The sequence below is a fragment of the Haliotis rubra genome, unplaced genomic scaffold, assembly GCF_003918875.1.
Source record: "Haliotis rubra isolate DU_JTF1 unplaced genomic scaffold, ASM391887v1 Scf415, whole genome shotgun sequence".
Classification (NCBI taxonomy): Eukaryota; Metazoa; Mollusca; class Gastropoda; order Lepetellida; family Haliotidae; genus Haliotis; species Haliotis rubra.
Genome location: NW_025767097.1, coordinates 597,580 through 885,937, shown reverse-complemented (window position 1 = coordinate 885,937; position 288,358 = coordinate 597,580). Strand labels below are relative to the sequence as shown.

The window sequence follows — 288,358 nt, the reverse complement described above, 5'->3', positions numbered from 1 at the left end:
AAAGATAAAGCAAATATATTTAATGAATATTTTGCTGACCACGCACAAGTTGACTCTCCTGATAAGGAGACTCCTACACTTGAATGTAAAGTAAAGACTCCACTTGCGTCTATTGTATTGACTACACAAGAAGTAAAAGACATCCTATTATCAGTTGATATTTCCAAAGCGAGTGGACCAGACAAAATAGGTAACAGATTTATCAAAATGATCGTGCCATCCCTTTGTACTCCTCTTACAAATCTGTTCAATTTATCCCTAGAATATTGTAAATTCCCGAACAATATGGAAGGAAGCTATTGTCATTCCTATTCATAAAAAAGGTAGTTTTAATGAATGTAAAAACTATAGACCAGTTGCTCTTACCAGCTGTTTATCAAAGGTCTTTGAGAAATGTATTTTTAAACATGTGTTTAACTTTTTTGTAGATAATAACGTATTAACGAATTTGCAGTCGGGATTCATGCCTGGGGATGGAACTGTATACCAACTGACATACTTGTATGATTTTATACTACATGCATTAGACAATGGCAAAGAAGTCAGGGCAGTTTTCTGTGACATTAGCAAGGCTTTTGACAAGGTTTGGCATAAGGGAATCATAGCGAAATTAGAAGCTTATGGTATTAAGGGTAAGTTACTTGATTGGTTTTCTAGTTATCTTGACAATAGATTACAGAGAGTAGTTATAGACAATTCCAATTCAGATCTAAGGAAAGTCACTGCTGGGGTGCCACAAGGATCTGTCCTTGGGCCATTACTGTTTTTAGTCTACATAAATGATATCATTGAGGGTATCAGTAGTAACATTCGTCTTTTTGCCGATGATACTTCGGTATATGTTATTGTTGATAATCATGTTGTTACTGCCGCTTCCTTAAATAATGACCTAAACAGGATCTCTCATTGGGCTGAACTATGGCAGGTTAGCTTTAATCCTGGTAAGACTGAAGCTGTTTTATTCACTCGCAGAAATACCGGTAACCAACTTCCAATTCCTAAGCTTAAAATGCATGGAGTAGACATTACTGAAGCCGGCTACCATAAACACCTAGGAGTAACCTTGCAATCAGACTGTAAATGGAATTCCCACATTGGTGAATTAGTTAAAAAGGTTCGTCCATTGGTAAATTGTCTTCGTAGTTTTATATATAGATTATCTAGAAAATCACTAGAGCAAATGTACAAGTCATATATATTACCAACGTTCGATTACTGTTCGCACCTTTGGGATAACTGTACTAAAGAACAAGAAAAACTTGTCGAAAATCTACATTTAGACGCACTGCGGACGATTTGCGGGGCAGTTAGAGGAACAAATCATGACTTAATATATAAGGAAACTAACTCTATGCCCCTAGTTGACCGTAGACAAATTAGCAAGTTATCATTATTTTACAAAATGGTTCATCATATGACACCAGTTTATTTAACTGATCTACTGCCCGAAAAGGTATCACAGTTAAGTGACCATAGATTAAGAAACAGAAATAACATTCAAACTATAAGGTGTCGTAGTGACTTGTATAGCAACTCGTTTTTACCTGATACAATACGACAATGGAATGATTTGCCTGAGAATATGTACGATATTGAAACCATAGGCCAATTTAAAAATGCATTCCAATCATCTAAACCACCCAATTTAAATATATTCGATTAAAACTTTGGTACACGTTTCTGCCAAATTATCCACTCACGCCTCAGACTTGGGTGCAGTAATTTGAAAGCGCACATGTTTGAACGGCACATTTCAGTTGATCCATTCTGTTCCTGTGGTCACCCCTATGAGGATACTTTACATTACTTCTTTACTTGTCCTAATTATTCTAACATCAGACATCGCATGTATTTTTACGAACATGGATATAATTTAAATTCTGTCCTAAATGGTAATCCAAACAAAATGTACTTGTAAATTCTTTCATACTACAATCTGTCCATTCTTTTATAATAAAATCGCATAGGTTTGATAAATGATTAATAATGTTTAATACGCAGGTTGCTTGCTTTCCTATCATGCTGCATATTATTTAATATTTGTTTTATTCATGTATCAATGAAATGGAGAGGTATTCAAATAAGCCATTACGGCTTGTTTACCAATCCTTGTTCAATATATTTTGAATAAAATATGTTTACACTAACATCACCCTAAACATCACCCTGAACATCACCCTAAACATCACTCTAAACATCACCCTAAACATCACCCTAAACATCACCCTAAACATCACCCTAAACATCACCCTAAACATCACTCTAAACATCACCCTAAACATCACCCTAATCATCACCCTAAACATCATCCTAATCATCACTCTAAACATCACCCTAAACATCACCCTAAACATCACCCTAAACATCACTCTAAACATCACCCTAAACATCACCCTAAACATCACCCTAAACATCACTCTAAACATCACTCTAAACATCACCCTAAACATCACCCTAATCATCACCCTAAACATCACCCTAAACATCACCCTAAACATCACCCTAAACATCACCCTAAACATCACCTAAACTCTAAACATCACCCTAAACATCATCCTAATCATCTAAACATCACTCTAAACATCACCCTAAATCATCACCCTAAACATCACTCTAACATCATCATCACCCTAAACATCACCCTAAACATCACCCATCATCACCTAATCATCACCCTAAACATCACCCTAAACATCACTCTAAACATCACTCTAAACATCATCCTAAACATCACCCTAAACATCACCCTAAACATGTTGCTGACTAGCCATACCATAAATATATCTGAGAATTCACAAGAATTCATCAATACACAACAACTACTAACAAAAATACAATAATTAACTAATCCCCGATTACCAAACCACATTAACAATTAACAAAAACCCAGCAAAGTATTGTCATATTTACATCATACTAACAAACCATGTTAGCCTCTGCGATACTACCGGTAAATCTACCATTCGTGTATGCGTGGTTGAATATCCATAGAAATTCTGCATCCACCAACTGTTATTCAAGAACCTAGTTGCTCATAAAAAACGACGCGTTCAGTAATAAAACAGTCCTTCCAATGAACTTTGCTGAGCATCTTTTTGCAGTGTAAGTTAGAGGGGTTGTTACAACGTAAATTGTAATAAAAACGCAAATTGTAATACTTGCAGCAAATTGTAATAAACTTGACGTAAATTGTAATGAAAACGTAACTTGTAATAAATATTGACGTAAATTGTAATACGCAAATTGTAATAAAAATTGACGTAAAATGTAATAGTTTTCGTTGCGGTAAAATGTAATAAATATTTACGTAAATTGTAATAACAGTTTTTATCACTCGTAAATACGCGGGTGTTTGTTTTTCGTTGCATTTCATACATCAAATAAGCTTGTTAGGGCGATAACTCAAGAAAGAAATGATGGATTTTGTTCAAATTTGGTACCAAGGTATATTGGCGAGATTCACCGACACAAATGAAATGGAGTGACCTTGAGATAAATTTCAAGGTCACAGCAAAAATCTGAGGGTTTTGCCAATATAAAGATTGTTAGCGCGATAACCAAAGAAAGAACTGACAAATCTTAGCCAAATGACGAAAATGATATTCGTCCTGATATATAATCGATATAAAATCTCTTACTGTCGTCTGTATCATGTCTTTCGCAACATATCTTTGAGGTTTTGATATGTATAAATATAAAGTGGGGTGGGGTAGGGTGGGTTTCTAACGGGTATATCAAATCAAATTAGACATTTGTATAGCGCTACATATCCAGAGTCCTGCTCATGTGCGCTTAGTCGAATGCTCGTTTGAAGAGGATGGTTTTGCGACAAGATCGGAAACTGTTGATATTTTCCGATTTTCTGACATTTTCAGGTAATCAATTCCAGAGTACAGCACCCGGTCTGCTAAATGATCTGTCTCCGTATGTTGTGGTTCGGACAAAGCGAAAAGCCTAGCTGACTAGCAATAAAATGCATCACAAATTAAACTTCAGGAAACAAAATATGCAAGAAACATTTTTCTATGTTTCAGATTGGTAGAGGTCGGCTAGAATCAAACTTAGATATTAAACTGCACAAAAAGGCAATTTGAAACTACAATCGCTTGTTCAAATGACTCCCCCTTCGGTTTACTGAAAGAACTCGAGAAAGAAATGATGGATTTTGTTCAAATTTGGTACCAAGGTTTATTGACGAGATTTACCGACACCACTTGAATTTAGTGACATTGGGGTCATTTTAAAGGTCACAGCAAAGGTGTAACAGTTTTGCACATGCCAAGCTTGGTAGCAGCGAACTTAGGAAAGAATTAATAGATTTTGATCCAATTTTATATCAAGGTGTATTGGCGGGAATCCCCCCTATAGTACACCAATTGAAACAAAATATGCAAAAAACATGTTGTATGTTGGTTAAAGTCAAACTTAGATATTAAACTGCACAAAAAAGCAATTTTAAACTATAATCGCTTGTTCAAGTGACTCCCCCTTCATGTTTACTGGGCTTGTTTTGGAGACACTACCCACCCCCTTTCAGTTGACGTCATCAAAAGGATATAACTCATCCTAAAGTTTTCACTTATTCATACATGGTGTCAAGGGTTCAAACTAAATACTGAATGGTCACACAAGTGTCAGCTCTCAAAATATTGTATATCTGGACACAATGTTTTTGAAAATTTAAAATGAGGGTGTCCTAAAAAAACAGTCCCCGTCTAAATGTAAATCAAGCAATCCAAATCTTTGAATGTTGATGATGACGGGAAGTCATCCAATACTATGCTGAACATAGTTTTTCAAGCAGGGAAGTAATGCAAAAACTCAAGTGTTTGTTTTGCATTTCTTTATGCAAACCAACAACAAACACAAAATGTGACTTGTAAGGAGGCATGTTTGTTTTATTCACTTCCACACATTTTCAAACAATACAATGCAGATAATCCCTCACATCGTGTTTGCTTAGTTACATATTGTCACTCTGTCCATGCCATAATCAGGAAAGGTCACTAATCTGCCTCACCTGCCAGTCATAAATGTTAAATAAACACTACTCCAAACCTTCCTTGTCAACTACAACAACACATGCCTCTACAGTTTAAAGAATCTCTAAATGCAATAATCCGACCATTGTTTGCTTTTTACGCTACACCGGTTCGCATTGTTATCGACAGCCATTGTTGCTTTCTGCCTACCGGAACACGAGTGAGCGTGGTTCGTGACGTCACTTCCGTAAACATATGGACTCCGCTATAGGATACTATCCGAGGGTATACCATTATCCAGGGATGGCGCAATAGTGCAGTGGTAAGGCGTCTGCCTATCACGCTGAAGGCCCGGTTTCGAGGAGGCACCTAGGTTCGGTTCCCGAGATGGGCACATTTGCGTAGTATCCTTGGACAAGATACTTAAATCTACACTGTCTCAGTTCACCAAGCTGTAAAATGGGTACCCGTGAGTATGTGCTGGCAATGTGAGTGTTTAGTTCATTGCGCCTAACAGGCAGCATGGCTGTACAGTCCCCAGGGCCTCCTTTCAAAAAGCACTAAGGTGATCGTAAGTCACTAAGGTAACCTTAGTGCAATGTTAAAGAATGGGAGTTAAGGTTAATTTTAGTAAAGGTTGCTTCGTGAAAGGAGACCAAGGGAGTTGAAAAAGTATCGGAAACTACGATAGTGTCCTATGATCGGGGATAGTAATGTACGTAGCGCCGTGAGCAGGCAATGTGCCTGGATGTGAGCGCCATATAAGCGGACTATTACTATTACTAGATACCAAATGGGAGATCGTTTTCCATTTTCTGCAAATTTGCAAGAAACATAATACCCCAATGTTGTGATGACTAATATCTCGTTAACCACATTACCCACATGAAATTTTGGATATGACTTTGCTAATGATTCCTTCAAAATAAAATGGAAGCTTCTTTTCAAACATTGGACATCGAGAATATAGTTAGTTTGACTACTTTTTCAACGCCCCTCGTAACATACTTAAAAGAAAAGAGAACGTCTAAGGAAAAAAGTATTTCGATCTCTGAATACTTCTGAGCTATTTAAATACAAAAAGCAAACGAATAAAGTAAATAATCTGAAAAGAATAGCCAAGGGAAACTTTTATTCTAATTTTGATAACTATTTATCACCTCAGTCTACTCAATCAGGTGGTTAGTACTTCATCGGGGCCCACTCCCCTTCTTGTCAGTGATGATTCTGGGATACCTTCAGTTTTTACAGATTTGGATAAAGCTCAAACATTAAATGAATATTTTGTATATGTTTGTTACTGATGGCGGCAAGACTTTGCCACCTGTTAGCCATCGCTGTGTTAAAGGTCACATAAACCCTAGGGGGTACAAATACATAAATCACTAACCGGCATCGTTATAAATGAAACCCCGTCATTAAAACTACTCATTTCGACCTTTAATTGACTTAAATCGACCTTTTTGACAACAGTGCACAATTCTCACCCGCGAACGAAATTTCAACCAATCAGAGCGGCGCGCCTCTGTGACGTCATATGAGGAATAGCTTTGAGGGCCGATGCAGAATTCATCTACATTTTAGGGGTTAAATTATCTTGTTTACAGGCTTGTATAAACCTGAAATCGTGACAATTGTTGTGGAAAATGAAAGCTATATGTTCTCACAATCTACTGTCATTTAATTTTGTCTCCTGCTTTGCCTAGTTTCCGAGTTACAACTTGTTTTCATAGACGATTCTGTCAAAATCGATTGGTGTCGTTAGGGCCCTATTTGTATAATGACTGATCCAAATTGATCCCATTTCTGTGTTTTTTTACCTCGATATTTAATCATGTCATGTAAAAATCTGTTTGTATTCTCAAAACAGTGTCGGCCCATAAGTTTTCACATGCAATACAGCAATTAATACTCCCTTGTTGTAACCCGTGTTAGGTGGTATAAACCTACACATGTTATTTGTCATCATTCACTTGATGGTCAGTTAATGAATTTATAACAGGTATAATTAGTGGTAACACACTTAGATTACCCGACAAAGGTTCCCATTTGGCATTTCTTGTGTCTGGAGTAAATATTCAACATTATAAACATCGATCAAAGGATTAACCGATAACACGCTGATTGATTAATAACTTTTATCTTACACAGCGGAATTGTCCAAAGGTAGTGTTTATGTATGTAGATTTACTAATCTATACTGAATACACTCTGTCGTGTCGGTGTCTGCGTAAAAACAACGTCCTTCTTTCAAAGGATTAACCGGCAATGCATTGATTGATTGCCCATTATTGGCTAACTAAATTACTGTTTTTAAAGAAAGGCGGACATTATGCAATTAGTTGCCAGGTGTGCTATCTTGGGTGACCAATGAGACTATACACCAATACCTGAAAAGATTTATCACTTTTTCGTATATAAAACTGTTAAAAGACACATCATTTGGAACAGTTTTGTGGATATTGATGGATACATTCCTCGAACAAGGTAATGGCCTGATATTGTTCCTATAACTTTAATCTGTTTTAATTTTAATATTTGCATTTTGTTTTTATTCATTTGTCGTAGCATTCAGGAGAATCATTGTTTTCGCCGTGAAGTGTAATGAGACAGACAACATGCACTAGGGTGTGTGTGCGAATTATGATTCACATTGGCAAACTATAAAATGTCTAGATATTACAGTTCTGTTATAAATTCACTATATGCATCAGCAGATCGTCTGCTTTTTATTTAGTTTCAAAATGCATACAAGTATGATAATAAACTAATTAGGATTATAAGACCAAATATAAAGACGCACATTGACTAGTATCTACATACTGGTGAGTGGACATTAACCATGTGAATGTAGCAAGAAATTTATCGCGCAGTATTGTGACTTCGACCCCCACCTCGCTTCCGTGGAAGAAATCGTTATGTTATAAGTTGTGTCATGCAAAATCCGTTTGGTTATGATTCCAATACATATTTAACTACGAGTAGAAAGTAGTCTTGATTTTCTAACTTGATGAAAACAAACTATAATCTCATTAATTCTAACAGATTTTTTTATTTTTAAAAATGAGGATAAATGGTATTTAGGTTTGTTTTCACTGAGTTACAAAATCAAAACTACTTTCTACTGGTAGTAATATATGTATTTTATTGATGGCCAATAGGATTTTGCATGACATAACGTATAGCATAACAATTTCTCTCGTGGCAGCGAGGTGGGTGTCAATATAATACTACTTACAATATTATTGTTACTTCGACCACAGCCTCACTTCCGAGGAAGAAATCGTTATGTTACAAGCTGTGTCATAGAAAATCTTTATGGTCATCAATCATATGCATATTTTACTACAACTAGTAAGTAGTTTTGATTCTTTAACTTCCGTGAAGCGATCTGAACACAAGTAAGATATCGTTTCAGGCTTCCACAACGCTCGCTTCGCACTCACAAACATAACCCATTTAGCACGAACTGCGGGGTCCTGTGGAAATCTGTGCATGGGGACACCATCGTCCGACCCCTAGGAGCAATTGACGACAAAGCAACGATTCGGCATGTCGTCGTTGATGTCGAGAAATCATCAAAATGATGAGCGTGCTACACATTTTCTATACAACTAACTGAAAATCGTTCCTCATATGACGTCACTGCAGTGCTCTGGCGACAGAGTTACGTAGCCTGTCTGTGGTTTCGTTGGCGGGCGAGAGGGAAGCAGGCGACTTTTTGGCCACTTTTAATCGCTCGGTATTAATTAACCACAAGTTTTTAAAGAATAAATTTGGTGTTCCGCATAAGACTAACCACAAATCTTTCATATGTAATGGTTAAAAGAGTAACAAAAAACAAAGTTTATTGGTTCTTTAACAGTATAACAAATGTCATTAAAACGTCACAATTATATTCTGGACTCACAAAAGTCCAGAAACTCTCCGCACTGTGGGTACTTTCTGACAAGTGATTTGACCAAATGAAACATGCAGTTGTTATGAATATATGTCAAGGATGAAAAAATGAAAAACAAAAATTGCAAAAACTTTACATTTAAACTCGCTCGCCCATGGGCCGGCCCATGGGCGAGAATGTTTAAGTTTGCTCAGAATTCATGTTTTGGAAGTTGTAAATGAATGTGTGTATGTTTATAAGCACCATGACACAAAATTCAACTCATTTTGACTTAATTCGACTAACTTATGGCGATATTAAAAAATCTCGCCCATGGGCGAAAAATATGTTGGCCCATGGGTGAGAATGTTTAATTTCGCTCAGAATTCATATTTTGGAGGTTGTAAATGAATGAGTGTATGTTTATAAGCATCATGCCACAATTTTCAGCTCATTTTGACTTAATTCGACTAAGTTAGAACGATATTAAAAACTTTCGCCCTTCAAATTATATATTCTGTGAGACATGAAAAGAAAAATAGTGAAAAAAAGATTTTTCGTAATGTTGCATTGCTGTACCTTTACCCGTCGGAGAAGTCCTTCTCAAAAGGCCTATATGACTATTACGCCCCAGTGCTGCTAAACGACTCGTAGACCTTTAGTCTGACATAGACGCAGACCTTGCATGTTCAAGTTCACATCTGATAGGGGCCGAAAAAATTGAATCCAACATGAATACAATATCTCATTGGGTTATTGTTTTCCTAAGTAAGTGGAGTGTCTTCTACAATATTGGAGACAAGTGTATCGCTGTCCTTCTGATATTCCCCCGAACGGAAGCTCTACCCATTTTAAGTACAATGTGCATGTTACAGAATAGTAGGGTATAGTTTTAAGACCTTTCAACTTTGACCAGGATTCTCCGAACTTGTAACAGTCGTTTGAGAGATCAAAAGAGAAAGGGGTAGTGCGCGATGTATCTGACGAACGTATGTGGAGAACGTTTGAAGAATGTTACTGTATAAATACAATTATATATTTGAAATACCAGTTATGTTTCAAAAGTACCCTCAATCTGATAGCCAGAGAGATTATTGTGAAACATCGCAGTATTTATCTTCATAAACGGGCCAAGATAAAAGTACATGCCATCCATCCCCATATTATATCCCTTCTATATACAAGGGACATCGTTGTTACAGGTAGGGCAAACACTTTCTTCTATAGGTATCTGTCGGTTTCACGCTACATACATGTATTCAGATTATTGAGAAAACTAGCGACGCAAGATCTCCTCCATCACACATATAATTGTATACACATACCCAGTGATTAAAGTACTGTCGGAAATGCTAGAAAAATGCTTTTTAGCCTTAATATCTTTATAAAGGTGATAAATGTACTCTGTTGTCAATACATCAACTCGCCCATTGTCTATCTAAGTTATATTTCAATCGATTTAACATTCCCATGCATTTAAAGGGCAGTTTACAGGAGAGGATTTGGTACCAAAACAGCAACTTAAGATTTTTTCAGAGTTCAACAACAGAAATCTGAAATAGTCTTTACATTTATGCTAATAATACAGGTGGTGTAAAAATATAAATTAACATTTTTCCTACACAAATAAATGTTGAATGTTCATGCTACTTTACTTAATTATCGTTTTCTTTATTGAAGAAATATTAAAATAAATGTTAAGTCTTGATAAATAAGTTTCCAGTCATGCATGCACATCTTTATCACAGCGTCCACTATGGCCAACGATTTGCAGTCGATTGTTGCAAAGGATTATAGGCTTTTCTGCTTAAAAAAGACAGAGGTAAAACTTTCATTAGTTTAGAAAGGGTTTATTACAGAACTTGTAGAGCTGTTGGCATGTCTTACCAACAAGTTTACAATATTGTAAACAAATCAGACAAGACAGGGACCGTCTCAAATGCAAAACCGGGACGTAAAACCATCCTTGACAACTTTGACAAGGGAGTGCTTAAACGGACGGTCTACAAAGTTTATGACAAGAAAAATATATATATTCTAAAGAACCTACACCAATGACTTCGTTAAATCTTTGGCCAATGTTCACAACTAGTTTAAACTGACCGAATTACATCCATATTTTTCAATGAAATATACTGTTGACATGCAAAACATTTATTAAAACGTTGCACATTTCTACAATCAATCGATAAGATAACACAAGTGATAGGATTATTTCCAATGTACACTAATTCGTATGTTTATTTCAAAACAAACACACATACACAAATGATCCCTTACATAACTGATACGTATACTATACGTACACATATTAAACATTTTGCAGAAAACATCTATTGAGATGACCCCTCGCCCGAGCGTGTGCTCAGGTGTCAATTTCACCTGTCGATACCGTGCTAGATCTGGTGATAGCAAGAAATTTTGGAACATTTTAAAACGCTCTTTTCGAAGAAAAAACGAACATTTTCCAATATCAGCTGATGTTTTTATTGACTATTTTAAATCACTTTTAAATCCAAGTAAGCCTAAAGAAGATGAAGCATTTGATTCCCACGTTAATAATTTCATAGCTGAACATTCTTGTGATGATTGTGTATCCTCAAGCGGCATAGATCAGTTACTCTCTGATCCTATCTCTGATCTAGAAATTACTGAGGCTATCAAGAAGTTGAAAATTGGAAAATCTCCCGGAGATGACAGAATTCCTCCTGAATTCTTCAAGTTAGGACACTCATCATTGTTGTGTTTTCTAAATCCATTGTTTAACGCAATATTGAGTACTGGCATATTTCCTGAATCTTGGAATACTGCAATAATTATACCATTACTTTAATCAGGACCTACAGCTGATCCCAACATTGAGGGGTATATCGCTTTTAAATGTATCAGGAAAAATATTCACATCCATCCTAGATAAACGTCTTCGTGCATGGGCTGATCTGAATGATATATTAACAGAAGCTCAAGCTGGCTTCAGACCCGGCTATTCCACAGTGGACAATATATTTACTCTGCAAACTCTCTGTTCTAAATACCTCTCAAGGCCAAAGGGACGATTTTTCTGTGCCTTTGTTGATTTTAGAAAGGCTTTCGATTATGTAGATCGTTCAAAACTTTTATATATGTTGTTAAAATCAGGTTGCCATGGAAAAATGTACAATCTTCTGCATAATATGTATTCATCCGTTAGATCCTGTGTAAAATTGGAAATTGCAAAACTGATATGTTTTCACTAGTTCAGGTGTACGGCAAGGATGCATTTTAAGTCCGCTTCTTTTATTCTTTTCATTAACGAACTTGCCGCAGAAATTCATAATAAATGTAAACATGGTGTTTTATATCTCCAGATATTGAGGATATTATGATGTTATTATTTGCAGATGATATTAATATGTTCTCTTACACAATCATTGGTCTCCAGCAACAGTTAAATATTCTTCATGAATTTTGCACGAGATGGGGTTTAAGTGTGAATTTAGAAAAAACAAATGTTATTGTCTTTAGAAATGGCGGTGTTTTAAAAAAGGAAGAAAAATGGTACTATGAAAATATAAAACTTAATTGTGTTTCATATTATAAATATCTTGGATTGATATTTTCCTCAAGGTTGAATTGGGCAACAGCGTGTAAAAGTTTGGCAACACATTGCAAGCATCTAAGGCAGCCTACTCTGTTTATAATGTATTCAAAACTAACTCTTTTATCTCTTTCCAAAATGCTTGTACCATCTTTGATTGTAAAATAATGCCTATCCTTTTATATGGATCAGAAATTTGGGGTATGGCGTATTTTCACTGTATAGAAAAGGTACACACTACATTTTTAAAACAATTTCTAAATCTAGGTAAATTTGCTTCTAATAAGGCTATATATGGAGAAACTGGTAGATGTAATATGTTTGTGTTCAGCAGAATAAGAGCAGTTAAATATTAGTTAAAGTTGGTAAAAATGCATTATTTAAGGTATCCTAAACAGTGTTATCTTTTTTTGAAATTACAAGATGATATTGGTAAAGTTAATTGGGTGTCTAACGTTAGATTATTACTCTTTTCTACTGGATTTTCCTATGTATGGCTTGCCCAAGGGGTTGGCAATGAAGACTGTTTTATATCTCTTTTCAAACAGCGCCTATATGATATTTTCATTCAAGAGTGGTCTATGTCCATTAGTACTTTTTAGATATTTAGAATATTATGCCTCTCATAAGTCTTTGCTAGAACCAGAATTGTATATTTTAAATTTTCATGATAAATCTTTGATAAGAGCTTTATGTAAATTAAGAATTGGTTTTCATGATTTCTGTGTAAATGGGGCACGTAAACATGGTATTTCTACAGAATGTAAGAGTGATTTGATCTGTCCTAATTGTAATACAGGCGCTATAGAGGATGAGTTCCATGTCATGTTTGTATGCACCCAGTATCTAAGATTGCGAAAAAAGTATATGCCATTTCTTTCACACACTGTAATAGATAAACATTCACTGTCAAATTTGTTAAATTCTAAGAATATTATGACCATTAAGTCTGTAGCAATGTATCTCAAACATGTTTTTACTGTGCGTAGCCATAAATGTAACCATGTATGAAACCATATGTTCACGTGACCTGCAAAAGTATTCTGTATCAACAATAATTGTAATGTAGGCCTTAAGGCCAGAATTACTGAATAAAACTGAACTGAACGTAACGAAGGCTAAGGTGAAATATCACAGGGTTGTCATGGTAACGATAATTTGGCATACTATTTATTGTCTTACTCTTTAATCAGCGATTAGAATTTAAATCGGTTTTGAGGTCAGCATGTTAAGAGAAAAGAAGTTGTAAAACGAAAAGTATTGTGAACGAATCTATTGGCCTTTGTAAAAGCAAGTTTCAAGCCACCTACATAAAAACCTGTTTTCATGATAAATATCTGCTAATCCGTGGCATGATTCCGACCATATCATGAGCATGTGTTTGTGAATCATAATCAAATAGTGATGTTACAAGTCGTCCATGCCGCGTCAACAACACATGCAAACGCACGAGAATTGCAATACGAGCCCCTACACCAATGATTCTCCGTGACCTGGGGACACTTGTGATTGAGCGTATGTAGGGACGTAGTCTGTCATATAGACCCTGAAGCAAATATATCCAAGTCCACGCAAGTCTAGAAAATGTGGCAAGTCTAGATTTCCACAGCTTCAGGAGAATGTCTCAGGGCTCCTTTTTATTATATTTCTCTTTTTTACTATGAACTTTTTTTCTGTAAAATATGTTCATTTCAGAGACCAGTTGTTCGTCTAGTAGGGACGGGTAGAAGACAAAAGACAAAATGAATACTCGTGCTGTCATACTTTTGAATTATATGTAAACATTCGTTCCTGTCTCGGGATTAATGTATATTTTCCAGTTTCAACCAAATGTACATTCGAAGGATATCGAAATCTAGGTTAAGCTATTAGAATCATATTTACAATTAAAAGACCCAAACAATGGTCTGTTGTCCAAATTGTTGATTTTCCATACCTTGTCCCAGTCTGTATCACAGTCACAGGCCGATATTATTTGCCATTCTGTCCAGCCCTTACTGTAATATGTATACTGCAATACTGTATATGCTGCACATATACTAGTACTACACAACGTATTATGCATGTAGTCAATGATATGCTAAGCAACGTCCACTCGTATTCAAGATTACACCTGGTTAGAGATGCAAATAAATGTGTATAAATAAGCGCGTTCACCGTTAACATCTGGCGGTGCGTGTCACTGACTGAAGACGTGAAGGGAGGCATTGACAACTTCATGATCGCATATTATCATATTTATCTAAATCATATAAATTGTTCATTTACATCACATGTGAATCTCTGCAAAAGCGCAATGTTACTGTAAACAACACAGCTTTATGCACAGTTATACTGATGTAAAGTATGGAGTTGATGACTGTCGATGACTGTCGACAGTAACTGTTCATGAGATCGTGCAAGGGCATTATGGTTAACAAGTTATCTCATGACTGTAATAGTATTCATTTGTCTTGACTCAGATTAATCACCACCTTGAGTTTAGTACACTTCATCGAAGTGCTGTTGGCCACCTTTCTCGACGGCCCGTCCCCCATCTTAATGAGGATGCATGACCCCGCTGGTCACCCATGACGCCTCAACTTTCTTATACAAGACCAGTTGGCGGGCCCTTCGAGCTTGCGCTGCTCGGGTCCGGTAAGATCTTCATTGATGATAAATCGTGTCAACTGACAAGTTATGTGTTCTCCTAAGGTCCTTATATAGCTTTCCGTCTCGATTACGATTTGTGAATCTTAAATCTGAATCTTGTATGTGTTATTCAGAATGGTTGCATTGTATTCTCTCTTCAGAAACAGTTTTAAAAAGGAAGTAATAAAACTATGTTTTTCAATGGCAATGCTAGAAAATAAAATTTTATATATGCACATACTTCACTTTCCGAATGAAAGCATATATGAAATTATCTGCTGTGTCCATATATGAAAACAACCATAGGAATGTGCTTGATGTTTAACAAATTATGTTTTGGTCACGTGTCCTCGTTGATCATGGAGGGTCGGTTTGCTTGGGTAGTGGTTAAAGCGTTCGCTCGTGGATCCGGGTTCAATTTCCCATATTTGCATAATGTGTGAGGCCACAACCGAGATATTGCTGGAATATTTCAAAAAGCGGCGCAAACCACACTCACTCGCTCACTCGTTGATTACAGAGTAACAGCATGCTACGAGATTCCTTCTTATCGTTTATTTGCATATCTCCTTAAAGGCATTGTAACTCTTTAGTCTTGCATGAAAACGCATTTAAAGGATATCAGCTTTTACTGACATTATTGTAACATGCAATTTGTGTGTGTCTCTGTATGGTTCATACACGGACATGGGCGACGGCAAAATAGTCGGGGCTGCATGAAATACATGGACAGTATCGGTTATAATGAAGTAAGTGGGTGAGTTTAGTTTTACCCGCTTTTAGCAATATTCCGGCAATATCACGGCGGGGGACACCTAAAATGGGCTTCACACATAGTAACCATTTGGGGAATCGAACCCGCGTCTTCGGCGTGGCAAGTGAACGCTTTAACCACTTGGCTACCCCACAGCCCAAATAATGGCTGAACGTTTGTCAAGTTATATTTATCAATAATACCATTTGCAAGGCATTACATTTACTTGACTTCATACTCATAGGCATATATGGAGAGATTATTCATATTGGTCAACCCATTTCGATCATTATTAAAAAATCATTACTGTAAAATTTACACTAGTCTTTCATGTTAAATACCTGTCTTTGAAACACGGCTTCTATTCCGAGCTGATTTGCTTTTCAGTCACTTCACGTCCCACGCCCAGGAATGACATTGGCATTATGTGATTTACACCAGCCGTTAATGTTAAATAGCTGTCTTTGAAACACAGAAAGTATTCCGAGCTGATTTGCTTTTCAGTCACTCCACGTCCCACGCCCAGCGATGACATTGCCATTATGTGATCTGACAACGGAAAACAAATGGAAGTTCTTGTGCTTATTTACTCTTTGAAGTGTAGCGTTTCTACAACTTAACACATGCTAAATGTTACATAATAGTGGATAAAAAGAAACCTTGCTTTTTTAATTTAGTTTGTAAACTACTGACTGTTTTTTGCTATTGAACACTCACTGAGTACATGTTGTGACAACAACCTTCTGTCGACGTATATCTCATAAAGCGAGAGCGTGTAGTAAACGCCTGTGTTTGTTCGTGCTGGTCTTTCCTTTGTGGTTATATCTGAACATGACGGGAACATGAATCTCATCAATGCCCATTATGGTGTTTATGCATAAATCCATGTTGAGTCACTCACTCAACAATGCTTGGAGTTTTAAAAACTCTTGTTACCTTTGATCGCGCAGTGAATATCGAAGATATTCAGTCGCAGATGATATTGTGAAGCTAATTCATAACGCCATTCGTGTTGAACATGTAACGGATATTACTTCATACGTTTACACGCGCACCACCTCCTGTACAAACTTGACAGAGAACGGTTCTCTATGGACGGTTCTATGTTCATGATAACTGTCTCTTACAGTAATATGTAGAGTTTCAAGTTAGGGTTTAGTACTACGGAAGCCTAGTAGGGCCACGGTGAAAAAAATGTTTGGTCTCACGATCTCCTACGTAGGACTTAATATCTCCTACGTAAGGCATATTTTCTCCTACGTAGGACAAATTATCTCCTACGTAGTACAATGTACTTAATATCTCGTATATACGTAGGAGATGAGCGATATATTAATATATATATATAGTTATATATAGTTATATAGTTTTATATATATTTCTAAGATGCCTAGCGGTTAGAACAATCGAAAAAAAAATACATTATCAGACAATAAAGGTATAGTTTTTTGATGACGTAACAATTGAATGACGTTTTCCCGTCACTGTGCCATTCTAGTGTGCCCCCTCGTAATCGAACCATTTTACATTACGTCACAATGTAAGCGACGTCACGATGCACGTCAGTTGTCATCGCCTCGTACGGCCTCCTACAGTAAACTACACCGTTGCATCCAGTTTCTTGGTTTGCTGTTGCTTCACGCAGCTAACATCACTGGTGGAAACATTACGTTTATGTTTTACGACGGTTAAAATGTGTCATTTCGACTCACAAGTTTTCAGCGACACGGTAACGTTCGTAATGTTTACATTCCCACAATGCAATTGTGGAATGTCGCTTGACTACTCACCTTCCTCTGGATGTACTGATCTAAACTTACGCTGGTAGTAGAAATGCAACGTTCATATTGCCCCATATGGTTTACGTTAATGACAGATGTAATTAAAATAATTCAGAGAAGATATTTCATCCGAACTTAAACCGTCATCAAACTGTTATCATTTGTTTTTTTCTGGTAACGTTCGTCTTAACGTAGGGGGCAGACACATCAATAGAACAGCGCGCCAGTTAACCCTGTGCGAGGATTCTTAATTTAGGTCACCGACACCGTCGTTTGTTTGCTGCCTTAAATTAATCGTAATTATCTTTAGAAAGTATTAAATTTGGTATCTTAGAAAAAGAAATACACTTCGCCCTACCACCATGTATAGTGTAATAAAACACACTTTCGACCTGAACTATTATAACGTTAAAACACTCGGACGCAAGCATCCTCGTGCTTTAACTATAATAGTTCAGGGCAAAAGTGTGTTTTATTACAGTATACATGGTGGTAGAGCGAAGTGTTTTTCTTAAATATATATATTATAACGGTAATGCTATTTTTGAGGGCATTATCATTTGCAGAAGCCCGAGGTCTTCCATTAACTGCCCGACGAAGGAGGGCAGTTGAAAAAGACCGAGGGCTACTGCAAATGATAATGCCCTCAAAAATAGCATTACCGTTATTATTGCTAAAATACATGGAATTTGTGTTGAAAAGAAAAAGGAAACAATGAAGGAATTTGACTGTAAGTTTACTAAAAAAACAACTCGGTTGACTGCGCGAATCAATTACGTCATCGAACAATTCAAGTGACGTCACAACAGAAAGTGACGATATTCGACCTTGGCCTTTGACAAGACTATAGCCTGCAACATGCCAAACCATGTCAGTGTCCGGTTTTGGTCAAACAACAACGTTAATAGTGCAATTGTTAAGGTTAGCACCAGCAAGAAAGCCAATATTACCGCTATTTAAAGCGGGAATTCGGGTTGCTTTGACTTGTTTGACCCAGAATATCTGCCAGTCCAAAGCCAATGTCGAATGAAGCGACGCACCCAATATGACGACACTTGACAACAGAACTGATAGTGGCCCGTCGTTAAGGTTGAGCGGTCCAATATTATTTGCAGCGGCCCGCAAATTTCTGATAATGGGAGGGCCGTTTCATGATAATTCCATGTATTTTTGCTATAAATATATATATTACATAGATAAATAAAAACAGAATGCCTTTTTCTCCAACATGTTTCGTTCTTTACTCTTCGGGGAGATTGTAGCGGTTACAGTATGACGTCATTACATATATATTGTGACGTCACAATAGGGACAACATTCTAGAGCGACAAGGTCACAGCTTGCAATGGTTTAACATTGGTTTGAACTTGTCTATGAATTAGTGTTATTTTAAAATTCGTTTTACTTTGTCCCAATTTTGAACTTGATAAAAAGGAAATATTGTAAATTTAACATCGTTTCCTTTCGCACAGACATCTAGATGTTCACTCAGTGGGATACATCGGGTTTCAGGACACTTTATTTGTTGTTTGTGGACACGAACCCGGGCTCTTAAATTTTCTGATTGACCAATATACTGTTCATTACAGCCTGTGCATGTTATGACATATATTATGTTTTTGCAAGAGCAGTCAAAATTCTGTTTTACATAGAATTCTCCGTGTCTCGTGAAAGTTACAGAGTGTCCTTCAACAATATGTCGACACGTTCCACAGTTACCTCTGTTGCATCTAGACACAGTAGGATTTGATTCTGTTTCTTTAAAATAAATTCGGCTTTTGCTGGTATCTTTTTAAGATTCTGATTTTGTCTTTTGCTATTTATTATTTTTCTAGATTTCAGCATTGATTTCAGTTTTTCATCTTGTTCTAAGATGCACATAATTGTTTTTATGTTCTGGAACACATTTGGGTTCAACGGATTATAAGTAGATACAAAAGCAATTACTTTTTCCTCATTGGTGTTTCATCGTTCCTGTCAAAAGATCTTCTCTATTAAGCTGTAAAGCTTTATTTATTCCGTCTTCAACAAGAGATTTTGGATATTCCCGTAATAGTAAAAACATCCTAAGTTCATTCAGTCTTTGATTGCGGGTGTCCTGGTTTGAAACTATTGTACATATTCTTCGTGCCAGGTTATATGGAAGATTTTTTTGGGTGTGGCTCGGATGACAAGATTTGAAGTTTAAATATTGTTTCGTATCTGTCGGTTTGTAGAAGATATCTGTGTCCAATTTCCGCCCCGATTTGATGACCATTGTGTCTAAGAAAGCTGTTTTAGTTTCATCTGCCTCCATAGTGAAAACAAGATTTTCGTCCATGCTATTTAATAGTTCGTAAAATGTATTTAATTTCTCCTCAGAAAATGGCCAAATTATGAAGAAAAATCTTTTCCAATTTCCATGAAATAATGGGCAACATCCTCTCCAAGAATTTGACTGCTTTTATGCTTGAACCTTTCCTCCAGATATCCTAAGACAAGCGTCGCATAAGTCGGCACCATTTTGGTTCCCATGGCTGTTCCTTTAATCTGTTTATAGTACTTATCGTCAAAAAAGAAAATATTGTTTTTTAAGATGAATTCAACGCTTTCCAAAATGAATGATTTTGAAATTCGCTCAGGTATGTGTTCTTCACAACGGTTGAACCAATAATCCAACGCTTTAATTCCTAGGCTATGTGGGATATTTGAATACAATTTGTTTACATCAAAAGTTACAAGTGTGTTTGTTTCATTAACGTTTTGTGGTAAGGAGGAAAGGAAATGCATGGTGTCAGAGTAAAACTTTTAACATTTGATGAGATTGGTTTCAATAAAATATCAATGAAATTACTGAGTCTATGTGTAGCACACGCTGGGCCTGCAATTATAGGTCGGAGTTTCAAATGTCCCGGATGTTCCATCTCAACATAGCTGCTTTTAGCACTTTCACAATGTCTTATGATCTCCTTACTTTTATGAATTTTGGGTAAGCCATAGAAATTGCTCGATTTGCAGTCAAAATGTGTTATATAATTTAATTCCTTTGATGTGAGCTCTTTTAAGTACTGACTGGTTAGGTTCTTTAATTTCCGAAGTACACTGTCTGACTCTTTTTCACTGCACGGGACATAAGTAACTTTGTCCAGGAGTAAGTCCATTGCCATGTGTTTGTAGTTCGTTGAATCCATTATCACTGTTGCTCCGCCTTTGTTAGCTTTTATTATGGTGTTCGGATCATTGGCCAAATAGTTTCAAGAATCTCTCTGTTTGCTGGTTATATTAGAGTGTTTCTTGCTTGTGTAAGGAATTATTGGATAACCGTTTATTTGATCCACAAAATTATCCAAATGATTCCTCCCCATTTTCACACTGGAAAAAGTATTCCTCATGTCGGAGTTTTCTGCAGAATTCAGTTAGGTTTTCTTTCACTTCATTGCAGTTACTTGATTTTGGGGAAGGTGTACATTTGAGTCCCTTATTTAATATTATAATTTCATCTTCTGTTAAAGGGCGCCTGGACTAGTTAAATATCTTTATGTCTACTGTCTTTGGTTTTTCATTTTCCTTCTTTTCTTCACATTCCAAGTGTTGAACAAAAAAGGATTTTCAGAGTTGTAGTATCTGTGGCTTTGTGAGGGGAATAGATCAGTTTTACCTTGATTTCCCGGCACTGGATTCTGATTTGTGTATTCCTCCTGGTGTGTTTTCTGCTGGTATGGAAGTCCAGACTGGAAGTGAACATTACTGTTATTTGTCATTATCCTTCCAACATATGCTAAAAAAAACTAGTAAAATTAGTAATGACAAAGCGTTTGTCACAAACATAGCTATTACCCCCGCCACATGTCGATATCTGAATGTCGCAATTATCCTCTGTCTGACCCTGAAAATTATGTAAACGTTACCGAAACTGTCATCTGATGCCTTGATACAAAATGCAAACAAATTCCATCCATTAGGTTTGGAGATATCGCAAGAATACTCGCTGTGACCTTGAAAATAATCCGAAGGTCACTGAATTGGACTGGCGTTAGACGATACTCCCAACGCATCTTGGTACTACCTTTAAGCAAAACATATTAATTCTGTCTTGTATTTTCGCACTAAAAAGTTAGACATGTGCAAAACACTTTTCATTGTGAACTTACAATGAGCACAAGTTTCCCAATCAATTGGTGTTGGGGGAATCCCGCCAATATACCTTGATATAAAATTGGATCAAAATCTATAATTAATATACTGAGTCAAAAAAGAAACTTCACATTCTTTCTTCAGCGCACTATAAAAGAACAAGAGATGGTAAGATGGTTAAATTGTTATTATTTCATTGCTGAGATCTGTGTGATGTACTCGATAAACTGACAGTGCCATAATCAGTTCCATTAGAATACAGCGCCGTTCCAAAACATGGGTATAGAGAATGTCAAGTCACAAGAATAAAAATGCGAAATTTCTCACTTCAATATCGTGTATGGCCGCCCCGCGCATTCACCACTGCCAAACACCGTCTCCTCATCGACTGCCTGATGCTTGTAAACACGTGGTTGGGGATTCTGCGCCATTGCTCTTGCAAGGCAGCGCCAAGTTCCTGCAAATTCTGAGGTTGGTTCCTAAGACCACGAAGCCTTCTCCCAAGTGCATCCCAAACGTGCTCTATTGGATTAAGGTCAAGGGACCTCGATGGCCAGTCCATGACGTTGATTCCAGCGTTTTGAAGGACATTTCGTGTCAACATCGCGGTATGAGGCCGAGCATTATCATGCTGGAACAGTAGACCTGGGCCATGAGCCGCCATGAAAGGAACGAGTTCAGGGGTGAGCACCTGGTCGCGGTAAGCAGCAGCTGTGAGGTTTCCACGGATGACCAGAAGTCGGGAACGGTTGTTCCCACACAAATCACCCCACACCATGCAACTTACGCCCCCGAATCTGTCGACTTCCTGTACACAACACTGGGCATACCGTTCACGACGTCGTCTCCAGACTCTATGCCCGCCGTCCGCGAATCTGAGGGTAAACCTGGATTCATCGCTAAAGACGACTCGATTCCAGTCTCTCTGGGTCAATCGGAGGTGACGTTGGGTCCACAGCAGACGTTGACGTTGATGAAACGGCGTCAATATTGGCCCACGATATGGACGTCGAGAATGGAGATTGGCAGCCCGCAACCGATTTCGAATGGTCTGTGAGGACAGTCGACCTCTAAACATCTCAGCCCTGGTTCGTGTAGCCGGCAGAAATCTGTCACGTAGGTGACGTAGGACGATGTGACGGTCTTCTGCTCGTGACGTCACACGTGGACGACCCGACCTTGGGCGATCAGAAGTGGTGCCAGTTTGTTGTAGACGACCTGGCAAGTCATACACAGTATGACGGCTGCATCCCATTGCTCTTGCGACGTCAATAACTGATCTTCCCGCTTGCAACATGCCAACGGCATATCACGTTGCACATTTGACAATCGTGGCATTTCAAGTACCGTTAGAACTGTGGTTTAAAAGTGTTTTTTTCAATTCTTGAGGCCAATGCAAACACGTGCATATGAAGAAAACTTCGATGCGAAGATCACGTGATCTACTGCACGTGCTAAACCTGATTTGGCACTAACGTCATTTGCACTACGAATGGATGGGTTTGCGTGGGTTTTGCTAACGTTTTTCTAGAGTCGAAAGATAGGGATCCCATTTCGGATACATAGATGTATCATCAGATAAAAATTATTCATTATTTTTCAAATAACATTTTGTGAAGTTTCTTTTTTGACTCAGTATACTTTCCTGAGTTCGCGGCTACCAAGCTTGGCATGTGCAAAACTGTTACACCTTCGCTGTGACCTTTAAAATGACCTCAAGGTCACTAAATTCAAGTGGTGTCGGTAAATCTCCAATCTCCAGTCAATAAACCTTGGTACCAAATTTGAACAAAATCCATCATTTCTTTCTCGAGTTCTTTCAGTAAACAGAATGGGGAGTCATTTGAGCAAGCGATTGTAGTTTTGAAATTGCTTTTTTGTGCAGTTTAATATCTAAGTTTTATTCTAGCCGACTTCTACCAAGTTCAAACATAGCATATTTTGTTTCCTGAAGTTTGTGATGCAGTTTATTGCAGATTTTAAGTTTTTGGGGAGTACCAAGCCAAGATACAAAGTCTCACGAAATGGGGATCGTGAGGCTGCAACATAGCAAAACCAATTTGCTTGAGGCTGAAAGATAATATGTAGAAAAATAAATCATAAAAACAGCTGCATTTGTATCATATTCTAGGTGAGGCTGACTACTATCTGAACGTCCCTCGTAGTTATACTCCGACTCTACATGCATGCAAGTGTGTTAGATATACCCGTTAGAAACCCACCCCTACCCCACTTTATATGTATGCATATCTAAACCTCAAAAGATATTTGCGAAAAGACATAATACAGACGACAGTTGATATCGATTATATATCAGGACGAATATCATTTTCGTCATTTAGCTAAGATTTGTCAGTTCATTCTTGGGTTATCGCGCTAACAATCTTTATATTGGCAAAACCCTCAGATTTTTGCTATGACCTTGACAATTATCTCAAGGTCACTCCATTTCACTTGTGTCGGTGAATCTTGCCAATATACCTTGGTACCAAATTTGAACAAAATCCATCATTTCTTTCTTGAGTTATCGCCCTACAAGCTTATTTGATGTATGAAATGCAACGAAAAACAAACACCCGTGTATTTACGAGTGATTAAAACTGTTATTACAATTTACGTAAACATTTATTACATTTTACCGCAACTAAACTTATTACAATTTACGTCGATTTTTTATTACAATTTGCGTATTACAATTTACGTCAATTTTTATTACAATTTACGTTTTTATTACAATTTACGTCAAGTTTGTTAAAATTTGCTGCAAGTATTACAATTTGCGTTTTTATTACAATTTACGTCGTAACAGGGGTCTAATATGTTATCAGTGTGTGAGTTGGCAATAACGCCACAGTATTTCAGTTACATCTGAGCAATTGCTGAGCGTGATGTATGTCTTCAAGTTGACTATCTTAGAACCATCTAGGGCACGGGCAAGGCGTTACAGTCGCGGATTATCATCATGAAGGTGAATCTGGTATTTATAGGGGGCAACTCTGCCCTTCAAATTACTGCTACACAACAAAAGAACACTGGTTATAGTTTATTCCCACTACTCAGGTCTAAATGTACACGTATGCATCTAGCAATACAGAAATAATGTGTATTCACACATAGACAGACGTTCTAAATCACATAACGAAAACGACTGTAAACACCAGTCATATTACATCCTACAGAAGTTCCACTGTGCGGAATATATATCTGTACTGGGACATTCAATTAAAATACAAACAGAAGAAGCTTTAAAGTCACGTAACAGATGGCGCTGACGAAGCTAACTGGATGTACTGTATGACATCCATCTGCATTCGAAATAACTACTGGAAGACTTCATCCACAAGCAAGTCACTTTACATAATACTCAAGTGATGAATACCCGACAGTAAAAACTACCAAACTAGTTCAGTACAAAATGGTACATCTTCATGAAATACAATGAAATGAAGGCGCTTTAAGCATTGTTGGCTTGTGATCTGGTGGGTACTGAGTAAACGTCCAGGGGGGAATATGGACATTTCATGTACGCAAAATGCGAACAGAAGACCGTTCGACTGCCAACACACAAGTCACATGAAATGAAATACAAATGACGCCTTAGCGACGTTCTTTGTAATTTGCCATATGCATATTGACTACAGAATAATTGACAGAGCCATTTTGAATACAAACAGATTCCTATTTCACAGGTACGTAAGTCCCCAAATTTTCAAAGTCAATTTAAACTTACCAGGATTTTTAAACGTAGTATTCTTGTTATTTTATTTTTGGCTAACATTTCTTACAATCGCCAGCAGCTGAAGGGTGTAAATCCAACTAGGGTCCATGCAGGTAGCAAAGGTACTGTAAGTCCCCATGGTTCCTAGTATGGTGATCTACCTTCAGTTGTTGGCGATCTATAGCCTGTTTTTATATTGTATTGTCCAAATAGTGCTATTGGTTTTACCTTCCACGCTAGTTTTAATTCTAATTGGGATATTCTTGTTGTTTTACTGTCCTTTGACGACAGGTTTATATAATATACACATGTTCCATTTCAATGTCAAATATGTTCTCGTCACGATATGGCTGAAATATTGCCGGCGTGACGTTAATTCTTAACTCACTCACTCACTCCTATTTCACATGCAGGTAGCTAATATGTGGTAAATACACCAATGAAATTAGCCTTCAGGATTCTCCAGGACGTTCTTGTTTAACTTCCAGAAGGTGTGTTATCATCAGATATCTGAAATACAAACAATAAAGAAAATATATGAAGTCAGACAATTTAAATACATATTTATGGAGTTGATATGAAGTATAAAGACATGTTATGGCAGATACATTACAGGGCATGTATTTACATGTTAACAGTTATGCTAAAAAGGTTGCAAATCAGTCAGTATATAATGGAACAAAGCATTTAGTTATTTTCTGTTTTCAGCCCAAGTAAATATAAGACGACTATTCTCAGAAATAAATTCTGTTTGGTGTAAAGGAAACCTAGCTGTTAAAATTATATATATGGATCTCTGGAAATCAGTTTTTGACTCACGACGTTCGCGAAAAGGGTAAGCGCTTGCTGTCACAAGATTTGCCTGAAATCGAATACTTAACGGTGCTTAAAGAAATAATTTTCATACTTCCTTTCATTTAAATTATAGAGACATAATGAAAGGAAGAAACTCATCTATCTCAACTATCACCTTTAAGACTCTATCCCCTTTGTTTTTCCTGACAGTTCTCTCTTCTGCAATGGAGCAGGGGCCTCTCGGGAAGCAAACATGTTCAGGACTCATCTTCCTTGCAATAGTAGAGGCACCTGGAGCAAACAGTCTGTACCAAGTTCTAACGGGTGCCAGAAGCTTGTGCGCCAGAGAAGGTGCAACACGGTCCACATAGCAGGAGGCAAGCATTCCATCAACCACTATGGTTCCACACAATGTATAGGGGGCGCACAGACCTCTTCCAGTTGTCAAGGTGACAGAAAGGACTTCCTCGGATACCAGTCTTCTTTCCTCCCCTAACACAAGAGCAGCATCACCAACTTCTATAGCTATTGCAGCTTTAGTGTTTTTCCTGCAGACAGACTTTCCAATGTGCACATGGTGATTTGGAGAAACTTTCAGCTTCTTTGATTTTGTTGATATTTCCACGAATGTATTGTTTCCATAGTGCTGTCTGTGACCAAAACGATACACTGGGCTGTACACAAGCATGCCCTTTTCATCACAGCAAAGGAGTCTGTCACCTATGTTGACCTCTGACAGGGAGACTATTTGTCCTGTGGATAACTGAACCAAAGACTCGACTGGGAAACAAGCATTTATCTCTGCAAACCTTTTGCCAAAATGTTGTAGACATTTCTCGTCAAGTTGCTTCCTTTGACTGGTCAGCCGCTCGTGTTTTATCATTAGTTCACATCTCTGCTCTTCAAGTTTTCTTTTGGATGTGATTTCATAAATTGTCTCTTGCATCATCTGATCTGAAGCCAGTTTGGCTTTGTCTAGAGCCGCCTCCATCATGGTATTGAGGTCCATCATATTATGATCACTCCAGATCGCCTCCAAGTTTTGGCGTTTCCTTTTAAGAGTTTGGTTCAGTTCCTCAGAAGATATCTTCAGCTTTCTGTAGGTGATACTTTCTATCTCTCTTCTGGAGTGGGACTGCAATGTCCTTAGCTCAATCTTCAGTTGCCATACCTTCTCTAACCACAGCCGTTCGATGGCCTGATTCCACTCACTTTCCCTATTTTTCAGTATGTCCATCATTTCCCGAGTCCAGTTTGAAATGATGTCAGAGACGTTTCGCTCAGCATCTTCTTTCCAAGTTTTCATGTTTGCTGCCTGGTACTCTCCAACTAAATGCCTTATGTCCCTTAGTTTCTTCTCCATGCCACCATCAAATACATCTCGCCAGTATTTGTATACTTCTTCAACATATATATCCATCTCCTTTTTTAAGGTTGCTGTGTGTTTGCGTATTTCAGCCTCCATGCATTCCTTGTCTTGCTCCTCCTGAGCGCCTCGCCTGTCTGACAGCCTCTTCCTAAGGTTTTCTGTCATGTTTTCAACCAGATTTTGTTCTTCTGTAAGCCATTCCTGTTCTTGGTCATTTCGATTGAAGTACATCTTTTCCTCGAATGCCTGTTTAACCCTGATTATATCCTCCTTCGCTGATCCTGAAATCAACATTTCTGGAAAGTGGTTTAATCATTTCTTTCCATTTGGTTTCAAATTCATACCTGATATGTTCAAGGTTAGATTTCCATTGTTCTTCATATTCAGTGAAGTCATGTAGCAATTCATTCCGCTTTAAAAGTTTCTTTTTGAGCGTTTCATCAATCTGTCTCTTCATAACTTCATCATATTCTTGATTTACCTGGCGCAGTTTTTGTTTCCATGACTGACTTTGGGTCAATAATGTTTCTTTCAACGCTTGTGTCCACTTTCTGTTGGAGTCACAGTATATGTTATTCAAACATTGTTTAAATTTTCTTGTCTGACACTCAGTAGTGGTCCTTGCTGTATTTCTCCATCTGTTCATGGATATGTGTCTTTGTTCCAGTGTGTTCTGCATCATAGACTGCTGCAATCGATCCTCACTCTTCAGATTCATTGAAAGAAGAGTCTGGCTTCCAGTGGTTTCATACCATTTTTCTTCATACGTTTTGCTTCCGCTTGTCAATGTGTCTGATAGCCTTTGAAGTAGAAGCTCCCGATCACATGTCATTTTCTGTTGGACCGGGGTCATTATGTCATCAATCTGTCTAGTCTTCACTTCTCTCTTGAACCTAGCCTGTATCTCAGTCAAATATGATCCAATTTCTTTTTGTGTGTCGAGCTTCCACTTTTCTTCTCGGTAATATTTCTCTTGAACCAATGACTTTTGCATTTCTTTGTACTTGTCACTCCATATAGCATCAAGCTTTTTCTGCCATTCTTCTTCATTCCGTTTACGTATCTCATTGATCATTTCTTCAATTCGTCCTTTTCTTTCAGAGAGAATATCAGTAATGCTGTTTCTGCATTGTAGCTCCTCGCCATCCTGGACAGTATCCATTTCGTCCCTCCAGTTATCCAGGTGTGTTTTGGCCTCAAACATGGCCTTCACTCTCTCCAAGACACCTTCTTTCTTTTCAGAAATGAGCTTATCAGTGTCTAAAAGGTGTTCAGCACTTCTCTGTTCCATATCCTGTAACCACTCATTCTCTAATTCTGAAACTGTATTCTTTGTAAATCCCCTTAGTCCTTTAACCTTTTTGCCAAACACCTCGTGTACCTTACTTTCCCACATCATCATGCTGGATTTCTTCTTTTCATTTACTTTCTCCCGGAATTCGTTCCAACATTCTTTCAAGTTTCCATCACTGTGAGCGCTTGAAGCAAATAATGCTGTTAGTTCTTCTTCTGAAGTTCTCATGTCATTGTCTGTGTCCAGTTCTAACTTCAGTTCTTGGTCTTTCTCCAGTAATGCAGAAAACTTTCGTTCATTGTTTTCACAAATATCTTCAACTTCCTGTACCCAAGCCTTTTGCCATTGTTCAATGTGCATCGACAGTACACCCCTCAACTTTGTTTCAGATTCATCTTGTTCTTTCTTTATGATATCATTCAACTTCCACCCAAAGTGTTCAACTTTTAAAAACTGTTGCTCTTTGATCTCTTTCATTTTATTAAAGTTCTCAGTCTCTCCTTTCTTAAGCTTGGCTTTTTGGTCAGTCTGCAATTGTTCATCAAGCTCTGCCTGTTCTTTATACAACTGCTCCCACAAAGACTTGTCAGTTTCCTCTATTCCCAAATGCAACGCCTTGGCATCTTTAAAAAAGTCATTATTGTACTTTATGCCATTGTTGCATCTCCAGAGCTGGTCAATGATTTCCATAAGTTTTGACACCTGATGGAACGATTCCAATTCAGCCTCAGCGTATTTGAATCTATTGTTGAACAGTACAACCCGGTGTTTGCATTCAGTGATCAGATTCTGTAAGAAACCGTCAGCATCTTCAAATATAAAGTCTCCAAATGGTTCTTCACTGTCATAATTATCGCCATATGTGAACACTATCACAACATATTTGGAGAATATGTCTTGCCCAAAGAGCTTTCGTATTTCACGAACAGCATTTCTTTCTTCCTCTGTCATACGATTGCCAAATCTTAGAATGAGTAGTACAGCATCATACCCATCTGGACACATATAAATAGCAGAACCAATCGCCTGCAAGCATTCTTTCGGATGCCTTGTATCCATATTACCGGGTGTATCAACCAGATATATTTCTCGTCCTGCTACAAGTCCATGTTCAAGTTGGCACGTCTTTGTCTGAGATTTTGTGCCAGGTGAAGACTTGAAAAGTTGATGTTTCCCGAAAATTGTATTTCCTGTGGCACTTTTTCCATTACCCGTTTTACCAACAAGCACAATGTTGAGCGGTTCCCCTTCAGTCAGAACACAGTTTGGTCTGTACTCGGGCTGGAAATACAAATGGACTGGGACATTACTACACAAATCATGGGTTTTTTAAAAAGAATGAATGGCAACAGTTAGTTTTATGTTAGACTCTAGGATTCCTGCATGTGTCCGTGATGGGTACCACTTGTGGGGCAGGATAGGCTCACTTAAATAAATCTGGTATCATCGTTGTTAGGTAATGATTCATTGAACAAAACATGCTTTTGACGTTTTCGAAATCCCTTGACAATGGACTGTTTTGATTATGAAATGGGTTTTGATACTCTATTTTCTAGCTATATGTTAGAACACAAGAACACAACACCATTGGCAACCGCTGAGATCTATCGTTTGACAGCAATATAAAAAAATACAAATCTTAATAAATTTATTGAAAAGGTCATAGGTTGATTAGGGGGAATGCTGATGATATCATTACCTGAATGGTTTCTATCAATACTGTTATATGGCAGAGTACTCCATTGGGAATGATATATGTGACTGTACTAAATAGTTCCTGTTACGTTCAGCAGATGCCCGCAGATGTGTTTTTACATTTAGGCAGGGAGTAAAGAGTTATATGGATGCTTCTGGGAAGTAGATTATTCCAGTAAAGAATTTCTGGATCTGTATTTATGTATTGAATGGGACAAGTACATGACTGGATCATCTCACAAAACAGCAAGACACTCGCCCGCCTGCCGCTTTTTAGCAATATTCCAGCAATATCACAAGAAATGGGCTTCACGCATTGTACCCATGTAGGGAATCGAACCCAGGTCTTCGGCGAGACGAGCGAACGCTTTAACCACTAGGCTACCCCATCGCCCCGGTTATGCATAAAATATAATATATATATAGACTAGAACATCAGGTAACGCGTTTAGATTTTGGGGTAAGGGGATCATAGTCATGACAAATATACTGAGTCAAAAAAGAAACTTCACAAAATGTTATTTGAAAAATAATGAATAATTTTTCTCTAATGATACATCTATGTATCCGAAATGGGATCCCTATCTTTCGACTCTAGAAAAACGTTATCAAAACCCACTCAAACCAATCCATTCGTCGTGCAAATGACGTTAGTGCCAAATCAGGTTTAGCACGTGCAGTCGATCACGTGATCTTCGCATCGAAGTTTTCTTCATATGCACGTATTTGCATTGGCCTCAAGAATTGAAAAAACACTTTTAAACCACAGTTCTAACGGTACTTGAAATGCCACGATTGTCAAAAGTGCAACGTGAACGAGCCGTTGGGATGTTGCAAACGGGAAGATCAGTTATTGACGTCGCAAGAGCAATGGGATGCAGCCGTCATACTGTGTATGACTTGCGAGGTCGTCTACAACAAACTGGCACCACTTCTGATCGCCCAAGGTCGGGTCGTCCACGTGTGACGTCACGAGCAGAAGACCGTCACATCGTCCTACGTCACCTACGTGACAGATTTCTGCCGGCTACACGAACCAGGGCTGAGATGTTTAGAGGTCGACTGTCCTCACAGACCATTCGAAATCGGCTGCGGGCTGCCAATCTCCATTCTCGACGTCCATATCGTGGGCCAATATTGACGCCGTTTCATAAACGTCAACGTCTGCTGTGGGCCCAACGTCACCTCCGATGGACCCAGAGAGACTGGAATCGAGTCGTCTTTAGTGATGAATCCAGGTTAACCCTCAGATTCGCGGACGGCAGACAAAGAGTCTGGAGACGACGTCGTTAACGGTATGCCAAATGTTGTGTACAGGAAGTAGACAGATTCGGGGGCGGAAGTTGCATGGTGTGGGGTGCTTTGTGTGGGAACAAACGTTCCCGACTTCTGGTCATCCGTGGAAACCTCACAGCTGCTGCTTACCGCGACCAGGTGCTCACCCCTGAACTCGTTCCTTTCATGGCGGCTCATGGCCCAGGTCTACAGTTCCACATACCGCGATGTTGACACGAAATTTCCTTCAAAATGCTGGAATCAACGTCATGGACTGGCCATCGAGGTCCCCTGACTTTAATCCAATAGAGCACGTTTTGGATGCACTTGGGAGAAGGCTTCGTGGTCTTAGGAACCAACCTCAGAATTTGCAGGAACTTGGCGCTGCCTTGCAAGAGCAATGGCGCAGAATCCCCAACCACGTGTTCACAACCATCAGGCAGTCGATGAGGAGACGGTGTTTGGCAGTGGTGAATGCGCGGGGCGGCCATACACGATATTGAACTGAGAAATTTCGCATTTTTATTCTTGTGACTTGACATTCTGTATACCCATGCTTTGGAACGGCGGTGTAGCCTAATGGAACTGAATATGTCACTGTCAGTGTATCGAGTACATCACACAGATCTCAGCAATGAAATAATAACAATTTAACCATCTTACCATCTCTTGTTCTTTTATGGTGCCCTGAAGAAAGAATGTGAAGTTTCTTTTTTGACTCAGTATATGTTTTCAGAACATGTTCTATCATAACCGTGAGGTATGAAATATACTGAACCACAAAGGAAATATCGCACCGATGGCGGTTTCTTAACGCACACACTATAATTCCCTCTAATTAAAAATCAAAACGGAGGATTGAGTTCAAACTTGACAACTATGGTTAAGACATTTCCGGAAATCACATTTAGAGTTCACACAAACAAAATCGCCAAACATGGTACCATTGAGATAGCCCTAAGTCAGTATTGTGTGTGGCCTCCATGGGCATGTATGAAAGCGTTGCATCGTCTGTACATGGAATAAATTAGCCACTTGATGAATACCTCAGGCACTTGGGACCATAATCTGCAAAATGCCTGATCGTGTCCAGCCGCAGTTGTCGGCCTTGGTTGGAGGTCATTCAGTCTTCTTTGAATCTATTGGATTGGATTTAAATCCAGACTGAGTGCAGGCTATTGTAGGGTTTGGATGCCATGTTGTCTTAGGAAGTCCAATGTTGCTCTGGCAGTGTGGGCACGAGCGTTGTCTTATTGGAAGATGTGATTTCTGTAACGTCCAAAATGTGGTACAACGTGGGGTCTTATGACTTGGTAAATATAGCAAGCAGCTGCCACATCATTTCCTCATCCTGGAATAGGATTCTGGAACACCACGGTGTCATCTAACTGGTTCAGATCTATTGCACCCCACACCATGGTGCTTGGACAACCCCACGAGTCTCTTTCAACAATACGCTCATTGGAAAACAGTTCCAGACGCCTTCGCCATACTCTCACTCTGCCTTCGACTGTAGGAACACAATATCGGCTTTCATGAGATAAAAGCACATTTTTCCATTGTCGATAACGCCAATTTCGATGCAGTCGGTTTTGGCGGTGATGAGCGGTGGGGACAGGACTACGATATAATCTGTGACAGCAGAGGTTTCTTCCACGCAAACGTCGACTCACTGTATCGGCACTGATAGGTCCCAATGGTCTGGCGTGCTGTTTCCGTCGCCCTCGGGAAGCGATCATGCAGATGGTTGCGCACAATATGTCGGTCTTGACGTTGTGATGTTACTGAAGATTGTCCACTGAGTGGATTGTCTTGGGTGCTGTTAGTGACCTGATACCGCTCCTTGAGTCGGTAGATTGTCCTAACATGAACATTGAAATGATTGGCTACCATCCGTGCAGTCTGGCCAACTTGCAATGGTCCAAAGACTTGGTTCCTCTGATCTCTCGTAAGTCGTGGCATGGTGATTGTGTCAAAACAGGAATGATTTCAGGCGAGTTTGGGACTCGCTTTCATTGGTAGGGTTGTCTCGACATGCACGTGCACTTTCATTTTCACGAATGTCACATCGAACCTTTTACCGTGTCTGCCTTTTTCGGTGCGTTTGGTCGATATGCTATTTCATCAGAAAACACACTGATGTTGGTAATAGCTATCAATTTGGATTGAAAAACTATTTAACAAAACGGTGCAATCATAATAAAAACACCACCTTGTAAGAACAAAATTTTGCATTTGGTTTTGAAAGGCGACGTTTATTTTGTGGTTCAGTATAATTCTAGAGACCATTGAAGGCAACCTTGTTTAACGCCTTATTATTTAACCGTTTAAGCAACTAGTCTATCTAGCAACTAGTCTATCTATGTGCAACCTATTTCAAAACTTCTGTATGTACATTATCTTCTCCTTGACAGTAGGTTCATGCCTAGAAGAATTCTGCAGAGTGTTCGGAGAAGATATGTTTCTTTTAATGTTGCAAATATAAGTGAAGTGGTTTGTTAGCTCTTCAGGATCGGGATTAAATAGATTCCTTCTGAGATGATGTAGTTTTAAGTCTATATAAAAGTTTCCAGAATTTTAGGTTTCTTGTTTTGACAGAGATAACTTATGTTTATTGGTCACATAAGAAACTGTTATGGTGGAATAGCATGGCTTGGCGCCTTTGAAAGTCCAGTTAAAGAATCACCTTTTCTAACTGATTATATATTTTTCAGATTTCTTCACCAGTTATGAAGGAAGTTAGAAATGCATTACGTTTGCGACACATGGGGTCAGGAGCTCCCAACAGTAGGTGTTTACTTGTGGAGTATATTTAGTGAAGCAAGTATTTGACTTGTCTGAGTATATTATACAACTCACTGTTGTTATGGCCTGCTGGTTCGTTCCTCCCAAACCTGATATGAGAAAGAAATATAGGTATAGGACAATGATATCATAAGTGATCATAATAAAATATACATCATATATGTGAACTGCACACCTTTTGTAGAACTCTAGTGTGTCGCATGTATGATTGTCTCGAAGTATAGGTTCAGCCTTGGTGGCGCGGTGGGCAAGCTGGTGGCCCGGTGGGCGTGCTGATGGCGCGGTGGGCGAGTTGGTGGCGCGGTGGGCGAGCTGGTGGCCCGGTGGGCGTGCTGGTGGCGCGGTGGGCGAGCTGGTGGCGCGGTGGGCGAGCTGGTGGCGCGGTGGGCGAGCTGGTGGCGCGGTTGGCGAGCTGGTGGCGCGGTGGGCGTGCTGGTGGCGCGGTGGGCGTGCTGGTGGTAGCGCGGTGGGCGGTGGGCGAGCTGGTGGCGCGGTGGCGCTGGTGGGCGGTGGGCGGGCGAGCTGGTGGGCGCGGTTGGCGAGACTGGGGCGCGGTGGGCGAGATGGGGCGCGGTGGGCGAGATGGGGGCGGTGGGCGCATGAAGGCGTGGTGGGCGAGATGGTGGCACGCAGGGCGAGATTGGGGCGCGGTGGGCGAGCTGGGGCGCCGTTGGCGAGATGGGGCGAGGTTGGGGGCGCGGTGGGCGAGATGGTGGGCGGGGTGGGCGAGCTGGGGGCGTGGTGGGCGAGATGGTGGCGCGGTGGGCGATATGGGGGCGTGGTGGGCGAAATGGGGGCGTGTTCGGCGAGATGGGAGCGTGGTGGGCGAGCTGGTGGCGCAGTTGGCGAGCTGGTGGCGCAGTTGGCGAGCTGGCTAAGGCGCCAGGCTAGTGATCCAGCGAGGTTGAGGTGTCGGGATCGAGCCCACCTGTGACCGGGTGTAAAAACCTTGGAGTCAACTTTGTGTGCAGACTCTTTCATTGTTGTCACAACCCCTAGTGTACAATACACAACCCTGTGCACTTAGAAGAACCCACGAATCCGTTGATATATGACCAGATGGTGGCCACATGAATATGTGCAAACACCTAGTTGCGGGTACAGCAACGTGCAGTAAACTTGGACAAAGTACTGTGACTATGTGTCCCAGTCCTGCCAGTTGTGAATTGATACCTCGTTAGGATGGAAAGCCACAATAAGTCGGTGCGCCTAGTGGCTGCAAGAGTTGAATACTCTCCAGGGAGTTGAGATTGATAATACGATGTGCCGTTGAGACTGACATCCATTGATCGAGGGAAAAAATGTCCTACCTTTAGAATACAGCACCACAAACTTTAAAAATACGTCATAATACCCTTTTACGTAATGTTATGTGATTTTGTTCCAAAGCACGTTCTCGAAACAATGCCCTATGACGCCTGCATGGCAACACGGTTGTCTGGCTCAGTGAGTGCGTGTAAACTCCGCTCACTGGTGTTTCATCTCTACGAGCTATGTCATTGCATAAGCCCAACGATGTTGAGAGTTTCCAGTAGTTGTATACCGGCGGATGCGCAATATTTTGCAAGCACCAGTTTGAAATATTTTTCTTTTTCACTAATACGCTCATATTTATTTGTATTACGGGCTGCTGAGGTGTTATGTTTTGTGTATTTTGTATTTTGTAATTTTTTTAATTTACATATATATTTTTGTCATCCAGTAATTTGCACCATTACATAGAAAAGTGTTTTATTAGTATTTCATTTTTCGAAGCGGTAATAATGCATTACACTAGACAGTAGACACGTCAGTCGTGTTTGTGCCGGTTCGGTCAATGCATTCTAATTATTAGGATTAATTCAAGGGATTGGGGTTAGGGCTAGGGCTAGGGCTAGGGCTAGGACTAGCACTAGGACTGGGACTAGGGTTAGGGTTAGGGTTTAGGGTTGGGGTTTGGGACCTAATGCAATATAGTAGGTACATGTCCGGTGGTTCGGCCAATGCATTCTATTTATTAGGATTATTTCAAGGGGTTAGGGTTAGGGTTAGGGTTAGGGCTGAGGGTTTAGAGTTTAGGGTTAGGGTTAGGGTTGGGGACCTAATCCAATATAGCAGGTACATGTCCGGTGTAATACGTGAGTACCATTTGTTGTTTTTCCTTTTTGCATTTTAATACTTTTTTTTCACACAAAAACGGGAAACCAAAAACGTCGAAAGTACATTATGAAATGGTTTAATGTAGAAATTTTGGGCTAATGGAAATTGGTCTGGAATTTGCACTCAAGCCTCTTTCACACGCAACATAAATTTTGTAAAGTAATGATTCGAAGGCTAACTCACCCGAGTGCCGTCACTACACATGCTCATGTCTCCCTCGTTCTTTAGTGCGATCCACATTATCCTTACAGTGTTCCCTACATCACTTTTCTGTCACAAAATCACCGATTTATATAAAAGCGCGTCATTCATGCATGCACCGTGAAATCTACGTCTGACGCCTGACGTCAACAACCCTTTTCAGTTTGAGGCATATCGGCTCATTCCACGCCACACGTTAATTTGTAGATTACGGAATGGGACGAGTGTGCCAAATGGCATCGGATCCATTCGGCAATTGTCCAGAGAATAAAATCACGAGACACCAAGTCTACCCGTAGCATTCGTAATTGTCCGTCACCTATTCGACTCTTTCCGTTAATTTCCGTGACGTCACAGGAATGACTCGATAAATTTGCACATCGCGCAACAGTGTGGACGTAGCTCAGTCGGTTAGCTGTCGAGCTAACAATCCCGAAGGTGACGGGTTCTCACAAACTGGTTGCTTGTCTTAATGACACGTGACCTACGGCAGAGATCGTCCTCACGAGAAGTTGTGGTGCTGTATTCTAAAGGTGCTCCGAAAAAATTCCAGCCCCTTGAGCATGCACTAGTTGCCTGGATATGTGCGCTATATAAATATCCTATAATAACAAAACAGTCTTGGCGTATTCCTTTTTAGTTATCATTCCACGGTTGTGTCGAACATCAGATAACTTGAGGTTTTTACGTACTTGGACATAACAGTGTTTGACTGTTCACCAGTCATGTAGTTCTGAGCTAAAGAAAATAGTGATCTGAAAATTGTATTTGACCAAATCAAACATTAGTCTTTATCTTACCGTCATGTAAAATACTTTAATTTCATTGGTCAATGACGCTTTAATAAGTTTCCGTGTCACTCCTCCCAGGAGGGTGACAACTGGAAAAAATGTTACCAGCTGCCACGGTAACCGACAAACTCTCCGCCGAGAAGCTGTGTCGCTAACAATCGTATGACGTCATAATATCACGCATGCAGTGTCCGGAGTTCGAAAACCGTTCGATTAGCTGTTTTTGAGTTCACTATGTACACATCTATTTTACCGACTTTCACTGCTTTATTTAAACTAACCCGTGAAGATCCGGGATAGAAGAGGTCTTCAGCAACCCATGCTTGCAACAAAAGGCGACTATGCTTGTCGTAAGAGGCGACTAATGGGATCGGGTGGTCAGGCTCGGTTCCCAATTGCGCAGATCTAAACCTACCTTTAGAATACAGCACCACAAACTTTAAAAATACGTCATAATACCCTTTTACGTAATGTAATGTGATTTTGTTCGAAAGCACGATCTCGAAACAATGCCCTATGACGCCTGCATGGCAACACGGTTGTCTGGCTCAGCGAGTGCGTATAAGCTCCGCTCACTGGTGTTTCATCTCTACGAGCTATGTCATTGCATAAGGCCAACGATGTTGAGAGTTTCCAGTAGTTGTATACCGGCGGATGCGCAATATTTTGCAAGCACCAGTTTGAAATATTTTTCTTTTTTCACTAATCCGCTCATATTTATTTGTATTACGGGCTGCTGGGGTGTTAAGTGTTGTGTATTTTGTATTTTGTAATTTTTTAAATTTACATATATATTTTTGTCATTCAGTAAGTTGCACCATTACACAGAAAAAGTGTTTTATTAGTATTTTTTATTTCGAAGCGGTAATAATGCATTACACGAGACACGCCAGTCGTGTTTGTGCCGGTTCTGTCAATGCATTCTATTTATTAGGAGTAATTCAAGGGATTAGGGTTAGGGCTAGGGCTGGGTCTAGGGCTAGGATTAGGGTTTAGGGTTAGGGTTAGGGTTGGGGTTGGGGTTGGGGACCTAATGCAATATAGTAGGTACGACTAATGCACAAATTGTTACATTTAATAAGTACATTTGTCCGGAATACATTTAATAGTAGGTGTCAATATAATTACCTAATGTCCGGTGGTTCGGTCAATGCATTCTATTTATTAGGATTATTTCAAGGGGTTAGGGTTAGGGTTAGGGCTGAGGGTTTAGGGTTTAGGGTTAGGGACCTAATCCAATATAGTAGGTACATGTCCGGTGTAATACGTGAGTACCATTTGTTGTTTTTCTTTTTTGCATTTTAATACTTTTTTTTCACACAAAAACGGGAAACCAAAAACGTCGAAAGTACATTATGAAATGGGTTAATGTAGAAATTTTGGGCTAATGGAAATTGGCCTGGAATTTGCACTGAAGCCTCTTTCACACGCAACATAAATTTTGTAAAGTAATGATTCGAAGGCTAACTCACCCTCGTGCCGTCACTACACATGCTCATGTCTCCCTTGTTCCTTATTGCGATCCACATTATCCTTACAGTGTTCCCTACATCACTTTTCTGTCACAAAATCACAGATTTATATAAAAGCGCGTCATTCATGCATACACCGTGAAATCTACGTCTGACGCCTGACGTCAACAACCCTTTTCCGTTTGAGACATATCGGCTCATTCCACGCCACACGTTAATTTGTAGATTACGGAATGGGACGAGTGTGCCAAATGGCATCGGATCCATTCGGCAACTGTCCGTAGAATAAAATCGCATGACACCAAGTCTACCCGTAGCATTCGTAATTGTCCGTGACCTATTCGACTCTTTCCGTTCATTTCCGTGACGTCACAGGAATGACTCGATAAATTTGCACAGTGTGCAACAGTGTGGACGTAGCTCAGTCGGTTAGCTGTCGAGCTAACAATCCGAAGGTCGCGGGTTCGCGTCCGACGGGTTCTCACAAACTGGTTGCTTGTCTTAATGACACGTGACCTACGGCAGAGATCGTCCTCACGAGAAGTTGTGGTGCTGTATTCTAAAGGTGCTCCGCTCATGCTGTTGATCACTGGATTGTCTGGTCCAGACTCGATTGTTTACAGACCGCCGCCATACAGCTAGAATATTGCTGAGTGCGGCGTAAAACTAAACTCACTCACTTACTATTTAAACTATTTTGTACTTGCACACTCAACTTAAACATAATTAACTATTTTTATAGCAGTGTTAACCTTGTCAGAATATGTTTCACTGATTTAAAAAATCCAGTCAAGGGGCAGACGCCAATTTGTTTACATGTCATAGTCGGTAGCGATCTTTAAAATAAATAAAATGATATTGTGGAAATTTAACATGGCGGTAAGATAAATACGACCTACCGGGTCGGGTGACACTGCTACAAAGAGCTGTACATCAGACCGTATTACCCTCGAGAGACGCATACAACTTATATGTACCAACCTGTGACTAGTTCAAGCTGAATATTTGTGCATCCAACCATGTAAATGCTCTTGGGTGATTGGGGAATAGCGGAGACGTTCTGAAACCAAACAGAAGTCTCATCAAGAATTGGTAAGGATATTACATAATGTGCAGAAAAAGACAGACATATGTTGTCCACATACCATAAATACACGTCACAAGTATCTATTGACATGCAAATATAGGGGGAAAACGTATTGATCAAAATTTTAAAATCTACTGAATGTTCTATCACATGGATAAACATTATAAACATATGAGATAGCAGCACACACGTCAACGTTTACGACTATCTGTGTTCTAACTTTTGATAATATATTTTCTGGAACTATGGTATTCCTTATTATTCCAGTGTCTTGTCGACAGATATTTTCAACTGAATATCCTGTTAACACTTGCTATATATGGCTGTTATATATTTGGCTATGAGTATATATAAAACTCACTCACCCGTGTAGCAATATTTCGTGATATCGCCAAAGTTCTACATAACCTAGCTATGCCTAACCTATGTGGTTTGCATTGTGTTGCAAAAGAGACAAGATATTGGAGGCATAACCTAGATTTGGACTTTATACATGGTAACAATGTGGGGCTGATGTACGTCGAGCGAACGCTTTAACCCCTAGGCTACCCCGCCGCCCCTTCAGATAAACTAACGTGACAAAGAATTTATACATTTTGTAGTGCTGATAATATGGTTTTTGGCAAGGTTTTGTACGGGAGGGTCTCTCTTGGGTATTCTGGGCCCCATAATGTCCAAAACAAGCTCTATGGGACTGAGATCGGGACGTCTTGAGGATCAAGGCAGAGCTGTTACTTGACGTAAGAAATCGACAATATACAGTGTTTCTGTCTTGTTCAAACAGTGGACCCTTCCCTATGACCTCAAATTCCAGTGATTTCGAGGCTGACACCAAGCTAGTCGTGCTGACTTGTGCTCTGGGAATAACTACGGACATCTGATGTGATGTCTGGAACTATACCCGGCCGATTATAGGCGATTTCGGACCGTTCTGTTGGACAAACATCGATGTGTAAGCCAATCTGTTTTTAACATGCCACTTGACATGGACGGATGAAGTCTTGGGATTCTGAAAAGCGTTGTATCCCTTTAAGAGCTGAATCCCTCAATAAGCTGTCACTCGTGACCTGATGGTCCTTGACGTCATTAGTTTGCTGATGTTTTCTGGCCAATCGGCTGAGAGACGATGGATGACAACCAACTTCTCTTACAATAACCCTCAATGACATTCCAGTATTCCGCATACCATAACTTGCAACCTTTGAACAGTTGTCATATTAGGAGGAACGATATTCGCTTTTTCAATAACGAAATCAATTGGTTTTCAAAGTTATCTAACTGTAAGAATTGTATAATGACGGGTACAGGGTTGCACGTGGTACTCGCCTTTGATCGTTGCAAATTCAACGTATGGTGCACCCGAAGGGTCAAATAATCATTCAAACAATCATAATTAGGATATGAATATAACTTTCATCATTTGGGGGTTAAAACTTATGAGCGTTACGGTACTTTTTGTCATGTGTATAAGTATTGATAAAAAATGGTACAAAATGAGTCAAAGGTAGGATGTTTAAGAGCTACTACCGTTGCTCTTGGCAGTGCTTGAGTCTGGTCATCTGTGCCACATATGGGACTGGGTATACTTCCTCCAGTATCTGAAGAGAAAACAGTAGTATGCACACTGGAGCATATCCTGATACACCAGACACCGACAGTCAGGAACAAATACATTCTGTATTTACAGGAGCTATAAATAAAGAATAGAATAGTACTTAGTTATCGGAATATTTTAATTATCATTATTCATTTCTTTCGTAGTAATGCCCAACCCAAATAGTCACACAAATCAGTACGTCAAGATATATCGGTAAGCTATTACCTTCAACCTGTTTGGGCACTGTAGAGTCATCTTTGGGGGCTGGCACTGATCCCTGGGCTCCTGGATCCAGAAGAAACAGCATAGGTTCAGAAGCTCACCCTTAATGAATGAACTTTCAGGGAGAACTACTCAACTCTACTGATACAAGTGTAGAAGCCATTAATATTCCCATGCTGGCATTCGAACCACGGACCTTCTGATCCAAAGTCGGGCGCAGTGTCCACATGACCAATAAGGTTAACCCGTGCTAAAAGGATATACCTATAAGCACTCTAAATTATAACGTTTCGACCAGTCAGTCCAGGTCATCCGAACCTCGACTAACCTATCAATAAATTAGATTCCGGAAAGCCATAATCCATTACTAAAGGGTAGACGATAACGGAATTGATCTCACATCTTTGATACCAGATATCTTAAACGGGTTTCTAAGGAATGTTGTACATCTTGTAACCTGTACATGTGAGCCAATGCTTTCCCATCGACCTGCTACAAACACACTTACCACTGCTGCCGACAACCTGTTTTGGTGTGGTCACGTCACTGACAAGAGCAGAGGACACACTTGGGACATCAGACTGCTCTTCCACTACTGTAACATGATCGAATGTAAATAGGTAAGACTTATTCAAGAATGATTGTGTACGGTTCATAGAATCTACAAGACGGGATATCAGCCTAGAGGCGGAGATGTGTCTGGGAGACTTGATGTGCAAAAACAAACAGTTCTAGAAGCACCCTACCCTCAAGTCAAGGAGCAATTACCGTGGAGAGCCATAGTGGATTCGTGGACCTGGATGCAGACGGGAGCGGGTAGACCAGCAAAGAAGGTGTAACACATGTTATATGTGGGATTACATTTTAAGTACAATTCAAGTACTTTTGTTGGGTTGAGCCCCATCTGGGATTCGAACCCACACCCTGAGAATCAGGCACCTAATCGCCAGCACACAAGGTTTGTGTATTCACAGCTATCGGCCGTGAGAGCCGTGCCAATTTACACTTATCAGAGGGAGACACAACGTCCGTGGTCTAGACTAACAGTTGTCCGACTTCCATTTTGTGGAAGCCGCGTTGGCTGAGCGGGTTAGACGACTGACGGCAGCCTTGGACTGAACTTAGGTAGCTGTAAATGTGCCAGACGCTTAAATTGGTGGTTTCTGGCGATGTGATGAGAAACTGTGTGTGAGGTTAGAGAAGACGATCGACCCTATTGCAAAACCTTCACTCTGCACATAAGGTGAGATGAGGTGAAATTGGGTTTAACGTCGCGCTGGAGAATATTTCGCTCATATGACGACGTGCAGGCGTGTGTATGTGTAGGTGCGGCTGCTTGTACTAGCCCAGTCTGAAGCTGGTTTTATAGTGCTAGCCCACTGAGATACCATACCGCAGTGAAGCATGAATACCCCACTCAGACACATTATACTGACTCCAAGCCGACCAGTCCTTGTTGTACCCATTAATGCCGAGCGCCAGGCAGGGACCAACAAGTACCATATGTTAACGTCTTTTGGTATGACGCGGTCGGGGATCGAACCCGCGACCTTCCGCTCTCCGGGCGGACGCTCTAACCACTACACCACGGAGGCGGTCCTGAAACACATAAGCATGTAGGGGACGAGGCAGGAAGTAAGGCAATCTTCACCAACCTGTATCAGTTTGTGAACAGTCTCTGTCCCCTTCTGTAGTTTCATGCTGCTCCGAATCCGCCATCGTGTCTCAACAGTTCATCTTCGTATGCAAGACCTGTTACCTGAAAAAGAACCAATTCCTATCATCATAAAAAAATATCCACCCTCTCCTTTCCAACATTGTATGGTTGGTTGGTTGTTGTTTAACGCCGTGCTCAGCAGTATTCCAGCTATATGGCGGCGGTCTGCAAAATAACTGAGTCTGGACCAGACAATCCAGTATTCAACACCATGAGCATCGATCTACGCAATTGGGATACGATGACATGTGTATACCAAGTCAGCGAGCCTGACCTCCCGATCCCTCGTACAACAAGTACGGGTTGCTGAAGATCAGTTCTTCCCCGGATCTTCACTGGTCCATTATATGAATAATGCATTAATATAGGATTCTAACTCAGTGTTCAATAGCCACGTACTCATCAACGGAACCAGTTATTTCAAAATCTCTTTTGACGATTAAGGGTAAATTCAACTAATTGAGCCGATATACATAATAAGCTTTCGCGAGAACATGCTCCGTGTGTTAACACGGCCAGGCAAACCTACTGTATCAGGGTAACCCTTGTACAGCTGGGTAGACAGTACTGTGTCACGGTAACCCTTGTACAGCTGTGTAGACAGTACTGTGTCGGGGTAACCCTTGTACAGCTGGTAGACAGTACTTTGTCGGGGTAACCCTTGTACAGCTGGTAGACAGTACTGTGTCGGGGTAACCATTGTACAGCTGGTAGACAGTACTGTGTCGGGGTAACCATTGTACAGCTGGTAGACAGTACTGTGTCGGGGTAACCCTTGTACAGCTGGGTAGACTGGAGACTGTACTGTGACAGGGTAGCCCTTGTACAGCTGGGTAGACTGTACCGTGTCAGGGTAACCCTTGTACAGCTGTACAGCTTGTACAGGTAGACTGTACCGTGTCAGGGTAACCCTTGTACAGCTGGGTAGACTGTACCGTGTCAGGGTAACCCTTGTACAGCTGGGTAGACTGTACCGTGTCAGGGTAACCCTTGTACAGCTGGGTAGACTGTACCGTGTCAGGGTAACCCTTGTACAGCTGGGTAGACTGTACCGTGTCGGGGTAACCCTGTGTCAGGGTAGACCCGTGTCAGGGTGTACAGACTGTGGGTAACCCTTGTACAGCTGGCAGTGACTGTACTGTGTCGAGGTAACCCTTGTACAGCTGGGTAGACTGTACCGTGTCAGGGTAACCCTTGTACAGCTGGTAGACTGGGTAGACTGTACCGTGTCAGGGTAACCCTTGTACAGCTGGGTAGACTGTACCGTGTCAGGGTAACCCTTGTACAGCTGGGTAGACTGTACCGTGTCAGGGTAACCCTTGTACAGCTGGGTAGACTGTACCGTGTCAGGGTAACCCTTGTACAGCTGGGTAGACTGTACCATGTCAGGGTAACCCTTGTACAGCTAGGTAGACTGTACTGTGTCGGGGTAACCCTTGTACAGCTGGGTAGACTGTACCATGTGGAGGTAACCCTTGTACAGCTGGGTAGACTGTACTGTGTCGGGGTAACCCTTGTACAGCTAGGTAGACTGTACTGTGTCAGGGTAACCCTTGTACAGCTGGGTAGACTGTACCATGTCAGGGTAACCCTTGTACAGCTGGGTAGACTGTACTGTGTCAGGGTAACCCTTGTACAGCTGGGTAGACTGTACCATGTCAGGGTAACCCTTGTACAGCTGGGTTGACTGTACCATGTCAGGGTAACCCTTGTACAGCTGGGTAGACTGTACCATGTCAGGGTAACCCTTGTACAGCTGGGTAGACTGTACCATGTCAGGGTAACCCTTGTACAGCTGGGTAGACTGTACCATGTCAGGGTAACCCTTGTACAGCTGGGTAGACTGTACCATGTCAGGGTAACCCTTGTACAGCTGGGTAGACTGTACCATGTCAGGGTAACCCTTGTACAGCTGGGTAGACTGTACCATGTCAGGGTAACCCTTGTACAGCTGGGTAGACTGTACCATGTCAGGGTAACCCTTGTACAGCTGGGTAGACTGCACCATGTCTGGGTAACCCCTGTACAGCTGGGTAGGCTGTACCATGTCGAAGTAACATCTAGATGGACTGTACCGTACGAGACACCCGCTGTACAAGGTGGAGACCTTTCTTGTTGGCTGTGCAATTTATAACGCTGACTGGCCTAGGTACCCGAGTTCTATCATGTTTTCGCTACATGTTGTATAGGTTAGAGCAGTCCTCTGTGAAGGTATTGTATTTCACAATGCTGGAGTTCAAGTGGTCCGCTTTTCACTGACACGCAACCTGTGACGCTTGAGTTGTTAGTCGCGCTATGTCCGGCGCATGTTTCTCAACACTGGTAAATCTGTTTCATATCAGGAATTGGTTGGGGTTTTTTTTCATTCAAGACCCTAAATTGCCGCTGTTATAGTTTGAAAGCGTAATACTCAATTTTGTTTTTCAACACATCTGGTATGATGTCAATAGCCGATCATCTGGCCTGATTCAACCTAAGACTAATATGTTATGTATTATGTATGAATACTTGATAGTATATAGACAGAAGAGGGGCGTTGGGGTAGGCTTGTTGTTAAAGCGTTCGCTCGTCACGCCGAAGGCCCGGGTTCGATTCCCCACATAAGTGAAATGTGTGAAGCCCATTTCTGGTGTTCCCCGATGTGATATTGCTGACTACGGAAGCGTAGTAGGGCCACGGTGAAAAAATGTTTTGGGGTCGCTATCTCCTACGTAGGACTTAATATCTCCTACGTAGGACTTAGTATCTCCTACGTAGGACTTAGTATCTCCTACGTAGGACATAGTATCTCCTACGTAGGACTTAGTAAAGTCCTCAAAGTCAAAGATCTTTATTATGCATGAAGGCCACCGGCCCATATACATATAACATATGTACAATCAAAATATATTGGAAACATGATGTAAAACAATTAAGAGTTTAACAAAGTCTGTCTCTTTTTATAAGCAGTATATATGAATTTGCATAGATTTAATAATGCTTCATTTGAAGGAGAAGTTAGCAGGCTTTTGAATATAAATATATTTGGAATGCGGTTGTAAATATGTGGAAAATAAATAGAATCTTTCTTCAGAATAATATTTGCATACTAAAAGAAAATGGAATTCATCCTCTATACCGAGTTTACAAACAGGACATGTGCGTAGAGATACATCAATATTTAACCATCTTCCTTCATTTATTTTTAATCGTAATAGGCCTGCTCGGAATTTTATAAGAATATTACGATATTTGTTTTCATGTATAACACTTAAATATTTTTCCGGTTCTAGTAAACACTTACATTCTCTATACAAATTGTAGTGTGAACTGTTGTCGAGAGTACAATGCCAAGATTGGTAAAACATATTTACACATACATCTTTAAAACATCTAAGAAAATCAACCTTATTGCCTACACTTTGTGCTAACCATACAAAGCCAAATCCATGTGAAAAAAGTATATTACGAATATGAGAAGCATAATTATTTTGCCCAATGTTATCTAAATATACTGACATGTCATATGATTTTTTGGGTATTCTACCAGAGTGCATTTCTGTAAGTTTTAACCAATATTTAATAACTCGACATAAGGCATTTATATACAAAGGATATCGTCCACATTCACCATATATTATAACATTAGGCGTTTGTAATCCTACATTTAGAAATCTCTTACATGCAAGCAAATGAACTTTTTCAATATTCTCATAGCGGCTAACCCCCCATACTTCCGCACCATAAAGTAAAATTGGTTGAATTTGTGAATCAAATATTTTAAAGAATACCCTAGGATCAATCACATCAATCTTTCTTAAGTTATATAATATTTGTAATAATGCTCTTTTTCCTCTCAGTGCTAGATCGTCTGTACATTTATTCATTTTAAACGTGGATGAAAATATAATACCAAGATATCTATATGAATTCACAACGTCAATAACAGAGTCTTTATAATACCATTTTTCTTTAGCTGATAATCGCCCACCCCTTCTAAAAACAACAATATTGGTTTTATCGAGGTTAACTTCAAGTCCCCATTTATCAGAATATGATTCTAAAATATTCAATTGTTTTTGTAGTCCCGAAGCAACGTCAGATATGAGAATGACATCATCTGCAAAAAGTAATAGCAATATCTCTAAAAAATCAGGAAACAGCTGTACACCAAATTTACCACTTTCTACAATATCAGTACACAGTTCACCAATAAAAAATGAAAAAAGAAGTGGACTTAAAATACACCCTTGTCTTAGACCGACTGGGCAATCAAAATAATCTGTATAAACATTATCGTTGCATCTTACACATGCTTTAACAGATACATATATACTTTTTATTGCAGCCAACATTTTGCCATTTAATCCAGAGTTTTGAAGACAGTACCAAAGTTTATATCGTGAGACGGAATCAAAAGCTTTCTTAAAATCTACGAAGGCAACATATAATTTCTTCTTTTTTCTTGATAAGCATTTCTGAATTATTGCATTTAAGGTGAAAACGTGATCTGTTGTAGAATACTCTTTTCTAAAACCGGCTTGAAATTCAGGTATTTTATCTCTTATCGTAGCCCAAGTTGTAAGTCTGGTATGAAGAATCCGTGTATATATTTTGCTGAGTACACTTAAAAGGGAAATCCCTCTGTAATTATCGGGATTACTTCGGTCACCCTTTTTATGTATAGGAATTATAATTGCTTTAGTCCAGTTTTCAGGGAAAACACCTTTTTGAAACAATGTATTAAAAAGTTTTCTAAGAAATGGTAAAATAATATGTGTAGAACATGTAAGCATTTCTACAATTATACAGTCATTACCTGGAGATTTACCTCTTTTTAGATGATCTAAGGCTGATATAATTTCAGAATCAGTGAACTCACATTCAAGAATAGTTGCATCAATATCTTCAACACAATCCTTAACATCTTGACATTCCCAAGTTACTGTATCACTGAGCACAGGTCTATTAAAAACTGTGTTAAAATGATCAAGCCGCACATCTTTATTGATCTGAGGTGATAACTTATTTCCTCCAGAGATGGATCGGAGCTCTTTCCAAAATGATTTTGGGTCCGATAATGTTGTATTTAATCTGTTTCTCCTTTTGAGCTTAAACATGGCCTTGGACTTTCTACATATATATTTATAGTCATTCCTTAGTTTGCAATACGTGCTTCTTGTTTCGTTTGATTTATGTTTTCTGAGTCTTCTCAAAGCACGTCTTGCTTCTCTTTTAGCAGATTTACAATGATGATTATAGAATGAATTATTGACGATATTTTTGTTTCCAAGAGGCTTTTTCATACAATGAGCAGCTCCAAGAATGACAGATACAAATTCATCGACTGCATAATTAACATCGTTCTCTATATGATCTTTGAGTTCTTCATTCCTCCACAGACAACTTAGAGTTTGTAAATATGCATCAGCCTTGTTATCGCCCCACCTATATCTAAACTCATCTTGTGATTGTTCATGTTTACAGTTAGCATTATTGTCTGTCACTTCAGTAATACACTTTAAATGTAAACTCACTGGCATATGTTTCGACTCAACACGAGTATCAATGTGTATGTATTTACAGATTTGATGTACATCAACAGAACTAATGAAAAAATCAATTACACTACATCCTTGGTTTGAAATATAAGTGAAATTGCCATCCCAATCTCCATTTGTTCGTCCATTGAACAAGTACAGATTGTGTGCAAAACATAGGTCTAAAAGCTTACGACCAAACGAGTTTATAACATTGTCGCATGAGTGTCTCTGGCCTAGTAGCACAGGATCTTCATCCGGGAAGGCACTTCTGTCAAGTCGTTCAGTGTCAAATGTCTCAGGTTGGCTGTTACCACTACCAACTCTGGCGTTCAAGTCCCCACAGATAATAGCTTCTGCGTTCGAGTCACGGTGTTGAGTGAGCCATTCATCTAGCTTGTCGATGGGGTTGGATTTATCGACTGTAACATAAAATGTCGAGCTGGCAGGAGGGGCATACATTCCTAGTATGATGATTTCTTTATGTTTAATGACAATGTTTTTCTCTATCTTGAGACATACAACATTGCTTATGTCAGTGAAGACTTGTTGGCAGTGAGACGCCATGGTGCGTTTAACCAACATTACAACCCCAGCTGATAATCTACCATACTTAGCTAGCCTATGTGCTTTACAGATATACATAACATAGGATGAGAGCTCAGGTATGGATATGACACTGTCTAGAAACGTTTCGACTAGACAAACGATGTTATAGCTTTGTATATACTCAACGAAATCCCTATCGTTAAATTTTGTGAGGAAACCATCAATATCCCAAGTTAAAATAATTAGATCACAAAAAGAACTGGAATATTCTGCACCTGATAATTGCGGTCGTGTAGAGTTGTGGGCCTGGCCGAGTCCCTAGCTGTCGTCCATAGAGGAGCCGAGGTCAGCTGACCGGGGTGATGTCAAGCTGTTGACTGTGGCTGCGGCTGAGGCTGAGGCTGAGATACTAAGTCCTACGTAGGAGATACTAAGTCCTACGTAGGAGATACTATGTCCTACGTAGGAGATACTAAGTCCTACGTAGGAGATACCCACTTAGGAGATACTAACTCCTACGTAGGAGATACTAAGTCCTACGTAGGAGATACTATGTCCTACGTAGGAGATACTAAGTCCTACGTAGGAGATACCCACTTAGGAGATACTAACTCCTACGTAGGAGATACTAAGTCCTACGTAGGAGATATTAAGTCCTACAGTCCTACGTAGGAGATACTAAGTCCTACGTAGGAGATACTAAGTCCTACGTAGGAGATATTAAGTACTACGTAGGAGATAGTAAGACCAAAAAAATATTTCACCGTGGCCCTACTACGCTTCCGTAGCTGACATATTGTTAAAAACAGCGTAAAACTAAACTCACTCAGTGCATACAGAATACTGATTAACCTATTTGCTGATATATTTGATTGTTTAACAGCAACATCATGTCTGGAAATCGACCTATGTATTTGGGTCACGTCAGAAAGCCTGCACACCTCTTATGACAAACACAGGTATGCAGGACTAACCCGGATCTTCACAGGTGATCAGTCTGTCACATACAAAGCTACAACATATACCGAAACCTCGTTATAAGACTACAAGACACCAGGTACGACAATACCTGGAAAAGTAAAAATCTTAAGTTTACGTTAAAGCCTTTCTTTTTGCTTTCTATTCAGACTTGAGTCTGCGAGGTTAATGCTTCAACTTCAAGAGAGAATGTAATGCTGAACAAGTACATGTGACTAAATGTTTTATCACATGTTTGGATTTCCTTAACCTGCATTTCAGATATAAATAAGAATGTTATTCCAAAATATTTTGTTATAATTTTTTATTTTTCATACCATGTTTACAGTTGCACATGGGCTCCAGCAAGCAGGGTAGAGGGCTACCTCTGTATAGAGGTTATACAGGGCATGTAGCAATGGCAATACAAACTAAATCAGTCGTTAAACAGGTTGTGACATGCCGACCAGAATTTGTAAAAAGCGTCGATTCTGGAGCATAACATAGCCTTTTCAACATAAACTGAAATGTTGGCATATTTCCAGATGTTTTACGATTAAAAATAATACTTTTGAAAAGGATGAGGATCACATTAATTGGGTCATTATGTTTACGACGGAATCCAAGAAGAATTTGTGTTGTTGAAATTTAAATTTGAATCCAGTTTATCATCAAGCCAATCTTGGTGTTTCTTCCATATATGGGTAACCTTGCTACAATCATAAAGGAGGTGGGGTGTTGTTTCCATAGAATTTGAGCAAAAGCTACATTGGTTAAGGTCAATATATTTCATTCTAAAAAGTCTACTGTTCGTTGGCAAAATATGATGAAGCAGTTTGTATTGAAATCCATTGTAGATCTGTATCTTTTGTACAACGAAAGGGAATATGGTTATAGTTGTGCCAAGTATCTATATCAATTGCAATTTCATTTCCTAATATAACATTCCATTTCATACAGTGTTGATTGCGATTTGTTTTTGTTTCCAATAAAGCCCTGTAATAAACTTGACAACCAGTTGTTTGTCTTGTCAGAAGGTTGAAGATATATGGTTGTATTGGGTTTACTTTTTTGTTGATGTTTTCGAAATTGATTTGTTTGATTTTAAAGAAGGCTTTAACTGCGCTAGTGTACTTCATGTAGAAACGTCTTATAACCGACACTTTTTGAGCCTGCATCACCTCCTTTATATTCGGTGCGTTCCGGCCGCCATCTTTAATATTACATATAAGTTGATCACGTTTACCTGTATCAGGTTTGTTTCTCCACATTGTATGAACTTTAAACATTTTCCTTGAAAGTCATCTATTACTTTGTCCGGAGGATTTGGGATGGAAGCGAAGAGATGATTTAATTTTGGAATGATTAACGATTTAAGTACAGTATTTCTACCCAAAGGAGTGAGATTTCTTATAGACCAAATTGACATGAGGATTTCGCAGTGTATCAATTTATCTTTATAGTTAAGATCAACCATTTCATCAAGATCTAAATCAAATTTTATTCCGAGTAATTCAAAATAACTTTGTTCCCACTTTAGATTGAAATTTCTACAGAGCTTTATTCTTGAGCGCTTTTTAGAGCCAATCCATAAAATTCTAGTTTTCTCTATATTTACTTTCAATCCTGAAAAACGGCGCAAAACACGTTAAAACCTGCTTGCAGACAGCGTTCAGATCCATCTAAAGAGCAGGTAGTATCATCGGCAAACTGATTGAGTAAGTATTCAACATTGTTTACATGTATTCCTTTTATTTCTGCATTATTTCGTATCATTATTGCTAAAATTTCAACACAAAGTATGAAGAGATATGGTGAAAGTGGATCTCCTTGACGACAGCCTCTATAGATGTTGAAGTTTGAAGAACCAAAACCATGAACTAGTACACTGGAAGTTATATTTTTATAAAATATACGTACCCAGAATCTCCAAAATTGAAAAAGGTGAGTGTCTTTCCGATGAATGACCAGTCTACTGTATCGAATATTCCAAAATATGTTGAACTGAACAAAGACTTAAATATGAAGCTAAAATAGCAACTGATAAATGTTTGCACATTTCTTAGACATGGCATATCTACTGCCCCAACTTCTACATCCCACCTCGTAGAGTCGTTAACTGATACAATTACATAGTGTATAGAAACTGGGAGGTCCGTGTAGGTCGACCGTCTGAGTTGGCGTTACCTGACACCTCACTATAGTGTTACCTGTTCGACTGTTTATCACGTGCCAGGGTCACATGCGTGCCATTGCAGAATGCATGCGACGAAGTAGAAGTCTCATTTTGAAAAAAATGACATAGATGACCATCTTTAAATACTCTAAATATTTCAGTAATTCAAAAAGCTCCTTGTTTGAAGTTAAACTGTCGAAGCCAACTAATGATATTCAAAATTGACGTCATTCCCCCCAAGAAATGATAGCCGTGATATGGAAAGAATGCACTAAAATAACAACTACACAGGCCTGATATTAACCCTTTATGTCAACCCTTATGTCAACCCTTTATGTCAACCCTTTATGGCCTTTATGTCAACACAACTGTCGAACACTACAAGGATCATAATCGGACCGGCAATGAGATTCGAGCCAACGACCAGCTGATTCAGGTGCGCCTCGGGGTTAACTTAGACCCTTAGCATTCCTTCTTTCAAACACCCTTCACAAGAACACGGGATACAGCGTAGGGTATTGATGTGTGAGTCCCCATTACATAAAGGTTATAAAGTAGTCAGTTGATACCTACCACAGTGTGGCTCAAACAGTTTCCCCTTGAGACAGTACACGATCACTGCACAGACGCCATGGTCTATCCCCACTGTACACGGAGTACAGGACATAGCGTCTCCTCGCGTCGGCACTATAAATAACACATTGCACGGGTGGCGGAATGTCATTATATAAATAGTCGATACGTAGTCGATACGAAGGAGCGGTGTTTGAAATGTAAAGTTGAATGACATTCTCTTATGTTTATTTCATGTCATGTCTTGTACAGTTATGACGCTTGAGTCTACTGCTGTGTCTCTTGTTGGTTTTCTGCATGATAGCAAGACATATACTAGGACCGTATACGGTTTGCGTGTTGAGCGGTTTCCTCCTGGCGACTGTTTACGGCGTGACACGATTCACTGTTGCAAGAAAAGGGGGTGGGTGGGTGAGGTATGTTTTGTGAATATATGTATATACTAACCATCAAAAGTTTGTGTAAATGTAGTCACTTACTTCAGTCAACTGTTCTAAACTAGACTTTGCAAAATATTCCATACTGTTTAAAGGTACTGTTTACACATGAACTGATGTATTGTAAAACAAATTCGTAACGTTGAAAAGATTATTGTGATGAGTTCAATAAATGATGAAACTCTTAACAAATCTTTACACCAAAACGCAGCAGTTCACATGCACGATATTTGCGCATGCTTTTCAGCAATCATCGTGCAGTTCATCTGCATAAGGTTTGCAGTTGGTTCCCCTAAGTTCGTGGAGAAATTCATCTTCGATGTAACCACATATATATACATAACATATAGTGAGTGCTTTAAGTGGGTTTAAACTTTTGATGGGTAGTAAATATGAAGAATTTCACTGTATCATGTCTGTGTATAGTTCAGAGGGGAATGCACTCACATACATTACAAGTATTACATATATCATACAGTCACATAAATTGAGTGTCTGTGTCTTAGCTGTTTCTCTAAAAGTTACGTTTTATATAAAAAACATTGAAACAGTCAATCTGTCAAATAAATCGACTAATGTTTCAATCAATTTGTAAATTGGTAATTCATTAAATTGCACATATTGGTTACAATAAGTGTACCTTGCATGTGTGAATTTATGTCATCCATTATATCATTTTGATACAAATATTATTCAATATGCTTTCACAATAATTTAGCCGATATTGGAATATATTCTTCCTTCCTCAATAATGGTTTCAGATACAGTTTGTTTCGGCAATGGCAACCTGACTCCATGAAGTTATGTTTTGAAGTATTTTGCGGGAACTGCATCACCGGTAGGTTGGGCGGACAGCTGATTGCTATTTCCGGCATAGAATACAAGACAGTACAAACGAATATCTTAATCCCTGCATATAGAAGAATAGCTAGCAGACCAGGAAATATAATGTAACTGGTAAATCATTAAATGCATGTTTTATGTCAAATTTCAGATTTCTTTTGGCCAAATTTGTTAAGGTCCACCTGAAGTCGCTGATGATAGACGATGAAGCTTTTAACAGAGCATAGCACTGGAATAAGCTTAGGTAATTCATTTATAAATGAGACTTTTAAGGTAGGAGAATTTGAGTAGGGGAGATAACATACAAGTACTGACTACAATTTACGCCCGTATTGCAGAAAATAAAGAAATCATAATATATCTTTCTGTTTCATCTTTCAAACTGTTCGTTACAAATAAACGGCTAAAACATCCCTAAACCTTGGTGTACAATCCGCTTCATTACATAACTTCATCTCCATTTAATAAATGGTTGTGTGTTGTTTATTATTATGAATAATTATTGGTAATGTTCAAATGTATCTGAAACAGTCAGACAGGAATGTCGATGTTGTACATGCAAGCACTGGGTTGGCAGTAACAAAAATGCAATGGAAAGTGTGTGTGGGTGTGTTTTGTTATGTTTTGAGCATGTACGTGCGTGCGTGCGTGTGTGTGCTATCAGATGCAGCTGCACCGTTCTTTTTGACGTGTTTTTGACAAGGGGAGACAACTGCACAAGGCATAGCAAGCCCCTACTACATATTATAAGGGTGCTTCTTGATTTGTGACAAAACCGCCCAACAAGAGTGAGTGAGCTCAGTTTTACGCCGCTTTTAACAATATTCCAGCTATATCACGGCGGGGGACACCAGACCGCCCAACAATAGAAAAGAAGAGTGGTAAATTTGAGACAAACAGCTAGTAGTAAACTGACAGTGAAAAATATAAATATACATACAGTGTTTTCAAAGTAGTCTGTCGTACAGACCCTGAAGCAAATATATCCAAGAAAGCCCACACAAGTCTAGAAAATGTGGCAAGTCTAGATTTCCTCAGCTTCTGAAAATGAGGAAAGTCTCAGGGCTCCTTTTCATTATATTTTATTTTTTTACTATGAACTTTTTCAGTAAAATATGTTCATTTCAGAGACTAGTTGTTAGTCTACTTTCAAAGCACTGAGGGAAGGAATGAGTTTGGTTGTCAGTCGCTTTTAGCAGAATTCCGAGAAAATATAATGGCATGGGGGGCGTGAATACCAGAAATGGGGAATGATCAAACCCCGGACCTTCTGCTTGCCGAGCGAACGTTAAAAAATAAGGTTTTAAGGTTACCCCCACGCCCCCTGATGAGCACGAACAACTTAGACATATATAGGCAGGTAGAAAGGTATGTTCAAACGTAAACAATGAATAACGGCGACTCATGTAACAATTTTACATTTTGCAGCAAGGAATCGAACCATGGTCTTTGGTATGACAAGCGAAAACGTTGCTATAAGGTACCGCCCTAAAATTAAAGCACGGTGGTTTTGTGTGTATGTCTCTATGTGCCTGTGCGTGCGTGCGTGCGTGTGTGTGTGGGATACAGCAAAGTCTCCGTTAAAGTATTGATTTCTCAATCTTGTTAAGACGGAAAACATATTACTCAGATGTATGTATCACAATTTGGAAATCCCGGATGATTCGCAATAATGTCAACATGAACAAAATGATGATGATCACAACATCAGCTTGTTTAGACATCGACCAGCACCTAGTCTCTGAAATCGACATATTTCACAGAAAACGGTTATTAAATTACATTAATGTAACTAATTAGAAGAATCACAGAGACATTCTTCATTAGCAATTTATTCCCCGAGTAATTCAATACAAATGAGTTCATTTAGAGCAACACCAAATAATTCAGTTGGACCGTACGTGACATCATGTGACCCATGTCGAAGTGCAGTCAACCGTGGTATGTTGTTTATCAATGTGGGCTGTGGATTCGCCCTAATGCGTGACGAACCACACGCGAATGGTGAGTATTTTGACAGGTGCCTGTTCTCTCTTCCGTGACAGAATTCCTGTATCTGAGCCATGTCAACAGGCCTGTGGCCGCTAATCAAATTACTCAACTGATATCGTTCATCCATATCACGTTTAAATCAATTAGACTTTAGTATAAGGTGTCTGTTCGTTCACACTCGCTGCACAAATCAGGTACCGAGTGAAAATAGTTTTAAATATTGATTGTAGAAGTTGACACAAAATCATTTCGAGTACGTGATTTAATATAGGAAATTCATTAATTCTTACATGAAAATAGTAATCAATTCATAAAAGAGAACTATCACGATATTCTAAAAACTCATGTATAACAAGTGTCAATGTCTATGGTTCAACGAAGCTGTATCAGCAAGCTCGGTTTTCTATCATATGCTAAAGAATCTTTATTATTTGACTGCCAGGAAATTATATAATTTCGATACCAGGAAAGAGTGGAGTAAAACAGGAGTTGTTTCCCTTGCACCAAGATATGCCGGAAACCCAAGAAATGCTCAGTGCCGTGCGCCGTCAAGTCGGGAATCAAAATGGCGACGTAAAGATGGGACGAGGTTACTGGAAAGCAATATTTGGGAAATAGTGCGATGTCAGATTTCTTTTGGCCAAATTTGTTAAGGTCCACCTGAAGTCGCTGATGATAGACGATGAAGCTTTTAACAGAGCATAGCACTGGAATAAGCTTAGGTAATTCATTTATAAATGAGACTTTTAAGGTAGGAGAATTTGAGTAGGGAGATAACATACAAGTACTGACTACAATTTACGCCCGTATTGCAGAAAATAAAGAAATCATAATATATCTTTCTGTTTCATCTTTCAAACTGTTCGTTACAAATAAACGGCTAAAACATCCCTAAACCTTGGTGTACAATCCGCTTCATTACATAACTTCATCTCCATTTAATAAATGGTTGTGTGTTGTTTATTATTATGAATAATTATTGGTAATGTTCAAATGTATCTGAAACAGTCAGACAGGAATGTCGATGTTGTACATGCAAGCACTGGGTTGGCAGTAACAAAATGCAATGGAAAAGTGTGTATTGGGTGTGTTTTGTTATGTTTTGAGCATGTACGTGCGTGCGTGTGTGTGCTATCAGATGCAGCTGCACCGTTCTTTTGACGTGTTTTTGACAAGGGGAGACAACTGCACAAGGCATAGCAAGCCCCTACATATTATTATAAGGGTGCTTCTTGATTTGTGACAAAACCGCCCAACAAGAGTGAGTGAGCTCAGTTTTACGCCGCTTTTAACAATATTCCAGCTATATCACGGCGGGGACACCAGACCGCCCAACAATAGAAAAGAAGAGTGGTAAATTTGAGACAAACAGCTAGTAGTAAACTGACAGTGAAAATATAAATATACATACAGTGTTTTCAAAGTAGTCTGTCGTACAGACCCTGAAGCAAATATATCCAAGAAAGCCCACACAAGTCTAGAAAATGTGGCAAGTCTAGATTTCCTCAGCTTCTGAAAATGAGGAAAGTCTCAGGGCTCCTTTTCATTATATTTTATTTTTTTTTACTATGAACTTTTTCAGTAAAATATGTTCATTTCAGAGACTAGTTGTTAGTCTACTTTCAAAGCACTGAGGGAAGGAATGAGTTTGGTTGTCAGTCGCTTTTAGCAGAATTCCGAGAAAATATAATGGCATGGGGGGCGTGAATACCAGAAATGGGGAATGATCAAACCCCGGACCTTCTGCTTGCCGAGCGAACGTTAAAAAATAAGGTTTTAAGGTTACCCCCACGCCCCCTGATGAGCACGAACAACTTAGACATATATAGGCAGGTAGAAAGGTATGTTCAAACGTAAACAATGAATAACGGCGACTCATGTAACAATTTTACATTTTGCAGCAAGGAATCGAACCATGGTCTTTGGTATGACAAGCGAAAACGTTGCTATAAGGTACCGCCCTAAAATTAAAGCACGGTGGTTTTGTGTGTATGTCTCTATGTGCCTGTAGCGTGCGTGCGTGCGTGTGTGTGTGGGATACAGCAAAGTCTCCGTTAAAGTATTGATTTCTCAATCTTGTTAAGACGGAAAACATATTACTCAGATGTATGTATCACAATTTGGAAATCCCGGATGATTCGCAATAATGTCAACATGAACAAAATGATGATGATCACAACATCAGCTTGTTTAGACATCGACCAGCACCTAGTCTCTGAAATCGACATATTTCACAGAAAACGGTTATTAAATTACATTGATGTAACTAATAAGAAGAATCACAGAGACATTCTTCATTAGCAATTTATTCTCCGAGTAATTCAATACAAATGAGTTCATTTAGAGCAACACCAAATAATTCAGTTGGACCGTACGTGACATCATGTGACCCATGTCGAAGTGCAGTCAACCGTGGTATGTTGTTTATCAATGTGGGCTGTGGATTCGCCCTAATGCGTGACGAACCACACGCGAACGGTGAGTATTTTGACAGGTGCCTGTTCTCTTCCGTGACAGAATTCTGTATCTGAGCCATGTCAACAGGCCTGTGGCCGCTAATCAAATTACTCAACTGATATCGTTCATCCATATCACGTTTAAATCAATTAGACTTTAGTATAAGGTGTCTGTTCGTTCACACTCGCTGCACAAATCAGGTACCGAGTGAAAATAGTTTTAAATATTGATTGTAGAAGTTGACACAAAATCATTTCGAGTACGTGATTTAATATAGGAAATTCATTAATTCTTACATGAAAATATTAATCAATTCATAAAAGAGAACTATCACGATATTCTAAAAACTCATGTATAACAAGTGTCAATGTCTATGGTTCAACGAAGCTGTATCAGCAAGCTCGGTTTTCTATCATATGCTAAAGAATCTTTATTATTTGACTGCCAGGAAATTATATAATTTCGATACCAGGAAAGAGTGGAGTAAAAACAGGAGTTGTTTCCCTTGCACCAAGATATGCCGGAAACCCAAGAAATGCTCAGTGCCGTGCGCCGTCAAGTCGGGAATCAAAATGGCGACGTAAAGATGGGACGAGGTTACTGGAAAGCAATATTTGGGAAATAGTGCGATGTCTCGGTTGGCTGACTACTTCGCCATTGTTGGATATGATCACGAGAAAGATCGTAAGTACATTTCACTATCAATGTGTCCTTTGTGCGTCCCCAGGACCAAAATCGGGGTCAGTCGGAAGTGCTGAACGGAGGCAGTGAATCTTGCGATGTTGTCTGCTTCCGAGCGCTGACTCACAGGTATCGGCAAAGGTGTCAGATATGACGCATGTGACGCATTTCTTTGCGACATGGACATTTTTTAATTGGCTGAACAATTTCAGCGAAAATATTGGAGCCACGGGCTCCTTGTTTGTTAAAAATGTCATTAATCGTTGACAGGTGATATGGAAACGATCCTGTAACTTCGTGATATGTACCTAATCGGCTAATGTCAGCAGCAGATCTGTTACCATTGACACCGTGTCGTAAGAACACATTCCACCATTCAACGATGTACGAGACACGTTCATTTATGTGTATGCTTCCCTATGCACTGCCGTGTTACAGCCTACGCACTAAACATCATGTATTCACAAGGCCTGTCACATACACCACAATAGTACTCAAGGGAATTCTAGAGAAAAACAGTCCTTCAACATCCCAATCCAGTCATAAGGGCTTCCTCAGGCAATCACTGGTTTTGACCATTTCTTATGTTGTCAAGCACTGATCTATTTCAATCTTTTATGTATAGGAAGTTGGTTACTTATGGTTATAGTATGGTTACAGTATTAACACAACATTCACTCTCTCTCTCTCTCTCTCTCTCTCTACTAAGTCAAGTTTTTCTATATGGTAACATGAAAAGACTGTGAGTCTTTTGTTATTTTGGGCCAGTCCATGTGAATAACTTATCTTATCATTAATATTTGTTTATATATCTCATTCATATAATTGTAATACATTTTGAAAGAATTCTTATTGTTCCTGTCACTTTGTTTAAGTAAGGTTACCAAATCCAAACACAATCCCTTATTTCGATCATGTCTAACGGAGTTTCATATTGCTTTTGATTCATAAAAATAACATGTAATTTTATAATTCAAGTGGCTGGAACGATCAGAAGGCTTATCTACATTTGTGTCAAATTCTCACTTGCAGGTTACGATCATGTTTTCTTCAATATAATTATGCCTTTATCAGAAATGACTAGGACCAGTGTGTTACTTTGTATAGATCAGGACCAAAACTACCTAATGTGGTTGTGAAAATTGCACTTGTTTATAACTATTTATTGGTACATTTCCTCTGGGTCACCACCATCATGCAACTAAAAAGTATTCATTTCCGTGTGTGTCCAGGATGAGGAGTCATCACATGTACATTTGAATGGTTGTTTCTTCTTTCAGTGCCAGGTCATTTCCTCATTCTGCATTTAGATTTCTCCCTATCATTGCTCAAAGTATTATTCTTGCTATTGCAGTTCAGAATATCCCTGTTGGTTTATTTGTAGCTGAAAGTTGGAAATAGAGCCATTCATTTAATTAAGATTGTGTGCAAGTGTTGAAGTTTGAATACTGTTATGTTAAAATATCTCATGAAAACTGACATTATCATCACTTGTATCAGTGATAACGGAAGATAACAAATGCACTGACCTCCTGATGTTAATCAGTAGAAAACTTCTATGAATTTGATGAAATATGAAGGGCCCATTGTTGGTATTACAACCATTTAACTATAATATTTCTTGACATTCTAGAACTATCATAATGGTATTCATTGATTCAGTGTGTGGAAATGATACATCACATGAGCTGCTGTTTATTTATTTTATCAGGTATACGGTCAGCGTTAACGATAATACTTGAACAAGCATTTGATGAATGTCAATATTGTTGGGTTGAGCATGTCCCAATGTTGTTCATTTACACTTGTTTTCAGCCATATGATATATGGCACCGATTCCATTCTGTGAGGCTGCATGTGGTGTCTGGGTAATTTGATGAGTTGACATTTCAACATGTTTAGCATGAGGCAAATGCAGGTGGAGAACTCCAGGATATGGAGGCTTGGTTTCAATCCTGAAGGATCCCAATACATGCATGCCAATTGGAGCAAAAACAAGAAACAGCTAAAGAAAAAACTGTTGCACTGCAGCTTTAGTCACAATGGAGGCAGATTCCTTAGAATATAAGCAGGGCTGCAACTTAGAGCCACACCTCTCTGTACTCAACAGTTACAATGTTGATGTGAGATCATGTCGCTATGCCACATGCTTGAATTGGTGAGATCTCTAAAGATATCGTCTCTGGAACTAACATTGTTTTAGTGACAATGCTTTTCAGGTCTTGTACCACAGTGTAGTCTTTTTTAAGAGTAAATTGTTACCAGGTTGTATTGCATTAGAGTGCAGCTGCACTGACCAATTACAGTCTGGTATTTGTTTGGATAGACACTTCTTTAACTGACTCTTTAATCAAGCTAATAGTATAAATTCCAATTTTATGATTTAACAAATTACCGGCATGACATAAATCAATGCAAGACTACAGTGATGTCCAGCTGTTTTGAAAGGCAGCCTGTAAATGTATGAATTTCCCAAGCCCAAACTTTCATCAGCCCAAAGGCATGAATGGGTGGTATAAGTACTGCCTGCTCTTGGCTAGAAGGCAACAGCCTGGATGTGAATATGTGTTGAAAGACAAGAAGTATTGATGATCTAGTGTGTACCCCAGGGCAGTGAGGTAACAGTGGGATACATACACATGTACACTGAAGAGATAAATCTTAATATGTATGTCAAATTTGACAATAATCCTGCTAATCAGACTGACCCAAACACGATGCTCCTGTGGCCGCTCTCATCTAACACTCCCTGGAGACATCTATCTATAGGACAGTAGGCTGATAGGCGAGTAATGATTGTCAATTACCGCTTGTGCTAGTGATGAAATTACCATGGATTGGAAGGTTATTCAGTATACAACAGGGACTTGTTTATATAGAGCTGATGGAATCCGATCTCTCATCACAGCATAGCAGTGCTTCATTGTGGTCAGCATCAATTGTCTTTAGTTCCAGTGTGTGCAGGCTTGTCTGGTTTTGATAATATTCTCATTAAATTATTTATAGGTAGGATCAGTGAGTGATATGAACATCTGTCTTGAAACACATGTAACAAAGTTTGCATGGTTATTAGCCCTGGCTATAAAATTACATGAATATTTAATCACGTTTTCCTGTATATTGCAGTTTCCCAGATGTAAGGTGGTTGTGTTAATGAGTTCTTGTATTGATATTTGTGAAAAAGTGCATCCCCCAAATTTGCACATGAAATAACTTTCAATAAATATTATAGATGTATACTGGCATCTGAATAGTTGATAATTAGGTCATTGATATTACTGTTGAAGTATTGTTGGTAGTTTTAGTAGGTTTAGGAATTGTCAGTACTGGATGTGCAGAAGCGACCTCCATTTCATGAAGTAGGTCACATGTCAAATCGTTTGTTTAATCGGTTACATTGGTTTTGGTTTCAAGTGAAAATCAAACATCATCCTCTTGAAATAACTCAATTTTACACTAGCCACTTAGTGTACCCAGTTTACTGAAGAATGTGTTGACACCAAGCCTGTTGCTCAGCTGACTATTGTACTGTAAATAGTACTGTGAGATTGACTTCAGGCAGTCCACCTGCAGCAATCAACTAGCACTGTGTATTGGGTTACGGTTGAGTACCAGTTTGCCTTAATGTTGACAGATCACATGCTTATAAACAGGTGTTAGCTTCCTGCATGGTCCCAGTTAAATGATTTCCTTGTATCGAACAGTTCAGGCATAGGTTTGTCCCTCTCTAAAGTATTGTCACAGCTTTAGTTATGGGAAGTTCTCTATTTGTGATCTATTTCCATACTGAAACCTCAAGTTTTAAATACTTCTTGTGTTGTATTTCTGTACAGAAGTCATTTCTCAGTGAAAACTGTCCTAATGGAATGTATCTCAATATGTCCTGTAAATATTTTTGAAAACTAATGAAAATATCATAATGCCATTTGTCTCAAGTAAAATAGTGATATTTAACTATGTGTTATAATCATAAACTGTTAACTGACAAAACCAAGCAGGTTATGTTTTTTTCCTCACTCTGGCCTTTGAACAAGCAGTCTCATATATATGTCTGTATGTGTTACAAGTGATATTGAATGTTGCAGTCAGTCAGTTATACATTATTAGGTCTGTTATGTGAGTGTAATGGAATAGGGTTAACTTGTGATGAATGTCGCTAATGACCAGTGACAGATGGCTTCTGTCAGCAGACTGTCCAGTTTAGCCTGCTGACCAAACAACCTGCACACCATCTTGTCACTCAGCAATCCCTGCCGCCTCAGTGATTATAACCTTAGCTGACAGGTAGCAACCCTCCCACAACAGGTCATGGTGGCATGATGGTAGACTGATGCTTAGTGTCTGAATTACAGTGGCTTGGTTTTAGACTTTGTTTTATATATATAAATAAAAATGTAGATTTAATTAATTTGGAGCATTATAGTGAAAGCTGGGCGGAGTGGAAATAATTTGGTTCAGGGACTCTGCAACAGACTTGCAAGATTTTTTTTCCCAATAGCGTACTTACCCTCACTTACAGAACTCACAACATATTAATTTTATCATTCACCCTCTCAACCCATCTTACAGCCTACATTCATCTCCTAGTCAGCTACTAAAATGTGACTTTGGGTTCGGATATCCATCATATAGGTGTTGGTGATAAATATACATAGAACTCTGCTTTGATAACATTATATTTGGCCACAATGAATGTAACAATTTCATCTGAAGTTATCAGAACAGGAGCCTTTTTATATTGATGTTATTCTCTGATTAATGTGTGTACCTTCGCTACAGTACCTATTGACAGGTGATTCACAAGAAATGTCCTATGGAGTACTTTGTCTGGGATCTTTTCATTTCTCCGATGTTGCCGTGTAAGATTTTTTTGTTTGTGTACAGGGAAAAGAATATTTTGTTCCTGGTGTCAGCTTCCTGTGGTCTCTATTGTCAGGAAGGTAGTATTCACTTCAATATACAAGCAGCTCAGTCTACATTCATCTGGCTGTGGCTGAGTTTTACCTGCAAGTATGAAATGAGCTATAAAATGCTCCATATCTGAGCAATATGGGTCTCTCTTTATTTTACAGGTATTTGGTAAAACAGGTAACTTGGCAAGAAGAACTCCCACTTATCTGGTGATCTGCTTAACTAAATATAAGATAAACAACACTCCTGCCTCTGGGAGTTATCTAGGATTCCGAACAAAGTGCCCTGAGCAGTTAAATAGGACACATATATATTTTCACCTTTTTGGCAAACACCTACTATCGTCACTGTTTCACAAATCAACCTACTTTTAGCAGAGATTTCTTATCAATGTGGAGAGCATTTTGTCAGTTTTATTTTATTGAAAACTAGGACTTTATGGTATTTTTTGTATTTTGTTATCTCCGTAAATTAAGAGGTATTTAGCCATTGCATTCAGTGCAGTAACAGCAAGCGATACATGGATGTCTCTGTATCTTCAGGGTCAAGTTGCCAGTGAAGTACATATCACACAGAGAAATAGTTTATTTATGTGTCAGATATTACTTAAGGCAGTGTATATACAAGAAATGGAAAGTAACATCCAGCCAAGAGGCTTATGAAACACAGTAAGACAGTAAATACAGATAAACCTAAAACATACGAAAGATACTGCCTGGCCTGTCCTTTACAAACCAGTATTATACACATAATGCATGGTAATATACAGAGTTAAAATAATGTCCATAAATTAAGTAATTGTTTTAGTTTGTACATTTTATAAAGTGTGCTTGCTAATAAAACTTGTACATTTTCTGACGTTAAGATAAATACAAAATTGTTCACATCAGTCAGATATGTAAGGGTAGGATTTAATAACCTGCGAAATTAAAATGTGTGTGTCTTAAATCTGCATAAAAGGATAATATATTTGAATATGTAATTCATCTTTTGTAATTCTGTTATTATTCTATTTAAGACATTGTGGACAAATTGTATGTGGAAGGTGGCCAGGTAGCTTCTCAAAACGTCCCGTCTCTATGGCAGTGGTAAACATCCACATTTATATAAGCTTAAACTGGATAGTGGTCCATATATTCTACATTTAAAGCAGACGATTCATCAACATTTTGTGCCTTAAATTGCCTGTAAGTTGTAACCTTATTGCCATGTACATTCTATCAGACATCCAACACAGTCACATCTACATTGATGCTACTTTCATAATTACTTAACCATGAATTAGAATTTTTACAGACATTTGCTGCAGACCCTGGATCAGCTCCCAGAACTGTCCTTCACCCATTAACACTGTGCACCAACATGTCACAGAGACCTCCATTTCTCTTAATACCCCTGGCTCTTCTGTTACAAACAAATCAATTATTGATACTACCTGGGAGAGACTACAGACAATGGTCTGGGTGGGTCTTTCCTCCATGTGCATCAGTGCAATGACAAACATGGCTTTGTGTACTACATCTAGATGGCTGTAGGTACCACTCACTAAGTGACTGGACAAAGTGTTCCATCCCCAGCCATGTCATAACCCCTGAGGAAGGGTGTGTAGTCAACTTGTACATTAACATTTAACCATTCTGCCTCCATGGTCTGGTGGATACAGCATCTGGACGGAGTGTGGAAGGTCTGTGGTTCAGCCTTGCTGACTGCTTCATACCTGAATGCATTAAGATTGTACTTGTTACTACACTGCCTGGTGAAAGGTACAAATTGAATAGGACATGACTGGTCAGTTCATCGTCAGTATGCCGTGTCTGACGTGGACATCCAAGGTAGTCTTTGGCTTGGTATCGCAGTGGCTTCAGATAATTTTTCAACTTAAGGAGTACATACTCTTCATTTTCCAAATATAGGAGTACTGGAAAACGTGTACATTTAGAGTACTGAATGGAATTTAATGGAGTATCAGTAATCTTGTGTTTCGTTTCATATATGCACCACAACATTGCTGCTCTTGTGTAAACAGGTCAATAAGCAATAAAACAATACTTTTTCAGATAAATACGTCCGTAAATGATTCTACGACCGTACACCATTGCTGTGGTGCGTATCTGCTACGTTTTCCAAATTATTTCCTACCGTATCGTGCATATTTTTTATCCGTACATACATCGATACGGCCCTTATATCTGGAGCCCTGGAAATAGAGCTGGCCGCAAGCTTGATTGAATAAACAATTGCACATTGATAAATGTGTTATTAGTTTGTACTTTACTTCTAAAAAATATATTTTAAAAAAATCCTACCTACCTACCCTAAATTTTAAGGAGGTGTAAATGGAACCACAACATTTTTTTTATTGGGCCTTTGCGCTGCACTCAGCAATATTCCAGTTATATGATTGCTTTCTTATAATCGAGTCTGGACCACAACATCCAGTGATTGACATCATGAGTATTGATTTATGCAGTGGAAGATAATCAGTCATTTTCATAGAATAAATAATTTCAAACATTAAAGAGTCATCCAAGACATGAACCTGATATCATCAATAACACAAATAATCAATAATGTGAAAACATGTGGGCAACTTTAGTGACCTCCCCCTCAGGTCAATGTGGATTTTAGTTATGTATACCACCACCCACCACCCTTATATCCTTAAACCCCAAATGTTTCAACATGAACATCAAGATGTCAGATGATATAACCTCTTTCATGTTTCATATCTTGAGATCAAGTTGAATGTGAAAGTGATGTCTTCAGGTATCAAATGTAATCTGAATCAAAGGTAAATATATAATTCCTGTTAGTATGACCAGGGAAAATATGATATTATCTTGTTGCAATAATAATTAATACTGATCCAAGCAATCAATAGTATCAAGCTTGTGCCACTGTGTTCATACGTTCACCTTGTAATTGGATGTGTTTACAGTCATTACCGTTACATTAACATATTTCATGCAGCTGTTGAAACAGTTGTTACTGCTTGAAGTCTTGTCCTTTAGGGTAGAAGGGAGAGACATTTGATCTTCCGTGGTGAACATATTCACGCAGTTTCAGACCAACAAGTGAGGGTACATGCATATTGGGATTTCATGAAAATTTCCGACATTATCTGAATGCATACCTGAAGAAAAACATGAATATAATGAACATACAGTCGGAGTGTTTATTGTCAATAAAGATCAAGTTCTGCCATAATTTGTTCCACCCAGTGAGTCTAGCTTAGGGGTCCATATCACATGTTTAACCTCTCAGTTTGGAGGAAGGTCTGGGACATCAGCCAGTAACTAGTGTAAGTAAACTGTCACAGATCGGAAGAGTCTGTTGTTGATTTCGCTTCTAAATATTCTTCTGTTTTTTTACGGTTGTTTTCATAACGTTTGAAAGGTTACAAAAATAGTTGTAATATACGCCTGAAGCTAGATGCATTAGAAGAGCGATGTTTTGTGAATACATCATGAAAATTGTTCGATTGCTGGTTGGAGATGTTTAAATTTGATATTCATAAAAATAGGGACATATGTTATATATTTTTCCTGTGCTCATTAGCAGTTAAAAATAAAAGTTTGTACTTACTGTTTTTAATGTTATGAATAATCATACAAGATATGGTGTGGGCATGATGTCTTTGAAGGTAGGCAGACCTTTAGGGCAGATAGTTTCTGGTATTCCCCACAGCCAGCTGTAATGGTGGTCCCCAGCTCTCTGCTACTTAACTGTTACCACTGTACTGATCTCATAACCAACACTTGACTGTTCTTGATTAGACTTAGTTTATAGGTTGTGGTTGCATCACAGATTCAATTGTTCTTTTATAATGTGTTGTCCTGTGATTTTTTAAAAGTAAATTTGGTTACTTTAAATGTAGATTTCATACCAATAGTACTATCAGTCTTCGGTGTTCAAAGTATGGCCAGTTTTCCATCTTCCTTATTATTCCATCTTTCTGAAACCAAGGCAAAAAAGGTTCATTAATTTTTCATAAAGAGACCGGTTATCTTTTCATTGTTCAAACCAAGACCGGTTTAAGCACTTGAAGATTATCCTATTAAGGAAACATAAAAAATTCTCACTTTTCTGAGACTATAGTTCTCTGTTCTTCATACCATGGACATAGGTATGCTTTTCATTGGTTGTGTTGCTGTCCTGCCCTCGACTTCCACTGGTTACCAATGTTTTGAGGTGCTGTCTTGCCCGCTACCTCTGTTAGTTCCAGCTAACTGTAAGACTGCAGTGTTATGAGGTGCTGCCCTGCCCTACCTCTGTTGGTTAAAGCATTAAAGCATTCGCTCACACCAAAGGATCTGGGTTCAATTCCCCACATGGGTACAAAGTGTAAAGCTCATTTCTGGTGACCCCTGCTGTGATATTGCTGGAATATTGCTAAAAGTGGCGATAAAATAAACTCACTCACTCACTGTTCGTTCCTCTGTTAGTTCTAGCTGTCTATAAGGCTGTAGTGTTATAAGGTGCTGTCAGTTCTTAATTAGCTCCCAAGTTGTGGTTGGTATGTGGGTCCAGTAATGTGATCTGCTTTGCAGGAATGTACCAGACACTACTCCCTAGCTTCACAGCCACACACTGTATGATAATCAGCAGTGTTTATCTGGAGATGTTCCTCAGATATCTTCTCTACAGCTACCGCCTGCAACCCCGCCTCTGCCTTCCAGGTACACCCAGCCACCCCTCTAGGATCCCTTCAACCATCCCCATCCATCCCCCTTCAATCCAATGTTCAGGTATCTCCTGTGACCTTATCACCTGCCTGCAGTATCCAGGCTAACTTGTGTTCCACTCTCCACCAAACCCTTTTGCAGTACATCAAACCAACCCTTGCCAGCCATCACTGCTTACCCTATACCTTCAGCCACCACTGCAGTACTGTCATTCTATCTTCAGCCACTTTAAGGCACTGCAACCCTTCAGCCATCACTGCAACCCTTTCAGCCATCACTGACCAAACTCTGAGCTAAAACAATGCCAAAATACAACTCAAAATTGTTTCACCATGCATATACTTACCCACTGACCAAGTCCACAATACAAGAATAGGGGAACATTTCATGTCCCAGTGGGCACTGCAACCCTTCCCAGCCACTTTTGAAACTAGTGGCTTGTCATCAGTCTGATTGAAATGCTGAACAGAATCACATAACTAAACAGGGATTTCAGCCATGGGCCACTGCTGAATTTAGAAACTTGTATCCTTCATGGGCCACCACATGGCCCCTGCTTTTCCCAACTGAACAAATTTGAACAAAATCAAATACTTCCTGGTCAAAGCGTGTTTAGAAACTTCTGTCTAATACTTTCCTCAAGCACACTTTCAACTTGACATGCAAGGAGATTGCCATGTTTTATATGAAAACTGAAAGTAGAACATTCAAAACAAGTTTGTAAAGACAGTTGATGCTTTCTATGAATTTGCATTTAGAAAATCGATCGTATGACCTACTGTAGCAGCTGTTCCTCGTGAGCACCTTCACCAGGATGGCCTACATAGCCACACATACTGGTACCTACTGAAAACAAGGTTGATGGATAGTACACAGTAGATCACTGAACATGAATCATCAGTCAGGTCTTCAGGTCACCTTGACCTCAACACAAGATATGGTGTCAGTGTGTATTGATTCTCACAAACTCCTTTGACATTTGGTAGATAGCAACATTGAGAAATTATTTCTTTGAAAAAAATTAGCCAGATAAGATATTACAGTGTAGATCAAATGTGGAGATTTGTGCTGCTTATCTGTGACAAAAACCAAATGGTTGATACAGCCAATTAACCATTGATGACTCCCAACATTTGATTGGTTTCAGGGCGCTAGGATCTGTTGTTGGCTGTCTGGGCAGACCAACTGGTAGACTAGGCTAATGTCCACATATGAGGTCTGACTCGACATTTGAGGTCTGACTCGGTTAAGCGGAGACAGAAGAATCTTTCTGTCTCCTTGTGCCTAACTCAAAACATTTAATTGCCTGGTTTCTTGAGCACTGCAACAGCCTGTAATATTTCTGATATTCTGCTGTCCTGCGACTACTGAATTACACTGAAGAAAATTTGATGGTGGTTGTTCTGATTGACAAGTGATATTTCAGGTTATAATTCCGATCCATATTTCAATACTCTAATTTTACTTCGAAATTGAATTGATTAAAAATGGAAGTTGTAAACAATTTTATCTCGTTCAAGCAGGGCTAGCTGCAAACTCTGATGTGTAATGTCTTGAAGAAATTGAATTTTTAAGACTGTGCAATATCACCACAAACTAACGAAATAGTAGTACTAAAGGGCTCTGATGAGTCAGAACTAAAGAAAACACAAACATGGACATAGATAAAAATGTAATATGTGAATGTGGAGAATTAAACATGTGGAACTATGAAATTAACCTGAAACATTTACTACCCCAACAGTGATAAAATAGGGCACTTCGTTAAAACTAAAAGACTGACATTCTGCTAGGCCCTAGGATACCGAGACAAACCGACTAAGCTAGAAATGCCTGTTGCTGTCTCTGTTTGAAGAACTCATCATCTGTTGGCTAAAGGTAGCGGTGTATCAGTGAGCCACTGCGTATTGCAGTAAATGGCACACAGTTTCAGCTGGTGATTCCCTTCCTTTGTGATACTGCACCTGATAGCAGGGATAGGTGTTTTGGCTATAAATGTTCAACTGCATGCAAGTGCAGTGAGTGAGCCGTCGCCGCTGCTGCTGCTGTTGGTGGTGGTGGTGTTGATTGATGCTCCTGCAGTGAAGGTATTAATACTATCATTAACTGGGTCTGACATGATTGTATAGTGCAGCACTCACAGAGGATGGGGTATGTCACTCCGATCTGTCTTTCCTCATCCAGCCAGGTTGATGCACATGTAATTCATCAGTGATAAACGGTTGTAACCCTTTTTCAAAGAGTTATTCAGTGATGCCAGGAGAATGAACCAGGTGTAGCACTATTCAGACATGCTATGGTATTTTTCTCTAGGTCTCCTTTGAAGTATGATCTTATGATTAGATGAAATATCTGTAAATAGTGTATGGGCTTAGCTTGGTATCCCGTATCTTCCATGCTTATTGTACCAGGGAAATTGGCTTCAAACAGACTGCCAAGTTTGTATACTGAAGACTGTAGAAATTTAGCCTCTAGGGGTGTCATTAAGTTAGTATACAGACTTATGACTGTTAAATGGTTATTTCTACCACTGTGTTCCTTATGAATTGTTTCAATTTACACTGTAGACATGAAGTAACATAAAACTGTTGTTATCAACAGTTGCTCAAATAATGACAAACTCTTAAGAATGAAACAAATCATATTCCAGTCCTAGTCTAGAAGCCCTTGTCCTGTACGTGTTTCAGCAGTGTTATCACATATAGACTTTATCCACTAGTGATACAAGACAGTAGAGTGTTTACTAGGCTTGCTCCAAATTATTCATTTTCAGCTGCAATTGCCAGTTGAGAAAAGACTGAAGTGTACAATGTAGTGTAGAAACAAAGCTTGACTACACAACTGGTCCTCACAACGCAAAGGTCCAGGTTAGAATTGATGTTCAGTAACCCATGTTTGTCGTAAGAGGCGACTAACGGGATCGGGTGGTCAGGCTCGCTGACTTGGTTGACACATGGAATCGGTTTCCAATTGTGCAGATCGATGCTCATGTACTTGATCACTGGATTGTCTGGTCCAGACTTGATTATTTACAGACCACCGCCATATAGCTGGAATATTGCTGGGTGCGTCGTAAAACTAAACTCACTCACGCACTCACCATGTGATGCCCTCTATCCAGTGTCAAGGGTGGTTTTCTAGCCTAAGGGGTAGATAAAGTTGTCGAGTATAGCTTCAAATGCTTTCAACATGTTTCAAGCATGGTGGTGGTGTTCCTGTGAATTCCTCGACCATGTTTTATTATCAGCTTTAGGACATGATATTATTGTAAGAAGTCTGCATAAATAATCTGTATAAAGTTAGCATAGACCTCATGGTTAATGACAAGTCTACTGGGAAATGTCACTAGTTTGCCTGAACTTTAATAGTCTGAGACCTGTTAAAGTGAGTCAGCTTTACTACCTAGATATGGTGTAGTCTGGCAAGTCATGCGGGCCCTGGTGTCTAGAGTTTTGGATGTGCTCTTCCTTGTGACTGTAAGACTAAGTAATAACCGCAGTGCAAGAGATGCTGGAATCTCCCCAATCTTGACGATGTACAAAAATTCCAGACCACAACTCCCACACATTGTACTAGCTGGGTACATCCAAAACTAATTGTAGCCACATCCAGTACCGATGGGAGATCAAGTTCCTCAATACAGCTTGCAATGCTTTTAGCATGTTTAAGGTATTGTGGTGGGTGTCATTGTGCCTTCCAGACAATGCCACAAAATGGTTCACTTCTGTATTAAGCATCTTTCCTTCTGAAAGACATAATGGTCTGCGAACCCAAACTTTGGTTGTATTGAGGACAGCACAGTGTTCACGAATAGCGTCTGACCCTCTGACAAATCCGGCAGATTTGCCAACGGTCCGATAGAAGTCTACCACCCGCCGGCCCCAGTGTCTGACTATATTTCACAATGACTTTGACTGAAGTTGTTATATGTGACATGTGACACTTGTTTGCTGTTTATATATCTAATGTATGTTAATAATTCTGATGCTAATTATAAGAAATGTTTAATCTGAAATATGTGTTTAATTGTATTCTATGGGTCCTGTGAATTTTCAATGGGTCAAACAGACACCCAATGTCCTGTTACTTTGAAACACCATTCGTGAACACTGACAGAAATGTCAACAACTTTCTATCATGGACTCAGTGCTGAGCCTATCTGCAGTATGATGGGTAGTTTTAAGGTTGACTACTTCACAGGGTACTTCTATGGTCATTTGTTGTGTAATTTGAAATAATTGGTTTTCTCAACTTAAAAGTTTGGTTTTTATATTTGTGTTCACCAGAACTAAATATTGTACACTGTATCATATAAGTCATGTCTTGTTGATGCAGATAGCTCCAGACCATGTCCACCCTCTTCACACTCAATTTGCTGTGAGTTGTGTCCCCAGGGGTACCATAAATGTATTATTATGGGGCAGAATCACAGACCACCCAATAATGTTCCTAGGGTTTGTCAGTACCAAACCCATGTCATGGCTTTCAGAGAAGTGATAAACATGTAACACCTGCATCATTTTGTCTGTCGCTGCAGATCCAAGTGGCAGGGATGTGATGTAACTGAAATATTAATCAAAGCAGTGTTTGTGCAACTCCTGCATATTTGTCATCAAAGGTTCTTTGACAACAAAAAGTGGCAAAAGAAAACTCCCTTTATTTTCTAACATGTAAATTATCTCAAAATCTTAAGTTTCAACTTTTGGACTATTGCAGTGATCTTTTGAATTCCTTACTCAGCTTTAAAGACTGCTTGTAGGCTACAATAGACAGGTCGTTATTATGTTCTAGACAGCATTATGGTACACTGTTTTGAACTGAGTACAAACTGAAGCCAGAACAAAAGAATCAGGTACATAATTGTATAAATAATAATTGTTGTCTCGGATATTGGAATTAAATGTTCATCACAAGGTCACCAGGTATCCATATTAACAGCATGTATTCAAATCTGGAAAAATGAACATCCAGTAGTTTTGTGTACTTATGAAATAGATTTACTTGCTAAGTAGACAAGCCATACGCTGTTGATTTGTTAACATAATCACCTGTATCCAGGTGTGTAGGAGGCGGACCAGCACATGTGGTAGTAGCATGTACTACATCATTGCCATGCTTCCAACTTGATTTTGTCTCCCATCTTGTTTATCCCCAGCTCTGATTCCATCCTTGTCTCATCTATCTGTTATCATACCAGAATAGACTCATTTGGTCAATTGTAGCAAAAATTGCGCATGCAGTGTGGATATTTATTTGCTAGGGATGCTGGTAGCTAGATGTAAGTAGGTTGTGATGAGATTGTCTTCGTGTATGGCACAAATCAATTGGTATTGATCAGTTGGCAGACATGGCATAATGGGTATTTCACGACCATGTGTATGTAGAAAATTGTCAAGATGTTCGCTCAGGATACTGTTTCTGCACTGTCAATATATTTTCCCCTTCAATAATATGCCGTCGGTTGAGTATGGAACTTTTCATTGTACCCATATCACGAGTAATATTTGAAACATGTTTCTATTCAGAGGCATATAATGTCCAAATATTATTTTAGTTTGGTGCATGTCGCAGGTAGTGACTGATGTAGTCATTTGATATGTATCTTTATATATTCAATTTTGGTCAGCAGAGTAAATTTGATGACATGGATCTGTGATTTGATTATGGAGTTTACAAATGCCCCTGTTATCTTACCAGCGACAGAAATCCTGAACATGATGTAATTTGTCATAAATACCTACCCAGTTATCTATTATGCAGGGCATAACAAGATTAAATATATACATTTGCTCAATTTGTGGCTAAAGATACTAAATGACTCTAAATAGGCTGACAATGTAAATATCAAGCAAGACACACTATCCTATTTCGATGTTCTTAAATTTCTTCAATCTGTTTGAAGTTCGCTGTATTGTGATCCTAAGGATATGGTATTAGCTTTTGATGATATAAAGAAATATTGGCCCATGTTATAATCATCATAGGTATTGGGGGGTTTATTAGCCCATGTTATAATCATCATAGATATTGGGAGGTTTATTAGCCTATGTTATGATGATCACAAGCATTATGAGGTTTATTAGCCCATGTTATAATCATGTGTTTCAGCAGTGTTATCACATATAGACTTTATCCACTAGTGATACAAGACAGTAGAGTGTTTACTAGGCTTGCTCCAAATTATTCATTTTCAGCTGCAATTGCCAGTTGAGAAAAGACTGAAGTGTACAATGTAGTGTAGAAACAAAGCTTGACTACACAACTGGTCCTCACAACGCAAAGGTCCAGGTTAGAATTGATGTTCAGTAACCCATGTTTGTCGTAAGAGGCGACTAACGGGATCGGGTGGTCAGGCTCGCTGACTTGGTTGACACATGTAATCGGTTTCCAATTGTGCAGATCGATGCTCATGTACTTGATCACTGGATTGTCTGGTCCAGACTTGATTATTTACAGACCACCGCCATATAGCTGGAATATTGCTGGGTGCGTCGTAAAACTAAACTCACTCACGCACTCACCATGTGATGCCCTCTATCCAGTGTCAAGGGTGGTTTTCTAGCCTAAGGGGGTAGATAAAGTTGTCGAGTATAGCTTCAAATGCTTTCAACATGTTTCAAGCATGGTGGTGGTGTTCCTGTGAATTCCTCGACCATGTTTTATTATCAGCTTTAGGACATGATATTATTGTAAGAAGTCTGCATAAATAATCTGTATAAAGTTAGCATAGACCTCATGGTTAATGACAAGTCTACTGGGAAATGTCACTAGTTTGCCTGAACTTTAATAGTCTGAGACCTGTTAAAGTGAGTCAGCTTTACTACCTAGATATGGTGTAGTCTGGCAAGTCACGTGGCCCTGGTGTCTAGAGTTTTGGATGTGCTCTTCCTTGTGACTGTAAGACTAAGTAATAACCGCAGTGCAAGAGATGCTGGAATCTCCCCAATCTTGACGATGTACAAAAATTCCGCACCACAACTCCCACACATTGTACTAGCTGGGTACATCCAAAACTAATTGTAGCCACATCCAGTACCGATGGGAGATCAAGTTCCTCAATACAGCTTGCAATGCTTTTAGCATGTTTAAGGTATTGTGGTGGGTGTCATTGTGCCTTCCAGACAATGCCACAAAATGGTTCACTTCTGTATTAAGCATCTTTCCTTCTGAAAGACATAATGGTCTGCGAACCCAAACTTTGGTTGTATTGAGGACAGCACAGTGTTCACGAATAGCGTCTGACCCTCTGACAAATCCGGCAGATTTGCCAACGGTCCGATAGAAGTCTACCACCCGCCGGCCCCAGTGTCTGACTATATTTCACAATGACTTTGACTGAAGTTGTTATATGTGACATGTGACACTTGTTTGCTGTTTATATATCTAATGTATGTTAATAATTCTGATGCTAATTATAAGAAATGTTTAATCTGAAATATGTGTTTAATTGTATTCCATGGGTCCTGTGAATTTTCAATGGGTCAAACAGACACCCAATGTCCTGTTACTTTGAAACACCATTCGTGAACACTGACAGAAATGTCAACAACTTTCTATCATGGACTCAGTGCTGAGCCTATCTGCAGTATGATGGGTAGTTTTTAAGGTTGACTACTTCACAGGGTACTTCTATGGTCATTTGTTGTGTAATTTGAAATAATTGGTTTTCTCAACTTAAAAAGTTTGGTTTTTATATTTGTGTTCACCAGAACTAAATATTGTACACTGTATCATATAAGTCATGTCTTGTTGATGCAGATAGCTCCAGACCATGTCCACCCTCTTCACACTCAATTTGCTGTGAGTTGTGTCCCCAGGGGTACCATAAATGTATTATTATGGGGCAGAATCACAGACCACCCAATAATGTTCCTAGGTTTGTCAGTACCAAACCCATGTCATGGCTTTCAGAGAAGTGATAAACATGTAACACCTGCATCATTTTGTCTGTCGTTGCAGATCCAAGTGGCAGGGATGTGATGTAACTGAAATATTAATCAAAGCAGTGTTGTGCAACTCCTGCATATTTGTCATCAAAGGTTCTTTGACAACAAAAAAGTGGCAAAAGAAAACTCCCTTTTATTTTCTAACATGTAAATTATCTCAAAATCTTTAAGTTTCAACTTTTGGACTATTGCAGTGATCTTTTGAATTCCTTACTCAGCTTTAAAGACTGCTTGTAGGCTACAATAGACAGGTCGTTATTATGTTCTAGACAGCATTATGGTACACTGTTTTGAACTGGAGTACAAACTGAAGCCAGAACAAAAGAATCAGGTACATAATTGTATAAATAATAATTGTTCCGATATTGGAATTAAATGTTCATCACAAGGTCACCAGGTATCCATATTAACAGCATGTATTCAAATCTGGAAAAAATGAACATCCAGTAGTTTTGTGTACTTATGAAATAGATTTACTTGCTAAGTAGACAAGCCATACGCTGTTGATTTGCCAACATAATCACCTGTATCCAGGTGTGTAGGAGGCGGACCAGCACATGTGGGTAGCATGTACTACATCATTGCCATGCTTCCAACTTGATTTTGTCTCCCATCTTGTTTATCCCCAGCTCTGATTCCATCCTTGTCTCATCTATCTGTTATCATACCAGAATAGACTCATTTGGTCAATTGTAGCAAAAATTGCGATGCAGTGTGGATATTTATTTGCTAGGGATGCTGGTAGCTAGATGTAAGTAGGTTGTGATGAGATTGTCTTCGTGTGTATGGCACAAATCAATTGGTATTGATCAGTTGGCAGACATGGCATAATGGGTATTTCACGATGTGTGTATGTAGAAAATTGTCAAGATGTTCGCTCAGGATACTGTTTCTGCACTGTCAATATATTTTCCCCTTCAATAATATGCCGTCGGTTGAGTATGGAACTTTTCATTGTACCCATATCACGAGTAATATTTGAAACATGTTTCTATTCAGAGGCATATAATGTCCAAATATTATTTTAGTTTGGTGCATGTCGCAGGTAGTGACTGATGTAGTCATTTGATATGTATCTTTATATATTCAATTTTGGTCAGCAGAGTAAATTTGATGACATGGATCTGTGATTTGATTATGGAGTTTACAAATGCCCCTGTTATCTTACCAGCGACAGAAATCCTGAACATGATGTAATTTGTCATAAATACCTACCAGTTATCTATTATGCAGGGCATAACAAGATTAAATATATACATTTGATCAATTTGTGGCTAAAGATACTAAATGACTCTAAATAAGCTGACAATGTAAATATCAAGCAAGACACACTATCCTATTTCGATGTTCTAACATTTCTTCAATCTGTTTGAAGTTTGCTGTATTGTGATCCTAAGGATATGGTATTAGCTTTTGATGATATAAAGAAATATTGGCCCATGTTATAATCATCATAGGTATTGGGGGGTTTATTTGCCCATGTTATAATCATCATAGATATTGGGAGGTTTATTAGCCTATGTTATGATGATCACAAGCATTATGAGGTTTATTAGCCCATGTTACTATCATGAGGGGAAATATGATATGAGGTTTATAAGCCAATGTTATAAACATCCCATATGTCAGGAGGTTTTTTGGCCTGTGTTATGATCATCACAAGTTTTACGAGGTTTATTAGCCCATGTTACATAGTCAGTAAGCTGTAACCAAGACAATGATCTTCAATTTGTCAATGAGCAGATGATGGTGCTAGTGGCTGATGCTATGGTTGTGATCAACCGTAACAAGTTTCAACCATCCTTGCGACAATCAAATTATATTGAATCTCATTCCATTTACTCAACATTTATTTATCCCAGATTAGGAATGTTCGAGCCAGCAGTGTCAGCTGTAGGGAAGGTGCTCCTGTTACGGTGCCACCTGTTATCTGTGAATTAATTCAATTTACAGGGAATCATGCTGTGGCATGCAAGCCATTTGCTTTTAATCTGGCCTAATAACAAGATGATGGAGCTGGTGCTGTTTTAACAGCAGAAAATATAAACATGTGGAAGTGATTGGTTATGATGAGACTTGCAGATGTGTTTTGAGGAAATTTATATTTTCATAAATAGTTAACAGTCAATTATTTCAAAAGAAATATCTGTTCATATCTTTTAAGATTTTGAACATACGTTGTGTTATAAATAACTGACTTTCTGCCCACCTGTACTTGTTTATTACCAAAGTATATAACATTAAAGACATGTGATTTCCTTCATTAGAGCCACAGAGCAAGGCTAGGTGGTGATGAGGTTTTTATTCATATTGCACTGACAGTTTACATGGTGATGTCTAGAGGGTCACTGACCTAGGCTCCATGGCAATCTGAAGGACTGATATGGCTGACTTGGAAAACTTATTTCAGTGGCTGATGAATCAACCTTAGTGTAACACACTGAAACATTATCAGTGTGTGGGGGCCAGGGATTGGGGGAAGAGCATGTGGGGGTCAGGGTTGGGGGGGAGGAGGAGTGAGCTGTTGTGGTTGTGTTAGCCATAAGTCAGGCTTATGAAGTGGTGTCCTTTTGCTATAACTGTTCCTGGTTCATGATAATTTCAGGTGTAAAGTAGTTTTTGAAAATATAGCCTTAATCCCGGTCATATTTTCTTCATATAATCAATTGTGTTTTACATACCTACATTTATGATTTTGCAGGGGTGGAGTGTATTTTAGTGGTATCTTGACCAATAAAAGGGAAAATAATTTTCTTCTTCATTTTATCCATTGGTAAAGTACCTCTGAATTTAAGAAAATAACTTATTTATTTATTTTAAGAATTTAATAATTAAAAAATACCTTTCAAAACCAACTCTTCATACCTCAGTGCTAAAAGAAGTTTACTTGATAAACCCATTTGCCCAAGCAATACTTGCCCATATATACACTACATCCAGTAGGGGTGTTCGTATTGGGACATATCGCCGGTTTTATGGGTAATAAACCACATACAAGGCTCAGCTTTAACCTTACTCACAATGTCGGGCTGCAGAAAGATGAGCTTCTGGTATTTGTGGAGAAATAAAACCAGGCCAGATAAAAGACCCTGACTTGATGATTGATATACATGGTGTGGCTGTTGATTCCTGTACATTTGTACATGTGCTCCTTCATAATTGACTTGTTGTTAGGAATATTTTTGTCATTAATATTTCAGATCATTTTATTATACACAACACAAATAGATCTATCGGTTATTAGGTAAAAATATTATCGTGTAAGTTATGGTCAATATGATCACTTATGTAAAGGGGTTTGGCTCTTTGAGATTTTTAGCTGGCTTTCAATCTGATGGCCCCCTTAAATCTTTTTCTATTGACATAAGGCTATCAAAGGGAATTTTATCCTTGATTTCATAAGCTGGCAATAAATACATAGGTGTAATTTATGAATGTGAGAAACAATCCACCCTGAAGTGTCGGCCAATAATATATCCTGCTCAGTTTATCAATATTTCTCAACAGCCCGTTATTGATGGAGACATCCATATGTGGAATACAGTACTCTTGAAATATTAGTCGCCAGATTTTATGTCTGTGTTATCAATTTGTTAATGACAGCTTGGCTAGTTTATTGGAATGATAGTGTAAATAATTCCTTGCATGAATTACATTTTCCGTTGTTGACAATCTCAGATTGCAGTTTATCGTGACAATTAGATAATTTCACAACAAGGTGCCAACAAGCCAGGCAGAACACTACTGTATGGCAGATAAATCTTTACATTCCATTTGCAGATTGTCATCCACAAGGATATGTCACTGTTCCTCTTGAATCTTCTGGTCTCAGAGCAGCAGACTTAAGATAATTTTGAATCCTTCCATCCAACAGAATGATCTAGTTTGGCCACAGTTGTACCTTTCTTGTATTGACGTTAGGATATTTTTGGGTTAGGTGATGATGATTTTTATGGAAAAGCATGTACTATGTGACTGACCCCCCATAAAATTTATGTACAAAGTAAGCGACCCCCCCTGCATGTCATACAAAATCAATGACCTCCCCTCCTCCTTCACATATTTTTTAAGCATAATCTTTTAATATTTTTATGTACAAAATTTATGTTAGAGGTTGCATTATGAAGGAAACAATGAGGAGACAACTGATATAGGTTTGTTGCAGTGGTTGCATGATGTCATTTTTCATTGGCTTTAATACAGGCCCACACACCACACTCCTTAACATATGCTGAATGTGGGTGCTGAATGTTATTGCAGTAATTTGGTGTGAAGTATCACTAATATGTTTGCAGTCACCCAGCAGTAATCCTCAGTTGTCAGGCTACACACAATGTTTTTGTTCCTTGGCTTGTGCAAGTGCTTCTCAAAGGATGTTAAATAATGGTTTCTTGAACAGTACTAATCAGTTGCCAGGTAAATATCAGCTGTCACTACCTCCACTGCTCAGCCTTTTTGCTGTTTAAGTTCAAGGTTGCTGAGTCTGTACTGGTCATTGTACAAGCTCCATGGCTGATATTTCTCTGTATTTCCTTGGTATGTTTGGCAGCCACCAAGAGAGATATCAGTTATGTCATTTTGTTGATTTTGTTGTTACATCAATTCTTATGTGACAGTGGATGATGTCATCCTCAATGATTGGGACAATGAATTAGTAGGTCATCACAAATAGTGATGAGTGAGTGTGTTATTTCAGTCATATTGTGAGTGAGTTTAGTTTTACGCCGCACTCAGCAATATTCCAGCTATATGGCGGCGGTCTGTAAATAATCTAGTCTGGACCAGACAATCCAGTGATCAACAGCATGAGCATTGATCTGCGCAATTGGGGTGACATGTGTTAAGTTAAATTGGGATGACATGTGTCAACCCAGTCAGCGAGCCTGACCACCCAATCCCATTAGTCGCCTCTTACGACAAGCATGGGTTACTGAAGATCAATTCTAACCCGTACCTTCACGGGTACAGCCATATTGCAACTTGATCAAGTTAGATTTAAGCTTGTAAATGCACAATATGTGTTTATAAGTCAACACAACATACTTTTAGCTGCTTCATCTAAAAATAACATTTTCCACTTCCCCACCCATGAGGATTCCATGGTACAACTGACCCTCAGTAATCTGTGCTGTGGTAAGACTCTTGGTATGACTGGATTGAATCAGATGGTGAAATGGGATGACTTGACCGTGTCTTCATTGACCATGCAATCAACCACTGGTTTTCCGTGTCAAAACTTGATTAAGTACAGTGATATAATGGTATACTGCAGCAATTACTCATTTGCTCAGATAACTTTTACTGTCCTGCATGTTCTAGAAAATTCACTTTTACTGCCCACCTGTCTAGTCTTCAGGACATTTAACCCAGAATATAGTACATACACTGTGGTGTGTCTGACTGTCACAACCCTGCATACTCCAGCAGTAATACCTTTGGAGACCTCCTGTCTATTCTCCAACACATCTCCCAATAAATATGTCTGACTGTCACAACCCTGCATAGTCCAGCAGTAATACCTTTGGAGACCTCCTGCCTATTCTCCAACACATCTCCCAATAAATATGTCTGTCTGACTGTCACAACCCTGCATAGTCCAGCAGTAATACCTTTCCAGACCTCCTTCTATTCCTTGACACATCTCCCAATATCCATTCTTGTCAACATGTTTACCTCTACAGCCCTCCTATATGGTGAGTGCACTGTGGTGTGTCTGACTGTCACAACCCTAAATAGCCAAGCAGTAATATGTTGACAGCCCACCCATCACATGTTAAGCAAATTTACCTGAGAGACTGGTGTGTCTGATTGTCCAGGCTGTGAGAACACCTGTAAATATGCCACCTGAATGACAATTGACACTGATCTGTGGAGAAGAGCAGCAGCATTTTCAGCAAATACCCTTGTCTCTTTTGTGGGGGGAACGAGGTATCTAAGCCAGAAGGTGTGACTCTGGGCCTAATTGATTGATGGAGAGCTGTGGCGGTCTCCAGGCAGTTCAAGTGGCTCCTTCACAAATGTTATTTCAGGTCAATTCAGAACCTTATAATGGATTGTGTAATCCATGAAACTTTGTAACTGATGTTTGATGGGTTTTTTTTGGTAATAAGTATTGTTTGTCTTGTTTAAAAATAATTTCCTCGAACAAATCAGTGCAATTTGAGCATAAGATAATTTTGATGTAGGATTAGTGTGACTAGGTAGGATAATTGTATGTGTTATGCTTTTAAGGTTACAGGAGAAACTGAAGGAAAATTATTTCCTTGGCATTTACGGAATAATATGAACATAATTACTTTTACACATTGACTTGATTTTGTCAACTTTTGGTGATACATTCTTCAGTACTGTTATAGCTTTGGAAAAACACTTTTGGATGAGAGTCATTTATCATTCTAATAAGCAATCTGAATGATAAACCAGTCAGAATTTTACAAGCTGATTTTGGGGAAACTATTAAAATTCTTCAGCATTACCCGGCACTTTTGTCTGTGCTTGAGCTGAGAGGCTGTGGGGGCGAGGGGGTGGCGTAATCGTTAAAGTGTTCTCTTGTCATACCGAAGATCTGGGTCAGATTCCCCACATGGGTACAATATATGATGCCTATTTCTGGTGTCCCGCCTTGATATTGCTGGAATATTGCTAACGGCGACATAAAGCTAAACTCACTCACTCACTCACAGGCTGGGACTGCACAAACTGCACAAGCCCAACTCGCTCACTCACTTGTGAAAGTATATACAGTTGTGTGGAGAATAAACTAGTAATTTCCTGCTATGTGTGTTATTGAAGCAAGGAAGGTGGTGATGTAGGGCAGTGGAGCATGCCCCTAACCACCTACTGTTGGTGTGGTTTACCACCCACAAACTTCACAGATGAATGGAGCCCTTAAACACTGAGGGACCTATGAAACCACCAAGCAGCCAGCAGTAGCTCACAGCTACAACAGCTACACGGATGCAAGTGTTTTCAATTAGCGGGCAATGTAAAGAATCTCCTGTACAAGCCAAACATAAACCAAGTGATCAGCAGAACACTCTCAATGGAAAAATACTTGGTGGTAAGGAGCAGGGGTATCTGTAAAAATAAAATGAAATCGCAACGGGAATTTCAACATGAAAGTTTTAGCAAGAAATTATGAAGAACTTTCCGATGTTTTCCCAGTAGAAAACTGACTTTGTGCACTGATGCTGACGGGATGTGAACGTGGTTGAGGATCATGCCAAATCTTGGCAATCCACTGCTAGACACATTTTTATGCAGAAGATGGGTGTAGGGAAGAGACCCATTCATGTAGAAATGTGGTTACCGTAAATCTTCTTGTACATTGAAGTCAAACATGTGACCTCTTAAAACTTAATGCTAGGGATGTCATGATGTGGATATCACCCGATACAATACTTATAGGCATCACTTTATTCGTTACTCGTTTACCTTTGTATTTCATAGGGTATGAACACTTTGAAAGAAACTTTAAATGTCCTGAATATCAGGTGACATATGTAAAAAAAAGCTGATTCATTTCATTCCATACTTTAGTTTAGATAAAACAACAGTGTCAACATAAGTTTCTCGTATTTAGTGATATTGCCAATTCTATGTTTGCATAAGGCCAGACCAATATTATTTCTTGTTTTACGGACTTTTGTCCTAAAAAAAACTAAAGGCAGGAGGGAAAGAAATAAAAATCACCAGTCAAAGTAATATTCCTTCTAAATACTCAAAGTGTTTTACTTTTGGGAATTTATGAAGTGTATATGGGGCAAAAAAACAATCTAAAAGAAGTTTTCTTGTAAGTTTACATTTTTGGCCAATAAATACAGATTATTTTTCTTATTCTTGAAAAAATATGACTAGCGGAACAGTAAAACAAGAAATATAATTGGGCCTAATATAGAAAATGAGTATCCTAAAATAAATATATCCTATATGAATTTGTCCATGTGTGAAAACATGAGCTGAATTATGAATTGATACAGGATTATAATATTGATAAAAGTAAATGTGTTCTGGATATCTAATCATCTGAGAATACTGTTGACACATCAAAGTATTGGTGAATCATGAAATCAAAGCTGGGTTCATGAACATGATGAAAGGCTCTTTTTCTTTGAATTTTTTTTCTATATGCATGCAGTTTTGTAATGTGTTAATTTCCCGTGTTGGTTTCTCATAACCTTTCAAAACGGAAGTAAGTGTTTGATATAGTAACTTGCCTCATCAGTTGTGGGTGTTATGATATATAGGTCTTACCCTTGGTTTCAGCTGTAGTATCAAAGACACACTAAATCATTTATTCCAACATAAGGGTTCTCTTTTCCTAGACTTCCAGTGGGACGTGGGACCCAGTTGTCTTACTTGTGTCTCTATCATCCCTCACACATGACTGAAAAGTAGGATCAATTCTCCGATTTGCAGTGATTGTTTCAAGGTTTGTCTGCACCAGAATGTGTGTAAATGTGACTTGAATTACTTCCTGGTTTTCTGCCACATTAACCTGTCATGCCATGATATATTTACTGAAATTAGTTTAAATCAAACTCATTCTCTCATTTTGTGTAGCATTTTATTGTAAACCTTTGCGGGAATCCCTTTAAACAGTGGGTGTGGTGAAACTGATGTATGAAGGACATTCTGCTTCAGTAACTGGTTATAAACATAACAGCTAATAGCTACTAAGCTTTGTCATCTCACTGATTTATGTCTAGGTTTTGATACCTATTACCTCATTGATAAAGATTTTGTTTCGTATATATTTTGCCAAATAGACCAATTTCCTTAAAGGAAAACACCTATTCAAAAGGAGCCTTGGGGTGTGATCAGTTTCCTGATAGTATCAACACCATAACATATAATGTTTGACATTTTCCATTTACAATAATGTCAAGAAATACTCACTGCAGTAGGGTTCTCTCTAAAGGCAATTGCCCGCTCAGTGTAATGCCCATTAGGTCCATTATATACATGTACCTGATGATCATTGTGACACTGAATCAAGGGGTCCTGCTACACTGCTCCATAGTACCATCACATGGCCTGCTGGCGGCCATAGTTTATTCATCAGCTTTCCAACGATCAACACTGTGTGAAAGCACAATAACAAGCATGGCATTTGTGGCCAGCTGGGATGGAGAAATCTTATATCCTGGCATACCATGTACTCACACAGAACAGAAATCGTATATATATCTTGGCATACCATTTACTCATAGAGAACAGAAATTTGCCCAGGTCATTTTGTTTTGTTTTGTCTGTAGTAAAGCAGGGTTGACCCCAGGTAAAAATAGCACCTTTTCCTGCTGGGAGGCTAACAGGAGGCCATGTGGTAGAAGATCACTCATGCTTATAAGGGACTTACATGCTATCAAGTTGTTGAGTGCAAGGCGTTGATGTTGTGATTCAAGTCATAAAAGGAGATTGATTTAGGCAGGATGTTTACAATAATGACTGTGAATATTTTATTAGCGCTGCTGCCTGGGTTCCCTAATAAATGTTGGTATAAGCTTCATTTAGTAACTTTGGTCTTATCAATATGCTTATACGACAGGCAGTGAAAAGAAGGTAGAAATAGATCAATTTGGCATACCTTAGAGGAACATAACTGTGTTCAAATGGGGTCAGAGTGGAAGTTTGAACTGACAAGAAGAAATATCTGCTTGTGCAAATAGTGTGATATATTTGGCTTTATATGTTGGAAGTACTCCCTTGAGATGGAGGCTGCTGTGACTTATGAGGGTAATGGACTCCTTCTCCCCTCCTTTCCCTCCCCTGCCCCCACCCATTCCCCAGGACTTAGTGTTCAGGAATAGATATTGCAGTTTCATCTGGCCAATGACTGTAATGTTTGGTTCTGTGATTAACAGGGCTGGTTTGAATGATAGAAAATATCCTGAAACGTTCATCGGCAGTGAAACGTTAGTTCTGTCATCTGAGTAGTTGTGGAACAACTGGATAGTTCTGACACTAGCTTAGCTGTGGAGTAGTTGGTAAATTACTGGCTAGCTCTGGAACAGTTGGCTAGGTATGAAATTATTGGTTAACTCTGGAACAGCTGGTTAGGTATGGTATTATTGGTTAGCTCTGGAACAGCTGGTTAGGTGTGGTATTATTGGTTAGCTCTGGAACAGCTGGTTAGGTGTGGTATTATTGGTTAGCTCTGGAACATTTGGTTAGGCATGGTATTATTGGTTAGATGTGAAACATTTGGTTAGTTATGAAATTATTGGTTAGCTCTGGAACAGTCTTTAATTCAGGCTATATTGGTTAGCTTTGGAAAGGTCAGTTCTGGAACCATCTTTGGTTAGCTATAAGTGACCCAACAGATAGGCATACACATGAACAACTTTTGTTTGCTCCAACCATCTCATTGTTTTACTGTGCGTGAAGCCCATTTCTGGTGTCCCTTGCTGTGATGTTGCTGGAATATTGCTAAAAGCGGCGTAAAACCAAACTCAGTCAGTCAGTCAGTCAGTCATTGTTTTACTGAGAGGATGATTATACATTAGTCGGAATTGAAACAAATCTGAAACCATCCAATGTTTCTATTCTTGTTTCCAGAGAGGAACAATTCTGAAAACTTGGGTGTTGTCTAGACAGATCACTTGAAGCAGCCTATGTGTGTTGCTGGTTGTTTGTTTGCCGGTGGAAGGGAACAGCCCTGCTGTCAATATGCCTCAATCTGCTCTCTTGTTGAAGGTGATGGCACTGACACAGCACCTCTATCAGTCAGACAGGGATGGCCCAGTCAGAGAAAACACTGAGATTCACTGTCCTGTTGGTCTGTTAGGTGTGCCATGATCCTGTGAACAGGTTTGAATCTCAGATTTGTTGTCTTTGAGTTTCAGGGTTTGTCAGTACCCAACCCATGTTTGTTGGTTTCTCTTAACATCTGTGATCTGCATATAATATACATGATTGGGCTACCTCCCACACGAAGCTAACACATCATCACATAGCTGATATACTGTTTAAATCATTGGTTTAAAGAAGGACCAAACTCAACAAACCACTGTTACAGAGAATTGCCTAACATCTTTAGAAGATAATGTAACACTTACAGTAATTCTATACAAATCATGATATATTGATTACTAATGTTAATTTAGTAACAGTTGCTTTGGAGGTATTGTTCATATTATCCAGACTGTCAACTCCTTAATAGACTGATAAGTCACTCTTGAGATTCCAAAACAAGGCATGTCCTAATGCTAACTTTTTATTGCCTAAACAACACCCAAGAAGAAGATAAGGTGGTCCCAATGCCTGCTGGTTCCTGACTAAAACATGCATAAGATTTGGATGAACTAATCAATCCCTGTTGGATTGTGACAAAGATATGCCTACTGTTGAAATAAGGTGGTCCCAGTGCCAGTAGGTTGGTGACAGATGCATTAACAGGATCAGGTGGTCCCAGTGTCTTCTAACCAAAGATACACTGGTGATACACAGTGAGTGTAAATGTGTGAATTGAAGTCATGGAAAACTGTCAACTTCTATGATTTCATGAGACATAGGTATGTTGTGTTACTGTCGCAGATTCTATCAGCACTTACACTGTCATCTGATTAAGACATTCCAGAATACACAGTTTCATAAAGATTTACACGATTCTGGGTAGAAAAATGTTTAAAAAATGTGCACTTGTAGAAGTCCTGCTCTCCCTTCTCTGTGGCTACAGCAGGGTGTTGGAGTAAGTGTTCAGTTACTGTCAAATCCATTTGGGTGGCGTCTTCGTTTGGGCGTAGTTCAAAGTGTTTGTTAAACTTTGTGTTGGAATTTCAGCTTCATACACCAAAGAATGTGCCTTAAGGTTTTGCAATAACTAGAAATAAACTTCCACCAGTGTTTGATTTAAATTCCTTTACATTTGAATTGATCTGTTTCGTAGTTAAACCGAGAGTAACATGCAAAAGTAACTTAGAAATCATGTTGTGGTAAAAACTAAGGCTGTTACGATTCACTCACATATTCGGTGAATCGAACCGTAGCCCTTCATGAATTCAATTCGTTATTCATGGTCACCAGAACCGAATATTCATGAATATTTACAAATTTTTTAAGGGAGTGTGTTTTACTAGAACCCTTATGTCCTTTTTCAAAATGAGATATGCAAAAATGCATTATGTACTATCCTTGTAGTAGCGCAAGTCATGTTAGTTTGCCAAGGGCGGACATGTTACTGTCAACTATAACTATTACATACCAAATTTGAGTGTCATGAGATGACTGGTTATTGCTGTGACAAATTAACACTGTCAACATGGGCTTTCCATATTGTGCATCAATCACTTAACTACAATATTGTATTCGTGAATAATTATTCATATTCGTTACCCAATATTCGTGATACGTATCATATTCGCAACATAGTGTATTCATTACAGCCCTAGTAAAAACTCTACCTTATTCTCATGTGTAATCAACAGCACCTCTCCTTAATGACAACTCTTTATTACCTAGCTGGGGGTGGTGGGGTAGCCTAGTGGTTGCAGCATCCGCTCATCACGCCGGAGGCACGAGTTCAATTCCCCACATGGGCACATTGTGTGAAGCCCATTTCTGGAGTCCCCCGCCATGATATTGCTAAACTAAACTCAGCGATCAGTATTGCCTAGCAAATAGTTAAGTGACATTCAAAGAGTTTGAAAACATTTTGTGGACATACATAAATTCAACTCATCTTTTTCATGCTATGTGGAACTTTTGAATCATATCCATACTCCTTGAAAGAAGTTGAAGAACATCAGATTTTGTCATGACTCATGTTATGCTATGTCACTGTGATACCAAAGTCTCACAGGACCAGTGAGTGGACAATAATTAGTGGTCCTGTCTATACTTCACTGGTCCAAACTAACATTCGTAGATTGCTATCAATACAAAATTCACTGGCCACCGGGACCACTGCAAACTTAGTATTTAGTGGTCCAGGGCCCACTTGCACAGAACGATCTTAGCGGTACAATTATTGTAATTCCTTAAGATCGCGATCTTAGGCTTCGGTTACAATCGCCATCTACTTGCACAAAGCAATTGTAGGCTAAGATTATTGTAAATTACAATCGAAACTTACAATTGGTCCGGACCAATTGTAAGGAGCTAAGATCATTTTAGAAATGGCATTCAAATTAGTGTCTGTTTCACGAAATAATCAGCTTTACGTTTGGAGATTGCATTTATATTGCATGAAACTGTGTAGTTCGCCTCGACATTTCAACACGGAGAATGCACAACTGATTTAACGTCGGATACATTTTTATTTACTGTAGTGAAACACATAACTATCGAGTCGATATCACATAGTACTATTCCCACCCGATTCAATGTTGGAATAAGTGTGAACCAACATACCTTCTTGATAATCAAGGAAAGGATAATAGCGAATGGTGTCCGTCGCGATTAACAATGGCAGTGACCTTTTCATTAACTCAAGAGCAGATAATTTTACTTTATCGCTAAGATGGGGAGTGGTTTCCTTTGGCATATGCCGTTGTCAGACAGTCTCTCATGCCCAATTGCAGAGCTCAACATACTGATATCTCTTTTCGGTCATGGAGTGATTTTGTCTTAGTTTATCATTAAAGTAATCTACAATTAGATACAAGTTAACGTGCAAAATCAAGTTTCTTTCTCATCCATAAATCTAAATTTGATTATGCAATTTAAATATATACAAGTAGTCATCAAATAGGGATATACACATGATGGGGTATTAAAATTTTCTGTTTCAAAAGAATTTCACTTTAAGAAAATATTAATCAGCGCAATAGGGTTAAATATTTAATATACTGTGAATACGTGTTTTAATAACTACTCTCTTGAAATATTATTTAATGCACGTATTTCCCTGCCAAGCATTCTTTACAACACTTCTGTAGCCATTGTTTTATTGTATTTTATTCTAGGTTATATTTAGGATTTTACCCTCCCCTCCCCCAACAGCTGCGTATTAAACAACGTCTCATTGACAACCATTGGCAAATCATACATTTAGGTGTTATATCATAAGGAAATACTGTTTATATTTGTTATTTTAAGTCCATAATTAAGTCACTAAATCTAGATCCAAATTTATTCATGTATTTTTTCTCAGTATTTCAGTATTTTCATAAAACATGGGTAGGTATTTCTGTGGTTGCAATATCACATTCTCAGTTCATAAATCAAGACAGTTAGAATGTAGAAAATATATGCTATCGTCCACGTGTCGGTTCCTTCTAAGATTTCTCGGACTTTTTCTTGAAAATTATGCAAGGTGCGATTGAGGGAGGTATGTATTGTGTGCTGGGACCAGTATCACTTTTTATTTGCGCAGCATGTTATGCGCACTTTGAGACAACTGTAGACGGGAGTCGAGTTTAAGAAATTCGTACCACCACCGTTGAAGAGTTCGATCTTAACTAAGATCGCGATCTTAAATACACGCCGTCTTACAATCGCTCTAAGATCGGCTTTGTGCAAGTGGATTAGGGCAATTGTATGGTGATTGTAAAGTTGATTGTAAGGCCCTAAGATTGATTGTAACTAAGATTGCTCTGTGCAAGTGGGCCCTGATGTTTACTAGCTAGCGACCACAGGACCAGCGTAAATTTCGCACACTGGGCATGGTGGGACTAGTCTGTCTCTGGTGAGACTAGTCTGTCTGCTGACACTAGTCTGTCTCTGGAGGGACTAGGTTGTCTCTGGTGGGACTAGGCTGTCTCTGGTGGGACTAGTCTGTCTCTGCTGGGACTTGTCTGTCTCTGGTGGGACTAGTCTGTCTGCTGGGACTAGTCTGTCTCTGGAGGGACTAGGCTGTCTCTGGTGGGACTAGTCTGTCTGCTGGGACTAGTCTGTCTCTGGAGGGACTAGGCTGTCTCTGGTGGGACTAGTCTGTCTCTGGTGGGACTAGTCTGTCTCTGGTGAGACTAGTCTGTCTCTGGTGGGACTAGTCTATCTGCTGGGACTAGTCTGTCTCTGGAGGGACCTTCATGGGAAACACACAACTTTCTGTCATGCTCATATATTGCTGTTCCAATTAAGTCAGTAATTGTACATTATACGTAATGGCTGCCATGATGAATTGGTAATTGCCTTGCCATTCTGGGATGCTATCAAAAGCAGTTTGTGTGTCCATAGGGTGATGGTACCACAATGTGGACATGATTATCATGGCGGATAGATTCATTAGTGGTTCAGACAGGATTAATGGGGGTCTCACTTGATTCGTTTCAGAGCCAGAGCACAGTGAAGTCACTTTCTTTCGGAACAGAAAATTACATAATATCCTCTGCATGTGTCATGTAGAGCATCATACCATGTTATTTCACAGACAGAGAAAGACATCCTAAACATCTATAGTTTGTAGACTTAAATGGTCATTTTTAGGCAAATATGAGACACTTTACTTAGAGCAGATTCTTTTACTTTTATTGGATTTACTTGGGATGATGATGCCAGTTTTCCAATTCCATCCTTTGATAAGGAATGTAAATGTCTCAGCCTGAATCGTGAAAAGCTTATTTGCTGAATAAGCAATAAATAATATGAGTAAAAGTACTAAGTGAATATGTAAAGAGTTGAATGCCTGCAGAACAATGTCAGATGTTTCAAAAAGGAGATGGCAAAAATGTTAGAGATGGCAAAGAGTTAAAGAATTCTTAGAATGTTTTAACATGCCTAATGTGAAAATGTACAGTGTTTTCAATTTAAGGACAGTTCTTCAATATTGTGGCTGTAGTGTTAAGTTTGGGATTAATCATTAATTCATTACGTAGGCTACATGAGATTTCATCTATGCTTATATCTGGCAAAAATTTATATTCACAGGATTTTTTTCATACAGAAAGGGCCAGTTAGTGTAATCCCATCTACATCAGTTGATCTGAAGGCAGTTATACCTGAACATCACAGGAGATGGTGCACAAGTCGTTATCCTCTAATCTTTACCTGTGATAGATGCCCTGGTCCTACCAGTCTCATAGCCAGTTTCTTCTTCTCTATCATCCTCTCACGAACTGTGCTTTGCTTATCATAATATCTGACTTGTTAGCAGTGGGAAGCGAGGTGCACTTTGTGTGAAAATATGGTGGTTAGGGGTTGCCAGGCAACAAGGAGAACTCTGGGATCCCAGGACACTTTTACAAGAACAAATGGCACTGTGCCAGGAGAGTGTACAAGTTGATCACTGTATGTGGGTTTTGCTTGTAAATGCCAATTTTATTGTCTGTCATGAGTTTAATTTATACTTTGCATTTACGCAAATATCAGAAAATGATACTTTATGGTTGTGTTAGAATATTATTATTAACCAAAACCAAGAGCATTTTTCCCTAAAGATGATGATGTTTAGTATTTCAATAATATTTTGCAACATCAATACCGCATTTCGAGGAGTTTGTACAGTAACCTTAAGTTTGTATTTGTTCAGTTGATTCACAAGGAAAGGTGTCAGGGCTGCATCCTAGGTATAATAAGTGTGTGGTATGTATTATGTTCAGCTGTTAGAGCACATTTCACATATAGGAGGTCCAAGCTTCACAATTACGGGAAATCCCTGTATTTAAAGGTCACATAAACCCTAGGGGGTAAAAATACATAAATCACTAACTCGTATCATTATAAATGAAACCCCGTCATTAAAACTACTCATTTCGACCTTTAATTGACTTAAATCGACCTTTTTGACAACAGTGCACAATTCTCACCCGCGAACGAAATTTCAACCAATCAGAGCGGCGCGACTCTGTGACGTCATATGAGGAATAGCTAGGAGGGCCTGTGCAGAATTCATCTACATTTTAGGGGTTAAATTATCTTGTTTACAGGCTTGTATAAACCTGAAATCGTGACAATTGTTGTGGAAAATGAAAGCTATATGTTCTCACAATCTACTGTCATTTAATTTTGTCTCATGCTTTGCCTAGTTTCCGAGTTACAACTTGTTTTCATAGACGATTCTGTCAAAATCGATTGGTGTTAGTTTAGGCCCTATTTGTATAATGACTGATCCAAATTGATCCCATTTCTGTGTTTTTACCTCGATATTTAATCATGTCATGTAAAAATCTGTTTGTATTCTTAAAACAGTGTCGGCCCATAAGTTTTCACATGCAATACAGCAATTAATACTCCCTTGTTGTAACCCGTGTTAGGTGGTATAAACCTACACATGTTATTTGTCATCATTCACTTGATGGTCAGTTAATGAATTTATAACAGGTATAATTAGTGGTAACACACTTAAATTACCGACAAAGGTTCCCATTTGGCATTTCTTGTGTCTGGAGTAAATATTCAACATTATAAACATCGATCAAAGGATTAACCGATAACACGCTGATTGATTAATTACTTTTATCTTACACAGCGGAATTGTCAAAAGGTAGTGTTTATGTATGTAGATTTACTAATCTATACTGAATACACTCTGTCGTGTCGGTGTCTCGCGTAAAAACAACGTCCTTCTTTCAAAGGATTAACCGCATTACATTGATTGATTGCCCATTATTGGCTAACTAAATTACTGTTTTAAAGAAAGCGGACATTATGCAATTAGTTGCCAGGTGTGCTATCTTGGGTGACCAATGAGACTATACATCAATACCTGAAAAGATTTATCACTTTTTTTCAGTATATTAAACTGTTAAAAGACACATCATTTGGAACAGTTTTGTGGATATTGATGGATACATTCCTCGAACAAGGTAATGGCCTGATATTGTTCCTATAACTTTAATCTGTTTTAATTTTAATATTTGCATTTTGTTTTATTCATTTGTCGTGAGCATTCAACAGAATCATTGTTTTAAGCCGTGAAGTGTAATGAGACAGACAACATGCACTAGGTGTGTGTGCGAATTATGATTCACATTGGTAAACTATAAAATGTCTAGATATTACAGTTCTGTTATAAATTCACTATAAGTATCAGCAGATCGCCTGCTTTTATTTAGTTTCAAAATGCATACAAGTATGATAATAAACTAATTAGGATTATAAGACCAAATATAAAGACGCACATTGACTAGTATCTACATACTGGTGAGTGGACATTAACCATGGGAATGTAGCAAAGAAATTTATCGCGCAGAGTATTGTGACTTCGACCCCACCTCGCTTCCGTGGAAGAAATCGTTATGTTATAAGTTGTGTCATGCAAAATCCGTTTGGTTATGATTCCAATACATATTTAACTACTTAGTAGAAAGTAGTCTTGATTTTCTAACTTGATGCAAACAAACTATAATCTCCTTAATTCTAACAGATTTTTTTATTTTTAAAATGGCGGCCCTGTCGGAACATCCGCCAGTCTGAGGATAAATGGTATTTAGGTTTGTTTCCACGAGTTACAAAATCAAAACTACTTTTCTACTGGTAGTAAAATATGTATTTTATTGATGGCCAATAGGATTTTGCATGACAAACCAAAAACATAACAATTTCTCTCGTGGCAGCGAGGTGGGTGTCAATATAATACTACTTACAATATTATTGTTACTTCGACCACAACCTCACTTCCTAGGAAGAAATCGTTATGTTACAAGTTGTGTCATAGAAAATCTTTATGGTCATCAATCATATGCATATTTTACTACAACTAGTAAGTAGTTTTGATTCTTTAACTTCCGTGAAGCGATCTGAACACAAGTAAGATATCGCTTCAGGCTTCCTACAACTCCGCCAAGACTCACAAACATAACCCATTTAGCACGAACTGCACGGGGTCCTGTGGAAATCTGTGCATGGGGACACCATCGCCTCGACCCTAGGAGAGCAATTGACGACAAAAAACAACGATTCAGCATGTCGTCGTTGATGTCGAGAAATCATCAAAATGATGAGCGTGCTACACATTTTCTATACAACTAACTGAAAATCGTTCCTCATATGACGTCACTGCAGTGCTCTGGCGACAGAGTTACGTAACCTGTCTGTGGTTTCGTTGGCGTGCGAGAGGGAAGCAGGCGACTTTTTGGCAACTTTTAATCGCTCGGTATTAAATAACCACAAGTTTTTAAAGAATAAATTTGGTGTTCCGCATAAGACTAACCACAAATCTTTCATATGTAATGGTTAAAAGAGTAACAAAAAACAAAGTTTAGTGGTTCTTTAAATACTATGGAACAGATGTCCTATACTAGAACCTGGATATTCCTTTATTTTTTAACACTGTAACTACTGTAGGTAAAATACGTCCCATTTTATGTTGCAAAAAATATGGGATGAAAATCTGTTAATTAATTCACTATGGCCTAAAAGCTGCAGTCTTAAAGCCCAAGGATTTTGTCTTTGAGGTATATGTCACAAGTAATGTTATGTGTGATAGTACCTGGGACATGCTGATGATGTATTAAAAGAAACCTATATCAAGTAAAGCATGGGGGGGAATTATTCACGCCATAATGTAATTACCCTTAGCCTCCTCAGAAAAAGGAGCAATCTCTTGTCATCCTTTCTCCCCCTTAACTCAATCAGTGCTGACCTCCATCAAGGGAGATAATCTTGCTTGGTCCATTAGAACTCCGGTCAATCCTTATCTTTGGACAAGCTGATGATGTAGGGGTGCCATAATAATTAACAGTTGCTGGTTCTTTGATTATAAGAGACAACAGGTCTCCTTCTGAGGGAAACCTGGGGTTGAATACTGCAATATGTCCCCAGCAACCTGTGGATATCCAGTCAGGGTATGTGACTTGATTGTGTGGCTCCATATTTCACTGGCTTGGGGTTTGATTGTTTTTATTTTTGCTTATAATATCAATCATTGGTTTGTCTTGTCTTGTTACTTACATGCTTCCATCATATTGCTGGAATATTGTCGAATAGGGTGTGAAATAACTAACGCAGAGAGTTGTCATGGACATTATACTTACCTGTAAGTTACTGGTATATTTCACAAGATATTTCTAAACATTCACCAGCTGTCAATTCTTCTAGGTTCAAACATTCCTTTATCATCAGGCATACAGGCTCAGACTAAGCAAGCCATGGCTAATTTGGTGCTGCATGTGATATTAAGCAGTCAGTTTCGTCATTTGGGGGCAAATTATAGTTTTTGTGCCTGTGTGGTTTGTTATTTGAGAGTGCTAGGAAAGTTGATTGTTGTTTTCTGGTGCAGCTCCAGCAGTACTAGGGAGGTAACAGCTACAGAACTGCTGAAAGTATAGGAAACTACCAATATGTTGGTTCTGTGTAGCTAGATCCTGTCGGTGGCAGTAGCTGAACCACAGAGGATACTGGTCCTGGCATGCTGACGTCATCAAGTCAACTGCTTATATTCCGTGTCTAACTGAAGCACCCACTCACCCTGTACAATTCAATTAAAGTCTGTATGTCATGTCAGCATGTTCAAGGGCACTAAACATCAGACATCCTGACACTTGTGTTGTTACAACGGTCATTACATGATCTCTACTTGTAATAAATGGTTTTATGACAAAAACATTTCGCAAATTCAGTCATCTCTTCTGACATCCTGCTTGCTATTTTGTCTCCTCCTTGCAATGGCATTGTTCCTTGGAAGTACTTCCTGAGTGACACAAGATAAAGTTCCCATAGGGAATCTAGGGAAGGATAGATTTACCATGAGCCTTGTCAGTAGAACCAGCTAATAGATTGTATTGTTGAGCTCCATCACTTGGATGATTGTGTGTCACCATGACACAATGTCACTAGTGTCCTAGAACTTCCTATTGTCTTGTCAAGCAAGATCCTGTTCATACTGTGATTATTATCCGTTAACGGATAATAATCACTTTAACGGATAATAATCACTTTAAAGTGATTATTATCCGTTAAGCAGTTCAGTTGGGGTATCCAACCATTCAGATTAATGAAATATTTAAAATATGTTAGCTGGCTGAATTGTGCACCGGTTCGCACACATACAAATAGCAAGCACGTGTTGTTGGAAGCTGTCCTAGGTCAGTTAGCAGTTTGTTAACTGACGTAATGTTTCCACTGATGCGGATGCAGTGATCGCCAGCCAGGTAATAAATGACCTCCAAAGGGCCTCGTACAAACACTGCAGTATGTGTAGCTTTCAAGGTCTGCTTGCTTTACAGATGTACGCCTTTGCTAGCATAATAAACACTTGTCTACTATAGTGTGGAATGTAGGGGAGAGGAGGGTAGTTGGGAGACTTGAGGAGTATGAAGATAACGAGATACACGTGCTGACAAGCAAAACAGTGGTATCGGGATTCTTACTTACACTCTTACCTGCTTGTCTGAAATGTGAGAGTAGGAATGATGCGATAGTGTACACTGGTGGTGTTCCGATAAATTGAAATAATCGAAGATTGGTTGCAGTGACCAAATGACCAAGCAGTCGATCACATTTTCTCATAATATAACACAAACAATATTGAAACTACTGGTTTAGTGTTTGAAACACTTGACGATGGAACATATCTTTGAAGTTGTCACGGCCTGAAAACATGTTTAACTCTTAAAATTCTCAATTCACTTGCTGAAAAGTCATGACCGAATATTTCTTGAAGACTCCAGGAAGTTCATGTTCATGATATATTAGTCATCACTTTAAAGTAGCAAGTTGCATCATGGTACACTAATTTGCAGTAACAACCTGGATAGGAAAATCTGAAAAATGGTTGCAATGAACCAATCATCAATTATGACATTTTAGCCAATTCCCAACACTAGTGTAGACTTGGCTGGCTTGGACTGACAGATGAAACATGGTCATGCATCCCAGCAGGACTTATCAGTGAATGGTTGACACGTAGTCCTTGAAATAGTCATATGTAAGAGACAAGAGTAGTTAGACCAAGAAACTCTCAAGCAGGGGCAAAAATATAGCTTTGTTTGGATGTTAGAAGTAATTTCTGCTGGGCCTGCCTGATAAAGGGGATGAGTATGGAATAGGGTGAGTGGTTTACAAAATGTATTCTGTGGGATCGCTAAGTGAGAACAAGAGTTGAATCATTGTTCTGAGCATACAGTCATGATCTATGCCCAAGCAAGATATTCTTCATGTTCTAGAGAGGGTTAGACACCTGTGGCATATGTAACTTAAAGTTTAACACTACTTGCAGGTCCTTTAAACATTTTGCTTACCTCCATTTTTGCACTTTCTTCTGATAGTGCACTAGTGGAGTCAGAGAAGAAACAATGAAAGAACCCTTTTCCATACACGTCATATAGTCATACCAAGACTGGTTTGTTTAACAACCTGAATCATTACTCGATTGTGGAGATGTTACATAGATTATATTCTTGTAGCAGAACACTGGCCTCAGATCCAACTGGTTGTCGGACCGATGTGTCAAACTGCTGTAGTTGACAAAAAGTGACTTCTGTAAACCGATTATGCTTTGGGAGTCTCCGTTATGAGACTACAGTACATGATGAAAGGCTTCAGTTTGTAGCTTGTATACAGCTTGTTACAAGTCCCTTCTTCAAAACAGATTAAGAGGTTTAGAATTTTTCAAGATCTCCAGCAATTCACTGAGCAAATATTGGCCTACCTCCTATAGCCTCCAGTAGGAGAACGTTCACTGATAACAGCAGCCACATTTTCATCATTATCATCTAACACTTTTTAAAGCATGTGTGTGTATTTCAACATGAAAACATACAAGAATGCTTTGAGATACTGTAGAGGATTGTTTATTAGACATGCACAAAGCTGGGCCTTTGAGTTCTCTAAAGAACAAGAATATGTGGACACCTAATGCCTTGCATATGGCCATGAATGATTCTTGATTTGGGGAACCTAGATTGCAGCTACTCTCTGAGAAGTGCCTACAGTCAGTTACAGGTTGCCAGCTTTAAGAAGTGCAGCCGTAGTTACCCTAAAATGTGAGCCTAGTTGTGTGTGCTGGCCATGAGTGGATTGATTAGTGGCTACAATGACAGCCTGGTAGACAGTTAGAGATATACTAAAGGCCAAAAGAAACTTCACCACTTTAAAAATTAAATGCAAAAAATTAAGTTAAAACTTAATTAATGCAAATATGTCATCCAAACACAACAATGTTCCATGCAGACAGTGATACACATCCATGTCACATTTATTTACACTCACACAAGACAGTGTCATGTAACTATGAAAATAACAACCAGGAACTAAGTTGCATGACAAACAAATTGTATTCTCTTGAAAAAATCAAGAATTTGGCCAAAATTGAGCTGCTGTCTGATGGACTGTGACAAGCACCTGCTATAAGCAGGACAGAAATGTGCCATGGAGGAGCTAAAGTTGTCCAGTTACTTGGTTTTACACATACTTTCTCCAGGTGTAGATACACCCAGTCATAAGTCTTTCTGCACTTCACAATATGCTTTGATGGCAGCAAGTATTTGAAACAGATGTTGTGTATGAAAGAGGAGTATTGAAATATAACGGGTCTGCAAGGGGATCTTTTGGTTTCCTGCTGTAGTATTCAAATCAAGGGACTCCTTAACTTTAGGTTTTAACATTTTGGCTCTGCGAAGGACCCTTTGACTTAATTTTGAGAACAATGGTAGAGATAGGCACACTGTTGGTTTTTACAAATTCTTGACTTCTGCATTAGCTAAGATATACGTCCAATGTGTCGAAGACTTTTCCATGGTGTTCAAGTTCTGCCTGTGAACTAGCAATTTCTCCACATGCTCCACATGTAGTCATGTCATCTTTGACCTTGTGACAGTCAGGATGTTCCTACGTTGCAATATGATAATGACGCCAATGGAAACCCCTCCTTCCAATCTTCATCACATTCAGAACAAGAAGATATTGTAATTAGACCTTAGATTACAGCAGCAGTGTTCAGAATGAAAACTGACCCTGGGGACGTTCAACCATATTGTGGACATGGGTGGCCCCGTAGCAATCCTTTCATTTGGTTCCTCGTTTTCCCCAATCAGGTGTCCAGGTTTGTCAGCACCATGCTGTGGGTTTGACTCTGTACTTCCCTCCTGACCCATGAAGATCCGGGGTAGAATAGGTCTTCAGCAACCCATGCTTGCCACAAAAGCCGACTATGCTTGTCGTAAGAGGCGACTAACGGGATCGGGTGGTCAGGCTCACTGACTTGGTTGACACATGTTATCGCTTCCCAATTGCGCAGATCGATGCTCATGCTGTTGATCACTGGATTGTCTGGTCCAGACTCAATTATTTACACACTGCCACCATATAGCTGGAATATTGCTGAGTGCGGCATAAAGCTCAACTCACTCACTCACTCACTGTACTTTCCTCACCATTCATCTGACACACGGCAATATAGCTGGAACACAGTTCTAATCAGCATTAACCAAACTCATTCACTTTTAACATCATGGCAAGGAGTCCTTGACTTTCTTATTGAATTTTGAACAGTTTGAATATAATGTGTAATAATTAGGAGATATAAAGAACTTGTATAGACAGAGTAAATACATTAGTGTTAATTTTGAAGGTTTGTAGAGGGGGTCGTCTTATGCATGGGGTCGCACTATACATGGTGATATACAGTACCTCGTAATTGTTCTTCCATAATTGAAAATAAACAATTTATCATTGTCTATTCCAAACGTAAGAGTCTTTTCCAAAATATGTTCTTTTGTGATTTGATTGCTAAAATCTCAGATCGATCAAGCTGATTCTACCATTCTCCAAAGTCAAAATAGAAGTTGGATAATTGACAGTTTGACTGTTTTGTAGCAGCTTTACTTCAGCATTGAGGTTACTTGATCATCACTGAGGCGGCCTGGCCCTATTGAAGCTTGCCCTCACAGAGGTTTATGCTTCTTTTCCAAGTCTCCATGTTTGTGCATGTGCTTTATGAGTCACAGAGTCAGTTTAATGTGTAAACCATGATCTGGCTGTTGCCACTGACTGCAGATTGAAGAATGCCTGATGCATGTTGATCTGTCCTCACCATGATCTAAATCAAACACGGCTACTGTTGGCCAATTTCAGGGAGCTGAAGACTTGAAATAGATGGAAAGTGACGTGTGTCAGGAGGTCAGATCCAGAAATGGTTCATCTGGCTCTTAATACAGACTCCTAGTGACGATTGATACTTCTACAATATAGATTGGGGCAGTGAGGTAGCCAACTGGTTAAAGTGTTTGCTTGTCATGACAAGGACCCAGTTTCATTTCCCCACATGGGTACATTGAGTGAAGTCCATATCTTGTATCCCTCGCTGTGATATTGCTGGAATATTGCTAAAAGCAGTGTAAAAACATACTCAGTCAATCAAATTCATTCTGATACAGGTGCCACTTTAGCATATCCAGACTTCATTCTTCTTTCTTCTACAAAAGGCTTGTTTCTGTATATCCTGCCAAGGCCATTTGTCTGTACATCCACCTGCCAAAGCCATGCTTCCATACTTTCCTACCAAAGCCATGCTTGATGCACACAGAGGGCAGGCTACTGTATTGGACCGTACAGGGTTGTGGACAGCCTGTAGTGAGATTATCATGGCCAGGAGATAAGCCCTCGTATAAGCTGTCATTATAAGATAGATGTCTGCATGTAGAGAATGCCAACTCCCTCCTCTATGGTGGATCAGACTAAAGTAGCTGCTGACCACAGGCATTTCTCACCTTCATCTAGGTCACTTCTGTACACAAACAAATATTGCTGTTTGTGGTGTATTGTTTGAATAATGATCAACTCTTTATTTGCTCTACTTGATCTTTGTTAAGTGGCTCTTGACATTATTTGTCTAAACAGTCTGTCCCAAAACCTTTTCAATCTTGACCCCAACGGTGTCTCTTTGCATCATTCCTTATATTTCTGTGTGTTATGGACTTTTGTTAACTGATTACACCAGATTGAACAAAATTTTATTAGTCTTGGGCTTCAGACTGAGGGCTGATGTCACTAGCTGCATAAATGTTAAAAAATATATGAAATGGTTTGTGACTTATTTCAAACCCTTAGAGAACTTTTCAAAAACTCCATAAATGTTCAGTTACACCATAGTGGTTTATTTCAGACCATGGAAGAAATGTACAGAAAGGTTCCCTGTTCCCCTGACATCTGTATTCCTTGCCATATGTCTGGATAACTAATTTAATCATCAAACACTTCCCCTTCCCTTTGAATGTTACCTTAAGAGTCCGACTGCTGCCATACTTATGAAACTTACATCTCCACACATATTTGATGGTAAGTGTGTAAACACTCCTTCTTGAGCACAAGTAGCTTCATACAGAAATAGCAAATGTGTATTACAGTCTTTGCCAAAAACTTTCCAATCTACTAGCCCAAACTTGTCTCTTGGCATCATTGTCAGTAGATCTTAGTGTTAATGTATGGCCTATTATTAGCTGAGCTTGCGTGGCAGAAAGAAACATTACAAGATTTGGCCCTCCGACTAGTGACTAAGTCACAGACTGGAATCTACTCATAAAGGTAGCTCTAGTTGACCTGTACATTACGATTGTGCCATGGATGCTGGGCCAGGGTGATCTTCAGCCAGAGCTCCAGATTAAAATACACAAATACATTCACCATTACCCAATTATCCTTTCAGTTCCTTTCCATTTGAGCTTGCATACATGTATTTCTGACTATCGTTATTTACTGAATGAATATAGATGTCAATCATTCATGCAGGCAAGCTAAAACATGCGTAGCTGTTGCGACATGTGATACACATGGGACTGGAATGTAGATGTTATATGTTACAAAAAGCAACATTTTATGCAGAATAATTTTAAAACATGTGGATCATTGTTTTAAGATAATAAATTGCCAAGCAGTAAGGGGGTAAAAATATGATGACCCAACTCCCTCTGATCTCAGGCAACTCAGTAACAAGGAAAGACTCCTGCCAAGATTGGTTTGTTTGTTGTTTAAAGCTGCTCTCAGAATTCTTCCAGCTATATGGATGCTAATCTGGACCACAAAATCCAGTGATTGACAACATGAGCATCGATCGATGCTATATCAGCAAGCCTGTCCTCCCATATCAGCAAGCCTGTCCTCCCATATCCTCCCATATCAGCAAGCCTGTCCTCCCAATCCTGTACATTGCCTCTTATGACAAGCATGGGTTCCTGTGGGCCAATTCAAACCTAGATCTTCATGGGTTCCCATGATTGGAGCAGGTGTAACACGTCCAAAATTTGAGGATTGTGGAATATTTGTTTTATGAAAAGTTAATCTGAAATTAATCTCAGATTGGATATATAATACCATGCTCACTCTGTCACCTAACTCAGCCTCCAACCCTGCTCACCCACCCACACTCCAACCTTATCTCCCACCCACCCACAGTCCCACAGGAAGTATTGATCAGCTGAGTATTCCTGACCTCCCTGAATGGCTGAACACACCTCATCACTCTGACATTGATTTCGTGGTGGTATTCTCGGTGAACACTCTTGGGACCAACTCAAAAGATTTTAATTTATACATCACTTCAGGTTGGAAGGGTTTTATAGCTGAATCATTACGCTAAGTACTATGGTTCAAATAACATCTTGAACAAATGTCCATAGTTTTTGTTTTATAGTTATTAAATGGACGATTAGAAATGATCTACACCCTTAGAGCATACAAGCCAAAATTGAAATAATATCTTACCTAAAATGACTTTCATATGTACCCTAGTTAAGGTGTATCAGATTCAGTGTTGCAATACAAGTGCAAGAGTAAAATGAGCCTCAAACAGCCCTAATAAGCAATCAAAAGCAGATATCAGAAGACGTAAGCAGTCATAGGCAGACAAAGGTGGACATAAGCAAGCATTAGGTGGATGTTAGCATAGACAGACATGGGCTTGCACAGGAGGTTGTTAGCAAAGATTGGCGAACAAAAGGAGGCATTGGTGGACATTAACATATGCAGGCATACCAAAGCATAAACAAACAGGCAGACATATACAGAGATATAAGCAGTCTCGGGCTGGAATAGGTAACATTTATAAGCAGGCATTCATAGCCATAAGCACAGGCAGAAATGTCACAGTAAGCATAGGCAAACATTGACAGGCTTAGGTGGTCATAAGTTGTCAAAAGCAGGCATAAGCATGATGACTGAATCATCAGAAAGGCCTCTCACTATTCTTAAAATATGATGCACCTATTATAGTACACTCACTGGAGAGCTCTCTTATTAGACTGAATATGGTATTAGATTGAAGTGATGGGGCATGATCATTCATTATATCTAATGATGGAACAAATAGCTTCAGTGATCACTCAAAAGTGTTAACAACTTTCAACCAGTTTCAAATGCATTAATTAATCATCACTTAATGCAGTCTTCTGACCTGATTTCAACACATCCTCATGTCATTGTTTTCAAAGATGTGACTGGATGTCAGGCCAGGTTATGTAATACATGTTGATGAGTGCCATGGTTGTGTTTGAACTCTTCATCTCATGGAAACAGGAACTGGTCACTTGAGATAATGGCTGGCCATCTCTGGCCGCCCTTCAATTCATCAGCTGACACACCAGGAGCCCCTAATTGATTGGGCCTTGGAGCTGTGTAGGCAATTTACACAGAAGATTTATTGCAAGGCTGGACAGAGGAGAAAGGCAAGGAGAGGGTGGAACTGCATTCTCTACATTCATTACTTACCATAGATTGATTAAGTTTCCTGTCAGTGTAAGGGCATACACGCTGGATAGGCCTTCGATTTGGATGTCTCATCCTGAAAAGGCTAAGATTTGAAATAATCGTGCAAAATCCTGCAAATTGCCTTAATGGACATGGTTCTTGAAAGGGTTTGAAAGGGCAGTTTTTGTGTATTGTTAAGCTTTCCACATTAAAGTCACTGTATAGATACCAGTGAAAGTACACACCCATTCTCTGATAATTATATAATCCATTATCTTTTCATGTGTGTTTAGGATAGGATGACAAGGGTGCAATAAATGTCTTGAAACAGATTGGTATTACAATAAGTTTGTAATTTGACATGAGATTGAAGGATAGGATTTCTGTGAGGACCATGTTTGAAATGAACACAGGAAGGGCCTTACCCTGGAATGTTGACCACTGTATGTGGTGCTCTGATTCTGGTGTACAGAGCCAGGCACCTGATCTGCATAGGAGTAGCAGAGGCGGTGGATATATGCTGAACTGATTCTGACAGGAGGAAAGTAGCATTGATCAGCCTGCCTTGGAGATACAGATCGGTCTTCACTCTTTGTCTATCATGAGATTCAGTGATGCGGAGGTGGGCAGTTTGTTGGGAGCAGAGTAGAGTGCTCAGGGAAGGTTAAATATGCACTGACCTGCTAGGCCTGTGTGTTGGTCACAATCCTGAGGTCTGAGTAGATTTGTAAGCTTATCCAGTCTTGTCATCGTCATTCATTCATTCATTCATGCACCAAGACAGCATGTACTGTCACTCAGGATTACATGTTCTGTCACATCTCTGGCAGGTATGGCAGTGCGTTGTTTCAGCTTTTGTGAATCTATAAATCATCTCGGCAACACTATCTGTGTACAGTATCAACATCTGCAGCACCATGTGTGTTTATATACTGACAGAAATAAATAAAGGAACAGCTACAATTGGAAGCATTTGTGTTTCATCCTTTTTCATAATCCCATCAAATAACCATTTGTCAATTAAGTGAATATAATTCAATCACTCATTGATATGGTATGTTAAAACTGAATCATGATGAAAGATGTTAATACTGAATCATGTTGAAATACAAAGGATATTTCCTCTCTTTTCTGCATTAAGCAGTTATGTATTAAGCATCATTTTTTATCTACCAGTACGTTTGTTCAGTGAGTGAGTGAGTTTAGTTTTACGCCACACTCAGCAATATTCCATCTATATGGCAGCAGTCTGTAGATAATCAAGTCTGGACCAGACAATCCTGTGATCAACTGTTTGTTCAGTGTTTGTACTGTTAAACAGGGGCCAAGTTTACTCCCAAATATTTGAATCCAAGGACCTCTCTATTTTTCACCCATTTAATGTTAGTATTTTGACAAGGGCCCATCTCAGTCATAAGTTCCAACTGTCCAGTATATCACATGATAAACTGTTGTCTTTGTGAGTCATGCATTTATAATCAGCTCCTGCTTCCCTCAACGTCACAGGTGTTATAAGATTTACTTCATTGCTGGAGATAGAATAACAGTTGTAATCAATGGGGCATGAAGTCACACTTTTCTCACTGGTCACATGTGTCACATTGTGCAGATCCGACAGGCTTCACAGGATCAATGAGTGAAACACAGAATTAATATCGATATGCTGCAAGCGGGAAGCTACAGTGTTGATTTATTCCATGAGGTCTCCTGTAGTTTTTTCACTCTAGTTTCTTTTCAAACACCAAGCTATCTGTATGGTGTCAAATTGGTTCATTGGCTAGGACATTGACAAATGTGTCCCAACATGTACTTAAGTATGTTATGTAGACTAACAGCTACACGTTATGATGTTTGATGAGTTGAGCAATCTTGTAGCAGAATGTTCCATCAAAACTTGAGATCATGAAAATATTATAATGCCGTTATTGTCTCCAGTAGAATGTTGTATATGTGATGCTTGTGTGGAACATGGCAATAATCACCCACTGTACTTGCTGCACATCTTGGTGTTAACACTGGTTTATGTTTAATTATGTTTGTAGGCATATTACCAGGTTCAGGAAGTACGCTGTGAAAGTGTTTGTGCACCTTCTGTCAGCGATGACCTGACCCGTGTTTAATGTGTTTACAGATGGTTAGCTGGGATTGAGACAGGTTGCCAGGCGGTGTTGAGGACTCGGTGTCAAAAGCCATGCATGTTATGTGGTTAATTTGGGTACAGTAGGTTGGAGTGACCTTTGAAGCAGACAGAATAGGGATTGATAAATCATACCCCAGTATGGATATTGTAATCAGTGTTCATTGAAGCGATCACCCAATATCAGGCAATCAGATTTTTTTGTAAAGAGAAACATAGTATCATTTTTTATTTTCAATAAATATGAGTATTACCGCATGGGATGATCTCTGAATGTTAATATTTGGGAAGGTAATGATCCCGTAGTAAAGTGTAAATACATGTATTACAAGGCAACATTATGGTAGGGTAATGCATTGCAGGGAATATGACCAGGGTTTCTAATCAGTGACAAGGCTGTCATTCAGACCCTGAAACAAATATAACCAAGAGAAACCATGCAGTCATGTGTGGCAAGTTAAGATATTTCTGAAAATAAAGAAAATCTCTGGGCTCCATTTCATTATGGTTTATGATTATAATTTAGGAACTGTTTTTTTCTGTAAAATATGTTCATATAATTTTCAGAGACTATGTTGGTCTAGCTAATCAGTATGTTAGAAATAAGGAGTTATATGAATCAGAGACGATATAATGATTTATCATATGGTCTCTCTTTGCATCTAGACCCATTCCCTAAATCTAAATTTCAAACATCAGGAACCATTTAGTGTCTTGTTTAAGTTTGAACACTGTTGATTATTGGTACTATGTATTATAGGCTTACATGGTTTTTTTCTGAATAAATATATTAAAAATAATTTTGGTGATACGTCTCATAATATATACCAGCATAGAGCCAAGAGAATCTCATCATTATTCAAATGGAAACTGAAGAAATGCAGACTTGCCAGACTATTGTAGACGTATTATCAACCTGTAGGTTTTAAAGGGCCTTTCAAAAATATATTTCCACTTGCCCAGGGACATCTGATTGCTTGGTTAAGTGGGTGTGTTAGTCCTCATGATGTCTCCGGTTCTGGTCAGACACTGTTGTGTCAGTCCAGCATGTATAGGGTTGCACATCCCACAAAGCTGAATACACATGCTGTGTCAAGTAATTAGGAAGTTACATTGACAGATAATGTGTAATTACAGTGAGGTGAAACTTTAACTATGGTTTAATTTACCGTGGTCCTCAAATCAGATGTTCCCTACATAGCACTGTAGTTTTAAGAAAATCAAGGGGAAAGTTCTGAAGACCATGCTACTGTTTGGTACAAACTACAGCTATGTTGACATGAGGAAAAACTGAAAATAACAATAACATCTCTCACAGATCATTGGTTATATATACCATCATCATGATCATATAAGCACTAGGGTTGGGTATTGCCAAAATTTTTGTATTGCGATATATTGCGATATGTGTTGGCGTATTGCAATATGTATTGCAATATAAACCTGCAACCCCTTTAGAACAACGTCTCTGTGAAATGTGCAGTGTCTTAGACGATGAGCAACACCATATAATATCATGTACCAAGTATAACGAAGAAAGGGAATCACTAATACACACAATCCTATATTATGACCAAGAATTTACTACACTCTCTCAAAAAAAGAACAATTCTTAATAATTTTCACGAACAGAAGTCCTGAATTAATTTCCAAAATATGTCACCATCTTTACAACTTTAAATGAATGTTATACCTTACCATAGTCTCCTTATATATTATTTCCATGTCATTATACCACATGATTTCTAAAAAATTGTTATAATGTACATCATTTATGTGTGAAATGTATCTATATTTCTTGTACCTACTGTGTAAATATTTGTAGCTTATAGAATATTGCCACTGTTTCTTCATGGAATGCTATGCAATAAATATCTTATCTTATCTTATCTTATATTGTGAAAGTGTAACACATGGATTAAGGTAATGAAATTACTGTTTCCTTTGTTTTAAAACGATACCACTGGCCACTGATAGGGCTCAGATGTGATTGTGCAAGATATCAATTCAACATGTTTCCAAATTGAAGACTTCGTTCTAAAGTTTGGAGCTCTAGAAAGGGCGTCTGTAGCGGTGTCCGCCATATTGGTTTGTCTATCCTTGCAACGATTGCCAGTACCAATTGCAATCTATTTCTTTTTATTTATATGGTTTAAAAGTCATGCAAATGCAATCATATGACCATTATACATTCTCAAAACTATCAATGTATAATAATATAAAGGAAATTCAAATGGTACTAGTAGTTTTGACTACATGACGAACATTACCGATCGTATCAGGTGAACCGGTTTGCAAAAAGTATACTGCAATATATCGTATTGTGAAGTTTGAATTGCAATATACCGGTTAACTGGTATTATCACCCACCCCTAATAAGCACCCACCCAGACATTCATTCACTATCCCATCCATCCACCCTTCCATTTTCCCATCCATACACCATAACCCACACACTCATCCACTTCCCCATCCATCCATCCTTCAATTAATGCACATCATTATACATCCACCATACTCCCCCAACCAACCCATCCATCCATGCACCCTCCTGTGCACCTATCTATCTGCTAAGCTCCGGATCTGCTATCCCCAGTGATTCCACAAACAAAAGAGCACATCATAACAGTTTTGCTCCATTGTCGAGGGTTACCCCCATGGACAAAGGTCAAACTGAGGTCCCATTAAACTACTTTGTTAGCTGTACTCCAGAGTTGAAACAACATCTCCATGTCGGAGAACACTCCACTCCCCACCCCCAATTGAGGTACATACTTGTGTAGGAAAACAGCTTAAAGCTTTCAACACAACATGTCAGCTGAGAGGCAGGAGCCTTTGGAACTTTTGTAAGGCCCTCTCAAAAATATTTGTTTCAGGTAACAAACATTTGGCAGATGTATCAGAAAGGAAGAAAATATGGTTCTTACCATGTATGGATGGTTTGGTAGCCAGGTGGTTGAAGTGTTGGCTTGTCATGTTGAAAAGATGGGTTTCATTCCCCACATGGGTACAATTAGTCTGTCTCACAGTCCCTGAACCAGATTAATTTCCCTACTGCCAAGCCCCCTCCGCAGTGCTAAAGCCCTAAATAAAGCAAGTCTAGATTTCCTCAGGTTCTGAATCTCTGGTCTCCCTGGGGCTCCTTTTCAATATAAATGGGCTTGTTTGTTACTGTCAAAATTATATATATTCAGAGACTAAGCCTTAGTCTAGGGTACAATATGTGAAGCCCATTTCAGGTGTCTCCCTGCTGTGATATTTGCTGGAATATTGCTAACAGCAGCATAAAACTCAACTAACTCACTCTTATCATGTGATAAAATCCTGATTGATTCCAACACTAGTGAGTGAGTATGTTACTGAGAGGTTTTAGCCATATCAGCTGTTTCAACCTTATTGTGGCTGGACAAAGTGATGCTTTTGCTTTTATATTTTTTCAAGCAGTCCATCATCAAAAGACAGTAAATAACTTGTAATATTACAGAGTTAAAACTAATTTGAGATAAATTTGTACTGCAGATTATTAATCATTGACAAAATATACAACTCTGTCAATAACAGGTTGCCTGATACCAAGACAAAGTCTCCTTATTAGGGATAATAGGGATGAAAGTACACTACTTCTCTTTCCTGCATTGTACCAACAGGATTACCATACCTCCCCCCTGCTGTCCGTTGCTTGCATACAAATCTAATATTTATAGTTAACATTTTAAACAGTGGTAGAAACAAGACTCTTCTGAATGGAATTGTCTTAAGATACACATTAGGTAGATGATGTATGTTAACAACAGTTAACTGACAGTCCCTGAACCACATTATTTCCCCTTCTGCCCAGTCCTTTCTGCAATGAAAACAAGTCTCAATTTCCTCAGGTTGAGGTTGAATTTCAAATCTCACTGGGGTTTCTTTTCAGTTTAAATGGAAATATTTGTTTCTATTAAAATGCCATATATTCAGAGACTAAGCGTTACAGGGGCCAGTACATGAAGACTAGTTGATGCAGCCATGGACATGATACCAGGAACCATTTTGTTAACTGGTCTGTTTTCAACAGGCTCTGAGGAAATGTGCTATGAAGTTCAGGTATAGTTAATCGTACCTAATTCATATCACAGTGATTAAGACTTCATTCCACTCAATTAAGTGTACGTGATCCATGAGCTGTGTAAACATGTGTGAAGGTGCACCATCATGAAGCATGTGGTTTGTGTTACGGAGGACACGCCCACCTCGGATTTACTGCAATTAGCTGAAGGACAGGGCTTTTTAATTTGCAATTAATTTACTTGCTGTTATAAGGTGGAGGCATTGTTACTGGTTTTATGGGACAATGCCCGTGGGGTCATGTAGGACAAGTATGTCAACAGTTATTTGTTCAGCGAGGTGAGGTGATTAGTGAATCAATGGAGTTTTACATAGTACTGTTACAATACTCTCTACAGCCACAATACTCTCTACAGCCACAATACTCTCTACCACAATACTCTCTACAGCCACAATACTCTCTACACCCTTGGCATGTTCATCACGAGCTCACACCATACACCACATGGTTAACTCAGTTGGTTGATGGATTGGGTGTCATGAGAAGCGATGTCCTTGAAACATAGTAGTAGATATAATGACAGTCCGAGATCAAGTCCAACAAAAGCTTCTGTAAAGCTTTATTTCACAATCATGTGTTTGTGTGGTCCATACTTGACTATTTGCAACCCACCCACAAACAAACCACTATGGTGACTATTGCTTGTTGCATGGAACAGTTAAGTTGGATGGGGCAGTCTGAGTTCGTGACCTTGCTTATAATGATATCAATAACTAGATTATTTTGTCCAGACATGGCTATTTACAGGAGACGGTTATGTAGCTGGGTGTGACCTTATACACTAAACAAACTCCCTACTCTACATAGTATTGTGGGAGTATGGTCCTATCATGTTACATGATGATTCACACACTACTGGGACAAATGATCTCAGGTCCCTCTTTAATTTCCAACACTCAGTGTCATGCTTCTCAATGTAGATAGTCTCTGCTACTGTCATCTTCATACCCTGTGCGGCCCACCGATCTAACGCCAAAAAAATATATTCCCGTTTCCTATTACATGCTTTTTAAAAATAGGGTAGGTGGGTCGGTTTTATCTTCTTTTTTTACTTTTTTTTTTAATTCTTAGTGGCACCAGGTGGGCACCTGAGGTCTTCAAGGATACCATATCATGTAGTGACAATGCCTTATGATGAAACATTGAAAGATTTCTATATCAAATCATTATTTATGTTATTTTTTTGCAGATTTGGTCAGTGAGGACCCATTATGCCAATTTAATGCAATCCATTTTAGCCCTATGTACACTGAAAAACATGAAAACATCATACTCGATTTGGATGTAAATGATGAGTTGAAATGCTCTCCAGTCATGATATTGACTTGGTTTGGAAAGGGGTCGGTCGGGTTACCGAAACGGCCTTAGGCAGTGGAATGTGCTGTGCAGTTTTATGTCCCTCAGGCAAGCCAGGAAATTATCATTGCAAGTTCGAATCCGATTCTCTGTGATCATGTTTCTAGGTTTGTCTGCACCATACCCGGTAAACATCTGAGACAAGAAATTTGCTTTGGTCTTTCCTCACACATGAGGGTTGGTGGGGTGGGTAGCCTTGTGGTTAGAGCGTTTGCTCATCAAGCCGAAGACCTGGGTTTGATTCTCCACATGGGTACAACGTGTGAAGCCCATTTCTGGTGTCCCTCGCTGCTCTGAGTTGATGGTATTGCTGAAATATTGCTAAAAGCGGCATAAAACCTCACTCACTCACTCTTCACACATGAAAGCTATGACCGCTTTCCTACTACATTAATTCTGTGGTGGAACTAGAATACCAGGGGCGTAGGAACAGGGGGCTTAGCCCCCCCACTTTTTCAAGACGAAACCATATCTGCCTTACCATAACTACAATTTCATTTTGATTTTCAAGACTTTTCATAAAATTAGCCCCCCCACCACTCCGAAAAAAATGATACGCCCCTGAATACTGTTAGAATCTCACTCACTCTACACCCCAGCAAGATTGTCTGAATGTGCTGACCTGTGATTAGACCTATACAGCCAACTACATGATAGCAATACACTTGTGAAAGAAACAAGCAGGAAGTCGGATGACTCTAAAGTGCTTGCTTTGCATATGGTATTTGGAATATCAGAGACACACTGTTTTGTCAGTGTTAAACTGCTGTGCAGAGCCAAACAGTTTGGTTAGGTTGACCTGACAGTGCTGAAATCCATCAAGCTTAAAATACATATGTATATCTGCCTGCAGGCACAAGTCAAGACCTTTGATGCATCTGTGTCATGGTGAAGGTGTGTTTCCTGATGGGAGCTTGAGTAGCCTACGGTGCTACAACTGATGTGCAGTGCTCTTCCCTTAGTCATGGGTTTGAATCCCACATCAAGTCAATTAGATTTTGATCCTTGGCTGTGTTTGAAAGAGCCTGAGCAAGGCCTCTTTGTCATGGGTCATTGAGTCCTTAGATTCAAATACCCTTTCTGCAAACACTGCTTGTTCTGTCAGCAAGATGCTAGTTGATGTGTATCCTAGGAGACATCCTGTGTCACAAGAGGTGATTTAATATTGGTTGGAAAGGATCAGTGACTTGCATGTTTAGTTGCATGTCGCCATACACTTGATGGCATGGACAACTGCTCATATCACTGGATTGTCTGGTCCAGACTTGATTAATAACACACCTCCATCACATATTGATGAGTATATTACTATTAATGAGTATTGCTAAAATAAACAAATTTAGTGCTAATGGATTACACCAAAGGGTAAAGGTGTACATCCTTTACTATGTAGATGTAGTTGACTTGACATTACAATGTTACATATCTGGCTACAGAGGCTAAGGGTGGTCTAAGATGTGGTCTGACATGCTGTATGCATTATGGTGTATGTATACTGTGGACACCAGGGACCTAGTCACTATGGTGACCTTTGGAGAATGGTGTCTAGCAAATCTGGGCTGAACCTGTGTTCTGGTATTAATGTTCCACAGCTTGTATATCTCACCATAAGTTGTGGTCGTTATGCCTAGATCATTGTTATAGACACTAGATCATATACAGTGCTAGAATCATGAGAAAATGTCCTCATATTACCGAACATATGTTAAATTTACAGGGTTCAGAGATATTATTGTACAGTGATATAATGATATTATTGTACAGTGATATGATGATATTATTGTACAGTGATATAATGATATTATTGTACAGTGATATAATGATATTATTGTACAGTGATATGATGATATTATTGTACAGTGATATAATGATATTATTGTACAGTGATATAATGATATTATTGTACAGTGATATAATGATATTGTACAGTGATATAATGATGTTATTGTACAGTGATATAATGCTATTATTGTACAGTGATATAATGATATTATTGTACAGTGATATAATGATATTATTGTACAGTGATATAATGATATTATTGTACAGTGATATAATGATATTATTGATATAATGATATTGTACAGTGATATAATGATATTATTGTACAGTGATATAATGATATATTAGCAAAGTAAACTATGGTTATAACAAACTCAATCAGGGACCACAGAATTTAGTTCATTATAACCATGGTTGTTTTAAGCAGTTCAACTGAAATATGTTGTACATGCATTACTAGCCATTGTACAAAGTCTTCTCGCCTCTGAAGTGATAAGTTATAGTTTTTAAGGTGGCATATAAACCATGTTTCTTGTGATGTATCATTCATGATGCCACATTATGACCCTCACACTTTATAGAAACTGTTGTCATCACATGTAACTTAGTAAAGTTCTTCCTTCAAACATCAATCTCATCACATGACTACACATGAAAAATGATAACTTATGATAATTAATTGACAATAACTTTTTATATTCTAACAAAAAAAACAGCACTGACTCTGGAACTGGCCCCAGTCTCCATAGCAACAAGATGCAGCTATGTATAAGTTGTCTGTCATCTATGCTGCTGATGTGTTGGCTGATGTGTTGGTGCTGGTGCATGATAGCGCCGTTGGTGCAGAACCTTTCAACAATCACCTGTGTTGCTCAATCAATGCTGCACTCAATGGTCGCTGTTCTGAGTTGTATAACTGAGGGTCAAAACAATGTCTTACAAAAGGATACTCATTATGGTAATTACTTATGTGAAATATTCTCAGGGGTCTGTTTGTAGATCAACTGATAATAACGATATTTGGAGATCAATGTCCATGTGATAATGACCAGTGGCGCTATATAAATCTTGGGGGACCCAGAATCTTTAAAACTATGACAAGGAACCCTTGACTTGTATGCTTCATTTCAAATACTGTTGATTGTTTCAATTAAATATCGAAGTTTCATAATACTAATTTGCACAACTGTGTGGCACATGTGAGACACAAAGATCTTCCTTCATGATGTGGTATCAGATACCGCATGACAAGCGAGTTATTTTAGTGAACTGAGATGGCTGCACGCCTGTTGTCTAGATGCACATTGAAATATTGATAGTGTCTATGATGCGCAGTGCAGGCGCACTTGGGGAAGCAGACAGCTGCACTAATTGTTGGCGACTCACCTAGATTTATAGTCCACCTGCTGTACATAGGTAAACAGTGGGGCTATATGGGGAACTGCTGTACATAGGCAAACAGTGGGGCTATGGGGGGAGCTGCTGTACATAGGTAAACAGTGGGGGGGAGCTGCTGTACATAGGTAAACAGTGGGGCTATGGGAGGAGCTGCTGTACATAGGTAAACAGTGGGGCTATGGGGGCTGCTGTACACAGGTAAACAGTGGCGGCTGCTGCTGCTGCTGTACATAGGTAAACAGTGGGGGGGGAGCTGCTGTACATAGGTAAACAGTGGGGCTATGCTGCTGTTGCTGTAGGTAAACAGTGGAGCTAGGTAAACAGGGAGCTGCTGTACATAGGTAAACAGTGGGGGAGCTGCTGTACATAAGGTAAACAGGGCTGGGAGCTATGGGGGGGGCTGCTGTACACAGGTAAACAGTGGAGCTATATGAGGGGGCTGAGCTGCTGTACACAGGTAAACAGTGGAGCTATAGGGGGAGCTGCTGTACATAGGTAAACAGTGGGGCTATGGGTGGGAGCTGCTGTACATAGGTAAACAGTGGGGCTATGGGAGGAGCTGCTGTACATAGGTAAACAGTGGGGCTATGGGGAGCTGCTGTACATAGGTAAACAGTGGAGCTATGGGGAAGAGCTGCTGTACATAGGTAAACAGTGGGGCTATGGGGGAGCTGCTGTACACAGGTAAACAGTGGAGCTATAGGGGAGCTGCTGTAAACAGGTGGAACAGCTAAGGGGGAGAGCTGCTGTACATAGGTAAACAGTGGGGCTATTGGGGGGAAAGCTGCTGGTACATAGGTAAACTGGGGCTATAGGAGGGGGCTAGCTGCTGTACACAGGTAAACAGTGGGGCCATAGGGGAGCTGCTGTACATAGGTAAACAGTGGGGCTATGGGGAGCTGCTGTACACAGGTAAACAGTGGGGCTATAGGGGAGCTGCGGGTAAACAATACATAGGTAAACAGTGGGGCTATAGGGAGCTGCTGTACACAGGTAAACAGTGGGGCTATAGGGGAAGCTGCTGTACACAGGTAAACAGTGGGGCTATTGGTGGGAGCTGCTGTACACTGGAGCTATAGGGGAGCTGCTGTACATAGGTAAACAGTGGGGCTATAGGGGGAGCTGCTGTACACAGGTAAACAGTGGAGCTATAGGGGGAACTGCTGTACATGCCAGCACCTGTACTCCTTGCTGTTGACAGCAGGTAATGGTGATCTGTGATCCGGAATTTTTGCACACACAAATTATTGGGTGGTTTCTGGTTACTGTTTAAATTGATATAAAATAATGTGTAATAGTCAGTGTGCTAGGCAGGCATCTAATTATCTATTCACTATCTTTTGGTTTTGATGGATAGTTCTGTGTTATTTTTTTAATTGAGAACATCATAATCTGTCAAGGATTTAAGATCCATGTCCGTCAGAGACTAAGTGACATTTTCCAGAATTTATTGATTTGGAAGGCTGCTTCTCTTACCAAAAGTACCAGAGAAGTTGAAATATTAGTCAATTTTTTTAATTTTTAGGCTGTGAGCTGATCCTAGTCTCACCTACAACTGCACTTAGAGCCTTCAAGTCTCTTATTTCCTTGAGCTGAAAAATATGATATATATGGGCTACTACAGATGAGAAGGGGATGAGTACAGGCTGCTACAGATGAAAAGGGGATTAGTACGGGCTGTTAGAGATGAGAAGAGGATAAGAAAGGAATGGGGATGATCGTTTTATTAAATCTATGCTCATGGATGTGTGTAAATGAGTAGAGTCTGTGATGTGGTTGCTTTGAACACTTCATAGTCTGTCAGTGTAGTGTAGGACAAAAGCCCAACCTTGACACGAAGGATGCAGCTGGAAGATGTTTTTCTTCTTGCTGAAATTTGCCAGCATGGGTAAGAGTCTGATTGACCAAACATCTTAGACATCGCAGTGTTGGGATTCAAACCCACCGAAAGCTGATCCTACCCTTTAAGGGGATCAGCCTTTGACCACTGGTCTAATAGTATCGGTTATCTGCTTTGGCTAATTAATGGTAGCGTCTGTGAAAACTGACCAGGTAATAGTATGCATGTTCCACAATGTAAACACAACGGGTGACCATGAGTCAGATATTACTGACTTAACATAACTAGTCCTAACACTCATGTTGGTCTTGTAAACAAAGTATAACAAAGAACATGGTCCAACAGCACTGTTAGTTCATCAATGGCCTTTCACACAAGAAAGCCCCTGGTTGTGTCTGTTGGATGGGTACTGTGTCATGACTGTACAAACATGCACTACGCACCATAGACAAAATATAATTGAGTGTTTGAAGGTTAATCCTGATCCATTACAGGATCACTCGGTCACAGGATAATGTAGCTAATTTAGAGAGTAAACATGCTGGGGATGACATTCCCCTGCCTGGCATTCATCTCTGTTGGCCCGACCAAGGGTCTGTACTCTCTCACCACTGCTTTATCTGTACTCTCATCTAACACCACTGCTTCATCTGTACTCTCTCACCACTGCTTCATCTGTACTCCCACCTGACACCACTGCTTCATCTGTACTCTCACCTGACACCACTGCTTTATCTGTACTCTCTCACCACTGCTTCATCTGTACTCTCACCTAACACCACTGCTTTTATCTGTGCTCTCACCACTAATCTGTACTCTCACCTAACACCACTGCTTTATCTGTACTCTCACCTGACACCACTGCTTTATCTGTACTCTCACCTAACACCACTGCTTTATCTGTACTCTCACCTAACACCACTGCTTTATCTGTACTCTCACCTAACACCACTGCTTTATCTGTACTCTCTCACCTGACACCACTGCTTTATCTGTACTCTCACCTGACACCACTGCTTTATCTGTTTATCTGTACTCTCACCTGACACCTTTATCTGTTCTCTCACCTGTACTTCATCTGTACTCTCACCTGACACCACTGCTTCATCTGTACTCTCACCTGACACCACTGCTTTATCTGTACTCTCTCACCTGACACCACTGCTTTATCTGTACTCTCACCTGACACCACTGTTTTATCTGTACACTCTCACCTGAAACCACTGCTTTATCTGTACTCTCACCTGACACCACTGCTTTATCTGTACTATCTCACATGACACCACTGCTTCATCTGTTCTCTCACCTGACACCACTGCTTCATCTGTACTCTCACCTAGCACTACTGCTTCATCTGTACTTTCACCTTACACCACTGCTTGATCTGTTCTCTCACCTGACACCACTGCTTTATCTGTTCTCTCACCTTACACCACTGCTTCATCTGTCTGTAGTCATACTGCTGCTGCCTGTCTACTCAAATCTCTGCTTCATTATCTTTAGCTCTTGAAAAGTTGTCAAGTGAACTGTAATTGACTGCAGTTGTATGCAAGTTCTCGCTTGCCTTACATCATTTTAGACCAAGTTTTGGGGGTTTTTTATGGCATGCTGCTTGATTATCTCAAGCCTTTCTTGGCCTCGTCTGGCCTCCCTGACCCCATAGCCAGTTGCCCTTGCCACCCACACTGCTATGAAGTAATCAAGATAAGTCTCGTGATTATCACACTGACCCGTGTTTGGCTGTAATTGCCTTGTATTGTGTTAATGACTGGAACATGCACCAGGAAACACACAGCTTAAAATAGTCCTTAAAGTGGGCCATGAACAAACAGATCATAGAGCTGTGCTACTTTTAGCCTGCGTCTTTATCAGCAACATCACTTTGCAGTATAAATTGCCTCCTGATTTGCCACATCTGATAAGGCCTGGTTATTTGTATCAATTAACAGCTCAAGCAGGTCAGTAGGGTTAAGCCTTATGGTTAAAGTGCTGCTTGTTTTACAGAGAATCAGTTTCAAGTTCCACAATATGGGTACAGTTACAGCCTGTGCCAAAAATGTTTGACCCTACTCACCCAATCATGGCTCTCTGCTTCATCCTCTGTAGAGTTTAGTCTTGTTAGGTGTTACTAGCTGACCTTACTTACATAATACAGAATGTTTATAGACTTGGGCTTTGGATTAGTGGCCAATTTTAGTCACGAACTGCAGTTATAAAGCCAATTCCAGTGTCTCCAAGCTACTATTGCAGTTATGTTGGAAACATTTAATATCATGTACCAAGTATAACGAAGAAAGGGAATCACTTATACACACAATGCTTTATTATGACCAAGCAATTAATTACTCTCACTAAAAAAAGAACTATTCCTAATAATTTTCACGAACAGAAGTCCTGAATTAATTTCCAAAATATGTCACCATCTTTACAACTTTAAATGAATTCTATATCTTACCAAAGTCTCCTCATATATTATTTCCATGTCATTATACCACATGATTTCTAAAAATTGTTATAATGTACATCATTTATGTGTGAAATGTATCTATATTTCTTGTACCTACTGTGTAAATATTTGTAGCTTATAGAATATTGCCACTGTTTCTTCATGGAATGCTATGCAATAAATATGTTATCTTATCTTATCTATCTGTATTCACTCGTTGAACTCCAATAAGTTCAATAGTTAGATGCCATCTATGATGCCTACAGACGGTGGTGTTCAGGAGAAACTGTTGATAATCATGTTATATAGTGTGTCTTTGTGGATGAATAGCCTGGAAAGGTCATAGATAACAAGGATGTCTGGCAAGAGTTGCGGAGACAGATAGTTTACATTACAATCAGCTGTTGGAAAGAGTGGATGACAGATCCCCAGTAGCAGTATTTGTCAGGAGCTCCTTGAATCACAACTATCTGGGCCATGAGGCAGTTTGTGTCAATGATTTGCCACTAACCTCTAAAGAAAGACATCGCTATATAGTTGACAGTACCTTTATGATTGCATTGGATACCAAGCCTCATCATTGGTGTATAACTGTTTTATAAACCCCACTGTAAGATATATCAACATGGGCTAATAGACTCTACAATGGCCAGTGTGTGTACCCATACAAACAGGGTAGATCATATCAACTCCTGTTTACTATAGAGGGCAGAGGGCAATGTTCCAACCAGATAGTGACTTGCTCCAAATCTTGGTTTACACAGATTAACTGGGTTGTGTTACTGTTGGAACACTGTAGCAGTTTTTCTATAGTTTGTTGGCCTATCTGGGGGATAATACTGCTATGGTATATTCCTGTTAACTGCCTGGGAAATGCTGTACTATTGATTATCAGATGGAGCATGGTGTGGGTAAAGGAAAACATGGGTGTAGTGAAATAGCAAAGTTTGTATTCCCTGTCTTCTGGGAGTTATGGCAGATGCTTGAATCTGAGTTTTTGCAGTTTAGGGACTTACCTTGGAAGTGTGAAGTCTGGCAGATCAGTTTGTTTTTCTTCATGGAGTAGACTTGTATGTTTGCTTGTAAGACAGAAGGCAAAAGAACAGTATTGATGTTTAAAGCAACACATATGTTGAGTATTTGTTGTCAACAGCTTGCATTATCAACATGACCAAAGAGACAGGATAGTTATGTTTATGAATATCTATCTGGTGTATATCATTGATATTCAGTTTGTAGACACCCAATGAGTATTGCAGGTTAGAAAAAGTACCCACCAATCAGGTGGTCAGCTTCACTGACTTGGTTGATAGTGTGTCATTGTCCATCAAGAATCTGGCCCAGTCTTGATTACTTCCAGGCTGCAGTTATATACAATGAGTATTGTCCATGGAGTTTTGCTGAGTGCAGCAACAAACAGTTTGTGGATATAAGTGGAAATGCCCACTGTTTTATTATGCTATGAGAATCAGTGGGTTATTCATATTGAAGAGTTTTCTCGTTTATGTCCAGAAGGAGCTTCTCCCAGTCTCTCCACACCTACACACATCTTCCATCACTTGACTCTTGCAGCTGAAAACTAAAAGTTCCATCACTTCACATCTCTTTAAGTAGATGAGACCAAGTTTAAGATGCTTCCGAACAGTAATAAAGTTTGGAAACACATTGCTTTCGAAGTGATGCATTTCCAAATGGATTGCAGAAAATCAAAGCTTATTGATTTTGTTTGAAGACCAAGAGCTATATTTTTATTCATTTTTCATCTATGTTGATCAACATTCATAGAATTGAACGAGATTCAAATAGCAGACATGATCTCAAGCCAGATTTTTCTTCTGCAAGCATTGGTTGAGACACCAAACAGTTTGTCCTTTTCTTGGGTAAACACCACCAGAATAGAGCATTCATTGATTTTGCTTTGAGATCAGACAAAGATATCCTTCCCCCTGACACCTGACAGCCTCCCGCAGACCTCCTCCCATGGATCTCCTCCCCCGAACCCCCTCCCAACACCCACACATACATGTGACTTGGGCAGCTCCTGACACTGAGACTAGCTCCACTTTCTAGCATCGCTCTCATTCCCCACTATATCCTGATCTTTTCTCATCAGTAGCCATGACACATGTCAATATTTTCAAAAGCTCTATAAGCAGCGTGTGTCTGTGGGACTTAAGAGTATTAATCAAATTCATGAGTTTTCAGTAACTGCATTATCAGAAAGATATCTTTCATAATTGGTATTTTTAAGAGTTTTTTTGTTGGCCATGAGAGAATCGAATATGACATTGGAAATAGTTGCTATCAGTGATTTATGAAGTGCTCAGCATTATTATTGTGACTGTATGATAACCTCACAAAACTGGACTGGGTCAGACAGACTTTGGCCAATCATGGGACCAATGATCCACACCGATGTTCCATACTGATTCCCATATGGGCACTGGGAGCGGAATAGCCTAGTGGTTAGAGTGTTCCCTCATCAAGCCAAAGACCCAGGTTTGTTTCTCAACATCCTGAAGATGTTAGACGTTAAGGATCCTCTGCCTAGTTATCGGTATAACATTACTGAAAGCAGCACAAATCTATTCTGATTCCATCCACAGCAAGTAGTGGGGTAGCCTAGTGACAGTTGAGGCAGAATATCTATGTTCAAGTGTTCGTGCTGTAACAGTGCTGAGGGCTGTATAAACCTCACTCACTCACAGTCAGGTTGTAAGTTGGACTTACTGTTTCCTACACCACTACTGTCCACTCCCTGAACCTGTTGTGTGTAACCAGTGACTTACTAGGCACCAGAAATACTATGACAGTTAATACTTTGCTAATTGAATAAAAAATAATGTGTGTCGGATTTCCATTTTGTCAAACCTCTTACTCTTGATTAAACTCAGCTAGAAAGTAGAGAATGTAAAACTTCCATGATAAATGAGTCACCTGATTCCTCCTCTTTGTTGTCTCATTTGTATACGTTCAGTTCCAAACTTGCAGCCTCACCTCACGCAAGCACTATACACCAGGGTAATACTCAGATTGAACAAGGAGACTTCAATCAGCAAACACATGGGAAGTACATTGATTTTCTCTGCCTGGCAGCTCCCTAGCACAGATCATCACATATCTGTAAACTTTACTCTCTGTCAGACCTCTCCCCATCCCTAATCCCCTCCATCCACACCTCCACCACCCTGCTCCCATGTTCCCCCCTTCATCACAGCAGTCTACACTGACCAGCTACAAGCCATGTTGCCAATCCATTTACCCCTCACACCTTCCAATTTCAACCTGCCAGCTGACTGTACCTACTCTGCCAGCAATGCCTAATCAGGTTCCTGCCAGGCAAACCACACAGTGGCAGTACAGGTTAGCGCTGTTGGTTCAGCTTCTTGGAGTGCCTGTGTGGAGATTGCTGGATTGCATGCCTCAGATCCACTGTTTGATTCCTTTTAATCTCTCCATTTTCCGAGGGCATTAGCATCCCAGTCAAATAAGCTGTGCTGTGAAGAGTTGCCTCCCTTGGGTACAACAGAATTCTGCAATCGTGGGTTTGAACTCCAGATTTTGTTATGTGTGATATCTGATTTGTAATCATTGTACTCATACAGATGCAGATCAAAGTGCCATCACATGGAACTCTTCTTATTTCCTCTCTGCCATCAAGATGACACCCCTTGATATAATCGCAATGCTGTTGGAAACAACATTAATCAACTCACTCACTTTCCATTGTCAGTGGTTTGTTCAAGGTTATGTCCTCCAGAGAAGACCCAGCTTTTTGCAGGGCCTCGGTTGGGATTTGGCCATAGCTGTATTGAATGCAGATTGACAGTTCAGTCTAAGCAGTCTATTCATTTTCTTCAAGCTACGAGGAACTGTTTCAGATACAGGAAACTGTAGACCACACTTAGCTCCAGTGTACCCTTGTGGTATGAAAGTTAATTGTCTAGCTAGGAGCACCTTAGGGGGTTCTTTGATTTGGACCATTCAGATTGAAAGTTGTCTCCTTGAGACCACAGACTGTTTCACATGTTTTTCTGCTGAAGAGAGAAAACATTGATTTTATGAGTCTTTTTATGATTGCTCTCAGTTGTAGTTCTTTGCAAGTTCTGTGAATCTTGGTTTCAAGATTTTCAATTTATAATAATTCTACAGAGGCACAATGACAAGACAAATCTCCAGTATTCTATCGTTGATTGGTTGGTCAGAGGGGCTGTGACACAAGCACTACAAACTCTGTAAGTCAGGTTAGATGTGGTCACTAGTCAGTTAGTCCCAGACTAGCGAAAATCAATAACTACTGGTTGTTTTCTCCATGAATCAAGTAAGTTTACATAACCTGGTAGCCTGGAATGTCTCAGCCGTGGAGATTCATGCCATGACATTTTTAGAAGGCGATATGGAAGAATCAGGTGGTGATTATCCTATTTTAAGTAGGATATAAGGAGCAAGTCAAAACTATCAGCATGATGATAGGCTTTCTTCTTTTTTAGAGGAGAGAAATGTGTTGTATAATAATAGATTTCACAGAATGTATGTTAATTTAGCCAAAGTGTCACAAAAAGGTTTTTATCTTTCCTGTATCTCAGTGATTAGCTCCATGCCAGTAAGGAGCATGATAACATGTGAATATGGTGCACCTCCAGCATGAAACATGACACATTCCTGTGGAATGCTGGAGTTTTGTGTTCACAAAGAGATAAGATTAAAGCATGTTAATCGGTGGATGTGTGCAAGTGTTTCAAAACCTTTTGCTTAAAGCAGGTAAATTAGCTGTTCACCAGTGTGCACTCAACACCTACATCTCAAAGCTATGTCTTGTGAGATTCCAGTGTAAGGTCCCATGTAGTTGACGCTGGCCCCTTACAGGGATTCCAGGTTACAACAGATCCCCACATACCTATTTCCAGCCTCTGGCAGCCTTATTACACTGGCCCATGAAGATCCAGGCTAGAACTGGTCTTTAGTATTCCATGCTTTTTGTCAAACACCATCAGGTGGTCAGGCTCGCTGACTTGGTTGACACATGTCATCGTATCCCAATTGCATAGATACATGCTCATGATGTTAGTCACTGGATTATCTGGACCAGATATTCACAGAGCACTATGGAATATTGGTAAATGTGGTGTTAAAAAACAAACTTGTTGCACATTTTTACCTCCATCACTGACTATTAGGTGTGAAGAACATTTTGACTTTCCTGTAATTCCTTCTGAAAGCTGTTCTTTTCTTGATTTTTTATGTCTAATTGCCTTGGGTTTGTGTAATCTTTCAAATGGCTGATTTCCTTACGTAATGGCCATGTTTCTATAGGATTTGTCCTGGCAACATTTGCTGTGCAAGATGGTTAAGCCAGTAGTTACAGCATTAGCTTTTAATGATCTTCATGTGAATGGCAGAAGCCATCCTATGTGTTCCCCTCCATCAAGTGGTTACAATTCTGCCAAATAAGGCATAAAACTTGCTTCCTGATTTCTTGGCCCAACTATGAGTTGATGTAAGTGATGTAGGATGGCCTTGTTGATAAAGAAGCAGTGGCATCTCTGATGTTAGCGACCTTCTCTTGTTGGCCCCACTATGATGCAGCTTGCTGAGGCATCATGAACCATGCTCCTCATGTAAAGAGTGTAGATGATAGCGAGAGTGAATCCAATGATGATGTTTCAAACATTAAAGTCACACAGCACTTTCGTCTGGCCTTTGATCTCCTCATCTTCTACAATCAGGGTTCCAGCATCAATCAGTGTTAGTGACGGAGCACATGTTATGTAAGTGTTCCTGGGACTTACTCAATAAACACATCTCCATTTAACTCTCATCAGTGTTTGTGGTGAAGATTTATAAAAGTATTTCAACTGTCCTCAACGACAACCTCCTCCTACCTTCCATTAATGCAGCTATTACATTGCTTTCCTTGCTTTTGCTTTGCCTTCCCATGTATAACTTTGCCTTTATCCCAATCACTGCTCATGATGTTAGTCATTGGATGGTCTGATCCAGACTCAATTATAGCTGGAATATTGGTTTGTGCGGCATTAAACAACCAAGAAACAAACAAATCAAACTTTGACTCATCCTGTGACAGTTCCCCATTACCCGACACTCATTCTGTGGGCACTTCCATGGCTCCCCTTCTCATTCTTTGAACAGTTCCGTATGTCCCCACCCTTTTGTTGGCATTTCCACTTTTCCCAGACACACTAACTGTACTAATGTATATGAATGAGTCAGTGTCTACTGTTTCTTTGTGTATAGAAAGTGGGTCATGTGTCTGCTGATGTATAAAAGTGGGTCATGTGTCTACTGTCTTGATCTTTTTTTACAAGACACAACAGGCTCTTGTAATATCTCTGTGTATCATATAAGGCAATATTGCATGTCATAATTAAATCACATCCAGCTAACCTCCAATCATGTAACTGTAAAATTGCCTGAAACATCACTGTAAATAACAGTAAAATTCACTCTCACTCACTCACTCACTCACTCACTCACCACTCTCTCACTCACTCACTCACTCACTCACTCACTCACTCACTCACTCACTCACTCACTCACTCACTCACTCACTCACTCACTCACTCACCAGTGTTTAACCAAACTTCTCAATGCTCGTGACCCGTGAAGGTCCGGGTTAGAATATTGATCTTCAGTAACCCATGCTTGTCGTAAGAGGTGACTAACAGGATCGGGTGGTCAGGCTCGCTGACTTGGTTGACACATGTCATTGGTTCCCAATTGCGCAGATCGATGCTCATGCTGTTGATCACTGGATTGTCTGGTCCAGACTCGATTATTTACAGACCGCCGCCATATAGCTGGAATATTGCTGAGTGCGGCGTAAACCTAAACTCACTCACCCACTCTGAATACTTGTAAGCATGTAGATGGTTTGTCTGGTCCATAGTATTTACAGGTGGATGTCAGTTACCTAGAGTAATGCACAGTGCAGTAGATAGCCATACAAGCATTTCCTGCCTTGTTTGTGTCATGCTGATTGTCTCCTTTTGTTGTTGCAGGAAGTGGCAGCAGCTGTGGCAAGGTGATCCAGAGATTCCCGGAGAAGGATTGGGACGACTGTCCATTCACACAGGGCATAGAACTGGTCAGTATCTACTATGTTTAGCCTCTTCAGTATTCTCCAGAATGACAGGACTGACGAGTTGCTCAGTGTGATCACCTATAAGCTCCCCAAACTGTCCTTAATGCTAAGAAGATCGTAACTGATGAAATTTGACTTGGCCATACTAAGCTCTTAAGATTACTTTATAGAGCAGGGTTTCTTGTATGCAATTGTGCCCACAGTAGAACCGACCTGTATTGATTATTGGTCTGTATGACCTGAGAAACTGTAATGTTGTGGCGGCGTGCAGTATAAAACTACATTCACTCACTCACTCACTCTACAGCATTTGACTTAGAGTGCACTGCAGTTTGAACCGAGGCATCAATCAGACTCAATACTGGAATGATTCTTGGCCTTCCACAGATGATTAAAAGATTTTCGTGCAGCTGCATCAAAACTTTTCACAAGGAAACTAATTTGTTGCCTTCCCCCAATCTTCGCCAAAGATGATCTGATTTGACAAGATTTCATTTATTACATTCTCATAAAGACATCTTTGCTATTGGCAATGTTCAAAGTACATCACTTTTTCCTCCATTGATCACCTTTAGCTGAATAGCAGATGTGTCAATCAGAGTCTGGCGACTTGATTTGCTCTGGTCCTCTTGTCTGACATAAATGGAAACTTGTGCATTGATCGATGTAGGTCATTACAGCAGCGTTAATAGTCAGCGGGGAACCCCTGCCCCCCAAGGGGGCACTGACAGACAGAATTGTTACTGGTGATGTGTGGAGAGCTGAGCACACATACCTAACCTCCACCAGTTTATGTTGGTTCCGATTTGTCTCATATTTTGATATAGACAGACAGACTTACCCTGGCCCCCCTTTGCCATCATAGCTTTGTTGTAGAAGTGACAACACTATATCATTTATCTCTTTTATTTCTTACTTAGCACAGATATTCCCTCACTCATAGACTTCAAATTAACAACAAATATCTCATTTGAGAAACAAGACTGACATATATTTACTTTCAAAACTGCATCCTTGTACAAGAGAGTCCCATTTTATGAATGAACTTTCATCTGGTAAAGATGTTCACTTTACTTATTCATCAGAAAGGGGTGTTAACCAGTTGTGGTGCTACTGGCTATAGGTTTAATCATGAAAGAACAAGTCTCAGCATTGATTGGGCTGATATTCTAGAGTGACTGGACTGAAAAATGAAGAGGGATGTTGAATGACCAAGGGTATTTATCTTAATGGATGTAGATAGGATACTCTGTATGATAAAGGACAGGCTGGTTCAAGTTGCGTAGAATATCCGTGGATAGTTAGGGATGGCACAGTAGCCTGAGGTACTGATCTCTGTTGGATCCTCCAGTAGCCAACATTTCTGAGAACCTGAACCATATTGCTTTCCATCTCTCCTTCTCCTATAATGCTATGGCCAAACTGAAGAAGTCTAGGTTTTCCACAGGTTCAGGTTCTGAATCTGCCATCTTGGTAGAGCCCTTTTTTAATTAATATGTAGTTATGTGTTCTGTCAAAGTTATATATTTTCAAAATGGACCCTCAGCTGTATAATTCTGATAGAAACAGATAATTCCTTGTGTGAAACCTCTGTAAACATTTAGTGTTCAATGACTACAGAAAAGACTAATGCCTTGTCTCTGAAAATATGTGATTTTTGTAACAACAAACAACACAGCATAAATTGAAAAGGAGCTCCAGTGAGATGGGAAATTCAACTGGAACCTAAGGACAATCTAGACTTGCCTCTTTTGGGGCTCTCACATTGATAAAAGGGCTTGGATGGAGGGGAAATAATGTGATCAGACAGACTAATGCTTGTTGTGACGTCTTTAGTAGGAAATATGAAAGTACATGGTGAAGACCTCTGTGGTGTCTAGGCTACAACATGTCCCTTCGTCAGTAATGTTGTAATGAAGGCTTAGACATAGCCCTGAAAGGGTGTTACAAATAATGAACACACTGGTGTCTGCTTGCCATGGTATTTTGAATCCTTGGTTAGTGACTTGGTTTGTATGCCCATGTGTCTCTGCATTACTCACCTCAGACTTGCATTACTTGCTGTGATATAACTACATTACTGTTCAAATTGGAATTATAAGTAAGTTAGTGTTTAAATTGAACTTTGGAGATAATTTTGATTATTGAATAATTGGTTTGTGAATTTGAAGAGAATTACCTACCGGTAATGATGATAAAGTGTTCTCTAGAGAAACACATGGAGTGAGGATCAATGAGAAATATTAAAGTCATAAGGAGAAGGCTAGATACACATTTTTGGGATTGACATTCAGCAGGTGCCCCCTGAACAAGGGCCTAGCTATCAGTGCAGTCATGTGTGCCACAAGATACCTTGGAATGTTAAAACCTGTCTGGAAGGAATGATGTGTGCTCCTAATACTCAGTAGATGGAATGTTCAAGGCTAACAGATTCATGTGTAGAGGTTTCTCACTTCCTGTCAATCTATTACTTCACCTCCATACTCTGCCATGTATATATGACAGTCTTTCCCAAAGCCTTCTGTAGATTTTAGAGTTTCAATAACTTGCAAAAAACTAGTATTAGCTGAGCTTATGAGACCAAACAGATTTTCTAGACTTGGGATTAAAAACTAATTACCCTCTCAGTACACCATACTAATTTAAATCCACTCTCGACATTATCTCCACACCCTTCCATTATTATTTATTTTTTCCTCAAGTGTAGGAATTACCTTTTAAACTGATAATCATTATTTTAAAGATGTGTGCAAGTCTGTCCGCCATGACATGGCTTCAATATTGATGACTTCAGCATAAAACAACACATAAACATAAACAAGACGCTTCCAGTCCCTTGATGTTGTCATTTTACTGGACTCAATCTTCAGACTAGAGGCTGGAGTAGCACTCTGATATTAGAATATCATTAAAGCCATCATAAACCTCCAGCCTACCCTGCCCCTCACATTGATTGTGCTGCTCGATCAGTGTGTGTGTGTGTGTGTGTCACAGCCTATGACACATTCCTCCCACGGCCCTCCCATGCTGAAACTTGATTCACCCTCCCCACAGTTATTTCCTGGTTTGTCTCCCAATCTGCACAGTGGACTCCTGTATCCAGTCTCCTATGTAATCTGGCTTGCACATCTCTCCATCAGTGCCACTGTTTAAACTAAATAAAATCGCAGCAGTGTGTTCAGCTGATGTTCTCTTGGGTGATAAAACTAAACATGTAAGTGTGTATCTGTGGGAATTGATCACACATTCCTCTGTGATGGAAGCCCCGTGTGTGTTGATAGGGACACAAGGGACAGATGTGCACGAGCTGAAAGCTGGGGACATTTGTGTTGTTTGTAGCTGGTCGATACACATTCAAGTAAACATTGATCTGTCTGATACACTGTATTGACTTGCTAATGTCAGGTAATTAACATGCGGACAGCATTCTCATGGGACATGCATGTGACATACTTACCGACAGAGGAACGCATTTATTTTATATTTGTCAGATGATAATATTTGGCGGTTGATATATAAATGTGTTAAGATTATGCTGCATCAGCAAATTTGTGGCCATTCCAGCCAATGTAGTCCTTGAGTACCACTTTGTCTCAGAAATCCATAAATATGATAAAAAGAACAATCAACAGCATTTTAAGTGAAATGGAGCCAGCATGAGGTTGGAGATTCAGAAATTGTACTTGAGGAATATTTCAACATGCTTCATTTAATGCTGTGACATTACAGTAGGGACTGGTTGGAAGACAAAATTGTATAGTAGACTGGTTTTAGGCCAAATGCTAAAAGCAGTGTTGGTACATGTATTTGATATATGGAAGACGTTTTCAGTTGTTGTGTGCTCCTCCATCCTGATCTTGAATATGATCTTGATTTGGAACTCAGATTAAGAAAACATTTTCTGATTTTATTTAAACTTTTCACATGAATTTAAGTAGAGAAATAGGTCTGAGAAGAGTAATATACTACTGTAAACATTCAACACATTCAATCGATGAACATTCATCACAGTCAGTCAATGAACATTTCAGACATTAAATTGATGAACATTCAACACATTCAGTCGATGTACAGTCAGTTGATGAACATTCAACACATTCAGTCGATGTACAGTCAGTTGATGAACATTCAACACATTCAGTCGATGTACAGTCAGTTGATGAACATTCAACACATTCAGTCGATGTACATTCAGTTGATGAACATTCAACACATTCAGTCGATGTACAGTCAGTTGATGAACATTCAACACATTCAGTCGATGTACAGTCAGTTGATGAACATTCAACACATTCAGTCGATGTACAGTCAGTTGATGAACATTCAACACATGAACATTCAGTCGATGTACAGTCAGTTGATGAACATTCAACACATTCAGTCGATGTACAGTCAGTTGATGAACATTCAACACATTCAGTCGATGTACAGTCAGTTGATGAACATTCAACACATTCAGTCGATGTACAGTCAGTTGATGAACATTCAACACATTCAGTCGATGTACAGTCAGTTGATGAACATTCAACACATTCAGTCGATGTACAGTCAGTTGATGAACATTCAACACATTCAGTCGATGTACAGTCAGTTGATGAACATTCAACACACTCAGTCGATGTACAGTCAGTTGATGAACATTCAACACATTCAGTCGATGTACAGTCAGTTGATGAACATTCAACCAGTCATCATTTCTTGACTGCATTGCCGATGTAATATATTCCATGCTATGAAGTTTATGGCTGTTGAATGTTTTGTGTGTTTCAGTTTTGTCAGCCAACAGGATGGTCTCTCTCCACTCAGAGACAACAGCCCTCCTTCTACGTCGCTGTTTTGACCGACATCGATGCGGACCGCCACTACTGTGCGTCCTTCACTTTCTACGAGACCATCGCCATGACACCCACCCACCCCGACGACCAAGACGGGGACGACCAAGAACCCAACATGGTTCATCATTCACTCATGTTCGCACCCAAAAGTCTCGTACTGATGTCCAGGCTCGACTACTTCGAAGCTTTCAGGGTGAGAAACTTATTAGGGATACCACAGCTGAACTAGAAAAGCAGGATTAGAACCTTGCCATGCAGTATTCCTGAGTACTGAGACTGTGAGGTTCAAACTCTTCAGTATCGCAGGTATAGGATCATGTTTGAGCGTGGTCGGAAGGTTGCAGGGATTTACGGGACGCAAATTCCTGTGTCCTATACACATAATAATTGACAACAGACGCAACTAAATTGATTAAGCGTGTCCACATGGATGCAGAAAAAGTCCAAATACTTTTTGTAAAAATTTCAATCAAGTAACAATAAGTTATCACTGAGTCTGCTACTAGCTGGGTTATGATATTATTTGCAATTTAATTACTGTAACAATGTGGTGATCATGATACACAATACAATAACAGTAACTGAATTGCAACAATATTACAACATAGTATTAATAATAATATTGAAGTGTCTGGGACCCCCATTTTGTAGTCCAGGACCCCTGAAAATTAAGAGTATGAGTTCCAGGGACCCTCAAATACAGGTAAATGCCTGCGGTTGACATTACATCACAAGGATGCACACAAAGACTGTGAATGAACTAATCCATCTCTGCTGCAGCCCCCACTTTCTCTGTGCACCTTGTACCAGAGTTTACTTCTTGAAACAACATCCTCTTCCCTCCGTGACAAAAGCGAGCAGGGTTGTATGATCATAAGAGTTGTCTCCCTTTAAGCTATATGCAAGAAGTGCCAGTAAAATATTTGTAACTAAGATTTACTGTTATCAGACTTTCAGAGTAATCTAATTCTAATGTTAAAACATGTTTTCATTATATATAATTTTTAGTGGGAGTGGGAAGTAGATGGAGAAATGTATATATACCTCTTTTACAGAAAAAACCCCAACAGGATACTTGTTTCTGTTGCATCTTTATAATATATGATAGCAATTACAAATATGGTTTGGGACATCAATAGACGGACAAGTTTGATGTTTTATTGACACAAGCATGTTACCAACAATCTTAATTTGAGCTCAGCATTAGAAACAGAACATATCTGTTTACCATAAGAACACCTACGTAAGATTGAAATTATTACCATAGGGAAATGTTTCCTCCATCATAACTTTCAACAAGCGTACTTAACGTACCATCAGCTGGGACCCTGTGTTATCAGCAACTAATTGTTACAGAATTGTCTGGGGCTCATCTACACAGTGTATATGGAGAACCTGCAGGTGCAGCTGGAGACCATCGTGGGCAACATCCTGGGCTGTGTGCAGGTGCCCCCTCCAGGTATGTCACAGTAGGAATCCAGGGGAAGAACAGTTCCTCACTACATTAACCCTGAGAGTAGAGTTGGTGCTGTGCTGCTGGTAGAAGGCAACAGTGTTGGTGGTGTGGTGTGTGGCGATGATGTTGCTGGAACATTTGGTGTGTGGTGATGCTGTTGCTTGTGAGTCTGGTGTTTGGTGCCAGCTGTGATATTGCTGGAATATTGCTAAAGCGGCGTAAAACTAAACTCACTCACTGACTCATTGGTGTATGGTGATGCTGTTGCTGCTACATCTGGTGTATATGGGGATGTTGGTGCTTGGGAGTCTGATGTGTGGTGATGCTGATGCTGTTGCTGGTGCAGCTGGTGTGTAGGGAAGCTGTTTGCTGCTACATCTGGTGTATGGTGATGCTGTTGCTGGTGCGCCTTGGTATGGTTATGGTGTTGCTGTTACACCTGTGGCCGTATGCACATGTTCGGCGTAGCTAGCGTCAGGCGTAACACACTACGTCGGGCTTAGCAGCGCCCTCCTCTTACACGTCATGCACAACGTCGGCTAAGCCTAGGCGTTGCTACACCCGGCTTAACGGATTTACGTCGAGGAGCAGAGAGCTATTTTTAGATTTTCGAACGTTTTTAAACCACCGGCAAAAGGCGCGAAACAACTTCGTGGTACATCCCTTTCAGCCGTAATCATGGAAAGCCAAAGAAACCGAGAAAACCCAACTTTACCGATGGATCCTGATGGAGAAATAACATGGACTTTCAAAATGGGCTTCACCATTTTTACACATTACTGAAATCACGCGATTCACAGCGTTATTTGGTGTATGTTTTCAAATGTTCAAATCGGATAATTACTACTCAGAAGTATTGAATTTCAAAATATAGCATATTACTGATCACTGATATCAGGTTTTCATGAAATCACTAATGATAATTCTGAAAATACAGTTACCTGAACCGAGTCGCGCTTTTCCGTCATATATGGATAGTGTTTACAAAATCACGTTCGCGAAGGCCGGTATTGAGGCGTAATTACATCAATGTTATATCATATTCAGCTGCGACAAATGCATCACTGAATTCCCCATACATTTTGGAATCAAATTACAAATGGGCTTTGTCACCAATATCAACTGTCTTGATAAAATGAAACGAAAGATATTGAGTGTGAAAAGTCCAAACAAACGCTGAGCTTGTAAAGAAAGAAAAATTCCGATTTTACACTACGTAGCATTTTCTGATAAATTGATGCCAAACAGGTGCGCGTGCTGCTCACAATAAGATACGCAGTCAAACGTCTAATTGTTGATATATTCGGGACACTATTTAATTGGTAAAATCATTCATTTTATGTTTTCTCTATATACCTCTTTTACAGAAAAAACCCCAACAGGATACTTGTTTCTGTTGCATCTTTATAATATATAATAGCAATTACAAATATAGGTTAGGACATCAATAGACGGACAAGTTTGATGTTTTATTGACACGAGCATGTTACCAACAATCTTAATTTGAGCTCGGCATTAGAAACAGAACATATTTGTTTACCATAAGAACACCTACGTAAGATTGAAATTATTACCATAGGGAAATGTTTCCTCCATCATAACTTTCAACAAGCGTACTTAACGTACCATCAGCTGGGACCCTGTGTTATCAGCAACTAATTGTTACAGAATTGTCTGGGGCTCATCTACACAGTGTACATGGAGAACCTGCAGGTGCAGCTGGAGACAATCGTGGGCAACATCCTGGGCTGTGTGCAGGTGCCCCCTCCAGGTATGTCACAGTAGGAATCCAGGGGAAGAACAGTTCCTCACTACATTAACCCTGAGAGTAGAGTTGGTGCTGTGCTGCTGGTAGAAGGCAACAGTGTTGGTGGTGTGGTGTGTGGCGATGATGTTGCTGGAACATTTGGTGTGTGGTGATGCTGATGCTTGTGAGTCTGGTGTTTGGTGCCAGCTGTGATATTGCTGGAATATTGCTAAAGCGGCGTAAAACTAAACTCTCTCACTGACTCACTGGTGTATGGTGATGCTGGTGCTGCTACATCTGGTGTATATGGGGATGTTGGTGCTGCTACATCTGGTGTATATGGGGATGTTGGTGCTGCTACATCTGGTGTATATGGGGATGTTGGTGCTGCTACATCTGGTGTATATGGGGATGTTGGTGCTGCTACATCTGGTGTATATGGGGATGTTGGTGCTGCTACATCTGGTGTATATGGGGATGTTGGTGCTGCTACATCTGGTGTATATGGGGATGTTGGTGCTGCTACATCTGGTGTATATGGGGATGTTGGTGCTGCTACATCTGGTGTATATGGGGATGTTGGTGCTGCATCCGCTGGTGATGTTGGTGCTATCTGGGGATATTGGTGCTGCTACATCTGGTGTATATGGGGATGTTGGTGCTGCTACATCTGGTGTATATGGGGATGTTGGTGCTGCTACATCTGGTGTATATGGGGATGTGGTATATGGGGATGTTGGTGCTGCTACATCTGGTGTATATGGGGATGTTGGTGCTGCTACATCTGGTGTATATGGGGATGTTGGTGCTGCTACATCTGGTGTATATGGGGATGTTGGTGCTGCTACATCTGGTGTATATGGGGATGTTGGTGCTGCTACATCTGGTGTATATGGGGATGTTGGTGCTGCTACATCTGGTGTATATGGGGATGTTGGTGCTGCTACATCTGGTGTATATGGGGATGTTGGTGCTGCTACATCTGGTGTATATGGGGATGTTGGTTGTGTATATGGGGATGTTGGTGCTGCTACATCTGGTGTATATGGGGATGTTGGTGCTGCTACATCTGGTGTATATGGGGATGTTGGTGCTGCTACATCTGGTGTATATGGGGATGTTGGTGCTGCTACATCTGGTGTATATGGGGATGTTGGTGCTGCTACATCTGGTGTATATGGGGATGTTGGTGCTGCTACATCTGGTGTATATGGGGATGTTGGTGCTTGTGCAGCTTGTGTGTAGGGAAGCTGTTTGCTGCTACATCTGGTGTATGGTGATGCTGTTGCTGGTGCGCCTGGGTATGGTTATGGTGTTGCTGTTACACCTGGTGTGTCACAATATTGTTGTATCTGGCATACATGGTGTATGGTGAAGGTGTTGTTGAAGCAGGTATGTGTTCACAGTGTTGTGCTTTATGTATGGCCATTTTGTTGTTTATTGTGCACCTGATGTAATGTTACACTTTTGTTGTTGCACCTGGTGGATGCTGACGATGATGTTGCTGTTGCAGGTGGCCCCCAGGTGCGGTTCTCAATAGGGGCAGGTGATCGGCAGGCACTCCAGCCCCCTCTAAGTTCAACACTACCAGTAACAAAATCTAATGTTGCCCTCGTATTCGACCAGCTGGGTGAGTTCTCGGCTAACATATACAATATAGTAATTATCCCCCGCAGTGCGTTTAACGCGAAGCGGGGGATATAGTATTAGGCTCCGTCCGTCCGTCCGTCCAAATTGGAATATCTTAAGAACCGTTGACTAGATTCTTTTCATATTTGGTACCTAGGTTCATCACAGTATAAGAAAGGTCCCAGTCAGGTTTAGTGACCTTGACATAAATTTCAAGGTCACAAGGGGACTTTAACGTTTTACTCTTTTCAGCGAGATATCTCAAGAATTGTTCACTAGATTTTCTTCATATTCAACACCAAGCTTTATCTAGGGAAAGTGCAGGGCCCAGTAGATTTTGGTGACATAATTTTCAAGGTCACTGCGACACTTTAAAGATTTCAGCATGTTAAGCTGAATTAACTGGATTTTCTGCATAGACTTTCAAGACTTCCCTTGAATGTTTTTCAATAAGCAATTCCTTTAGTACCATTTTTGCATATTTCATACACTATGACATTCATGTCAAGGTCAAAGTCAGTCTTGATAATATTTGTGTGTTTGAACAACTAAAGAGGAAGATATCATGAGAGGTTGACTGGTCATGTTTTTGTTGACATTTAACTTCATCTTAAACTTTCATTTCTTTTTAAGTTTGATTTGATAATTTGCGGCAGGGGATTATGTCACCTTAGTGACAATGCTTCTTGTATTGATATTTGTCTTATGTGCATATATGATAAAGAGAGTCATAAAAATTAATTGTTCCTTTGAATTTTAAAGTCAACAATGCATATGTTAAATATGAGTACACCATTAACCTTTTGAAAGAACGGATAAAATTACATGTGTGTAGAAACACCCATCCAGAGTACTATTGGTTATAGAATTTGGACTTGATGTTCATAGTATTGTAGTAGGGTTGTAATTACCTTTTTGGTACTGACAATGAACCCCCCAAAAATAGCATTTGAAAATTGTTTTGTGGGGTTTCAGGGATCAACAACGCAATGACCGTTTTCACAGCAGCCTTGACCGACCACAAGATCCTGTTCCACTCATTCAGCTACTCTCGGCTCACAGCAACAGCCCATGCCTTTGTGTCTCTCATGTACCCACTCAGATATAGGTGAGTCTTGTACCCACTCAGATATAGGTGAGTCTTGTACCCACTCAGATATAGGTGAGTTTTGTACCCACTCAGATATAGGTGAGTCTTGTACCCTCAGATATAGGTGAGTCTTGTACCCACTCAGATATAGGTGAGTTTTAGTACCCACTCAGATATAGGTGAGTCTTGGTGAACCCCTCAGATATAGGTGAGTCTTGAGTCAGATATGTACCCCACTCAGATATAGGTGAGTCTTGTACCCACTCAGATATAGGTGAGTCTTGTACCACTCAGATATAGGTGAGTCTTGTACCCACTCAGATATAGGTGAGTCTTGTACCACTCAGATATAGGTGAGTCTTGTACCCACTCAGATATAGGTGAGTCTTGTACCCACTCAGATATAGGTGAGTCTTGTACCCACTCAGATATAGGTGAGTCTTGTACCACTCAGATATAGGTGAGTCTTGTACCCTCAGATATAGGTGAGTCTTGTACCACTCAGATATAGGTGAGTCTTGTACCCACTCAGATATAGGTGAGTCTTGTACCCACTCAGATGTAGGTGAGCCTTGTACCCACTCAGATATAGGTGAGTCTTGTACCCTCTCAGATATAGGTGAGTCTTGTACCCGCTCAGATATAGGTGAGTCTTGTACCCTCTCAGATATAGGTGAGTCTTGTACCACTCAGATATAGGTGAGTCTTGTACCCACTCAGATATAGGTGAGTCTTGTAACCCCTCAGATATAGGTGAGTCTTGTACCCACTCAGATATAGGTGAGTCTTGTACCACTCAGATATAGGTGAGTCTTGTACCCACTCAGATATAGGTGAGTCTTGTACCCTCTCAGATATAGGTGAGTCTTGTACCACTCAGATATAGGTGAGCATTCCACAGATCCTTGTTGTTTTCTCTGCAGTATTTTCACCTAATATTATATTGACTTACATCCTTAATGTCAAGTGTTGTTAAATGTCAAGTCCAGTGAATGTAACAGTGCAGCCCTTGTTTGACGATGCGGCCTTTGTGTTTCAGCTATGTGTACATCCCCATCCTCCCAGTGTCCCTGCTGGAGGTGCTCAACACACCCACTCCTTTCATTGCGGGTGTACACTCATCCCTGCGCAATGACGTCGTTGATTTGGTAGGTCACGTACGTATCCATTTGCTGCCTCTGTGACGATCCCTGGGTCGCATGCTTTGCTGCCTTCCACTGGTATGTTTCTAGAAGAGTTGGTGCCTAGTCAGCAGCATCACATCATCCTGAACACCAGAGACATCCACTTACTATTCCTACCGTTCATAGGCATTTGGGTAGCCACATGTTTAAAGCATTGTCTCGTATTACTAAAGGAAGCTGCTTGATATTCACATCTGAGAAATATTTATGATCAGTTTGAAGCATTGAAATGGCCAAGTATGTTGAGAGTTATCTTGTATCATAGAAGAAATCCACTCGTTACTGACTTCTGTGAAATATTGATAATCAGGTTTAGTTTAAACATATTTTATTCACAAAGTGAAAAGGATCAGCGACAACTTCTTACAACATACAACTCTCCAAAGATATTTACACTAACAGATTCCAGCACAAGCAATGATTAGAAACCAACACAGAGAAAGATTAACAGTTACGGGAAATATTATAATACAAAAGGTACAGAGAAAGAACACTATTGAGTTTGAAGTGTTGGACTAACCAAGAGTTTAAAACATCAGTTCATACACTAATGACACAAAATATTGACGCTGGAAGTGGACTAAATCCACACAGAGGCCCAGGCCTGGTGACTGATGCTTTAACACATCAAACCCAACACTAGGGTTGTGTTGCCAACACGATCATGTCCAGTCAGTTTTAGTTCCCTCTGTGATATTGCTGGAAAAGGCAACCTCACTCACACACTCCTTCATCAGCATGTGACTTGATAACATTCAATATGTAGGCTGATCTCTCACTAACTCTCCTACGTATAATATAGGGGTTCTCTACATATCTATATCAATCAATAAATGACAACAGTTTCATTAATCCCCTTTTTCAAATGTTGTTCATATGACATGGTAATCTAATTAATGGATTTATTTTATCTTGACTTTTTCTTCATTCCCAATGATTTTTTTTAAAGTGTTATCTAATGTCATTTGTAATGTTATCAAGATTATTTGCACTCCACTTCTTCATTACACTGATGTCTCCTGACTTTACAAATCTTCTGATTATGAACACCCTAGTTTTGATGAGTTCTCTTTCATGACTTGTTGCTACATTTACTTTGCGGCTTCAGTATTGGTCAGTGCACTTGCGTACTGGATGCTGTGTTGAGGCGTGCATGATTACACCACTTGATCAAGGAATGAATCGTTGCTTCTTTTGGAGCTGAGAACATTTCCACTCACTGAATGACAATATTGCTCCTTTGTTTTAGGACAACTAATATGTTGTGTCATTATGTAGAGGTTTTGTTTTGACATGTACAATCTCATTATAATCAGACATTTTACCTCTCTACCTGAAGATATTAGATCTCCTCAGTTGGATCTCCTACCTGATTATCCCTGAGCTTGCTTTACTGCCCATTCTTTTTCATGAGAGTGCTCCTTGGGCTACATATAAGCATTAAAATGTCCATTTTTAATCCCTATGACAGTTGTAACTATATTTTGAATAAAGTATTTACAAAACATAAAACAACGTTTTTGTCTTGTTCGACCACCCCTACGGACCCCAGAATGGACTCGTCCGCCAAGAACAGGTAACTCTAGGCGCTAACCTCGTACCTCACTTTCCATGCTGTCGTTTGTCTGTATCGACGTTTGTGTCCTTCAGCTTACAAGTTGATTTCTCCCTTACGATTGACAAGATGAGTTCTTCAGAAACAGCTACTGTATGTATGGTTATCTCTTATTCGCGTGGGCGATAATTGATAAATGTTTATGAAAGTTTTCATTCATCATTTGTTGTAACTTTCATCTTAGTCCCTGTCGGCTTGCCATGTGCTTGTCAAGATGGCGGACGGGAGGCGCATACACGCTTGCCTGTTCAGATTAGCCTGTAGCTTTCTTGTCTAGGTTTGTGTGTTGTCTTACTGAATTTGCAGATATTTTATCTCTTTTCAGGTGGATTAATTATATTACATGATTTGCTCTAAATAATTGTATTGTCGTCATATACTGTAATCGTATATATTTTTTAGGGGTGCAATTTGTGCGGAAAGTTCACCAAAGACCTGTTAGCGCAGTTGTTTTTTCGCGCATTTCAAACACCTGAGTGATGGTATCCATCACAAAGTTTTCACAACCAATAGACATGCAGTGATCAAAGCTAGCCGCTATAATTGAATCATGTTTACTAAAACAATCAGAGAGAAAGGTGGGATTATACTTGTGTCAACATGTCAACATCTGTCCCATATGCGAGATTAACTGACAACAAATTAAGGAAGAGTGTATACCAGTACTTACAATAATTAAACATAGAAATCATAAAGTAGTGTTTGTTGTTTATGAACACGTGTTGTTCACATGGTCAAATCACTGATTGGCTGCATTAAACAAATTGCATGTTGTTCCTACTTGTGTATTTGTCTGAATTTTGTCATGACTTGACCATGAATATTTCGCTTGGTAAGATTATTGACGCACAATCTTTTTGCTCTAAAAGCACGAAAATTAATCCCACGCGAAAATAACTACAATTACAGTATTTTGCTTTACGGGTTCCATGTTATGAAGTGGGCTAGAATGCACTAGTTCTTATTTAAGTACAGTCTATATGCTAGTATGGGTACCTCGTTAGGATGAGAAAGCCAAACTAACTCGGTGCACCTAGTGGCTGCAAGAGTTGCATACTCCCCAGGGAGTTGAGATTGATAATACGATGTGAAGTTGAGATTGACATCCAATGATCGAGGGAACAACTACCAGCGCCTTGAGCATGCACTAGTTGCCTGGATATGTGCACTATATAAATATCCAATAATAAAATGGTTAATATTTATATTTATTAATCGCCCATGCGTATTATTTGGTTACAATTTATACGTTCTCTGTCAGACTTGCCGTTTGTTGCAGTTTAAAGCCTGCGCTATGTGCAAGTCATCTTTCCCCATAAAGGATGGTCATGCTTCGTGTCTAAGATGTCTAGTGGAGGCTTCGCACGATTCGTCGGGGTGTGTTTCCTGCCAGGCGTTTTCACCCAAGACCCAAAAGTCGAGACATGCCGACTATTTGTTTTTCTCCAATCTCATGCGGGCGAGGGGTGATATCTGGGGTCAGGACCCCCCTTCCAAGAGATCACATAAGAAAAAATCTTCCACTAGCTCAGCACCACCGGCGGAGTCGAGGGCGAAGAAAGCTAGGGTCTCTAAGCAGTCGTCACCTGTTCCCTCCACCTCAAACACCCACGCACCCCCTGCTGCTGCTGCCTTAAATATTGATTCAATTGCTTCATTATTTCAGCAACAAATGCAGCAGCAGATGACTAATGTGAAGTTAATGATTGATAGTGCGATGTCCGGGCTCCGTTAGGAGCTCGGTTCGCAACGTGTAAATCTCGATGGTCCAGTTGTCTCTGCTGGGGACGGTGGTGTCCCGGGCTCAGGCCCGGTGAGCGCACCTATCCCTGGGCAACCTACCCCGAGTCTCAGCTCAGGGGATTGTCTGTCTGCTGTTCCTTGTGCCGACCCGGGCTCCGGCTCCGGTAGGGCGCAGGATTCGTCTGCCGCCGATGGGCACCTGAGCATACCTTGGCAACCAGGTCCCTCGGTGCCCAGAGGCTCGGCTGGGCACACTGGGCAGCCTGCTTCGGCAGTTCCTACCTTGTTGCGCCAGCCCCGCGGCTCGGGTCCGAGGGGGGGACAGGGCGATCTGAACCCTCTGGTTCTGATCTCTTCCTTGAGCCCTTTTCCCTGGGGCATTGAAAGTAGTGCACGAGGCCTCTAAGCCCCAACTAGAGCAACTCCTCACATCTCGCACGAGGCCTGCGCCTCCTGCTACTTCGTATCCTTCTGCGTTGGCGAAGGAGCCTGCAAAGTGGACTGCTCCACTGCAGGTTAAGACCAGGAGGCACGAGGCAAGGGAAAGGCTGCAGCTGCGCAGCAGTCTTTTCGGGGAAAGGGGAAGCCAGCCCCGGCTTCCTGTTAAATCTCCCTCGGACGCCCTTGTTGCCTCCCACACACGCAAGGAGAGACTTGCCAACTGTGGGAGTGCACTGCCTCATGCCACACGTCCGTGTAAGCGGCCAGCTTACACTCTTCCTCACGGAATGGGTGAAAGCCACACTCAGGGATGGCCATATGCCACAGTGGAAGCAAGGTCCGCCACCATTCACCGGGGTGCGGCACACTCCTGTGCCCATCACCCGGGAAAAAGCGAGTATTCTCTGTGCCGAGGTCCAGTCTCTACTGGACAAAGCAGCCATAGAACCAAGAACAATGTGACCAAGAACGACGAAGGGTTCAGACCCATACTCAATCTAAAAGGGCTGAACAAAATGATAGAAGTGCCGTCTTTCAGGATGGAGACACTGCGCTCATTGATCTCCTCCGTCCAGAGACGGGATTGGCTCACATCAATCGATCTCAGACGCTTACCTACATGTACCAATGCACCCCGACTTCAAGAAGTACCTGAGGTTCTCCTTCGATGGGAAATGCTACCAGTTTCGTGTGCTCCCCTTTGCATCTCCACGGTGCCAAGGGTGTTCACCAAACTCATGTTAATCCCAGCTCAGTAGGCAGGTCGTAAGTAGCCAGTAAGTGAGCTGTTCCTTTTTCTTTTCATAGTTGGGAAATTCCACTTGTCGGGGGCGTAGTTTATCAGACAGAATACCACTCCCAGGACTCTTTGTCTTTAGGAGTCTGTCTTATGCTTATATGTACCCCAAGGAGGATCTCTCATGAAAAAGAATCGGACAAACCTGTAGAGGTTGCTGATTCTTTGATGAGAGTCCTCCTTGGGGTACGGCCACCCACCTCCCCACATACTGTCTGATACGTTCAGCATGGAAAGTGAGGTACGAGGTTAGCGCCTAGAGTTACCTGTTCTTGGCGGACGGGTCCATTCTGGGGTCCGTAGGGGTGGTCGAACAAGACAAAAACGTTGTTTTTTGTTTTGTAAATATTTTATTCAAAATATAGTTACAACTGTCGTAGGGATTAAAAATGGACATTTTTATGCTTATATGTACCCCAAGGAGCACACTCATCAAAGAATCAGGAACTTCTACAGGTTTGTTCGAATTTAAATGAAGGATGTTTGGCTTTTTTTTAAAGAAATATGTTGTCAGCTTCCAAAATCATGTATTCTTCATTTCTTTACCACTTCAGGTTGGAAAATTGGATTTGTTCAAAAGAAAATCCACTCAATGTTAGCATTTTAGCTCAGTTTCATATTTGCAGAACTCAGACATAAAGAGTGTCTGAATACCAAGAATTTAAAATCCTTGAATCTGATAATGGGATTAGAATGTTCACGGCCACAACTTTGTGATTTCTCGGCAGCTCGTATTCATAGACATGTCACATCAAGGTATCTGACACTAATGAGATTGTATATTCCTTTGCTTTGTAGTAAGTTCGTAAATGCTTATCCTTGGTTATCAAGTGTATTGTCTCCATCATATTATCAAAATACTGGGGATTATGACACAAATCTTCATTTAAATGTGGTCCACGTAAAATGACCCTAAAAATATCTTTCTTGAGAATTACCCACTTCTTTCACAACTGAAATGTGAAACAATATGAGGTAGTATTTTGTGTTATTGTTCTTCACAATACTGATCACTTATCTTGTATGTTTACAGCTGGATGTGATAATTGTTGACTTGGATGGAGGCAGTGTGAGGATTCCTGAATGTGTCAACATCCCCAGCATCCCAGATCCCATCATGAATCGGTCCATGAGAGCTTTAACCATGGTGAGTATTCATTTCTCTCTCATCCGATAGAAAGAGATTTTACAAGGATGAGTTCCCTTTAAACTATCTCTCTGATCCCATACTGATCAGGTCCATGAGATACCAATTGCTAGATTGTCTGACCCAGACTGAAACACCTTTACTATAGCTCATTGTTCCCTATCGCAACGCAGAACGGGGGCCTATGTATTCAATAGGGTCCGTACGTACGTCCCAATTCATGTTAACGCGATATCGTCAGGAACTGTTTTACCCAGTGTCTTCAAATTCGGTGACAGCCTATATTGGGGAATTATGCTGACACCAGTAAATTTCGGTGACCTTGTTTTCAAAAGGCAATCAAAGTGACCAAAAGATAAAAACTAGTAAATATGTTATATTTCATTCTTCTTCAGCCTTGGGGGACATTGCCATGTTAGTGGCAAGCACTTGTTGTTACTGTATTGTCACTCTTCTGATGTTAGTAATCTTCTCCATGTTGTAGATTCAAAATACGGAATTACTGAGCGCTGACTATGCATTTCCTCCATCACCACGGAAACCCTCCCCTGCTACACAGAGAGTAAGTATCTTCTGTTTACACAAGTTTACACAACAACACTGTTTACAGGCTGTTGTAATTTGTACTGACATAGTTATACACAAGTCAACAGAGTTGTACTTATTACTGACACAGTTGTACACAAGTCAACAGAGTTGTACTTTGTATTGACACAGTTGTACACAAGTCAACAGAGTTGTATTTTGTATTGACACAGTTGTACACAAGTCAACAGAGTTGTACTTTGTTGTTTCTTCATTGTACACAAATTGACAGAAGTTGTCCTTTGTTTTCTACACAGTTGTAGAAAATGTCAACAGAGAGTTGTACTTTGTACTGACACAGTTGTACACAAGTCATCAGAGATATGGTACTTTGTAACTCCCACACCTTAACATACACAATGACTGTCAACAGAGGTGTTGTAACTTTGTTGTTAGTTCATTATTTGATTCTTGACAGAAGAATTCCATGATTTTCTATGAAGTGAAGAAAAGGACATGTATATACAACATCAACATAGACTAATGATACAAGGTGATTGTAACTCCTCCCATACCTTAACATAGACTAACGACTACCTAAGGTGATGTAGTTCCCATATAACATAGACTGATCTGTAGGGCTAAGGTGATTGTAACTCCCATACCTTAACATAGACTAATGACTGTCTCCCATAGCTTAACATAGACTAATGACTGCCAAGGTGATTGTAACTCCCATACCTTAAACATAGACTAATGACTGCCATAGCACTAAGGTGATTGTAACACCATGGTTCCCATACCTTAACATAGACTAATGACTGTCAGTATACATTGTTCTCCCATACCTTAACATAGACTAATGACTTTCACTAAGGTGATTGTAACTCCCATACCTTATGGACTAACGGCTGTCATAGCTTAAGATGATCAACTCCCATACCTTATAGATAAGACTGTCATAGCACTAAGGTGATTGTAACTCCCATAGCTTAACATGGACTAACGGCTGTCATAGCTTAAGATGATCGCAGAACTCCCATACCTTAACATAGACTATGTCATAGCTCTAAGGTGATTGTAACTCCCATACCTTAACATGGACTAACGGCTGTCATAGCGCTAAGATGATCGTAACTCCCATACCTTAACATGGACTAACGACTGTCATAGCACTAAGGTTGTTTTGTACAACAGCACCATGGTTCCTAAATATAAGTAGTAACCTTTTTACCTTTCTTTCTACAATATTTCATCCAGATTTTATTATGAAAAGCTTTAGCGATTCTTGATCAGTGAATTGTTGAGTTGTACAAGTTGTACAAGTTGACCTTCCTAGTACTTACTGCACCTAGAGCAGTGACCCATAATGGCAACTATTATATGACAGTTTATTCTGTTCAAATCTAACCCACTCTCTGCCTTCAGGACAAGGAGATCCGGGCTGTGTTCATCCGCATGTTTGCAGATATCTTCACTGGTTATCGTTCTTGTCTCACCATCATCCGTATCCATCCTGAACCTTTCATCACGTTTCATAAGGTAAACCACAATCCTGTGCCTGCTCTTGTAGTCAGACCCTGTGTCTGTGTCGGGGGTGGTAGGACTTTCATAAAAAAAGACATTTCCTCAGTATGTTCAGAAACAAATTTATTGTTTCATTCTTCTCAAGAGTTTGGTTTGAAAGTAGGTGATAAAATTAAAAAAAATGACAGTGTGGCATTTGTTCTGTGTTGATGATTTGTCTTGGGAAGAAATTCTGTTTTTGTTCCCTGGGTTATTTTGTCAAAGTAAAAGTTTCATAAAAATTGTCATTCTGAATATGTTTTGTTCTGAATTTTTTAGATTTCTGTAAACGAAGGGCTTAGCCATTGCTAATCCCTGGGGTATTATTTAGTGGCAGAATAGATCCAAAGTATCCAGTGTTTGCTGTAGTTGATAAATGAAGATCGGATAATTAGTATGCTTGACTAGTTACTTGGGTGTCATGGTACACTAGAAATTTTGTATATACTATCCACCGCTATTCGTTTAAATTCGTTCTGTACTACATGTCTGTATAGTCCAACAAGCCTGGCACCGGTCATCTGATCAGGTGTTGCTTGTGTAGGTGGTTGGATACTGTAGCCACCCTCAGTGAGTTGGTTGTACTCTGAAGGCATTGCACAGTCTTCATGATGTCAGACACTGGTCAGGTGCCATTATTTAAAGACCAGCATTGTACAGTCGGATTATTGATGACTATTAAACCCCTAACAAATGTTTGATGCACATTGAAAACGTATTGTGTTTTTCAGGCCAGTTTTTTAGGTCAGCGAGGTATGGTTGATGATGATTTCATCCTGCGTGTGCTGGACGGGATGGGCTTCGGTGCATTCGTGGCCGAGAGGGGTCCACCCTACAGAGTCTGTGATATTTTTGATGAGGTACGTCCGGAATTATTTTGTTGAAAACATGTTATTTCCGACACATTAAAACGTTACAGAGAGAGATGGACAATCTGAAATGCTGCACTTTGTCAGTACAAGGGGTTGTCAAGAAACTTGAAGGATTGTGGTTCATGGAACCTGTTGTTAATGTTTTTCTTTTTTCCCAAGTGTAATAATCCTGATGTGTTTGTGTAGGTGTATGCAACTATGCAAGACCACCTGCGGGAAGAGCGGATTAACCCTGACAAGATGATGGAGCATGTGAAGGATCTGGCTCACCAGCTGCATCTCAATGTAAGATTTGTGGCTTTGTCACTTCTTTAGTGTATACACCCATCCTCAATCCATCCCTATCACTGTCCTCACATGCAAGCTATCTCCACCCCCTTCCTCAACCCTCCCTCAACCCATACCCAACCTATCCTAATCAGATCCGTGAAGATCCGAATAGAATAGGTCTTCAGCAACCCATGCTTGCCACAAAGGCGACTATGCATGCTTGTCGAGGAGGCTTAACTAACGGGATCGGGTGGTCAGGCTCGCTGACTTGGTTGACACATGTCATCGGTTCCCAATTGCGCAGATCGATGCTCATCTGTTGATCCCCCATCCTCACCCATCCCAGTCCTAACCACCTTCCTCACCCCCCATCCTCACCCATCCCAGTCCTAAGCCCCATCGTAAACCCATCACCACCCCTATCCTAGTCAACCCATGCTTACTCCATCATCACCCACCACCCTCACCCCTTTCCTCACCCATCCCAGTATTAACCCCCCCTATCCTCACACCCATCCTCACCCCCATCATCACCCCCCATCATCACCCATCCCAGTCCTCACCCCCATCCTAAACCCATCCTCACCCATCATCACCCATCCTCACCCATCATCACCCATCCCAGTCCTAACCCCCATCCTCACCCATCCTCACCCATCCCAGTCACCCACCCCCATCCCATCCCAGTCACCCCATCCTCACCCATCCTCACCCCCATCCTCACCCATCCTCACCCATCCCAGTCCTAACCCCCATCCTAGCCCTAGCCTCCATTCTCAACCCATCGTAGTCCTAATCACCATCCTCAACCCCTCCCCACCCCTATCGTAATCCCCATGCTCACCCTATTAACACCCCATGCTTACCCCAGCCCCCTGTATAGAGGGTACCACATGTGATGCCCATCTTGTGTAATCCCTTCTTTTGATAGGACTAAAATGTTGCAAGAAGCAGTATAACACTCAATAATAATAATTATCATAAGTCATCTTCTATAGCGCACAGTGTCCAAACACCAAGTGATTGCTTGCGGTGCTTTATCAGAATCTGATTATTATTACCCCGGATAACCCAAGCTGCCTGTAAGGCGCTAGAAGGTTATAGTCACATGACTTTTTCCAACCGGGTACCCATTTTCTGCTGGGTGAACAGTTTTGCAATTTTGAACAAACCCACTTGCCTGAGGTGAGACCACATGTATGACATGTGCTTCATTGTGGGGCAGGACTGAAGTCCTAGAAACTCTCAGGAGTCAAGCTGCCAAACACGGTCACCCATCCAAGGACTGTCCGAGCTCGACGTTGCTTAACTTCAACTGATTTGTGACCTGAGCTGTACGCACAGGACCACACACTGCCACTCAACCCACCACCTCACCTCTGGAATTTATATCCTTGTGTACTCAAACCCCCTCTTGTTATGTTAAAGTCGAGGAGTTATGATATCTTAGCAGATGCTTTTTATAGATTGCTTTTTTTTGTCAAGTAATCTGTTTTGTGCTGTGTGTAATCATGTGTCCATGTTCCTGATGCAGGAGAACCCCAACCCCCAGCCGTATGTCCAGAAGGTGCCCAAGCCAACAGAAGGAGCATACGCCCGCATCCACCAGCCTCCATTCCAGACCCTCAACGCCAACACAGTGCACGACATCATCGACGAGGGCCTTGCCAAGCACAGTATTAAGTCCAAGTAAGTGCTCTGTACCATGGTTTTGAGGTGGTAATGCCCAATAAGGCAATAAATGTTTCTATCTTCTTCCTGCCATTATTTGGGTTTCAATCCTGAGGATTTAATGCAACACACAAATGTAGAAAATTGATTTTGAAAACCTAAAATACCGCATCCATAGAGACACACAAAAATACAAAGAGCACATGAAGAGGAGTTACATGTCCACGTGATCACTGAAATAATTATCTGAATGTACACTACACTACACCATTTTAGTACTTTGCAGGACCCTCATATTTCCAACAAGGACCCATAAAATTTGCTGATGGGGTCCATTGGACCCCCACTTTTGTAAGTCAAGGTAAAACCCTAAATCTCTGATCGACTCTGACGATGATCCTTGGTTTATCACAAATCAAACACATCTATACTCATGGGTTTCGGCAAAGTATGAAACATCTGAAACTGGCATCACTGCTAGTTTTCCTCCCCATTTTGCTAACCCATGCATGTCATAATGTAACTGAAATACAGCTCAAAGTGACATAAAGCACAACTCACTCACCCCACATTTGTCTTGCAGGTTGGCCAACGTTCGTCCACACCAGTGTAGGATTGTGCCGATGGGCATGCCAATCACAGCTCTAGCGGACAAGCAGCGGATGGTGGAGAACAATGCACGCAGGCTGGAGGTGCTCAGGAACTGTGTCAACTTCATCTTCGAAAACAAGATCTCAGATGCTAGAATTGTAAGTTCTTTTTCAGAAGAGGTTCCCCTTGGGATACTTACAAGCATTTTTATGTCCATTAAATTGAAAGTTTCTATGATAACAAAAGTCAATCATTTATAATAGATTTAGATGTCTCAGTATCTTGTGGTTAAAAAGTTGATTGTTATGCCAGTGTTTGTATTGGATTCCCAATGAGTGAGTGAGCTTTGTTTTATGCCGCACTCAGGCGGTCGGTCTGTAAATAATCGAGTCTGGACCAGACAATCCAGGGATCAACAGCATGAACATTGATCTACACGATTGGGATACAATGACATGTGTCAACCCAGTCAGCGAGCCTGACCACCCAATCCCTTTAGTCGCCTCTTACGACAAGCATGGGTTACTGAAGATCAATTCTAACCTGGACCTTTTCACGTTTTGGATTCCCAATGAGGGATGTGAAGTCCACCCCAGGAGTCCTACTTACTCAACCAAGGGTTCAGTGTTAAGCTCAGTGTTCACAATTAACCATGCATGTCAAGAGCTCCCTGTCAGATTTAGGAAGCCCCCAAATCCAAAATCCATTAGAGAGCACCCCATATACATAAGGGCCGATTTTAATTTTGAAAACTGCTATATCAAATTCTTCTGTTAGTTTTTATTATCTTACTGAAAACAAAAATGACAGAAGAATCCATACAAAGCCCAGGAAACAGGTGTGTGACAGGTTGAATAAACATCAAATTCCTGGATCCCACTTTTCTGCTGCAGATATTCCCGGCAGTGTTGCGAGCATTGAAGAGTCGCGTAGCACGGCTGGCACTGACACAGGAGTTGAACTACCACGTGCAGTCTAACCGGGCCATGTTGGAGAATCAGCAGTTCGACCTGGTTGTTAAGCTTCTGAACTGTGCTCTACAGAACGACACAAACCTGGACGAGAGTGGAGTAGCCGCTGCCATGGTGCCGCTTGTTACAGCCTTCTGTCGAGTAAGTATGACCGCTTATATCAGTCCCAGGAAGACAACAGATTTACTTTTGAAATACTACTCACAGACTAGTCTTCTGATCATAACACCTGTGGCCATGAGACACTGCAGAGTTGCATCCCTATGGTGTGCCAGGTGCCTGGAATCCACGTTCACACCTGATTTCGTTTGTAAAGTGATGATCATCTAAGGTGTGCATCACTTGGGGCTTGACTCCCAAGTGAAGCTGATACTGTTACTGAAATACTGTTGAAAGTGATGTTTAACCAAACTCATTCTGAAAATGTTAGTCCCTGATCCCTCCATATACTGGAACATTGGTGACTGTAGTGTGTTTTTTCTCCAGAAACTGTGTACGGGAGTGCTGCAGTTCGCCTACACTTGTGTGCAGGACCATGCAGTGTGGGCAAACCTACAGTTCTGGGAGCAGGCCTTCTACCAGGACGTACAGAAGCAGATCCGACAGCTGTACCTACCACAGTACGAGGAGCACCTGGTGGTCAATGTCAGTCGGGAGGGGTCCCGCAGTCCCTCGACACCCAGAGAGGTATAACACCTTAAGGGATTATATGGCTATATGGTGCCAATTTCATGCCAGCTCAGATATTGTAATATGTGCTTTGTGTGGAACTCCCATGTTATAACTGTGGAAGAATCATCAGCTGCTAGATTAATATTCATTTCAGTTCAGAGGTTTTTTACTGTTAATGTGTTTTTATATTGCTGTTTCCTTCTTGTTTGAATGACAGAGTGGGGACTCACTGAGCAGTTGGAGCAGATCGTCATCAACAACTTCAGACTCTCGGCGGTCTGGTGCCACGTACAAGACACGGGAGATTGGAGCGCTGGAGATAGCAGCAGAACAGGTAGAGCTTAGGGCTAGAGACTGAGATTGGCTGGGTTTAGAATAGAATTGTAGTGTTTTATGCTGGACCTATCACAGAGTTGACTGAACTAATCGTATGGACTGGGATTGTCTGGATTTAGAATAGTACTGTTGTATCTTGCAGTGGACACGATCCCAGAGTTGAGTGAACTAACGGTAGGGTCAAGGGGTAGAGACTGGGATTGGCTGGATTTAGAATAGTACTGTAGTATCTTGTGGTGGACTTCCAGCGTTGAAAGAAATGGAGGTCGGGTTGTTACCATGTGGGATCTGGTAACATAACACAACTCTCTCAATCCATCTTCCATCACAGGGTACCAGATATTATAGTGCCATAAAGTAGGAATATTTTTGACTGCGGTGGAAGAAAACATTCAATCAATCACTCACTCACTCAACCCATAATAGTTATAAGTGAATTTTGACAGTTCAACATTGACTGCAGAGAGTGACTATGCACAACTAACAGTGACTATACACTGTGTACTATGTGTTACAGCTGCGTATCTACACAACCCTGAACAAGATGACCCAGCAGGAGCTGATCAATAATGAGGAGTCGACAGTGTACAGCCAGGCTATCCACTACGCCAACAGGATGGTGTTCCTGCGAGTGCCGCTCGACGTCAGTCGGTCGCTGAAGAACACCCAGGGCCTGGACGGCGAGAGCAACAGCAATAGCAACATCACAGCCAGGTCAGTGTCACTGCAGTAACGAAGGAAGGAATGTAACTCATCCCATGCTTGTGACATCTCATTGCATGGAAACTTTGTTACTCTGATACATTTTGATGAAAAATTATTAATGGATTATTTACATTTGTTACTCCGAAAGACTCACAATTCATTGTCAGTGGTACCTCCCAAATGAATATGTGTTCATTTTACATGTCTATTGTAATACAGACGCTATTCAGTACAGATGTTTTGTAGGGCCGGTGGGGTAGCCTAATGGTTAAAGTGTTGGCTCGTCATGCCGAAGACCCGGGTTCGAATCCCCACATGGGCACAATGTGTGAAGCCCATTTCTGGTGTCCCCCGCCGTGATGTTGCTCGAATATTGCTAAAAGCGGCGTAAAACCAAACTCAGTCAGACAGATGTTTTGTGCTGTTACGGCCGCCCAACCATGATGTAGCAGTTAGAGTGGTATGAAGGTTGTGTCCTATCAAAAGACGTTAAAATATGTACTTGTTGGTCCCTGCCTGGCGCGCTCAGCATTAATGGGTACAACAAGGACTGGTCGGCTCAGCAGTGTGATGTGTCTGAGTGGGTTATTCATGCTTAACTGCGGCATGGTTTCTCAATGAGCTAGCACTATAAAACCAGCTCAAGTCTGGGATAGTACAAGCTGCCATATATACACACGGATGCACATCGTCATATGAGCAAAATATTCTTAAGTGCGATGTTAAACCCCATTTCACCTCTCTTTGTGCTGTTACGTAAGAACATACTGGTGTGTGTTTGTGATTGTTTCTGTGTTTGTGTTCAGTATTGCTGAGAGTGACAGTTTTGATGCCGAGAGTGGGTTTGATGAGACCGAGACAGTAGACGTGGGCTCCACAGTTGTGAGGTTCGTGACGAGGTTTGTGGACAAAGTCTGCGCAGAGGGAGGTGTCACACAGGAACACATCAAGTCCCTGCATCAAATGGTTCCAGGTGAGTCACAGGTGGCACATGAAGTCCCATCGTCAAATGGTTCAAAGTGATTTAATTTCCCAGATGGAGTATAAACAAAGAGAATACACTCTCAGACTAACATCTATATTTTGGTTGAAAATTTGGCCTATTTTGAAACAAATTTCAGTGCAATAACTTTGATAAATTTCTCTATTCTCATGTTGGTTTCTGTGTTGATATTACAGTTAGTGTCAGAATGAATGAGTGGAGACTTTCTTTCTAATGTTAATCTGGCAAGTGTAGTAAATGAGCCGACAGTCCTAGATGAGATGGACTGAATGTAAGTATCTTTCAGGATCAGCTACTCAAATATAGCAGGTACTTTCAAGCTTCAGTATTTCCTGGCCATCAGGAGCGGTGGTGTAGCCTAGTGGTTAAAGTGTTGGCTCGTCATGCCGAAAACCCGGGTTCGAATCCCTACATGGGTAAAATGTGTGAAGCCCATTTCTGGTGTCCCCTGCCGTGATGTTGCTGGAATATTGCTAAAAGCGACGTAAAACTAAACTCAGTCAGTCAGTCCTGGCCATCATACTAGTCAAGTTATGTAAAAAGTTACACATTGACAGTGGTCTTTAGTGTCTAAACCAGGAGTGATCCCTGCAAGTTGACATGTGGTTGTCTCCCCTTAGGTGTGGTGGCCATGCATATAGAGACCCTGGAGAATGTCCACAAGGAGAGCAAGAGGCTGCCACCAATACAGAAGGTGAGAGTTATGTCCCCTAGATGGCAGGATCTGCTCATCTTTTTCTTTGAATGTCATATTTGCCCACTTATGATCATTGTCAATATCAGACCATAAGAGAAGTGAAAGAATGCATTGATTCCTACAAGGGAGAGTTGTGAGGCCTTATATGCCTGGATCTGCTGATCCTTTGTACAGTGTGCACAGGATGTGTGATATGTGCTGATGTGATATATTCAGTTATCACCTGACCTGTGTATGATACTGCTGAGTGTACACTATGTAGTACGTGTGATCCTCTATGCTGTATTTTCTATATTCTCCAGCCGAAGATCCTCACTCCATCTCTACTCCCGGGAGAGGAGGTTGTGATGGAGGGGCTGCGCGTGTATCTTCTGCCAGACGGGCGTGAGGAGGGGCTTGGGGCATACATGGGAGGACCCACTCTACTGCCAGCAGAGGGCGCTGTTTTCCTCACCACCTACAGGATCATCTTCAAGGGCACACCATGTGATCCTCTGTGTAAGTTGTACCCTGTAGCTGGGAGAATGTTGATACTGTTCTATGAACCACTCTCATATTATATCCTAGCCCAGATTATTTTTTTGTAAAGTAAGGACCAGTTGTTCTCTGCACTGAATTTCTGCACCTTTGGCACTGTAGCGTAAAGTATGCACTCTTGATATACAACTCTAATGGTATCAATTGTTGTTTCAGCATGTGAGCAGATCGTGATCCGGTCATTCCCGGTGGCCACTTTAACGAAGGAGAAGAAGATCAGTGTTCAGTACCTGCCTCACCTAGACCAGTGGCTGCAGGAAGGACTTCAGCTCAGGTCCAATGTGTTCCAGGTGTGTAGTTGTAGTTGTAGTCCTGGAATGCAGTTGTAGTTGTTGTCCATTATGTTCCTGATATGCAGAGGCAGTTATAGTTGTAGTCAGATGTGTTCCAGGTAACGCAGTCACAGTCTATGTGACTGTCTTGACTGGCCAGGGGAATATATTCAGTAATACTGCTGTCACTATAGAATAGTCATGGTAATGTGTGATATTACATGCTGATCTTGATGACTAAGATGGTGGTGATGGCATAGATGATGATGAATCTTACATAAGGGTGATGTGGTAGCCTAATGGTTAAAGCGTTGGCTCGTTACGCCGAAGACCCGGGTTCGAATCCCCACATTGGCACAATGTGTGAAGCCCATTTCTGGTGTCCCCCCGCCGTGATGTTGCTGGAATATTGCTAAAAGCGGCGTAAAACCAAACTCAGTCAGTCAGTCCTGGTAAAAATTGAAGTTACTGCTTCATAGGGAAGTGTGATTTGAATTCCTATTTGTAACTATGTGCACATAACTGTTTTTGAACTGTGGAACAATTGTATGTGAATGATTAACTTGATGCATATATTGCATCTTGCAGTTGCTGAAGATTGCATTTGATGAGGAGGTTGGGTCCGATAATGTCGAGACTTTCAGGAAGCTGGTGATTAAGATCCGCAATCCACCAAGTGTGTTCAACACCTTTGCGTTCACTGGTCACATGATCCAGCAGGCCACCCCTCTACGTAAACAGAAGGAGAAGAACGCCTCACTCAGGTAACGCTCATGGTCTTCACATCCCTTGTCCCCTTATTGGGGCAACATCTGTGTCCCATCTTGTGACAGAAGGGAATTGGGTGATCACATTGTAATAGGATAATACTTGATGTGGTTGGGCCACAGTGTTCCTGATCCAGGTCAGTGTGCATTCTTCAAAGAATTGTTGGTACTGCATATGAAAAGGTGTTATTACTTGACTGTGTAACAGGTTGATAGCACCTCACTATTCTGTCTCATTCTAAATTAGTCCTATTCAAAGGTTCGTATGTAACTAATTGTAGGCAATTTGCCAAGAGAACCCTTCTGAAGACTGCAAGAAAAGCTGGGCTGAAATCCAAGCAGTCAAACAGGAAGACGAAGTATGTGTTGCCGACCCCACCATTGCCGAGACGGAACATATCTCCACGGTCATCAGACAGCGAGTCAGAACGCCCCAACAGCGAAGCATTCGATGATCTCTCCAGTAGGAACACAGTTTTGACCTTTTCTGCTTAAGCCATGACAGGGATAACAAAATAGTTTCTAAGAAATTCACCCAAACTCATATGTTGCTGTCTGGTGTATATTTTACATGAATAGTAGAGATCATATATTCCCATCTCTACATATAAAGCTGTAAGGTTGGTAGAAGTACTGCAATAGTATTCAGTAAGATGAGGATCTGTTGACTTGAGGACACTGTGACCTCTAACCATGTATGTGTTCCTGTTTTTGCAGTTATTGACGAGGGTGAGTTTGTCACGTCACTCTCTAGTGATCCCAAGAATCTGGAGCGTCTGGTGGAGAAGACCGGTTACCAGGACTACCAGCGTCTCGGCCTCGGCAACCTGTCGACAATCGGACAGAAGTCACGCTCAGAACCATTCAGGATATCAGTAGTTAATGCCAACTACTCTGTGTGTAGAAGGTGAGTGGAACATTGTAGCATTGTAACTGACAACGTCTGATTTCCTTCACCAACATTTGATGATTGGCTGGCTGTCAAATTGTAGCTAGTGTTGCTGACTGCATGATAAACTCACAACAAAGACTTTCTGGAACTCCATATCAAAATGGGTTCCCATTACATTTGTCCTATTGTGGGGAATTCTGAGTCAAAAGGGGTCCAAGAGCCACATGTTTGACTTACTTGACCAGAAGATGGTCAGACTGACGGACTTGTCTGGTCATGTGTTATTGTGTCCATCTGTTGAGTGATGTATCTGCAGTCTGATCTGTGCCTCCTCTGTGCTACAGTTACCCTGCCTTACTGGTCGTACCTCAAGTTGTTGCTGATGAAAGTATACGAAAGTTTGCCCGCTGTCATCGGCAGTCTAGGTAAGTCTCAAGCTGTGGAAATAAATGTCTATGTGTTTCTTGAAGTTGTACTATCTGGAGGAAATTACAGAAAGGAATTTATATGTCTTCCTACTTTTCTGAATTGTGACTTCTTGTATCAGTAAAAGATCCTTATGATTTGTACAGTTACACTTTGACAGAGTGATCAGTTGTCAGTCGTCTGTCATCTGCATCAATGTGTTAATTAATAGTTAAGTGCCAACTCCAGTATCCATTTTACAATGTCCTCTATCATGTCCCCAGGTTTCCTGTGATAACATGGCGGCACCCGCGAACGAAAGCATTACTGCTGCGTGCATCTGGTCTACATAGTCGGGGTCTCATGGGCATGCTCAGACACAACCAAACATCAGGTAGGTCAGACACAACCAAACATCAGGTAGGTCAGACACAACCAAACATCAGGTAGGTCAGACACAACCAAACATCAGGTAGGTCTGACACAACCAAACATCAGGTAGATCTGACACAACCAAACATCAGGTAGGTCAGACACAACCAAACATCAGGTAGGTCAGACACAACCAAACATCAGGTAGGTCAGACACAACCAAACATCAAGTAGGTCAGACACAACCAAACATCAGGTAGGTCTGACACAACCAAACATCAGGTAGATCAGACACAACCAAAAATCAGGTAGATCTGACACAACCAAACATCAGGAAGGTCAGACACAACCAAACATCAGGTAGGTCAGACACAACCAAACATCAGATAGGTCAGACACAACCAAACATTAAAAAGGTCAGACACAACCAAACATCAGGTAGGTCAGACACAACCAAACATCAGGTAGGTCAGACACAACCAAACATCAGGTAGGTCAGACACAACCAAACATCAGGTAGGTCAGACACAACCAAACATCAGGTAGGTCAGACACAACCAAACATCAGGTAGGTCAGACACAACCAAACATCAGGTAGGTCAGACACAACCAAAATAAGGTCAGACACAACCAAACATCAGGTAGGTCAGACACAACCAAACATCAGGTAGGTCAGACACAACCAAACATCAGGTAGGTCAGACACAGGTAACCAACAACCAAAACATCAGGTAGGTCAGACAAAACAAAATAAGGTCAGACAGAACCAAACATCAGGTAGGTCAGACACAACCAAACATCAGGTAGGTCAGACAACCAAACATCAAGTAGGTCAGACACAACCAAACATCAGGTAGGTCAGGACACAACCAAACATCAGGTAGGTCAGGACACAACCAAACATCAGGTAGGTCAAACATCACACAACACAACCAAACATCAGGTAGGTCAGACACAACCAAACATCAGGTAGGTCAGACACAACCAAACATCAGGTAGGTCAGACACAACCAAACATCAGGTAGGTCAGACACAACCAAACATCAGGTAGGTCAGACACAACCAAACATCAGGTAGGTCAGACACAACCAAACATCAGGTAGGTCAGACACAACCAAAAAACATCAGGTAGGTCAGGTCAGGTCAGACACAACCAAACATCAGGTCAGACACAACCAAACATCAGGAAGGTCAGACACACAAACATTAGTTACGTTAGACACAATCAAACATCAGGTAGACAGGATAAGGCCAAACATCAGACACCAAACATCAGACATGTTTCAATCCAATTCCTTTTCCTCACTCACTCACTCATCAATGGAAATAAGAAAAATCTATATGATGTTCAGAATATGCTAATCCTTAGATAACATGACAACTCAGTTAAGCTTTTATTTTATAAACCATCAACCTATTCAAACTTTCTCTTAGTGTCATTTCATAGCAAATACATGCTTTCAAAACTGACCTTTTTCATCAGAGTGAATTCTTTCCAGGTACTTCAAGCGGGGAAACCTCCTCAAGTTTAGAACAAGAAAAATATTTTTCGGCTCTGGTGGCAGCCACACCGAGCAGCAACCGATCTTACCACTCGTCATACAGCGACTCCCTCACTAGCCTGGACTCGCTGATGATGGTGGGCACAGACACTCTGACAATCCCAGAAACCCCCGATCCCTTACGGCGCAGTATCTTCAGCAAGGGCAGCACCGCCAACAGGGGCAGCACCAGCGGCAAACCAAAGCCTACATGTGAGTTGTCTCCCTTTCAAACTCCATTCTTGTTATGTGTGTGGATTATGTTACTTTGCTGAGTAGTGTTTTCCTGAAACATACTTATATAAGAATAAGAATAGATTATTTAAGGGAGGTGGATATGGTAATTCTTCTTTTCGATGAAAAAGTAATTTGATCCTGGTTGTATATATTTTAATGAATAATGTATGAATACAGTTTAGATTATTAAAGTTCAGATTATTAAAAAAGTTTGCTGGTTTATTATTTACTGTTGTAATTAGTTGTAAGTGTAACGGTGTATCAAACAATAGGTTTTTAGGACATTGCACTTTGGGAAAACACTACAACAATGGAGTGAAGTGTATATGATTTCTGCCATGTTGCCGTGGCCCAGTTTTCAAATGTAACAGTTTCATGTTTTTCAGTGTCATCTTCAGTTCTGTGTGAGGAGATCTTTTATTTATTTGTTATTGGGTTCAGAAACAGTTCCTCCACATCTCTTTCATATTGTTCAGATTATTATTGTTGTTGGTTTCATTTTACATTTTATATAATTATGACACCACTTTTCCCCTCTGATTATTATGTACCCTGGTCCTGCCAGCACCCATCATGCATGATGGTTTTGTATGACACGCCCTTGTATGACACTTCCTTGTATGACACACCAACATGTGCACATGTGTATTCCAGTATGCATGCATTCAAGTACGTCTCCCGACATGCACACGTAAATGCATATATAGTTACTCTGAACTGATAACATGTTTGTGTAAATCAGTTGAAATATCTCAATATTTGCCAAATGCTGGCTAGTACAGATTGTGTATCAGCTGGGCAAGAGTTCAGGATCTATTCCACAAAGCAATCTTTGTACTAGGACTGTTGCAAGGGAGTTGCTTAAGATGTGGCACTAAAATCTTTTCCTGGATCCTTGTGTCCCATTTCATAAACAGTCTTTACGTTCTGACTAACTTTGCAAGCCTTGTTAAAGGATGGGTTTTATAACCATTTTGGTGCTACGATAGCTATGTGGCCACATTGCCCAGGGCCCTGTTTCACAAAGCGATCTTAGTGCTACGACTGTCGTCACTCTATGTTAAAGTATAGGAGATACAATAGGTGTGGCACTATGATCGCTTTGTGAAACACGGCCTGTATGACAGGGCTATTAAACTCTGATAAACTAAATAAAGACTTGCAACATCTGTAGTGTTGGGTTGGCTTTGTGAAACCATGAATTTACTTATCGATTAAATACGAACTTGATAGCATGTGTGTCCTAGATAACAAAATCTTCATATTCATTGTATTTAGAAATGCATATCATGTCAATTCATATCCTCAATCAGGGCTACACATTTCCCATTAACAGCCCTGAATGTGCTGTTTATCCACGCATCCCTTGGAATGTCACACCACTTTTTAGAAAATATTTTTAGTAGTTTAGTGTCCTGTCTACATTTGCACAAAGTGATCTTAGCACTATGTCTAGCATAGTGTATAGGAGTTACGATCATCGTAACTCTTAGATTGCTTTGCGTAAGTGGGCCCTGCACTGATGTAACTGTTTAGTCCTGCACTGTTCAGCTGTCATCACTACCATCCCTACATCAGTAGAATGTTTCGTTTCTTCTTGTAGATTTCCTTTTGAATATGTTGTTGTTGTTGGTTTTCAGTGGAAGATGAATTTGACTGTAAGCTATTATTCCTTTTCTCAATTAACCTTAAATGCAGCAAAGTCTCTAATGCCTTAGCTTCAATTTGGAACAGATGCTGGTGTTTGGTGTGTGGTTGAATTGTATGGAGAAAGACAGCTTTTGATTATCGATACATGAAATAACTAATTTCAGGAAATGTATAGTCATTTACTGTCTTCTGATTGAATACCAGCTTTGATGTGTGACTTGAGACAGCTAGTGTCGTAGTAAGAGTGGCTTGTACCATAGTATGCTGCCAAAACCAATATCCTTTCGTCAGCAACAAACAAACGCAGTTGCTTTTTTTTCCCTTTATGGTTTGATTATGTCACTGTTTTTGTTATCATAAGTAGTCTCTGTGTGTTATTTCCAACCAGGTGTAATTTTGATGTACGCCTCATAAAACATGTATCTTACACAAGGACGTGTACATTGTAAGAAAATCATTTGTCACAAAATATTTTCATATGGTTTAATACATTGAGTTTGCTTGACATATTTAATCTTTACAGAATGTTCAAAATTATGATTAACACATTTAAAAACAATCTGCAGGACTATTTTGATGACATTCAGTCAGTTTCTGAGAAAATTAACCTGTCTGAAATTCTGTATAAATACAAAAGTTCTCCAACAGGCTATAGTGGGTGTCTATTTCTCGGTTGTGCCTCAGTTCATTTTTGACTGGATATGTGTCATGTCAGTGACATGTATTGTGACATGTCACGATAGCCCTTACACTGAGTTACTGGATGTGGTGTGACTTGAACATATGTCCAGGTCAGAGTGAGTGAGTGAGTTTGGTTTTATGCCGCTTTTAGCAATATTCAGCAATATCATGGCGAGAGACACCATAAATGGGCTTCACAATGTACCCATGTGGGGAATCGAACCCGGGCCTTTGACATGACGAGCGAACGCTTTAACCAATAGGCTACCCCACCACCCCTGTCCAGGTCAGAGATCTGATGCATACTGTCTGGCCTAGATACTCCAATTCTACGAAATATTGATTTTGACAAAAAGTTTTAAATTAATAGAAAATGATAAGATGAAGATATTGATCAGTACAGGTTTGTGAAATGATATACTTGGGTTGCTACAAAAATAGCAGTATAGCCTTCAGCATCATTTGTCCATTTGGTTACAGATAACACACAGAGACTGTTTTAGCTGCATGGTTGATATTTATTTTCTTTCATTTGCTCTTTTAAATTGGTTGCCTAGCAGCGCAAGATCAGCCGGTGATGAGGGGCGTTAGACGCGGGTCGTTTGTGCAGACTATGAATCGCCTGCGAGCTAGCATCGGCAAAGGCAGCATTGGTTTCGGAAGTAGTAACACGTGTAGGTCTAACTGTCACCTCTGTACGTAATGTCTGCTGTCCCAGCATAACATTGTCACTTGCCTGGTCCTGGTCTCACTGGAGGACCTCCAACATAATCCATAGGCGAGTTTCAGATGCCAGCATGCGCATGTCAATCATATCCCACTCTTCTGGAGACACTGAGTTACTGTCAGACATCTCTACAAACAAATCAGCAGCTAATCCGAGTCACTGGCAAACAAAAACATATCATGGACGATCGTCAAGGTTATCAATCTTATATTGTAAATCACTGGAGATTCTGTTGGTACTGAAACATTTGTCCTTATTAACCCTTAAGCCTATGTAAATATGTCCTGTGCACACCTCCCATCAACCAAGTTTCCACACCTGCCATCAACCATGTGTCCTCGTCTCCAATCAACCAATTTTCCACACCTGCCATCAATCATATGTCCACACCTCCCATCAACTATGTGTCCACTGTCCACACCTTACATCAACCATGTGTCCACATCTCCCATCAACCATGTGTCCACACCTCCCATCAACCATGTGTCCACATCTCCCATCAACCATGTGTCCACATCTCCCATCAACCATGTGTCCACACCTTACATCAACCATGGGTCCACATCTCCCATCAACCATGTGTCCACATCAACCATGTGTCAACACCTCTCCACAACCATTAATCAACAGCCCCCTCAGTGTATTTTGGGGTCAGTCATTGTTTTATGACACATTTTGGATCCTGTAACAGATACAGTCGTTATTGGATACTGTGACATGTTTCCATTCAAGAAGTGTCCAGTGATTGCACGAATGTCGTGGATGGTGACAGTTTGACAATCTTTGTACATTAACATCATCCTGCTTGGAAGCACTGTGGGTCTCGCCAACCGGCAGTGCTTCCACTGCCTGCCTCCCTTGCCATGCTTCATTCATTAACAGGCTTGCTCCAGTACCCAGCTTCTAACAAGTGGTGTTATAATTCATTATCCATTCTTTACAGGTCTTCTCTCTGTTCTTCTAGTTTATTTTTCTCATGTCTGTGTTGAACAAGAAATAGTCATTCTTTCTCTTTTCTAGCAGTAGAAATTAATAAGTCAAAACTGTATTAATTATCTGTGAGCCCACGTTCATTTGATTACTGTATGTCAAGTGGAAATGTTAGGTAAGATAGGGTGATCATTGAACCCTTCCTCTCCTGTCTTCAGTATGGCTGAAACATCTGCTTCACCATCAGATCTTTGTTTTGGAATGAAAGTATTTGCTTTTTTCTGATAAACAGATCTGCAAAGTCTGCAATATTTGTGAAAATAGAAGTGAAAATGTTACAAAGTGTTTTTTCTCAGCTCATATTACACAAGATGTGTGAAATAATATTCCGCTTAATGATATTAACCCTTTCGAACTTAGATGCTACTTAGGCACATGTAGTTTTTCAGTATATTTACACACTTCCATTACAGGCATACAAGTAATGACAGAAAAACAAATGCCTTGATGTAAATTGTTTATAGAATAATTCAGTTATGTAAAGATTTGACATGAACTCAAGTAAGGCTTCATAACAGAAGCATCAAGAGGTAACAAAATCATGTTAGTTAGTTAAAATCTGGAAATAGTAACCCAATACCTGTACATTAATGGCTGGGCTGTGTAACAATGTAAAGAACTGTTTATTATCAACACATCCAGTATTTCCCAGGTCATAAACAGGAACACATTTCAACACAGGAGTTTAAACTTGACTTTGCAGTTCTGACAATGCCGAGGAGACCGCGGAAAGGCTGGCAAAGTAATCTACCATTTCCCTTGTGTATAGCATGAGTCGTCCCCCTTTATTTTCTGTTTGGCGTATGTCACTGTATGATAGCTAGCTGTCTGCTTCTACACCTCAGGACAGTCTGTCAACAATGTATCTCCATCACTTGTTGCATCTCACAGCAGATGTGTACATATTCATGTTTATCATTACTCCTTAGATAAAATTGGCTTGGCAGCTGAATCAGTGTTGCCATTTTATTATGATTGATCAGACGTCGCTTTTCATTGAAAAGTTTTCTCTGTAACTTGTGAGTAATGATAAGGTCATTTTATGTTTCATTAGTTGGGTGTACAAGGTTTTACTAGATGTATATTCATACAGATTCATTGTTTGTGTGTTCAAGATCATATAGCTGTTAAAATCCTGCACATCCTACTGGTGACATGCATAACTAATCTTAGTTCAATAACACATGAGATCCAGGTGGTACTAGTCACACAGAACTACTGTCACAGTTGTATATAAACCGCCCTCTAGGGGTTACAAAGTTGAAACAGCTACAAATTAGGCCAGGGGACTCAGTCATTACAGGTGCTGCAATTTGTTGAGAAGAGTGAGTGTCTCACAACTGGGAGTTCTCACAAGTGGGAGGACACCTTCAGAAGTATTCCAACTATATGGCGTCGGTCTGTAAATAATCGAGTATGGACCAGACAATCCAGTAATCAACAGCATGAGCATCGATCTACGCAATTGGGATACAATCACATGTGTCAACCAAGTCAGCGAGCCTGACCACCCAATCCCGTTAGAGCCTCTTACAACAAGCATGGGTTACTGAAGATCAAATCTAACCTGGATCTTCACTTACGACAAGCATGGGTTACTCGAGGTCAATTCTAACCTGGATCTTCAGAGTTTTGTCCCTTATAATTTTTGCTTCCTATACCACATTGGCACTGAGTATGATTGGTTGTTTAGCACCAATATTTTTTTAAATATTTAAGTCAGGGTTCTTTTTCTATTTAGCCTTTTCAGTTTATATTGATTTCAAGTTATTAATAATATGTGTCATTTGCCAGGGCAAGTGTCAAAAAGAGATTCTTCAAAGGCATTTAGAAGTTGGTGTAGTAATACAAGACAAATCTTATGGATAACAACTTCTTGATTTATTTTACACAACGTTTCTAGGCTAGTTCTTGCCCCTTCGTCATCCACCTGACGAACGGACAAGAAGCAGTCCAGAAACGTTGTGTAAAATAAATCAAGAAGTTGTTATCCATAAGATTTGTCTAGTATTGTCAAAAAGAGATCGAACAGTTAACTTCAATACTTTTACTGTCATGTACACTATATCAGGCTGGAAGAGGGTATGCTCAATTAGTTATGATCCTGATTGTTTATAAGTAACATACTCAAAATTCAAATACAGATATCATGCCATCACCCTGCCCTAATATCTGAACCTGTGATGTTAGATCCACGGCCAACATCTACCAGAAGACCTGATCGGTGCCCCAGTGGCAAGCTATTGCCAGTATTCCTCGATTGTGCACCCCAACCCAAGCTTGCCCCGAGCTATGATACTATCTGTCAACACCTTACTTAGATTGTAGGGGCGCTGGGGTAGCCTGGTGGTTAAAGTGTTCGCTCGTTACACCGAAAACCCTAGGTTCAATTCCCCACATGTGTACAATGTGTGAAGCCCATTTCTGGTGTTCCCCGCCTTGCTATTGCTGGGATATTGCTAAAAAGCGGCATAAAAGTAAACTCACTCACTTACTTAGATTGTCCAAAAATAGCAAAATGTAAATTCAGTACCAATGTATCGATGCACTTGAAATCAAAATACTGAAATACTGTAGCCCTGTTGACAATACTGACACATGACGTGCTGTGATAGATCTAAAAAACTGTGGTCCTACTTGCAATTCTTGACATGCCTTGATAGATCTGAAATACTGTAGTCCTATTGACAATACTGTCAACATTCCATGATAGATTTGAAACATTGTTGTCCTATTCACAATACTGTCAACATTCCATGATAGATTTGAAACATTGTTGTCCTATTCACAATACTGTCAACATTCCATGATAGATTTGAAACATTGTTGTCCTATTCACAATACTGTCAACAATCCATGATAGATTTGAAACATTGTTGTCCTATTCACAATACTGTCAACAATCCATGATAGATTTGAAACATTGTTGTCCTATTCACAATACTGTCAACATTCCATGATAGAACTTCGTAAGTGTTGTCCCGCTCTCCACCCAACTGTGACAGTAGTTCTGTGTTCTAACAAGCTGTACAGAAACTACTAATGGAGCAAGAATGAAGCAGATATCACTGTACGAGGCACCATGTTATCACATGGGCAGCATGAGCAGGTTGATACGGGGGTTACATCCAGGCATGGCAACCCACAACAATGAATGTGCTTCTACTGACAATCTTCCAGTCTGCTGTATCTCGGATGAGCTGTCATTAACAAATTTAATTTCATCAGTCATTTATTTCATTTCCTTTTTAGTTGAACTTTTTAAGCTTACGTGCTTAGTGAATTTATTGAGTCTTGCATAAAATTATTTCTTCTGAAGTTGGTTAACAAGATTTATTTTAGGTTTAAGTTAGAATAGTAGAATGCTGAAAGTATGTTAACATATGTTAGGTATAACACTGCTTTTATACCCTAGATGAGCAAGAGGGTACTAGCTTAGATTTGGATCAGGTTAGTTTTGTAGTTGCACTGTGGTGACATTTCATTAGATGGCTGCACTTAGCATATCCTGGTACGGTACCCACCCCATGGAATAATAGAAATAATGAACAAGTGTGATATTCTTATTGATCATTGATAAGCTCAGCTGGCTTCACGTTTCTGCTCATATATTCATTCAAAGTCCACTTCATGTGTTTCAGGGTTGGCTTTGTTTTATGTGTATGTCAAGAATATTATACTTGCTCACAAATATACATCCATAATTGTGTTTCTACATTGATCAAAATTGAAATTGTCTTCCAAACGTTGTCTTTGCTTTGTGCAGCTTTGCATCTGTTTTGGTAGATTTAATTTTGGGATATGTTTACATATTTTTTGGTTTTCAAATTTAAACTGTGTGCTGTAACATGTGAGGTTTCATTGAGGCTAAAAATGTTATATTTTCAAAAGCATTAGTTTTTTTCTTTTTAACTTATTGCAGAATTTTCAACTTTTGTTTGATATTTTAAACATTAATTTTCTGATTATTCTTTGATAGCTGTTTAACGTTATGTTCAAATCAAGTCAGTGTTTGCTTGTTTGTGTTCATTATGCTAACCTCAAATTAAAATGATTGTTTTGTGGCTAATGTGTGTTTCAATTTTGTTGTTTAATGAAAAACAGGGATGTTTTCTTTTTACCTTTCTCTTCTTGTAAGATGTTGTTCATACTAAGTTCATGTGATGAATAATAGCATATAGTTTTGCAATTTTACTCAATTCTGATATTAATTATTCATTTTAATGCACATCTGTTTGAGTATAAAAATCAATATTTTGCACAATGCTATTATGTATCTCTCATTCCAGGTTAATTAAACTCTGCTGTGGACATTTTGTCATGGTTATTCTTGATATTTCAGCTCTAAACAGGATTGGAAGTCTGCGGGAGAAATCTCGCTTCAGCTCTCCAGACACAAGGTCGCGTGCACAAAATGGCAGCTTAGATCACCGTGGTGATCTCATCAACAGCTCTGTGCAGGGTCTTCACCGAGTGTCCCTTTACGTGCTAGGGGAGAAAACCCAGATGAAGGTAGGTTCATGAGGGAGTCCCTTTGTCTCTCAGTAAAACAGCATGGTTAAAAAGGTTCCCCATCACTATATTGCTTGCTAGAAGAGGCAATTAGATTGGGTTGTGTGGTGAGTCTTGGGGACTTGGCTGACGAGCATCATCGTTGCCTGATTGCTTGAAACATTGTTCAAGTTGTCATTCACTAGTTTGCCTAGTCCAGCCATGGCTTTAAACAGATTGTCCTGTGATGCAGCTGGAATATTGCTGACTTTGGTATATTACAATAAACAACTCGACAACAAACTTTAGCTTGGTTTCATGGTATTCTGGAGTCAAGACATTGCTGTTCAGTAATCCACTACACCACCCTATTTCACCATGGTAGAGAGTCTGTTTCAGTGAAGGTGAATGTTCGGTAATCCACTACACCACCCTATTTCACCAGGGTAGAGAATCTGTTTCAGTGAAGGTGAATGTATTTCTGACCACAGGGCATCAAGATGGAGTCGTTTCAGAAGTGTGACTTCATCCCGTTGGACTTCTTCGAGGTGCGCCACGTGAAGGCCAGCTTCAAGAAGTTGATGCGTGCTTGTGTTCCAAGCAGCCTGTCACCAGAGGCCAACTTCTACAAAGCTGTGGAGGAGTCCGAGTGGCTGCTGCAGGTATGGAACATGGCCTCCTCTCGTGGCCATTTTGTTTTTCTTGTTTAACTCCAGCCTTGGTATGAGAAAGGTTTGATCTGAAATGAATGGACAGATATGAATAGAAACTGTTCCATGTTTCAAGTGATATCATTCTTTACACTTATTACAACATGGGTAAAACAAGTGGATTTTTTTTGTTGTTTGTTGGGTTTTTTTTCAAAACTCCTGGATTCCGTCAAGTAAAGTAGTGATGGGTTTAATGAATAAAAGGAAATCAAATGTATTTTGGCTTCTTTGAGTCCACTGAATTTAGAGTGCTCTATCAACAACTTTCCATGGCCTGTGTACTCATTAACATGGAGAATCTGGATATCAGTATATTTCCATTGCAACACTTGCTTGTTATATTCCTTAGTAGAATGTGTCCCTATTATCCTATTCTTGTTGTAAGAGCCAACGAGATGGTGGAGTGGTCAGGCATTTTTTATTTGGCTGATGGCATGTACCCTGCTCATGCACACTGCCCATGCTTCAATATCTTGCTTGCTTTGTCCAAACTTGATCAAGGCCACCACAGAGGCCAACTTTGCAGACTGCTATGTTAAATAATATCAACCCACTTACATAACATCACATACCATATATTCCTGGAGCTCAACTGACCCATCTGTTCCTGTGATCAGATCCAGAATGTGATGCAGCTGGCGGGGGCCACAGTGGACCTGCTGGACGTACAGGGATCCTCCGTCATGATCTGTCTGGAGGACGGCTGGGACGTCACTTCACAGGTACGTAGTACAACAGGGCACTAGGAGTAGGTGGAAGGTACACACCAGTGACCTGTTCATTAACTGCTGGAACTTCACTTATTGGAGACACTCCATAGATTCTAGTATCACCATATTCAACTTACCATGGCACCAGGCAGAGAGAGATCACACCACGATGATGACGATGATGTTTCACATACTCTAAAGTTGGGAGTCTACTACAAGGTGTAATGTGAATTTCCTGAAATAGGAGTGTCATGAAAGCTGTAAGTGAATTAAGTTTTGAGTATCCTTCAAACTAGTATAAAGTACAAGTTTCCTGTAGGTTATGGTGTGAATCCTGTGCTGGAGCCAATCAGCCCCCCCATCCAATGCTATTACATTTAAACTGGAATTTGGAGTTTCCTTCAAACTAGTTTGCTGCAAGCTGTAGTGTGACTGACAATGTGCTGCAAGCTGTAGTCTGACTGTGTCGTTCCTCCCCAGGTGGTGGCAGTGGCGGAGATCCTGCTGGACCCACACTATAGGACAATCGAGGGGTTCAAGGCTCTGGTGGAGAAGGAGTGGCTGTCTTTCGGTCATCGCTTCACACACCGCAGCAACCAAACAGCTGCCAACCAGGCTAGCGGTTTCGCCCCGGTCTTCCTTCAGTTCCTGGACGTAGTGCATCAGGTACTTTAATGAGTAAAAACACCTGTTGTCTGGAAGGGTAACAAGATGAACACCTGTGCTGATAGGTCGGTTAATGAGCAAACACCTGTGCTGATAATTAGTTTAAGACATAAGTCAAATTGTGCTGACATTTGGGTTAACAAGAAAATACTGCTGTTCATATTTTGGCTGACGTTACTTACCTTTTACCATAGCAATTGCTGATCTGACACAACAATATAAGACACACGTTGGCTAAGGATACAGTGACTGCTACTTGCTGCTCAAGGATTTACACATTTACCTGTGTATAGTCTTTAGCCTGTTAATATTGTACATAAGCACTGCTACAACCTAAAACCTTCAGGCTTCTTCCAACATTAACCTGAAATACAATAATGAAACCAGAACTCATACAATGTATCACTGTTAGAGATAACAATAAGTCTAACATGTAAGGTGCTTTATCTGTACTGAGTATTGTCCCTTGTGACCTACAGGTCAAATCCTAGAGTCACCTTGCACAAAATACAAATAACTGAAATAGTGTTCACTCCCACTCACTCACCCAATCAATCAATCATCCAATCTATCAATCACACACATGCAAACTGTTCTTCCCAGATTCACCGCCAGTTCCCCTTGTCCTTTGAGTTCAACCAGCACTTCCTCAAGGTTGTGGCGTATCATTATGTCTCCAACCGATTCCGAACATTCATGTTGGACAATGAGTTTGAGCGTGTGGAGGCGGGCTGGCTCCATGAAGATAAACGTCCCTCCAAGGTGGATGATGGGGAGGAGGACTTAGGCGGCTTCTCCCCCAAACACACGGCCAACACAAGTGTTGGCGGGTCCATCTGGGACTACATCGAGAAGCAGCACAGACGATCAGCCACTTTCTATAACTTCATGTACAGCCCGAAGATGGAGACACGGTGAGTCAATTTTTGGTTAAAGATGTACTAGGTTTGGTGGGGAATAGATGTGTTCTTTGAGGGTTCTTTTCTTTTGACTCTAAGTACAGGTTGATAAGGTTGTTATGAGAGTGGGTTTTTTGTCATTTGTAATATCACATTGATTAAGTGATAGTTATTATGGGTCACTTTGCTTAAAGTTTTGAGTGTGGGGTTTGGCTCGCATCTAGCATCATATATGTTCAATGGCAATAGTATTCTTAGTGAAACACCTTTTTGATAGCACTTCAGAGTTGCCTCCCTTGGCTGGCTATATTTTGTTTTGACTTCCGGTCGTATGTTCGAGAAAATCACCTAATGTTCTGAGAGAATAATGAGGGAGCCTAGCCTTGCTAGAATGCTCGAGAACTGTGTAAGAGCTATATAAAGGCTGGTTGTTGCATTGTGTGACGGGAATTATCACATGACTGGAGTTATACACATCTGTCTCAAGAGCTGAACGTGCTTGCCTGTTCAACTGTTGTCATTGTAAACAACCTTCAATCAGTATATCTGCTCTCACTGTAAATGTCAAGACTCTGGTGAGTTAATATTTTATATTTGTGACGCAATATTTTAGATTTGTGACTCAATTGCATTGTATTAGAAATCTGTATTGTTATTCATTGTAGTTTGCTCATTGTTTATTCAATATATTATTGAATATTTTAGACTTGTCTGTGTTCTATTTTGCTGGTTCAAAGGAGACTCTTAAACCTTTTGTCACAGCAATGTATGAACCGTAACAAGGTGCTAAACTGAGGGAAAACATATAATGTTAGAAATAGGTAGTGTCATCTGGATTAAACAGATGCTCTTTTTAAAGAATGTGGGACAGAACTGAAGTGTCAATTATTACATGCATGTCTAGACACACTGATGGAATATATCCTTAGTGTATTCAAGTGACTTCATTCTCAAATTTGACTGCAAGTTTAACCTGTTGTGTATGGTGTCATTAGTTGAGAAGTGTTAAATACATTGTTCCGCCTCCCAGGTGCTACGTCCTTACTCCAACATCTCCAACCTTCGCATCTGGGACTACTACCTGGCTGAGGATCTCGCACACGGCCCCACCTTTGACATGGAGGTCGTAACCAAGGAGATCCGGCAGAATGAGGACCAGGAAGCAGAGGCCATGGGCATCTCTCGGAGGAAGATCCTAAATGCCTGCTACGATAGTATCATGCTTCAAGAACCCAACTACTTTCATGGACAGTTCCAGGTGAGCATGTCAGAATTCCTCACTGCTGCCTCTGTTGGACAGTTCCAGTTGAGCATGTCAGAATTCCTCACTGCTGCCTCTGTTGGTCATAGGTTTATCGGGGCGGTGGGGTAGCCTAGTGGTTAAAGCGTTGGCTCGTCACGCCAAAGACCCGGGGTTTGATTCCCCACATGGGCACAATGTGTTAAGCCCATTTCTGGTGTCCCCCGCCGTGATATTGCTGGAATATTGCTAAAAGCGGCGTAAAACTAAACTCAGTCAGTCAGTCATAGGTTTATCAAGTGGTCAGACCTGGAGGCTTGGTTGATTGTTTGATATGTTTTAGATCTGTCACTGGCCAAACCTTTTTTTTTAGCAGGCTGCTGTAATGAGTACAAACATTGTTAAGCATAGAACCCTTGTAAAATACTGAACTCATTACCAAAGTGCCGTGTATATTTTTCCAAGAAATCAGACATGTCATTTATCAAGCAGGGTTCATACTGACTTGAAGGCCTTGAACTTAACAGCTCAGTCTTGAAAAGGCCATGCATTTAAATCGTGGGCGTGGTAGGCGAGCTGTGTACAAGGCTAGTGATCCAGCAAGCTTGAAGTGCAGGGATCGAGCCCACCTGTGACCAGATGTGTTGTCACAACCCCAGTGCACTTAAAAGAACCCACGAATTCGCTGGTAATGACCAGATGGTGGCCACATGAATACATGCAAACACCTAGTTGCAACTTCCAGTAGACTTGGACAAAGTACTGTGACTATGTGTCCAAGTCCACCCAGATGTGAAAGGGTAACTCGTAAGGATGGGAAAGCCACATTATGATCCCAAGGGAGTTGAAACTGATAATACGATGTGCCATTTGAGTTTGACATCCAATGATCGAGGGAAAAACAAAGCACCTTTGAGCAGATGAGCTGGATATTGGCTCTATGCAAATATTAGCATAATAATTAAATCACTCTTTGATGATTTTCCTTTCTGTAATCATGTACGATTAAGAGATAAGCTTAATTGTGAAAGGACTCCACTCATTGCATGGCATGGTGCTCATGCTTTCAGCCACTGGTTTGTTTGGTCTCCAGGCTATTATGTAGAAGCCACTGTGTAACTGATGGTAAAAGTTTCTGACTCACACACTGAGACATGACCCTGATGTTTTGCAGGAGACCCATCGGCTAGAGACGGACCTGGGTCACCTGCCCCAGAAGTGGAAGGTACAATGGGACAAGCTGGAGTCCCCACACCGCGATCATGTGCAGCGACAGGTGTCGTTCAACACCCAGATGGTCCGGTCTCATGGCCGCTCCATACACAAGCGCTCCACCCTAGAGATACTGGTCCGGGGCAAGATGCTGGGTGAGGCGGCCAGGATGTTCACCCAGCCCCATCACTTCGAGAAGACCACCTTCACCACCCCCCTGTATTATGACTACTGCACCCATGTGCTTTGGGGACTGTCCAAAACAGGTGGGTGCTTTAATTGTTATACCATGTGCTCTGGGGATTGTCCAAGACAGACGGGTGCTTGCTTTGTTAGACCATGTGCTCTGGGGATTGTCCAAGACAGGCGGGTGCCTGCTTTGTTAGACCATGTGCTCTGGGGATTGTCCAAGACAAACGGGTGCTTGCTTTGTTAGACCATGTACTCTGGGGATTGTCCAAGACAGGCGGGTGCTTGCTTTGTTATACCATGTGCTCTGGGGATTGTCCAAGACAGACGGGTTCTTGCTTTGTTAGACCATGTGCTCTGGGGATTGTCCAAGACAGGCAGGTGCTTGCATTGTTAGACCATGTACTCTGGGGATTGTCCAAGACAGGCGGGTGCCTGCTTTGTTAGACCATGTACTCTGGGGATTGTCCAAGACAGACGGGTGCTTGCTTTGTTAGACCATGTGCTCTGGGGAGTGTCCAAGACAGACGGGTGCTTGCTTTGTTAGACCATGTGCTCTGGGGATTGTCCAAGACAGGTGGGTGCTTGCTTTGTTAGACCATGTGCTCTGGGGATTGTCCAAGACAGGCGGGTGCTTGCTTTGTTATACCATGTGCTCTGGGGATTGTCCAAGACAGACGGGTGCTTGCTTTGTTAGACCATGTGCTCTGGGGATTGTCCAAGACAGGCAGGTGCTTGCTTTGTTAGACCATGTGCTCTGGGGATTGTCCAAGACAGGCGGATGCTTGCATTGTTAGACCATGTACTCTGGGGATTGTCCAAGACAGGCGGGTGCCTGCTTTGTTAGACCATGTGCTCTGGGGATTGTCCAAGACAGGTGGGTGCTTGCATTGTTAGACCATGTACTCTGGGGATTGTCCAAGACAGGCGGGTGCCTGCTTTGTTAGACCATGTACTCTGGGGATTGTCCAAGACAGACGGGTGCTTGCATTGTTAGACCATGTGCTCTGGTGATTGTCCAAGACAGACGGGTGCTTGCTTTGTTAGACCATGTGCTCTGGGGATTGTACAAGACAGACGGGTGCTAGCTTTGTTATACCATGTGCTCTGGGGATTGTCCAAGACAGGCAGGTGCTTGCTTTGTTAGACCATGTGCTCTGGGGATTGTCCAAGACAGGTGGGTGCTTGCTTTGTTAGACCATGTGTTGTCCAAGACAGGCGGGTGCTTGCTTTGTTATACCATGTGCTCTGGGGATTGTCCAAGACAGACGGGTGCTTGCTTTGTTAGACCATGTGCTCTGGGGATTGTCCAAGACAGATGGGTGCTTGCTTTGTTAGACCATGTGCTCTGGGAGTGTCCAAGACAGATTGTCCAAGACATGTGCTCTGGGGATTGTCCAAGACAGGTGGGTGCTTGCTTTGTTAGACCATGTGCTCTGGGGATTGTCCAAGACAGGCAGGTGCTTGCTTTGTTAGACCATGTGCTCTGGGGATTGTCCAAGACAGGCGGGTGCTTGCTTTGTTAGACCATGTGCTCTGGGGATTGTCCAAGACAGGCAGGTGCCTGCTTTGTTAGACCATGTGCTCTGGGGATTGTCCAAGACAGGTGGGTGCTTGCATTGTTAGACCATGTACTCTGGGGATTGTCCAAGACAGGCGGGTGCCTGCTTTGTTAGACCATGTACTCTGGGGATTGTCCAAGACAAGTGGGTGCTTGCATTGTTAGACCATATGCTCTGGGGGCTGTCCAAGGCTGGTGGGTGCTTGCATTGTTAGATATTGTGCTCTGGGGGCTATCCAACACAGGTGGGTGTTTGCATTGTTGGACCATGTGCTCTGGGGGCTGTCCAAGATAGGTGAGTGCTCTTAATAGAGACTGTCACTGGTTGGTAAGATTCATGTAACAATCTAACAGTGTTAGACTCACTCACTCAACTGTGCTCTGTTTTCAGGAATGCGTTGTGTCGACTGTGGCTACAACTGCCATGACAAGTGTCAGCCATCAGTCCCCAAGAACTGCACCAAGCTGAAGACGATGTCCGACGCCAGTGCTAGCAGCTCCAGTATATCACGGACAGGAGGCTCTGATGCCAGCTCTAGTTCTGTTGGTAAGTCATGTGTGGATCAGTACATCAGTAGCAATAAGCAGAATACACCTACATGCCTTGTTTCAAGATGATACCATGTCCACATGTATCTTGAGTGTGACCGTACTGGTCAGAGTGAGTGAGTATGGTTTTACACCGCTTTTAGCAACATTCCAGCCATACCATGGGCGGGGGACACCAGAAATGGGCTTCACACATTGTACCCATGGGGGGAATCGAAAATGGGTCTGAGGCATGATGAATAAACACTTTATCCACTAGGCTACCCACCCCCCATACTGGTCAGATGAACTTTCAGTTTTGTGCCCTCTGCAAGGTGCTTGTTTCTGTCCATGAATATATTATAAGTTACAGAACTATACTTACCAAACATGTTAAAATAGGACAGTGTCTGACTAGAAACACCTGTCAAACACTGACAGTGTACTCCTCTCCATACAGAATTATTCCTCAAGACATATATCAGACATGCTCAATATTATATCAGACATGCTCAATATTATATCAGACATGCTCAATATTATATCAGACATGCTCAATATTATATCAGACATGCTCAATATTATATCAGACATGCTCAATATTATATCAGACATGCATGTTGGATTATTGGAACAACAAACATATTGTATGGGATGTTTCTGTATCGTAGATACTCTGTCCGCAGCCACCACACAAGCCTTCGAAAACTTCCCCTCCAGTCTGGGTGACTGTAGTCACAGCACCCACGAGGGGTTTCTGTACAAACAGGGGGCGGGCGCTGCTCAAGGGGTGGAAACAGCGCTGGTTTGTACTGGACTCCATGAAACATCAGGTGAGTGGGAGTGTGGTTTGTTTTTACTGTGTCCAGTTCCAGTGACTGACTGAGCTTGTAGCTGTTGGGGGGAATGTAGTTTTGACCTAACACAACAGTGGTTTGCTGTCTTGAACAAATGTGTTGATTACAAAAATATGACTTTTCACTTCTACCTTCCAAGAAGCTGTGAACGACAAGCTGTTCTGTGTGGAAACAAATGACTTGTATATTTGGACCAATCTGTGGGCTTATCTTTTGCTTCATTATTAATATAACTAGTGTCTCATCTTCACTAATCAGTGTTATGAAAACATGAGTAACATATACCTTGCCCTACAGCAATGTTACACTTCAAAATCCTAGTGACGAATTGTTTCTTGTGTTTAGTTGCGCTACTACGATGCTATACAGGACGGGAACTGTAAAGGCTTCATTGATCTGGCTGAAGTGGAGTCTGTGCAGCCCGTCAAGAACCACCCTGGTGCATCCAAGAAATCAGAAGAAAACTCTATATTTGAGGTAGGAGCTGCTCCATAACTCAGGATGAGAGGTCCAGTCAACCTATGTTCTCTTGTCATGACTCTAGTACTCTTATTTCATACTTGTTTTTCATTATGTTCTTTATAATCAGTCATGGGAGTTTGTTTGGATATATTTGTCATGTTTATTGCAGTAAGTTGAATCACAGCCCCCAGTAGTGGCAATGTGAATGAGTAATGAGTTTTTGTTTTATTTTGTTTGTTGCTTAACACCACATTCAGTAATCTCTAGCTCCATGGCAGCGGTATGTAAATAATCAAATCTGGACCAGACAATCCAGTGATCAACAGCATGAGCATCAATCTATGCAATTGGGATACAATGACATGTGTCAACCAAGTCGGTGAGCCTGACCACCGGATCCTCTTAGTCGCCTCTTGCAACAAGCATGGATTGCTGAATATCAATTCTAACCCAGATCTTGAAAGGTTTAATGGCTTATGAAGGGATACTGTATAATCACGAATGTATTCAGTTATGTTTATACCTTCCACCAAGGGAGACCTGGATTGGTTAAGTTTACAGCAACATCTGCTGAATTAACTTGAGGCGTGTTGATTCCATGTGATCATGATGGCGTTTATCATTGTTCAGTATATCAATCACTGAATTGTCTGGTCCAGAGTTGATTATTTACAGGCTGATATAACTGACATGTTGCTGAGTGCAGTGTTAACAACCAACACCAAATGTGTCAATGTGGTGATGATATTCCTGTTGATGTTACAGATCCGCACTGTTCGAAGGCAGTACAACTTCATGGCTGCCAACCCTGTTATGGCCCAGGAGTGGATAGACAAACTTCAGAGCTGTATACAGTAGCGAACACTAGCAAGCCAGACATTAAGTGCTATGTTTCCATGACAACAGTGTGGCTGGATAGATACTGGACCAGTTTATACTGGCAAGAGTGGTACACTTTTGAAGGGAACAGATTGAAGCCAGCTTAAACTAGATTGGACCAGATTGTACAGGAGTTTGTATTTGTGGAAGCATGACCAAGTTTTGTGAGTGTACGTGAGTGTGGGTGATAGTCAAGACTCTGCAGATCTCAACCAGCACTGAATCGTTCACAGGGTCAAACTTGGCCTCATCGTACAATCGTCCCCAAAGAATACTTGGCTCTCTGAGACGCAACTTACATGGAGTCAAGCTATATTTTTCGCCATAGTCATGTGTATGGAAGACGAGCCCTGTGGTGCACAGCTAAACCAGAATGGGAACCATTCAATCTGTAATACTCAAACTTGGGAGTATTTGCAATACCAGCGTTACAATGTGCGCACATGTAAACCTGTAAACCACATGTAGCTGTTCACATGACACCGTGCCCTGGGAAATGCATGAACCTGATCTCTGCTACACTGTCAGATAATTATAGGAAGAGAGTCGCTAGCCTCTTTCTACAGGTCGTCTAGTAGAGTCGGTGGTCCAATAGTCATAACTTTCCAGCATTAGATGTAGACATGCACAGAACTGATGGTAGATGCCCCGTGGATACTTGGTGTCCTGGAGAGTACAGGATCTAGACAGGGACCTCCAGATGTAGTGATGAGTCCCTCTGGCCTCATCCGAATCAGTATCATAGTCATCATCACAGCAGTACAGTAGTCTTGTAGTGCCAGAAATTAGGGTCTTCATCGTCACAGGAATACAGTAGTCTTGTTGTACCAGAAAACTAGTTTCTTCATCGCCACAGAAAACTAGAATTCACGGTACAGGAATACGGTAACCCTGTCATAACAGAAAACTAGAGTCTTCATCGTCACAGGAATACGGTAGACTGTGTAATCATAGGAATGTGACATTCTTCATCATCACAAAAATGTCATTTCTCTTATAACTCTCCATCAAAACCACTATTTAGTTATCACAAGAATACTGTTGTCTTTCTCTCATATGTTCATCGTATTTATCCCAATCACAAGCATAGTATTATCATCAAATAAATAGAAAGTAATTCTCGGATTGCATTGTAGCAGTGACACCTTTCATGGTGTACAGACTGTTGCTGAGAATGAGAGTAAAACCTCACTCACTCACTCCAGCTGCATTGTCATAGCCGCCAATACTGTTCCCATAGTGTTCAGACAAAGATGTTCAGTCTGTCACCTGCTGATACTGTGGAGTATACTGTAGATCACTGTCAGCAGCTCACAGACAGCACACAGAACATCAGTGTCTACTTAACATATGTCATCTGGCCACTGGTAACTTTTCCTGAAAGAGGATCAACGTTTTGGAATTCAGGGAAGTCCAGTAGGTCTCCATATTAACATGATACATATATTAGCCCAAATAGTCATAACATACATGGGTAGTTGATAAACTGAAATTCTGTTAGCTCTTAAGATACCTCTATCCTTAGATAAACTGTCTGTAGGCTGGTGCTTTTGTGTCCTTGCCCAGTGATGAGGTGTTGAAGTGAACTGCTGGGCCCAGTGTTTAGGGAGTCCTCATATCCTGTCACCCATTCAGATTGGAAACATTGACTCTCAAACACTCCATGTACCAGTGCAACGAGCTATAAAGGACGAGGCTCACCAGGATGAGGATATCCTGGATTAGGGCACCTGCTTACACTGCTTGTCCATGTTCCAAGATGATGTCATTTCAAGGTTCTACGGCATGACTGATAGAGGACGATGTACGACAGCAGTTGTGTAATCGCTGGAATATCATTATGTTTTTACTAACAATGATTAGTTTTGAAAAACGTTTGTTTACTTTCACTTCGGGTGTCAAGCATGCATTTACAGGAGTAAATGCCCATATGATCTGCTTTAAACCTTCATCAGGGTCGTCATTGATGATCACTTCAGTCACTGGACCAGTGAGACTTTAGTGCACAACTGGATCACATTCTCCTCAAACATGCATGAGACTTGTCAAGAGACTGATCAGGTTGAGTTTATCTGCATTTATAGAAGAAACACGAGAGCCGTTTGTTGAGTTGTGTGTGCTGTGAGCGGGTATGAATGACAGGGCTTATTTATACATGTGACAATGTGACATCTGCCGCTGTACATGCTTCGGATTTCTGTGCGTTTGTCATTGTCGTGTTTCCGTATCAGAAACACAAGTTTTAGTATTTGTATAAAACTGTATGTGGTATGTATATTGAGTACCGGTAGTCATCTGTACAGATGTATTCTAGAGATGTTGACTTGTGGGATCAGTGCGTCGTACTTCATCATTGTTTGACTTAGTGCTTGTATCCATACACTGTTGCTCCATGACGGACAATCTGCTGCTGTGTGTCATGAATGTTGCCATGGACGACAGGCATCCAGCCCTTTATATCCTTGTGTGGCATCATTAAGTCCATGAAATGTAATGTATGTATTTCACACCTTAATATTTCTTTTAGAACTGAAAAAGAATCAGATATGAATAAGCTAATTAGGTGGTAAAAGACAACTTCACATAATAAAATAGAATTATGCCTACAGTCAGCATATAGCAAGTTTCTAACAACAACAAAAATAATTTTTGTATACATGCTGTATGTTATTCACAATTGTCAATATATTGTCATTCCTTGAGATTAGAACTGGTGACAAATTTCAGACAAACTTAGTTTTTTTTCCATCTGTTATGTATTGAATTGTCAGTTACACCTGGGATTGATTGTTATATGTGAATTTGACTTTGTTTAATTAAACTAGATTTGACTTGATATTAATGTGAATTTGACTGTAGTTGCTGATCTATCTCGATATGTTCAGGGACAAGGCATGCATTAAATGTATAGAATCAATCCTGTATCATATAATACTGATCTGTTATTCAACAGTAAGACAGTGTATAAACACCAGCCTTGCCACACAGGGTAAAGACGAGGATTGTGTATGGTATATGTATGTATATAGACTTGGTTCTCTCAACCACTGTCACTATCAGTGCAATATGGATGCTCAACAATGGTTTTCTTGGCTCTATGCATAATGCATCACTAGACTCAACACCATTGGAGCAGGCTATGTATTTATTTGCTCATATAGTTTTTGGTACAACATCCTTGCATAGTTTCTTCTTTATATTTTTATAGGTATGTTTTCAGTATTACATCTGCCACAGTCTGTGAACTGCGTTGTTGGCATAAAGACACAGGACTTGCCACAAAGCCTTATAAGCCTTGCTTCTGGAATACTGCTGAGTTGTCTCCCTTTGGACATGCTCAGTGTGAATTTGTTTAATCCAATGGATAAATGACAAGAGAATACGACCGAAGTATTTTTGTAATGTTTGATATGTGACTTTGCAGGAAATTATCCAGGTTCATGTGTGTTTTATGTTTAATTTCACTCTAACCCAAAACAGAAAGGGCATTTAATGTTTAAAAGACCGTCCTACTGCCCCCACAAAATGTACAGCATATTACCTTTTATTGGGCAACATAACAATGTAACTTCCATTTCTCTGAGATAATATTCACACTATCCGTAACACAATTCATGCCAGACCTGAAACATCTTTTTGTCTGTTGATAAAAGCATAATGTGAATTTGGTACCAACTGAATAATGGCTCATTCGATCTCCAGTAATTGGTGATGGATTCCAGTCCTTCTGAAGTCATAAGCATACAGCCTCATCACCTGACTTTCCTTTCGAGCTGAGACATCGAGTCAACATTCAACTCACTCACTCACTCACCCATCTGATCTCAGACTGTTGACCAGCTCCATGTAACACTGTCTTCACTAGTAGGGCATAATGATTCATAAACACCACCTCAAGCCATACTGGCTTCCATGGACATCAAGGGAGATAAGTTGTCAAGCCTGAATCTGCTGAGTCATCCTTTTCTGTGAATGTATATTGCCATCAGTTGATGTTTAGAATCTACCGTTGTGACAGTTCCTATGGTTGGTGTACAGTGTGTGCTATTTTTGTAGGACTGAGTGAATCCGAGTCAACTTAAACAATAACTTCCTGTACTCAGTTTACCTTGGAACATGTAACACACTTGTGTAATAGCCATTTAGTGTCATGATTTGATGACAATAACCATTATTTAATACATTTTTAAACTTGAAATCAAGATTTTAGTATAAATATTTTATTATTGCCGTTTCGTAATTCACAGTCAATATTTAAAGGGTTCCTGAAGATTAATTTGCAAGAACCCAATGAATGTCCGAGGCTTTGTGGCAAAACTGTTGTCTTTCATTTGTTGAATTTTGTCCTAGTTGTATATCTACTTGTTTTTGTGGGAAATTTTAAGATGGATTAGATAATTTGTACATTTAGGCTGCTTTTATCTACAACATTGATGTTATTTTATCATGTACAGTCGTTAGTTTCTGTCAGCAGTTGTTGTTTGAACAGTAGTCTGTCAGTTTTATCTGCCTATCTGCAATGCTGTTCTAGATACTATTTTCCTTCCAAGTATCTTGTTTATGAATGTAGGCTCCTGAGTTTCATGACATTTTTGTAGCATGCTTCATGCATTGACAGAGGCAGGAATATCTATCCACATGATCACAGATATGACAGAGTTACGAAGTTACAGTCTGTTGTAGGTACCTGAATCATTTTTGATAGCAAGGCTTATATTGACAGTACCCTTTGGATGCATGACCGAGGGAATGTGAGAATTATAACTCCAAATAATAGATTGACAGGGATCATGGCACGATACGTACAAAGAGAACAATCCTATCAATGTCCCCTATTCTGCATTGAGGGGAGTACTGTCTGTAGCCTACTGGTTAAAGTGTTTGCTTATCATGCCTAACCAGTAGGTTTGACTCCCACTATGAAATGTGTAGCCAATGCAGATGGTACTCTCAGTTCACCCAAAAAGCATGTTACAACTATTTGTTTTGGGTAAATTTGGAAGGTTATGATGTAGATTTAGATGCCATGGTTAGTTTTGAAGAAGAAAGTATGAAGTGTCATAGATATTCAGTTGAACTATTTGTGCTTGTTCCACAGGTTCTTGTTTATGGCCGAGTTAGGACATGCCAGGTCTATATCACAGCCGATGTTTGAATTCCGCTTCTAGTTGTAAAGATCTGGTGTAGATTCCACATTTTATTAAGCCATATTGATCAAGAATTATAAAATTTCAGTATGACACTGGTATTCTTTTCGATGACCACTCGTTATACTGGGACACGTTTTTGTGAAATTACAACAAAGAACCATGGTTCATGTGAACCAGATCATCACACCCTCCAGGTTCAAGCCCTCTATTTCCATCACCCACAACCCAACCTACTCCACCGTTATGGCAACCATTTGTCAACTTTAGTCTGCCAATCATTCACTCTTCTTTGTAAAGTTTGAGAATATATTGTTCATTTAATGAACTAGTCACCTGCTTTACAAGGCTCAGAGAAGTTGTAGTAAAATGGGGTTAAACATCATGTCCTCAGTAGAGAACAGCACTTCCCCAAGCTGACAAAGAAGCATAATGTTTGGAGGAATCAAACTGATCCGTTTCTTTACCCTGTCCGAAATCTTAAAACCCCTCCATTTTTGGAATCCTCTACCAGTCTAATGTTCTGTATCTCATCTCTAAACCATGAAGATCACAACATCAAACCTTTTCTCATCTCTAAACCATGAAGATCACAACATCAAACCTTTTCTCATCTATAAACCATGACACTCGCCATACCAAAACAATTATCATCATTAGGTCATGAACATCATTACATAAAGCCACATCACAGCTGTACAGGATGGCACTTGCTATGTTGTAAAATGTCCCATTAGAAACTAGGACATAACTGTTACTGACATCTTCCTCCTTATGAAGAAACCATCACAAGAATGATGAAACCCTCACATGTGTACCTTTCCAGGACAGAGCAAACCCTCACATGTGTACCTTTACAGGACAGAGCAAACCCTCACATGAGTACCTTTACAGGACAGAGCAAACCCTCACATGTGTACCTTTACAGGACAGAGTAAACCCTCACATGTGTACCTTTACAGGACAGAGCAAACCCTCACACGTGTACCTTTACAGGACAGAGCAAACCCTCACATGTGTCCCTTTCCAGGATAGAGGGAACCATGTGTACCCTGATCCACATTGTAGCTATCCATGTTTGTGTATGGCTGTTGATGACTGGCTGACAAGTTGACATGACCAACAGGTTGTATTTATATATGTGATGTCCGTGTTAAGTGTACAACCCATCACAGCCCCCCTGACCTTCATCACAGGTCAGGCTGCCAACACTCTGTCTACACGGGGCTGATTTACCTGGGCACTTGTGTGGTGTCTTGTGCCCCTTTGTAGGAGTGTAGTGAGATTGAGGGTAAGAAGGTGATTGGGACAGGTAAATTCAACAGAGCATGTTAACTTACAGTATACAGACAGTCAGTTGACAAAAGATTTCAACTAAATGGTGTAATTTTTCACAAAGAGGCAAAATAGTGCAGTATTAAGTGATTGTATAAGTAATATTTGATGTACAGTGTTTTCTTGTCCACTCCATAAAAATATAGTGATGTGAAAGGTTACCATCACAAAAGGAACATTGGTTAAAGTTAGTTAATATTGTATTGAACTTTCACCTGCCTTAGTCAAGGCTGTAGAAACTTGAGTATTGACCTACATTTATGATGGCTCAGTATGAGAGATCATACATTAAAACCTCGTTAGTCCAGAACATTTGCTGTTGCAGCCATATGCTGTTAGCAGCATCAAAATGTGCAAGGGTGTGTCCCCTTTCTGTTTCACTGAGAAGGGTGCTGTCCTGAATAAGAAGGTTTCACTGACAAGGGTACTGTTTAGAATAGCAAGGTTTTACTTTAAATATTGTGTTAAATCTGTTCTTGAAGATCCATGAAGTTAAACCATGCACTATGTGTTCTCATTTGTGAAGTCTATTTTTGTGTCACCACCATCATCCCACTCCAGATCTGTTCATGTTCATCAAGTTTACATCAACGTCATCCATCTCATTACAACCATCTATATATGTTATCATTCAACACATCCTTAATCAGCCTTGTTATTCAACCTGTTATCCTCATATAGCCAGTCATCAAGGTGTTATTGTGCTACAGACACTTTACCATTGAACTCCTGATCATACAGATTGTTACCAATTATCTGTTACCCCAGTTGCACTGAATTGTATAGCAGTGTTATCATCCTAGGTGTATAACTGTGTTATTACTGACTTGTGCAACTGTCATCCTAGGTTACAACAGTGTTATCATCCAAATTATGTGACATGTCATAGCTCTAGGTTGATAACAGTGTTTTCCTCATAGTTGTCTGACATGTTAACTTCCTGGATGTGTGACAGTGTTATCATCAGTGATATATGACTGTTATCCCTCTGTCTGTGGTCTGTCATATATGTTCCGTGAGTCCTATGTGTAGTACAGCAGTCATTGTACAGGTAGTAGATATTTTACTGGTTTTAACATTTTAATATTGACAGTGTTCAGTGGATTTCATACTGGCGATACTCGCCTGTCATGTCTTCATCATATTTTTTTTCTTTTGCAAGCCAGGAAAGTGGAATAAAATATTAAATATAATAAAACGTGTGGTTTATTTTTTCCCATTATCTTAGACTTACGTCCTTCCTGGACAAATGTAGAGGGAAGATCAGACTTTATTTTGAAATTTGTTTCATCTATGAATACACAAATGCTTTTTAGAAAGTGGTCAAATGTAACATGTTATATTTGGGATTACACTTTCTTAGTAAAGTACAGATTCTAGTACTTTTGTTGGGTTGAGACCCATCCGGGATTCAAATCCACACCCTCAGAGTCAGGCACCTAATCACCAGCACACAAAGTCAGTCGCCTAACCCATTAAGCCACCGCCGCTTCCACAAAAATGGAAGTCCGACCCCTCTGATAAGTGTAAATTGGTCTACCAGTTGTCCGACTTCATTTTTTCAAAACCGCTGTCTTCACATCAAACTACTTCACTGTCAGCCCTCCCTCCCTGCTAGTTGTTGCGCAATCCGTATCTGGTGCAAAATCAAAAACACGTCACTTCTTTCCTGCAAGATCCACTTAATCTCGATATTTGGTTTCACAACTGAAGTGCATTAAAAATTTTGAAAGACAAATCTATACATGAATTCATAGCTGGTTATACACTGTTCTAAGATGCCTAGCGGTTAGAACAATCGAAAAAAAAAATACATTATCAGACAATAAAGGTATAGTTTTTTGATGTAACAATTGAATGACGTTATCCCGTCACTGCGCCATTCTAGTGTGCCCCCTCGTAATCGAACCATTTTACATTACGTCACAATGAAAGTGACGTCACGATGCATGTCAGTTGTCATCGCCTCGTACGGCCTCCTACAGTAAACTACACCGTTGCATCCCTTTTCTTGGTTTGCTGTTGCTTCACGCAGCTAACATCACTGGTGGAAACATTACGTTTATGTTTTACGACGGTTAAAATGTGTCAACTGTTATCATTTGTTTTTTTCTGGTAACGTTCGTCTTAACGTAGGGGGCAGACACATCAATAGAACAGCGCGCCAGTTAGCCCTGTGCGAGGATTCTTAATTTAGGTCACAGACACCGTCGTTTGTTTTCTGCCTTAAATTAATCGTAATTATCCTTAGAAAGTATTAAATTTGGCATCTTAGAAAAGAAATACAGTTCGCCCTACCACCATGTATAGTGTAATAAAACACACTTTTGCCCTGAACTATTATAGTTAAAGCACGAGGACGCTTGCGTCCGAGTGCTTTAACGTTATAATAGTTCAGGGCGAAAGTGTGTTTTATTACACTATACATGGTGGTAGAGCGAAGTGTATTTCTTAATTAAGATGTGGAGGAGGTCCGGGTTAGAATTGATCTTCAGTAACCCATGCTTGTCGTAAGGGGCGATTAAAGGGATGGGGTGGTCAGGCTCGCTGACTTGGTTGACACATGTCATCGTATCCCAATTGCTGTTGATCACTGTATTGTCTGGTCCAGACACGACTATTTACAGACCGCCGCCATATAGTTGGAATATTGCTGAGGGCGGCATAAAACTAAACTCACTCACTAAGATGTGGTGACGTATTGGTGACGTGGGGAGTATGACTTGAATCCTCCCCCCTGTAACATTTTCCACTTTTGGCGAATATCTTGAATTCGAACTCACCCTCACAGGTTTCTGGCACGAGCCGCCGCCTTCTGAGCCTTGTGTCTACTGACACTTGAACGCTGCCTCCATGGCAACATCAGATATGTTCTACTATGTATCACGTGATGATGGGAAATGAACCAATCAGCACGTCCTCCAATTAAATGTTATATCATAGAATAGATGAGCTGCAGCACCACTGGGTTTACAACTATATCGTCAATCAAGGGATATAACTGAACTTTACTGACATATGGCACAACCGAAACAGGTGTAACCATTGTGCCCATATCAAAGGTGCCGTGAGACTCGTTCACTTAGACATACCGTGATTGTTACAGATTTCATGTTCGTTTCTTTATTTCTGGGGCGGTGGGGTAGTCTAGTGGTTAAAGCGTTGGCTTGTCACGCCGAAGACCCGGGTTCGAATCCCCACATGGGTACAATGAGTGAAGCCCATTGTTGGTGTCCCCCGCCGTGATATTGCTGGAATATTGCTAAAAGCGGCGTAAAACTAAACTCAGTCAGTCAGTCAGTTCTTTATTTCTAACGCCATATTCCAGCAGTATAAATGTCTGTAAACACGCTAATTTGGATGGGATAATCCGATGATTGAGCATCTATCCACGCAGCTGAGATTGGGTGACATGGATCAGAGAACACCCGATCCTGATAGTCACCTCTTCCAGCAAGTATCGAGTGTAAACGACCAAAACCTAACCCAAATAACACTTTCTTGCATAATTTAGTAATATCTTGACTCCACTCTCAGGTTACATCAATACTTGATATGTCCGTTGATCAGCTCGTCAGTAGAATATGTCATGGGAGCATCTCGTATTAATGAGAGGAGGCAAGGACGGTTTATCTCCAACCTTTGTTCCTTAAACTCCATCAAATTGACCAATATGTGTCAGATACTATCTATCAATGTATGCACGAATTTAAGTCATGATCATTCTAGATTCGAAGATATTTCGCGTTATTTTATCAAATGGTCGGCCTTTAAGCTTAAAGTTTAAATGTGTAATTTCATATTCTGACAGGTGAGCTTCTGCCCCTCGCTTGTTGTCGCCACATTGAGACTGGCATTGACTTCTGTTTTAGCCTGTGATTGTTAGATATAAACGTTGATCCCTTGTGTCTCTTTAAACTGAGATAAAATCGTTGACACGAGATGGCTCTTTAAACTGAGAAATAAACGTTGATCCCTAGTGGCTCTTTAAACTGAGATAAAATCGTTGACACGAGATGGCTCTTTAAACTGAGATATAAACGTTGTTCCGAGATAGCTCTTTAAACTGAGATATAAACGTTGATCCGAGATAGCTCTTTAAACTGAGATATAAACGTTGATCCGAGATAGCTCTTTAAACTGAGATATAAACGTTGATCCGAGGTGGCTCTTTAAACTGAGATATAAACGTTGATCCGAGATAGCTCTTTAATCTGAGATATAAACGTTGACCCATTGTTGCTCTTTAAACTGAGATATAAACATTGATCCGAGATGGCTCTTTAATCTGAGATATAAACGTTGACCCATTGTTGCTCTTTAAACTGAGATATAAACATTGATCCGAGATGGCTCTTTAAACTGAGATATAAACGTTGATCCGAGATGGCTCTTTAAACTGAGATATAAACATTGATCCGAAATGGCTCTTTAAACTGAGATATAAACGTTGTTCCGAAATGGCTCTTTAAACTGAGATATAAACGTTGTTCCGAAATGGCTCTTTAAACTGAGATATAAACGTTGTTCCGAAATGGCTCTTTAAACTGAGATATAAACGTTGTTCCGAAATGGCTCTTTAAACTGAGATATAAACGTTGTTCCGAGATGGCTCTTTAAACTGAGATATAAACGTTGTTCCGAGGTGGCTCTTTAAACTGAGATATAAACATTGATCCGAAATGGCTCTTTAAACTGAGATATAAACGATGTTCCGAAATGGCTCTTTAAACTGAGATATAAACATTGATCCGAGATGGCTCTTTAAACTGAGATACAAACGTTGTTCCGAAATGGCTTTTTAAACTGAGATATAAACATTGATCCGAGATGGCTCTTTAAACTGAGACATAAACGTTGACACGAGATGGCTCTTTAAACTGAGATATAAACGTTGATCCGAGGTGGCTCTTTAAACTGAGATATAAACATTGATCCGAGATGGCTCTTTAAACTGAGATATAAACGTTGACCCCTTGTGGCTTTTTAAACTGAGATATAAACATTGATCCGAAATGGCTCTTTAAACTGAGATATAAACGTTGACACGAGATGGCTCTTTAAACTGAGATATAAATGTTGTTTCGAGATGGTTCTTTAAACTGAGATATAAACGTTGATCCGAGGTGGCTCTTTAAACTGAGATATAAACGTTGATCCGAGTTGGCTCTTTAAACTGAGATATAAATATTAATCCGAGGTGGCTCTTTAAACTGAAATGTAAACATCAACATCTGTGATGGCTCTTTCCGAACAATTTCCAAACAAAGGCAGTAAACTTGAATAATGCATTATTCGAAAAAGGTCATCCATTATGCATTGCTGCTAATTTTTTTTATCTCAATGAAACAATATCCGTGGAAAATACACGACTCGAGTTTTGTACCCAGAGGAGAGAGAGTGACATCTGAAAAACGGCGCAGTATGAACAGTATTGGATTTTTGGAACTGGGTGCCAGGTCGCTACGACGATCGTAATCTAGTAGTCGAGATCACCTGTGTAGGTGTGCGACCGTATGTCTGTGTTAAAGTACGGTAGTTGAGATCACCTTGACGATTATAAGTCTGTGTTAAAGTATGCATGGTAGTTGAGGTCAACCTGACGATTATAAGTCTATGTTCAAGTACGGTAGTTGAGGTCAACCTGACGATGATAAGTCTATGTTAAAGTACGGTAGTTGAGGTCAACCTGACGATGATAAGTCTATGTTAAAGTACGGTAGTTGAGGTCAACCTGACGATGATAAGCCTTTGTTAAAGTACGGTAGTTGAGGTCAACCTGACGATGATAAGTCTATGTTAAAGGTCAACCTACGATGATAAGCCTTTGTTACCTACGGTAGTTGAGGTCAACCTGACGATTATAAGTCTATGTTAAAGTACGGTAGTTGAGGTCAACCTGACGATGATAAGTCTATGTTAAAGTACGGTAGTTGAGGTCAACCTGACGATGATAAGCCTTTGTTAAAGTACGGTAGTTGAGGTCAACCTGACGATTATAAGTCTATGTTAAAGTACGGTAGTTGAGGTCAACCTGACGATTATAAGTCTATGTTAAAGTACGGTAGTTGAGGTCAACCTGACGATGATAAGTCTATGTTAAAGTACGGTAGTTGAGGTCAACCTGACGATGATAAGTCTATGTTAAAGTACGGTAGTTGAGGTCAACCTGACGATGATAAGCCTTTATGTTAAAGTACGGTAGTTGAGGTCAACCTGACGATGATAAGTCTATGTTAAAGTACGGTAGTTGAGGTCAACCTGACGATGATAAGCCTATGTTAAAGTACGGTAGTTGAGGTCAACCTGACGATTATAAGTCTATGTTAAAGTACGGTAGTTGAGGTCAACCTGACGATGATAAGCCTTTGTTAAAGTACGGTAGTTGAGGTCAACCTGACGATGATAAGTCTATGTTAAAGTACGGTAGTTGAGGTCAACCTGACGATGATAAGCCTTTGTTAAAGTACGGTAGTTGAGGTCAACCTGACGATGATAAGCCTTTGTTAAAGTACGGTAGTTGAGGTCAACCTGACGATGATAAGCCTTTGTTAAAGTACGGTAGTTGAGGTCAACCTGACGATGATAAGCCTTTGTTAAAGTACGGTAGTTGAGGTCAACCTGACGATGATAAGCCTTTGTTAAAGTACGGTAGTTGACATCACCTTGACGATCACGGTTTGTAAATATATACTGACTAAAGAAAATAAGGGATCACATGAAAGCACAAGTGTTCCTTTATTTTCGTCCAGGTTTCTTCACAAGCTGTGCGATACAAAGCTTGTGAAGAAACCTGGGAAGAAATAAGGAACACTTGTGCTTTCATGTGATCCCTTATTTTTCCCTCTCCATATGAACAACAGCCGAAATAACGTTAGAATTAATTACAACATTTGTAAATAAACGAGCCTAGACCAGATAATCCTGTGACTGACTTAATGTGCATCGATCTGCACTGGAATACGATGTCATGCAGTCGACCACGTCACCCCTCATACGATAATCACAGGTTGTTGGGGAACCATATTCTTCACAGAAGAAATGCCTATTCATGTACACTATACAACTATAGTGACAGTCCCCTAATATAACAGACATCACTCACTTACCATAAGCCGACATGCAGCCCACGTGGAGCCATCTTTAAACCTATAAAATATTAACACGCCGATTCTGCTCATCTGACGGTGCCGCTGTCGCCACGTTATTCCATTGTCTTCGACTTGTCGCAGTTCCTCTCTTGGCTTCCACAAACTGTGTTCTTGTACTGGACTATATAAAGGTGTAATTGCTGACTTGATGTGTGATATCTGGACGTCTCAGACATTCCTGGAACAATACAGGCGCCACATCTCTGGTGAGTGTGTTGTGTATTGTCTTGTTCTTCAAGTCAGTTTTCTTCGGGCACCTGGCTACGTGCTGAGGTATTATATACAAACAATATATTTCCGGTAAAACAACAATGCTGATACCTACAACCGTCACCAAGATGACAATAATAATGAGTAGAAGTAGTAGTAGTAGTAGTTGTTGTAGTAGTAGTAGTAGTAGTTGTAGTAGTAGTAGTAGTAGTAGTAGTTTGTTGTAGTAGTAGTTGTTGTAGTAGTAGTAGTAGTTGTTGTAGTAGTAGTAGTAGTTGTTGTAGTAGTAGTAGTAGTAGTTCTTGTTGTAGTAGTAGTAGTTGTTGTTGCAGTAGTAGTAGTTGTTGTAATAGTAGTAGTAGTAGTAGACGTCGTAGTAGTTGATTTGTTATTTAACGCCATACTCAGCATTATTGCAGCTATATGGCGGCGGTATGTAAGAAATCGAGTCTGGGCCAGACAATCCAGTGATATTTAGTAGTACCGGCAGTATAACATGATTTATAATGAATTAATCAACACGTGTTTAGCGCGTTTGAGTGTTGATCATCGGCTCCCCTTATGTTCGACTAAAAGTTTGTACCTGAAAAAAGTTAACTTATTTAAAGATATATATCTAAATATACGAAATACAATTCAAATGGAGCCCGGCACAAACCTTACTGACGGAGCTGTAGTAGACTTGAGGTCCTTTCTTAATGCATTCTCTGTGGACTGGGAGACAGTCCAATCGTCAATGTACAGGTTCAAATGGTCAACGTTACTGCTGTACTTATGTTGATGCTAGCGGTAGTGTTCTTGTACTCAAGTCTAAATGGGTGTTTTTATAGCAACAGCTATTTCTAATTAAACCTGCTTGTCAGTGGAATCACTTACAGTCACTTCCCGCACGTGTCCCCGTCCTATCTCCCACGTTGTACACACGGAGCTGACTGTCGACCACGTCGTTGCTGGCAGCCTCACCGTAGCTGGCCTAGTCTGTCTCACAGTCCCTGAACCACATTATTTTCACTACTGTCAAACCCTCTCTGCAGTGCTAAAGCCCTAAATAAAGCAAGTCTAGATTTCCTCTGAATCTCTGGTCTCCCTAGGGCTCCTTTTCAGTTTAAATGGGCTTGTTTGTTACTATCAAAATAATATATATTCACACACACACACACACACACACACACGCACGCACGCACGCACGCGCGCACACACACACGCAGAGAGAGAGAGAGAGAGAGAGAGTCTCAGTCAGACAGTCAGTCTCCTACATTGTTAAGAGCGAATTCCGGTGTCACACTGTGTCCTAGATTGCATACTGTTTACTGTATCTTCAGAACGCAGGAACTTATTGTCACCTTGTTCACTGCGATCTGACGCTTGGCCTTGATATTAGTTTGTTATTTGTTGCACCCCGGGAGGGAGCACAGGTAAATCGGGCCCACGTACATATGTTTGTAACAGGTGATCAAATGGGTCGGTCCTTCCGGCTTCGTGACTTGGCTAATATCACATTGGATCACAATAGGTCCCCAACAACTGTTGTCGAGAGAGGCGATTCACGTCATCTCATCCGACATCGAGGCGTTGCTCATGACATCATAGGTAGCATATTATTATACGTTATTTTATATATAGGTAGCATATTATTATGAAATAAGATTGGTTGTGGCTATACCCTTGATGGGGGTTTAAGTACTGTAAAACTATTGTCCCCATGAGAGGGTGTATAAACCCACATCATTCAAAGATATCCATATCGATCATCGTTTTAATCGTGGTATATCTGTGCATTTTCGATAATGGCTAACACTGCGTACAATCGCTAGCAGCTGAAGGGGTGGTACATATCCTACTGGGGTGGTATAAATCTTACTGGGGCGGTATAAATCCTACTGGGATGGTATATATCCTACTGGGATGGTATATATCCTACTGGGGTGGTATAAATCCTACTGGGGTGGTATATATCCTACTGGGATGGTATAAATCCTACTGGGGTGGTATAAATCCTACTGGGATGGTAAATATAATCCTACTGGGGTGGTATAAATCCTACTGGGGTGATATAAATCCTACTGGGGTGGTATAAATCCTACCGGGATGGCATAAATCCTACTGGGTGGTATAAATCCTACTGGGGTGGGTGGTTGGTATAAATCCTACCATAAACTCACTGGGGTGGTAAATCCTACTGGGGTGGCATAAATCCTACCGTGGTGTATAAAATCACTACTATAAATCCTACTGGGGTGGTATAAACTTACTGGGGTGGTATAAATAAATCCTACTGGGGTGGGGTGGTATAAATCCTACTGGGGTGGTATAAATCCTACTGGGGTGGTGGTATAAATCCTGACTGGGGTATATAACCTACTGGGGTGGTCCTACTGGGATGGTATAAATCCTACTGGGGTGGTATAAATCCTACTGGGGTGGTATTAATCCCACTGGGTTGGTATAAATCCTACTGGGGGTTATAAACTGGGTGGCATAAACCGGGTGGTATAAACCTAAATCCTACTGGGGTGGTATAAATCCTACTGGGGTGGTGGCATAAATCCTATAAATCCCACTGTGGTGGTATTAATCCCACTGGGTTGGTATAAATCCTACTGGGGTGGTATAAAATCCTACTGGGGTGGTATAAATCCTACTGGGGGTATAAACCTACTGGTGGTATAGGTATAAATCCTACTGGGTGGGTGGTATAACCTATAAATCCTACTGGGGTATAAAATCCTACTGGGTGGTGGTATAAATCTACTGGGGTGGTATAACCTTGCAATTGGGTGGTATAAATCCTACTGGGGTGGTATAAATCCTACTGGGGTGGGTGGTATAAATCCTACTGGGGTGGTATAAATCCTACTGGGTGGTGGGGTGGTATAAATCCTACTGGGGTGGTATAAATCCTACTGGGGTGGTATAAATCCTACTGGGGTGGTGGTATATAAACCTACTGGGGTGGTATAAATCCTACTGGGGTGGTATAAATCCTACTGGGGTGGTATAAATCCTACTGGGGTGGTATAAATCCTACTGGGGTGGTATAAATCCTACTGGGATGGGTGGTATAAATCCTACTGGGATGGTATAAATCCTACTGGGGTGGTGGGTGGTGGGATATATCCTACTGGGGTGGGTGGTATAAATCCTACTGGGGTGGTATAAATCCTACTGGGGAGGTATAAATCCTACTGGGATGGTATAAATCCTACTGGGGTGGTATAAATCCTACTTGGATGGTATAAATCCTACTGGGGTGGGTGGTATATATCCTACTGGGATGGTATATATCCTACTGGGGTGGTATATATCCTACTGGGGTGGTATAAATCCTACTGGGGTGGTATAAATCCTACTGGGGTGGTATAAACCTACTGGGGTGATATAAATCCTACTGGGGTGGTATAAATCCTACTGGGGTGGTATTAATCGTACTGGGGTGGTATAAATCCTACTGGGGTGGTATAAATCCTACTGGGGGTGGGGTGGTATAAATCCTACTGGGGTGGTTTAAATCTTACTGGGGTGGTATAAATCCTACTGGGGTGGTATAAATCCTACTGGGGTGGTATAAATCCTACTGGGGTGGTATAAATCCTGGCTAGCCACGCAGGAAGCAGAAGTATTGCAAGTGTCTGCGTGTCACTAATATGGAGGTCTAACTTCCGTTGCCAGCAATTCTCTAGCCACTTTTATATTTTGTTTGTCAATTGATCGTTTAAATTAATATTTCATTTCCCTTACCCTAACTTGTTTTAAAAACACTTTGTTATAATCTGGTCGTTATAGTTATTATACTGTCCGCTGACGACAGGAATATGTACAGTTGATATATATTTGTCATTGATGTACGGCTTCCTCTCGTCAAGATATGGCTGAAATACTGCCGATGTGACGATAAATCTAAACTCACGCACCCCGTCTGTCCAATTTAGGATGCTGTCGTGTAGCTGTAATGCAAAGACAAATACTAAGATGACAGGTTACTCTTGTGACAATTACATGGAAGACCCTCAATATGACAATGATATTCTCACAAAATACGCCCGTGTCCTCTAGATATCTAAAACAATGTTGTGCACTAATACTCATATTCTCACAACATACTCCCGTCCTCTAGATATCCAAAGCAATGTAATACCCATATTCTCAGAACACAGAACAGATCCCTTCCCGTTACTATGACAACAGCTATTAAATGTAAATATTTTGTTTCAATGGTGATGTTTGTTGTAACTGATTGTGGTGCTGCGTTTTACAACATGAATAATATAACGGACATTGGTGTGAAGTATCTACCGGTCTTGCCCTGGCTTTGTCAACAAAGTATTGTTATTTTTACAAGCGCACCCATAGTTCAAAACAATGGTTTGAAATTAATCAATTGTGTCTTTATTATGTAATTAGAAACCAAATGCATAATAAATGACTTTTAATATGAACAAAAATCGAATATTAAAAGCGATGATCAACCTTATCATTAACACCATTCATGTGTATCTAAATGTTTTCCATATTTTATTTTAATGGGTGTTCGAACAATATTTCCGTTAACCCGCGGAATATAATGATGGAAGATACGGGACATTTGCGGGACATAATCGACGACACTTGCGTCATCACATGTGCTAAATTTAAGATGCTAACAATATTTAACTAACGTGGTCGTTTAGTTTTCAATGCAACGTACATACGATTTTGTGGCAATAGCGAGTGAGTGAGTATGGTTTTAAGCCGCTTTAAGCAATATTCCAGCAACATCACGGTGGGGGACACCAGTAATGGGCTTCAACGTGACACTCTAGTCGTGTCGAACCTGAACCGAGTCATCGTGACGAGTGGACGCTTTAACCATTAGGCTAACCCTTCGCCCGTGACTATAGCGAGCTGACACGAAATGTTAACGCACATGTCGGTGTTGAAAATGGCAGGTGTCTCACTGTGTTCACGTTGCCTATGTGACGACAACTTGAGAGAGAGAGAGGCTGACACTGTTTGCAATATACCATTAAACTGACAAAACAAGAACATGGCGACCAACAGTGTTTCCAACACTTGTTTATAAGCTAGTCACTGTTTTCATTGAAAGAAAAAACATTCCGTTTCCATGACAGATTGTACCTCAATTAACACATCATTCTGTACGAGGAACTATCAAGAGTATGAAAATCATTTTCAACGTGTGAAACGAAGCAAAAAATAACCACACTTTTGAACTGCAGGAAAATACATATATGAATGTAAAATATACCTTGATATACACTAAATGTAATTTATATGTACATTATACACTAGTGTGCATGACGTCATACGCCACAGATTACTCATCATCTATTCACATACATTTTTACTTACATTTCAAAGTGTTAGTATTTGGCAAAAACAGAACCTTCAGTGTATCATTTATTCATTTTGAACAAATACTCTCAGTAGGGAGTTTGTGATCAACAAAGTGCGACCACATTCTGGCACTGTCGTCCAATGTTCCCAATAAGTGTTTGGATGGTTGCCAAGGAAAGACTGATCCACTCTTTAGTAAGAGCATTGCCGAGTTCTGTGCTGAAAGGACAGAGTGTTGTGAGGGGGCGGTCTGCAACTCGCTCCAACCTGCTTCCATAGGATTGAAACCTGTGGCCCGGCTACCGCTCCATGCCTGTGTATCTGCTTCACCCCTCGGTCTTTAAATGACTCTTGGACTATTATAAGGCATAAAGAGGCAATGGTGCTGTTACGATGCATCAAAACACAGGTTTTCAAGCAGTGTTTGCCCTTAACCCTGACAAGCTGCAGGCTTTAAGGACCGGCCGACCCAGAACCATAAAATGTTGAGGGTCCTGATCAGAATGTGTAGGCCCTATATTTTAATATAGAAATAATACTCTTCGTTATTGGGGATGAAAAAGCTGTCGGCCATAAGGACCTGCAGAAAACAAAAGCTGTGGGTCCGAGTGGTGTTCGGTCAGCTTCGGACCTAAGGACCGACGTTAATTTCGAACGCTGTTTTCAAGCACCTCATTCGTTCATCGTGAAACTGAGGTCCTGTAGGGGCTATCAATCATTTTGTACTGGCATATTTCAATCTGTATTTGTTGGATAAAGTTTATGCATCATCAAAACTTGATTCTTAGCAAACTATGAGTAGTATAATATTTGCATGGGTTGTTAAGCCTATATGCTGCATAAACAATACGCTGTGTAGAGGATTTCCCTTAATGATTTGTGACTTTGTTTTATGCCGCAGTCAGCATATGCCAGCTGTACGGTTGTAAACGAACGACTGGATCTGGTCAGACATAACACGTGATTAGTATTAAAATCAACCTTTCACTCAATGAAGTACGGCGTCGTATACAGTCCGTGTGTGCGTCTGTGTGTCCGTCCGTCCGTCGGTTGCCTCAACCCTGTATCAGGTGCATCATGTATCCAATAACGATTCGAAATTCATTCAGTACAGCGCGTGCTAATTTACGTGCTCAGCACGTGGAAATCATGTGTTGTCAAGTGTGAAAGTGTGACAATCGACAGAATAAAAGGCTGAACTAAAAGTTAATTGAAACTGTGCCATCTCATAATAATCTTGATTTCAATTTTCACCACTTTTGTAATTTCATTGTGTAAAAAAATATTATAGTTTTTAACTCAGTAAGTCAATGGCTTACGGACAATTCACAGGACTTTATTAGCGCAATGAAAGTGGCTTTCTTTACACTTCGACCATTAAATCAGCGCGGGACTTTTGAGACGGCCCATGGTGCGAGGTTTGATGGACTGAGTGTCTTGGCGTATTTTCCGTCAGAACGCTGGTCTCACCTGAACGGAGAACACACATACCGGTCTCGCTAGCAAGGTAAGCCGGATATATACCTACCTTATACCTGTTCACAAGGCTGATTAGGTAACGGTTATACTTAACCTAGAATTTCATGACACTGAACTACATTTGAACTAACTGATAGTTGTTGCTGTAGAAATTATTCATGTTCTTAGGATAACAGGATCTGCATTATTTAGCAAACCGTTTACAAATCAGACTTGTCAAATATGTTCACGTTAATGCTCATTGGGCTTTGATCATTTCAAAGCTTTACTATATGGGACTTCTGACAACACTAAGTGCCAAGGTAAGGCTAAATGTGATTTCAAGGTCTTCGACCAAGGCTGAGATTCCCCGGTGTTGTCAGAAAAGAACAAAATGTATGGTCAAATAATCCTTTCATGACTCACGATATTGCCTCACAGTCCCTTGACGCCCGAGTCATGTCGAATATTTTCCATACCGACTTTGAACGTCTTTCTTCTACCCCAAAGTAAAGTTGATCTTTACTAGAGAAACACAGACAGGTCTTTGGACAGGTGAATATTTTTGTGAATATTTTCATTGATGAGATTATTGTATGTTCAGTCTTTTCTATATACTCAAAATATCCATGATCCCCAGGTGCTTGTCCTCGGGTGATATTACGCTTTACATGTTTTACATGAGGTCTCACCGAGTTTTTGTTTGTATATCTACCTATAAGTTTGATCTAAAATACACAGCAAGATGTTTTAAGTTGTCTCACCTGGTGTATATACTCATTCACAAAAGTATGGGAACACCGTAACTTTGATTGGAACTATGTTGGTTATATGTGTTTCATATGTTCCGTTACCCATGAAGATCAGGGTTAGAATATTGATCTTCGCTTGGTTGACACATGACATCATATCCCAATTGCGCAGATCGATGCTCATGCTGTTGATCACTGGATTGTCTGGTCAAGACTCGATTATTTACAGACCGCCGCCATATAGCTGGAATATTGCTGAGTGTGGCGTAAAACTAAACTCACTCACTCACTCATTGAATAATTACACTTGTGTACACTTGTGCTTAGTTCATGTTCACTGGGGGCAGTGGAGTAGCCAAGTGGTTAAAGCATTCGCTCGTCACGCCTAATACCTGGGTTCGAATCCCCACATGGGTACAATGTGTGAAGCCCATTTCTGGTGTCCCCCGCTGTGATATTGCTGGAATATTGCTAAAAGCGGTGTAAAACCATACTCACTCACTCACTAAAAGCGGCGGAAACCCCACTCACTCCTGTTCACTGAAAAGCATCTCGGTGGTGTTTGGGCGCTTTCCTGAATTGAGGTGAGGTGAGGTGAGGTGAGGTGAGGTGAGGTTTAATGTCGTGCTTGAGAATATTACGCTCATATGACGACGTGCATGCGTGTGTATGTGTATGTGCGGCTGCTTGTACTAGCCCAGACTTAAGCTGGTTTTATAGTGCTAGCCCACTGAGATGCCATGCCGCAGTGAAGCATGAATGCCCCACTCAGACACATTATACTGACCACGAGCCGACCAGTCCTTGTACCTATTAATGCCGAGCGCCAGGCAGGGACCAACAAGTACCATATTTTAATGTCTTTTGGTATGACGCGGTCGGGGATCGAACTCGCGACCTTCCGCTCTCCGGGCGCACACTCCAACCCCTGAATTAAGCAGGTTTCAAGAGCTTTGTCACTGAATATACAACCCAAATATACAAGGATGCTCGTGACGGAGCTTCCCTTGACGCTTACGTCTATGTATGTACCCATATGTCTACGTCTATGTCAGGGTACAGCCATAAGGGACATATTTTAGAAATTTATTAATTTTCTTCTTTGATGGGCATTTTAGAAGTTGAGTTGATGAAGAATAATGACAATTATTATGGATATACAACTTCTTTTATTCTGTGGAGGCGACGTTTCGACATTGATTCTAATTGCTTGACAACGACATTAGAATCTATGTCGAAACGTCGCCTCCACAGAATAAAAGAAGTTGTATATCCATAATAATTGTCATTATTCGTAACTAATTTTCTTTTAATATATTGTTTGCTCACATCCATATCAACTACTGACTGCCTAAGTCAAATAACATTGGCCGTTTCCCTCCTGTTTTTAATAGGTATATGTATCATCCTCAAAGACTGATCTGTATATTCCGTAGTAAACTGTCTCACCAGGAGTATGTGCTGCCTCAACCTGCTATCCAATTATTAATCCTAAGGTTTTACCAAAGAAATGAAAACTTGATTCGTCAACGGTCCAAATCAGTCTCTCTCGCACAGGGCGGTAGGGTAGCCTAGTGGTTAAAGCGTTGGCTCGTCACGCCGAAGACCCGGGTTCGAATCCCCACATGGGTACATTGTGTGAAGCCCATTTCTGGTGTCCCCCGCCGTGATGTTGCTGGAATATTGCTTAAAGCGGCGTAAAACCAAACTCACTCACTCACTCTCTCGCACACGCACAAATTATACTCAACAAATGTCATATTTCCATATTACATGTCATCAAATTTGCTCTCGGAGTAGTGGATAGAGCGTCGTCTGCCTGGAGATAGAATGTCGACTGCGCCATACAAAACACATTTCAAAACCTGTAACCTTGGCCTCCCCCTGACTGTCGCGCTTCATTCAAAACATACCACTAACTCTGTTCGGCTCGGAGTCATTTAATTGCATGTGGCGATGTAAGAGAAACAATCTTGAGCCCCATTTCGCCTCCTCCAGTGCGTCATAAAGTAAGAATGCCGTGTAAAATTCACACCATTGGCCAACAAAGGCCATGGAAGCCACAGGGATCCGGGGGACTCCAAAGACGCCATTCACGGGTCACATTTGCCGCCTGTCGTCGTGCCAGGAATCGTTCCTGTTTTATATTCCCAAATTAGCTTCTCTGATTGGCATTTTAAATTTGGTTCAGTGCAATACTGACAAATGTATGGATAAGAGCATCTTATATTTTCTGAGTGTGACGTTTCGGTACAGATCCTTTACACAACTCACGAAACATCCGGGTTAGAATTGGTCTTCAGGAAACCCATGCTTGTCGTAAGAGGCAACTAACGGGATCGGGTGGTCAGGCTCGCTGATTTGGCTGACACATATAATCGTATCCAGATTGAGTAGATCGATGCTCATGCTGTTGATCACTGGATGATCTGGTCCAGACTCGAATATCTACAGACCGCCGCCATATAGAAAATATTCGCTCTTCGTTCGTGAGCAAGATGCTCTGGCTCGTTTTATGACTTTGACTTTAAACACGATTCAAAACAGCTCCCACTAAAGTACAGATGACGATGTCAACACATATTTCATGAGGTATAATGTGCTGGTCCCATCAGCCTCGGGGCTTGGGCGCCGACATGTTTGACACGTGCATACAGCAGTCGCGACCGAGAACCAGCAGCAAACCCACTCACAGTAAGGCAGCCTTAAATGCTGGGATGAAAGTCACTAGGATCTAAACAAGATGAAAATAATCTGTTCCAATAAATGGTGGAATTAACTGTCCCCAAGTTTCAGTCGATCACTAACATGTCGCAGGTTCTGAAGAAACAGGTATTGTAGGACCACAGAAGAGTTTCACTTCCGCCTTTCAAAGAAACGATTTTATTTGTTGTTTTGAGGTGTTAACTGTGAGACTGTAACACACACTCACACACAACACAACACACGTACAACGCACACGCACACTCGCACACACTCGCACACACCCCCCATTTCTTCAAACAAGTTATGCATTTGGTGAAACTGTATTTATCCACAATAGATGTTTCTCGTTTTTATGGGCATTTTACGGGTCTCCCCGTGGTGAATTCGGTTAGAATAGGCCCCAGCTACCTGCGTTGGTTGTGAGGTTTGCCCTTTTGTCTTGTGGGGAGTTTTGTTCTGTCACCATGAATCTTTATGCACGGGTCTAAACATGAAACGGTCACATGAGACGGTCTCACTTCAACAATATTTAATGGTTATTGTACTATATTTGATCATCGATATACTTGAAGTTTAAGTTAAATGTCTTGGCCAAATTACGTTGTTTTCAATTAGCCAACCCTAGCAGAAATTCTGATTCATATGCATAAAGAAACAGATCTGCAATTGGGAGAGTAGAGTTGGTGCCCATGGGGATGCCTACTAATTGTCTAAATGTTTTGCCCCCAGATTTTACAAAGATATTATCAATGAGGAAGTCCAGCATTTCACATATTTTCTCAGTAAACACATTTTTGACAATTTTGGACTAAATCTGTGATGTTAGATAAATATCAAGGAAGGACTTTCTGTATCTTTCTTCGCCAAGGTTTTTTTTTTTTTTAGGAATGTCGCGTTGATAGTGGTGTAAAGCGTCGAAATATCAAATGTTTGGGCAGAACTGAACTCGGTCCGTTTCTGAGATTGAAGCAAATCCTTTGTTTTTGAGAATCCACATGGTATTAATTCCGCTTGTCTCAAATCCTGTATATGAATCTACAGAAAGTCCTTCCCTGATAACATAAGGCCTACGGTTAAAAAATAAAACAACAAATATACAAGCGCAAACTCCTACGAGGCAGATTCAACTGTTTGCTTTTCGCTGTTTGTACAACTACATATATATGTCTTTAAGTACTTTTAGAAAGATCTTAAGGTTTGGATTTTCAGATTTATTAAAGATGTTTCTGTAAGAAATAAGATGTCTCTTACCATGAAGAGAGGAGTTATCACCGGTATACCAAAAGGTAATAAAAACAGAAACCTATTTAAGAACTGGAGACCAGTTATTTTATTAAATGCTCTCTGTGAAATAACAAGTGCCTGTATCTCTAACCGATTGAAAATTACCTTAAATTCCCTAATATACGATAACCAGATTGGATTTATACCAGGCAGACCACTAAGTGAAATACATGATTACTGTATGATATTATGTTGAAACTAAGAAACGAGATATACCGGGTTTATTGATTCTGACTGATTTTGAAAAGCTTTCGACACAGATTCTGAAGATTTTATAAATTCTGTCTTATTAAAATTTGGTTTCGGTTTCGATTATACGCTGGATTAAGTTGTTAACTTATGATACAACCTCGTATTTTATTCAGAATGGACATCTCTCTGAGTTCTTCCTTAACAAGCGGGGTTGCAAGCAAGGTGATCCATTATCACCATATTTGTTTCTTTTTGTGGCTGAAATCCTTGGATGTATGATAAGACAAAATAACAAAATAAAGGGTATTGTAATCGATGAGCAAGAATATAAGTTAAGCTAATATGCTGATGATACAGAATTATTTTTGAATTTGTTAAGAGGATAGTTTATATGCTGCGATTGATACAATAAATACTTTCTACAATATGTCAGGGCTAAAATTATATATACATAAGACTAAGGCAATCTGGATTGGCTCTAAAGCTGGAGGCAGAGACATACTTTGTCAAGACTTGAATATAGCATGGCAAAGAAATGAATTCGAAGTTTTAAGAATTAAATTTACTCCTGACTTAATGATCTGTGGGTTATCAACACAAGAAAAAGACTAGAAGACATTAATAGATTACTAGCGACATGGAGAAAAATAAAATTGACATTGCTTGACAAAATGACTTATTAAAACACTGTCTCTTTCAAAATTGTAGCATATCTTTAATACGTTACCTAACCCACCAGATGAATTTATTACTCCTCTAGAGAGAATATTTTTCAGATTTATTTGGGATAATAAAATTGACAAAATCAGACGGAGCATTTTGAAAAAAAGATCATAAAGAAGGGTGTTTACGCATGATTGATATCAAAACCTTTGTTAATGCCATGAAACTATCCATACTCAAACTATATGTCAGAAAAGCAAATGTCAGTAATCCATGCAATTTTCCATTAAAAGATATGCTTAAGTATGGCGCAATTTTTCAGAATATTGTTGAAATTTAAAATCATTTTTGGAGGGAGAAGGCATGGAAATTATATTATACTAAAAACACCATTGAAGATGATAACATAAATGAAGTCTTATCCCAACCCATATGGCTCAACCATAACTTTAAAAACCCAAACCACTTTATCAGACACTGGGCTAACAAAGGAATTTTAACTATTAACGACTTGTATGATGAACAAGGTGTGGTCCCTTTTGAAGATTTGCGAAATACATATGGGATAAGGGGTACATATTTAGATCTTGAATATATTTGATATATTTTACCTGAATCATGGAAAAAGGCCTTAAAAGGTTACAGATATATGTATACAAATGACCTTAATATAAACTCTTTACAAAAGGATTTCATGACTTCAGCTAAAGGTTCAAGAAAATTTTATGATAAATTGCTATCTGATAGTGTTTTACCACATATCTGCCATAAATGGGAAAATATATTCAAAGATATTGTTTTTGAATGGCCATTGATCTTTAATCTATATAGAAAAAAATTAAAAGATGTTAAGCTTTTAGATTTTGAATTTAAAATTTTGCAAGGAATTTTTTATACCAAAAACTTTTAAAGATGAAACTGGTTGACAATGTAATATGTACTTTCTGTAATGAAGCGGATGAAAGCATATGTCATATATATTGGGAATGTGAGGAAACAAAAGAAATTTGAATGAACTTCAAATTTGGATCAATCAAAACATACAGGAATTGCAATTGACAAAATTTCACGTTTGGTTTGGTACTGTAAGTACTAACCCACTACTTTGTCATACAATACTTTCTGCTAAAAGACACATCTATATTTGCACCCTGAAAAAAATAACTCCTAGCTTAGAAAACTTTATAAAGATTTTAAAAGACATATTCATGGTCGAAAACTTGATATCCAAAGGAAACAATGTTTGTGATAAATTCTCAAAAAAGATGGTTTCCTCTATTCCCATAATTAGATCCAGAATGACCATTTTGACCGCTGAAACTCAATGTGCAATATTTACAACAACTACATATACTAAGCAGCAAAAGAAACGTCAGTTTGAAATTTTCCTTCGCAGAAACGGATAACTGTAAACTCATTTAATGTTTTGATTGTATTTTTTGACAACATCTCCAACTTTACCTGAGCAAAGACATTCCTTCCCAAACTAAGAATGGAACCCAGGAAATGGTCTCAAAAACGCAACCTGATCTCGAAGACGGTACGATGTTCTACATGTTTTTCATGCAACTCATGCTGCACGTGCTATAAAATGCACCCCCAAACCTGGCTGAAACATTTACATTACAACGTCAGCAGGATGCCCCTTCTCACGACAGCTCAGAGGAACCAGATCAAGGGTGACCACAAGACGAAATGACCGCCATGTTGTGCGACAGCATGTACAGAATCCCTTCACACAGGCATCCGAAACAGCACGCCAGACAGTGGGAGCACACGGAAGACCAATCAGTACTGATGCAGTACGCCGACGTCTTAACAGCGGGAACCTCCATTGCCGAAGACCTTACCGTGGACCTATCCTCAACCCTCGTCATCGGCGTGAATGTCTACAGTTTGCCCTACAACACCAAAAATGTTGATACAGGCAATGGAGAACTGTTCTGTTCACAGATGAGAGTCGGTACTGCGTATCAACTGCAGATGGCAGAACAAGAATATGGCGACGACGTGGCCAGCGTTACTCAGACCAATGTGTTATGGAAAGAGACTCATGGGGAGGTGCAAGCATCATGGTATCGGGTGGAATAGGCCTGAACCAGAGAGTTGGTCCTGTTGTGTTCCAGAACCATGGTCCAGGGAGAAGAGGCGGCATCACAGCGGTGCGCTACATCGACCGCATACCACATTTCGCACGTCACCGGAACAATATTTTCCAGCATGATAACACGCCCGGGCCAATACTGCCAGAGCTACACGGGACTTCCTACAGCAGAACGGTGTCAACATTATGCAGTGGCCAGCCCTTAGTCCTGATTTAAACCCAGTTGAACATCTTTGGGATGAAATTCAGAGGAGACTGAATAATGTCATACCAAGGCCGAACACATCCGATTTATTGCGCCAGGCCTTTCTCAGAGTGTGGTTCCAGGTGTCAATGGCCTTCATCAATCGATTGGTGCACTCCATGCATAGACGCTGTGCTGCAGTTATTGCCGCTCGTGGTGGTCACACTAGATACTGAAGTCAAGAGTCTGAATGGACTGCAAACGTTCACGTAATGTCTTGAAATTGTGCTGAGTTATTCATCGATGTGTGAAGATATTGTACCCAAAAAAGTTTTTGATCCGCTTATTATGTCCATTTATGTAATGATCTGATTACAGTGCCTATCTAATTTTGAATTCGTACTGACGTTTTTGGCTGCTGAGTATATATAGTGTATTACATAGTGTTTATTATATAGTGGAGTAAAACAGCCTGTGATATATCTATATATTATATACTTGGCAGTGGAATAAAACAGAATTCACTCGCTCAATACCTGTGATATATCTATTATATACTTGACAATGGAATAAAACAGCATTCACTCGCTCACTTCCCAACAAACGTGTTTGGCCTCCCTCTCAACATGAAGCTGTATTGAATGAAATGCCCAGCTGAGATGCTCTCTGCGCTAACTATAACCGCCAGCAGTCGTATGGAGCTGATGCTTATCGGCCCTGCAACCACGATGACGTCGATCACGCGCAGAATGGATATTTCGTTAAAAGGGCACTTTGGATTTTTTGTCACTATTGTAACTAATAGTTGTTATTTCTGGAATGACTTGTCTTTATAAGTCTTAACTACCTTCGTTAATTAATAATCGCGACATTTTCGTGATTCTGTTTTCAAGTGCCGATGACTAAACCATGAGTTGCAAGCCACCCAAGCAGCCAATATCCACGACCCAGCAGTGATCTGACCTCTACGACGGATCGAACAAAGACCGCTTCTGAAAGCATACCAGAAACATATTCAAATCTGCATGAACACATCGTATACATTTTCTCAATAGACACGGAAAATAGCATAGGGAACAGACCAGTCCTTTGTCTGAGATACCCGTAGTCTCAATAAACTACTCTGTTCTTCAATATAAATCTTTTTTATTTACCTCATGTGAAACTGCACTTTGATCCGTGTATGGTGATTCACAAACTGCGCAGTAAAACACGGCTGTACACGCCGTGACGTGCGGGTTTGATTTGTCAAACTTTTACAGGTAGGACTTCACGTTTTGTTTTTCAAACACTGCATTGTTCACATGCATAATTGCAGCGACTCGCAGCATGAGAACAACCGTTTAATGCTATTTCGCTGTTGGGGTTGAATGAGGAATATTTACTTATACTTCATTTGGCGCCTTGCTGTCACAAGAAGTCTATAGTTCAGGTGCAGCGGCATAGCGAGTAGTGTTGAAAATAGTTCGCTCGTCATGACGAATGTCCGGGTTCGATTCCCCATATGGGTACAGTGTGTGAAGAGGATGTTATATTGCTGGAATGTTGATAGAAGCGACATAATGGCATACCCGTGCTCGTTCAAACTGATATCGATAACCTGCATTTTCAATTTATTTTTCAAGTGACTTGAACTTCACAAGATGGCGGTTTGGTGGCCTAGAGTTGAAAACGTTTGCTAGTCATCACTAAATTCCGGGTTCTATTCCCCACAAGTGTATAATGTGTGAAGCATATTTCTGGTGTTTCATGTTACGAACGCATGCAGCATATGTTTGCTCAAAAACCGTACGTTTTTTAACTAGCGGAGCGCATGTTTTTTGCTGTGGTCACTTGATTGTCTGGTCCAGATCAATGTTGCAAGGAACAAAGATCGAAGTCCTTCATCATCCATGACGTCACAAGGATTCCGGACCAGGATATATCTATCCCCAGTTTACCATACTTGTCGTACGAGCTAACAGGAGGTCAAGCTCGGTGGTTGGCTGCATTACTTTGCACGAAACAGTATACGAATCACAGGTTTGTCAAGTCCAGACTCGTTTAACCACGAATCAGCGTTATTCATATGAACTATGCCATAGCATTGTAAGATATGTCTGACACGGAGGTGGATGAGGATTTCAAACCTCTCTCGGAGAGCGACAGTTGGTTAGCCTTCATGGTGGTTATAGTGTTGAGGATCGTCCGGGTTCAGCTCTATCTATGGAAATGTGCGGTCGGGTTATATTTCATTCAAACTTATTGCTCTGTGACCTATAGCTAGCTGCTTTTACCATCAAGCTTCCCTGACGCTGGACGGTATATTTGAAGATGCTTAGGAGGACGAACGTCTCCCCTGAATGGCGAGGGCGGTGGGGTAGCCTAGCGGTTAATGCGACCCAGGTTCGATTCCCCACATGGGTGCAATGTGTGAAGCCCATTTATGGTGTCCCCCACCGTCATATTGCTAAAATATTGCTAAAAGCGGCGTAAAACCATACTCACTCACCTGAATGTCCATGATTGTTTCCAGGCACTCTTCCAGATACAACCCACCCTCCCATGACTATCACACACATGCACGCACGCACGCACTCACGCACTCACGCGCTCTAGAGGCAGTATGCAGACATAATTAATTGAAACCCCTGTGTGTGTCGTGAGACAGGTGTCGCCCGGGGGGATGGGGTCTCAAAACAGGGAAGTGGGGCACGGCAGCATCATTCACTGGCGGACTCTCCTCGTCTCCTGATGCAACATCTACAACATGGGATCACTCGTGCACTCGGCATGATCCAGGGGAGTTTCTACATCACAGGGAGTTTCAGCCTTTCATGTTCACCATATGCGTCGTAACAATTCCCCCGCAGTTAACTGACTTGATCCTCTGACGACTGCAGTCGACTGGAGTCGCCTGTGTCTATTACATGCGCCTATGATAATTGACGCAGGGTCATGACTGCGGCATTATACTTCACTCACTCACTCCAGGCTGACCATTATGATACAGCTGGCAACCTGCATGAGTGAGTGAATTGCAGCCTAACATCAACACACACAGGTTTAATACAAGTCACGCACTCTCGCTCGCTCACTCACTCACACATGGCACTCACTGAGAGCACGTGTATAACGTTCACCAGATCGACCAACAAAGTCGCCTTTTATATCTTTCTCATCAGTCATCGTAGTTTGGATGTCCGAACCTAACAAGATACAAGACACCTACATACTCCCTTCATAATGTAAGTTAATCGTCCAAACAATTGTGATATATGACCAGTATACCTCACGTGAACCTCGCGCGGCCTCGTGACCCTTATAATCTGTTTTCATGCGAGTCTGCAGCAGAGAAAGGTCCCCTCAAGGCATTATGCTAATACCGTTGAGATTAATCTACCGCCACGTCCCGCAACGTCTTTGACAGCTAACTCCCACGTATAGTACAAGAGAATTGGGTAGCCTGGTGGTTAGCGCGTTCGCTCGTCGCGCCCAAGTCCAGTCCAACCCTATAAGCGGCGACCTGTTGGACTGTGGTGATTCAGGCACACGTCTATTTGTTTAGCTCGATGTTCTTGACGTCAATCACTGGATTGTCAGGTCAAGACTCGATTACTTACAGACCGCTGTCATTTAGCCTGAATGTTGCTCATTGTGGCGTTTCAAGTACAACAAACATGATACAACGTATATATTTTTATCAGTTTTTGAAACACCGGCTTGCTTTAGTTCTGTAGTATTAAGTAATTTGGTGAGTGAGTTTAGTTTTACGCCGCACTCATCAATATTCCAGATATATGGCGGCGGTCTGTAAAAAAGTCTGGACCAGACAATCCAGTGATCAACAGCATGAGCATCGATCTACGCCATTGGGATACGATGACATGTGTCAACCAAGTCAGTGAGCCTGGACACCCGATCCCGTTAGTCGCCTCTTACGGCAAGCATGGGTTACTGAAGATCAATTCTAACCCGGATCTTCACGGGTAATTAAGTAAGTAAATCTGTAAGACGCCTGCTGGTGTATGCAATCAAGAGAACCTCGACTTCCTCCAAAAGCTTAGTAGCTTAGTGACTAAAGTGTTGGCTAGTCGCGACGGAGACGCGGGTTCAGTTGTCGGCATGGCTGCTGTTCAGTCTAATCTCCATCTTCTTCAGTTGTTTCAGTGGTGCCCAAATGGAGTGAACTATCCTGCATTGTTTCTTAACTTGGTATACACATCTTACACGATGCTCATGCTGTTGATCACGGGATTGTCTGGTCCAGACTCGATTATTTACAGACCGCCGCCATAAAGCTGGAATATTGCTGAGTTCAGCGTAAAACCAAACTCACTCACTCACAATACACATCTTACACCGGACTGAACACGCCACTAGTTACAGGTTACATGGTTACATGGTTACATAGGGGAGGTAAGTGTATACGCCCGAAACCAGTTCACATGCCGACTGTGTGTCAGGCGTCGGTAGGGACGGCGTGTGTGGTGTCCTCCACTCCATCATCCCCCGCACCATGGCGGTCGGACACCTAATCAAGGACGCTGGTATAGGCTCTCTCCATGGCCATGACAGCTTGGATTGTGAATTCCGGGAAATATTATAGATAGTTGACTTGTCAGTGGAATCGGTCATTCTCATCGTTCGTGGGCTTGATGAGCTGGTCTCGTGGTAAAGCATTCACTCGTCAGGCCGGTTCGAATGTAGGTAACTTATATATGTGTGAAGTCTGTTTGGTGTCCCTGACGTGATAGGGTTGTAATATTGATATTATAAGAGTTAAACACATCTCACTTTAACTCACTCCTGTAACACACATGCAGGAGCGGTGGGATGGATTTGTCATGCCAGACACATCAAGCCATTGCTGCTTCAGTTCAGCTTTGTATAATATATCAAATGTAAATTAAAATGTATACCCATTATGTCTTGAGAACCCCTGTGTATGGAAACTGACCGCTTTAATATTTAAATGCCGGAGTCATATATGACCATGAAGTGTCCTCAGGGCCGTAGTTTTTGTGTTTTTGGGATGCCCCCCCAGATTTTTTTGTGATTACTCATTGTTTTGATAGAACACTCTTTTAAGATTGATAGTGCCCCCAGATTACTTCTTATGCATCAAAGTATTGATATAACACCCTAAGAATTTTAACATTGATAGTGCCCCCCTTATTAAGAAAAGTTAACTACGGCCCTGATCCTCATCTCATGTATTGGACATCCTCTAAGATGGCGTCTTGATGTCACACACGGATACTATTCTATCATCCACGATGGACTTGCTCCAGCATTACAGGGACGGCAGGGTAGTGTAGTGGTAAGAGCACGCCGAGGACCCGGGTTCGATTCCCCACATAAATACACTATTTGAAGCCCATCACCTGTCATCGCCGTGATGATAGTTGGAATGTTTCTAAAGACGGCGTGAAACCATTGTAATTCATTCAGTCTAACTCTAACACCGATCAAAGCACGTCCAGTTCAAGCCATAGCCTTCAGAACTATATCTGAAATTTATTTTGCAAACGATGGTGATTTTAGTTAACATATACATTTGTATCTACGAAAACGTCAATCTGTGATATTGATGCCCCCACTCTGAAGTCGGGGTCACGTCTGTCACTGGAGCGGTGGGGTAGCCTAGTGGTTAAGGCGTTCGCTCGTCACGCCGAAGACCCGGGTTCGATTCCACACATGGGCACAATGTGAGAAGCCCATTTCTGGTGTGCCTCGTGATATTGCTGGAATATTGCTAAATACGGCGTGAAACTAAACTCACTCACTGTAACCGTTATTATAGTAGGAGTATTTCACATCGAGCACCTTAACGAACCGCTACTGACTCACCCCCACCAGGCACTTTATTCACATTCCCACAGTTCAAGAGACTCTGGCTGCGAGACTGGGCCTAGATTTTAAGTTAATGTCAATGCATGGTACTTACGACCATCTTAACTCTAGGTAAGCTTCGAAAATCTAGGCTCTGGACTCTTTACAAACCCGGGGACAACACATGCTCAACTTTCGTTAGGATCATTTCTGGGTTCCGAGACTATTTCCACGCTGGCGTAAAACTATACCCACTCACTGACATTAATTACAAACGTTAACTGACGGCTCAGGTCGTCGACCTGCCTGACGCTGGGTATGAAGATGAACAAAACCAGGACAGGTCAGACTGGAGTCTCATTGGACGCTGTGTCTGAGTGGGTTTTCCATATTAAAATAGTATAAGACATGGTAAGCTTACTGGTCGACACTGTAAAAACCGTACTGACATTCTAGCAGGTGCTCGTGCATGCTCGCTGTTACGTCCTACAATAGCCTTGAACGTGACATTAAACCCATGAAATACCTTGCAAAGTAAACAAAGGTCTGACCCCAACTGGTACCCCCAAACACCCCCTAGCTGTTTTGGTACTCATTGTTCATGATAAAGCCGTCAAAACAGATGTGCCATTCATCCTTGGTGACAGGAATGACTTTGGAACGGTTAATGGCTGTTACTTGACACTTTCTTTAGTTTAACAGACTCTCTGGCTGCCACACTGTGGACTGTTTACAAACCAGGGACAACACTTATACAGAACTTCTGTTGGAGTTCTTGAAGGCATTTAGAATTTGGACAAACATTAAAACATGACTCGTTTTATGAATATCATATTTTTGTCCTTTATCACAACGTTTCAGAGCTAATTCCTGTTCTGACCACCTGGCTAGCTATTCTCGAAACGTTCGTGGCCCTACGAACTTCTTAAGCCCATTCTTAACACATTGGCTACGATCAAAGTTAAGAATTCTTAGGTCTACGAACGTTTCGAGAATAAGGGCCCTGGTCACTATATGGCTGAAATATTGCCGAGGTGACGTTAAATTCTAACTCACTCACTCACTCTGGCCACCTGGTGAAGGAGCAAGAATTAGCGCTGAAACGCCATAAAAGAACATTAAAGAAGTTATGAAACGTGTCATGTATTAACGTCTATTGGGGTCATTTCTGTGTTCCGAGATTATTTCTACTGCATTGTAAAACTATACCCACTTTTGAATAATTATAAACCCGTGAAGATCCGGGTTACAATATTGATCTTCAGTAACCCATGCTTGTCCTAAGAGGCGACTACCGGGATCGGGTGGTCAGGCTCGCCGACTTGGTTGACACATGTCATCAGTTCCCAATTGCGCAGATCGATGCTCATGCTGTTGATCACTGGATTTTCTGGTCCAGACTCGATTGATCACTGGATTTTCTGGTCCAGACTCGATTATTTACAAACCGCCGCCATGTAACTGGAATATTGCTGAGTGCGGCGTAAACCTCAACTCACTCACTCACTCATTGAATAATTATACTTGTGTTTCAAAATTTGAATATCATTACGAATGAATGTGTGAGAATTTCTTAGGGTCTGGTTCCTACTTCAGCAATATATTTCCAGCCGACCTTGCTGACTTACGGTATAGAGCTTCAGAGCGACCATCATAAAATGCGAGTATCTTAATGTGAGTCATATATTGGGCAGCAACAGGGGTGGGCCAGTTCCGGGACTGTCAGGTGTGGTGATGTTATCATGGATTACACAAATAATACAGTACACAAGTCGTACAGAAAGGTGAACGTTTTTTGTCCTGGAACTATTTCTTTGAAGACTTGCTGTAAAGCGTAGCCCCAGGCCGTGTTGCCCTAATGAGAGCATATACGTGGCGTGGGTTCACATCACTGATACACTCCCTCTACACTCACTTTTAGCTTCTAGTCGGACCCCTTATTTGTCTTTGAGAATCAGCCTCTGTCGTGAAACAGTCTGTTCCTGTAGCAGGCAACGTTTTCTATAATTATTTTAGAAAATAGATTTCCATTTTTTATCTGACTTGGTCGGTTCGGTGCTCAAAGCTGCACTGGGTTATGCCATCAACTGGCATGGTGTAAAGGTGTAGGTCATCAACTGGTCGTGTGTTCGAATCCTGTTTATGGTACTTGGTCTGCTAGCAACACATATTAACCAAGTTTACTAAATAGCTTTGGTCGGGATAAAGACTGATCCGATTGTTAGAAAGTGATATTTTTATTCATATCACATAAATTTGCTCCACGAAGAATATTAAAATGTTGATTGTTATCGGAAAATCTGTTTTCAAGTTTTTACTTAATCAATTTAATCACTTCAGCAAAGCGTTTTCTGGGACCAAGCATCCTTCACTCGGGGCTTTCGTATCACAGAACCAGTCTCATGATCTTTGATTTGCTAGCCCCATGCGAACGGTTGTGGGTTTCTCATGGACACTTCATGCGATAATTTCACCAGAGTTGTAAAGGTGTGTGACCTGGATCACTTCGACCTGTCCTTTATGTCAAGAGTGACACGGCATGTCATACCGCCATTTCAAAATAGCGGACTAAAACACAACTCATTCACTGACTCATACCGATGACTGGTCTTCGACCTATTCACTGTTAACATCACCACTTTGCTTGCAGCTTGAATCTCTCGACGCTTTGTCTGATCGACTGAAATTCGTGCCAGCCAAGAAGATCTCTGTGTAGGAGGGTTGGGTTGGGGGCCGAAACGTCGTCTGACGTCATCATGCAATCTTATTACGTCATAGATAAGCTTCCGGTTCTGAAAAGAAAATGGCGACTGATCAACATGATCAATCAATGGGATCCTATTTTTGCAGGAATGGAACATGAATGATTCCAGCGACAACAGTAGCGATCCGTTGGCCAATCTTACGGGCCACACTTCGAACCATGACGGTGCTGGTCGAGCAGACGTTATTCTTTTCATTTTTGCCAGCTGTGCATTTGGAGGTAAGATCTACCATATCTGTTGAAGCAGCTTCACTTTACTATCACAACGCTCGTGTAACTTTATGTAAGCATTTACATTTTATATTATAGATATTATTACATATACTCTGACCATGATGTTGTTTTTGTCAAGTGTACAATTCGTGAAAGTTAGAGTTTATGCGTCTCATAACCATTTATCCAGTACTGCTTGAAAGAAACTGTTGACAGTCACTGTTGTGAAAGGCCATAAGCCAAACTGTTTTCCATGTGGGACATGGACAAATAAGCCCTCATTTCCGAATGTACAGAAGGACTGATCATGAGTCAGTTTCACAGAGGTGCTGAGTTTGTCAGTGGCCAGTGTCTGATTCAAAGATGAAGGTGAAAACTACCGAAACAATCAGGGTTATGTGTTACCATGATGCTCTGTGCAGGCCTACAACATAACAGTTATAAATATACACTTATCATAAACACCAATACATACATGCAGTTCACATTCATACTAATAGTGCTAATCAGATATGATCCTTTAGTTAGCACTGATTATGATGATCAGTATCAATATGTACCTCTAGGGTAGTAAGTTCGTATTTCTGTTTTTATACATGACAGCCCAAAATACATACAGCCATAGACAAATACCACATGAATAAATCAGTATCAATGATATTTAAGGACATATATATCTACTGAGTGTATGGGCCTGTGTCTTAAGGATGCTGTGCAAGGTATATCTACTTGTTCATCTGTAGAGAAACTTATAAGATATTTAGCATATTCAGACATGCCAACAAGAACAAATATAGGAATCTCCACAGAGTAAGTTTTGTCATAAACACAGGTATACATGTAACAGGGCGTGATGAAGCAATGCTACATGTCCATTCATTCACTCTTACTTTCATCCATTCATCTTATGCTTATCAGCCAGCTTTTCCTCTTATATAACAAATGAATTCTATTAATATATACAAAATTACTAATATTGCTTCTTATTAACTCTTTATACATGTTATAATGAATTTAAATACTTATTTGGTTGTTTATAGCAATAACAATCATGAATTCACAGTCGTGTGTATTTGTGTCAAAACACAAAACAGTTACATATGATCCAAAGCTCCAATTTTAACTTCCAAAGAGACTTCCTTCAGAATCACAATTTGGAATAGATTTGTAATCCTGTGATGAATATATTAATGAAGACCACAGACCTCCAATGTGTCCAGTATACTGCTTGGCTGAATACCCAAGCTGGCCATAAAGACAAACGGGCTTATGCAAAGGGTTCCACCGGAAGAGAATTATGCAAATTAACCATGCAGTAAGCATGCTTAGTGAAACACCTGTGAATAATTTTGTCTAAGGTTGGCTGATCAAAATGATAAAATAAGATTACTGAGACTGTGAATAATCTGTGTGTTTCCTTGTTGTTTAACACCACACTCAGCGGTAACTTTCCAGCAATATATCAGTAAAGACCAGATGAGACAATCCTGTAACTATCATCGTGAGCATTGATCTACACAACTTGGATACAATCACATGCATCAGCCAAGTCAGCGAGCTGGACCTCCCTATGACAGGCATTAGGTTGCTGAAGACCAGATGAGACAATCCTGTAACTTTCATCATGAGCATTGATCTACACAACTTGGATACAATCACATGCATCAGCCAGGTCAGCAAGCTGGACCTCCCTATGACAGGCATTAGGTTGCTGAAGACCAGATGAGACAATCCTGTAACTATCATCTAGAGCAATGATCTACACAACTTGGATACAATCACATGCATCAACCAGGTCAGCGAGCTGGACCTCCCTATGACAGGCATTAGGTTGCTGAAGACCAGATGAGACAATCCTGTAACTATCATCTAGAGCATTGATCTACACAACTTGGATACAATCACATGCATCAACCAAGTCAGCGAGCTGGACCTCCCTATGACAGGCATTAGGTTGCTGAAGACCAGATGAGACAATCCTGTAACTATACATGAGCATTGATCTACACAACTTGGATACAATCACATGCATCAGCCAAGTCAGCGAGCTGGACCTCCCTATGACAGGCATTAGGTTGCTGAAGACCAGATGAGACAATCCTGTAACTATCATCTAGAGCATTGATCTACACAACTTGGATACAATCACATGCATCAACCAAGTCAGCGAGCTGGACCTCCCTATGACAGGCATTAGGTTGCTGAAGACCAGATGAGACAATCCTGTAACTATACATGAGCATTGATCTACACAACTTGGATACAATCACATGCATCAGCCAAGTCAGCGAGCTGGACCTCCCTATGACAGGCATTAGGTTGCTGAAGACCAGATGAGACAATCCTGTAACTATCATCTAGAGCATTGATCTACACAACTTGGATACAATCACATGCATCAACCAAGTCAGCGAGCTGGACCTCCCTATGACAGGCATTAGGTTGCTGAAGACCAGATGAGACAATCCTGTAACTATACATGAGCATTGATCTACACAACTTGGATACAATCACATGCATCAGCCAAGTCAGTGAGCTGGACCTCCCTATGACAGGCATTAGGTTGCTGAAGACCAGATGAGTCAATCCTGTAACTATCATCTAGAGCATTGATCTACACAACTTGGATACAATCACATGCATCAACCAGGTCAGCGAGCTGGACCTCCCTGTGACAGGCATTAGGTTGCTGAAGACCAGATGAGACAATCCTGTAACTATCATCTAGAGCATTGATCTACACAACTTGGATACAATCACATGCATCAACCAAGTCAGCGAGCTGGACCTCCCTATGACAGGCATTAGGTTGCTGAAGACCAGATGAGACAATCCTGTAACTATACATGAGCATTGATCTACACAACTTGGATACAATCACATGCATCAGCCAAGTCAGCGAGCTGGACCTCCCTATGACAGGCATTAGGTTGCTGAAGACCAGATGAGACAATCCTGTAACTATACATGAGCATTGATCTACACAACTTGGATACAATCACATGCATCAGCCAAGTCAGCAGGCTGGACCTCCTATGACAGGCATTAGGTTGCTGAAGACCAGATGAGACAATCCTGTAACTATACATGAGCATTGATCTACACAACTTGGATACAATCACATGCATCAACCAGGTCAGCGAGCTGGACCTCCCTATGACAGGCATTAGGTTGCTGAAGACCAGATGAGACAATCCTGTAACTATACATGAGCATTGATCTACACAACTTGGATACAATCACATGCATCAACCAGGTCAGCGAGCTGGACCTCCCTATGACAGGCATTAGGTTGCTGAAGACCAGATGAGACAATCCTGTAACTATACATGAGCATTGATCTACACAACTTGGATACAATCACATGCATCAACCAAGTCAGCGAGCTGGACCTCCCTATGACAGGCATTAGGTTGCTGAAGACCAGATGAGACAATCCTGTAACTATCATCTGAGCATTGATCTACACAACTTGGATACAATCACATGCATCAGCCAAGTCAGTAACTATACATGAGCTGGATCTCCAACTATGACAGGCATTAGGTTGCTGAAGACCAGATTGCTGAAGACCAGATGAGACAATCCTGTAACTATCATCTAGAGCATTGATCTACACAACTTGGATACAATCACATGCATCAACCAAGTCAGCGAGCTGGACCTCCCTATGACAGGCATTAGGTTGCTGAAGACCAGATGAGACAATCCTGTAACTATACATGAGCATTGATCTACACAACTTGGATACAATCACATGCATCAACCAAGTCAGCAAGCTGGACCTCCCTATGACAGGCATTAGGTTGCTGAAGACCAGATGAGACAATCCTGTAACTATACATGAGCATTGATCTACACAACTTGGATACAATCACATGCATCAGCCAAGTCAGTGAGCTGGACCTCCCTATGACAGGCATTAGGTTGCTGAAGACCAGATGAGACAATCCTGTAACTATACATGAGCATTGATCTACACAACTTGGATACAATCACATGCATCAGCCAAGTCAGTGAGCTGGACCTCCCTATGACAGGCATTAGGTTGCTGAAGACCAGATGAGACAATCCTGTAACTATCATCATGTACTGATACATCTCTTTAAGAAATAATGTTTGGTCTACCCTATGTGTAGTGTAATATAGTATAGCTTTGAAGACACTTACATTCAAATGTTTGTGTTATAACAGTCCAGAGCCAGCCTGTACTTTGTTACTTTTCACGTGGGGGGAGAGCAAACTTTATTTCAATGATGTCAAATCTAAAACTAACTTTCTTCTTTACTAAATTAGAAATCATGTGACAACAATTGTTCTGCCAGTGTGTTGTTAGTGGACAGCACCAACCCATGTTCAGCCGACGCTCGGTGTTGCTGAGTCTGTGTTTTCTAATGAGAAAGTTGCAACTTTGCACCACTTATGTTCGTCTACTAAACTAGATGCAATCCATGACGTACAGAGATCTGTTGTGTGTACTGAGTTGATTGCACTACAATGTCTACCACGATACACTATCCGATGTAAACCAACAGGACCTGGAGTGTGATACGATGTCCCCATGGGATGAAGATGTTCCAGGAAGGGCAACAACGTTTGTTTTGTTTGACTGCAGTATGTTGCTATATGCTCTAGTCTGGGCATCAGGTGTACATATGGTGATGAAACTCCCCAGGCTGCTCATACCAATGTCCAGTAGCAACCTTTATTCCAAGAGAACCAGCGCCCACCATGTACGAATTTGTGACAGCTGTGGTACGAACACAGTGCAAGGAATGTGTTTGGGGAACCATTACTGCATGAGAGATGCATCATGTTGCAATATTTCTTTCCAAGGTTATAACATTCAATTATTTAATAAACCTTGCTTTACAGTTGTGAAAGAATGATGTTGCCAAGGATATATTATATCACAGTATTAAAGGCAACTGGAACAGCAGTGTGACGTCAGGCAATCACAGGATACAATACAGTTAGCACTCCCAATCTCTTGGTGAAGCTTCGTCACAATATGGCTGAAATATTGTTGATGTGACATTAAATATTAACTCACTCACTCATTTGGTGACCCTTCTCAGAATATATGATACAACTGCATGAAACAATACCACTTAAGTAGCACAGAAAGATGACCCAGAATGGGGTGGTCAGAGTATGGGATCTGGTTACACAAATACCTTGTGAGTCACACATGAGGAATTGGTTGGAATGGGTCACAGACAGTCGTTACTTGTGTAAGAGATGACTAAGCTGGGACAGGTTGTGTGTTTTGTAAACATTTAAGTATTTGGGCTTTCCATGACATAACTGAACCACTGTTCAAAGCAAAATTGTAACAAACTCCTTTAGTCACTGAGAGATTCAAGGATTTAAAGTGATTCAATGTTGTAGTTAGAAATGTAAGATCCCAAGAACCAACCATAATTAGGATTTTGTTTCTCTTTCTCAACAGCCCTTGTTCGTCAGATTATCCGGAGCATAAAGATTGCTCTACCCTACACAGTGGTGCTGTTGCTGCTGGGCATGTTATTTGGCCTTGTGTCCAATAAGGTTCCAGATATGCAGCGCTTTGTGTCCATCGTGGATACAAACCCACATGTCATTCTCTTCGTCTTCCTGCCAGTGCTCATATTTGAGTCAGCCTTTGCCATGGAGGTGCACACATTCAAGAAATGTTTCTTCCAAGTTCTGCTGCTGGCAGTACCAGGGCTTGGTGAGTAGACGGCAACTCAGTTCAGATACCTTACATACAGATTGTCAGGCATGAATATGTATTCATTCTTTTTTGTGATTTGTGTCACATGGCATTTGCAGTTCATGTTCCAGAGTATAAACAAAGTCAATGAGACAATGTATTAAATTGATTATATAACATTAAGTGTACAAGATTCATTAATATTGTAAACTATGAATCAAGTTGTCACCTGTGTGTTACAAGGAACAGTGTTGACCTTTGCTAAAATATCATTATTGTGGCTTCCCATTGTAGGCACAGTGTACAGTCTGAAAAGTTAAAGGGCGTCTTTGAGTCCTGTAAGTTTGTTGCTATGACATTTGGATCTAGGAAACACTCTAACCATTGAAGCTTTTTAGGATAATGCCAACATTCTTAAATATTCATGCATTCATTAGGCTTATACACAATTTCAAATACTGGTACACACACTCATAATGAATTCGAAAAATATCAGGTAATTTCCATGAGTAGTAAGATTTCTATAAAATTTCTTAAAAATAGAGAACGTATAGTCCTAATACTAGCTATAAAAATATCTAGTCTCCCTACCAAATCCCAAATTGTGTATACAATGTAATCTTCTTCAGTGTATACTCTCTAGCAAACATTTACATGTACGATGTAATCTGCATCCAAATATGGTGGTGCAGTTGCTTGTGCCACTGTCATTGGATCCTGAACAATATTATCTCGATTACCAGATAACAGCTCTATGTTCAAAGTAGAAGCAAACGCCATATTAACAGGTTTTTAATGTATCAGTAAACACCCCAGTTACATAAGCAACATATTATATTTTCAGACTCACTTTCGTGCCTTCAGGCTATAACAGATTTGTTTTGTAAGCATCCACTTTGAATCAAGATAAGTGAATTATATAATGATCATGCTACTGGCCAATACAACATGATCTTCTCAGTCCTCTGTTAGTTACCCAGCCATGTTTGAATTTCTGGTAACACAATGGCCGATTCTGCTGCTAAGTCAGTACTCAACAAATCTGTGACACCACTTCTCATCCCATACTCTGATTACAAAAACATAATTCAATCTTATATTTGTTATCATGTGCAAAGGAAATGGAACACCCGAGTAGGTATAAATAAATTACATCAAATACATTCAAGTATCGGTTACACCTACTCTTACTTGTGTTATCAGGCGAGATTTTATGACGTACAAGATATACTCATAAGTATTTGATAAAAGGAGAGGATGCTCCATTTTGTATCCCTTGTGATGACTGTATTGATTTTTCCATCACAAGGGATAACTATTTCAAAGCTTTATCCTTGAAAGACCTTTTCAATAATGTCAGTTTTCATTTAATTATTGGGTTTTTTAAAAAAAGAAATAGAATTGATGGTCAAATTTTGATTGATGTTTTAAAGATAAATGTTATTCTATGACTGGTAGTTCAAAATTAGCAACCAAGATTGTTAGTGGCTATATCCTCAAAGGGGGTTAAAGTATTGTAAAATTATTGTCCTCCCGAGAGGGTTCAAAAATCCCCATACATTCAAGGTAAAGTTAGATCTACCACTTTATTTAATTGTAGAGTATATGTTTATTTAATATATGGCTAGATTTGTCTACAATTGCTAGCATCTGAAGGGATGGTGTAAATCCAGCTAAGTCCATGCAGGTAGCAAAACGTACTATAAGTCCCCATGGTTCTAGCAATGTGATCTACCTTCAGTTGCTGGCGATCTATAGCCCGTTTATATATTGTATTGTCCTAAATAGTGATATAATATTTAAGTTATGTGCTGGTTTTAAATCTGTGATAATCTACTTGTTATATCGTCCTTTGGCGACAGATTTTACAATATAACAATATCTATTATTCGCGTAAGACTGTGGCTGAAATACTGTCGATGAACTGTGTGCCTTGTCTTCCAATCAGCACACATTCACTTATGTTTTACAATGTAATCATCTACCTTGTTTACCCCCCAGCACACATTCACCTGTGTTTTACAATGTAATCATCTACCTTGTTTACCCCCCAGCACACATTCACTTATGTTTTACAATGTAATCATCTACCTTATTTACCCCCCAGCACACATTCACTTATGTTTTACAATGTAACCATCTACCTTGTTTACTCCCCAGCAGACACTCACCTGTATTTTACAATGTAATCATCTACCTTGTTTACCCCCCAGCACACATTCACCTATGTTTTACAATGTAATCATCTACCTTGTTTACCCCCCAGCACACATTCACCTGTGTTTTACAATGTAATCATCTACTTTGTTTACCCCCCAGCACACATTCACTTATGTTTTACAATGTAATCATCTACCTTGTTTACCCCCCAGCACACATTCACTTATGTTTTACAATGTAATCATCTACCTTGTTTACCCCCAGCACACATTCACCTGTGTTTTACAATGTAATCATCTACCTTGTTTACCCCCAGCACACATTCACTTATGTTTTACAATGTAATCATCTACCTTGTTTACTCCCCAGCAGACACTCACCTGTGTTTTACAATGTAATCATCTACCTTGTTTACTCCCCAGCACACATTCACCTGTGTTTTACAATGTAATCATCTACCTTGTTTACCCCCCAGCACACATTCACCAATGTAATCATGTGTTTTTTACAATCTAATCATCTACCTTGTTTACCCACATTCACTTGTGTTTTACACATTCACTTATGTTTTACAATGTAATCATCTACCTTGTTTACCCCCAGCACACATTCACCTGTGTTTTACAATGTAATCATCTACCTTGTTTACCCCCAGCAGACATTCACCTATGTTTTACAATGTAATCATCTACCTTGTTTACTCCCCAGCAGACACTCACCACTTGTGTTTTACAATGTAATCATCTACCTTGTTTACTCCCAGCAGACATTCACTTGTGTTTTACAATCTAATCATCTACCTTGTTTACTCCCCAGCACCTGTGTTTTACAATGTAATCATCTACCTTGTCTACTCCCCAGCACACATTCACTTGTGTTTACAATGTCTACCTTGTCTAATTGTAATAATGTATCTTTCTTTTCCCTGCACACATTAATGCATGTTTTACAATGTAATCATGTACCTTGTTTACCCCCAGCACACATTTACAAATGTAATCATCTACCTTGTTTACCCCCACTCAGTTTACATCTACCTCAGCATTCACTTGTGTTTTACACTGTAATCATGTCCCTTGTTAACAAACACAAACACACACACACACACAGACACACACAGACACACACACACAGACACACACAGACACACAGACAACCTCAACACACTACCACATTCCTGTATGTTTTACCCTGTACTCATCTTCCTTGTTTACCCTCCCAGCACACTTTTACCTCTGTTTTACAATGTAATCATGTGACCCCCATTCATTTACCCTCAGCACACATTTACCAGTGTTTACCCTCCCAGCGCACTTTCACCTGCGTTTTACAATGAAATCATGTGACCTGTTTACCCCCCAGCACACATTTACCAGTGTTTTACAATGAAATCATGTTACCTGTATACCCCCCAGCAAACTTTCACCTGTGTTTTACCATGTAATCATGTTACCTGTATACCCCCCAGCACACTTTCACCTGTGTTTTACCATGTAATCATGTGCCCCGGTTGCCCTGCAGCCCTGATGGCCCTGCTGACCTGCATCCTGGCACTGTACCTGTTTACCTACGACTGGGACTGGTACATCTGCATGATGTTTGGCTCCATCCTCAGTGCAACAGACCCCATCGCAGTTGTAGCCATTCTCCGAGACATTGGTTTGTAGGCTTCTTGAAGAATGTAGGAGTTGACAAAGACCATGCTGTTTAATGCTGTTCCCAACACAGTTGCTTCTGTCTAAAGTTAATTTAGTCATTATATTCATTTCTTTGAAACAAATAATACAGATAAGCTCTCCTTATTTATTTTAAAAGATGAAAAGGAGGATAATGTAATGATTAGACATATTCTGGCCCAATTCTGACACATTTGAGTGTTAAAAATGATATGACAAGCTTGCTTTTCATACTGTTAGTACAATGTTATATAACACAATCAGTACTATATCCATGTCCATTGGCCTTTCAACTCTCTCTTACTATCCAAAGCACTTACTCTCTCTGAGTAAAACACCCAGCCACCCACTAACTCACTCACTCACTGACTGCAGGTGCCTCCAAGAAACTGGCCATGGTTACTGAGGGGGAGTCTCTATTGAATGATGGCGCTGCCATCGTCCTGTTCAAAGTATTTCTGAACCTTGCCACATCCACCACACCAAGTAACGGTAAGAGTTTAACTGTTCACATCTTCTGAGATGCAGAAAGAAAAAGCCATGTGACAGAGTGACAATTTTACCTGCATTTTATTCCTCACAAATATTCTCATTTGCTTTTTTGTCAATAATACCAGGAGAAATTTAGTTCATATTGTCCCACCTAAGAAGAGCACAATGCGAAATGCCGGGTTAGCAATTTTACCTGTCTCTATGCCAACATCAATGAGATTGTTAATATTGGATGAAGATTAAAAGGTTACTGTAGCATTATTCACTTCAAGTGTACTAAAGTTTCCATATGGTTTGAGAATGATTTAACCATATTTTTTAGATATTCTATTATATGGTATTGGCTAACCTGAGAAATGATGGGGAAATGATGTTTTGAGCTTGAGTAGGATGACCGATTAACCTTTAAGATGTATTCCGTGCTATTCTATCCATTAATACAGACGGCATTTGAGAAAAACTCAAAAGGGTATGCATATTTGTGCAGGCATGAGGCTCTAGGTAATGTCTATTGAGATACAGGGTCATACCTGGCTACAGCATATGTCCAACTGAAAGGCCAAACTCCTAATGCCATCGTTGGAAACGTAGTGTCTGTATATTTTGTCTATTTCAATATTTCTGCACGTCCCTCTTGACTCAATATTTTCCCCTGTATTTCCCTATATTTATGATATTTACCCTTTTTGTCTTGAGTTTTGGCCAAATATATCGCTATACTGCCTGTTTTCCCAGTATTCATGGTATTTCTCCCAGGTGACTGGTCCCTCCGCCTGTAAGTCTTGTCATCAGTCTCCCAGGTAATTGATCCCTTCACCTGTAAGTCTTGTCATCAGTCTCCCAGGTGACTGGTCCCTCCACCTGTAAGTCTTGTCATCAGTTTCCCAGGTGACTGGTCCCTCCACCTGTATGTCTTGTCATCAGTCTCCCAGGTGACTGGTCCCTCCACCTGTAAGTCTTGTCATCAGTCTTCCAGGTGACTGGTCCCTCCACCTGTAAGTCTTGTCATCAGTCTTCCAGGTGACTGGTCCCTCCACCTGTAAGTCTTGTCATCAGTCTCCAGCGTGTGTTGTTTTTGTCCGAAGGAGGGCAGATTATCCTTTCCTTCCTGCAAGTGTCACTAGGAGGTCCGGCGTTTGGGTTGCTCATGGCCAAGCTCACCCTGTTTTGGCTGTCTCGGATCTTCAATGATGCTCTGGCCGAGATAACCATTACACTGGCCTCAACCTATATCACATTCTATGTTGGTGAGTCTTCTAGTTTAATTCCTGGATCAACCCAATTATATTTCTAATTTTGTCAGCACCATAAATATGCTTGTGGGTCATCCCCTTGAGCTTTTCTCCCACATTAAACTGACAAGCTGTGATGTACCTGGTAACTGGATTAATGTGGCAAAGTGGCATTAAGCCCAACTCACTCATTATAACATATTTTCTCACTCTGTAATTCTCAAAGTGTAACCTGGGCCTATGGCCTATATTACTTTTCTGAAAGGGGCGGTGGGGTAGCCTAGTGGTTAAAGCGTTGGCTCGTCACGCCGAAGACCCGGGTTCGAATCCCCACATGGGCACAATGTGTGAAGCCCATTTCTGGTGTCCCCCGCCGTGATGTTGCTGGAATATTGCTAAAAGCGGCGTAAAACCAAACTCAGTCAGTCAGTCAGTCAGTTCTTTTCTGAAATAAACCACCACTCTTGTAGTTTAAAAAATGTCATTTGTGGATGAGCATACAGTATCTACTCTTTCAAATCTATGAAAACATGATCAAGTTTAGAAGTGTGTCAGTTAGAGTTAAAGAACAAATGCCAATACTTACATGAACTTGAGTTATGTGGTGTTGATGTGATCTTGTAACAAATGTTATATTTGGGATTACACTTCTCAGCCAGCTGACTTTGTGTGCTGGCAATTATGTACATGACTCTGAAGGTCCCCAGATGGGACTCAACCCAACAAAGGTACTAGAATCTGTACTTTACTGAGAAAGTGTAATCCCAAATATAACATATGTTACATTTGACCACTTTCTAAATGGCATTGTGTGTTTGATGTGATGTTGGACTGAATTTAGGTGAGGAGTTCCTGGGTGTGTCAGGAGTTCTGGCTGTGGTGGTGTTGGGAGTTGTGATGAGCAGTAAGAGAACCAGTATCAGCCCTGAGGTGGAGACTTTCTTACACAGGTGAGTATATTTGTCAGTGCCCTGTGGGAACCTGGTCAGAAGAGGTCCCATCACCTTCATCTTCAGAGGCAGCTACATTGGCTCAGGGTGCCAGGCCATGTGACTTTATACATTTCAGTTGATACAGTGATAGTGTTGTAAATTCGTATGTTAGATCAAACAATGATGTGAATAAATACTTTACAAGTGATTTCATGGATTGAGAAACCAAGCAGATTTTGCTGTTTGCTTCCATGAACCAGAAAGAAACCCTAGAGTCATGTACTGTTTTCTGATTGGGCTGGTAGGCTGAGCATGGGTTGTGTTATTGCACGGATCCTGATTACCTGTATGGCTCCATAATGGTTTACATTTGTCCCTCCACTGACATGAGTGTTTCTTCAGTGAGTAACTTCTGAACAGTGGAAATGATACCATTAACGAGGGTGAAGACAGGTGAATCCTATTATATTCTTAACATGAAGATGCCTGTTTCTGTTATTGATATAATGAAATACATTATGTAGGACAGTGTTCATAATGTCAGCCTCTGGTTGTCTGGTCCAGACTCTATTATTTACTTGATGCCTTGATATAATAGCAATATTTCTGATTGGGGAGTAAAACAACAAAATATATTAAAATTATTCAGGGGTACAAACAGAAATGCACGCAGCTCACTCATGCTTTCAACCACTGGTTTGCTTGGTCCAGGCTTAATTATCTAGAGGCTGCCTCATGGAATATTGCTGATTAATGGGTAAGATTAACTTCTAACTCCATAATTCACTCACATACTGTATTGATGTCAGGTTTTGGGAGACTCTGGCCTATTTGGCCAACACCCTTATCTTCATCCTGGTGGGCGTGATCATCTCGGAGAAGGTCATCTACAAGATACATGGCACCGACTGGTTCTTCATGTTCGCTCTCTACTTTGGCCTCAACGTCATCAGGTACTCCACACAACATGCTGCAGACACTCACCTGAGATGCTGGGACCTCTGTCCTAATATCACCTTATGCTGGAGACACATAGCAATAAGACTTTTTCAGGATTTGGTTTCTTGGTCACAATAGGTCACCTTGATAATTGTGTACTATCTTTTTCACCTTATTGTTTATGCTCCATACCACAGATAATATTATTTACAGGTTGACTTATTATAACACGACTATATCCCTCCCTCACACCCCACAACTGTCATCCCCCACCCCTCCACCCACCACACCCTGGATAATGCCATTTCACTCACTCACTCACTCCACTGGATAATGCCATTTCACTCTCACTCACACACACACACACATTCATAATGCCATCACTCTCACTCACTCACACACACACACACACACTGGACAATGCCATTTCCTTTACACACACAGACACACATACACCCTGGATACCGGTAATGTCATTTCCTTCACACAACCTCCCCTACCCTGAACATTCCACACCCTGGATAATGCCATTTCCATCACACAACCTCCCCCACCCTGAACATTCCATCACACACCTTCCCCACCCTATAATGTCATTTCCATCACACAACCTCCCCCACCCTGAACAATCCACACCCTATATAATGTCATTTCCATCACACAGCCTCCCCACCCTGAACATTCCACACCCTATATAATGTCATTTCCATCACACAGCCTCCCCCACCCTGAACATTCCACACCCTATATAATGTCATTTCCTTCACACAACCTCCCCCACCCTGAACAATCCACACCCTGGATAATGCCATTTCCATCACACAACCTCCCCCACCCTGAACATTCCACACCCTATATAATGTCATTTCCATCACACAGCCTCCCCACTCCTGAACATTCCACACCCTGGATAATGTCATTTCCGTCACACAACCTCCCCCACCCTGAACATTCCAAACCCTGGATAATGCCATTTCCATCACACAACCTCCCCCCACCGTGAACATTACACACCCTGGATAATGCCATTTCCATCACACAACCTCCCCTACCCTGAACTTTCCACCCACCATACCCTGGATAATGCCATTTGCCTCACACAACCAATAAAATTCCCACAGCTTTATCCTTCATCCTACCACTCACTTATTAGCATTTCCTGCTATTTTCTGTGGTCACATTTCTTGTCCAATCTTGAGGTCAGAAGTTATTTGGACATTATGTTACTACCATTTTGACTGCCTTTAGACGTCACTTTTCAATCCTGGCCTTTAAATAAAATGACAAAGGGTTTATCCTGCAACGATCACTGAAATACAATACAGATAATCTTATCTGTAATCTGTTTCATATTCAACACACTGTCTGACATGATCCTTTGACATTTGAAGTGCATTAAAGAAAGTTTCCATGAGAGTTCTATATTGATTATTCCTTCAGGACCTTTAAGGCAACAGGAAAGAAATGTCCTGAAGTGTTTAATACATTCCATTATCACCAAAGAGGCATATGGTTCTTTTGTCACCATCTTTAGATGTCTGCTCATACAGTCTCCTTGTTCTGGGGAACCTATGTGTATATATACACACCATGCTCTATATCAGACTGCAGTAAATAAACTGTCAAGTGATATTAGGCATTAAGCGTGTTATAGCTGCAATATTTTTATTGGACAATTTCTTGTTTCGAAGTTTTATTTGATACCTGGAAGTGGCACTTACCAGGCACTGACCAGTGTCCAGTCGTAACTATGCACCTGTGTCTTATGTAGGAGTGAGCCTTTGCCATGATTCAAACATCATTATAACTGCATAGTCGTGATACAGTATCCAAAACCATGACCGATTAATTTCAAGCAATCATACACTTTGACGTCATTTGAATTCATTTGTCTCGTGATCATGATACTTGTTATTTTGATGTTGTCTAAGTTTCATTTTAAACTTATTGGAATCTCATTTCTTTAACATAACATTTATTGTCAAAAATTCAACACCTAAGATAGAATGTTTCACCTGTGGTTATATCCCCATGGGAATGCAGTGTTAAAAAACATTCCCAGTAACTCCAATTGAACTCAAATACTTTTATCACAGATTCTGTACCCAGACTGTTAAAGTATTGCCAATGATATTTACTGGTATTCACAGGACTTTCATACCCATGAAGGTCTGTGTTAGAATATTGATCTTCAGTAACCCATGCTTTTCATAAGAGGCGACTAACAGGATCGGGTGCTGTTGATCACTGGATTGTCTGGTCCAGACTCGACTATTTACAGACCGCCGCCATATATCTGGAATATTGCTGAGTGCGGCATAAAACTAAACTCACTCACTCACTCACAGGACTTTCTGGTCAAGACATGATATGTTCGCTGCATTAAACAACACACAGTGTGGACAGGACTTGATGTGTATGTGTATGTTACAGAGGGCTGGTAATAGGTCTGATGTGCCCTATACTGCAACGCATTGGTTATGGGATGACGTGGCAGGACGGGTTGGTGTTGACATGGAGCGGCCTGCGAGGGCCGTAGGGCTCACCTTAGCACTGCTGGTGTGGGAGGACCCCCACTTGGATCAGGACACTGTCAGACACAAGGTGGGTGATGCAGATACCAGTAACACACCAGACTGGTCGGGCAGATATAGCCGGACACCAGGTGGGTGGGGCAAATATAAAACACCAGGTGGGTGGGGCAAATATAAAACACCAGGTGGGTGGGGCAAATATAAAACTACAGGTGGGTGGGGCAGATATCAGCAAACACACCAGGTGGGTGGGGCAAATATAAAACACCAGGTAGGTGGGGCATATATAAAACACCAGGTGGGTGGGGCAGATATTGTCAAACACCAGGTGTTTATGGCAAATATAAAACACCAGGTTGGTGGGGAAAATATAAAACACCAGGTGGGTGGGGCAGATATTGTCAACACTGGGTGGGGCAGGTGGGTGGGGCAGGTTAAAACACCAGGTGGGTGGGGCAAATATAAAACACCAGGTGGGTGGGGCAGATATAAGTATAAACACGAAACAGGTGGGTGGGGCAGATATATATATAAAATAATACGGTGCCTGGTCTCATATGTTTGATAGGTACATGTATATAAATTATTGTCTTTGATAATATTCACAAGTAAATGTGAAAATATATGTTGATGTACATATATATGTTGATGCAATATATCTTAATTTAAAAATCATAATTCATTACATGAATTAATAAAACTATAGTTAATACCTAATGTTGCCTTTTACCTGGGCACATACCATTATTATACCCCGCCACTGGTAACGGGGTATATAGCGTATCATTCTGTCCGGTCCGTCCGAAACTTTGTCCAGAGCATATCTCTTAAAGTTTACATGCTAGGTTCACTAAACTTCACACGCATGTTAATCATTACCCATTGATGTGCCTTTTGCTATTTTAATTTTTTTCAGAATTTTGTTTTATTGCTGTTTCCATGGAAACACGACTTAGTGCCAAATGTGTTTGATGGTTTTGTCCGGAGCATATCTCTTAAAGTTTACATGCTAGGTTCACCAAACTTCACACACATGTTAATCATTACCCATTGATGTGCCTTTGCTATTTTAAAGTTTTTTTTGTTGCAGAATTTGGTTTTTGATGCTGTTATCTCATGGAAACACACACATGGTGCAAAATGTGTTTGATGGTTTAGTTTTTTGTTGTTTCCTGGTTTGATGGTTACCTGGCCACAGCATATCATCGAAACTATACATGCTAGGTTCACCAAACTTAATACACAAGTTAATCATGACCCACAGATATGCCATGTGCTAAAAAATAAATAATCTTCATCTACGTCCACTTCATTGTGTGCAACAAGTTCAATTGTATGTCAGGTTTCCACGGAAAACACAAAAAGTAATGTTTCCATAAATTATTACTGTAATCAGTACATGGCAAAACAATTATCTAACATGTATATAAAGTATAGTAGAGTCAAGGAGAAAGTCTTGTGAGCTGCTGATCCTTGTCACATTATATATATCAATATCAGTCATTTCCATGTCCCAAAGTGGGGCGGGGGTATGTGGAGCTGTGCTCACTTCTACACTTGTTATCAAGGGTACAGCTTAATTAAGCCTTATGCAACCAACCATAAAATGTGTTGTTTTGAGTGGTCTGTCTTTTGGGAGGTCTGTCTTATGGGAAGATACCAATCAGACACCATATATCAGTCAAACACCAGGTGCATGTAGGAAGCAACATTTTATGTTTTCATTAGTGCTTCTATAGAGAAAATAGAGATTTTTATTTTATTCTGATTTTAGATGGTTTCCCTGTAATTGCTCTCCAGCTAACCAGATTTGTAAGTTTCTTTCTAAATGAAGTTTTAGACACATGTTCTGTTGATGGTGCATACTGTTTTCTGTTACTGTTTCACTGAGAGATACAGACATATATCTGATAAGGGGATGCAGTATAATATTTGATATTCCATGCAGTGAGTATTGTGTGTGATTCAGGTGCTGATTCATGTGGCCGGGGTCGTGTTTCTGACGCTGCTCATCAACGCAACCACCATCCACCCTCTCCTCAGGCTCCTTGGTAAGCAACATCTCTGACGCAGCTAAGCTCAAAGGGTAATGTCTGGCATCACTATCAAGACATTTGAGTGTATTGCCTACACTTGCCTCTGCCATGTTCTGTACACATACACCTTTTTCTGTACATCTGCACCAAGATCTTTCATCAAACTCTTTCATCAGGAACACCATGTGTTCTCTTATCAGGAACACCTTGCACTCTTTCATCAGGAACACCATGCACTCTTTCATCAGGAACACCTTGCACTCTTTCATCAGGAACACCCTGCACTCTTTCATCAGGAACACCATGCACTCTTTCATCAGGAACACCTTGCACTCTTTCATCAGGAACACCTTGCACTCTTTCATCAGGAACACCTTGCACTCTTTCATCAGGAACACCTTGCACTCTTTCATCAGGAACACCTTGCACTCTTTCATCAGGAACACCATGCACTCTTTCATCAGGATCACCTTGCACTCTTTCATCAGGAACACCATGCACTCTTTCATCAGGAACACCTTGCACTCTTTTTATCAGGAACACCTTGCACTCTTTCATCAGGATCACCTTGCACTCTTTCATCAGGAACACCTTTGCTTTCATCAGCACTTGCACTCTTTCATCAGGAACACCTTGCACTCTTTCATCAGGAACACCTTGCACTCTTTTCATCAGGAACACCTTGCACTCTTTTCATCAGGAACACCATGCACTCTTTCATCAGGAACACCTTGCACTCTTTCATCAGGAACACCATGCACTCTTTCATCAGGAACACCTTGCACTCTTTCATCAGGAACACCTTGCACTCTTTCATCAGGAACACCATGCACTCTTTCATCAGGAACACCTTGCACTCTTTCATCAGGAACACCTTGCACTCTTTCATCAGGAACACCATGCACTCTTTCATCAGGAACACCTTGCACTCTTTCATCAGGAACACCTTGCACTCTTTCATCAGGAACACCTTGCACTCTTTCATCAGGAACACCATGCACTCTTTCATCAGGAACACCATGCACTCTTTCATCAGGAACACCATGCACTCTTTCATCAGGAACACCTTGCACTCTTTCATCAGGAACACTATGCACTCTTTCATCAGGAACACCTTGCACTCTTTCATCAGGAACACCATGCACTCTTTCATCAGGAACACCTTGCACTCTTTCATCAGATTATGGTTTTAGAAAAATAACCATGTAAACTGTTGCAGGCATGAGTGACGTATCTTCAGCCAAGAGAATGGCCATGGCAAGTGCTCTGCGCTTTATTCAGGACCTCCGACAGAAAACACTGAACATGCTGAAAACTGACAGGTGTGTATGCAGAGAAAGTCCAATACTCGAATGTAGTGTTACCTTGTAGTAGTGAGTGAGTATGGTTTTACGCTGCTTTTAGCAATATTCCAGCAATATCACAGCGGGGACACCAGAAATGGGCTTCACACATTGTACCCATGTGGGAAATTAAACCAGGTCTTCGGTGTGATGAGCAAACGCATTAACCACTAGGCTACCCCACCACCCCAGTCTGGACTTGTACAAGCAGCAACACACATGCATGCATTTACCTGCAGCCTAAATTTACACCATATACACAAGAGGAAAGACTGTCAGTGAGGTTTTAGAGTAATGGTAAATGTATCAAAACAAGCAGAAGGTCTTTAGTGTTGTTATTTGAAACAATGTACTGGCAAGTGTAGCCTGCTGTGACTCCTGTGTAACTGTGTGTGTAGGTTTCTGGCGGACGCCGACTGGGAGATGGTTGAGAAGGCGTGTGAGATCGAGGACCCTTACAAGACAACAAGGGAGGAGGTGGGTACATACACATTTCACTCTCCACATGCTGCCAGGCTAGAATCTATCATATTTAAACATTCAGTAGTTTCAAATTTGGTGTCAAGGATTTCTTTGAAAAATGTTTTTCTCTGGTGTCATGGTGTGCAATTTGTGATTGATACAAGTAAGTGTCAAGAGATTGTTATAGATAAGAAGACAGAGGTTCATGTTAAATTCATGGACATATTGTTTTTCCTTAGCACATCAATTTCGGATTCAAAACTGGTGATGTAGCTTTCAGTATTAATAACTTGCTCATTGATATTTAGCTGTGATTGCATAAAACATGTTATTTTTCATGATATTCAGTTTTTCCCTGTGCAGTTTTCATGCCTAGAGAAGCAGGTATGTTTGTCATGAAGACGCACAGAGGTGTCGGCATTGAGCACTGAGCACTGGATCTACAGTCATGGGGCAGAAGCTGTCGTTAGAGTATCTTGTAGTGCATTAAGACATGAATGATGCTGTTGTTCCCCATGGACAAGCAAATATCAGATGTACAAGTGATGGTCCCTGATGCTCAAATGTTTTGTTTACCTTTGGGGGGCTTTTGAAATGATGGGTCGGAAAAGTGACAAGTTTTGTGTGGATGTCAAAGAAATGATTGAAGAAACTTTCCGAGAGATAAAAAATAAGTTAGAATTGACTGGCTCTTCCACCGATTGACAGTATGCTGAACGTTGTTTTGGCAGAGAGACTATTAACAGCTTTGTGAGAGAGCATACTACAGATGATTTCAGTCGGGATGGAGATTTATGGTTTCTCAACAAAATCAATGGATGAAAATCAAATGAACTAAATGAGACCCAACAAATAAGTGTAGTAAGAAATTGGTGGTTTGGGAAGTGCACAAGAAAAAGCAAGTTGAGAGATGTAAAGGCAGGGGATCATGAACTGAGGGTAATCTGGGAAGGTGTCTCATCGTATTTAATCCAAGTCAAATTATAGTTGATATTGATGTCTGGCTGTAGGTTGAGAGGTCTACTCAGTCTTCACATATAAATATAGAAAATTAGATACAAGAATTGTACTCAAACAAAGTCAAGCCATGACAGAGATTAACATTGCATGAAGGAATATCATGTTCTTTAACATACGAGTAGTACATATAGTTGCATAACAAGCTAGAGTTTCAACCACTAACCATGTTTGGTTAATATCCTTCTAAATCATATCAGTGGATTCCTGGAAATCTAACCAAGTAGTCGGGAATGTACTAATGTATTCACAATATCTAGAATTAGACATTTTGTGAAAGATAATCTGATGTATGCTTATGTCCCATGACTGTATGTCCATCACTGTATACATGACACACAGGCACACCACACTGCTGTAGGCCAGATATATCACCACAGATATGTCTATCACTGTATAGATGATACACAGGCACACCACACTGCTGTATGCCAGATATATCACCACAGATATGTCCATCACTGTATACATGATACACGGGTACACCACACTGCTGTACAACTGTAGGCCAGATATATCACCACAGATATGTCCATCACTGTATACATGATACACAGGCACACCACACTGCTGTAGGCCAGATATATCACCACAGATATGTCCATCACTGTATACATGATACACAGGCACACCACACTGCTGTAGGCCAGATATATCACCACAAATATGTCCATCACTGTATACATGATACACAGGCTCACCACACTGCTGTAGGCCAGATATATCACCACAGATATGTCCATCACTGTATACATAATACACAGGCACACCACACTGCTGTAGGCCAGATATATCACCACAGATATGTCCATCACTGTATACATGATACCCAGGCAAACCACACTGCTGTAGGCCAGATATATCACCACAGATATGTCCATCACTGTATACATGATACACGGGTACATCACACTGCTGTACAACTGTAGGCCAGATATATCACCACAGATATGTCCATAACTGTATACATGATACACAGGCACACCACACTGCTGTAGGCCAGATATATCACCACAGATATGTCCATCACTGTACACATGATACACAGGTACACCACACTGCTGTACAACTGTAGGCCAGATATATCACCACAGATATGTCCATCACTGTACATGATACCCAGGCACACCAAACTGCTGTACAACTGTAGGCCAGATATATCACCACAGATATGTCCATCACTGTATACATGATACACGGGTACACCACACTGCTGTACAACTGTAGGCCAGATATATCACCACAGATATGTCCATCACTGTATACATGATACACAGGCACACCACACTGCTGTATGCCAGATATATCACCACAGATATGTCCATCACTGTATACATGATACACAGGCACACCACACTGCTGTAGGCCAGATATATCACCACAAATATGTCCATCACTGTATACATGATACACAGGCTCACCACACTGCTGTAGGCCAGATATATCACCACAGATATGTCCATCACTGTATACATGATACACAGGCACACCACACTGCTGTAGGCCAGATATATCACCACAGATATGTCCATCACTGTATACATGATACCCAGGCAAACCACTGCACTGCTGTAGGCCAGATATATCACCACAGATATGTCCATCACTGTATACATGATACACGGGTACATCACACTGCTGCTACAACTGTAGGCCAGATATATCACCACAGATATGTCCATCACTGTATACATGATACAGGGCAAACCACACTGCTGTAGGGCCAGATATATCACCACAGATATGTCCATCACTGTATACATGATACACAGGCACACCACACTGCTGTAGGCCAGATATATCACCACAGATATGTCCATCACTGTATACATGATACACAGGCACACCACACTGCTGTAGGCCAGATATATCACCACACACACCACACTGCTGTAGGCCAGATATATCACCACAGATATGTCCATCACTGTATACATGATACAAGGGTACATCACACTGCTGTACAACTGTAGGCCAGATATATCACCACAGATATGTCCATAACTGTATACATGATACCCAGGCACACCACACTGCTGTAGGCCAGATATATCACCACAGATATGTCCATCACTGTATACATGATACACAGGTACACCACACTGCTGTACAACTGTAGGCCAGATATATCACCACAGATATGTCCATAACTGTACACATGATACCCAGGCAAACCACACTGCTGTAGGCCAGATATATCACCACAGATATGTCCATCACTGTACATATGCTAACAGGTACACCACACTGCTGTACAACTGTAGGCCAGATATATCACCACAGATATGTCCATCACTGTACATGATACCCAGGCACACCAAACTGCTGTACAACTGTAGGCCAGATATATCATCACAAAGTAATTCAGATATGACAAGGGACATTCAACCAAAATCACACTCCTTTGAAGATTGAGAAACTTCTTCATAGTTATATGATGGTATTTGTCAATACCTATAAGGATGCTGGTGATATCTGGTAAATCAGTGGAAGGTGAGCCACAGAGCCTCACCTTTTCATTTCACATATATTATGCATCACAGATTATAATGGCTCATATTGTACTGATTCCTACACATTGTACTGATTTCTACACATTGTACATATTGCACTGATTCCTGCACATTGTACAATTTGTACTGATTGATACCCATTGTACATATTGTATTGATTTGTACACATTGTACTGATTCATACACATTGTGCTGATTCCTACATGTTGCAGACATTGTACATATTGTATTGATTCAAACACATTGTACATATTGTACTGATTCCTGCACATTGTACAATTTGTACTGATTGATACCCATTGTACATATTGTATTGATTTGTACACATTGTACTGATTCATACACATTGTGCTGATTCCTACATGTTGCAGACATTGTACATATTGTATTGATTCAAACACATTGTACATATTGTACTGATTCCTGCACATTGTACATATTGTACATATCTCTACACATTGTCAGAAACCAATACAGAATACACACCTAAACATCTAGTGTCAATATTTTGCTTACAATAAACATAGTAAATGCTTCCTCAAGTCTGGCTTGCTTGCAGACACTCATAATTAGGCTAGCACATATTGCATTTCATTTTTCTCTGCTTTGCACAAGAAAATCAACTATCTCATACACTTTAGTTCAGTTAGCTTCATTAATTTCACAATCACTCACTATATTGTGTGGTTCCAAATAACATCATGGCTTGTTTTGTTTCTTGTTTGTGCTTTGTTTGGACTTGATGGTGCATCCTCTCATATTCTTCACTTCCTGCATCCTGCCTCACAGAGAGACCCTGGAACCAACAATGGCTAAACACCACACTTGTATGGACCAGACAGTACATGCAATTATTCAGAAATCAGGGCCCCTATTCTCGTAAAACTGGATCCTAGCCCTAGGATATCCTAAGTTTGATCCTAGGGTCTAGGATAGGTGTATCCTACCTTATTCTCAAAAGTATCCTAGCGCTAGGATATCCTAACTTAGGACAAATACTAGGATAGGTTCTGACTTGTCCTAAGTCTATCTTAGTGGAAGTCAACATGGTGTGGTTCTTGTTTGTTCACCAATTTTGACGTTGTCAAACAAAATAACTCGCCTAAATTAAATTTGAATTTACAACAGCACACAGTTTTGATGAGTTAAAGAGTTTTTGTGTTTATATTATCAATTTATCGGTAATGAATAGACACACTTGTTGCAATGCACATATTCTTTAGATCTACAAAAGAGATTCAATTCTTACCTATTCTCGGCCTTTTAATCACAACATTGCTCTTTTCTGTCACATTGCCATGAAATGTCAATGTCAAGGCCAACTTGATAGGGGAGTAACTCCTGTTTATTTCCTAGGTGAATTTTCAGTTTGTGAGATGACATATAATGAGAGTTCAAGTCATGATTTTCAAAAAACCCAAGCAAATAAAATGAAAATATTTTTGCACATATCTTATTGCTTTTTTTGCAGACTTTCAAACTCTGAAGTAAAAATGTTATCTCCTTGTCAAATAAATGAATTTTCAAAAACTTCAAAACTACTATATAATGTGATGAAAATATCGAATATATTAACATATAACAATACTTTTTTCTGGAAGTATGGTAATTCGAACAAATAGATATTAAAAAATCTCATTAAATATTTTAAATTTATTCAAGTACTAATTCACTCTATTTTTCTGGATACAAGATGTGTATTTTAATTATAACTATAATTAATTATAATTTCTTCTAGATCTACTAAGTCCACCAAAAGCTGAATTTCACCGCTTTCAAGCTTTTTACTTCGATTTCTAGTCTTACCATTTATTTTGTAAACAAGATTGTAGTTGCCCTTTATATATGTGTGTTTTTTATGGAATGAATCATGGGTAATATTTAGGGGAATCCCCAACTTAATGAATGTTTTTCTATCTCACCTACTGAAGAGCTCGCTATCCTAGCTAGGATCGTAGCTCAAGTTAGGACAGGGATAGGATCATTTCGAGAATGGTCTTATCCTAATGGTAGGATGTCCTAACTCCTGTCTTAACTAGTTAGGATCTGTCTTAGCTGGGACACTTTCGAGGAATAGGCACCCTGGTCAACTAATGCCAAGGCCAGTGTGTTAACTGAGAAGAAATCTCCCTAAACAATTCAACGGTGCTATCAATGTTTGGCTTGACTCTACAACCTGACGTATATTCCTTTGTTGCACTGGATTCCGAAACTACATAAAAATCTGTACAAGGAGAGATATATTGCTGGTTCCAGCAAATGTGCCACCAAATCCCTGTTTCAGAGATTAACCATAATCCTTAATGCTATCAAGAAAGGGCTTTCATGATATTCAAAGAAAGTTTTTGAGACAAGCAGAATTATTACTATGTGGATTCTCATAAACTCAAAGGATTTGCATATATTTTAAACATCTCAGAAACGGACCGAGTTCCGTTCTGTGGCTTTTGTAAACAAAGGTGGTGAACAAAGATATACCTACATATCTATCTTCAGAGGCTCAGGACAATTTGTAAAAATGAAAGCAAATTTTATTTAAGTTTACCAAGAAAACAATATGTGAAATGCTGGACTTTCTCATTGATCTTTGTGAAATTTGGTGGTAAAATATTTTGCCAAGAAGTAGGCATCCTCCTTTCAACTTTCCAATAGGCAAATTCCCTTTCATGTCAAGCAATATTGCAACAGCTCCAACCTTTGGTGTTTACATTTCACAACTTTTGAGGTACAATCGAGCGTGCTCTCTTTATCAGGATTTGAAAGAGCGTCATGCCACTCTTGCTCAGAAGTTGTTTGATCAAGGTTACAATATTCAAGGCCCCAGTAGATCTTTCAAAAGTTTTTGCTGGACATGCGGAGGAAATTTACAAATTTGATGCATCAGTGATAAAAATGATGTCCGATGCAATTCCCTATTTTGACTTATACCATACATTCCCGAATTATTTCAGGTGAACAAATGACTAGACTTAGCGTATGTTTATGACGGGTGCCACCGGTGGGGCAGGATATGGTCACCTTTTCGCGAACACCTGGTATCATCACTATTTCATAGTGATTCATAAACACATGCTCTGTCATCGTATCGCATGGTGACAATCACTGGATTTTCTGGTCCAGACTCGATTTGTTCACAAACAACATCTTACAGCTGTAATACTACTGAAACAAATATATACTCATCATATTGTCACAACTGTACCATCGACTGTGCTTTCAGCAGAGACTTCTTCTACATGTGGAAAGGGTTTTGTTGCTTCTATTTTGTAATTCTAAATGATCAAACCAACACATGATAATACAACCTCAAGCTTTCCCAATCTTGTAATCAAAAGGACACATTTTTCAGGGGTTTGAGGGGTTATGCATACATTGTCATGCTCAATACCTAGCTGACGTGGACATTTGTGTCAGAGGCTGTGTGCTCATTAAACATCCAAGACCAAGGGCAGGTAATTTAAGATCTTTTGAGCCAATGGATTGGCTCTAATTTCTTTCTAGGTTTGTGAAATGTGAATGCTGGAGATATAGAGGTTGATTGTGTTTCAGTGAAATAAGACTCCAACTTAACTATTCATGCTGTAATTTCATCTGCTCAGTGCTTTATGTAAATATTTAAACACAACCTTTACATTAATTTCATATGAATACAAGTGTACATCAATAAGTCCTCAACATATACTGAGAGAAACAAAAAAAGAATCACAGGAAAATTCCAGCATTCCTTTAATATTTTCCAGTTTTCATCACCAGCTTTGAATAGCGCTGTGGTGATAAAAACTGGAAAATATTAAAGGAATGCTGGAATTTTCTTGTGATCCTTTATTTGTTTTTCTCAGTATATCTGCAAGTAAATTAGTGAACACAATCAGTTTCCCCAAATAAAATTGTGATTAAAAATCTTTTAATTGTTAATAAATTTTTTACTGATCTGAATTTTTTTAACCTGACTATAAGAGATATGGTTAACTAAAGCATATTACAGGCAAACTTCAACTGTTTGTGGTAGAATAAGTCTTATATAAATGTTTTCAGCAACTTGGACTACAGAGGGCCCGATTGCGGAAATGGCTTTTTTTGTCAGTGTTTTTAGAGTTATGTCTGTTGCAGGCTGACCTTGATGAGTCCCTCTTGGAAATCCGACCCAACTCAGTGTGTCCAGAATGTCAGTGCTCCCTGCCCAGTCAGCCCACACAGAAGGAGCTTCGTGATATGACCAATGAGGCAATACTTAGAATGTTGAAAGCTGAAAAGGTGAGCTGACAATGATATTTAAATTTCTACATATCTTAAATTCTTGTTGTATGATTATCGCTGCTGTTACAGTCATCAGGTTATGTTCTTTTAAACATTTCATGTGGGAATACAGATAAGGCCTCCAAAATCCCATTGCTTGTTGCAAAAGATGAATATCATAAATCAAGAGCTGAATGCAGCATACCATAAAATGACAAATAAAACATGAAGAGAGTCACTTGGCAGATGAGAAAACAGATGCTCAAATTGTCAGTTTTCCTCCTCCTCCTCCTCCTCCTCTCTCCCCCCCCCTTTTCCTCCTCTCTCCTCCTTTTTCTCCTCCTCGAGAGTTTCCTCCATTTAAAGGCACCTGTTGTTTCTCAAAGGCTACAGGTTAACATCTGAAAAAAATCACTCTTTCAAGGATTACTCTAAAGTGACAGTGGTTATTACTTGTGATACTATTTTACACTTGACAGAAAGTAAATTCTGATAGTTCTTTGATATCGAACCTGTTCACGGTTTTGACTCCTGTTTCTGTCTGTCCTCCAGCTGAGCTACTGGCGGCAGTTTGAGCAGGGCATGCTGTCACGGGAGGCGGTGAGGAAGTTGCAGGAGTGTGCGGAGTGTGCTGCCGACATAAAGGGAACGTAGGTGGCATGATCATTTGTTTCAGGCTTCGTTTGGACAGTCCATGTTCTAGTGAATAGAGCAACATGTCGGTTGTTTGATACCCAGGCACATCACACAAAATAAATTTTAAAATGTGTTTCTTGCTGTTACCCGTCCTTGTGATTGGTATTAGGTATTTGATTGTGATTTGGGGTTGATGATTTTAAGTGGGGATCACCAATTTTGTTCTGGGGAGGTAGGGGGGTCATCAATTTTGTACTCGTTTACTAGGGGGGTGTCATCAATTTTGTACATAATAATATTAAAATATTATGCTTAAAAACTTAGGGGGGTTGGGTTCATTGATTTTGTACATGCAATGGGGGTCACTTTCTTTGCACAGAAATATTGGAGTGGGGGTGGGGGGTCATTCACATTGTACATGCTTCTCTATAAAAATCATCACAGACACCCCCCACCACACCCCTTAGCCATATATTATGAACGGTTCCTTATGTTCTGTGCATCAGAGAAGGAACTTCTAGTACATTCCAACACTGTCTAAATGTAGGACACCAATGCCCTCACTGACACCCATGAAGATCAGGGTTAAAATTGATCTTCAGCAACCCATGTCTGTCATAAGAGTTGACTAATGGGATCGGGTGGTCAGGCTCGCTGACTTGGTTGACACATGTCATCATATCCCAATTGTGTAGATCGATGCTCATGCTGTTAGTCATTGGATTGTCTGGTCCAGACTCGATTATTTACAGACCGCTGCCATATAGCTGGAATATTGCTGAGTGCGGCGTTAATCAACAAACCAAACAACAACCCCTCACTGAATCTCCAGGTACACTGTATACCTGGTGAACCACTGCCTGATAACAGTATTGATCTGTTAATTAAGGGAAGGTGTCATGTGGAGATGTGCTCTATGTATTTTGTGTTGTATACTGTCTTGTGTTTCCAGGTTCATTGATGTCGATGAGGTGAAGAAGTCATGGGAAGTGCCATCATTGCTCCTTCGAGTTGTACGTACAGATACATCAGCTGATTCATGTAGTTATGATATTCTCGGCTATAGGACACCCAGTTTGATCAAGTTTTTCACCATTTCTATAGGACACCCAGTTTTATCACATCAAGCTTTTCACCATTTCTATAGGACACCCAGTTTTATCACATCAATCTTCTCACCATTTCTATAGGACACCCAGTTTTATCACATCAAGCTTTTCACCATTTCTAAAGACGCATGTTCCCAATGGTACATTTCATGTTTACAGTCATCCTTTCGACAATGTGAACAAATATTATTTCCTGTATATCAGACATTACTTAGGGAGCAGACTAGTTTGAATTACAACTATCTTTATTTCCTTAATTTCATAAATTATTGACTGATATATTACTTTGTCAGAAACGTAAACTGAAAGAAGTGATCCGCAAGCGGCCAGTGAACACCCGAAGTGACGTTCCCCATACAGAGCTACTGCATCAGATTACCACACACTGGGTATTCAACATAGTCATCTACGTCCTCATTGGCTTCGACACCATCAGCTCAACACTAGCCATCGTGGCAGAATACATCCTCATCTTTGCAGATTATAAAATCATACTTCAGCTGTTTAATGTGTTCTTGGTCCTTGTGTACATAACTGAGGTTATACTGAAGGTGAGTGCTTTTCAATCAGTCTGTAGGAAGTAGGTGTGAGTGAGTTTAGTTTTATGCCGCACTCAGCAATATTCCAGCTATATGGCGGCGGTCTGTATATAATCGAGTCTGAACCAGACAATCCAGTGAACAACAGCATGAGCATCGATCTGCGCAATTGGGAACCGATGACATGTGTCAACCAAGTCAGAGAGCCTGACCACCCGATCCTGTTAGTCACCTCTTACGACAAGCATAGTCGCCTTTTGTGGCAAGCATGGGTTGCTGAAGACTATTGTACCCCGGATCTCCATGGGTCTGTAGGAAGTAGGAAGTCTAATTAGGCTGATCATCATGATGGAGATTTATGGGAACTGATGATAAGACCTATTACTGTAGATGTATGCTACAGCAAGTACAGCAAGGCCCATCGCTGAAGGTAAAATAATGCAGCAAGTGATTTTAAGGCCCACTGCTGCAGTTGAAATAATACTGCAAGTAATGCTTCTTCTCAAATATTGCGGGAAGTGACTCATTCACCTGACTACAATGACACAATCTCCCCTTGCAGCTAATCACACAAGGGAGATCCTACCTCAGCATTATCTGGCAGGTTCTCAGTCTCTTCATCATTGGCCACGGTATCATTGATGCCATTCTGCAGTTCTCCCTGGCATCACTGGACACCGGCCAAAACAAACCCGTGCGGGATGCCCTTGTTGTCTTCATCGTCCTACGGGCTATCAGGCTCTTGAGACTTGTAGAGGTACGAGAGGCAATAGCATGAGCAGTATGGCTTTGATAATATTTCAGAATTATTGTAAACTGCATCAATTAGATTGTAATAAGATAGATAAATAGTAGACCATGAAATCCTGTTCAAAAACCTGTATTCACTTCTTCAATAAATTATGTAAGAACAGTCACTATATGGCTTAATTATATTGGTGACTGGGTGTATGTTTTATTTGGTATGTTCTCAAACATGCATTTTGCATATTGTTTTCCAGACTATATTTTGGCAACTTAAATTTATGAAATTTGTGCTCCCAAAAGTTCACAACTTGTATGTACAAAACTTGTCTTCATGAACTTATTTTCTCAAGCTTGTATTTTGAGTCTTGATTTCCTAAACTTAAAAAGCATATCTCAACTTTCCAATCATGTATGGACAAAGTACTGCTCCCTACCTTGTATCCCTGACGGTCTAGTCCCCAGCTTTTGGTAATCTATGGTTGACCTTTGTCCAGCCGCTGCTACCGTTCATCCTGATGATGGTGAAAACAAGGATCAGCTTGCATCTGAGCTATGGCTATGACTTAGGGCGGGGGCTTTGTGGCAGGCGAGGACGAGGTCCGGAAGCTGATAGACCATATGGTAGACAGCAAGGACATCGCCAAGCAGCTGAAGGGGCATGTGGATGACGGCAGGCTGGAGGTCATCAGATGTCTTGGTCAGTATTGTCGCCAGTCATTTAAGGCATCTTTGACCAAATACATTCCACCCCCTTGGAATAGTGGCAAGCCTAATGTTCTCCTGTATGTACATATTTTTCCTTATTCTGACTCATGCTATTTTGCTTGTCTTCTTCTCCTTGTGAACGTTAGTGGAACACTTGAATCCCCTTTTTGAAGCTCCCTTAAAAAAAGCAGACTTAAAATCACTACTCACCAAGAGTTATCTCCCTTCCCAGTTTTGGCGGGAAACGGCGCCACCCGTCACCCAGCTCCTCACTCTCTCTTTCTTCGCCCTAGTGGACGGTTGGGAGAGCACCTGGGTCTCCTATACGGCACTATATCCTTTTCTAACTTAGATATTACCCTCTAAATTACCTGTATAAGGTTTCAGGGGAGTATCCTTCTACAATATGCTTTGAAATTTATTATCAAATTTGACTGTTTATTCACGTTTTTACGTGATTGTTCAGTTAGTTTACATTTCATGAAAACCTGTTTTCGTTGCAGGTTTAGGTTCTCTGCTGCAGAACCGCACTTATTGTGCCCAAGTTGCACAACAACATGTACTTCCAGCTCTCGCTGTAATATTTGTCAGCATTTATCAGATTTTGATTTTAATAATTATCAATTTTCTCTGCTTAGACGTGCTAAGGATAGATCCAGTACAGCGATCCTTGGACCATATCGCTACCCTCTCAGATGCGTTGTCACTACAACAGTCGTGGCAGTCGTTCAACCCCGGGACCTTTATGCAGCAATTCTCCCAACAGATGATGGACCTGATGGAGAAAAGGGTCTCACAGGAAAGGACCTTGCATGATGGACAGCCAGGTTGCTCTCATGCTCAAGTCAACAACCTGCGCGAGGTACCATTGCTGCATGAAGGACCCCGCACTAGTTGTGCGCCTGCAATGTCTGCTAGAGGAACTAGCACTCGGACCAAGGATAGACCTGCTCTGCACCACTCGAACTAACCTGCACGAAGGAGGAATGAACGTTCACCGGACCTAAATAGATCGTCATCTGAGGATGAGAATTATGAAGGACCTTCACGCAGGGAATCTACAATGCAGAGAAAGAAACTTACACTTCCGAGAAGGTGCAGAGAGGCATCTCAGGACTCAAGAAGGCAATCACGGAAACGAAGGCGCACACCTCCAGGCAGGTCTCCATGCAGATCTCCTTATAGAACTACTCATAGTTCTACATACACATCTCCACGCAGGTCTCCACGCAGATCTCCATGCACGGAGGACACTCAGCGACGATATTCAACTGGACATGATACAGAGGACGATGGCGGAATCATATTTTCCGATTCAGAGATCAAGTATTGGATGGCTAACGGACTGGACCTGGCTTCACCCTCTAAGGAGGAGAATGAAGCACTCACGTACCTAATGACGGATGATGATGTGGACACCATCACCCTACCTCCAATTGACCCTGTCTCGGACGTACCTGAGGACCTTGATGCAGCCTTCAGGAAGGCAACAAAATTCCAGGCCCCAAGTATTCCGCAGTTCAATGCAAAGAAGTTCTCACTAAATAATATGGACCCCTTCATGAAGGCACCAAAGATAGATGAGAACTATAAAATCATCAACGACTCCCGGACCAAATCTTATAAGATTGATGACAAAAAGCTGGCACAGATAGACACTATGACCAGGCGGACCTTCTTTGGACTTAACAGATCGAGGGCAATTAATGAGACGCTCATCTCCAAGCTCAGGAACTGAACTTCGGAGGAGGACCGGATGATTTATTCTGCCTTACTAACGCAGAAAAAGGACCACCAGTTTATGTCAGAGCATTTGGCATCCATATCAGCAGCATTGACGCTTGCCAGAAGACAGGGACTTTTGTCTTCATGCAACTGGAGCGAATGCTTTACTAAGACTCTCTATAGAGCCCCGTGGTCTACAACATCGGTCTTCGCGGGAGAGATTGACGAGGTTACCAAGGAAGTCATGAAGGAATCCAGGGAGGTGATGATGATAAAGTCTATTGATACACTAGCCAGTGTCATCAGGCAGACGTCCAAACGCTACTCCGGCAAATCTAAATTTGCAGGCATCCAAAGAGAAAAGAAATATGGGACCTCCAGAGGAGGAAAGGACTCTTTTCGTCGCTCATCCGGGACCTATAGAGGACGATCCGGACGAGGCAGGGCACCCAGAGGTGCCAGAGGCTCTAGACGATGAAGGACGGTTTCGGAACGACTGGAGTCTTCCACCCCCCAGCCGTTCCTGTACAACCTTCCCATGTGGGTGGACGTCTACAACGCTACTGGGAGAATTGGGGAATTCTTCAGGACCAATTTGTATCCAACATCCTGTGCGCAGGATATCAAATACAACTACAAGCAGCCCTTCCTTTGACGGACAGACCTCAGGGCTTCAACATCGTGGCCCATCGGATAGAGAGGCTGCGCGAAGCTGTCACATCTCTACTAGAGAAGGACGCTATAGAAGTGATAGATCAGGACCAGGTCTCACCAGGGTTCTACTCCCCAGTTTTCCTTGTACCAAAGAAAAACTCCAAAGAAAAGTTCCGACTTATATACAACATGAGGAAATTCAACAGAGATTATCTACGCAGACCGGCAAAATTCAGAATGATTCATCTGCCTCAACTACTACATCTCATTCGTCCATCGGACCATATGGCCAGCATAGATCTACAGGACGCATACCTGCACATCCCTATACATCCGGAATCAAGGAAGTACCTAAGATTCCTCCTGGACGGACGACACTACCAATGGAAAGTCCTTCCATTTGGAATATCATCAGCCCCCTGGTTGTTTACACGAGTGACAAAGCCCATCATCACGTATCTACATCATTGAGGTCTACGCAGTGCGTGCTACCTGGATGATGGGATTAAAGCTCATCAAGATCCCAGTCATCTCAGACTTCAACTAGACTTCACCATCAGGCTTCTCACTCAACTAGGATGGCTAGTGAATCTCCTCAAGTCGGAACTAGAGCCTACACAGGACCTGCAGTTCCTAGGAATTCGGCTCATCACAACAGAAAACCGCATAGCGGTTCCAGAGGACCGTTGGCTGAAGATACAACACATGGTATCTCAAGCTCTACTCTCTCCATGGCCACTACGAGATTGGCAAAGCCTTTTGGGTCTCCTCATGTCAGCGCAGGACGTGACCCGCAGAGGGAGACTACACCTACACCCACTCCAGGTCTTCTTGAATTCCCATCTGGACATTCCGGACCCCTTCGGACTTCCGGACTGACTAAAACCATATCACTATGGTGGACTCTGAGATCGAATGTTTGCGGAGGGACCTACTTAGCAGAGCCGGAGTGCAAAACTCATCTCTACGTGGACGCATCTCTTCAGGGATGGGGAGCGCACCTCGACAACAAAGTGTCAGCCGGGAAATGGACGTTACAGGAGAAAAGTTTGCATATCAACATGCTAGAGATGAAAGCGGTCATAAATGCCATACTCCACTGGACCAGCATTCTAAAAAATGCTCATCTGATGATACATACGGACAACTCCACAGTGGCGTTCTACATAAACAAAACAAGGATCGACAAGGTCGGCGAACCTTCTGGACCTTTGCTTTCATCTGTTCAGCATAACGGACGATCTGAACATCCACATAAAAGCATGCCACATTCCAGGAGCCAAGAATGTGATAGCAGACGCACTATCTCGTCCAACACAACCATCCCCAACAGAATGGATGCTACATCCACAGATCTTCAAACAGATCATACAAGAGATAGGAGCTCCGCTCATAGACTTGTTCGCCACAAGATTCAACAATCAACTGGCAACATTCGTCTCTCCAATACCAGATCCACGAGCATGGGCAACAGATGCTCTAAGCATCTCTTGGGAAGGACTAAACGCTTACGCGTTCCTGCCTCCAGCTCTTATACCGCAAGTGTTGCAGAAAATCATGCAGACGAGGAACCTGCAACTGATTTTGGTCGCGCCTTATTGGCCAGCGAGAATGTGGTTTCCCATTCTCATACAAGAACTAGGACCTCCTCAACTGCAACTACCAGAGTGGACGAACTTGCTAGTACATCCGCACACCAAGCAAGCACACGGGAACCCCACAGTGTTCAACCTACACGCATGGACCGTATCAAGGCTTGCTTGAATAAGAGAGGATACTCCGCCAGAGCAGCGAAAGCGGTCACCCTAGCTTTATGCAAATCAACCCGCAACTTGTATGACGACAAGTGGCAAAGGTTTGAGACCTATGCTTTGAGGAAGGGCTTCACAGCCATGAAAGCAACACACCGTCTAGTGGCGGACTATCTTTGTCATCTAAGACAAACAAAGCGGTTAAAAGGTTCAACACTCTCAACATACCTAGCGGCATTGAGCTCAGTTATCACCATGAGGAAGAGTGTAAAACTGACTAAGGTACCAGAGATACTGGCCTTACTACGGTCCTTCAAGTTGGAAGACCAACAACAGAGATTTAAAGCTCCAGCTTGGGACCTCAATATAGTTCTACAGCATCTCACCAGTGACGCTTATGAACCATTAGATAGGACATCTTATGAGTTCTTGACACAGAAAACTCTATTTCTGATTGCCTTGGCAACAGCAGCACGGATGTCGGAAATACATGCTCTGGACTTTGAACGGACACGATTTGATGCGCACCGCAACATCGTACATATGGGACTAATATGGGACTTTATAGCAAAGAATCAACTGCCAGGTCAACCCGACAGACAGTTCCACATCCCAGCATTATCATCAGTCCTTGGGCCTCAGGATATACAGGACCTATCCCTGTGCCCAGTAAGAGCATTAAAAGTCTACCTACAAAGGTCTAGGACGCCTTTTCATCCCTATATCGGCAGAGACACCTACGGATATCTCTCGCACAACGATATCAATATGGATGAGAGCTGTCATTCTAAGGGCCTATAAAGCAGCAGGACTTGATCCTCCACGAGCCTCCAATCCACATGAAGTTAGAGCTCTGGCGTCAACACTCGCTCTACATGGAAACTGCTCCATCACCCCGATAATGGAGGGCTGCTTCTGGAAATCAGACATGGTGTTTGCCAACCACTACCTCAGAGACATCGCCACCGAGGACGTCTCCGGCATTCACCAGTTCGGGCCTCTTGTTATAGCACAACAACTGACAGTTCCACAAAGGCGCTGAGACAGAGTCTCACCCTTTTATCACGTGACTTGCAAAAGCCAACACTCTGGGGAGTTATAGCTTTAGAGTCCATGTGCACGTCTAAGACAGACCATCATGAGTGATAGACCCTGTACTTGTAAGGACGTACTCATACATAAGAAGGGTCGCTTCTCCACTTGATGCAAGCATCAAGAGATGGAGTTGCTCAAATCCACACATAATGTTAACAGAAGAAAGGACCAAAAGTTGACAAGTTGTGGTCCACCCATCAGAGAAAACTGGAAGCAAGGTCAGCAGCAGCAGAACCTAGCAGTAAATTAACAGTGCTACCATGAAGTTCCCATGGGGGGGTATGCAGGACGTTAATCACCAAGCTTGGAATCCAGAAGTGGCCTGACCCACCACCAAATCCGTGGGATTCTACAAGCAAAATAGCATGAGTCAGGATAAGGAAAAATATGTAATTTTCTGAGTAAAATTGATATTTTATACTTATCCTGACTCATGAGGTCAGCCCTCCCAACCTCCCCTCAAGGCACTTTTGGATTTCCAAGCAAATCTAAGTGTCGGGCTTGATATACGGAGAGAGTGAGGAGCTGGGAGATGGGTGGCGCCGTTTCCTGCCAAAACTGGGAAGGGAGATAACTCTTGGTGAGTAGTGATTTTACGTCTGCTTTTTTGAAGGGAGCTTCAAAAAGGAGATTCAAGTGTTCCACTAACGTTCGCAAGGAGAAGAAGACAAGCAAAATAGCATGAGTCAGGATAAGTATAAAATATCAATTTTACTCAGAAAATTACATATTGTCTACTTGTTGTAACAGGCCACTAAGTTGGGAATAAGGATCAGCTTGCCCCAAACCTTTTATTCTTGCATGGACTTGGTCATTTCCTGGTTTTGGATTGGGTGACAACAGTGTTTAAGTCATAGGGCACCAACTTGGCTAGACTGACAACAGGCTTGACGGACTCACTGATCCCAGAATCTTAACAGTTTAAAAAGATAGCTTGCATACTATAGGAATTGTTTCCCTAACAATCTAATATCTTCAGGAGATACCAATGTTAATTTCTGAAATAAGCTGAAGAATTCTATTTTGGAAAACATCCACCATTTCCTGTAATAACTTGTTTGGATGGTAAAACCAGAGGCAGCATTTTCTCCCAACATATTCTTGAACATTTTATAATACAAAGAAATAAGTCCAAATAAAAGTTTCGAGTATTCAAATGCAGGGTACAATAATTGAAAAAAGTAGTTACGCTTCCTCTCCATGTAGCCTGTTTTCCCTTACAGTTTCCTGCATTCCTCCCCCCTTCTATTACCTTGTTATTTTTTAGGGCTGCTGCAAAAGCAGCACCCAGACATAGCGCTGTCGGCCAAGACACGTCAGGCTATCCGTAGCGTCCTCAACAACCTGCGCGACGGCATTCATGAGCTGTGGGAGGATGGCGTCCTACAGGAGGCGGAGGGAGAGAAACTTAAGAAGGTCTTGTTGTTACTGTTGTCATAATAGTCCTGATTGAAACTGCAGGATTAGCTTTTCCAATCTGTATAATTTTACAATAATTCTTGTATCAGGAGACTATGAATGTAATTTTAGACCCTGTCCAAATTTTCATATTTAAACTACAAATTTTAACAGAAAACAAAGGCTTAGAAGGAGTATATTAGTCCCTGGAGACTATTGTCTAAACGTTATAGTTTCATTTATGTTGTAACTAAGTTAGTTTACTACAGATCAATCTCTAAATAATTTGATGATTTTGTTTTGTCCTATTTCTAAGCGCCTCTAGCTTATGTAGACTAGACTGGACTGTGTCAAACATCGTCCTGTGCAAAGTGTTATTGTTGGCTCAAAAGTAAATTTATTTTGAATCACAAATATATTTTAAATGGTTCATAAGAAATAATTACTGCACGGTCTGTCTGTTAAGAACCTGAAATCAATTTACTATTCTACTAATGAATTGCATGCTGTTATATGGTTCCTTTGTTCATGCTGTCATTGAAAACTTGGGAGAATACCAACTTGTCAGGTTGTTGAATACAAGAAAGTACACTTTTAGTTTATGTATTGCTGCAGATGGTGGAGATAAAGATGAAGCGACTGCTAAATGCCCCGCCCACCATCCCTCTCCCAGAACCCGAGAAGATGCTGAACAGCGTCACCTGGATGCAGAATGATGAGAAACTCATAGACTACATGAAGGTGAGTCTGGCAGTAACGTTGATGACATGTACCACTACCCGGAGCTCTGACTCGGGCCAGATTGGTGTGCTGGGACTATATCTTGCTTCTGTATACACTTGACAGAGTCGAGCCAAGCTGGTGTCCTATGATTATGGCGACATCATCCTGAAGCAGGGCGATCCCACCAGTGGCATCTTCATCATTGTGTCGGGAATGGTCCGGGTGAGTAGATAACACAGTCTGGGTTACCATAGGAGTCCCTGAGGTGATTCCAGGGATGGATAGTCCACTGGTTTATATACCACGTGCTGGTAGAGGACTGAATTTATATGGCATGACTGGTTTGTTTGGTTGGTTTCTTGCTAACTGGGGCGGTGGGGTAGCCTAGTGGTTAAAGCGTTGGCTCGTCACGCCAAAGACCCGGGTTCGAATCTCCACATGGGTACAATGTGTGAAGCCCATTTCTGGTGTTCCCCGCCGTGATTTTGCTGGAATAATGCTAAAAGCGGCGTAAAACCAAACTCAGTCAGTCAGTCAGTTCTTGCTAACTGCAGCACTCATCAATATTGCAGCGGTGGCAGTGATGTGACTGACAAAACTGTCGATGTACTGAGCCTCACTGGTTCCATGGATCTCTGCTCATGCTGTTTGACAATTTCCAGTCTGCTGTGGCATAGCTGAAATATTGCTGAGCACATCAGTCTGTACCCAAAACAATTTCAACTAATCTCAGGCTGTAGTGGTGGGTTGGGCAGACGTCACACACAGCTGTTTTCCTTGTTTACCCATGACGATCCAGGTGAGAATTGGTCTTCAGTAACCCCTGCTTGTTGTAAGAGGCGACTTACGGTATCGGGTAGTCAGGCTTGCTAACTTGGTTGACACATGTCATCATATCCCAGTTGCGTGGGTCGATGCTCATGATGCTGATCACAGGATTGTCTGGTCCAGATTCGTTTATTTACAGACTGCCCCCATATACTAGTAGCTGGAATATTGCTGAGTGCTATGTTAAACAACAAACCAACCAACCAACCAATCCTTACTTGTTTATCTGCTCCTTGGGCAACTCACTTAATTCATGATCGCCATTTTGGTCCATGAGAACATCGGTAGATATTACCGATCCACCTGTTTATAATGTGATGACTAGGAGTCAAACTTCATCTCAGTGTTCTGCATGGCACGTTTTATGATGGCATGAAATACTGTTTGATTGCTGATGCATGATGGTAGTTTCTTAAAAGCGTGCACACTGCTGATTGAACGCATGTGCTTGTTGTGGGCAGCTGGAGACCAGCATCAAGCAGAAGGCCACATCGTCACACAAGATACACTCTCTCGCCGAGACCAAGATCATCGACTTCATGACAACCGGCAACATCATAGGAGAAATGGGGCTCCTGACACAGAGACAGAGAGTCGCAACAGTCAGATGTGACACAGCAGTGCAGGTGCGTTAACTGAAGATACCTTTTACTGTCTTCACCAAAACATACATCTGTAACCTGTTGGAAACAAATTGTCTTATCAGATAAGCATACTCTGTTTTCATTGCAGAGCTATGTTGCCGGAGGATTGGTGGGGCTAAATTGAATTTGGAACTGAAAATGCACCGCCAATGTCAACAAATAATATTTCAAATGCTCAAACATTTTACTTGCTATGTTTACCTCCATGTTTGTATTAGTTAAGATGATGAATTGTCCCTAAAACTTGAGTACCTTCTGGTTATGTCAGATATTTAACATAGGGAGAGTAGAGTAACGAGACAGACATGTTGTTTTCCCAGCTCCTGTTTATCAGTTCGGAGGACATGGAACAAGGTATTATAGAGTTTGCCGATTCTGAGCCATCACTGGAGTACCGTCTGTGGAAGGTCTGTGCAATCCGTCTCGCTACCGGTGTTCTCATGGACCAGCCCGGCTATCAGGTGAGATGCCTGCCACTACCACCAAGAGTTGTCTTCTCCTTACTCACTAAATCAGCCCTATTACTAGCAATTTCTTTGAGGTTAGATTGGGGTTGTTTTACGATGCAAACCAATTGAAAAACAAATTTCAAACCGTTAAGTGCTTCAATGATACCCAGTTTGGTATGTATAGACAATGGACCATGTCCATTGTTGTGATTACAAGAAATACATCACTGTACTGTGATCTGTGATAATAGTGGAAAATTCATGACAAAAAAATAGTGAGGGACACAATCTGTGAGATATAAATTCAAAATTTCGGGATTCCAATTCAAGAAAAGGAAAAAGAAACCATTTCACCAGTCAATGTGATGTGCAATCTTGATTAACAGTGATGATAGAATAATTTGACCATTGACCCTTTAGATCAGGGGGAGATAATCTATAACAGCCTTGTGACATATGCCCTTAATGATGAATTATCATTAAAGCAAAGTCAGGGCAAAGCACCTCAGGAATTGTGATATACGCTGAGTACAGTGAAAAACGTGCTATGGATGACTGCTGACTGTCTGGCATCTCTTGTAGGGTCTGACGAAGGAAAAAATCAAACTGAGACTAGAGAACGCATACCTGACCGACATCCGAGATGGCATCAACTTTACTATAGACTCTTCCATGGCCGATGTGGTGCTTGTCAATGGTAAAACAGACCATGTGAATGGCAATATAATTTTATGTGAAGGGAAGCAACCCTTTGTATTTGAACACACGCTAGTGTTTGTAACAACAGAGTGAATTATTATATAAATACATTTCACAGCCTGTGAATGTCCTTTGTTTCTTGAACCTGTCTGACAACAGGATATTGCCAGGCTGCTATCATATCCCAAAGTTTTTAAAGTGATGCTCTTAGTCTGTGTTAAACTATGTACAATATTCACCATAACATATATAACATGAACACCCTGTGTACTTATTAAAACCATGCACAAGTGAAATTTGTTTTCAGAGTTTGAGTGTAAGGGACCAAACTTTCTTAAAATGTCGGGGCAGTGGGGTAGCCTAGTAGTTAAAGTGTTGGCTCATCACACTGAAGGCCTGGGTTTGATTCCCCACATGGGTGAATCAATGGTGTGATATTGCTGGAAAATTGCTCAAAGTGGTGCTTCTTCTTCACCCCCCGAAAGGATAAACGACCCGATCGGATCTCAGTATAGGCTTCGCGTGATAGCTTGGTTCCTGGCATTGTTCTGTATCCATACACCCGCATATCTCTAATTGGAGTGCGGAATGTGTTGGGACACTTTTTGTCTTCAAGACTAGTTTTGTGTAAAACTCTACTTTTTTTAGTGGCTGTGGGAGCTGAATTGGTTGTTTGGAGGCTCCTAGGCATGGTGTACCTATGCAAGCTAAAACCGCCATTCCTTTTACTTCTCATGTTGTCATCATTCACGTGTCAAATTAGCTGAGAGAAACTTTATTTTATTTTGTTGTTACCTTGGGCAAAATGGGATTTAAAAAAAAAATAAATTTATTACTTGTTCCCAGAACACAAAATGCTTTGCATGCAGAACATGCAGGTAGAAAATATCGTGCATGAAATGTATATTTATTTGTGTGAACCACGCAGGTTTTTGCGTTAAAGCGAACACTGCAGAACTCTTAATACAGCAAATGCAGAAGGTTCCAAGCCATGGCTGAAGCTTGTGCCCTGATGGCGTGGAACATATCACATAAATCCCTGGTCAGTCTAAATTGTCCAGATTCCATTATTTATGTTATGTTGTTGGTTTCAGGGTTTGCCCAGAATGCCTACACACGGGAGCCTTTTGTGGGGCCATGCTACATTCCATGGACAGTGCTCAAACTCAACTTGCAGGTGAGTGCTCCTTCTGTCATGGCTGAACCAAACCTACAGCCTTCGATCCCCGACCGCGTCATACCATAAGAAAATATGGTACTTGTTGGTCCCTGTCTTTTCGGCATTAATGGGTACAACAAGGACTGGTGGTCGAGTCAGTATAATGTGTCTGAGTGGGGTATTCATGCTTCACTTAGGCATGGTATCTCAGTGGGCTAGCACTATAAAACCAGCTTAAGTCTGGGCTAGTACAAGCAGCCGCACATACATAGACACGCATGCACGTTTATCATATGATAAATATTCTCCAGCACGACGTTAACCCAATTTCACCTCACCTTCTGTCATGGCTGAACCAAACCTACAGCCTGTGTTTGAGAAATCTTCTTGATGCATTTGTTTCTATGAACCTCAAAGAATTTGGCCACATCCTGTTGCATCTACTTTTGTCACTGGTGCAGCTTGTCACAGATTTCATATTCTGAGTACAATTAATTGTGTTAATGATTTGATAACCAGTCTGTGAGGTTCTAATGGTTTAAATATCTCTAAGAATCAAAGTCAGTATACTTTTGCGTTTATGTTGATATATATATCTGAAAACTGGAATACAAAAATAACATACTTCATTCTTATTGAAAACTGATCACATGGCAACATTGGATACTATTTTGCATCTCTGGGCAATCCTTTGAACACAGAATATATCCCTGTCAAATTTTGGATAGCATGATGGGACACAAAAATTGCAGAATAATGGTAAAAATGTGAATCCCTACTGAGACTGAGCTGAGCTCAATTCCTTCAGTTTTTCTGTTTTCTTGTCATGCATGATTACAAGGTGTACATGTTTTCAGCCTGAGAAAGGTCCAACTCCAATTGTCCTTGTGGTCCCGAGTGAGCTTGGCCAAGTCGCCCCAGTAGCAGAGCGGCGCCTGTCAGCTCACGACATCCGCAGTGAACATGGGGCTTACCTTTCATCTCTCTCTCGCCTCTGCCTGAGACACGCCTCCGTCCAGCGCAACGTCATGGAGACAGAGAGAAAGGTGATACAGATTTTACTACTTCTGCCCAGCAGTTCATTTCTTCAGCTCACCTGGCCTTATGTCATCGCAACTAGAATATATTATCTTCTCAAAACTTTAAGTTCCAGAAGCCTGTAACAGGGTGAGACGGTTGTGTAGTACCAGCTTTGCTCAAGACATCCACATCAGATATCAAATATGGCTGCCATGGACATATTGGAAAGCTCAAAACATTATCATGAGTTTTCATGTAAACACAGAATCCACCAGACCAGTGAAGCTGAATCTTCATGTGCTTGTTCCCCAAGCAGCGTACAAAATCAAATAATGGCATATGTTTGGTTATTTCTTCACAAAAGTTTCTGTGATCATCTCAAATTCTTCCAAAATGCATTTTTTTAGGCTTACAGATGAAACTTTGTGTGACACAAAACGTATTGCTGTGTTTTGTAACCATGTCCTGCAGCATGTACAATAGTAGTTCTTTCTTATGTAGAAACATTGTCGATGGGTTGTTTTGTGATTTTTCCTTATCCCGACTCATGCTAATAAGTCTTGTCTCCTTCCTCTTGCAAATGATAGTGGAACACTTGAAATCTCTTGAAGTTCCCTTCTAAAAATGCGGGCGTAAAATCACTCACCCACGAGTAGCGTCCCTTTCCTCCCTTTTTGCGCCCAAATGGTCACATGATCGGCCATATTTGTCACTCTCTCTGTTTGTAAGCCCGACACCCGGATTTACAGGGAAATTCAGAGTGCCATAAGAGGGGAGGTTGGGAGGGCTAACCTCATGAGTCATAGTGTTGGGAATTGGTTAAAATCTCGTAATTGATGATTGGTTCATTACAACCGATCAATCATCGAAAATAATTGGTTAGTGTCATTTATGAAATTTTCCTGGTTATTTTTGTTTATGCACATAAACTAAAGAATATACATGCTGTTCCTTTGGGGTGATTTTTGCAAATTGCACATCTTTAAAGGATGACTAGTATGTAAGGAACATAAATTTCTTGTCGTCTTTAAAATACATTCAGTTGTGACTTGGAGCGAGCATGTAGTTTTAATGAAATGTAACAGACAAAACCAACCGTGTGAAAAATATTGTTAATGCAAAAGTTTTCCAGAATTGTTTGTGTTCGATTATGAGAAAACATGATCGATTGCTTGGTTGTTTAGTTATTGCGACCAATCTTCGATTTTTTCAATTAATCGGACCATCACTAATGAGTCATATTTTTCCTTATCCTGACTCATGCTAATTATGCTTGCAGAATCCGTCGGAAACGGTGGTGGGTCAGGCCACGTTCTGGATTCACTAGTTGTAGATTTACGTCCTGTATTACCCCCATGGGAACTTATGACGGCACTGTTGAAGATTCTGTTCTTTCAACTTCTCTCTGATGAGTCTGGGGGAACCACAACTTGTCAGATTTCTTCCGAAACTTCTCCTGACATTTTCGTGTGGATTTTAGATATACTAATATTCCATTAGTTATCTATTGCAACTCCATCTCTTGATGCGCGCATCAAGTGGAGATGCGACCCTTCTTCATGTACAAGTATGTCCTATACAAGTACAGGGTCTATCACTCATGCTAGTCTGTCCTAGACGTGTGCATGGACTTATAGCCATTGCTCTCCAGAGCGTTGGTTTTCACAAGTCACGTGATAAAAGGGGTGAGATTTACTCAGCGCCTTTGTGGAACCGTTAGTTGTTGTGCTACAACAAGTGGCCCAAACTGGTGAATGCCTGAGACGTCTTCGGTGGCAATGTCTCTGAGGTAGTGGTTGGCAAACACCGTGTTCAATCTCCAAAAGCAGCCCTCCATTATAGTTGTAATCGAGCAGTTTCCATGCAGAGCAAGTGTTGACACCAGGGCTCTGACTTCATAATGGATTGGAGGCTCGTGGAGGCTCAAGTCCTGCTACTTTATAGGCCCTTAGTATAACGGCTCTCTTCCATGGGGATAACTGTACTGAGGGCAGTGATGCCTATGAGCCTCTAGAATGGACATCCTTTGAACTACTAACTCAGAAAACGCTGTTCCTGATCACGGAAGTCCTTGGACAACGATATCGATCTGGAAGAGAGCCGTTATACTAAGGGCCTATAAAGCAGCAGGACTTGAGCCTCCACGAACACGGTGTTTGCAAACAGAGTGAGAGTGACAAATATGGCAGGTCATGTGACCATTTGGGCGCCAAAAGGGAGGAAAGGGACGCTACTCGTGGGTGAGTGATTTTACGTCCGCGTTTTTAGAAGGGAACTGTGAGGGATTTCAAGTGTTCCACTATCATTTGCAAGAGGAAGGAGACAAGAATAATTAGCATGAGTTAGGTATAATAAGTATGAGTTAGGATAAGTATAAATTATCAATTTTAGTCAGAAAATTACATTTTCATCTTTCTTAATTCTTTTGTCCTTGGTATTTATTTACAAAATATGTAAATGACAGTAGACAGACCCTTCGGTGTGAAGAGCAAATGCTTTTACCACTAGACTACCCCACCACCCAGTTGTTATTGTAAGATTACATGGGTATGGAATACATTGTTGTGTTAAGACTAGTCCAGATGGTAAGTGTACACCTTATTTCACTGGTTCTAAGAGGTTGTATCTTGACCTGCTTGAATGAAACCAAAATGTTTGTTATGTGTACATTTTCTTGAAGTGAAGTATGAAGCACGGAGAACTGTGTCAGAATTCTTAACCTTCATCCATGGTTTGTTCTACCTTCAGTGTTTAATCATTCTACAATACATAACAACACCTTGTTGCATATTTGTAAATACAAGTAGCACTGGTCTTCACACTCTATGTATATCTGCTTAATTATCTGAAAAAAACATAGAAGTTATTTCTCCAAAGCATAAAGACATGGTTTTTACATAGAAGTACATGGTTTAAAGTCCGAAACATCTATATATGTAGAACCTGATCTGAAGGCACATTGAGGTAGAATTCCCTGAAGTATCGTTAAGAGAGATCCTCACACTCAGAAAATAGCAGTTGTATTTATAGATATATTCTTGTTCAAACCCGCCCGTGCCTCATGGTCTCTGTTCATCAAGCATCTTCCATCATCCAAGACTCAATTGCTGGTTTCATTCCCAGGGTCCTCAGGGTCACAGACACAGTATCACACACTTCCTGCATCGGCGGTTATCACGTGACTCAAGCAAGGGAGACAACCGTGTCAGTGTGCTGGCTAATGGAGAGGTCCCATCCAGGTGGGTTTATTCATGGAGAGAATGCAGCAATTTTAAAGTTAATGTTACAAACTCAACTTCATTCAGAAATTATTTTCATATCGGTTTGTATATGGATTTTGATATTCTTATGTATCATTCAGTTTTCAATGTTATAAAGTTTACCTCCCTGGTGCCGTTGTACAAAGCGATTCTAGCACTAAGGTCACAGTAACTCCCATACCTTTACATAGACTTAAGGTAGTCTTAGTGCTAAGGTTGTTTTGTACAATGTCACCCTGACACACAATTAAACAACTTCATTTGACCTTTGTGGGCATTTCAACCAGTAATTAATAATGCATTTACAAAGTAGTTCAGCATATGACATTGAAAGTGTTTGGACAATAACACTGTGTTGTTCTAAAACAGTTAAGTACTACAACTGGAGCCTGGAGTTTTTGCAGGTGCAGAGGTTGTGTGTGTGTGTGTGTGTGTGTGTATGTGATAGCGATGCGTGCGCGTGCGTCGCGATGCGTCGCGTGCGTCGTCGCGTCGTCGTCGTCGCGTGCGCGTCGCGTCGTCGCGTGCGTCGCGTCGCGTCGTCGTCGTGGCAGCGTGTGCAGGTAGCCCAGTCGTCTAAGGCTTCATAATTCACTGGTCTGTGTTGCTTCCCTTGTACATTTCTATCAGCCTCTGCTCAGTGATTTGAATCCTGGTTGGCTTTAAGGTTTGTCATACCCAGCAAAGTACTAAACATCCAAGCCTTGCAACACTTCTGGCTTTCCTTACACTATAAGTGAACACACCGAGATGTAGCAGGAAACTGTTAAAAGTAGCATCAAATACAAATGTCTCTCATAATCAATGGTGTCTACAGACATGTTCACTTCTTATGTTTCAAGACAGTCGGAAGAGGAAGTAAGTGTGACCACCCTTCTTTGGATGTCTAATTGTCTGTATCACATTGTGTGGAGTGTCTCCTATTGTATGTTTTATTGCATATTGTAGGTTTTGTCTCATATCATCTGATGTGTGCCATAGGTCTGATGTTTTTCATATTGTCATATTGTCTGATGTTTTCATATTGTCTGTGTCATATTGTCTGATGTATTCGATGTCACATCGTCTGTGTCACTTTGTCTGATGTGTTTCATATTGTCATATTGTCTGATGTTTCATATTGTCTGATGTGTTTCATATTGTCTGTGTCATATTGTCTGATGTGTGTCACATCGTCTGTGTCACATTGTCTGATGTGTTTCATATTGTCATATTGTCTGATGTTTCATATTGTCTGATGTGTGTCACATTGTCTGTGTCATATTGTCTGATGTGTGTCACATCGTCTGTGTCACATTGTCTGATGTGTTTCATATTGTCATATTGTCTGATGTTTCATATTGTCTGATGTGTGTCACATTGTCTGTGTCATATTGTCTGATGTGTGTCACATCGTGTGTCACATTGTCTGATGTGTTTCATATTGTCATATTGTCTGATGTTTCATATTGTCTGATGTGTGTCACATTGTCTGTGTCATATTGTCTGATGTGTGTCACATCGTCTGTCATATTGTCTGATGTGTGTCACATTGTCTGATGTGTTTCATATTGTCTGATATTTCATATTGTCTGATGTTTCATATTGTCTGATGTGTCATATGGTCTGTGTGTCACATATTGTGTGATGTTTCATATTGTCTGATGTGTGTCACATAATGTGTATTGTTTCATATTGTCTGATGTGTGTCACATTGTCTGATGCGTGTCACATAATGTGTATTGTTTCATATTGTCTGATGTGTGTCACATAATGTGTATTGTTTCAGATTGTCTGATGTGTGTCACATTGTCTGATGCATGTCACATATTGTGTGTTGTTTCATATTGTCTGATGTGTGTCACATAATGTGTATTGTTTCAGATTGTCTGATGTGTGTCACATTGTCTGATGCGTGTCACATAATGTGTGTTGTTTCATATTGTCTGATGTGTGTCACATAATGTGTATTGTTTCAGATTGTCTGATGTGTGTCACATTGTCTGATGCGTGTCACATAATGTGTGTTGTTTCATATTGTCTGATGTGTTTCATATTGTCTGATGTGTGTCACATTGTCTGATGCGTGTCACATGTTGTGTATTGTTTCATATTGTCTGATGTGTTTCATATTGTCTGATGTGTTTCATATTGTCTGATGCGTGTCACATGTTGTGTGTTGTTTATATTGCCTGTTGTGTGTAGTTGTGATTGTTGTTAGTGCCAGGGTTAACCTCACAGTTAAAAGGTTTTACTTATCACACCAAAGCCCCAGTTCCCTCTCCCTACATTGGTACAATATCATTTCTTTGTGTCCTTTGCCCAATGCTCAGCATTAGGGGCACAAAACAAGGAGAGTTTTACTAAGCTGGGAGGCAATATTCTGGGTGTGAGTCAGCATCTATATCTAACTATGGTATCTCAAAGGGCTAGCAATATAAAACCAGGTACAAGCATGCACATTGTTATATGACCAGAATGATGCTGAACTAAAGTCCATTCTAGTTGCAGATCAGTATTCCTGTCAGGCCCTGATACTGCTCATGCTTTCAGTCACAGGTTTGTCTCGTCCAGGCATATGTTTACCACGTACAGGGCATCAGATGAAACACAGTGTAGTCTGATAAATCCTCTCACATACTTAAACAAGTCAACAATAAGTAGTACTGACAACAATTTGATCCTTTAAATTCCAGATCAATGCTAGGGAAACGAATGTCGACGCCGGCGTGTATTGAAACCCACCAGCGGAAAGCTCTCCTGAACATCTCCAGCACCTCCATGCCACTGCCGGACAACAGCTACGACTACCTCAATGACGATGACACTGTAAGTCTCCCCGGCTCCACCGAGTCCATCACAAATGAGGACACCTCCACTCCCAACACTGGTCGGAAACCCAGTTCCAGTGGAGTCATCATGACCGATATCCTCCATGGGGGGCACCATCATCCTCTCAGCCTTCGGAGGAGCTCAGACATCGACTACAGTGACACTTCTGGCTTCGGGCAGCGTCGCAGCTCAGATATTCTGCATGACCACAATATTAGCCCCCTTCCCACCATGGAAGAGGAAGAAAATGAATCTGATGTAAGTGACACGTGTTCAGTGGAGAAGCCTGTAGATACGGAGGAGAGGTCTCCGCGGTCACTTGGAAGGGGAAGTGGTTCCGGTGTTGAACAATGTGGTGCCACAGCCTCCATGGAGGTCTCTGATAATGTGTTCGAAGATGAAGAGGAGGAGGAAGAGGAAGATATTCCTTGCATGAACAATGGGTCAGTGAAGAAGAATGGTCCTGTGAAGAAGGTTGATGTCGCTGTTGGGTATGGTGTAGGCTCCAGTCAGCTGATGGAGCCGGATGGTGAAGGCTCCAGTCAAGTGTTGGAGCCATCCAAGAGCTCCACTGGAATCGAGATTATTGTGCATCAACTGGATATACCACAGAGAGAGGAAACTAACTTGTAGGGATGAAAACATGTTTGTCAAAACTGTCAAGATGTCAGGTGATATGATTGTTTTTTATCAAACCTTTTGGTCATTAAACTGCAGGACAGACTTTTAATAAAGAATAATGTAATGAAACCATTTATATACTACAGGATTACTAACTAGCTGCAAGGTTTTCTACAGATTATTATCTCTGAATGATTTAGTGTTGTAATGCTTGGTCTTTGTAAGAAATCTGAACCATGTTCTGAACCTGATGTCATGAACTTGATGACATCACAATACTATGACATCACTGCACTGTAAGTATAATGGTAGAATGTTCAGAGATGTACATTTTTCATTGACAACTAATGAAGAGTGATTTTTGATGATAAATAGAATCTCACACTCGGGTCTTCTGATATCAAATATATCAACACTCGTTGATAAAAGTAAAAATATCCTCAGATATTTGTAACTTTATCAACTCTTGGTGATATATTTTATATCAAAAGACACACAGGTGAGATTCTCTATGTCACACCTTTAACATCCCCTGAAATCTGCTTAGTCAGGAATAGTTACAGAAGATTTCATAAAGTTATCAGCTTTTGTTTACCTGTTTCAAAACCAGTATGTCACTTTGTGAACAAGAACATTTCAGAATACATAATACATGATACTTAATTAAGACTTGCTAATTTCCATGGAAGTATATAGCAGTCTGCTGAGCATTACTGCAGGTGTATAGACGGGGAACAGGTGTTTCCACCTCAGTTATTTACGCAGAGACAGTGATGGTGAAGTTACAAGAAGGGGCAGTTTGTTCTTTGAATGTTATATTATCCAAATCATGTCAACCCGTCAACTCTTTTATGAGTATTGGAAATATCGAATTGTGATACATTTCTCGTTAACAAGGAAATTGTTGATTCTGTAAAGTGTATATTTTTGTCCATCTGTGTTGGTCTACTCATCCATAGGATTCCCAAAGAGCATAATGTATCCAATTTATATGAGTTTTACTTCAACAGGTGCCCCTGAAATTGAAATTACTCACCCATAAAGTTGCCCTTCTTATCCATGTCAGTTATTCAGCTGTGTGGTTCATGGTTGTCGGAGTGTGGTGTTACTGTCACGACTTTGCATGTGTGTTGTACCCAATGTGCTGTGATGGAGGCAGCACTGTTGTTTGAAACAGGCAATGAATGTTATAACTCTGTAACCACACACTGAATGTGCGACAGAAACGGTCCCGAATTGTTTCTTTGTTTTACTCATGCTGGGTATCGATACTCTTCTTTGATATTCTGATATTTGTTACTGCCTGTGTAATTGTTTCCGTTATTTCTTATTGCCCTGTATGTCGTTGTACGAAGTGATCCCCATGTCGTTGTACGAAGTGATCCCCATGTCGTTGTACGAAGTGATCCCCATGTCGTTGTACGATGTGATCCCCATGTCGTTGTACGAAGTGATCCCATTCCTTAACATAGACTTAAGGTAGTCTTGTTTTGTACAACGGCACACAGGTCATGTGCTGTGTCATGTGATGATCGGGGCGGTGGGGTGGCCTTGTGGTTAAAGCGTTTGCTAGTCACGCTGAAGACCCGGGTTCGATTCCCCACATGGGTGCAATGTGTGAACCCCATTTCTGGTGTCCCCCGCCGTGATATTGCTGGAATATTGCTAAATGCGGCATAAAATCAAACTCACTCACTCATGTGATGATCAAGCTCTCGACAGCTGTACACTCTGTGTATTATTCACTTCAGTAGTGTATGGCGTGCCTGCATCTGATCTATAAATACTCAACAACGAATGATGATGGATCCTCCAGCAGAAGAAACTGATGAGTAACCATGAGTGTTGGTACACTGGTATTTTTTATATATGCATGTGCAAGACACTCATAATTAATTGTGTTATTGATAATAATTGTTGAATTGTGGAGAACATTACAAAATGTAAATCTGGCTCTATTTGTATGTTGTCTTGGAATCTGAAGTTGTTGTAGCAGTGTCTCGTTCCCAATAATCATCTGGTTCCATACGTATGTAATCAAATACCTGAATTACAAAACCAAGATAAGTCATGGCGGCCTCCAGGAATGTTGTGAAGGAGGTTTACAGTAATCCTCTGACTAATCCAACAGCTTGTTGACTTGTTTTTCAAACATCCTGGTTATGAAGCGCTGCCAGTGCTTACCCCAGTTTACAGTGTGTATGGTATTGTGGTAAGAGCACCATTACTTCTATGTTTTCATATATCCTGGAGATCAGTGGAGTTTCTGGAGATACCTACACAAACATGCTATCTTTTTACATGTCAGAAGTACAACCAATACCTGTACATGGACACAGGTACTGTGAGTCACATCATATGATGAAGGAACTCTTCCCCAATCCATTTAGTGATCATGTGACGGAGGGCGTGCAATAAGGATGCGTCAAACTCATAATCTGGTGGTTTAAGTACCCACAGTTGTGCATATTATGGCCACATCACGATGTCTACAAAACTCTATATCCCCGATACACATAAAGGGATTCTAGTGGGATTGGTGATCAGATAGGTTGTGATATCTCTTGACAATAGCATGACTTGTGCCAGCAGCAGTTACCCTGGAGGTCAACCAGGCTGGAAGATAGATAACTGACAGGGTGGTCTAATAACAGCTGACTCTGAACAGTTACAAAACATGAACAGATGGTTAATTTCTGTATCTACCTAGTGTCAATATTAGACAGATGTTTTGTGGTGGTCACTCTTGTCCAGGTTCTCATCAGTGTAGACTGCACATGGTTGTTCCAGGTGTCAGTGTTTGTAGTGTGATTGTTACATGATTGTTACCTGTATACAACTACATGATATTGTTTTCCTTGTTATCTGCCACCAGTTGTATATAGCTGTTAACCTATAAATACTTGCTACTCTATATATGCTTCTTTCTTTGCAATAAAACCATTTTTGTATCTGTCGAGTTTGTCATTGATTTTAGTGAGTCAAATGAACTGAACCATTTCAAAAGGAAAACCGTTATTGTACATCATTTTGTGTTACCTGAGACTGTAGTGCTGTAAACTATCCTATTACAAAATTTACAATAGCTTTATATAGCTTTATTGATTAAACCAGTGTATCAGGGAAAGATGTTCATTGAAATACTTGGTCTGTAGCACCATACCTTATGTCACTTTTACCTTCCACCTGCTCCATGGATCTGTCAATCGAGCATTGGCCCAGACAGTGGAGAGTCAGTGGTTTGATCCCTGGCCGCATCACACCATAGGAACATACACCATAAACATACAACTTGCTGTTACCCTGCCTGGTGCTTGATGTTATCAGATTAAAACAAGGACTCTGTGCCTGAGAGTCTGCATACTCCATCCAAGTGGGTTAAACTTGGTTTTTGTAGTAGGTTGTCTTTGTTATCCTAATAGGCCACCTCTATAAAAGTGGCATTTGAACTGACTGGTAGAATCCACTATATTCATAAGTGCATGCACATTGTTTAAGATACGTAGTAATTTTGCTACATTGAAGACTGTTTTACCTGGAGCTGCCCAGACAACATCAAGTTGACAAGGTGGGTTATAACCGAATACTGATCAACACAGCAGTAAAATTCACTCACTCATGGATAAAGAAAACAGTTGACCGGTCGAAACCCTCATCCATATCGATAAATATCACAACGAATTATAACAATTAGAAATATTTGTTGTATTTATTAGGATGTCATTGACACAGTAGCCCTCAGCATTTGATACTGTGTCACATGTTGATGCTTGTCAGTGATGTAAGCCTTCAGTCTGCTGTTGGCCTTGAGATGGAAGGTCAGACACGCCTGTTGCAGCTCCACAAGTTTCTCCAGGCCACAGTTGTGGAGGACACAGCCAGACATGTCACACGTCCAGCACATCTGGCGGGGTGACGGACGACTTGAACTTGACCAGTTTCTGTCCAGATTGTTCAATTTCTTGTAGTTTAATGCATCATACATTTGAACACATGCATCACACAAGCTGTCCTTGTTGCCAGGGTTCCAGTAGGGTTTCAGCCTCTTGTTGCTGTCCACAGATGTTAACCCTGAGTTTAAATTTTGGTAATGACATTGGGCAACAGTGCACTGAACACATCTGATTTGTGAATTCTCACAGGAAGCATTATATCCTGAACTGTCAAACTTAAAGCAATGGCATGAAGTATCCTTTCTCCTCTTATCAGCATGATGCTTGTGGTCATCTTGTTCCTGTCCAGGCTTTCTCCAATCAAGATTCATTCCACCTGTTTCTTCAGATATTGTATTTGGACAAACATCTCCATCTGGATTTTCATCAGTTGAACAGCACCCACATCTGGCAAAGATATGATGTGTCCAGTTCCTGTCTGGGGATTCATTGTGACAATGGCAGGTAGCTCTATCTGATCTTTCATCACTTGTATTATACCCACAAGTGGCTTCTTCAGAAGGAGGCTTTGTCAAACCATTGTCCAGGGATCCCATATTGTCCATCAGCCCCAGTCCACACTGGCATGTCTGCTTATCCTGTCTGTCAAAACACTGTCTATCAGGAATGTTGATGATCATACCACAAGAGGCTGTTCCATTGTTCTCCCAATATGTCCCACAGCAACAGAGTGCACATTCTGGGACACATGGACTGAAATGGTGGTTAGAACTCGACCAGTTTATGTTCCCATCATCATCCTTGCTGTGCGACTGATTCAGGAAACGCACTGATTTCATTTGTCGATCATTTGGAGACATCTTGTAATCTGCCGAGGCCATGCCTTCAGGGGAATTTTCTACTGTACTATCAAAAATGGCTGATGTTCTTTCAGAATTATTACTGTCTTTACTTAAACTGCCCATTCCACCCTCAACTTCAAGGTTTCGTTTAAGATCCTGTTTAGGTGATTCAACTTTTGTAAATATTCTTTCCGGACGTATTTTCACAATCTTTGTTCCTTTAGTGTCCTCACTATCTGTTGCTGATTTATTCTTGACCGAGAAAAGGGATCTCCATGCAAAGAAAGTCTTCTGTTTTTCAGGTGCCGGTTTCTGCTCATCAGACGACTCTTCCTCCACCTCTGTCCAGTCCTTGAACATGTCCCCTCTCTTGGTTTGCTTCAGCTTGAACTTGATTGCCTTTTCGATCACTTTATCCTTCTCTCTCATGAATTCTTCATCTTCCTGGGCAAAGTGGGATGTCCTTTTGGATTGATTATATGTGTTTGACGCTGTTCCATTGACAGGTAAGCCAACACGAGTAGAGAGTTCTGTTTCAGGATCCTGGCTTCCACTCTCCTCATGCACTAGATCTTTCTTTTCTTCAGATTGTTCATATGAGCTTACTGAAGGCTCTAAAGTTGAACCATCTGTTGTAGGATCTTGTTGAGCACGTACAGGCTCATTTTGCTTAGGATCAGCGTTGGTTACATCATAGATGCCATGGTGATGACTATCCACAGGCATCTTCTCAATCCTTTCTTCACCCTCAATATCAGACACGAATTTGTCTCTATCAAAGGAAGTCGAGGGATCATTGCCATGCTCAGAAGCATGACTTTCTCCAATTTCAATACGTTTTTCTTTGGTTAGTTCGAATCCACCTGATTTATGGTGTACAGAAGAGTCAGATACTGGCATTACTGACACATTAGGTTTATCTGCTCGAGGTGTCTGATTAACACCAGAGTGTTCACTAATGCCCTGTGTGATTATCCTCGATGCCAGGACGTCTGCCATGTTGTCAACCAACTTGGAATCAAGTTGCTGTTGCTGCTTAACACCCAGGTCACCCTGTGTTACCTTCCTGAATGGAGAAGTCTTGTCTCTGTGACGTGTCACCCAGTTACTGGCCGCTTTCTTCTTTGGTTTCACCAATCGTTTCAAGACACTGGCTTGAACCGAACTATTCTTCCTCCCGAAGAATTTCCCAGCGAAAGACATTTTTCTAAACTTCTTCTTATCATTGTTGGTCGTTTTCGTGAAATCTCCACACAGTGTCTTCAATACATGCCATAGGAAGTGGTTTATCCAGGGAAGGTATGGCGGGCGCTGTGATGAGCTCTGCAGTTCATCTCTGTACTTGGGTGAAGCCAAGCATGCAAATATCTGGCAGAGATTCTCGTAGTTCCTACATAAATAGAAAAACTATATTCAAGAAGGAAGGAAAACTAAAATGTTCGTCTGGATAACCTATTGTTGTATAGGTTTCCTCATCCTGTTTGTTATGAAAACCTCTACTTTATAGGCATCATTTTGCGATTCTTTGAACTGAAAACACTTGATGATTCTATAGGAAACAGATCCACCTTCGAGCGTACATATTTATATATTAAAACGTGTTATCCTTTTTGTCACAGTGAATACCACTGGAACTAATCCAGGATCAGCACATATAATTAATATCGGATTATTGATAGGGACACAACATTTCTAAAAGCTGTTAATCGATTTTCGGAGCTTGGCATCTATCTTTGTGTTATTAAAGCTAAGATAAGAAAAGAAATTGTTTCTCGGAGACTGCTGCATCACTTAATATCATGTTCGTATTATTGACACTTACCACATATATCTTTTCAATTCTCGCACCAAATGAAATATATCCTGTTATCAATAACATTGCACGTTTGGCAAATCATATTAAAGAGCCAAATTCACCGTGTATCCACTTTGACCTTATTTAAAAGAATGCTGCAAATGATTACAAAAAGTAAACATGGCAGAACATAGGGGGCTTTGAAACGTGTCTTGGTACTCTCTCCAAATATCAAGCGTCCGAGGTAAGCACACAGTGACTGTTGGTAATTCCGGAAACACAAATGATCATATATGTTTTTCTATGAGCCGGTACCTGTAAATGGCGGGAAAGTTCCTGCAAACCTCTGACCACGTGTCCGTCAACTTAGCCACCGGGAACAGCTGAAGTCCATTTATCACCGACCATGCTGACTGGAGATCACTGGATTCCCGACACGCCTCACTGACCTGTACCATCAACACAAGGGTAAGTGAGTGAGTGAGTGAGTGAGTGAGTTGGGTTTTACGCCGCTTTGACAATATTCCAGCAATTATCACGGCGGGTACCCCAGAAATGGGCTTCACACATTATACACTTATGGGGAATCGACCCGGGTCTTCAGTGTGACGAACGCTTTAACCACTAGGCTACCCCACCGCCCCGACAAGGGTAGGTCATTACATGAAATCTGTACACGTCAAATAGGAGCACTGGTGCATGTCTCCTTAAAGGACGAAGTTACGTAATCGGAGTTGCGTCTAGCAGCCATAACATGCTCCTATGATCCTCATGGGGAAGAATCCTAAAATCGGAACGAATCACCATAGGTTCGAATCCCCAGCTTCTCAACAGTTACGGTCCTGTTTGTTTTCACAGTATCTGTGCTCATCAGCTTCACCAAGGGTCAAAGTCATATTAATGCCAACGCATTGCGGTATACATTCTTACGATTTTGTAAGATCAAAGTATATGATTAGAGCAACTTTGGGAATCGGAAAACAAAACCATAGCATCTGGGAATGACAGTTGGTTAAAGGCACCTGCACGGATATGTTGCTGACAAAGCATGGAAAACGCCCACAGCAAATCTGGGATTCAGACAACCACCTGCAACTTCCTCAAACAAATCGTCCCTGATTCCAGTGATATATACTCAGCAGCAAAAAAAACGTCAGTACGAATTCAAAATTAGATAGGCACTGTAATCAAATCATTACAGAAATAGACATAATAAGCGGATCAAAAAAATCTTTGGTGTACCATATGTTGACACATCGATGAATAACTCAGCACAATTCCAAGCCATTACGTGAACGTTTGCAGTCCATTCAGTATCTAGTGTGACCACCACGAGTGGCAATAACTGCAGCACAGTGTCTATGCATGGAGTGCACCAATCGATTGATGAAGGCCACTGGCACCACACTCAGAGAAAAGCCTGGCGCAAAAAATCGGCTGTGTTCGGCCTGGGTATGACATTATTCAGTCTCCTCTGAATTTCATCCCAAAGATGTTCAACTGGGTTTAAATCAGGACTAAGGGCTGGCCACTGCATAATGTTGACACCGTTCTGCTGTAGGAAGTCCCGTGTAGCTCTGGCAGTATGGGCCCGGGCGTTATCATGCTGGAAAATGTTGTTCCGGTGACGTGCGAAATGTGGTATGACCTGAGGTCAGAGCTTGGTCGCTGTAGCGCACCACTGTGGTGCCGCCTCCTCTCCCTGGACCTAGGTTCTGGAACACCACAGGACCCACTCTCTGGTTCAGGCCTATTCCACATCATACCATGATGCTTGCACCTCCCCAAGAGTCTCTTTCCATAACACATTGGTCTGAGTAACGCTGGCCACGTCGTCGCCATATCTTGTTCTGCCATCTGCAGTTGATACGCAGTACCGATTCTCATCTGTGAACAAAACAGTTCTCCATTGCCTGTATCGCTAGTTTTTGGGTTGTAGGGCAAACTGTAGACGTTCACGCCGATGACGAGGGGTGAGGATAGGTCCACGGTAAGGTCTACGGCAATGGAGGTTCCCGCTGTTAAGACGTCGGCGTACTGTATCAGTACTGATTGGTCTTCCGTGTGTTCCCTCTGTCTGGCGTGCTGTTTCGGATGCCTGCATGAAGGGATTCTGTACATGCTGTCGCACAACATGGCGGTCTTATCGTCTTGTGGTCACCCTTGGTCTGCCAGTACGGGGGCGATCATTTGTGGTGTTGGTGGCCCGGAATCGTTGCTGCAGCCTGTAGATGGACCCAACGTTGATTGGCAACGGCTTGTGCAGTGTGGCCAGCTACAAGTCTTCCCAGCGCCTGGTTCCTCTGAGCTGTCGTGAGTCGCGGCATCCTGCTGACGTTGTAATGTGAATGTTTCAACCAGGTTTGGGGGTGCATTTTATAGGGCTGGTCCTTGTGAATAGCACGTGCAGCATGAGTTGCATGAAAAACATGGAGAACACCATACCATCTCCGAGATCATGTTTTTGAGACCATTTCCTGGGTTCCATTCTGAGTTTGGGAAGGAATGTCTTTGCTCAGGTAAAGTTGGAGATGTTGTCAAAAATATACAATCAAAACATTTAATGAGTTTACAGTTACACGTTTCTGCGAAGGAAAATTCCAAACTGACGTTTCTTTTGCTGCTTAGTATAGAACGGTTAAGGTTGTTCCCATGGAGATTCCAGCTTAGAACAGTTCCCCACCAAGCTATTGATGCTGGTCGTTAAAGGCGTCCAAATACACCGGGTGGACAGTGAGTATCGATTTACGCCGCTTTTAGCAATATTGATGCAATATCATGGCGGGGGACACTAGAAATTGTCGAATGGACAGACACAGTGACTTGGTTGATTGGGTGTGACTGAAGGCCGATGGCGTGGGTCGTTGTTCAACATATCAATCACTGGATTGTCTGCCATATTTACAAGCCGCCGTCGTTTGGCGAGGGCGTTACGTAATGCGGCATTAAACAACAAATATAAGTAAATGTTGTCGCTGGAACAATTTACCTGTATGAAGAACTTAACCCTCTGGGCCCTCTCGGCGAGCTTGTTGGATTTGACGATCTCCATGGCAACGAGATTGCTGGCATGGTTGGAGAAGTCTAGCATCTTGATCAGGTTTGTAGGACGGTCCTGGTTGCAAGTAGTAAACAAAACGGTGATTGGGTAACTACAGTGTCCGTCTAGTATCCAGTCTTATAGGATGAGATCTTGTGTGCTAAGTATGGTTAAGAATGTATTTAAAATATTCTTCAGCGTTTGTGCAGATATAAACGTAAAACCAATGCACACAAACTGTGGGGATATGACGTTTATGTGGCTTCAAGAACACAAAACTTGTCAGGCTGCATTTTTTATCATTAAGAAAAACATACTTTGACATTCCGGTAGTGGGTATGGCCGATTATATTGGTTTTCAGTTGCTTGGTTAACGAAACAAATGCCAAATCAATGGCAATCTATTAACTGACACGTGCAGTTTCATCATCAGAGCCCGTCAGATGAGCACTACCTATACCTATATATCGGTGTCAAATCGCAACATCATCCCCATGTCACCTGTCCACACCTCCAGCGTTCTCCAGCTGTCCACTACTTACTGCGTTGTGTTTGTCGAAGAAGTTGATAATGTCCAGTTCTGCGATTTGCTTGAACAGGTCGATGTGAATCTGGGTCAACTGTGCAGCGAAGATCTCTGGCGTTGACCCGTACAGCCATTCATTCTCCTTCCTGGTAACATTCAGTCTAAAGTTGATTTTACACATAAAAATGAACTTCTGCCATCCATACAGCAGCGCCTGATCCGAATCGTATTTGGTGCCTTTGTATGAGGTCTATTTCTACAGGTAAAATGTGTGATATCTGTTATTAGGTGGCGGTGGGGTAGCCAAGCGGTTAAAAGCGTTCCCTCGTCACGCCAAAGACCTGGGTTTGATTCCCCACATGGGTACAATGTGTGAAGCCCATTTCAGGTGTCCCAAGCTGTGATATTGCTGGTATATTCCAGCCATAAAGCCATACTCACTCACTGTTATCAGTGTTTGAAGTAATGGTAACAACACTCTGACCGATACGCACCTCTTGAGGGATCCGCAGGTTTCGAACACCGCCGAGTTGAGCATAGCTTCCAGTGTTGGAGGCCGCTCTACTCGCCTACTCTTCAGGCTGGTCCATCTGGTGGGCGCGGACTTTCTTGTAACAGGTCCTATATCAACAGCGTAGATTGACGGGTATATATGTTTAACGGAAGGTTTGGTATTTTAACAACGGCCTGAATCAAATGAAGCATGCAGGTTACCCACTCATCAGTGGCCGCCAGCGCGTGTAGTGCACCTGTGGACATGTGTGGTTTAGTCCGTTTCAAACAGTGAGATAACATGGACTTTTAACCAACAGGATGTACAATATTTAGGAAGTTAGAAATAGTGATGAACGTTATCACATGTGTCTGAGCTAGTAAAGGAACATGAGCAAGGGGGAACCAACCAGTCCTCCTAGAGTTAGTGAGTGGAAGTGTGTAGCTATACATATTTTGACCCTGTACAAAAAACAATACTTACGTTTTGCCTGAGCAAATTCTTCGAATATATCAGTGATACTTTCGTCCGAATCGGAAAGATCTAGTGCCCTATTAAAAAAATGCCAATAAAGTAAACTCAATAACAGAATATATGAGTTCACAGTGTATAAGATACATCTTTAGAAAATGTTAATGGAGAGTCGGGTTGTCGGCTTTCATTGTATATTTACGAAGTGACTAAATATATAGATCGAAAGTCGGGTTCGGGTACCTGGTTAAACAACAAACAAGCTCTGAATATATTGAAGGTGTGAGATTGATATTCCAGGTATCTGCGAGATCACATGCCCCTCTGATTATCTTGGTTCATGACACAAGCGCGAGGGATTTCTACTTACATCTGGCGTTCTCTTGCTAATCTCACTTCATTCCGTATTTTCCAAATCTGAAACAAACGATATTTAATTCAGAGTCTGGCGCCATGCAACGAACTTAAACAAAAAGGCAACACTAACGATTCTATGATATTTCGCGTAATTTATAGGTACCCCACACGTCGACAATTATTTTTGTATATTTTAATCTATGTTCTCTTTAATAAAGAATAGCATTACTTCCAGATGGACGAACTGGATCACCAACAGTACAGCACGCCCGAATCTCACAGAACAAAAATATAATAAAAAGTCGAGGTGACCTTCTTTGAAATAGATCCATTCATATTTCATCACAGTGAAATCTGTTTTTACCAGGTGTTCGGGATATATTATTTTCTGGCCTTGACTTTTAAAATATATTATTACGAAAGTTTCCCCTCGTCACAGACACTAGAGAATGAGGGCCTAGTGTCAAATCAGAGTGCTTCTGAAACTGTACCGAAGATTTAACAGACAGACAGACACTACTATTACCTTAAAAGGAATTCGTTAAAATTCACTTTGAGAGGCCTGACCTCTCAAAGTGGAAATAGTTCTAAAGGCCACTTCCTGTATCAGATTGGAAAAAGAGCTACATTTTAGGGTTTAATGTAACTTTAAACTTATATGGGTCCGAGTTCTTCAATATGGTATTTACTTTATGCAACTGGTTGAGTGAGGTCTTGATAAGGCCCCACTTTGGAAAGCGGATGGTGACGATGTTAACGGCTCGGTGAGGCTCCTCCGGTAAGGCTTCACTCATCATGGCCAGAGTCCAGTACTTGAAGTGCAGGCCGCTTCCAGGGGTGAACCCAGTGCTGCCACCTAGACTGATCTCTGATTGGTTCTTCCTGACCACGTGAGGTCTTAACCTGCGCGAGTCTGATGCTGAAAGATCTGTAGAAGATTGCGTCTGTTTCAGCTCACCATACATCATTCTTGATTTTGACCGTTTGACGTGTGGGGATTACAAATTTGACTTTACTATAAAGAGAAAGTTTTGGAATTTTAGCATTCTTTGTCTTCTCCAGATGAGAACCAGTGTCTGTTTTTGGAAATTTGTGGACGAAGCAGGATGATTGGATTGGAGACTCGCAAAGGAGCTCTGGATGCCTACATTGTCTACAGCACAGAAGGCAAGTGGTCTTTTGATAAATCTTAGGATTCCGTCTTCACCCTTGGTGTCTCTAGGTATTGAAGATCTTTTGGCATCCATGGCGTCCTCCTTCCCGACCGTCCACATCCGGTAGCCGTACCACTCCGGATGGTCTTGGGCCTGGATCATTTCCCGCCAACTTGTCCACAGTTCGTCTGAGCCGTCTGCTGAGTTGCACATCTCGAAGTACCACACGCTGCCGAGACTTGTGCAGACCGCGAACTTCCTGGACCGCGAGTCGATCATGAAAAACCTGGAAATATAAGAACACATATAAAACTTTACACATAGATAGAAGAAGAACTTTATAATGTGTGTAAATACAAAACACTGATATCGCCATTGCTGCTTTGAGAAACGACAGATTTGGGGGGCCTGTTGGATTTGAATTCTGAACGTACGCGTCAATTTACTTCATAAGCTATTTCGAAACAATGGCGACCCCTGCAGGACAATATCTGCTGCTTCAAACTGTATCAGTGTGTATAAAGTTCGGCAGGTAATGCATCTATGCAGGGAGTCCAACAACATTGAGCAAGCTACCTGTTACATCGTTGCCATACACAAGAGTGAGTGAGTGAGTATGGCTTAACGCCGCTTTTAGCAATGTTCCAGCAATATCACGTCGGGGGACACCAGAAATGGGATCCACACAATGGACTGTTTCAGGATCCAGTCTTAGCCCGAGTCTTAGCTAAGCAAAAACAACCAAACTTAAGACAAATTTCGTGCTAAGCAATTTTCAGACTTAAGACACTTTCATGATCCCGGGGCCAGAAATGGGCTTCACAGCTATAGACAAAAAACAAGAGTGTGTGGTGTAGTGTGTGAAACCAGCCTTCAAGTTTACCCTACGTTCACGAAGACTCTCTGCTCCCTGTCGGAAATATAGACAAGGGGAAGTCCCAGCGGTATAGACAACGAAACCATATTATAAAGAACAGTGAATGTGGTGGGCGAGGCGGAGTTGGTCGGTGGGAGTAGGAGGGTGGGGATGGGTTTGGGTTGTCGGGTAGCCTCTTGGATAGAGCGTACGCTCGTAACTCAGAACATGGGTACAATGTGTGAAAGCCATTTCTGGCGTCCCCCCCCCGTGATATTGCTGGAATGCTGCTCAACGTAAAACCTATGTGCAGGGGTGCGCAAACACCGTTTGTTTTTCAAATGACCTGTGAAACTCTCATGGAAATAAAGTGTGCACTCCCCTTTTTCAAACAGCTGTATCCGCCCCTGGAAGCGTTGTTCATGATAACGATCAGTTTGTCTAACTGATTGTTTTTATCAGGCTGCCGTGATAATGTTAAAAGCACAGCCAACTAAACCATACCTGATAAACTCCAATGGAGAGGAGCACACGAGTTCCATGCCCTCCACATCAAGGTCAACATTCGCTCTGTACTTAACGCTGGGACGTTTCCGGTAATCTGGCAGACGCTGAATTGCCATTACAAATTCTGTTGTTGTCAGTCCCATAAACACGTGTCGGTCCACCTCTCCATCCTCTCGGAGCTGGAAGCACGGCGTTTCCAGGACGATGTCCGAGGAAATTCCCGGGTAGTCTCCACGTTTAAGCAGTTTTGCTACTCTACCGGATCTGTCATCTTTCCTCGCCTCAGAGTGTCCCCTGATGTAATGTTTTAAAAACTGGGTTGCGTTGTTTGTAAATTTGGTAATTCTGCTGTTCATGCTGTGCGTTGTCACATCACCGGAATCATTGTTGGTGGACTGTGACGTCATACCATTATGACGTCATATTCTATATGCTCAAGGTTCTCGCTGACGTAGAATGTTGTTACACCCAAACTCGATGATCTCCCTCGGGAGATTCCGGAAAACAACAGGTCCCTGGTATGCCCAAATTCTTCCCACAAAACCTTTTGATGATCAGGTCAGGTGAAATATTGTACGGCCACACAATTATTGGAAGGTTTATATATGATATTTTATCATATTAATTATAACAAATTACGACAAGGCGCTGGTACGTGCAAGGTATAATCAAACTAAGAAGGGTATCATCTATATGAAACACATCGTTTTGAACAATACTTTGATTTCTTATTTTTGATCCACCGATCAAACCTGGGACAATCTCATGCCATGGTGCACATCATATCTATGATTCAGATTCAGATTCTCAGCTGAAGACTCTTTACGAATTATTTTAAAGTCATGAATATACCTCATAACTATAAATATATGGACATTTCTGAAGTTACCATAATGAAAATTTTACTATGCTGAAAAGAGTCGCCGAAACAGTGCGAACTGAAGGTTTAAAACACAACTATGATTTACTTATCAAGTCATCGAATAACCACCGAAAACCAATAAAAGAGAACCGTTCCTGAGATACCAACATGGGTGTATATCATATACTGTTCTTTGCGTGTTCTTTCCAGTTGTGATATTTCAGGCGCGCCAACTCACAGATGCCAACCTCTCATCAGAGTGATTAAGTGAAGTGAAAGGCACAATAATTATGACGTCATTAATTCATGAGATGACATGACGTCATAATCAGAGTGCACACAGAAACCTCGGCATTCGTCAAGGTGGAATCCCTTGGCGATTGAAGTCACTTATACTGCCAAATCTCGGTAAGTTATTTTACATTAAATGTTATAAGTTAATTAGATTCTTAGGTACGCGTGTAAGAGTTTGAACAATCAGGTAAAAAGAAGCGCGTTGTCTAATTTGGAATGTTACAACGCCAGGTCTAATGATGAAAGCCGGTAGAGAGTCACCAAACAGACTATGTTCACACTTAGAAGTAGCCACCTAAAACTACACACAATCCAGTGTGCACCGTGATACTTATATGCCGATACATTTACAGTTTGCGATGTGTACTGTAAATAGTTCCATTGAAATTGTGGGAAATAATACTAATTGTTGGAAGTCTGTCTTACACATAGAAAATACGCATCAGTTACGTAAAGCAGGATCGTATCGCAGCTGATATATAAAAACACCAAAAGTGAGAAGATATACAACGTTTTAAAAATATTTTAGCACATATAATGCAACATATTAACGACTGGATATTGTGAAACAGGAGAATGTCACAAACTAACCATATTCCTGTATTAAAACCGCGAAGGTTACAATCGATAACGTGCATCTGACATAATCTGACATCGGACATAATCCAGGACCAGTATTTCTTATTGTGATGGGGAGATAGATCTAGTCGACCACATTTAAGGCGTTGATACCTTTATCTGCATCTACTGTCATCACTCACCACTATCAGATCATGTGTACAAATGGTAGTAGACGAACAAATTTGTCTTCCTCTTGTTAAACTTCACTTATGCCATCGATCACTTCGTCACACGAAGACGTGCTTCTGTCGAGACAGCGTCACTGAAGATGGCAATAACAGCGGCATAGGCAGTTTAACCAGTAACAGATTATCTCCAGTATAGGTATAAATATTGGCGACACTCACTCACAGACTGTTCTTTACTTGAATACACAAGGCCTTTTAGAAAGGGGTCAAATGTAACCTAGATTCTTTGAACGCCATTTAGATGTGATACACATAAAGGGAGAGAATTTATAGGATTATAATCCCTGGCTTCCACTTGTCCAGCCAATTTAGTGCAAATTAACTACTGGCTTCCCTAGTTCATATCCCTAGTTCCCTTATCTTATCACTGTCACTGTACGTATATAGCTGTATGTTTCCTAGTCTTTCATTCATCAAGGAATAAATCCCTCAAAATAAAGAAGCTGACATCCATAAATTCTCGCCTTTAAATGTAACATATGTTATATTTCGGATTACACTTTCTCAGTGAAGTAGGTATTCTAGTTCTTTTGGTACCATCTTGCAATGAGTGCTACGTTTTTGTTATGTGGGCAACTGGAATGGAAAATCATCTTAGATGTTTTTTTCAATAAAATATCTCATTGCTGGTGATACTTGTGGCGATATGTCTCGATGACCTAACGGGAAGTAAATATGGGAAGTGAAAGATAAACTAGAACAGTGACATTGCATAATCCACTGTAGATTCTATCAACCAGTTATACTACATGGCCCCGTTTCTCAAAGCTCACGTAAGCCTAAGGTCTCGTAACTTTTCTCGTAGCACTTATACCTACTAACATAGGCGGATCCGGAGTGTGTGTGTGTGTGTGTGTGTGTGTGTGTGCAGGGGTGCCCCCCTTTTGTCCTGAAAGCTTATTAAATGACCATCGAAACGCGGGTGAAAATGAAGTGTGCACCCCTCCTTTTCTCAATAGTGTGCACCCCCTTTCTCAAAAAGCTGTATCCGCCCCTGACTATACTGTAACAAAGGAGGTACGAATGCTACGAGAAAAGTTACGAGATCTTCGGCTTACGAGAGCTTTGTGAAACGGGACCCTGGATGGGTTGAGGGGGTGGGTGTGGATACGTTATTGTGAGAATGAGGACAATTGAGATTAATCTAAGTAAGATGAAAATAATGTATAAAACTATGGTCAAGAGGACTTAAATTTGGGAGGCTTGTAAGATCGTTCTGTTTATTGGGGCGTGGTCCTTAAGTTTGTGATATTCCCCTATTTCACATATTAATTATGTCGCATGTAACCTGATATAATATTTGGTTAAACACAGTTTTGAACAGTTGTTAATGTTTAAAGAACAGATAGGAGTGAGCGTGATTAGATTGAAATACTACAGGGCAAAACGCCTTCAAGTGCTTAAAGCTATGACATTGTTCTCAGAATTCTCTTGAAACGTTGATTACGTCATACTTTAACCTTGTTAATACAAATTCGTGGGGAAATACAGACATACAGATTATCCCTAGCTCGAGGCACGCGAAACGAGAAGAATGGGATAGAAACCTACGGTGGTTCCCTAATAGATTTGATAACGTGTTAATTGTCATTGCAGAGTATAAAAACTCTTTACACTAAACTTCAGTTACGTCGTCTTATATACAGTACAACCAGAAATTATTGAGAATTTAAGATTGTAATTTTTTTTCACTCATTACACGTATTAAATGTGAATATTAGCAGAACATAACTCCAGATTCAAAGACAGGTGAACAGTTAGTATTTTGTCAAGTCACCATGGGCAGCAATGCAGACTTCAATGCGGCGGGGCATACTACTGATCAAAGAAGTTAGAAAGTCGTGGTCCATGCTGTCCCAATATCGGACCACCTCTTCTTTCATTTCAGCAATATTTTTGTCAGATTTTTCTTATTGACACTTTCCTTCATAAGTCCCCAAACATTTTCTATTGGATTTAGGTCAGGGCTATAGCTTGGCCAATCTAATAATGTCATATTTTGGGTCCGAAACCAGGCCTGTGAATGCTTTGAACGATGTTTTGGGTCGTTGTCCTGCTGGAAAATCCAAAAATTTCCATAGAACACGTGAGCAGATGGAAGTAAATGTCCCTCGAGAATACCTGTGTACCGCTCACTGTTCATATTCCCTTCAAATACACAGAGGGGGCGTTGCCCCTAACACAGATATGCCACCCCACACGTTAAATTTCGGACTGTACTTTGGGCGCTGATACAAAGGTTTTTCAGTTTGTTTTGTCCAGACTGTCAGTGTATTAGGAAACAGCCACACAGAACTTTCATCTGAGAAAATCACATTGTCCCAGTTAAAATTTCTATGCTGTAAGCACCAGTTCAACCTTCGCTCCTTTTGTTCAGGTTTCATGATCTGTGATGGAATTCCTCGACTTTTCTGCCAACCCATTGCATGCAGCTCAGTTCTAATTGTCTCCTTACAGACAGCCACAGTTCCTCTATCAATCATATCCAGCCTTAGGTTTTCTAAACTCCTTCGTTTGTTTTTAGAAAGAAGCATACCAAGCCGCCTCCTGTCACCGACAGTCAATTTTCTGGGCCTACCTGGTGCTCAATGCCATATCCATTTGCAATATTTTTCAAAACACGATAAACAGTGGACAAAGGGTTGCCTGTTCTACTTGAAATCACTTTATCTGATCTGATGTCCTTGTTATAATACTCTAAAATCAACTTCCTCTTCTCTAAATCATCCATACTGAGGATCACTGAAAATGTCGTCTGCTAGCAAGTAAACAAAGGGGGATAACTCTTCAAAAACTAATGAAAAAGGATTAACGGAGTTGTCTCTCTTGAATGAAACCAAGCACTTGATAGCTGGTCAAGGTTGTTTATACTAGAAATCCAATTAAACATATTCCTAAAATTCTCAATAATTTCTGGTCATACTATAGCAAAGGAATGTTGTAATTGAAAACAATGGTCAACAAATGACAGCATGCGAAATTTACACTTCTTCCCTATAGTATGACCAGAAATTATAGAGAATAATTTCTGGTTGTACTGTAATCGCCATATCAAGTTAATGTAATCCCTGCATATGCCAATTCACATTCTTGTAGGGGTCGGGGGCTTTAGGAAGAAATACACAATATAGTGTTCCTTAGGAGTTCACAATACACAATATAGTGTTCGCTACACATGCTGGGCGTTCAGAAAAATAACGTAGTTACCTCCTGCACCTATATCGCCACCTTCACACATCGAGAATAAATCTGATCTTTTGTTTCACCATTTTGTTTCCAGTGCTGTTATTCATAACGTAGTTAGACAGAATACAATGGATCGAAACAAGGGTCCCCTCCAGAAACTGCTGCTCCTCGATGAATACAGCGACCTTGAAGACATCGTCCTTCTCGAGGCAACATTTGTTGAGCTGGACAAATGTGGCGATGCTGTACAGCAGGTCATCCTGGGACTGTCTCCAGACCATCTCCTACTAGGCAGACGACAAATTCTCAACTGGAAGGAAGACCCCGCAATCACCTCCAGCGTCGATGTCGACCTAGCAGTTGACGGGATGGAACTGAAGTGGCTCATTCCTCTCAGATCAGTTGACATCTCAACCGTTTCAGAAGATTTCATTTTGAAAGTGTCCGCAAGGCACTCTCGATCCCGTTATTTCGAGTTATGCACCGTGCGTGAGAGGGATTCAAGATGGAACAACTGGCTAGATCGGATCAAATATCTCCAGGATGATCCTTATGGCTACATATCACATCTGCCTCTCAGACAGGGGTCCTTGCTGTCGCTCACTAGCAGTGAATCGTCGTTGTTCCTCGGAAACTCAGTTGGGGACACGAACTCTCCGAAACTTGCTTTTGATCTGGACATGACGGCCTCGGGGGAGGGTCCCGCCATGGAGGAAAGCACATCCACCGCTGATGGTAAGGCTGTGTGTTTCTTTATTACTTAAAGAGGTGATATTGGTTTCGCGCCAAAAAGTAGTACTAGGACGGTGAATTCAAACTGAATGACAGGGTTTTACTTTCACAAAGAGAACTTCTATTGTGTTGGTCATAATACTCTTTAAGAAGGTGAGGTGAAATGGGGTTCAACGTCGTACTTGAGAATATTTCGCTCATATGACGACGTGCATGCGTGTATATGTGTGGTAGCTTGTACTAGCCCAGACTTAAGCTGGTTTAATAGTGCTAGCTCATTGAGTCAAGCATGAATACCCCACTCAGACACATTATACTGACTCCGAGCCGACCAGTCCTTGTTGCACCCATTAATGCTGAGCGCCAGACAGGGACCAACAAGTACCATAGTTTAACTTCTTTTGGTACGACGCGGTCGGAGATTGAGCCTACTCTTTAAGGATCATTAGACATTTCATTGAATGTGGCAGGAGAAATTTTAACTGACTCTTAGAGTTTATTTTTGATATTGCTGTAATTAACCGTCCATTCTCGAATGCTATATGTCATAGGAACATGTCCTTTGAACAATGGTGCATTTACTTCTACTGCTGCTGCTACAGCTATCACTATTACAACGTTCGTGCAGTTACAACAGTAGATAATGTAAATAGTAGACAATCTAGTGATTGTCAAGCGGATCGTTCCCCGGCAGTTGTAACACAATGATAGGCAATAAATAGAGGAACCAGACGACCCTGTAGATTAGTTGAGAGTTGCCAACCTATTCTCTGAAATCATGAAAATCCCTTCCCGCTCGGAATGTAGTCGCTTCTTATGACCAGCGATGAAGTACTAGGGAAACTTACTACCCCGTGTCTTCAAATAGCTGCAATATTGTTGATAACTTGATACCGCAGTAAAACAACAATCACACGCATAATTCTTGTACCGGTCATCGTTCATCCAGTTTCTCCAGCTGTTGTGATACGTTTGATGTGATGTTCAAAGCAACACCCATACATTGTATACTGCCATATTCATGACTTTTCGTGTTCCAGATGAGAAAGCGGAAAGGAATGAGTTGATTGGGGATCACAAGGACAAAGGCTCCAAAGGCTCCAAAAGGAAGAACTTTTTCCGCCGCTTCATGAAGAAATATAAATGCAAGGACATCGGCAAGCGAAGCAAGAGTAAAGGCTAAATAAACCATGTTATATTTCTTCAGTGTGGATGATCTTTGTGCAGGTCACGGGACTAGATTGGCAGCTAATGTCAGCACATGTCCTCTAGGAATGTGTTGCGTTCGACAGCAATATTCCAGTTATGTGAAGGCAGGCTGTGTAATATCGAGTCTAGGGCAGGCTGATGGCATGCAATATGATAGCAAAATGCTTACATCTTATACATCAACGATCACTTATGTCACCAATTGTGATTTAAGTCCTAGTCAATCGGCTCTCCTTACCACGACCACAGGGCAAACTGTACATGTCTGCACTGAGGTGAGGTGAAGTGAAATTGGGTTTAACGTCATACTTGAGAATATTTCGCTCATGTGACGAATCTGCACTGAAGTAACAAGGGGTGAATATGTCCACACATACAAAGGTTAAACAATGCCAGGGTTCAGTTTCCGGTTTGTACTAACATGAAACAATTTATTTTATTGACGTATTTTAGTCTCAGTCATGTTTTTTTACATTACAGTCCATGAATATGATTTACGAGCATGTTTGACCTATTATCGTTCATCAGCAAGTGTTACTGATTTCCCATGAGTCAGTGACTCATGATTGGCATGTCTATTTACAACACAGCATCTCATTTCAAACCTTTATTAAACCATTTCAATGTGAATTTAACATTCAACATTTCAATACACATAATTTTAACATTCATATATCATATATCAAATTTGAGAAAAAGGCCATTCAAGACCAAAATCAAAGCCATTTCAAATAGATATGGAACTTGCATTCTACTTGAATCAAATGATATATCAAACTGACAAATTTGTTTGCTAGCAACTGACACGTTCTTTCTCAAAGACACTAAAATAAGACAATGAACATACTCTCACATGA

The 288,358-nt window shown here is 40.6% G+C and overlaps 7 protein-coding genes and 1 long non-coding RNA gene across 15 annotated transcripts; 4 read left to right on the top strand and 4 right to left on the bottom strand.

Annotated features, from left to right (window-relative positions):
- Positions 1 to 25,742: 25,742 nt before the first annotated feature.
- On the bottom strand, positions 25,743 to 27,866 carry LOC124288326. The gene is made up of 2 exons (XM_046724835.1): positions 26,407 to 27,866; positions 25,743 to 25,946 (listed from the first exon to the last, which is right to left on the bottom strand). The coding sequence occupies exons 1-2, from the start codon at positions 27,829 to 27,831 to the stop codon at positions 25,914 to 25,916; spliced, it is 1,458 nt and encodes a 485-aa protein (XP_046580791.1). The 5' UTR covers positions 27,832 to 27,866; the 3' UTR covers positions 25,743 to 25,913.
- Positions 27,851 to 53,779, bottom strand: LOC124288310. Its single transcript, XM_046724821.1, has 8 exons — positions 53,670 to 53,779; positions 43,834 to 43,937; positions 42,687 to 42,773; positions 42,182 to 42,241; positions 41,887 to 41,957; positions 40,254 to 40,332; positions 34,724 to 34,758; positions 27,851 to 30,175 (listed from the first exon to the last, which is right to left on the bottom strand). The coding sequence occupies exons 2-8, from the start codon at positions 43,895 to 43,897 to the stop codon at positions 27,851 to 27,853; spliced, it is 2,721 nt and encodes a 906-aa protein (XP_046580777.1). The 5' UTR covers positions 43,898 to 43,937; positions 53,670 to 53,779.
- A 6,166-nt stretch (positions 53,780 to 59,945) lies between these two features.
- Positions 59,946 to 173,652, top strand: LOC124288330 (myotubularin-related protein 13-like). Of its 8 annotated transcripts, none has more exons than XM_046724838.1 (36): positions 59,946 to 60,082; positions 128,205 to 128,290; positions 133,058 to 133,315; positions 136,247 to 136,349; positions 137,839 to 137,955; positions 138,930 to 139,062; positions 140,084 to 140,201; positions 145,857 to 145,970; positions 146,455 to 146,532; positions 147,924 to 148,037; positions 148,793 to 148,921; positions 149,120 to 149,218; positions 150,738 to 150,892; positions 151,458 to 151,623; positions 152,359 to 152,577; positions 152,923 to 153,123; positions 153,326 to 153,442; positions 153,962 to 154,158; positions 154,956 to 155,122; positions 155,773 to 155,846; positions 156,152 to 156,347; positions 156,543 to 156,676; positions 157,247 to 157,422; positions 157,707 to 157,888; positions 158,143 to 158,332; positions 158,662 to 158,742; positions 159,007 to 159,116; positions 160,594 to 160,848; positions 162,513 to 162,530; positions 163,764 to 163,877; positions 169,263 to 169,432; positions 169,903 to 170,073; positions 170,739 to 170,843; positions 171,312 to 171,497; positions 172,101 to 172,411; positions 173,427 to 173,652. In XM_046724838.1, exons 1-36 carry the CDS (start codon positions 60,028 to 60,030, stop codon positions 173,524 to 173,526), a joined length of 5,199 nt encoding a protein of 1,732 aa, XP_046580794.1. In that variant the 5' UTR covers positions 59,946 to 60,027; the 3' UTR covers positions 173,527 to 173,652. The 8 variants fall into 8 exon arrangements, with proteins under 8 accessions (XP_046580794.1, XP_046580796.1, XP_046580795.1 ...); XM_046724840.1 differs by lacking the exon at positions 136,247 to 136,349 and adding an exon at positions 134,479 to 134,581 and having other exon boundaries at positions 140,084 to 140,192; XM_046724839.1 differs by lacking the exon at positions 136,247 to 136,349 and adding an exon at positions 134,479 to 134,581.
- A 3,576-nt stretch (positions 173,653 to 177,228) lies between these two features.
- LOC124288309 (myotubularin-related protein 13-like) lies at positions 177,229 to 179,303 on the top strand. The gene is made up of 4 exons (XM_046724820.1): positions 177,229 to 177,259; positions 177,798 to 177,931; positions 178,329 to 178,460; positions 179,211 to 179,303. Exons 1-4 carry the CDS (start codon positions 177,229 to 177,231, stop codon positions 179,301 to 179,303), a joined length of 390 nt encoding a protein of 129 aa, XP_046580776.1.
- An 18,888-nt stretch (positions 179,304 to 198,191) lies between these two features.
- On the bottom strand, positions 198,192 to 199,581 carry LOC124288316. The gene is made up of 2 exons (XR_006901423.1): positions 199,483 to 199,581; positions 198,192 to 198,857 (listed from the first exon to the last, which is right to left on the bottom strand). It is a non-coding gene; the product is annotated as an uncharacterized LOC124288316 (long non-coding RNA).
- Positions 199,582 to 199,888: 307 nt separating this feature from the next.
- LOC124288341 (sodium/hydrogen exchanger 10-like) lies at positions 199,889 to 266,836 on the top strand. The gene is given in 30 exon segments (XM_046724859.1): positions 199,889 to 200,008; positions 216,509 to 216,641; positions 222,088 to 222,348; positions 226,012 to 226,149; positions 226,542 to 226,658; positions 227,744 to 227,905; positions 228,732 to 228,840; positions 229,632 to 229,775; positions 232,195 to 232,292; positions 232,295 to 232,365; positions 234,265 to 234,346; positions 235,551 to 235,653; positions 236,073 to 236,151; positions 243,777 to 243,920; positions 244,455 to 244,552; positions 245,491 to 245,551; positions 245,941 to 246,198; positions 246,749 to 246,943; positions 247,428 to 247,505; positions 247,507 to 247,630; positions 254,131 to 254,279; positions 254,877 to 255,002; positions 255,108 to 255,206; positions 256,274 to 256,438; positions 256,777 to 256,917; positions 257,488 to 257,602; positions 258,699 to 258,781; positions 259,621 to 259,809; positions 262,907 to 263,022; positions 265,719 to 266,836. Coding segments are annotated over 29 exon segments (4,398 nt in total). The 5' UTR covers positions 199,889 to 200,008; positions 216,509 to 216,517; the 3' UTR covers positions 266,488 to 266,836.
- A 3,351-nt stretch (positions 266,837 to 270,187) lies between these two features.
- Positions 270,188 to 280,794, bottom strand: LOC124288332. Its single transcript, XM_046724848.1, has 9 exons — positions 280,407 to 280,794; positions 278,582 to 279,332; positions 277,906 to 277,952; positions 277,548 to 277,615; positions 277,066 to 277,180; positions 276,588 to 276,717; positions 275,995 to 276,120; positions 273,321 to 273,454; positions 270,188 to 272,600 (listed from the first exon to the last, which is right to left on the bottom strand). Exons 2-9 carry the CDS (start codon positions 278,858 to 278,860, stop codon positions 270,188 to 270,190), a joined length of 3,312 nt encoding a protein of 1,103 aa, XP_046580804.1. The 5' UTR covers positions 278,861 to 279,332; positions 280,407 to 280,794.
- Positions 280,795 to 281,587: 793 nt separating this feature from the next.
- On the top strand, positions 281,588 to 287,498 carry LOC124288342. Its single transcript, XM_046724860.1, has 3 exons — positions 281,588 to 281,679; positions 285,655 to 286,295; positions 287,333 to 287,498. The coding sequence occupies exons 2-3, from the start codon at positions 285,689 to 285,691 to the stop codon at positions 287,473 to 287,475; spliced, it is 750 nt and encodes a 249-aa protein (XP_046580816.1). The 5' UTR covers positions 281,588 to 281,679; positions 285,655 to 285,688; the 3' UTR covers positions 287,476 to 287,498.
- Positions 287,499 to 288,358: the final 860 nt, after the last annotated feature.

Coding starts and splice junctions, on each gene's coding strand:
- LOC124288326 (XM_046724835.1), bottom strand. CDS start 27,831: ATGTACTTCAATCGAAATGACCAAGAACAGGAATGGCTTACAGAAGAA. Junction 25,947..26,406: donor AAGGGGATAGAGTCTTAAAG/GTGATAGTTGAG, acceptor TTTGTATTTCAG/ATATCTGATGATAACACACC.
- LOC124288310 (XM_046724821.1), bottom strand. CDS start 43,897: ATGGCGGATTCGGAGCAGCATGAAACTACAGAAGGGGACAGAGACTGT. Junction 42,242..42,686: donor ACAGGTTGTCGGCAGCAGTG/GTAAGTGTGTTT, acceptor TTCTGGATCCAG/GAGCCCAGGGATCAGTGCCA. Junction 30,176..34,723: donor ACCAGCAGGCCATAACAACA/GTGAGTTGTATA, acceptor TTGTATTTCCAG/CCCGAGTACAGACCAAACTG.
- LOC124288330 (XM_046724838.1), top strand. CDS start 60,028: ATGTCTCGGTTGGCTGACTACTTCGCCATTGTTGGATATGATCACGAG. Junction 128,291..133,057: donor TCACACAGGGCATAGAACTG/GTCAGTATCTAC, acceptor TGTGTGTTTCAG/TTTTGTCAGCCAACAGGATG. Junction 171,498..172,100: donor TCCTGGACGTAGTGCATCAG/GTACTTTAATGA, acceptor TGTTCTTCCCAG/ATTCACCGCCAGTTCCCCTT.
- LOC124288309 (XM_046724820.1), top strand. CDS start 177,229: ATGTATCTTGAGTGTGACCGTACTGGTCAGA. Junction 177,932..178,328: donor AAGGGGTGGAAACAGCGCTG/GTTTGTACTGGA, acceptor TCTTGTGTTTAG/TTGCGCTACTACGATGCTAT. Junction 178,461..179,210: donor AAGAAAACTCTATATTTGAG/GTAGGAGCTGCT, acceptor TTGATGTTACAG/ATCCGCACTGTTCGAAGGCA.
- LOC124288332 (XM_046724848.1), bottom strand. CDS start 278,860: ATGATGTATGGTGAGCTGAAACAGACGCAATCTTCTACAGATCTTTCA. Junction 277,953..278,581: donor CACTCAACCAGTTGCATAAA/GTAAATACCATA, acceptor CGTTTGTTTCAG/ATTTGGAAAATACGGAATGA. Junction 277,616..277,905: donor TTAGCAAGAGAACGCCAGAT/GTAAGTAGAAAT, acceptor TTTTTTTAATAG/GGCACTAGATCTTTCCGATT.
- LOC124288342 (XM_046724860.1), top strand. CDS start 285,689: ATGGATCGAAACAAGGGTCCCCTCCAGAAACTGCTGCTCCTCGATGAA. Junction 286,296..287,332: donor AAGCACATCCACCGCTGATG/GTAAGGCTGTGT, acceptor TTCGTGTTCCAG/ATGAGAAAGCGGAAAGGAAT.